Consider the following 281,140-nt stretch of genomic DNA (forward strand, 5'->3'; position numbering starts at 1 on the left):
CTAGATTAAGAGAGACCAAACAGACATAGCAACTGAAAGATACTTGACTGGACTGGTACAAATCAGCTTTAGAGATCCATTCGGGAAAATTTAAATATTGGTGCAGGGTAAGTATTTGGCTGCTATCCAAAAGGTCAGCAGTTCAAATCCACCAGCCACTCCTTGGAAACCATATAGGGGAGTTCTACTGGCACTAGTTTTTTTTGTTTTTTTTTTTACTCTGTCCCATAGGGTCACCATGAGTTGGAATCGACTCAGTGGCAATGGGTTTGATTTTGGTATTCAAAGAATACTGTGGAATTATGATAAATTTTATCAGGTCTGATCATGGTATTGTGGTAAGGCAGGACGTGGCTTCATTTTTCAAGACACATCCTGAACTAAAAGGACAAAAGTTTACTCTAAAGCAAAGATGAGACGATAAGGGGGCAGGGAAACTAGAGCACTGGAAACGGAACCACCAGAGCGCAATTAAAGAGACGGCTGACGCATGGTGAAAAACATAACTAACGTTGCCGAACAACCTGTTCAGAAATTTCAAAGGGGAACCTAATTCGCTGTGTAAACTTTCGCTGAAAACACAGTAAAATATTATTAAAAAAAAAAAAAACTGCACCCTGAAATATCGAGGAGTGAAATATCAAGATGTTTGTAATTTAATTCAAAACACGGCAGCAACGGATAGTTTGCTGTATTATCCTCTCTACCTTTGAGTGTTTGAAAATTTCTATGGTAATATTTCAAAAGGCACCAAAAAAAAAAAAAAGGCTTCAGTGAACAACAAACAACAAAAATAGAATAAAAAGGCAAGAACGTTAATACTGATTAAATCTGGGTAATATTAAAAAGAAAAATAACCCAAACCAGTTGCTGTGGAATTGATTCCAACTCTCAGCGACCCCTTGTATGTCAGAGTAGAACTGGGCTCCGTAGGATTTTTGGTGGCTGAGTTTTCAGAAGCAGATTGCCAGACCTTTCTTTCAAGGTGCCTCTGGGTGGATTTGAACCACCAGCCTTTTGGTTAGCAGCCAGCACTTAACTGTCTGTGCTACCCAAGGACTCCTGGGTAATATTAATGCTGGTTAAATGTGGGGAAGGAGGGGGAATCCGGGTGGCAAGTGTATGAATCTCCTATCTCCTTTTCTCTCCTGTACTCATCTGTATGCTTGAAAACTTTTACACTGAAAAGTAAAAAAACAAGAAAGCTTACAAGAAAAAGTATCCTGTGAATGAATACAGGAAGGAGGGAGGGTCAGAGGGTTCCTGCAGTTAGGGGTTGGCAGCAGGCAGGGAAGGAAAGCCTCCAGGGGAAGGAGGGGACTGTGGGATGGATGGGAACACAGGCGGGAGGGGCCTTCTCAGGTGGATCCCCAGGGGTGGGGCGATTCTAGCTGGGAGGAGAAACAAGGAAGAGGCCTGGGAGGGAATTTCGGGGTAAGAGGCTGAGCTTGCCTTGGAAGAGAAGGGGTGGCGGGGTCTCTCACCTCCACAAAGTTGGTGTGCTTAGCATCGCGGACGGTGACCACGGCGTGCACCTCCTCTATCAACTTCTGTTTCTCGTCGTCATCAAACTGCATGTACCACTTGGCCAGGCGGGTCTTGCCCGCCCGGTTTTGGATAAGAATGAAGCGGATCTGTGGGCAGCGGGAGGACGAGGAAGTGAAAGAGGCAGGCGGGTGCAGGGAGGCTGGGAGGGAGGGAAGGAGGGGGAGCCAGGGCTGGGAGGTGCCCACCGCTCCACCCACCCCGCTCCACCCACCGTGCCGGGGCCCTAGGGCCCAAGTCTCCCAGAGCTCTCAGCGCTCCCCAGAGCCCAACCAAGCCGCCCCGGCCTCACACTCCCATCCCAGGCACCCTCAACACCCCAGTGGAGTAAATTCCCTCCGGTGAGACTCGGGTTCCCGCAGGGCCCTGAGTCCCAGGTGCCAGCCCCCCTTCTTTGCAGTGTGACCTCGGACAAGAGATCTGTCTCTCTCAGCCTTAGTTTCCTCACCTGCAAAACAAGCTTGCTAAGAAGACCTATCTTGTCGGGTTGTTTTGAAGGCTAAATAAGCTCATAAACTTAGTTCAGCATCTGGTACACAGCAGGCACTCAACAAACGCTTGTGTTTCTGACTTCTTTGGTTTGAGCTCCGGCTCTGCCTTTTTTTTTTTTCTTTTACTAATTTGTTTTATTGAGGTATAATTCACATACCCTAAAGTGTATACGAGTCAACGGTTTTTATATATATATTTACGCAGTTGTGCAAACATCACTACTACCTAATACCAGGACATTAGGAGCAAGGTGCTCATTTGGGGTGAGTACTCATCACCCCAAAAAGAAACCCCAGACCCCTTTGCAGTCACTCCCCATTCTCTCTCTCCCTCGAGCTCTTGGCAATCACTAATCTGCTTTCTGTCTCTATGGATCTGCCTACTCTGGACATTTCCTATCAATGGAATCCCATGTGGCCTTTTGTGTCCGGCTTCTTTCACTTGACGTTTTCTAGGTTCATCAGTGTTGTAACACATATCATACTGCATTTCTCTTTATTGTAGAATAATAGTCCATGGTATGGATATACTACATTATCTACCCGTTCATCAGTTGACGGGCATTTGGGTTGTTTCCCCCTCTTGACTATTGTGAAAAGTGCTGCTGTGAACATTCGTGTACAAGTTTTCATTTCTCTTGGGTATATACAGAAACCCTGGTCGCATAGTGGTTAAGTACTACAGCTCCTAACCAAGAGGTCGGCAGTTCGAATCCACCAGGCGCTCCTTGGAAACTCAATGGGGCAGCTCTACTCTGTCCTATAGGGTAGTTACGAGTCGGAATTGACTCAACGGCAGTGGGTTTGGTTTGGTTTGGTTTTGGGTATATACCTAGGAGGGGAGAAAAGACCTGGTGATCTGCTGCAAACAGATTAGAACCTAGGAAACCCTATGGGGCAGTTCTACTCTGTAGTATAGGGTCACTTTAAGTTGGAATCAATGCGATGGCACGCAACAATAACAACATGGTGACTCTATATTTAACTTCTTCAGAAACTGACAAGCTGTTTTCCAAAGTGGCTGCTACTATTTAAGTAACTTAAGGAGCCCTGATGGTGCAATGGTTAAGCACTAGGCTGCTAACCGAAAGGTCAACAGTTCGAACCCACCAGCCTCTCCACAGGAGAAAGATGTGGCAGTCTGCTTCCATGAAGATTACAGCCTTGGAAACCCGAGGGGGCAGTTGTGTTCTGTGCTATAGGGTTGCTACGAGTCGCAATCGACTTGATGGCAATGGGTTTGGGCTTGGTTTTTAACTGCTCGGTGCCTCAGTTTATTCACCTGTAAATAGGAATAATAATAGTACTATCCATATAAGGGAGTAATGAGGAACAGACAATGTAGAAGTACTCTAACAAACGCCTGGCTGAATAAGCGTTCTGTGTCAGCTACGACAATCAGCATCAGATATGGCTAGGAAATTTATTATGGTTTTGAAAAGCCAGGTCAACCCTCATAGTGCTGCTGTGTAAATTTAATGAGTTAATGCCAGCTATGCTTAGCCTATGTCTAGTATATACTGCACACTCAATACAGTTAGCTATTATTATGACTCAGAGCAGTTTGACCAACTGGCTAAGAACCCAGACTTTGGAGCCAGAATAAATCCTGGCACTGCTCACTACTGGCTGTGTGTCCACAGGCAAGTCACTCAACCTCTCTGGGCCTCCGTGTCTTTCCCCTTGTGTATAATGGACAAAATGAGAGAATACCTCCCTCACAGGACTGCTGCTCAGGTTAATAAGCACAAGGGGTACAGTACAGTGACTAGCACAAACAGTGTGTTATACACTCATTGTATAATGTTTAAGTATTAGCTTTTTTTAGCATTGTAATTCTTCATTATTTGTCTTTGAGAAAACCATGCCCCAAGCTCACCCACTAGGAAGCCTGCCTTTGGGCCCAGCTCTGTCTGACACAGGCATACTTATACCCATTTTATAGATGAGGAAACTGAGGCTCAAGGAAAGGAAGTCTCACAGCCAAAAAACAGAGCTGGGAGTCAGACGGCTTTGCCCTAAACCCCCCTACCCTGACTTGTGGGAGCCTCCACCCTTTAACTGGAGTCCACTCTCTTTGCTAAGGCATATTTGCCACACTCTATCCCCCCCTCCCCCAACCAACCAAGCTGGACGGGAACAGGATATTACACTCTCCTTCCAAGAACCCCTTCTGCTGAGCCAGGGAAAACCACTTCCTGACAGGGCAGGGGTCCTGGGCAGGAAGGGAAGAGGCCTGGGGGGAGGGCACACAGGCAACCATAGCCTGGGGGGGCAGAGCTGGAGATATATAGGGCATATGGAAAGGGGAGCTAGAAAGAGGCCCACAGAGCTGAGGGGAAGGAGCTCAGCCACTTGCCCCCAAATTCCCTCATACACCTCTTCCGTGTCTTCTCTCCCACAATTAGAATCTTTCCACCTCTGGGGATTCACCCTGAGAAGTTTCCTCCCCCCTACTGCTCACCCCTCTGGATGCCCCATGTGGATACCTCCAACTTTCCCAATCTCCCAGACCTTCTCCTCTGGAGATACTCTCTTCGACCTCCACTCTCTCCATTTCAATCCCTTCCCTCAGGCCTCAATGGACCATTTTTTTAAGACATTCCCTCTCTGACTGAAACGCCTCGTCCGGTGTTCCAAAGACCACATCTTGCCTCCTAGAACACTGCTGTTCTGACATCTTCCTCCATTCATTGCCTTTCTAGACTCCCTGCTCAAAGAACACTTTCTTCTGTTCCAAAGCCCACCATTCTGGGGGGAGGGGTGCTGCCCTCTCCCCAAATCCAATTACTAGCCCCTCCCCCTCGAGCCCCCTCCCATCTCCTGCACCTCCTCTCACCTCCTAAGCCTCCTCCCTATCCCCAGAGACTACTCCTCTTGGGAAAACCAGCTCCAATGCTCGCCAGTTATTTCTGGTATCCACTCCCTACCTCCACCCCTCTCCCCCTTCGCAGCCCACATTCCTCGACTCGAAAGCCCCATTCATTCCCTACAGTTGCCTTATTCAGATCTCCAGCGCCCAGTCCCTTTCCCTTGAGATCATCTCCCTTTCCCCAGCAGTATCCCGTCCCTGTTTCAACACCTCCTCTCCGCCTGCGATGCCAGCTCCCTACCTCTGGAGACCCCTCCCATCAGGAAGGGCCCCCTCTCCCCAGTTCCAAAGTCTCTCATTCGCCTCCAACGCTCCCGCCTCACACTAAGAGAGTCCTCCTATTAGCATGCCCCCTCCACACCTCCAATCCCCTCGCCTTATCCCTGAGACCCTGCCCTGCCAGTCTTCTCCTCCCTTGTTTCAAGAACCCAACCACCTCCAATGTCTCCCACCCGCACAGCCCTCTCCCCGTGACACTCCCCTCGCGTCTCCAATGTCCCTACGCCTCGGGACCCCCAGCCACCCCCGAGCGCAAAGTCACTGCCGTGTTCCCCCCTCCCTTCCCGGTCCTTGATCTTCCCCAACTCTGCGAGCCCGCGCTCGGCCCAGACCATCGCACCGCGGCAGGGGGGTTGTCATTTGCACAACAGGGCCTAGGTGTCTGCACGCGGACCCCCCTCCGCCCGTCCCAGGCGAGGGCGCGCCCCCGTTACCATGGCGACCCCTGTCCGGACCCCAGCGGCCCCGATCCAGTGGTGACTGGAGGGCTCTGGCTCTGGCTGCAGTTGGGGGGCTCAGGGCTAGAGCGGACTTCCGACAAGGGGGCCCGCCTGCCTTCTCACGCACGGCCCGCTGGGAGTTGTAGTCCGGCGACTCGGTCAACACGTCCCAGCAGGAAGCCAGCGAAAAGGGCCAGGCCCTTTTCCCGGCATGCTGAGCGACAGTCCTCTTCGTACCACACGATTCAAACCCCAAGTGCATACTGGGAGTTGTGGATGAGCATCTCTCAGAGGACTACAATTCCCGAAGAGCTTGACAGCAAGATAAGTAAGGCTTGCATTCTGGGAAATGTAGTACGTGCCCCACCACAGCCTCCGAAGAGAGAAGGGCATGCTGGAAATAACAACTTTAAGTAAGAAACTACGTTAGGGAGCTAGAAATGTAACTTTTAGTGCTCACCCAGTGCTTTGGTTAAATTATGTTGACGGTTTCCCTGCGAGAGACGGACAGTGGTTTAAAAACAGGAATTTGGGAGTGGAACTGTGTGAAAATCCTGCCGTCGCAGTTCCTAGCTGACTTTCAGGCCAGGGAGTTCACCTCTTAAGTCTCAATTTCTTTATCTTTAAAAGAGGGCAGTCATTAAAAGAGGGCAGTCATCATAATAGTTACCCCTTGTAAATACTACCACCATCACTCATCCGTCAGTTTGCTGTATTGTGGTGGCTTGCTCGTTGCTATGATGCTGGAAGTTATGCCACTGATATTTCATATATCAGCAGGGTCACCCATGGTGGACAGGTTTCAACGGAGCTCCCAGGCTAAGAAAGACCAGGAAGAAAAGCCTGGCAATCTACTTCCAAAAATTAGCCAATGAAAACCCTACAGATCACAACAGAATGTTGTCCAATATAGTGCTGGAAAATGTACCCCCTAGGTTGGAAGGCACACAATAGCTACAATGATGGACTGAAAGATCATGAATACTGGTGCGGGGCCAGACAGCATTTTGTTCTGTTCTGCATGGGGTTGGCATAAGTCAGATTTGACTTGATGGCAACTAACAACAACTTCAACCAACCCCTTGGATGGGTGGTTTTAAAGCTGTTAAGCTTTAAAACTGTTAAGCACTGTGCCTGACACATACTAAACGCTCAAAAAATATTAGTTAACGTTATGAATATTCATTGTTAATGTATGTCATGTTATAACAGTCTTCTCATTCACTTCCTATCAAAGGGTACACTTGTCTTCTTTCAGTTACTCAAATACGCCAACTGCTTTCCCAGGGCCTTTCCACTTCCCTTCCCTGGAAGTCCTCCCCTCATCCTTTCTATGGCTGGCCTCTTCATTTAGCTTAAACTCCACCTCCACAGACCTACATACAGGTTCATGTTCCCAAAGGCCCCCCACCTCCTCCTTCTATAATTTTCTGTGTCAGCAGTTCGTTTGATTTCTTGATAGCCTTTATTACAACTCTTAATGATTTTATTTATCCATTGTGTGTGTGTGTGTTTTCTAGATCTACTAGGAGTTTGCTGGGGGCAGGGACCCTGTCTGTTAACTGTCTCTATCACCTAGAACACAGTGGTACATAGAAAGCACTCAATAAAGGGATTATAAGGGTTATTTTTGTTAGCTGTGGTTGTGTAGGTCCCCAAACCCATGGCGACCCTATGTGTTACGGAGTAAAATTGCACTCTGTAGGGTTTTCTTGGCTATAATCTTTACAGAAGTAGTTCACCAGGTGTCATGGATTGAATTGTGTCCCTCAAAAATATCTGTCAGCCAGGTGACACAACAGAGAACCCCTGAGGGAGCAGGAGAGCAGAGGGATGCAGACCCGAAATTCTCGTAAAAAGACCAGACTTAATGGTCTGACTGAGACTGGAAGGACCCTGGTGGTCATGGCCCCCAGACCTTCTGTTGGCCCAAGACAGGAACCATTCCCAAAGCCAACTCTTCAGACAGGGATTAGACCATACAATGGGTTGGAGAGGGATGCTGGTGAGGAGTGAGCTTCTTGGATTGGGAGGACACTTAAGACTATGTTGGCATCTCCTCCCTGGAGGGGAGATGAGAGGGTAGAGGGGGTTAATAGCTGGTGAAATGGATACGAAAAGAGAGAGTGGAGGGAAGGAGTGTGCTGTCTCATTAGGGGGAGAGCAATTAGGGGTGTACGCGTAGCAAGGTGTATATAAATTTTTATATGAGAGACTGACCTGATTTGTAAACTTCCACTTAAAGCACAACAGAAATTAATTAAAAAAAAAAAAATCTGTCAACTAGGCTAGGTCAGGGTTCCCAGTATTTTATGACTATCTACCATTTTGTTATCTGCTGTGATTTTCCTATGTGTTGTAAATCCTATCACTATGATGTTAATGAGATGGACTAGTGGCAGTTATATTGGCGAGATCTATAAGATTAGATAGTGTCTTAAGCCAATTTCTTTGAGATATAAAAGAGAGAAGCAGGCAGAAAGACAGGGGGACCTCATACCGTCAAGAAACCAGCACTGGGAGCAGAGTGCATCCTTTGAACCTGGGGTCCCTATACCTGAGAAGCTCCTCGACCAGGGGAGGATTGATGACAAGGACCTTCCTCTAGAGCCAACAGAAACAGAAAGCCGTTCCCTGGAGCTGTCGCCCTGAATTTGGACTCGTAGCCTACTAGGCTGTGAGAGAATAAATTTCTCTTTGTTCAAGCCCTCCACTTATAGTATTTCTGTTATAGCAGCACTAGATGACTAAGACACCAGGCCTTTCTTCTGCAGAGCTGCTGGGTGAGTTCGAACCCCCAACCTTTGGGCTAGTAACTGATTGCAAACTTCTTGGACCACCCAGGCTCCTTGATAATGAGAGTCTATCCAGCTGTTGTATGCTGTTGAGCTGATTCCAACTCATAGCAACCCTCTAGGACAGAGTAGAACTGCCCCATAGGGTTTCCTAGACTGTAATCTTTACAGGAACAGATTTCCAGGTCTTTTCTCCGACGGAGCGGCTGGTGAGTTCAGACCACCAACCTTCCCGTTAGCAACCGAGTGCTTAACCATTGTGCCACCAGGGCTTCTTGGTAATGACAGTAGACTTGCCCTAATAATAACAAAGCATATAGGAATTGAAAGTGTGGTATTGGCAGAAGAACCAACACGACCTATTGAATATTGCAAGGGCAAGAAGAGTTCAAAGATCATTTCTGTCTTGTGCACTGCTCTATCCCCAACAGGGTTGGAACTAAGATAAGGCAAGCAAGACAGCCAGGGTGCAAAATGTAAAAATGCACCCACTCTCAGTTGCCGACTCAGCCCTTGCACAGATCTGAGAGTGAGTGTCTCCTTAAATGGTGTGCCCTGGGCATCCTTGGGACCATCGTGGCTCAGTGGTTAAAGAGTGTAGCTGCTAACAAAAAAGTCGACAGTTTGAATCCACCAGTGGCTCGTTGGAAACCCTATGGGGCACTTCTACCCTGTCCTATAGGATCACGATAAGTAGGAATTGACTCGACAGCAACAGGTTGGGTACCTTGCTTACCTCACCGTAATCCCAGCCCTGATCTCCAGTGCCTGGCATAGATCTGGTGTTCAATAAACATTTGCTGAATGAATGAATGAAGAGTTGTCTTAGTCATCTAGTGCTGCTATAACAGAAATACCACAAGTGGATGGCTTTAACAAAGAGAAATTTATTCTCTCACACCCTAGTAGGCTACAAGTCCAAATTCAGGCCGATAGCTCCAGGGGAAGGCTTTCTCTCTCTGTGGGTTCTGGAGGAAGGTCCTTGCTATCAATGTTCCCCTAGACTAGGAGCTTCCCTGAGCAGGAACCCTGAGTCCAAAGGACATGCTCTGCTCCCGGTGCTCCTTTCTTGGTGGTATGAGGTCCCCAACTCTCTACTTGCTTCCATTTCCTTTTATCTCTTGTAAGATAAAAGGTGGTGCAGGCCACACCCCAGGGAAACTCCCTTTACGTTGGTTCAGGGATGTGATCTGAGCAACGGTGTTGCATCCCACCCTAATCCTCTTTAACCACAGGCAGAGATTATGATTTATAGCACATAAGAAAATCACAAAATGGAGGACGACCACACATGGCCTAACCAAGTTGACACATATTTTGGGGGAACACAATTTGATCCATTACAATAGGTCTCTAGAAATCAGACGCTGTCCTCACCCTGACAGCATTCACAGACTGTTGTTGTTGAGCACTGCCAAGTCAATTTTGACTCATAGCGACCCCATGTGACAAAGTGGAATTTCCCCGTAGGGTTCTCTTGGCTGTAATCTTTACAGAAGCAGATTGCCATGTCTTTCTTCTGCAGAGCCGCTGGGTGGGTTTGAACAGCCAACCTTTCGGTAAGTTAACCATTGAAGCACCAGGGATCCTACTCAGGATCTAGCATGGGAAATTGACTTAAATGACATTACACAAACAAAAAAATTAGTGTAATTCGTCTGTGATGAAAAAGTGAAGAGTGCTTTGAATGCTCTATTGTTTACCTATTGCATAACGAATTACCTCAAAACGTATCCGCTTAAAACAGCAGTAAACAATTATTATCTCACATAGTTTCTGTGGGTCAGGAATTTGGGAGCAGTTTAGCAGAGTGGTTCAGGCTTAGGTCTCTCATAATGTTGCATTCAAGATGTCAGCTAGAGGGAAACTGGGGCACTGGAAACCGAACCATCAGAACCCAATTAAAGAAGAATGGTGACACATTGTGAAAAATGTAACTAACGTTACTGAACAATTTCTGCAGAAATTGTCAAATAGGAACCTAATTTGCTGTGTAAATTTTCACCAAAAACAAAATAACATATTATTAAAAAACAAAAAACAAAGATGCTAGCCGGAGCTGTAGTCATCTGAAGGCTTGACTGGAGCTGGAGGGTCTAAGCACCAGGTGGCTCACTCCTATAGTTGGCAGGTTAGTGCCAGCTGTTGGTGGGAGGCCTCAGTTCCTTACCACATGGGCCTCTCATGTGACAGCTATTTTCCCCCAGAGTGACGGATCCATGGAAAGGCAAGGTGAAAACTGCAATCCCTTTTACGACCTTGCTCTAGGCATCACACTCTGCCCTTTCTGCAACATCTTATTGGTACACAGGCCAATCCTATCCAATGTGGGTTGTTGTTGTTAGTTGCTGTCCAGTCAATTCTGACTCGTGGCAACCCCATGTGTGCAGAATAGAACTGCTCCAGAGGGTTTTCAAGACTGTGACTTTATGGAAGCAGATCACCAGGCCTATCATCTGAGGTAACTCTCAGTGGGTTCCAACCCCCAACCTTTCAGCTAGTAGAAGAGCACTTAACCATTTGCACCACCCAGGGGGACATGAATACCAGGATTGAAAAATCACTGGGTGCCATCTTGGAGGTGGGCTATCACAATTGCTTATAGCAGGGGAGACTGGCCTACCTGAAGAGTTAAGGACAGCTTCCCAAAGGAGGTGACATTTCAGCTGAGATCAGAAGGATGAGTAGAAGTTAACCAGGCAAAGACCAGTGTTGGGGAGGAGGCAGAGAAACAAGCAGAGGGACAGACATGGGGAGAAGATCAACCCAATGTTGTCTCTGCTCTCAGGGTTCTCATGGTCTGGGTGTTTTGAAGTCTGAGGTTAGATGCCACAGACGTGGACAGAAAGGACCAGTTCCAGCACTTCAGTATGGCGCCTGAAAAAAATTCTCTCCTTTGTGATGCCCGGAAACCCTGGTGGTGTAGTGGTTAAGAGCCATGGCTGCTAACCAAAAGTTCGGCAGTTTGAATCCACCAGGCGCTCCTTGAAAACTCTATGGGGCAGTTCTACTCTGTTCTATAGGGTCGCTTTCAGTCAGAATTGACTCGATGGCAACAGGATTTTTTTTTTTTAATAATTTTTATTGTGCTTTAAGTGAAAGTTTACAAATCAAGTCAGTCTCTCACACAAAAACCTATATACACCTTGCTACACACACCCAGTTACTCTCCCCCTAATGAGACAGCCTGCTCTCTCCCTCCACTCTCTCTTTTTGTGTCCTTTTCGCCAGCTTCTAACCCCCTCTACCCTCTCATCTCCCCTCCAGGCAGGAGATGCCAACATAGTCTCAAGTGTCCACATGATCCAAGAAGCTCACTCCTCACCAGCATCCCTCTCCAACCCATTGTCCAGTCCAATCCACAGTCTGAAGAGTTGGCTTCGGGAATGGTTCCTGTCCTGGGGCAACAGAAGGTCTGGGAGCCGTGACCACCGGGGTCCTTCCAGTCTCAGTCAGACCATTAAGTCTGGTCTTATGAGAGTTTGGGGTCTGTATCTCACTGCTCTCCCGCTCCCTCAGGGGTTCTCTGTTGTGTTCCCTGTCAGGGAAGTCATTGGTTGTAGCCGGGCACCATCTAGTTCTTCTGGTCTCAGGATGATGTAGTCGCTGGTTTATGTGGCCCTTTCTGTCTCTTGGGCTCGTAATCACCTTGTGTCCTTGGTGGTCTTCATTCTCCTCTGATCCAGGTAGGTTGAGACCAATTGTGCATCTTAGATGGCTGCTTGCTAGCATTTAAGACCCCAGACGCCACTCTTCAAAGTGGGATGCAGAATATTTTCTTAATAGATCTTATTATGCCAATTGACTTAGATGTCCCCTGAAACCATGGTCCCCAGACCCCTGTCCCTGCTACGCTGGCCTTCAAAGCATTCAGTTTATTCAAGAAACTTCTTTGCTTTTGGTTTAGTCCAATTGTGCTGACCTCCCCTGTACTGTGTGCTGTCTTTCCCTTCACCTAAAGTAGTTCTTATCTACTATCTAATTAGTGAATACCCCTCTCCCACCTTCCCTCCCGCCCCCTCTTGTAACCACAAAAGAATGTTTTCTTCTCAGTTTAAACTATTTCTCAAGTTCTTATAATAGTGGTCTTATACAATATTTGTCCTTTTGCAACTGACTAATTTCACTCAGCATAATGCCTTCCAGATTCCTCCATGTTATGAAATGTTTCACAGATTCCTCACTGTTCTTTATTGATGCATAGTATTCTATTGTGTGAATATACCATCATTTATTTATCCATTCATCCGTTGATGGACACCTTGGTTGCTTCCATCTTTTTGCTATTGTAAACAGTGCTGCAATAAACATGGGTGTGCACATATCTGTTCGTGTAAAGGCTCTTATTTCTCTAGGATATATTCCAAGGAGTGGGATTGCTGGATCGTATGGTAGTTCTATTTCTAGCTTTTTAAGGAAGCGCCAAATCGATTTCCAAAGTGGTTGTACCATTTGACATTCCCACCAGCAGTGTAGAAGTGTTCCAATCTCTCCACAGCCTCTCCAACATTTATTATTTTGTGTTTTTTTGGATTAATGCCAGCCTTGTTGGAATGAGATGAAATCTCATTGTAGTTTTGATCTGCATTTCTCTAATGGCTAATGATCGTGAATATTCCTCATATATCTGTTACCTACCTGAATGTCTTCTTTACTGAAGTGTCTATTCATATCTTTTGCCCATTTTTTAATTGGGTTATTTGTGTTTTTGCAGTTGAGTTTTTGCAGTATCATGTAGATTTTAGAGATCAGGCGCTGATCAGAAATGTCATAGCTAAAAACTTTTTCCCAGTCTGTAGGTAGTCTTTTTACTCTTTTGGTGAAGTCTTTGGATGAGCGTAAGTGTTTGATTTTTAGGAGCTCCCAGTTATCTAGTTTTTCTTCTACATTCTTTATAAGGTTTTCTATACTGTTTATGCCATGTATTAGGGCTCCTAATGTTGTCCCTATTTTGTCTTCCATGATCTTTATCATTTTAGATTTTATATTCAGGTCTTTGATCCATTTTGTTAGTTTTTGTGCTGAGGTATGGGTCTTGTTTCATTTTTTTGCAGATGGCTATCCAGTTATGCCAGCACATTTGTTAAAAAGACTGTCTTTTCCCCATTTAACTGTTTTGGGGCCTTTGTCAAATATCAACTGCTCATATGTGGATGGATTTATGTCTGGATTCTCAATTCTGTTCCTTTGGGCCATGTATCTGTTGTTGTACCAGTACGAGGCTGTTTTGACTACTGTGGCAGTATAATAGGTTCTAAAATCAGGTAAAGTAAGGCCTCCTACTTTGGTCTTCTTTTTCAGTAATGTCTTATTTATCCGGGGCCTCTTTCCCTTCCATATGAAGTTAGTGATTTGTATCTCCATCTCATTAAAGAATGTCCTTGGGATTTGGATCGGAATTGCATTAAATGTATAGATCGCTTTTGGTAGAATAGACATTTTTGTAATGTTAAGTCTTCCTATCCATGAGCAAGGTATGTTCTTCCATTTATTTAAGTCTCTTTTGGTTTCTCGCAGATGTGTACTATAGTTTTCTTTGTATAAGACTTTTACATCTCTGGTAAAATTTATTCCTAAGTATTTTATCTTCTTGGGAGTTACTGTAAATGGCATTGATTTGGTGATTTCCTCTTCCATGTTCTTTTTGTTGGTGTAGAGGAATCCAACTGATTTGTGTATGTTTATCTTGTATCCCAATACTCTGCTGAACTCTTCTATTAGTTTCAGTAGTTTTCCTGAGGATTCCTTAGGGTTTTCTGTGTATAAGGTCATGTCATCTGCAAGTAGAGATGCTTTTACTTCTTCCTTGCCAATCTGGATGCCCTTTATTTCTTTATCTAGCCTAATTGCTGTGGGTAGGACTTCCAGCACAATGTCGAATGAGAGTGGTGATAAAGGGCATCCTAGTCTGGTTCCCGATCTCAATGGGAATGTTTTCAGGCTCTCTGCATTTAGGGTGATATTGGCTGTTGGATTTGTATAAGTGCCCTTGTTTTTGTGTGTGTGTGTAATGCCCATAACAGCATGCTTGTCATGGGGAAAAATTAGCCACAGGTGGAGTGTGCATCAATAGGGCAAAAGCCAATGAACCCATAACAAAATATTATGCAGCAGTTAACATGAGGCCCAGGGGCGGGGGCGGTAAATGGTTTGCTCTTGGGTAGTAACCTAAAGGTTTGCTGTTCAAACCCACCACCAGTACAATGGAAGAAAGGCCTCGTGATCTGCTTCCATAAAGATGACAACCAAGAAAACCTTATGGAGCAGTTCTACTCTGTAATACGTGGGGTTGCCACGAAGAGAAATGACTCAAAGGCAAAGGTTCGGGTTTTCTGGTTTATACCTGTGGTTATAATCCCACTTGAGAATGGGCTTTCTTTGTTATGTTTATGAGACACGAGATAACTAAGACACCCTCTAACTTTTTAGTTTTTAAAAAATTCATACCTACCAAAAAGTTGCAAGATTAGTGCAAACCCCATTGTCATCGAGTTGATTCCAGCTCATAGAGACCCTATAGGACAGGGTAGAACTTCCCTACGGGGTTTCCAAGGAGCAGCTGGTGGATTCGAACTGACATCCTTTTGGTTAGCAGCCATAGCACGTAACCACTGTGCCACCAGGGCTGCATATTAATACAATGAACTCCAGTATATGATTCATCTTGTGTCTTAGTCATCTAGTGCTGCTATAACAGAAATGCCACAAGTGGATTGTTTTAACAAACAGAAATGTATTTTCTCACAGCTTAGGAGGCTAGAAGTCCAAATTCAGGGCGCCAGCTGTAGGGGAAAGCTCTCTCTCTCTGTTGGCTCTGAGGAAAGGACCTTTTCTCTTTTCAGCTTCTGCTTCCTAGTTCCTTGAAGATGTCCATGTGTCTTGGCATCTGTCTTACTCCATCTCCGCTTCTTCGCTTGCTTGTTTAATCTCTTTTATATCTCAAAAGTGATTGACTCAAGACACATCCTACACTAATCCTACTTCATTAACATAACAAAGACAAACCATTCCCAAATGGGATTATAACCACTGGCATAGGGGTTCTGACTGACAACACATATTTTGGGGAAAGGGGAGAGACACAGTTCAATCCATAACACCTAGAGTCACCAACTGTTGACACTTTGACACATTCTCTTTCTCTCTCCTTGAACCGTTTTTCAGTTAGTTGCAAACATTGTGACAGTTCACCCCAAAAGGCTTCATGCTTCAACATGTACCTCTAAAGGACAAGATCATTCTCCTCCATAAACACAAAACAATTATCACACTCAGGAAACTCGGCATTGATACTGTACTGTTATCTAATGAAGGGTCTCTGTGAGTCGGAATCGACTCAATGGCAATGGGTTTGATTTTGGTTTTATTATCAAATAGGAGTTCCTGGGTGGTGCAAAGAGTGAACACGGTGGGCTGCTAACCAAAACGCTGGAGGCTGGAGTCCACCCAGAGGCACCATGGAAGAAAGACATGAAGATCTACTTCCAAAACATTGGCCATTCAAAACCCTGTGGAGCACAGTTCTACTGATACACATAGGGTCACCATGAGTTGGAATCCACTCAACAGCAACTAATTTTTTTTTAATTATCTGGTGTGCAGTCCATATTAAAATATCCCTGATTACCCCAGTAATATCCCTTCTAGATTTTTTTCCCTGCTCCAGAACCCAACCCAGGATCACAGGTAGCATTTAAATGCCACATCCCTTTAACCAGGAGGAATGCTGATGGCACAGTGGTTAAACGCTTGGCTGCTAATTGATAGGTCTGCGGTTTGAATCCATCAGCACTCCACAAGAGAAGGATGTAGCAGTCTGCTTCCGTAAAGATTTACAGCCTTGGAAACACTATGGGGCAGTTCTACTCTGTCCAAAGGTTGCTATGAGTCACAATTGACTAGACAGCAATGGGTTCTGGTCTCTTTAACTGTTGCTGGAGAGTCAATTCTGACTCATAGCAACCCTTTGGACAGAGTAGAGCTGCCCCATAGGGTTTCCAAGGCCGTAATCTTTACAGGAGCAGACTGCCACATGTTGGATTTGAACTGGTGACCTTTCAGTGAGCAGCTGAGCACTTAATCACTGTGTCACCAGGGCTCCTCCATACGACTTTAGTCTCCTTTAATCTGGAACACCCCTAACCTCCCCATTTTCAGTTTTGGCATTTTTGAAGAGTCTGGATCAGTAGTTTTGCAGAGTATCCCTCAATTTGGATTTGTCTCATGTTTCCTCATGACTAGCCGCAGGTTTAACATTTTTGGTGGGAATATCACAGGTGCTGTGTCCTTCTCAGAGTATCCCCTCAGGGGCATGTGGTGTTAGCTTGTCCCATCCTTGGTGATGTTAAGTTTGATCACTTCGTTAACATTAGATAATAAAAAAAAAGTATAGTATTAATGTTTGCCACATGTCTCCTCTTACAGGTTATGTGATTTATGTTTAAAACAACAACAATTGGAATACTTGAGCGGGGAGGGGGTTCTTGCCAATGGCCACAACAAAAATCTTTATCGAATAAATTCAATGTTTTTCAAAAAATAATATTTTATTGTGTTTTCAGTGAACGTTTACACAGGAAATTAGGTTCCCATTTGACAATTTGTACACAAATTGTTCAGTGACATTGGTTACATTTTTCACAGTGTGTTGCTATTCTCTTTAATTGCTTTCTGGTGGTTCCGTTTCAGGTAGTCTAGTTTCCCTGCCCCTTTCTCACCTTTGCTTTAGAGTGATTGTAGGCCTTTTGGTCTCATATAGATTTTTTTTTTTTATTGTACTTTAGATGAAAGTTTACAGAACAAACTGTTTCTCATTAAACAGTTAGTACACATATTGTTTTATGGCATTGGTTAACAACCCCATGACATGTCATCCCTCTCCCGTCTTGACCTTGGGCTCCCTCTTACCAGCTTCCCTGTTCCCTCCTGCCTTCTCGTCTTTGCCCCTGGACTGGTATTCCCCTTTAGTCTTGTTTTGTTTTATGGGCCTGTCTAATCTTTGGCTGAAGGGCGAACCTTGGGAGTGACTTCATTACTGAGCTAAAAGGGTGTTGGGGGCCATACTCTCGGGGTTTCTCCAGTAAGTCTGGTCTCTTTTTGTGAGTTAGAATTTTGTTCTACATTTTTCTCCAGCTCTGTCCAGGACCCTCTATCGTGATCCCTGTCAGAGCAGTCAGTGGTGGTAGCCAGGCACCATCTAGTTGTATTGGACTCAGTCTGGTGGAGGCTGTGGTAGATGTGGTCCATTAGTCTTTGGACTAATCTTTCCCTTGGATCTTTAGTTTTCTTCATTCTCCCTTGCTCCCAAAGGGGTGAGACAAGTGGATTATCTTAGATGGCCACTTACAGGCTTTTAAGACCCCAGATGATACTCACCAAAGTAGAATGTAGAACATTTTCTTTATAAACTATGTTATGCCAATTGAGCTAGATGTTCCCCGAGACCACAGTCCCTACAGCCCTCAGCCCAGCAATTCAGTCCCTCAGGGAGTTTGTATGTGTTAATGGAGCTTCCATGACCTTGCCTTGTATAAGTTGTGCTGGCTTCCCCAGTATTGTGTACTGTCTAACCCTTCACCAAAGTTAACCCTTATCTATTGTCTGTTTAGTGTCTTTCCCTCCCCACCCCTCCCCTTCCCTCATAACCATCAAGGATTGTTTCTTTTTGTGTGTAAACCTTTTCATAAGTTTTTGCAGTAGTGGTCTCATACAATATTCATCCTTTTGTGATTGACTTATTTCGCTCAGCATAATGCCCTCCAGATTCATCCATGTTGGAGATGCTTCGCGGATTCATCATTATTCTTTATCGTTGCATAGCGCTCCATCGTGTGTGTGTACCGTAGTTTGTTTATCCATTCATCTGTTGCCGGGCATCTAGATTGTTTCCATCCTTTTGCTATTGTGAACAATGCTGCAATGAACATAGGTGTGCATAAGTCTATTCATGTGACAACTCGTTTCTCCAGGATATATTCCTAGGAGTAGGATTGCTGGATCATATGGTATTTCTCTTTCCAGCTTTCTAAGGAAGTGCATATCATTTTCCAAGATGATTGTATCATTTTGTGTTCCCACTAGCAATGTATAAGAGTTCCAATCTCCCCGCAGCCTCTCCAACATCTGTTATTTCCCGTTTTTTTGATTCGTGTAGGTAATTCTGGTCATACAGATTTAAAAAAAAATTTTTATTGTGCTTTAAGTGAAAGTTTACAAATCAAGTCAGTGTCTCATACAAAAATTTATATACACCTTGCTATATACTCCTAGTTGCTCTCCTGCAATGAGATAGCACACTCCTCTCCATCCTCTATTTTCATGTCCATTCAGCTAGCCTATGTCCCCCCGCCTTCTCATCTACCCTCCAGACAGAAGCTGCCCACATAGTCTAATGTGTCTATTTGATCCAAGAAGCTCACTCTTCACCAGTATCATTTTCTATCTTACACTCCAGTCCAATTCCTGTCTGAAGAGTTAGCTTTGAGAATGGTTCCAGTCTTTGGCTAACAGAAGGTCTGGAGACCATGGCCTTCGGGGTCCTTCTAGTCTCAGTCAGACTATTAAGTCTGGTCTTTTTACGAGAATTTGAGGTCTGCATCCCACTGCTCTCCTGCTCCCTCAGGGGTTCTCTGCTGTGTTCCCTGTCAGGGCAGTCATCAGTTGTAGCCAGGCACCATCTAGTTCTTCTGGTCTCAGGCTGAAGGAGTCTCTGGTTTATGTGGCCCTTTCTGTCTCTTGGGCTCATAATTACCTTGTGTCTTTGGTGTTCTTCGTTCTCCTTTGGTCCAGGTGGGTTGAGACCAGTTGATGCATCTTAGATGGCCACTTGCAAGCATTTAAGACCCCAGACACCATTCTCCAAAGTGGGATCAGAATGTTTTCTTAATAGATTTTATTATGCCAATTGACCTAGATGTCCCCTGAAACCATGGTCCCCAAACCCCCACCCCTCCCTGCTACACTGGCCTTCAAAGCATTCAATTTATTCAGGAAACTTCTTTGCTTTTGGTTTAGTCCAGTTGTGCTGTCCTCTCCTGTATTGTATGCTGTCTTTCCCTTCACTCCCCCCCAACCCGCAACCATCAAAGAACATTTTCTTCTCTGTTTAAACTATTTCTCGACTTCTTTTAATAGTGGCCTCAAACAATATTTGTCCTTTTGCAACTGACTAATTTCACTCAGCATAATGCCTTCCAGGTTCCTCCATGTCATGAAATGTTTCACGGATTCCTCACTCTTTTTTATCGATGCGTAGTATTCCATTGTGTGAATATACCATAATTTACTTATCCAGTCATCCATTGATGGGTACCTTGGTTGCTCCCATCTTTTTGCTATTGTAAACAGTGCTGCGATAAACATGGGTGTGCATATATCTGTTCGTGTAAAGGCTCTTATTTCTCTAGGATATATTCCAAGGAGTGGGATTGCTGGGTCTCGTGGTACCTATGTAGTTTTTTAATGGAGCACTGTTATTTCGTTAAAAAGTGACCTCAGGGATAGTCTTTGTTCAAAGTTTATGGAGTATCTCAGGGTGAAAGTCTCAGGGAGCCCTCTAGTCTCAACTGGTTCAGTAAGTCTGAGCTTTTTAAAAACCTGAGTACTGTGCCACGTTTTTCTCCCATTGTATCAAGGTCTATCTATTGTGGCCCTGATCAGGATGGTTGGCAGTGATAGCCAGGCACTATCATGTTCTTCTGGTAACAACAATTTGAGTTTTCCAGGCAGCTCTCTTTCTCTCCCCCATCTGAATATCTCCATCTCTGAATGTTTACCTTGTTTGTTTATTAATTGACTTAATGTTCATAATTCAGTGCATATGTCCAATTTGGCTGTAACTGAGAGTTAGCCTGTCTGCTTTGGATTGGAAACTGTTAGAGCAAGTTTTAGCTAATTCTCTCTATGACTTTAGCCTGGCATAGCACCACACACACAATTAGAGAATTAATAAATGTATTGAGTATGGTCTTAAAAATAACAACTTCCAAACTTCGTAGTAGCTACCACCAATAGAGTACTTAGTATGGTCCAGTCCAGGACCACAGGCTGCATTTAGTTGCTTTGTCTCTTTAACCAGGAAGAACTCCGTTGTCACAGTGGTTAAATGCTTGGCTGCTAACCAAAATGTCAGAGGTTTGACCTCACCAGTCACTCCACCAGAGAAAGATATGGCAGTCTGCTTCTGTAAAGATTACAGCCTTGGAAACCCTATGGGGCGGCTTTACTCTGTCCTATAGGGTTGCCGTGAGTTGAAATTGACTCAACGGCACACAACAACAGCATGGTCCAGGCATTTTTCTAAACAACCCACTTATTGAAACCTCAAAACAAGCATGTAAAGTAGATACTGATATCATGAACAACATTTTACAGATAATGAATTTGAGGAACAAAGAAGTTGAGTAAGTTGCCCAAGGTCACACAGGTTGTAACTGATGGAGCTGGGATTTAAACTCAGACATTATGGCTCCAGGGTCCATGCTGCTAGCCACAATGCTATAGCAAGTGTGTGTAAATGTATAAAAAAGTTCTGGAAGAACACACACCTCTGGAGAGGCAAGTAGGATGGGAGCGGGCTTCCAAACAGACTGTTTCTTACCTAGAACACTTTAAACTTTTGCAAGGACAAGAAATTCATGTAGTACCATGTTATTCAAAATAAAAAGAAAAAATATACATAACATGATAGAAAAATGCATAAAAGGTTTTAACAAACACATCACAAAACATGCTATTCAAATGTTGTTTTTGTTAGGTGCCGTCTAGTCAGTTCCGACTCATAGTGACCTTATGTACAACAGAACGAAACACTGCCTGGTCCTGCACCATCCTCACAATAGTTATGCTTGAGCCCATTGTTGCAGTCACTGTGTCAATCCATCTTGTTGAGGGTCTTCCTCTTTTGCCCTGACTCTGTACTTTACCAAGCATGATGTCTTTCTCCAGGGACTGGTCCCTCCTGATAACATGTCCATAGTACTTGAGATGAAGTCTCACCATCCTGGTTTCTAAGGAGCATTCTGGCTGTACTCTTTCCAAGACAGATTTGTTTATTCTTTTGGCAGTCCATGGTATGTTCAATATTCTTCACCAACATCATAATTCAAAGGCTTTAATTCTTTGGTTTTCCTTATTCATTGTCCAACTTTCATTTGCATATGAGGTGATTGAAAATACAATAGCTTGGATCAGGTGCACCTTAGTTCTCAAAGTGACATATGTACCTACACGTGTATATATCTATAGCAAGAGAGAGATGTGGCAGCTTGCTTCATAAAGATTTACAGCCTTGGAAGCTCTATGAGGCAGTTCTACTCTGTCCTAGAGAGTCACTATGACTCGGAATCAGTTCAACGGCAGTGGGTTTGGTTTTTTTTTTTTTTTTTTGGTTTATATATATCTATACCTATACCTGTATATCCCCCACGTGTCAGTTTGTCGTACTGTGGGGGCTTGCGTGTTGCTGTGATGCTGGAAGCTATGCCACTGGTATTCAGATACCAGTGGGGTCACCCATGAAGGAAAGGTTTCAGCTGAGCTTCCAGAATAAGGCAGAGTAGGAAGAAGGACCTGGCAGTCTACTTCTGAAAAGCATTAGCCAGTGAAAACCTTATGAATACCAGTGGAACATTGTCTGATAGAGTGCTGGAAGATGAGCCCACAAGGTTGGAAGACACTCAAAAAATGACTGGGGAAGAGCTGCCTCCTCGAAATAGAGTCAACCTTAATGATGTGGATGGAGTAAAGCTTTCGGGACCTTCATTTGCTGATGTGGCATGACTCAAAATGAGAAGAAACAGCTGCAAACATCCATTAATAATCGGAATCTGGAATGTTTGAACTATGAATCTAGGAAAATTGGAAATCGCGAAAAATTAAATGGAACACATAAACATCAATATCCTAGGGATTAGTGAGCTGAAATGCACTGGTATTGGCTATTTTGAATCAGACAATCGTATAGTCTACTATGCTGGGAATGACAACTTGAATAGGAATGGTGTTGCGTTTATCATCAAAAAGGATATTTCAAGACCCATCCTGAAGTACAAAGCTGGCAGTGATAGGATAATATCGATACGCCTGCAAGGAAGAACAGTTAATACTATTATTCAAATTTATGCACCAACCACTAAGGCCAAAGATGAAGAAACAGAAGATTTTTATCAGCTTCTGCAGTCTGAAATTGATCAAACATGCAATCAAATGCATTGGTAATTACTAGTGATTCGAATGTGAAAGTTAGAAACGAAGAAGAAGGACCAGTAGTTGGAAAATATGGCCTTGGTGATAGAAACAATGCCGGAGATCAAATGACAGAATTTTGCAATACCAACAACTTCTTCATTGCAAATACCTTCTTTCACCAACATAAACGGCGACTGTACACATGGAGCTCGCCAGATGGAACACACAGAAATCAAATTGACTACATCTGTGGAAAGAGATGATGGAAAAACTCAATATCATCAGTCAGAACAAGGCCAGGGGCCAACTGTGGAACAGACCATCAATTGCTCATATGCAAGTTCAAGCTGAAACTGAAGAAAATCAGAGCAAGTTCACGAGAGCCAAAATATGACCTTGAATATATCCCACCTGAATTTAGAGACCATCTTTTTTTTTTTTCTCAAGAATAGGTTTGATGCACTGAATACTAGTGACTGAAAACCAGACGAGTTGTGGAATGACATCAAGGACGTCATCCATGAAGAAAGCAAGAGGTCATTGAAAAGACAGGAAAGAAAGAAAAGACCAAGATGGATGTCAGAGGAGACTCTGAAACTTGGTCTTGAACGTTAAGCAGCTAAAGCAAAAGGAAGGATTGATGAAGTAAAAGAACTGAAAAGAAGATTTCAAAGGGCCTCTCGAGAAGACAAAGTAAAGTATTATAATGACATGTGCAAAGAGCTGGAGATGGAAAACCAAAAGGAAAGAACACACTCAGCATTTCTCAAGGTGAAAGAACTAAAGAAAACATTCAAGCCTCGAGTTGCAATAGTGAAGGATTCCATGGGGAAAATATTAAACGATGCAGGAAGCCTCAAAAGAAGATGGAAGGAATACACAGAGTCATTATACCAAAAAGAATTAGTCGATGTTCAACCTTTTCAAGAGGTGGCATATGATCAGGAACCAATGGTACTGAAGGAAGAAGTCCAAGCTGCTCTGAAGGCATTGGCAACAAACGAGGCTCCAGGAATTGATGGAATATCAATTGAGGTGTTTCAACAAACAGATGCCGTGCTGGAGGTGCTCACCTGTCTATGCCAAGAAATATGGAAGACAGCTTCCCGGCCAACTGACTGGAAGAGATCCATATTTATGCCTATTCCCGAGAAAGGTGATCCAACTGAATGTGGAAATTATAGAACAATATCATTAATATCACATGGAAGCAAAATTTTGCTGAAGATCATTCAAAAACAGCTGCAGCAGTGTTTCGACAGGAACTGCCAGAAATTCAGGCTGGTTTCAGAAGAGGACGTGGAACCAGGGATATCATTGCTGATGTCAGATGGATCCTGGCTGAAAGCAAAGAACACCAGAAGGATGTCTACCTGTGTTTTATTGACTATGCAAAGGCATTTGACTGTGTGGACCATAACAAATTATGGATAACATTGGGAAGAATGGAAATTCCAGAACACTTAATTGTGCTCATGAGGAACCTTTACATAGATCAAGAGACAGTTGTTTGGACAGAACAAGGGGATACTGATTGGTTTAAAGTAAGGAAAAGTGTGCGTCAGGGTTGTATTCTTTCACCATGCCTATTTAATCTCTATGCTGAACAAATAATACGAGAAGCTGGACTATATGAAGAAGAACGGGGCATCAGGATTGGAGGAAGACTCATTGACAACCTGCATTATGCAGATGACACAACCTCACTTGCTGAAAGTGAGAAGGACTTGAAGCACTTACTAATGAAGATCAAAGACCACAGCCTTCAGTATGGACTGCACCTCAACATAAAGAAAACAAAAATCCTCACAACTGGACCAATGAGCAACATCATGATAAATGGAGAAAAGACTGAGGTTGTGAAGGATTTCATTTTACTTGGATCCACAATCAACAGCCATGGAAGCAGGAGTCAAGAAATCAAAAGATGCATTGCATTAGGTAAATCTGCTGGAAAGCACCCCTTCAAAGTGTTGAAGAGCAAAGATGTCACCACGAAGACTAAGGTATGGTATTTTCAATTGCATCATATGCATATGAAAGCTGGACGATGAATAAGGAAGACCGAAGAGTTGACGCCTTCGAATTGTGGTGTTGGCAAAGAATATTGAATATACCATGGACTGCCAAAAAAAAAAGAACAAATCTGTCTTGGAAGAGACTCGGCCAGAATGCTCCTTGGAGGCAAGGATGGTGAGACTGCATCTTACATAGTTTGGACATGTTGTCAGGAGAGATCAGTCCCTGGAGAAGGACATCATGCTTGGCAGAGTACAGGGTCAGCGGAAAAGAGGAAGATCCTCAATGAGGTGGATTGACACAGTGCCTGCAACAATGGGTTCAAGCATAACAACAATTGTAAGGTTGGCGTGGGACTGGGCAGTGTTTCGTTCTGTTGTGCATAGGGTCGCTATGAGTCGGAACCAACTCGATGGCACCTAACAACAACAACAACATATATAGAGAGATGCTCAACCTCATTAAACATTTGAGGAAGGCAAATTAAAACCACAACGAGGTGCCACTACACATCCATTAGAAGGGCCAAAATTAAAGACTGACAATACCAAATGTTTGGGAAAATGTGGAGCAACTGAAATTCTTATACATGACTAGTGGAACTGTGTAAATTGTTACATTCACTTTGGGAAACTACTTGAGAAAGGTGAGCACAGGTACACCCTGTGACCAGTCGTTTTATTCTTCAGTATATACCTAAAAGAAATGTATACACGAGTTTATCAAAAGACATGTCCTGTACTCTTCATAGCAGCACTATTCATTATAGTCCCAAAGTGGAAATTACCCAGATGTTCACTGGTATGGATTGAATTGTGTCCCCTCAAATTTATGTTGAAGTCCTAATGCCTGCTACCTATTGCGAAATGGCAGAAGCAATAATAGCTTCAACATCTGCCTGACTTCAAGGGGGATACTGGGAATCAAGGTCAGCCCAACAGTGATCCTTATGAGGTGGAGGACAGACATACCTCCACTCTCCAGCCTTTTTATCAATTCTGACACCTGCCACCCCTCCCAGGGCAGTCTTCTCTGCTGGGTTAGATAATTTGTTGCAGTGGCCACAAAGAACTCACAGACCATACTTACAGTTAAGTGGTTTATTAATGAAATAACCTCTCAGTCCCCTGAGGACAAGCCTTATCTCAGGCCCCTCAGGACAGGCTCTTGGTGGCCCTGCTGTTGTTGCCATCAGCTGTATCACTACCACTGAGCCCTTTCTGGACCTGTTGTCATCTTCAGCATTACAGTCCTTGACCAGTGTTACAGTTCTTTTAGTGGGTTCCTTGCCTCTCCTCTCTCTGCTTCTTTTTCTGCTTCTTTTTGTTTCTCAAAAACTTCTGTGGGGCTGGCTGCTTAAATACACAAGCTTCTTGTCAATTTCAAGGCATGGCACTCCCACCAGGGCCATGAACTGACCAATCCCCTCTTGATAGGCCACACACACTTCATTTGCATAGTATGCTTCAACTCACCTCATTTGCATAGTCTATTGACCAATCCCTTCAAGGTGGATACCAATCACAGAGCAGGCTGCAATTCAAGGCTAGACAAAAATTATCAAAACCAAGTTGTTTTCAGCTGACCCAGGAAATATTAGTCAACCTGGACAAAAGTAACACAATGAAGTGGTTGAATCTCACAGTGTTGGTCAAAAGAAGCCAAGGGCAAGAAAGTACTAAACGTACGATCCATTTATATAAAGTCGAAAACAGGCAAAACTAATCTTTGGTCACAGAAATCAGGAAAGAGGTTCCCCTTGTGTGAGGAGGGGAGTAACTGGAGGGGGTTACAGGAGGATTGGTCATGTTGTGTTTCTTGATCTGGGTGCTGGTTTCAAGGGTGTTTCTCTTTGTGAATATTCATCAAGGTGCACACTTGTGATCCGTGCACTTCTCGGTATGTATGCTAGATTTCAATTTTAAAAGCTTATGAAAAAATAGAGAGTTTCATCACCCAGCCATCCATTAGACATTTATTGCGTGCTTACTGTGTGCCAAGCGGGAGTTCTTTCAGGCGCTGGGATGAAGGCCTGAATCCGAGCATCCCGGCCTCTTGATTGGCTGTCCTTCCTGGTGGAAGAATTGGCCGCTCTCAGGCATCCCAGCTGTATCATCAGCTGAACTTCCTCAGCTCGGCTTGTAGGCGGCGCTGTGGGTTTACCGACTCCTGCAAGCGCAGACCTCGTTCCCATCCTCTGTTCTGATTCTCTCAGGAAAGGAGAGAGCAAATGCCCCAGCGCCCCCACCCTCTTTGCAAAATTCTTTTGTGGATTTTTCTGCCTGTGCGTCTCTTCCATGCGGGTCCAGGTCCCCAGGCCTTGCTGGTACCTATCCCGGCTCCCCCGTTGGCTTGACCTCCAGTTCCGGCCATTGGGGCCCCTAGGGCGATGCTTGGGAAATCTTGACGGCGGCCCAGGCTGGCAGTCGGCACTTCTATCGGTGTGCTAATTGTTTACTTGGTTGTTTATTTATCCTGGAGTGGAGGCTAGCCGGGTGTGCGGGGGCGGCTGCCCCCAGGGAAGCCGGCTTCCTGTGGTTGCCTTGCTCAGCTTACTCCCGCCCTCTTGTGCACTAGAAAGATATGCAGGGCTAGAAGGGCCTTTCTTGATGGTTCCATTTGTCCAACAAAATGCTGCCTGAGCGCCTGCCTTGTGCCTGGATCTGTGCTGGGCGCGACTGAGACAGCCCCAACCCTGCCTTTACGGGGCTCACAGTCCAGTGGAAGAGAAAGACCTGTCACTACACAAGGTCGACCCAGGGTGATCAGGGCTTGAATGGGGAGTCAAGGGGGCTGTGGGAGCTTACTAAGGGGACACCTGACACAGCCTAGTGGGTCAGGTAGGGCCTGGTGAAAGAGGGGACATCTAAGTTAGCATCTGAAAAAAGGGTAGGAGTTAGTCAGTGGACAAAGGCTGTATTTTTTTGGCTACCATGCACCCAGTGCCTACCGTCCCCTTTGTTTAGTATTGGATTAATTCATTTATTCATTAATTAACAAGTATTCATTATGAAAGGTCCCTAGATGGTGCAAAGGGTTTATACTGGACTGCTAACCTAAAGGTTGTAGGTTGGCGCACAACAAGCAGTACCAAGGAAGAAAGGCTATTAAGATCACAGCCAAGGAAATCCCATGGAACAGTCCTACTCTGTAACATTTATTATGGGCCATTTACAATAACATGGAACTAGCTAGACGGAGTTCCTGCCTTCAAAGGACTCACACATAAAATGGTTGTACCAAATCATTTTGTCCCCCCAAAATTTATGTTCAAGTGCTAATACCCTGGTACCTGTGAATGTAACCTTGTTTGGAAATTGGGTCTCTGAAGATGTTATCACTTAAGTTACCATGAGGTCATACTGGAGTAGGGTGGGTCCTGGTCCAATATGAGCAGTATCTTATAAAAGAGAAGAGACTGTTTTTGGGCTTTTAATGAATGCAATCATACAGTTAGCACTCTTTTGTGCCTGGCTTTTTTTGACCAACGTTGTTTGTGAGATCCAGCCACTTTATTGTGTGCAAGGGTAGGTTGTCTATTCTCACTGAATGTAGTATTTCCACTGTGTGAATGAACCACAATGCATTTGTTTGGTTGCATCAGCCCTGATGGAGTGCTATGAAGAAGTTGTTATTGTTGTTAGGTTCTGTTGAGACAGTTCCGACCCAGTCCTGCGCCATCTTCATGATTTTTGTTATACCTGAGCCCACTGTTGGAATGTGTCAATTCATATTGTTGAAGGTCTTCCACTTTTTTGCTGACCCTCTACTTTACCAAGCATGATGTCCTTCTCCAGGGTCTGATCCCTCCTGATAACATGTCCAAAGTATTGAGAAGTCGTCTCACCATTCTTGCTTCTAAGGAACATTCTGGCTATACTTCTTCCAAGACAGATTTGAAGTAATAGATATGCAGTTTCCTGACCCCAACCACCTAGGTTTCAATCCCAAATCTGCAACTTATTAGCTATGTAACCTCTGAGTGCCTTACTCTGAGTTATCTAGGAGCCCTGCTGGGTCAATGGTTAAATGCTGGGCTGTTAACCAAAAGGTTGTGGTTTGAACCTACCAGCCACTTCGCAGGAGAAAGATGTGACAGTCTGCTTCCATAAAGTTTTAGAGCACTGGAAACCCTATGGGGCAGTTCTAACTATGTGTAAGGCACGATTCGCAGCACTTTACAAGTATAACTCAATTCTCACCGGAACGCTATGGAGATACGATTATTATCCTATTGTATAGATTACGAGACTGAGGAAAGAAATGCAAAATGCAATAGGAACATAGCCCTTCCTTCATGCATTGCACATATATTGACTGGGCATTCAGATTGCTCACTTCCAAGATCAGTGCTTTCGGAGAGGTCCCAGAGGAAACCCCTCAGTTCAGAAGAACTCAAGGGTTGCAGAGTTGCCCTCTCCCATCATTTCTACTTCCTCTCTAGGCTCCCCAACTGATAGTCGCAGTCATTTGCGCAATGCTGATTGGCCGCGAGGGTTGCTCTGCAGGACCAGGCCCCGCCTCCTCACCGCCAGACCAGACGATCAAGGAATCAGGAGCTACTTCCATTAATGCGCCGATCGCGGGCAGATTTTCTTCACTGCAAGGGTAAAGAGCACGCGCTCGCCAGCCCCGCCCCTTCTTCCGGGAGAACGAATTGAGAGGCTCGGATTGGGCTGAGGCGAGCCACGCCTCCTCAGGTTCCCCAATCAACTCCTTCGTTGGACGCGCTCCCTCATTCCCTAGTCCCTCCCACCGCCTCAAGTTACTTCTCTCCCTCTCCCCTCCGTTATCTTGGGGGCTGCGGCTCGCGCGGCAAACCCACCTCCCCTTGCCTCGCATTGGCTGGTCAGGTCCCGCGCGAGCGGAATCACACCCCCCTCACTCCCGCCCCCAAAGCCCGGCCATGCCTCTCCCCTATTGCTTTCTCCAGAGCCAGCGCGAACCCGGGGATCGGCTGCTTCGGGCGCGCGCATGGGCGCGCCCGCCCCCTGAGGGCCACGCCCACCGCCGGGAGGCCCCCCCTCCCGCGCACGCGCACTTGCCCAACCCAGTCTGCCGGGTCGTGGGTCTCCTCGCGCTCACAGTCTCGCGCCGCAGCCACCGCAGTAGCGGCTTCTCGGGGCGCACGCGCACTGCATCCTCCACGCCCGTTTCCAGCCCCACGCCGCCGCGGTGTCTGTGAGCCCCTCGAGCGCGCACGCGCTTCTCGCTTCGGCTCGCTGTCCTGCGCCGGCAGTCCCCTCGCGGCGCGCACCCAGGGGCCGTTATCCCCCTGCAGCGGTCCCCGCGCCGCGCACGCGCAGTAGTGGGGGCGCGCGTGCGGGAGCGGCGGCCGCAGAAAGGAGGCGCCGCGGTCGCAGCCGTCGCCGCCATTGCGAGGGAGGGAGTGAGGGAGCGAGCGAGCGAGGCCGGTCCGCCCTCCCCCTGTTCCCGCCCCTCCCCCTTCCCCCCCGCCCCCCGCCCCGAGGGAGAGCCGCGGCGCGGCACGAGGAGGAGGAGGTGGTGGAGGCGGAGGAGGGAGCCCGCGAGGGAGGGTCCGCCCGGCCCCCCGCCGCCGGAGCCGCCGCCGCCTCACCCGCCGCTGGACGAAGAGCAGCAGAACATGGCGCCGGGGCCGCCGTCGCCGCGGCCGGGATCCCGGGGGCCGGGGCCGCACTGAGGGCACCCAGCTGGTGAGTGCGCGAGCTAGCGAGGCTGGGCGCCGCCCCGCTGCGGGGTCCAGGGGGAGGCGGGGACGGCGGGGCCCGCAGCCCGTGAACAATGGAGGAGCCGGAGGGGGAGGGGAGGGAGCGGCCCCCCAGCCCCCCGCGCCCGCACCTCGGCCCGGCCCGCAGGTCCCGGCTCTCTTCGGACGTGCCCGTCCCGGCCCTGCTGTCCCCTCGGTTTTCCCTTCTCCCCACCCTTTGGGATCTCGGGTTATCTGCCTCTGTACCCCCACTTCGGCCGCTCTGCTCTCTCCTGCGCCCCCCCCTTCCCTCTTCCGCCCTGAGTAATGCTCTTCGCTCCTTCTGGACTCTGCAGTGCTCATGAGACCCGCCTCCTCCTCTCTGACCCTCTGCATCCCTTAATTCTGGCTCTCCTCTTTTGAGATCCATGACCCTTTTGCTTCTTCTCCGAATCTGCTATCACCGCCCTTCGGATCTGTCCCTGGCTGCCTTCTCTCATCATCTCCTCCTCCTGCTGACTCCCCCTCGCTCTGAATCGGTTGCACCCCCAGGAGCTGTCCCTCTAGGACCTGCGATTCCACCTCCTTGGAGACCCATCGAGACCTGGTTCAGCGCCCTGCTCGTTTTGGCACTGCTGACCCCACTTCTTCCTCTTGGGCTTCATTCCATCTCCTTCTTGGCTTCTGCTGCCCCGCAGTTCTGTCCTTGCTCTCTCCCAGATCCTGCCGCACCTCCGGGGATGCCCCTCTGCTTTCTGACCCTTCCTGCTCCCCTTGGAACTTGGATGCACCACATTTGTTTCCTTTTTTTTCTCATGTGTTGTTTTCTTTTGCCTTTCAGACCCTTTTCTTTCTTCCAGACCTTTCTGCCATCCAGCATTGCCCTTTGCCCAGTTTCAGACCTTGTTGTGTGGCAAACCCGCTGGCTTTCCCCGCTGTGCCTTCCCATGAAGTAGCCTGCTCCTCTTCTCTGACCCTGTATTTGTCTCATTTGTGCGGTTAACTTCTTTTCTGATCTTTCTCCTCTTCCTCACAGCATCCACTTCGTCCTGAGGTCCTGACGCCTGTCCCCAATGTTGTATTTGAGGTTTCCTTGCTTCCCCACTTTCTTTCTGGCATTATTTTTGAGCTGTCCCATTCATTTGCCCCCCCTTTCTTTGGTCTGCCTCCCCTTCAGTTCTTTGCCTGGGATCTGCCACATGGCTCCCTCTTTGCTCCTGGTCCTTTCCTAATTTTGGCCCCCCTTGGATTTGCCGTTTACCTCGCTATACCTTTGATAACTTCTGTCTTACTCATCACCCCATTCCCTTCCCATTTTGCATCTCACAGACCTGCCCTCAAATCCTTTTTTGCCCCTGCTCTTTTTCCTCCTTTGCTTGATTCTGCCCCCCACCCTCTTTGGAGCTGTCCATTTGCCCACTTAGTTTTAGACCCATTTTAACTTTTTTGTTGCTGTCCCCTCTTGAAGTGGTCCTCTTTAATATGAATCTATTAACTGCCTCAGCTTCTTTTCCCTCTCAAGTCGAAGTTTTCTACCTGACATTTTCTCCCCCACCATTTTGATCCAGCTCTCACCCTCGCTGCTGTCCTTTTTTGTGGCTGTCCTTCCCTTTTTGCCCTGCCTCTTACCTCCTTTTTGAGTTCTCTTTCCCCAGTTCTGTCTAGTATTAGAGATGTCTTCTCACCCATTTCTGCTATCACACTTTCCCCCACCCCAGCAAGCTTCTTCTTAGAGCTGCTTCAGTTCTTTGATAGGTTCTTAATTCACACTTCTTTTGGATACCCCTTGCCCAATTCTGTTCTTCTTTGACTGGTTGCCTCCCCTACCTTTTCTTTCCCTTGTGGGTGTCTGGTGCCTTCTCTCCCCAAGTAGTTCCTATCAGACCTGCTTTTCCCAGTTCCCCACTGCTGACCCACCCATTCCCCCTTGAGTGAGTCCTTCTTTTAGGCAAGTCTTTCTCCCTCTCCGTTCCTTAGCTTTGGTGATGAAGTGGCTGGCCAGTCCTAGGTTCTCTAGGCTTTGATTTTAGTGCAGACCGTCTGTCCTGCATCCTGACCCTGAGAGCTTTATCCCAAGGGGAGATTGTGCCGTCTGGGCAAATAGGTGGGGTGGGGGGGTGGGGGTCGTGGTGGATTGGTTACTGCTACCTGGAGTCTGGGAGTATCTCCCCCATTTCTCCCACCTCCACCAAGTTTGGTGGTGGGCGCTGGCTCACTCTTGGCTCTCTCTGTGGTCCTGTCGTCTTTTCTGTGCTCCATTTGTTGCCCACCCCATTGGTGTAGCCCTCTGGGCTTTGCAGCTTTGTGTCCTCTCTCTGGAAAAGGGGCAAGTGCAGCTGCTGCCAAGTCTGCCTTCTCTGTCTCCCTTTCCTTCTCACCTTCTCTGAGCTAAAGAGACAGTGAGTGGTACCCTCTCCCCTTCCACCTCCAGGCCAGAACCCTTGGAGAGAACTTAGTAATGTGTTTTTTTTTTCCCCCAGCAGACAATTTATAATTTTGTTTTACGCGTGGTTGGGGAACTGCCATTTCTCGACTTCTCCCCACTCCTAGAGGGGGTGCAGCGCCACACTTGGTGTGTTGACTGCTCTGGGGCTACAGAAGCTGCCCCATCCAGTGGCCTCTGGTTTGCAGTGTGACCTTTGGGGAGGGGCAGAGGGAGTGTGGGCTTATTTCTTTTTCACCCTCTGCCCCAGGAAAGCTTCAGTTTCTTGGTCTTCAGAATGGTGAGGGCCTGGGTTTGGAAAGCACTTTGTGGTTTTTTGTTGAAAGAAAGTGCCAAGTGTCACTCAGATTTCTGCCCTCTGATATTGCAGGCACTCCCAGCCATGGGAGCTGAGGGCCTGGGGTAATCTAGGTGGGGCTTTGGGGGCTCAGTTGGTGTGGCAGGGGTGCATGGGTGGGGCCTGGCACTCCCCTAAGCGTTTTGAATGACCCCATTGGGTAGGTTTAGAAAGGGCTGCCAGAAACTGGCTGATATGATTGGATTTTCAGTTTTATTACCTGGGAAATGTGGCTCAATTCCCTTTCCTGTTCAATCATCTTATTTATGTTGGGAGGGGGGTTTAGAAGATTCATTCGGAGGCAGAAGTGGTTTTTACAGAAGAGCCGTCTGTTTTTCTTAACTTGGGAGCCGGGATCTTTTGCATGTTCTAGGCTTTTTTATTTTCTCTCTGAAATCTAAAGCCCCCCTCCCCCCCAGTGGCCAAGGGCGATTGCATATTAAAGCAGCCTCCAGCTGTGAGGCACATTCCTGGGGAGGACTTTATTTCTTAACTGAGCTGTGATCAAACTGGGTTTATTTCAGCACTTATTTAGAAATAGTTCTGTGTGAACGCATTTGAAATTAAAAATGTTCACTGTCAGCTACAGAATTGGATCATTGTTAGGGCATTTGTAGTTTAGATGAGACAGGGATGGCAGTTGTATAGTAGCTCCTTCAGCTCCAAAAAGGTCTCTGACAAGCAGAGTCTGGTCACTTTAATTATCCCTGGTATGTGTTTTCACCATTGTTGACTTAAAGAATTTTGGCTCCTTTCCGTTGGTGAATCTTTGGCCTGGTGAATCATGATTAATCCTCTGAATTTGAGAGTTTGTGTTCCCTGTATTGGTGTAGTTTTGCTTTTTATTCTTAATGTGGAAATGACAACTAATTAATAAAAACAACTGTGCAGTACCGCTTACATCTGCGTTCCAGAGTCTTAACATTACAGGCAGCATGAAGTTTCTGCCAGCCCAAAGCTTGGGTTGACATAATAGGAAGAGAAGAGAGAACAAAGAGCTGCTTTTTTTCTCTCAACTGTTAACTGGTGTTCCAAAGACTGTCACATTTCTCTGATGGGAGCAGAGGTTCCAGCCCCAGCACTGACATTTGCTCTCATGATGGAATTGGGTGCTACAGAAATCTAAGGTGGTAGCCTTAGCCTTCTGGAACAGTAATGTGGCAGTTGGGGGTGGGGTGTGGAGTGAAGGTGGAAGTAGACAACTGTTTCCAACCTGGTAATGTGTTTTCGAGGGCTCTTGCCCTCCCTAAAGACCCCTGGTAGCGCGGTGGTTAAGCACTCAGCTGCTAACCGAAAGGTCAGTGGTTCAAACCTCACAGAGGTTCTGTGGGAGAAAGATGTGGCTCTCCACCCACATAAAGACTACAGTGTTGGAAACCTGTGGGGGCAGTTCTACTCTGTCCAGTAGGGTCACTATGAGTCGAAATCGACTTGATGACAACAGTTTTTTTTTCTTTTGCCCTGCCTAGAAAAATCTCTGTAAAGACGATTAGAAATTGGACTGATCAAAGTGCCTCTCTTTCTTCTTTTTTTTTTTTTTAACTAATGTTTTGTTTTTTTGGGGCGGGGGGAGGGCTCTCTCTTTCTCCCTAACCTGTCCCCTCCCCCTTTTATCTTGGCATTTAGGACAGTAAAAAAATCAGAAAATAGCCATTCCTTTTGACACCGGAGGTAGTTGTCTGTGTACAGAGCCATGGACCTAATGGTGATTTTTTTGGCAAAGGGCAGCTTGGGAGTGTTGAGGGCTGTAGACTGGTTGCTGTCAAGTTGAGTCCAACTAACGGTGACCCCATGTGTGTCAGAGTAGAACTGTTGCATGGTTAAAGTGCTCGGCTACTCACTGAATGGCTGAAGTTCTGGTCCACTCAGAGGTGCCTTGGAAGAAAAGCCTGGTGATCTACTTCCTAAAAATGAGCCATTGAAAACCATTTGGAGTACAGTTCTACTCTGATACACACAGGGCCACCATAAAGTCAGTCTTTTTTAAAAATATTTTTGTTGTTGAGAACATACACAGCAGAACGTAAACCAGTTCAACGATTTTTGTGTATACAGTTCAGTGACATTGATCACATTTTTCATGTTGTGCAGCCATCCTTACCCTTCTTTTCCGAATTGCTCCTTCCCCTCTGAAGTAAACTCACTGCCCAGTAAGGTTCGTATCTGATCTCTGGAGCTGCTTTTGTCAATTTGATTCCATTTGCATAGTTCTTAGAAGAGCATAGTGGTCAAGGCAGACATTCTTCACTTGTTAGGCTAAACTATTGTTTGGTTTTAAGTAGACTTCACAGAATATTTTTGGTTTAAGGTTTAAGATTTAAAGATTATCTCAAGGCAATAGTTTTGGGGGTTCATGCAGCCTCTGTGGCTCCAGAAAGTCAGGATACCATGAGGATTTGAAATTCTGTTCTACGTATTCTCTGTTTTGATCAGGATTCTTCTACAGACTCTTCGGTGAAAATGCCCAGTAATGGTAGCTGGGCACCATCCAGTTCTTCTAGTCTCGTGGCAAAGGAGGTACTTAGTTGTTTATGGAGGCAATTAGCCACACATTCCATTTCTTCCTCCTCTTCCTGACTCTGTGAGTCAGTTTTAAGGATTGCACAAGACGACTGTGGCCTCGTGGATACTGGGTTGCAAAGTATATATGTGGTGGGGAAATGCATCCGGTCAGTGTAGTTTGAGATTGGAAAGTGTGGGAGTGGTCATCTACTCCATTAGAGTCTGCCTGCCTTTCCCATCTGTGGTCCACTGTGGTGCTCTGAAAGGTGTTAAACTTTCTGCAAGGCTTTCTCGTGACCTGCTGTGACTACTGTCATTCAGCAACTGGCCGTCTAAACATGTCTTCATGTACCCAGTCAGTGTGACATTTTATTGATCTATCTAGTCCAGTGTTTTAAATTTTCCCCCCACATTGTATGAAATAGATAAACTTGAAGATTCTTTGTTTGAAGAGGGACGGTGACTAAGAGAAATACCTTCTTAGTCCCCTTGGGTTCAGAGGAATGCAGTTTGAAAGCCAGTGCCTAGTCTAGGCTCATCATTTTGCAGATAGGGCTTGCAAGAGGCATTGTGAAGTCTCCATGTCGTAGTAGAAAGAGTACGCGATAAAAGGGCGGGAGATGTACGTTCTGGTCTAGGCCTTGTCCCAATTAGTTGGAACCTTGGACAATTCTTTCTCTTCTCCGAGCTTCATGTTCCTAGTCTAAGGGCTGGTGTGCTCCCCAGCTCTGATTGCAGATTTTGTTATTCTGGGTCATATACAAGGTTAGGTCTGGAAATAGCACTGGGTACCTGGTACCCCCCTCCCCCCAGCTTCTCATCAGGTCCTGTAAGGGTATACCCCAAATTGGAGCAAGGGCCCTTCTCCTGGAAATGCAGTAGAATGAGCTGGATCACCTCTGTTGTGTACTTTACAGGTATGAAATAAATACTGCCTCTGTTTCACCCACTCACCTAGAAGTTAGTTTATAATTTGGGGGAGGGGGGCCCCAGATCGTATTAGCTGCATTACCAAAACCGTGTACCTCTTTTAAAAGCAATATGGAATTTTTCAAGCTGAGTCATTGTTGACCTAGGCTCTCAATAGCAGTGATCTGAATAGCACTTGAATTGCTGGTATTAAGAAATGCAAACATATCATTCGTGTTCCTTTTCCCAAAAGTTTATTTCGATTTCACTTTGGATGCAGTGCTGTGTCAGGCTTCATTTATGAAGTGTTCTTGCAAATAACTTTTGGCAAATAACTTTTGGCACTTGTCCATTGAATTTTTGTTTTATTTGCTTTTCTGATATCAAGAAACACCATTAAGTTGCTATGGTAGCAGAGAACCAGGTACTTGGCGCGATGAAGCATCATCACAGGAAAGTAATCTTTATTTTAGTTGAGGATAGCCAGACTTCCCTATCTCCTTCATCTTCCTCTATTGAAACTAATATTTCCATTTTATGGACTTGGCAGGAAATGCAGCTGTTGTATTACATATCTGCAGGTATCTTCACACCCCTTTTGCTTTCTTAGTGTCCCTGCATTCTTACTTGGAAAATGTCCTTTTGCTGGTCACTGTGATAATATTTGCACTTGGTAATTGAATTTGAATGCTTGAGAGGCGGCTTACTATGGTGTAAAAAACATTGAATTGATGATGAAGAAACCTGGGCCCTGGCTCTGGCCCTCCCACTTGCTCACAGTGTGACTTCAGCCAAATCGTTCTTCACTTCCTGGGATCTCAGTTTCTTCATTTGAAAAGTGAAGGGATTATACTAGGTGATTGCCATTCCACCTTATTTTATAGCTGATTTTACTTGATTGTCTTTACTCTCTAGAATGTGAACTCCTTGAGGCTGGAAACCCTCTCATGTGTCTTTTATATCCCACCCCACCACATATTTTACTGATTGAGTCCAAACAGGTGACAGAGCTATTTTTCTAAGATGTGTGCAAGAACTATAATGGCCATTTTTCGGGTTTACACTCTGGGAGGGCATGCTCTCCTGGCTAGCATTTAATTCACATACTTTTCTGCATCGGAAGGGACTTAACTTGCCCAGAGTGACAAGCTAATACGTGGTAGGGCTCTGTTACGAAATCAGATTCAAAATTTGTGCTTATTTTATTAGGCTGCCCTGCTTCTCTGGGACATAAGAATAAGCTATAGTTTCTTCCCTTGAGGAATTTATAGTCAGTTGTAAACAATTCCAAAAAACCCATTGCCAGTTGAGTCAATATCGACTCATCGTGATCTATAGGACAGAGTAGAACTGCCCCATAGAGTTTCTAAGGCTGTAATCTTTATGGAAGCAGACTGACAGATCTGGTGGGTTTGCTAACCTCTTGGTTAGCACCTGAGCGCTTAAGCACTGTGCCACTAGGGCTCCTCACCTAATTGGAAGGCAGCCCCGTATTGATACTCTAAAAGGTTTTCATATTCAGAGACTGCACGTGGTAGGTTCCATATCACAGTGTTTGGAAAAAATTTTACAGCTGCAGTACCAACTTGTCTTTCTAGCCAGCATACTGAAAAAGTGAGTATTTCTGACCTGGATTCTAACCCGAGTATAACAGGTAAACTTGTCTGATAGAAAGAAGTTGGAAGTGTTTGGTCACGTAATGACTCCTTAAATCCGTATTTTCTTTAACAACTAGAAAAATATCTGGGAAGTTCTTAATAGATTTTCTTCATCTGAGAAACCTCTCTAGGCAAGTAGGTATGTTCAGATGGAAATATACATTGCCCTTCAGTTATTAGTGTTGTGCTCACTGTAATACTTTAATAACTTTTAGATACTTATTTTTTGTTATTGAGAATATACACAGCAAAACATATTTCAGCAATTTCTGCACGCACATTCAGTGACATTAATTACATTTTTCAAGTTGTGTAACCATTTTTTTTTATAATTTTTATTGTGCTTTAAGTGAAAGTTTACAAATCAAGTCAGACTCTCACATAAAAACTTAATATACACCTTGCTACATACTCCCAATTACTCTCCCCCTAATGAGACAGCCTGCTCTCCTCCACTCTTTCTTTTCGTGTCCATTTCGCCAGCTTCTAACCCCCTCTACCCTCTCATCTCCCCTCCAGGCAGGAGGTGCCAACATAGCCTCAAGTGTCCCCTGATCCAAGAAGCTCACTCCTCATCAGCATCCCTCTCCAACCCATTGTCCAGTCCAATCCACAGTCTGAAGAGTTGGCTTCGGGAATGGTTCCTGTCCTGGGGCAACAGAAGGTCTGGGGGCCGTGACCACCGGGGTCCTTCCAGTCTCAGTCAGACCATTAAGTCTGGTATTTTTTTGAGAATTTGGGGTCTGCATCCCACTGCTCTCCTGCTTCCTCAGGTGTTCAGTGTTGTGTTCCCTGTCAGGGCAGTCATTGGTTGTAGCTGGGCACCATCTAGTTCTTCTGGTCTCAGGATGATGTAGTCTCTGGTTCATGTGGCCCTTTCTGTCTCTTGGGCTCGTAATTACCTTGTGTCCTTGATGTTCTTCATTCTCCTTTCTTTTTTTGTTGTTTTATTATTATTTTTGGTTGGGAGTTTTTTTTTTTAATAATTTTTATTGTGCTTTAAGTGAAAGTTTACAAATCAAGTCAGTCTGTCACACAAAAACTCATATACACCTTACTGCATTCTCCCATTTACTCTCCCCCTAATGAGTCAGCCCGCTCCCTCCCTCCAGTCTCTCCTTTCATGACCGTTTTGCCAGTTTCTAACCCTTTCTACCCTTCCATCTCCCCTCCAGACAGGAGGTGCCAACACAGTCTCAAGTGTCCACCTGATACAAGTAGCTCACTCTTCATCAGCATCTCTCTCCAACCCATTGTCCAGTCTCTTCCATGTCTGATGAGTTGTCTTCGGGTATGGTTCCTGTCCTGGGCCAACAGAAGGTTTGGGGACGATGACCGCCGGGATTCTTCTAGTCTCAGTCAGACGATTAAGTCTGGTCTTTTTATGAGAATTTGGGGTCTGCATCCCACTGCTCTCCTGCTCCCTCAGGTGTTCTCTGTTGTGTTCCCTGTCAGGGCAGTCATCAGTTGTAGCCGGGCACCATCTAGTTCTTCTGGTCTCAGGATGATGTAAGTCTCTAGTTCATGCGGTCCTTTTTGTCTCTTGGGCTTATAGTTATCATGTGACCTTGGTGTTCTTCATTCTCCTTTGATCCAGGTGGGTTGAGACCAATTGATGGATCTTAGATGGCTGCTTGCTAGCGTTTAAGACCCCAGACGCCACTCTTCAAAGTGAGATTGTGTGACCATTCTTCCTTTTCTGAATTGTTCCTCTCTCAATAAAATAAACTCACCACCCCCTAAGTTTCCTGTCTAATCTTTCTAGTAGTTTTTGTCAGTTCACTTCTGTAGAGATCATTCTTAAAAGAGCATAGTGCTCAAGACAGACATTCTTTACTAGTTAAGCTAAAGTGTTATTTGATTTAAAGAAGACTTTAGGGCATGTTTTTAGTTTAAGGTATTTAATAACTTTAAAAAAATTGTGTCGTGGAAATATGTATAACAAAACATACGCTATCTCAACAGTTTCTACATGTACGATTCATTAGCAATGACTGCTTTCTTCAAGTTGTGCAGCCATTCTTGCTACCTTTTCCAAATCATTCCACCATTAAAGTAGCCCCAGTGCCCCCTGTTTAATAACTTTTTGAATTGCAGTCTTTTAAGAATGTTGAGGTGCAGGTGTGTTGGCAAGCTACAGCTAATACTTCCTGAAGTGTAAATATGTTTTTTGAAATATTGTTGAATTGTGCTTCTTTGAGGAGCCCTGGTGGTGCAGTGGTTAAAGCACTCGGCTGCTAACCGAAAGATCAGCAGTCTGAACTCGTCATCTGCTCCGTGGGAGAAAGATGTGGCAGCCTGCTCCTGTAAAGATTACAGGCTGGGAAACCCTATGGGGCAGTTCTTCCATGTCCCGTAGGGTTGCTTGCTATGAGTCAGAATTGACTTCATGGCAGTGGGTTTGGTTTGGTGCTTTTTTGCATCTTTATTTAAAAGAAAGGTCAAAACTGTGGCTTCATCTATTGCAGCCTGCACTGCTTAGGAATAAGACAAAGGAAAATGATTACTGTTAATTGCCGTGGGCAATTAAAAAGGGTTCTTTGTTCGGTAACAAATTGATTGTGTACAAATGAAAGTCAGCACTGCATTAATACGAGATTATGAGATTCTTGAAATCTGCCTCTTCAACTACAGTGGCTTTCCCATCAAAGGAGTTGTTTCACTGGGAATAGCGTACCTAAATGCTTGGCGATTAAAAAGTATCACTAGGTCTTCATTTTTCCAAAATGCCTGTTGAGTTTTTAGATAGCAGACTGGTGGATGCTGCCTTTGTGATACCATTTTTAATGACCTGAAATAACTGAATACTTTTTGAATGCCGACGACCTGTAGGAAATATCATCCTCTGGTCGATCGGTCAGTTAAAGAACACAGATCAAACCTCTGATGTATGAGGAAAGGAGGAGAGAAGGCCGCTGACTGCCATGGGAGTGAGTCTTGCTGCTGGCATATGCCCAGTATTCGTCAACAGCCACACAGGCTTAGAAGTGGTAGCTTTAGCCATAGTAGTTGGTGATTTGATGGGGTGTGTGTATACAAGGAAGGAGCCTTGGTGGCGAAGTGGCTAAAGTGCTCGGCTGCTAACCATTCAGCCACCCCGCAGGAGAAAGATGAGCCAGTCTGTGTCTGTAAAGATCACGGCCTTGGAAACCCTGTGGGGCAGTTCTGCTCTGTCCTACAGGGTCACTGTGAGTTGGAGGCACTGTGATATATCTTGAAGAATTAAGGATTTGATTTTGGGTTTTGGTGTATGCAAGGAATGCATGTTGTATACAGATTGTCTTCTTACAAGTTTTTATTTATTTTTTAAATTAAGATACAAGTTACATGTAGCAAAGTACATAAATCTTAAGTGTAGCTTTCTGAATTTCTGCATGTCATGCAGAGCCTTTTTCATATGATGGGGCCTAACTTCCTTTTGCACATCATTCTTCGTAATAAATTGGTAACTATTGGAGAGCCTGTGTATGTAAGGCACTGAAGTCATGACTTGACATTTAACACAAAAATGGGAATGTTTAGGGATATTTAAAACTTTTCCAAGTTTGTTTAAGGTCCTATACCTGATAAAGAATGGGATAAATTCATAAAGTACCACAAGTGTGAAAGCCTTTTTTATTAATAGGTCTTTCCTATTTGTGGTATAGTTCCAGTTTATTTTCTTCTCAGTTTGCAGGGCATTAAGATGAATGGATAAGGCTTGCTGCTGGTGTGATTGTAATGGGCCTGGTACTCAGACTGCCTTCCTGTGAACTTTCGGGAAAGAATTTGGCAATATTTCAAGAGACAGACAATCACTGATCTACTTATAGGAATCTAGGCAATAGACATAGAGATGTGAACCAAGATATGTATACAAGGATGTTAGCTGCCGTGATGTTTATAAATGGGAAAAACAGAAACAATCTAAGTGTCTTAATTTTAGGGGAATGGTTGCTTTATGGAAAAGTATGGAGTCATTAAAAAAGGATGTTTTGGGAATACTTGACATGGGAAAACGCACACAAAATAAAATTAAATATGAGAAAAAGCAGGATATCGAACTATAAACAGTGCGATTCCAGTTACTTTTGAAGATATATATGGGGGAAAAATGTGGAAGAAATATATCAAAGTGCTAACAGTAGTTATCTCTGTAGGATTTTGGGTGTTGAACTATTTTCTGAGTTTTTCTAAGTTTTCTACAATGAACTTTACTCATTTTGATTCTGCAAAAAAAAAAGTTAAAATTTTTGCAGTGTATTGGAATTATGTATGGTTTTTTTCTCACAAACATATGAAGGAGAAATTGAGCTGAAAAGTCAATAAATTAGTAATGGCAAGATCTACTCTAGTACCTTTGAAGGAAGGGCAGTGACCCTTTCTTAGATCGTTGTTGTGTGCCTTCAAGTCGATTCCAATTCATAGTGATCCCATCTGACAGAGTAGAACATTTTCCTAGGCTGTATCTTTTTTTTGGTAGATATATCTTTTCTTTATTTATATTATGCTTTAACACAAAGTTAAAGCTATGAAGCTGTGGTCATCAAATTAATCTTGTAAGATATGGCCAGGTCTTTTTTCCCCCGGAGCCATTGATGGGTTTGAACCACCGACCTTTCAATTAGCAGCTGAGGAGCACTTAACCATTGTGCTATGAAGGCTCCTTAGAGCCACAATACAAATTAACTAATAACAGTGTTACAAATCAATAGCAATACTATGCTTATCGAGGGCTGGAACACTGCTAAATGTTACCACCTCTTTCTCCTCACAATAGCCCTCTGAGGTAGGTTGGTCTGTAAAATCTGTGAAAGCCAAAACCTGTGTAAGGCGGAAACTTGTCAGAAAGAAAATGGAAATATTTAATATTTTCCACTAAAATGAGCAATAGAAAAGTGGTATGTACGACTGCGCCCTGTCAAAGGCGGAAAACTTGCGAGACCTGGAAAAACAAGCCGGTCCTGGCGAGTTCCAGCTCTCACAGGTTTCACTGTGTTGTTTTCATTTCCTAAATGGGAACTGAGGCTTCCAGAGGGGACTTGCTAGTAGTTAGTAAGGAGGCAGTCTGGCTCTGGAGCAAAGTCGCTCCTGTTTTCATTGAGATTTTTTCCCCTATCTGTGGTAGTTTTGAGAAAGGAGCCGTTGGTCTTTTACTTTTTCTTCTTTCGTCACAGTCAGGAATAGCCATGAAGTTAGTTATGTCTTCCCTTTTTGGGGCCAAAAATCTTTAAATAATTAAGGACTATTAGGCAGAAGAGGAAGGAGCCCTGGTGGCACAGTAGTTAAAGTGCTTGTCTGCTCACTGAATGGTCAGCAGTTGGAACCCACCAGCCACTCTGTGGGAGAAAGATACAACAGTCTGCTTCTGTAGATTACAGCCTTGGAAACCCTGTGGGACAGTTCTACTCTGTCCTGTAGTGTTGCTATGAGTTGGAATCAACTTGAGGGCAGTGGATTTTGGGGTAGGCAGAAGAGAGAACAAACTAGTTCTTTGTAGCTCCAGGGGATAGAGATATAGGGTGGCAAGTTTTAGTCCCCTCCCCACCTAATTCAACCCTTATTTGAAACGACTTGTAGAGTACCAGTTATACAAACCATGACACCTTCTCCCTCAGAGAATTTATACACCATTTATAAAACAAAAGCAATTCTTCCCTTACAGGTAACACAAGGAACAGCCTGTTTCTGTACCAGAAAGTAAAAAATTTAGAGGACCAGTGGCCTGATTTTTTTCCGATCGTATCTTAAAGAATTAAGTGTGACTAAACATTTCAATGCAAGAATGCGTTGACTAGGAAGACAGATTCCATCTTATTACGAGAAAGAACTTCTGAAGAAAGTGGTCCAAGTTCCCGCTTTAGCTTGAATAAGGACTAATGTGGAGATTTTCAAGTTTACCCGGTTTCTTTTTATTGTTGTTTAACAAGATATTTGCATACATATGTACTTACCAGTCGTTCTTTCCCTCCTGGGGAAGTGTATCAGGCCACCTGAAGTTCATTTGCAATGCCAGAGGCCTCAGGAAGAAATTGCAGAATTGAGTTTTGAGAGCTCCGGGGGGTTGGGGGGAGCCCGTGGTGGTGCAGTGATTAAGCGCTATGGCTGCTAAACAAAAAGGTCTGCTAAACAAAAAGGTCTGCTAAACAAAAAGGTTGCCAGTTCAAATCTACCAGCTGCTCCTTGGAAAACCTGTGGGGCAGTTCTGCTCTGTCCTCTAGGGTTACTATGGTTCAGAATGAACTGGATGGTCGTGGGTTTGTTTTTTTTTTTTGGTTTGGGGATGGAGGGCTGTGTTTTGTTTCTGCTGTATAACCATCACCATGAACAGGGCCTGACCCATCAACAGGAGCACGGTGTTTGTTGAATAAAGATATGAATTTTTAAGAGAGAAAAACCAGGATAAAGCTGTTGGAGCCTTTTACAGTTCTTTAGACTCGTGGGATTTCTCAGAGGATACAGCGGGAAGTACATTTTGCTTCTTACCAGCTTTGTTGCCTTGGAGAGGTCATTGATAAATTCCTTAAATTTGGGATCTCTTGCTTGTGAAATGGGCCTAAGTACCTACTCTGTCTGCCATAAAGGCTTTTTTTTTTTTTTGAGAATTAAATGCCAAGTGTGAACGTGAAAACTCTGGAAAATTAGGAAACCTCTCAGTTTGCTGGGAGAATGAAAGAGAACAATTTGGCTAATTTAAACATTCGGGGACTCCTGCCTGCACGTTAGTGTTACAAAGGCAGCATGATGAAATTTCTGGTCAGTGGAGCAGCACTTGCTATTGATTTGTTATCCCTTGGTCTTTGTACAGCTTGTGACTTGCCTGCAGGTACCAGTCAGTTTTAGGGTTTTATCAGTGAGCATCTCACACATCTAAAAGTTAACTGCAGGTCATAGGCCAAATAGCAGTTGAGGTTTGTTTGGTATTCCCAGTATTCAGATTGAGGCTTCTGTTACTCTCTCTCAGCGTGAAGTAGGGCCTGGCTCTGAGACCCAGTCACCCATCCGCTCTGCACCCATTGGACAAGGCATTTAAACTCTTGGTACCTCAGGTACTTCATCTATTAAAGAAAACCAAACCTGTGCCCTCCAGTTGATTCCTACTCATAGGGACCCCATAGGACAGAGGAAAACTGCCCTATAGGGATTCCAAGGATATAAATCTTTATGGAACATCTTCCTCCTGCAGAGCGGCTAGTGGGTTCAAACCACCAACCTTTTGGCTAGCAGCTGAGTGTTTAACCACTGCGCCACCATAAAAAGGGGAGTATAAATAGTGTCGGGGTCCCTGGGTGGTGCAAATGGTTTGCACTCATCTACTATTCTAAAGTTTGGTGGTTCAAATGTATCCAGTGGCACCGCAGAAGAAAGGCCTGGCAATCAGCTTCCATAAGGCATACAGCCAAGAAAACCTTATGGAGTTGTTCTACTCTGTAATACATGGGGGTTTAGTGAGTCAGAATCCACTTGACGAGTTTGGTTTTTTGGTTTTAGTGATGTCTACTCCTGTGATCACCATGCATATGAAAAGACATAGTGCATTTAAGAGGCCCAAAGTAATAGCTGGCTCATGTGTCGTTAGTCCCTAGGCTTGTCTTTTACAGAGCATTTGAAGAATATGGTGGTAGGAAAACTGATATAAGTTTGCCAGTTTTTACTTTTGCCAAGGAGAGCATTAAAGAAAGAAAAAGTATTCCGACAGGATTGCCTAAAAACTAGGATCCAATATCGGTGTAAAAGACAGCCTTTCCCAAGGCAGTTGGCTGTATATGAAGTATGTTTCTTATTCTCATTTTACATCGACTGGGGCAGACTTTGCCACAGGCCAGCGCCAATTATATGTGGACAGGTATTTAATCAGACAGGAGCCCTGGTGGTGCAATGGTTCAGCGCTGGGCTGCTAACTGGAAACTCTGGGGAGAAAAGACCTGGAGATCTGCTCTGGTAAAGATTACAGCCTAGGACACCCTGTGGGGCAGTTCTACTCTGTCCTACAGGGTCGCTATGAATCAGAATTGGCAGGATGGCAACTGGTTTGGTTTGGTGTTTGATCGAGCTGGTTCCTCCTGCTAGAGTGCTCTACCCGCCTCTCTGATTGGTGAATTCCCTGTTCATCCTTCTACATCCTCTCCAGTGTCGGGGATTTTCTGAGGCCTTCCTCACCAATATTTTGTTTCATTAGCATTTTGCTGGTGGTGTTACACTGATCACTTGTTTTTGCCTAGTGATATATGGTCACATGGTTCTGCATCAGTAGTCACAAAATACCAAGTACTGTTACCTTAGCTCTGTGTCTGTCACCCAGTTTTCCTTTTCAGAGGCAATGATGTTTTACCAGTTTCTTTTTTTCCTTTCAGGGATATTTTACGTACTTACAGCCAAGCAATTATAGGTATGTATAACTCCTTTTTAGGAGTTCCTGGGTGGCGAAATGATGAAGTGCTGAACTACTAACCAAAAGGTTGGCAGCTCAGATCTACCCAGAGGTACCTCAGAAGACAGGCCCAGCAATCTGCTTCTGAAAGGTCACAGCCTTGAAAACCCTATGGAGCAGTTCTACTCTGCACACCTGGGGTTGCCTTGACTCAGAATTGACTTGACAATAACAAAGCAATGACCCCTTTTTACACAAATGGTAGTTAAGTTGTTGTAATTACTGTTCTTTGTCTTCCTCTTTTCACCTAATATTTTGAGAGAGACTGCTTTATTAGTACAAAGGGAGCTTTCTCATTCTTTTTTACAGCCTCATGGTATTCCGTCGTACAGATACATCCTAATTTGTTTAGCCTGTCTTCAATGATGGACATTAATGATTTGTTTCCAGTTTTTTGCCTGTGCAGTCAGTGCAGTAGAGAAAACTTGGTGGACATACATTATTTTGCATATGTGAGAATGTACCTGCAGGAGAAATTCCTGAAGTGGAAAATAGTTGTCTCCTACTTCTCCAAGCTAGGCAGGCATATGTTCTTTTTTGTTTTCCACTTTGTGTAGTAAAGTGCCTGACCTGTCATGGTGCCTCGTTAATGCTTGAATGAAGTATAGCACGGTCTAGCTGGGGGACGACACAGATTTCTGGAAAAAATGAACATTCATATCCCGAGCCAATATATTAGGGGGTCACAGCTAAACCCTAAAGCTTGCAGACGTTCTGGCAGCTGTCCCTGTGGCTTTGGGCATTATGCATAGTCCATAGACCTGTTTGGGAGGTGTCCGTATAGCTCGCTTAGCTTGAGACTATGAGACTGGACTCTTTAAAATCCCCCTCCCAGTGCACAACATCCCTTTCCCCTGTGAGCTTACCCTCAGGGAAATCTTTTTACTTTCAGGCACGTTAAACTAAATCTTCAGAGAAGGTTGTTGACTCCTGTGATGATGATGATAATAGCGAATATTTACTTAATTCTTTTTCAGTGCCACTTTACATGTATTAACACAAGGAATCTTCATAACAACCCTGTGGAATAGGTGTTATCCTTATACCGGTTTTACCGATGAGGAAATGGAGGCAGTACATGCTAGGTGGCATAGACAAAGGATTCCAAGGAAAGAGTAAAACAATTCTTTTCTCCCCTTCCCCCACTCCTTTAGAAAGTACCAAGTTGTGATATAGATGTACCTGACTGGTTCTGTGTGTGTTCGTCCTCTCTCTCTCTCTCTGTAGTCCTACTTGTTTTTTTAATATGAGGTTATTCGCCTGTGATTTCACATATTGACCTTGATTATTGGGAAATGTTTCTCCTACTGAAAGGTATTTGGATGGGCATAGTGCATTCTTTGGTTTGTCCCCTTGATCCCTAGTTTGGCTTACCTGTTAAAGATTTCCAGAATGACCTAGCAGTTTCATGCTAGCTCCATTTTCCCTTCCTTCTGTTTAGTGAGATCCTAATTGGACTTTATAATATAGTTGCTGGTTTCTTTTTTTCACTTCAGGGTATTTTTATCTAAGCTTATCTTGGCAAAATGCAATCAAACCTATCTCCCATTCATTTCTATAATGCCTCCTTGAAGTATTTGCTTTTGGGTCTTGGGGGACAGCCGTGGAAGTTTGGTAGGCATGTTCCTGAAGGCCAGGGCCAATGGCACATTGCCATCAGCCCGCCCGGAATGCTCGCTTCAGTACCCATCTCAAGCCCATGTCTTCCCAGGAGCCTTTCCCAGATTCCCCACCAGTGTCCAAGGTCTGAGTTAGCATCAGGGCTTCTTCTAGGTCGGCCTGTCCGGTAAACTTGATGATTGTCCAGTACTATAGCTACTACTAACCATGTGCTGTAATGCAGCCAGTGGGACTGAGAAATGGAATCTTTAATTTTATTTAATTTTAATTACTTTAAATGGCCAGAGTGCTAATGCAAATCTAGACTGTATGCTTCACCGGAGTTTTATTTTTATTCTACCTCCTAACTCTGGCATAGGGCTGTGTGTATTTCATGAATGTTTGACGAATAGCCCTCAATAGCTGAAGTATTTGAGGAAAGTGAAAATACTCCTTAAGTTCTACCTCCCAGGGATAACCAGTGTTAACAGTGTGTTTCAGTTGTAAAAATAATTGCCAGTTCTCATTGGCGTTGCAGTGATTTCTGCACAGGATTCATCCTTGATTCTTGAAATCAGAACTTGGTCAAGGTTGTTGTACGTTTGGGAGTTTGAAGAGATGGAGGGTTAGGATGCAGGTTATAAATATGTCAGAAAAAAGTGTGACTAACATTTCTTGGTAAAGTAGCTTTCTAAATAAAAAAACCAAGCCAAACCCATCAATTCCGACTCATAGTGACCCTATAGTACAGGGTAGAACTGCCCCATAGAGTTTCCAAAGAGTGGCTGGTAGAATCGAAGTACTGACTTTTTGGTTAGCTGCAGAGCTCTTAGCCACTGTGTCATCAGGTTTCCATCTTTGTAAATATTGTTGTGATGAAATGGAATTCAGTCTTCATGATTAGAGTCCTTAATAAAAATCTAGGGAAGGGAGGATAGATCAGCCTTCTTTCCCGTCTCAACTCCTGAATGACTTTGCTAACGTTTTGTTTTGGGGGTAAATTGGGTATTTGGGTAGTTTTGGCTGACTCCTTCTTGGGTCGGTTGGAGTATTTGAAGAAAGCGATATTAAAGGGGATTTACTACTTGCCGGTAAGACTGAGGAGCCATGGTGGCATAGTGGTTAAGAGCTCAGGTGCTAGCCAGAAAGTTGGCAGTTTGAATCCACCAGCCACTCCTTGGAAACCCTATGGGGCAGGTCTCCTGTGTCCTATGGGGTTGCTATGAGTTGGAATTGACTCGACAGGAATGGGTTTGGTTTGGTTTGGTTTGGTAAGACTGACGAAGCAGAAACAGGCCCACTGGAATTTCTTTTTTCTTTCATAGAGTAGGCAGTAGGCAGCGCCCTGGGCCAAGTTCTTTTCCTAGGTAGAGGGTTGGGGAGGCCTGTGTGCGTGCACATATGCATCGTTCCCATGTAAAGAGTCTTTTGATTTCATTTGTTGGATTTTCTTGAATCCCTAATAGTTCTCCCCACTCCAAATCATGTTTTGGTAACTTCCATTCTGTACTAAAATAATGTGTTTACCTTCCGAGTGGGCTGGTGATCTTGGGTGTGGAAAACGCAGGTGGAGAGAGTGACAGTAAGTGATTAAACCAGGGTGCTCACAGTGAAGAAAGAGAATTAAAAGGTTTTTTTCTTTTTGGATTAAATGTAACATGGGATCTTGGGTTGGATCCTGGAACAGAAAAAGGACATTAGTGGAAAAACTGGTGAAATCCAAATAAAGTTTGTAGTTAATAGTTTTGTGCTAAAGTTAATAGTTTTGACACATGTCCCACGGTTATGTTAACATTAGGGAATGCTGAGTGAAGGGTCTTGGAAACTGTCTGGTATCTGCAGCTTTTCTGTAAATGTAAACTTATTCCAAAATAAGAAGGTGTTTTTATTTTATTTTATTTTTTAAAGCCGTAATAGCATGAGCATCCAAGGGCTGGAAAGTTACCAAGGGGGTATGCACAGAAATGTGAATTATTTACCGGACCTTACAGGGCTTGGCTGCTAACTGAAAGGTTTGTGGTTTGAACCCACCCAGTGCCTCTGCAGTAGAAAAGACCTGGCGATCTGCTCCTGTAAAGCTTATAGCCTAGGAAACTCCATGGGGCACTTCTGCTCCGTCATACAGGAACAGGTCATTATGAGTCAGGAAAAAGGAAACCTGGTGGTGCAGTGGTTAAGCACTGGGCTGCTAACTGAAAGGTTGCTCCACCAGCTGCTCTGGGGGAGAAAGATGTGGCAGTCTGCTTCCATAAAGATTACAGCCTAGGAAACCACATGGGGCAGTTCTACTCTGTTCTGCAGTATTGCTCTGAGGTAGAATTGACTCACTGGCAACAGGTTTGGTTTTGGTTTTTTGATCGTCATTATGAAGGAGCCCTAGTGGCACAGTAGTTGAAGCACTTGGCTGCTAACTGAAAGGTTGGTGTCTCTAATCCACCGGCTTTCGGGAGAAAGATGTGGCAGTCTGCTTCCGTAAAGATTTCCAACCTTGGAAACCCTGTGGGGCAGTTCTACTCTGTCCTTTTGGGTCTGTATGAGTCAGAATCCACTGGAAGGCAAAGGGTTTGGTTTTCCAGGAGCTCTGTCTGTCTCTGTCCCCTCCCTTCTTTCATCTCCACCACACCCTTGTTGAATGCCTGTGGCTCTACCAGAGATCCTTGTTTCTGGGGTCTTTTCTTAGGCTGTTTCCTTTTATCTGGGATAGTCTCCTGCCACCTAACAGTCCCCCCCCACTCCAAAAAAAAAACAAACAAATTAAGTCAAACACACCAACAAACAACACCTGGAAAAAATAGCTTGACTAATTCCTTTTAATTCTTGAAGTATGGCTTAAATTTCTTTCTCTCAGGAAGACTTCTCTGACCCTGGCCACTCTGGCCAGTTAGCCCCTTGCCAGAGTTTGCCTTCTGAGTCTATTCCTGTCCTCCTACTTATCATTACTCACTGTTTTCTTGTCTCCCCAACTTCATAAAGCCAGTGCTTTATTTATCATTGTATCTTCAAGCACATAACCCAAGAATGTAACACTGTAGATGTTCAGGACTTGTTCACTGAGTAACTAGCTTCCACAACAAGAAGCCAGCCTGTTGCTCATGCCCCCCAGGCTCCACTGACAGGTCCCTTCATGTCCGTAGGAACTGGGGCCTGTAGTTTGCTGTATACCAGCATATATGCCAGAGATGGCCAAATGCCTATCACAGAGAGAGAAACTCAGAAGTATAGAGGTGAGAAGGCACAATTTGTACAGCCTTATTTCAAGCTCCCATGGGTCTAGTTTAAGAACATACTTTGTTTTAAAATCTGCTTAGTTGTATAGCATTATCTTTTCCTATATGCTGGGAACTCATAGTTCATTTTCCTGGAAAAGATAACATGTAGGTTGTTTTAACCTTGTTCTTTTTGTAGACCAATCAGCAATCACTAATCATGTAAAATGTGTTCACCCCTAGGTGGAATTCATAATACTATCAGACACAGCTCCTGCTTTTGAATTTACATTCTAGGTGGGGGAGATAGGACACCTTCATCCCTGTTTGTAACTGCGGCTCAGTAACATGAGGCAGGTAGCAAGAGGAGTAGGGGTCCTTGTGGCCGATTGTGAGACGCTACAAGTACTAAAGTTATCACCTCTGCCTTCAATTCCCCTTAATGTGTGGCATCTGAAAAACTAAATGGATGGTAAATTTGAGTTGCCTCTAAATAGACATGTCTAGGCATGCAGATTCCAAGCAAAGAGTTTGAACTTGAGGGTCTCTGGACCCATAAGCGTTGAGCAGGGTGAAGTCCATGGTATGCTCAGAATAGATGCCAGATTTTGGTTCTGTTTATTTTCTGCCAGGAGAGCTTTCTGTAGCTTTTGTCAAGTTCTCAAGGGAATCCACGACCCAAAAAAAATTAGAAGCCCTGGGTTGGAGTAACACTGAGCTGCATGGCCTCATTTGCCTCTCTTTTATTTTGCCAGTTTGGGCTGGGCATTGCGTTTTGTTTTTCCCTGTTACTTATTTGGAGGAGTGCTTGGTGCAGGTGACTGCTGGCGAACATCTGAGGGAGGAATGTGTAAGTGTTCCTTTTAGAGGCTTGATTTGGCTCCCAATCCTCAGTGTATTCTCGTATTGTTTACTAAAAATGTCTTTATATTTGAAATAATGATTACTGCTTTCCTAGATCCAACTATTTAGTCCTTCATTCATTGTATGTTTATATGCCAGGGTCTATGCTGAGCTTGGCTGTGAACCAAAAGGTCGGCAGTTCGAATCCACCAACCACTCCTTGGAAACCCTATGGGGCCGTTCTATTATGTCTTATCAGGTCACTGTGAGTTGGAATCAACTCATGTCAATGGGTTTGGTTTTTTGGTTTTATGCTGAGCGGTAAGGAGCCCTGGCGGCACAGTTGTTAAGCTCTTGACTGCTAACCGAAAGGTCAGTGATTCAAACACGCCAGTTGCTCTGTGGGAGAAAGACGTGCTAGCGTTCTTCTGTAGAGATTACAGCCTTAGAAACCCTATGGGGCAGTTGATGACAGTGAGTTAGGTTTTTCAGGCTTATGCTGAGCAGTGGTCATTAAAAAGATGAAATGACTCGATCCTGGCCCTGTGGAGGCTTTCCTTGATACACAGTGCAAGTGCTCAATGATGGTAGCTATTCATCTCATGGGAACAAAGCTCATATAGTCTTGGAGGAGGTACAGGGTAGAATAGGAACATAGGAAAAAGATTATCTGGACTTACTCTGTGTGTTTTATTGAAATGTCACTGTTGAATTATCCCATTACCTCACTGATGTGTTGCAAACCTTTGCATGTGAGGGTGTAACAGATTAGGTACTTAGGGTTGTTGCCAAACTGGAGAGGTCTGGTTGGAAATGTGACAGTGAGTCCCAAACTGTGACACGTATATTCACAGGGAATGTTTTTAAAAACTGTTGAATCCACACACACCCCCCCCCCACCTTTGGTGGACAAGAATATAAGGGTCTCTTGGCCCTTAGTCACTCAACAAGTATTTATTGGACATCCAGAGGGCATGTAATACTGGACTGAACCCTTGGACTGGACAGTTTATTTACTAGGAGAGCAGATGAGATGATTGGTTTGTTGCTCTTTGGCAATATCTTTTGATCTCTCCCAGAAATCAATAGGGCAAGGGTCCTTCTGCTAGGAGGCAGGATATGGGGGTGGGGGGCTTTGGAAGTCAAATTGCCAGAGTTCCAAACCAAGTTCTGCCACTGTCTAGCTGGGTAGCCTTGACCAGGTCAGTTGACTGCTCTGAGCCTTGGTTTTCTCATGTGTAAAATGGGAATATAAATATTACCCACCTATTTTTATGAGGACTGAGGACTGCTGCATTAAATGAGATACTGCATGTCACCTGCTTTGCAAAGGGATTGTAATATGTTGTTAGATGCTGTCTAGTCAGTTCCGACCCATAGGAACCCTGTGTACAACAGAATGAGGCACAACCCAGTTCTGTGCCATCCTCGTGATTGTTGTCATGTTTGAGCCTATTGTTGCAGCCACTGTGTCAGTCCATCTCATTGAGGGTCTTCCTCTTTTTCAGTCATCCTCTATTTTACCAAGCATGGTATCCTTCTCCAGGGCCTGGCCCCTCCTGATAACATTTGCAAAGTATGTGAGACAGAGTAACATAGTAAATCCAAAAACCTGTTACATGACCCGTGACCGTGTAAACCCAAAAACCAAACCCATTGCCACTGAGTCGATTCTGACTCATAGCGACCCTATGGGACAGAGTAGAACTGCCCCATGGGTTTCCAAGGCTGGAAATCTTTACGGAAGCAGACTGCCACATCTTTCTCCCCTGGAGTGGCTGGTGGGCTCAAACTGCCAAACTTTCAGTTAGCAGCTGAGTGCTTTAACCACTGCACAACCAGAGCGCCTTCCTATCACATAGTAAAACCAAAAACCAAACCTATTGCCATCAAGTTGATTCTGAGTCATAACAACCCTGTAGGACAGTAGAACTGCCCCATAGGGTTTCCAAGGAGTAGCTGGGGAATTCGGACTGCTGACCTTCTGGTTAGCAGCCGAGCTGTTAATCACTGCGCCACCAGGGCTCCTTCCTGTCAGGCCGATAAATGGAAGCCGTATTGTTCTTAGTTGGTGAGGATTATAAGTCTTGGAGTAATTGCCTCATTTTACTTATTCATTAAGGATAATTACGCTGTCACTCAGACGAAGGAGTATTGTTCTATTACATGACTGGGGAGATTGGGTGCTCCTAGTTAGTATGAGTTGGAATCCACTTGATGGCAATTTAGTCTTAGGGAAGGAGCCTCGGTGGCACAGTGGTTAAGCTGCTAGTGGAAATGTAGGCAGTTCAAACCTAACAACTGCTCCATGGGAGGAAGGTGGCGCAGTCTGCTTCCACAAAGATTACAGCCCTGGAAACCCTGTGGGACAGCTCTGCTCTGTCCTGTAGAGTCACTATGAGTTGGAACTGACTCGATGGCAACGGGATGAAGGTTTTTTTTTTTTTTTTGACCTGTTTATTCCATAATTTTTATTAAAGCATGGGTTCTTAAACTGAGGTTCCTGAGTTTTTTGTGTAAGTGCATATTTCTGGGGGAGAAAGTACAGGTTTTCATCAGATTGTCAGAGGAGGCGTTAAGATTAAGAATTGGTTAACTGACTTTTTTGATTCGTGTGGAGCCACAGTTAGAACCTTTGATCCCAAAATTGTCAGTTAGACATTAGATATTACTGAGAGAACTTTCCAAGTTATAAAGAACATAATGAGGATAAAAAACCAAATCTGTTGCTGTTGAGTTGATAGGACAGGGTACAACTGCCCCATAGGGTTTCGAAGGCTATAATCTTTGTGGAAGCAGACTGCCACATCTTTCTCCCGTGGACTGGCTGGTGGGCTTGAACCATCGCTGACCTTTGAAACAGCTGTGGGCTTAACCATTGTCCTACCAGAGCTTCTTTATAATGAGGATAATAACAACGATGACAAAAAAAAAAAAAAACCTGTTGCCATCCAGTCAATTGCAACTCATAGCGACCTTTCCAGGACAGAGTAGAACTGCCCCATAGGGTTTCCAAGACTGTAATCCTTACGGAAGCAGACTGCCATGTCTTTCTCCTGTGCAGCAGCTGGTGAATTAGGACAGCTGACCTTTTAGTTAGCAGCCGAGAGCTGTAACCACTGCACCACAAGGGCTCCTTATAATGAGGATAAAAAAATAGAAAGTGAATATTCAGAAGTCTTTGTGTGCTTTTGCTGAAGGGGTGGGGTGTGGTGGGGTAGGGGGAGGTGAGATAAGTAGGAAAGAAAAGGGAGATTTCAGGAAGGAGTAAAGGAACTACCTAAAGATTACATACAGCTTCTCGCCCTCACACTCAGTTCTTCGCACAGATTGAGCCCAAGGGATCATTCCACCTCCTCTCCAAGTTGGGTCTTCCCTGCCCCGTACCTTTCAATCAGACTGCACCACTTTCTCCTGAACAGGTGTTGAGGTGTGTGTGCTCCTAGCAGTCCCTCCTCCTAGAACATCCCTTCTCCCGTGATTTGCACGTCCAGGTCTTTGTGCCCCTGAGCTCCTTTCAGATGCCATGTTCCTGGCTCTCATCAGTGGCGTGTGAGCTCCTTGAGAGCTGGCACTCTCACTCACCTGGGTGTCCTCCACAGGCACAGTCCTTTGCATGGAGTAGGCACTAAGTGAAGGATATGGAGGTGAAGTGAAGAATGGATGTGTGAGCAGAAGCTAACCGCATGCCTGAGGGAGGAGAGGATGTAGTTTAAAATGAATTGAAAATATAAAAAATGATCAGATACCAGTGTGAGTTCTGAGTTCTGGGAGGGAGCATGGGAAACCCTCCTAGCCTCAGTGACAGCCTGAGTGGAGGAAGAACCTGCCCCGAATTAGGAAGCAGGGGTCTGGGGAGTAGAGATAGCAGCAGTATGGTCTTGGCCAGGTCATATCCCCTCTGGACAGGGGTTATCTGAAAAATGTGTGGATTGGACTTTTTGAAATACATATGTTAAAGATGTTAGTAAGCATCTACCATGTGCCAGGTACTATTCTAGGCCCTGAGAATGCAGTAGTTTGACAACCAGACGGATAGAACCCTGCTTCTATTCTAGGATGCAGCACCGGGTGGGAAGTTCGTCCTTCCCAGCCTTCACAGCCTGTGCTTCTGTGATGTATAGAGTGGGCACCAGCTCTGCTTGGGATTGTCGCGAGAATCGAAGGAGAAAGCACTTGGAAGACCGTAAATGTTCCTCTCTTATTTTGACCTATAAATTAAACGGATTGAAAATGTTTAAAATGTGTATCAAGGTCACTGCCAGCATTTTTTCATCGCCTCCCTAGTGGATTTTTCATATCGCAAGCAAATTAACGTGGGAAGATTGATAGAAGCTTTTTGCACTGATAGACATATGAACTAATGATCCCAGGGTTTAGGTAGCTTCGGGTACTTCATTCTTTCAGTAGTAAGTGAACCCCTTAACGGGATTGGGATGTATATTTGCAATAACATCTTCGGCAACTGAAAATAGAGTTGAAGAAGGGACATTTACTTATGAGTAATTTTGAAGGGCTTCTGCATTAGGTTTATTTCTGCCTACCCATAAGTTCTTTCCATTTTCTTAAGATTCCTGACTGTCCGACTCTGCCGTTATTCCTAAGTGCAAGTTCAGGTTGGTGAAGGCTGTATGTTGGGGAAAATTAAACTTCTCTACTGATTTTGGGCACTTTTGACCATAACTTCAAATGAAGTTATTCTCTGAGTGCTTCCATTTTGTGATTGGGCTCAATATATTTAAGCACAACTTCCCTGTCCTTAGAGTTTGTCTCAAAACAAAGAGCAAATGATGCAATTAGGATGCAATCCATTGTCTGTGGATTTAAAGGAAAATTATTTTCCACACAACTTGGAAGCTCATGGATAAAGTCAGGTTTCCTTCAGATGCAGTGGGTTTATCAAAAGTGATCTGATAGAGGGAGAGTCTGACTTCGAGGTTAGAGTTTCTGAGTGTGGAACAATGGGGTGTGAAATATCTCAAGTAGCTTTAATTTATGACTAAAATGTCACTTGTGATTCACTCTTCAAATAGTGGTAGTGTTTTTTTCCTTTGAAACTTCAAATGAAGTTGATTTTGGTTAACACTGTATCCTGGTATCTTTGACTTTGAGTGAGAGGAAAGACATGAATGTTTGCCTGCCATCTCCTGTGTTTTTTCTTGTTTTGCTGTTTTGTGAGTTACTGGTCTTGAGAGTGAGATAACGGAAGACTGAAACTTAGTGTTTGTTGTCCCAGTTGTTATGTGCTGTCCAGTTGATTCCGACTCATAGTGGTACTATATGACAGAGTAGAACTGCCGCATAGGGTTTCCAAGGCTGTAATCTTTATGGGAGCAGACCGCCAGGCCTTTTCTCCAGAGGAACAGCTGGGTGGGTTTGAACTGCTAACCTTCCGGTAAGCAGCCGAGTGCTTAACCACGGTGCCACCAGGGTTCCTTGAATCTTAGTATAGGTGTTTTAATTTCTTTAAATTAGAGACTGGTTTTTTGTTTTCCATAGTATTTTATTTTGCCATTGTCCCTATGGGGCCTGACCCTCTCAGGGATCATGTGAACACTGCTGTCCAGTTGATAGAAAAGAGCTGCTTTTTCTAACTCCTTGGAAGAATATTCCCAGAGTGGTGAAGTTACATAATCACTTTGTGTGTGTGTGTGTGTGTGATTTTTCCAGTGAATTTTCTATGTGAGTAGAAATTTTTGCAATGGGATGAAAAAAATGAGATTACAGTTCAGGGCAACAATATAACGTCTTCCTCTTTCCATGATTTGGGAAATGAAGAAAGAAGGTACAAGTTAGTGTTTCCTTATGTTTGAGTGCTCAGACAACTGAAATTATGTTACTTTTTAAAGTGTAAGGACAAACTGTTTCTCATCATTTCCCACTTCGGAAGTGGTCTTTGTGCTTAACTGTGGCAAAAGTCCTGTTTCATCTTTGAGGCTTGGGTGACATTGGTGTTCTCATTTAGGAGATACATATTGAATCCTTCTGACTTTGGGCGAGTGATTTACTCTCCATGTCTCAGCGTTCTTATCTGTGAAGAGAATACCTACCCTTCACGGGTGCATGTTAAAATCATCAAGGCAAAGGAGCCCTGGTGAAACAACGGTTAAATGCTTGGTTGCTAACTGAAAGGTTGACGGTTTTAACCCACTTAGGTGCTCTGCAGGAGAAAGAGCTGGTAATCTGCTCCCATAAAGATTGCAGCCTAGAAAACCCTATAGGACAGTTCTGCTGTGTCACATGGGGTCTCTGTGAGTTGGAATAGCACCTAACAACAACCACAAGTAAGTGATTGAATTCATGTCAAGCCCATATCCCCAGCCTCCCGATCAAGAAAATTGAAGAGTAAGGATCAGCAAGGGAAGATAGGTAAAAAGTACTGCGGAAGGTATGAGGACATACACAAAATACTGTGGGGAGTAGATTTTTAAAGTTTTGCTCCAGGTTGGTAAGAGACTGTCCCTCTCACAGTGGACAGCGCTCCTGAAAGAGCAAGTGTGTTATAGCAGTAGTAAGGTCTGTTTTCTCTATAAAGCTCCAGCTGTGCAGCTGTCTCTGTCCGGTCTCTCTCTGCAGCAGTGCAGTGCTGGGGTTAAGCCACGTGCACGGGCATGCAAGGCAACAGTGGGCTGATCTTCAACAAGTCACTTGACCTCTCTGAGCCTGTTTTCTCATCCTCAGAATGGGGATTATAATAGTACCTGGCTCATGGGATTATTGTGGAGAGTGAAATGAAATCACATATACAAACTACTTATTTGGTACTGTGCCTAGCATATCACATAATGTTTGCTATTACTATTATTACTATTTGCTTTGAAAAAAAAGAGATGATTAAGTGGGAAAACAATAGTTGTTGAAGTGTGTGTGTGTGCACGCGCGCGCGTGCGTGTCTAAAGCCAGTTCTAGTGCATTTAACTCAGGACATTTAGTCCAATCTTCTTTCTTCATGTACCTCACTTGCTGTGCAGTACTGTGCAGTGGCATGGAACTCCTTCTCCACTTGTCCTTTTATTCCTCACCTGGTCCCAAGAAGGTCCTCAGAAAATGTTAAATAGCTGATGAACCTGAAGCCCCTCATTCTGAAGAGTTGGCGTAATTACCCGAGAACAATGTAATTGTTTATGGTAGAGGCTAGGTATACGTTCATATATTTCAGTGTGTCGAGAGTCAATTTTCAGTGAAGCTTTCAGTTAAAATCTCATTTTACGAGAACTTTACATTTGCCCTTCTCTAAAGGGAATGGGAAAGAGAATTTATTGTACCCAGTGCTTGGGAGGAGGGCAGTGGTAGAACTCTCACCTTCCATGTGGGAGACTGAGGTTCAGTTCCCGGGCAGTGTACCTCAAGTGCAGCTACCACTCATCTTTCATTGGACGCTTGTATGTTACTATGATGCTGAACAGGTTTCAGTGAAAATTCTAGACTAAGACAGACTAGGAAGAAAGGCCTGGTGATATACTTCTGAAAAATTAACCAGGAAAAACCCTGTGGTTCACAATGGCCCAGTCCTGTTGTGCTTGGGGTCACCATGAGTCAGCAGCCGACTCGATGGCAACAACGGCAGTACTTGGAAAATGCTCATATTGGGTTGTAGGTATGGTCTTATGTGATAAAGTTGTTAGAAGTAATAATGGACCAGCTAAAAAATGTTTAAGCATTTACCTATTAGGTGTGTTGTCAAATTGAGTATGAAAATGACAGTGGCTGATGGCCCAGTGTCATCAGTCATTTGGCCTAGAAATCAATGAGAGTCAAGCCTCTTTGTACTGTCTTTGGGGTTTATATTTTCTCTCAGGTTTCTATTTCGTGAGGCTTTTTTTGTAAATGGAAAACAGGAGTTAGCGGATGATGTGATGAAGGGCTGTAGGTGTGGTTAATAGTTGTTAACATCTGAAGTTAGTGGTTTTTATTTAGCCTTTTTTATACCCTCCAACACTTCTTACCTTTATCTTTTTTTTTATAAATTGTATGTTAGGTGAAGGTTTACAGAGCAAACTAACTTCTCATTAAACAAGACGCATACTGTTTTGTGACATTGGTTGCCAACCCTGCAACATGTCAGCACTCTCCTCTTCTTGATCTTGGGTTCCCCATTACCAGCTTTTTTGTCGCCTCCTGCCTTCTCGTCCTGGCCCCTGGACTGGTATGCCCATTTAGTCTCATTTCGTTTTATGGGCCTGTCTAATCTTTGGCTGAAGGGTGAACCTCAGGAGTGACTTCAGTACTGAGTTCAAAGGGCGTCTGGGAGCCATACTCTCGGTGTTACTCCAGTCTCTGTCAGACCAGTAAATCTGGTCTATTTTTGTGAGTTTGAATTTTGGTCAACATTTTTCTCCATCTCTGTCCAGGACCCTCTCTTGTGATTCCTGTCAGAACAGTCAGTGGTGGTTCCTGGATGCCATCTAGTTGTGCTGGACTCAGTCTGACGGAGGCTGTGGTAGTTGTGGTCCATTAGTCCTTTGGACTGATCTTTGATTTTGTTCATTCTCCCTTGCTCCAGATAGGTTAGGACCAGTGGAGTATCTTAGATGGCCACTCACAAGCTTTAAGACCACAGACACTACCTACCAAAGTAGGATGTAGAGCATTTTCTTTATAAACTGTTATGCCACTTGAGCTAAATTTCCCTGAGACCATGGTCCCCAGCCCTCAGCCCAGTAATTTGATCCCTCAGGGAGTTTGGATGTGTTTATGAAGCTTCCATGACCTTGTCTTGGTCAAGTGGTGCTGACTTCCCCGGTATTATATACTGTCTTACCCCTATCTTGGTTTAATACCTCAAAATTACGTTGAGACAAGATTTAGAGATCTCTAAATGACCTCTGAGCAGGTTGGAAACTCACAGACTTTGAGGAGCTGGGGGTTTGAAGCTGCTGCAGGTGAACCCAGGACTTTATCCTTCCAAGAAAAGTAAACTGTGTTTTGGGTAATTTTCTGTAATGGGGTCTTCAGGCTAGATCTTTAGCCAAAAAATGGAGGTCCTCACAAGAATTGTAGAGACAGCCTTGTAGGTTTAAGGAGTGGCTTCATCAAGGAAAAGGAGAAAAATTCTGCCCTTTGTGCCAGCCGAACTCCCCCTGGCTTCCCCCACTAGAGGCCACATCTCATGACTGAGGAGTTCTGCAATTCTTTGCTGAGTGCTGTGGATGAGATTTGTTTTCAGGTTGCTTTTTAGAACTACAGTGGTTCTGTGCTTGCCTTTCATCCCATTCTCTATGAATTCCAAAGCTTTAGAATAGCCATCAGTCAGACACCAGATACTTGGAAAGTACCTACTACTGATTTAGTCAGAAAGAGATACTATGTTGACTTAAAAAAAAAAAAAAAAGTACAGCTAAACTGGACTACAGGGAGCTCTGGTGCTAACGGAAAGGTTGGCAGTTTGAAACCACCCAGTGGTTCTGCAGGAAAAGCCCTGGCGATCTGCTCCTGTAAAAATTACAGCCAGAAGACCCTGTGGGCAGTTCTGCTCCCTCACATGGGGTTGCCATGAGTTGGAATCAACTTGACAGCACCCAACAACAGTGACAAAAATTGTATTACAGCACCTTAATTTTTAGAACTCAAAATTATGTTATCACACACTTAGGAAAAAACTTCCTGGGATTTAGTTTTCTGAGATCTTTTTATATTGCCCTTTTATATATCATTTTCCATCTTGCTGGCGGTTGCTCTTTTTATTTCCTCATTCTCTGCTGCTTTATCACTTATTGCCCAATCAAGAAAGTAGACGTCTCTCTAGATATTTCAAGCAGAGAGAGATTTAATACAAGGAATTTGTTATAGAGCTGTTGGAACGGCTGGAGGTGCAAAGGGAGGAGAAGGAGTTTGTGGAGGGTAAAAGGGAGGAGAGGGGTGTGTGGAAGTGCAAAGGGAAGAGAAGGGGTGTGTGGAGGGGAAAAGGGAGGAGAGGGGTGTGTGGAGGGGAAAAGGGAGGAGAGGGGTGTGTGGAGGTGCAAAGGGAGGAGAGGGGTGTGTGGAGGTGCAAAGGGAGGAGAGGGGTGTGTGGAGGCGCAAAGGCGGGGGGGGGGTGGAGGCGCAAAGGGAGTTGTTGCCCAGAGATGAGGAAGCTGCCTGTGGGCTGGAGCCCAGGGGTCCGCACTCACACACAAGCTGCCGCTGCTGCTTTTGAATCATATTGCTGCAGTCAAGCAGGAACCCAGAGGCTAGCCCTCTGCCTGGGCTGCTGGAGCCTGTAGTGTGAGCAGTTGGCGGAAGTCCTCCACAGTCACTCCCTGGTGCTGTTGGAGGTGTAGAACCAGAAAAAAATGGCAGATTCACCTTCCTGCCATCCTGACTCCAGCTGGAGACAGATGGGCACCTGGGAAATGTAGTTTTCAGGCTTTCAGCCCTGGTGATGCAGAAGGGAACGTGGTTGCTTCGGATGATGACTTTGTTGTAGGCAGTGGTGAGCAGAGAATGCACTGTGAAGGAGGTGAGGCTTATGCTGACGGAACTCAGATGGGTGGAGAAGAGGTCTGATGGCAGTCCAGGTGAGGGACGTGGAGTGTGTGATGGCATGGGGTGTGTGATGGTGTGGAAGCAGGGCCTACAAGGCCTGTTCTGGGAACAGCTTGGAGTATGGGTTCTTCTTGAATGGGACTTGTAAATAAGGTTGGAAAGATAGGTTGGGGTCAAATTTTGGGATGGGGGTTGTGATAAAAACTGTTTTAAGATTAACCCAGAGCACTGTACACAGCGATTTGGCCTGGGAAAGACTAGGGAGAAAGCTCTTATGATAGTTCAGGGGCAGAAGTAACAGTGTGGGAGTGGAATTAGAGAGGAGCAATCTGTCTAAGACAGGCTTTTTAACCAGTATAGCTGTCATGAGTGGGGGCAAGGAATTGATTGAATACAGGTGGTCCCTGACTTACGATGTATTTGAGTTACTGCGAACTGCACTTACGACCCTCTGGGGTTTTTTTGTACATCTTATTATTAGCAATGTGTACTGCATACAATGTGGCAGTGTGTGATTTGCTGATGTCATTGTATCTGTAAGTTTATATGTAATGTTTCCAATCCCCAAAGACAAAAAAAGGTTGACTTTATGAAGTTACTTGATAGTAAAAAAATAAAGTTACTGATAATAAAAGACAGTAACAATGAAAACTAAAAAAAAAAAAAAAAAAGGCATTTGCGTCAGAACTGATTTACAACAGAGTCGTCAGAATGGAGCCCCGTCGTAAGTTGGGGACTACTTGTAATACATTCTGATTTTGTGCCCGTTTTTCTGCATGAACTGAGTTTGTTGATTACTTTGTGATCTTGGAAAGGTCTTTGCCCTCTATTTCTCATTTCTTCACCTCTCTGTAGGATGATCAGTACCGCAGACATTTCATGCAGACCTAGAACTCAGTGATATTGGTAGGATCTCTCTTGAAGTGGTGCCAAAAATTCCCTTTGCTCATAAATTGTGCTGGTAAACCTGAACCATGTGTAACCTCTGCAGGGACCTTGATCACTTGAGGCAACACCTGTATTATTTGGACATACCTTTTGTTTTGTTCATTAGCCACTTAACCCATTTAGCAGGTATTTATTGAGCTGGGTACTATGTTTGTGCTGAGGTTGAGTAGGAAGCAGAATCGGTAAGACACTCGGGCCATCTTCTTGAGTTAACAGTTTAATGAGACAGGCATTAAAGCAAAAACAGTCACTAGGCCTTAGGCCTTTGTAGGTGCTGGTCCATATTCCGCATTATTAACTCCCCTGCCTCCCTCATGCCTTTGCTCTCATGCCCCCTGCTCAGTGGGCCCTTCTCTGACCACCCTTTTTAACATTGCACATACCTCCTCCCCACACTCTCAATCTCTTACCTCTTTTAAAAACATTATTATCCTTTTTAATATATTTTATTTTTTGTTCTTGAGAATATACACAGCAAAACATTCACCAACTCAACGATTTCTACATGCATACAATTCAGGGACATAGATGACATTCTCCAAGTTGTGCAGCCATCCTCACACTCCTTTTCCAAATTGTTCTTCCTCCCCCAGTAACATAAACTCTCTGTCCCCTGAGGTTAATAATTAGTTTTTGAATTATCTGTTTCCCCTTACTAGACTGTGAGTTCCATGAGGGTAAGGCTCCTTGTCTGTTTTGCTTATGGCTGTGTCTCTAGTGCATACAACAGTGGCTGGCACAATAGTAGGTGCTTGCTCAGGAGTTTTTTATTGAATGAATGAATGAAAGATGGGGCATCCAGGGAACTGAAAGGAGGCCACAGCTGCTAGAGCCAAATGAGGGAGAAGTAGGGTGGTGGAGATGAGCTCACATAGGGACCAGAGGCCATGTGAATTTGGGGCTTTAGCATTAGAGCGCGGGAAGCTCTGAAGGGCTATGAGCAGGGATTGGCAAGGTCAGATCTGTAGAGAGCAAGGGCTGCAGAGAGCAAGAGTGGACGTGGGAAGGGACACGTGAGGCTGTGGGGATCTGGGTGACTGAGCTGCCCTGGCAGCAGTTATGTTCTCTTCCTCAGTTGTATTTGAGTGTCCCTTCCAAGGGTTGGGATTGATTCTTATCAGCTGGATTATAATTGCATGCACTTAGGTTATCATTAGCCCCAGGAGAGCTACCTGTCTCCTTGAAGAACATCATTGTTCAACTCTGCTGCTGATGGATGAGAGCTGTCAAGATAGCTTGGCTGTGAGAGGCCATTTGACTGGTTTGTGTCTGTGTGTGCTGGTCCTCCCCGCTGCAGGATTGAATGACCTGGCTAAGGAGAGAGACCAGGCCTCTTGGCGACTCTCCAAATGTTCCTTTTTAAACTTTGATTTTGCCATTTTGGAGGCTGCTCGTGCTTTCTTGCTGTTGGAATTTGAGCTGCTTTGGCCACTTGAAGAAGACCCTTTCCCTTGCCTTTGCCTTTGAAATCTAACTTGACTAGCCTGGGAGAGGTAGGAATGTGTTGGCCTTCTGACATGTTCCTTGGCAGAGTAATTGAGGCAGCCCTTCATAAAGGTCACTTTGGAAGAATATTAGTTGGGTACTTAGCATTCTTGGCATTCTTGTGGAATGATACAGGTTTATGGCTTTTTTTTTTTTATTAAGTTCTTAAAATCAAATGGTCTGTAATTAGAAGCAAGCACATATAAAACTTTGTGACTCCAGACAACACTAGTCTCACTGTATTGGCTTACAGAGTGGAGTTTGCGCCTGCAGGTATTTAGCTCTTGTTGGGGGGAATGGGAAGGGTGTGAGAAGGCTCTATTGAGCACCTTCTACCCTGGCTTTTAGCTTCTGCTCACTGAGCCTGGGCCGGGCAGCATGTGGACGACAGCCTTAGACCTCAGTTGCCTTTTGAGTGCACCTGACCTGGTTTTTAGCTCTTGTGATTCAGCTGTTTGAGTTGAGCTCTCTGCTAAATAGTCAGTATGGGAAATGGAGTTGAGCAGACTTAAGTTTTTTAACTCATGCAATTATGAGACTAGATGAGCTTTGATACATATATTTCAATTGCTGTCTTTGAAATGGCCCGTTGTAGTGTTTTAAATAAGACAGTGGAGGAATATACAAATTCAAGGACTGACAAGTTGTTACAAAACAAGCTCCCGCCCCAAACCAAACTGAACCAAACCGGAAACAAGTGACAAAACCCCTACCTTTTTCTATTGTGTAGGATTCACAGGGCAAAGAAGGGCTTAGGAAGGTGTGTGCTTTCTCTTCATCAGAGTGTAACCTGTGATGGCCTGGTGAAGAAAACTGAGAGTCAGTATATTTGATTTGGCCTTTTGGTACATACAGGTTATGTAAGTTCACATGCCCACGCCTGTGCTCTTAAGGGGAGTTAATAGTCAGAAGGGGTTGTCATTTTCTGGCTGGCAAAATTAAGCCCCTGACAGGCTGTTTCACAGTAGCTTTTCTGAGCTGAAAGTAGAAATAACAGGTGGACGCTGGTGACTGATGTGAAGGAATTGGAAAGACAACATGCCCGAGCAAAGGCGCTGGGGTGAGTCAGTCCTGCTCGACTCCATATTCCCTCTTCATTCTGTATTAGTCATTTTAGCCATATTACACAAGTTTTCATTAAAAAAATTTTTTTTTTAATAATATTGTGTTTTTGGTGAAAGTTTACACAGCAAATTAGGTTCCCATTTGACAATTTCTGCACAGGTTGTTCAGTGGTATTAGTTACATTTTTCACAATGTGTCACATTCTTATTAATGGCTTTCTGGTTGTTCTGTTTCCACTGTTCTAGTTTCCCTGCCCCTCATTTAAGATTTTAACACAGTAGGTGTTATGGGTAGTCAAGTCAGGTCTGATGATAAGGTTTTTATAATGGTGGTATACTTGTCTATTCCATTCTTCCTGGTATGAGTTAGAAACCTGCAGTAGCTATTTGTCATAAATCAAGTTTTTAAAACGACTTTTCACAATAAAGTAGCTGCTTCATGCTCCTCCTGCAGGCTATGTGTAACCTGGGGAGTGGGAGGTGAGGTCACCTGGGGAGAAGACCAGTGGGTTTGTGTTAGGATGAAACAGTGGAGGCATTTTATGCATACAGAACGGAGAAGGGTACGTTGTTAATCTAATGGGGAGCTCCACAGGACAGTGAGACTGAGTATGTGTTCTAAAATTTGGACCAAGAGACAATGGTTTTCTGTATAGCAGCCAAATACATGAGGTCAGGGTGCTCCCTCTAGCAGGTTGGACAGCTGTTGTGGAAGAGTAGGCAGGGCCTGTTTTCCTGAAGTCTCAGGGCTGAAGCTGTGATAAGAGATGACTCATTGATGTCCATGAAAAAGTCACTGGCCAAGCACTTTCTAAGGAATGGTGGCTGATAAGGAGGAGCTAGTTACTATTCTGGTCTGTTATCTAAGGGAAAATCAGAGCTAGTATTTGATAGAAAATGCCATTTATTAAATTCCTTATATGACCACAAGTGGTTGCTTAGTTATTTTTGGGTTCCCTTGCAGAACATGTTACTTTTATAGCTTGAAATTTATCTTCCTGTGTTGGGTAGTAGGTAGATAGAACATGGTACAGAAAGTCATAAAGTCTCCATATGATGAGGGCGGAGATGGTTGCTGTAATAGATGGTCCTGGCTCAGTGTCCCTCCTGTTTGTCCCTTTCCCAGTTGTTTTGATTCTAGGATCTTGATTCATCTTTTCTCCGCTACTCACTCATTTCCAGAGCATGGTGTAGAAGTAGCTCAGGGGTGGGGTAAGAAGTGAGGAAGTGACCTTGATGGAGCTTGCTGAGGGTGTGGGGGACCCTGAGTTCTCCAGATGGCTGAGCTCCTTTTTCTCTGTCTCAGCTCTCTGTGTGTACTAAAACTGTCTGACTGACTGACCGAACACCCGACTTCCCTTCTCCTTGTTAGCTTCCTCATCTCTGACATTGGGCCCATCTCTTACGTACTTGGCTGCCTGCTCTAAGGAGCTCTGCCTTCAAGGGGCTTTTCATTTGGAGAGAAAACAGATGCACATCCCTCTAGAAATCCTTTTACTTGTTAATCCGAAGAAGAATCTTTGGAATTTTTCTCAAATCGCCAGTTTTCTTCAGATTTTACTTCTTAGTTATCTGTCCTTTCCCCTCCATCGACTCTCCTGACAGTGAGCCATAGGTCTAGCGGTTTCAGTATGGGAAGGAAATTATGGCCTTGAGCACAGTCTGAGGGAATCTGGCTCTCAGGCACTTCCTGTGAGCCACCGCGACATTCCAGAGCCTGGGCCCTGACAAGGCTTTTCAAAGGAGCTTCTTGGCCACCACTGTGTCAGTGTTTCCAGGCCTAGGCAGTTGTTTTTCATGGTGCTTATTATCCCCAGGTCTGACTTAGCCTTTACATGGGAACCAGTTACCCAGTGCGCTGAGGGGAAACTAGCAGGCCAGAGATCTGAGGGAGGAGGCTAAGAGTACCCACATGCTTCAAAATAATCTTTTTAGCCCAGACCTGGCCATGTCATTCTTGGTCAGAAACCTGTGGTTTCTCAGAGCCATACAGAATACTAAAGGCCATCCACAGGCTGGCCCCCGACCTCTGCATGCCACTGGCAACCCCTTGCCCCCAACCAGCCAGACACCCCGTCCCGTAATGCCTGTGCTCCCTGTTTTTGTCCTCTGGGCCAGGACAACAGGGAGAGTGGTGAGATGTGACCCCAGGGATGTGGGGGATCCTGGGTTCTCTAACTAGCTGAGTTCCTTTCTTTCTCTTTGTCTCAGTAGTTTTTAATCTGGATAGGTTTACTGAATGAGTAGAAAGGGTGTGGAAGACAGATTGGGAAGCTCTTTTGATGCTTATCTTTTGGGAATTAGACAGTCAAATGTCTGAGTATTAAAGGGTACATAGTTTGTTGGGATGGTATGGGCACTGTGGTGCTTAAAAAAAAAAAAAACCACACCAGTAAGAATACAGCCAGCTGCCATCCAGTAGAACTGTGTTGCATAGGGTTTTCAGTGGCTGATTTTTCAGAAGTAGATTACCAAGTCTTTCTTCTGAGGTGCCTCTGAGTGGATTTGAACCTCCAGCCCTTTGGTTAGCAGTCATGTTAACTGCACCACCCAGGAACGCCAGCGTGATGCTGTTGTTGTATGCCATTGAGTTGATCCTGACTCAGAGCGACTCTGTAGGGTGGAGTAGAATTGCTCTGTAGGGTTTCGAAGGCTGTAATCTTTATTGGAGCAGATCACCAGGTCTTTTCTCCCACAGAGATTCAAACCTCACTTAACCACCAGGGCTCCTTAATGTGATGCTAAACATATGTAAATCATAAAGTGTTTGGAGCTATTTTAAAAAACAGTTTTTAAAGACAGTTTATTAAAACAAAATCATTTTATGTAGGACTCTGGCATACAAAAGAGATCAAATTGGAATTGCTCTGGTTGAAGTGAGGCTAGAAGGGCTGATGTGCCACCTGTTCGGCCTTCTCTGGAGTAGTGAAGAATGGCTGGTACATCACGGCTTTCCAGAGCAAACGTGTCTCCTCACTTGCTGCACTGAGGATTAGTCACCTGTTTGACTGGACCCAGGCAGGTGGCTGGTGTGGAGCAGGGGGACAGTGTATTGTAGTACGTCAGAGAATGGGCTGTGTGAACTTGAGTTTCTTCATCTTTCTGAATTATGGCCTTTGTAAAAGCCATCTCGACTAGTGTAGAAAACAGGCACGGTATGAACAGTTAATGAAGTGGACATTCATGAAGCCACCACCCCAGTGAAGAAATAGAACCAAGGCTCCACTTGAGTCCTTTTTCTATCGTATCTCTCTTCCTCTCCTCAAAGCAGGGACCTGAGATCCACTTTTCACATATTGAGGTGGTAAATATTTGGATAAGAAGTAATAGTATTTTTCATAATAACTTTTTGTTAATGATACCGACATGTAACAGCTTTTCATTCAGAAAATCCAGTTTGTTTTAAAAATATTCAGTCATCTAGTCATCGCCTCTAAAAGAAAACGGAAAAACGCCCCAGTTTAGCAGATTCCCAAGTATGATAAATTGAGCCTAAGGCACAATTTTGTGCTGACTCCAGGCCTCTCCCCATATTCTGTCTTGTGGCTGTTCATTTTCCATCTCATACCTCTGCTTTTAACTTCATTTGAAACATGTAAGTAAATGCGAAGGCCAGAAAATGGAAGGGACGAACATGGGAACAGGTAGTCCCCATTAAGTCAGATACCTGGTTTTGTCTTTTTTTTTTTTTTTTAGTTTTCATTATTATTGCCTTTTATTATCAGAATCTTTATAAGTCCAACCTTTCTTTGTCTTTGGGGTTGGCCTGAGAGTGATAACATCAGCAAATTATGAGCTTTGACACTGTATGTAGTACATATTACTAACGATAAAATGTACCCCCCCCCCCAAAAAAAAAGACAGCTGTAAGTGCGGTTCAGTTGTAATATGAATATGACCTAAGTCAGGGACTGCTTGCATTGATTTTGTTTTGTGTGCATCCTAAATTAGTCCTTTAACCCATGGGTCGAAATTTGTTCCCTACTTAAATTTGCTGGATTTAGAAGTTGATTGTTCTAGTTCTGTGTAACCATTGTCATTAGCTTCATTAAGGTGCATTCGATAAAATTAAAAACTAACCATTCTTTTCATGAATGTTTATGCATGTACTATAACTTTTATTACTTGCAGTCGCCTATTTTAGGACTAGCAATTTATAAAAAAAAAAATTGCTAGTATAGAATGATGCAAATGAGCGGTGAGGAATAATTAGAGATAATGGGCAGAAGTTTTCATGTCACCTTGAAATGCTGTCAGGGGAATAGTAAGGCTTACTGTTGGACTTGTAAATCAGCTGACCTATTTTTCCCAGTTCGCAGAAATGCCTGTTTCTTCAGCATTGTCCTCTATTTGCAAGGCACATTTCTCTGAGATGGTGCTTCCACTTTTCTTACATTTTCAGAGACATTTTTATGGAGAACATTTTTTCAAAAAGAACCTTTTTCTGAGAAGTTTTTTTTTTAACTGAATCGATCACGTGTACTTAGAAACAGCTACTACTGAACTAAATGTATAGGTTTTATTGACCATTTAAAAAGTCAGCGTATCACTGGCCTTAACACCAGAAAATCCAAAGGTAAAACTAGCAGTTTTGGGGGGTGGGAGGGTTTTGGTTTGGTAAGAATCTCAGCTCACCGTGGTAATGGCAGATACACTGTGATACGTAGGCTTACTGGAGTGCTTTCAATTTTGAATTTGCCTTGGTTTTAAATTTCCTTTGGGATGGAATATTTTTACAGCTTATCAGAAATCCTACTTGTTTTTTGTTTTTCTTAATATAGGTAACCCAGTAGAAATTTTGCATCAGTAAGGCAGATTTCTTTGCTTTTGATTTTGTCTTTGTTTATAGTTCCTTGTGCTTTGATCAGATGGCTTGATTAGCGCACTCCATAGCTACCTGGTCGTGAGCTGCTGAGGATAAAGTTCAAGGAAGTGCTTTTGCTGAAGGCAGCCCCCTTTATTCACCAGAGGAATTTGATTTCACCCTGTGAACAACTTGGCTTAGAAATTTTGTTTTTCTGAGACTAGCTTGTCGAGTTCTGCACACCTCAAACCATGAGAACTGTGTCTGGGTGAAAAATGGGCTGCTGGCTTTTTGTAGGATGGGATGGCTGGAATGGTGAGATGGCAGCATGGTTCTGTTTTCTACCCTAGAATTCAAAGGTAACTTTACCAGGGGAGAAAAGAAACAGAGGCATTTGCCAGAATTACCAGTGGAGCGTTAGGGACTCTTTCATAGCTGCTCTTGAAAACATTAACATTGGGTCAGATTATTTTCAAAACAGACTTCTGTGTTATCAGTGCTTGCAAATCTTTTGACCCTTTGTATTTTCCATGTTGAACTCTCTGGAGAGTGCTTGCTGTACGTCAAGTTTGCAGAGGGTATAGTGAGAGTGGTTTTGATGGGAGGGAGGAAGGAAGGCAGTGGAGAAGTAGGAAAGATCCTGTTGATAAAATTTTGATTTTCAAACACCAGGACCAACTACCATTGACAGTAATCCCTATTGCAAGACAATAATCCCTATGTAAGACAATAAGAAGGAACCCTGGTAGTGCAGTGGTTAAAACGCTTGGCTGCTAATGGAAAGGTCATTGGTTGTAACCCACCAGTCGTTCCGTGGGAGAAAGATGTGACAGTCTGCTTTTATAAAGATTACAGCCTCGGAAACCCTATACGGCAGTTCTACTCTGTCCTGTAGGGTCGCCATGAGTCGGAATCGACTCGATGACGAGTTTGGAATTTTTGGCTTTATAGTGAGAGCCGAGTGTACATATCTAAGTGTCCAGGAAGAGCCCATCTGTCACATGAGATTACATGTCTCAAGACCAGATGGTTAAGCAGTTAAATCAGTCTTGCCAAAATCCAGGTGACCCATTTCAGAGATTTCCTGTACCCCGAGCACTAGGATATAGTGAGATGCTGTGGCTATGAGGAAATCCTCCCTCTTATACCAGATGGGAGTAGGTGTGTGTAGCCTAGAGTAGTGGGAGTAACCACTGGTGCTATTCCGGGCAAATATTATTTGCTCTTTGCTTCCTTTATAAATCCATGGTTGTGTTTAACTCCCCCCACCCCTTGTTATTTTTATTTGCATTGGACTGAAAGGTAAAAATATAATTGCCGTATTCAGATGGAGTTTGCTTTTTTATGTAAGATGTTCAACTTCTTAGACTCTGTTAATTGGTAGGGTAAGGAGTTCAGGTGACCATGTTTCCAACAGTAAATAACATCAGTGGGATAAAAGATTATTTTCATACTGGATTCTCACAGGTGAAAATACAGTCTGTTCTTAGTCTGACCCCTGGCTGGCCTTTCAGCTTTTTTACCTCCCACATATGAAAACTCAGTTCCAGTCAGTCTGTCCTAAAACGGGTCTTGTGCTCTTCCATTGTGGTCACCATTCGTGTCCTTTCGCGTCTTTAGAATGCCTAAACCACTTCTCCAAGCCCTGCCAGTCTTTTAAGTACAATTCAAGTTTTACTTCTGCTCTGACACCTTTCCCAGCCACCCCAGAGCCAAGCGATCTTCTCTTCCTTTCTCTGGATCGCAGGAAGTGGTCTATACCATTTATTATCTTGTGGCTCAGTTATTTTTTAAGTGTAAGCATTGTATCTCAAGGAAATTATAAGGTCTTCACCAGTGAGGCCAGTGCCCCGTTCTTCTTTGTTTCATCACATTGCTGTAGCTTTATAAATATTTAGTATTTGATTTGGTTGATGGACAGTGCAGTTCTTAATTCTGAAGATTAGCAACTAGAGTAATAAAAAGGCTAACCCCTCTGAAACATTACAAAGGAAGGAGGGAGTTTAATTTAGTGGCTCTATTACTGGCCGAGTAGTATGTCACTAAGGAGCCCTGGTGGCACAGTGGTTAAAGTGCTCGACTGCTAACCGAAACGTCGGATGTTTGAACCCACTAGTGGCTCTGTGGGAGAAAGATGTGGCAGTCTGCTTCCGCAAAGCTTACAGCCCCGGAAATCCCATGGGGTAAGTTATACTCTGTCCTGTAGGGTCGCTGTGAATTGAAGTTGACTTTGGTTTTGGTCAGATTCTGACAGAAATCACATACAGGAAATGAAGAGTCCCTCCCAGTATCTCAGTGAGCTTCCAAAAGATTATAGATTCCTGTTTGCAGGCATATGCCTGACACATTTTTGCATTTCACCAACTTTAAGCTTCTGTAGATTCATCTGAATTTCACAGATGAATGAATGAGATGAATAAGGACCTTGGACTCCACTTCAGCTTTTCTTCTCCAATTTACCTTTATTCAAAAACAAAAGCCTTAAGAACATTTAGTTTAGAGTTTGTTAATGAGAACGTGGAAGCACTGGGCTTTAAAGAAGCTGTTAGTCCAGTGGTTCAGTTGTCTGGAGAGCAGTGCTCTCTCCTTGCCGGAGCTCTTACAGCCCAGCCTTGCTGACCCTTTTCGCAAGAAAATTCCTCTGGAAAACTCAAGGGTCTGTCGGCAGGGAAAAGCCTTCCTACTTTGGTCCCCCTCCCCTTTCCCCAATACTTATTATTTATCTACTTAAACTTTTTTTCTGATATTTATTGAGTTTTTGTTGAAAGTTTACACAGCAAGTTAGGTTCCCATTTGACAATTTCTATACAAATTGTTCGGTGACATTAGTTACATTTTTCACAACGTGTCAGTGTTCTCTTTAATTGTGTTGTTTGTTCCCTTTCCAGTGCTCTAGTTTCCCTGCCCCCTTATCTTCTCATCTTTGCTGTTGAGTAATTGTTAACCTTTTGGTCTCACACTGATTGGTTTTTAAGTAGGATACGGATCTTAGGGTAATTTCCTTTATTTTGTATGCCACTCTGCTATTTTGTTAATAGGTGATCTCAGAGAATATGCTTTGTTCTAAGTTTAAAGAGTGTCTCAAGGCAATAGTCTCTAGGAGTCCTCTGTTCTCTGTTTGTCGTCTTCTTTTTTTAAATCAGAATTTGAGTTCTGCTCTATATTTTTCACCCGTTCTATCCAGGACTGATTATCGTGACCCGTCAGAAAGGTCAGTAGTGGTAGCCGGGTACCATCTGGTTCTTCTGGTCTCAGGGTAGTTGAGGTCTTGGCTCCTGAAGACTTAATAAAGGAAACATTTTAACCAGCTGCTGCTGATAATTCATAGCTTTAAAAATCCATTCAGAAATTTAAGGCGTTGAGAAATACGAGGTTTAAGAAAGGCTTTTGTTGTCTGTGAGTAACAACGTGTATTTCCCTTCGTTTCCTTGTCAGGGTTAAAAAAATTATGGTAACAAGTATTTTACTTTCTTTGCTAGCAGCTCTCTGAAGTTATTTCCTTATAGTATCGTTAGTTCTATATATGGTTACCTGAAACGAAAAGTATTTTCAGAAGTTGCTGAATATTCTCAGTGGTAGAGACGGTAATTTTGGTTATGGATAATGGTGGTAGGTCTGTGTCTTAGGGGGTCCTTCCAAATCATACAACCCCTGATGGGGGGAGGGGATGAGAGTGCTGGAAAGGGAGGGTGGTATACACCTTCGAGGCGTATCCTGATAGAGTTGTTGACAGTATGGACTTTAGCACTCATAGTAATACTGGGATCGCAGTGACATATGAAATGTGTGCTATCTTGGGAATGTTACCACTTCTTGCTCTGGGTGTTTTGTAGAGGTGTTAAAAAAGAAAACACCCTCCTCCCTTCCAGTTGAGGCACTCTGGTAGAGAGCTGGCATCTTGGTTAAACAAACCACATAAACAACTCTAGAAGCCTGGTGACAAGTTCTAAAAAAGCACTCAGATGTTTGCACTATGTTTTTTCACAGCATATATTTGTGACAAAGAATTGAAAATATTCCTGAAGCATTTTCCTCTCTGAAGTAGTTGAATTATGGTGTAAAATGAGAAACTAAATATTAGGTTGGTTGTTTTTCTTTTTCTAATACAAGCAGCTCTGTGAAACTCAGAAATAAAGGCAGCTACTGTTTTTAAAGGATACTTTTTCCCCACATCAGTTTGAAAAGGGTTAGTAGTGGTGAGTTATTAGAATGCACATTCAGACTTTGCCGTTTGGGTGGCGTAGTTGCCCACGAAGAACACGGATTCCCACGAGACTGAAACTCTGAAGACGTTGCGAAGCTTTGGTCATGCCCTGTCTCTTACTTGCTCTTGCCTTGTGGCCTTTAGATCATGAAATTTAGTGACTCAGCTAATTTTTTTTTTTTTTTTTTTACCCACCATTTAGAAAAGTTGAATATGTATTTGTGACCAAACACTTAAGGTTGTTTCCTTTAAACTAAGTGTTTGATACCGTTTTCAGATTTATAACAGTCTTTGTTTACTGTGTAATTCAGTCCAATTGAGGAACTAGTAAAACTGCATTATCCAGACATCAAAGCTAAGGATAGAATGCACTTATACCAGGGAACCTATTAGGTGTCTAACCAGTGGAAAGTTACCAAAATTAACCACTCCCATGCCGGCTAATTCGCATTTCCTGTCGCTTTTTTAGTTAAGAAGCAGCACTCTGGGTTTAAAATATCAGTTGCTCCCTTCTTGAGAGTTGGGAGTGTTCCTTTCCTCTCTTTAGAGGAGCTTCAAGTAACTGAACCTTTGAACTTGAATGGACTAAGTAGAATATGCCGTTAAAATTTTTATAACGAAACAAGGTGTTGAGTAGATAATGCATTTTAGTCTAGTTCAGAATGGAGCTGATATCTTTATTTCTTTAGGTTTGAAAGCAGGGTGATTTGCTTTTATTTCCCCCTGAGATTTCTGTGAAGGCGTGGGTTGTTGGATCCACTTTACAGAGAATAATCAAGTCAACAGACAATGGATGACTTATTTGCTAGCTGCCTACAACAATCACTTGTGGTAGAACCACTGTGCCAAGTTGTGTTTCCACACTGGTCACGTGGGTGGCCTTGAGACCAGCCGTACACTGGGATGAGGGATTGATAGACAAGGGCTCTGTTACTTGAGCACCCATGTAAAAAATGGTGTGGTGGCTGTGAGGCCTCCCTGTCTAACTTGACAAGGGGGAGAGAGAATAAAGATCATCAGCCCGAGGCTGATTCTTATGAGGCGGAGGTCACACATACCTCCACATGCAAACCTTTTTACCAATTCTGCCACCAGCCGTCCCTCCCACGGCACTTTCTACTTCTCTGCTGGGTTAGACAGTTCGTTACAGTGGCCACACGGAACTCTCAGACCATACTCACAATTATGGGATTTATTAGGGAAGTAACAGGGTACAATTCTGAATCAGGGATGACTCAGGATATAGTTCTTTGATCAAGACAGTCTCTTCTCAGCTATGCTCGCAGGGAGGCCTCTCTCTCAGCTCTGGGCCTCTCAGCCCAGCCTCTGCCCTGCCTGAGGGCAGAGTGTTACAAAGCTCTTTAGCTCTGTCAGTAAGTACCAGAGGCACCCCACTCTGCCAGTAAGCCTCCTACCCAAAGGTGCTCAACTGTCTCACTCTGTGGGTCAGCATACTGACTGCGGCCCCCTTGCTCTGTGGGCTTACCCCACCATGCCATCTCATGTCAGTCTCCTGGTTCTGTTGCTGCCATTTTTCTGCTGGGCTTGCCGACACTTCTCAAGGACTCTTTCTGTCTCCTGGGTCTAGGAGGTTCCTGGCCCAGGGACCCTGAGTCCAAAGGATGTACTCTGCTCCTGGCTCTTGATGGTAGCGAGGTCCCCCCTCCAGCCTCTGGAATTGGTTCATTTTAAGCCCAGAGGGATGGCAAAACTGACCAATCACCTTGTTAGGGTTTCTCACACCTTATTTGTATTATTAGCAGGTTGTCTAATCCCCTTGGTGGGCCAGAAGTACCTTATTTGCATAATCCCACCCAGTCATTGTGTGGAAGTCACAAAGACTGTGTCTAGAAGGGTGACATTGAGTAATTCACTGCACCATAACCCATGACTTTTCCTTCAAACTTTACTCAGTGTTCCTGTTTGAGGCTCTGGGAAACTTGAGTCTATTTGTGGGTTGAAACAAAATTCAATATGTATGCTACAGAGTAATGTGCAAAAGCACTTCGATTTTGTACAAATCTTTCTTGTTCAGGTATACCAGAGGATGGATGTGTGTTAATTGCTTTAGATCTTCATAGATAAATAAATCGAAAGCTGCCCTTGAGTTGACTCCTAACTCTGTGACGACTGTATACAGCAGAACGAAACATTGCTTGGTCCTGCGTTATTGTCATGATCGCTGGCACGCTTGAGTCCATCATTGCGACTGTTGTGCCAGTCCATCTCACTAAGGGTCTCCCTTGCCCTCGGTGGCCTCTACGTCAGCAAATACTATGGCCTCATCCAGCGACTGATCCCTCCTGATGATGGGACCAGTGCAGGCGAGCTGGATAGTATTCTGTTGTGATCCATAGGTTTTTACTGGCTGATTTTCAGAAGTAGATCTCCAGGCCTTTCTTCCTAGTCTGTCTCAGTCTGGAAGCTCTGCTGAAACCTGTCTACCACGGGTGACCCTGTAAGTATTTGAAATACTGGTGGCATAGCTTCCAACGTGCAAGCCACCACGGTCCGACAAACTGACAAATGGGCGGTGGTAGATCTTCATAAGAATCTGAAAATTTTGTTAACATAAACAGCCACCTAGGGAAGTAGATGATGGGGAAGGTTTATTTTTTTGTCTTTCCGTGGATTCTTCACTGGATCCTGCTGAAGTCTGGAACTTGGTTCTTTGGGACCTGCCGTTAGGTTACCTGGAGGGATTGCTTACAGTCACTGAAATTTCCCTTTTTAAAATGGTCCAACGATATGTACAGACCACAGCTCACCACATCTTATTTCCATAGGGAGTTTGGTTTTCTGGGTTATCAGAGGAAAATGTGGATGTTTGGAAAAAGTCTGTGACCTTTTGAGGTTATCCTCATAGGGCATAACCATGCTGTCCCTCCCGTTGTCCCCTTGTTCCCCCCTTGAGAATAATGGGTGGTGGCCAGACTTCCTGCAGCATTTTTTAGGAGATAGGCTTACAAAGCATCAAGGTGGTGGAAATGCTAGGTTCTTTCCAGGCATAAATGAGTTTCAGAATAAAATTGCTGTTTATTTTTAATTCTCTTGTTTGTGATTGTCTCAGGGGACTGTTCATTTGGCTTCAGGTTCAGCAATTGCACAGTCATATCTGAGCCTATGAGTAAAAGGCCGTACAGCATAAACTGTATAGCCGGAAGACACTTGTGTAGAGGCAGCTAAGGCTACATATTTTAGTTTCTCAGCCAGAAAGTTGCTAAAGACTTTTTGCAAGACAACTTAAGCATTTCGTTGTTTCAGCTGTTCAAACTGTAGCCCCTTTAAGGCGCTATTTAATAGCTGCATTCTGTGGTTCCCAGTAACCTTCAGAAAAGACTTCAAACTCTTAAAGTGGCTTAAATCTGGTTCCTGCTTATTTGCTAATCCATCTAACCCATCTGCTCCCAACACATACACTTTATTGCAGCTGCTTCCCCCATATAGATTGTACTTTTTTGTGGAGGAGGGAGGGAGGAGTCTTTGCACTTTTCAGTGCTTCTATCAAAAATGTGTTTTATACGTACTTCAGGTCTCACCTGAGATGAAACTTCCTTCAGAAAGATTCTCCTAAATCCAAAAGGCTGGCTCTGGGGACCCTTTAATATTTGCTCAAAGAGTTGCTTGTCTCTTCATTCATTCATTCACTAAATGTGTCAAGCACTGGGCCATAAGCAGGGGACACAGAAGTGAACAGGGCAGGCGTGGGCCTTATCCTCACAGAGCTTATATTCTTATCAGGGAGAGTATCCCACAGCCACATCCTTAAAACTTTTTATTTGGAAGTAATTGTGAACTTACAAAAAGTTTCAAAAATAAAAGTAGCATAAAAGACGACTGTAGCATAAAAACCTGTTGCCATCAAGTGATTTTCTGACTCATAGCGACCCTGTAGAACAGGGTAGAACTGCCCCATAGGGTTTCCGTGGGTGTAATCTTTTTTTTTTTTTTTTTTTTTACAGCCACCACATATCTGTCAGTTTGTCGTACCGTGGTGGCTTGCGTGTTGCTATGGTGGCTGGAAGGTAATGCTACTGGTATTTCAAATACCAGCAGGGTCCCATGGTGGACAGGCTTCAGTGGTGCTTCCAGACTAAGACTAGGAAGAAGGACCTGATGGTCTGCTTTTAAAAGAGCTGGCCAGTGCAAACCTTATGAATAGCAGCAGAACATTGTCTGGTATAGTGCTGGAAGATGAGCCCCTCAGGTTGGAAGGCACTCGAAATACGACCGGGGAAGAACTGCCTCCTCAAAGTAGAGTCAACCTTACTTACGTGGGTGGAGTAAAGATTTCAGGGCCTTTATTTGCTGATGTGACTCAAAAAGAGAAGAAACAGCTGCAAACATCCTTTAATAATCAGAATGTAGAATGTATAAAGTATGAATCAAGGGAAATTGGAAGTCTTCAAAAATGAAATGGAACACATAAAGATCAATATCCTAGGCATTAGTGAGCTGAAATGTACTGCCATTGGCCATTTTAAATTGGACAATCATATGGCCCACTATGCCAGGAACAACAAATTGAAGAGGAATGGCATCACATTCATCATCAAAAAGAAAGTTGTAAGAGCTATCCTAAAGTTCAATGCAGTCATTGATAGATTAATATCCATACACCTTGAAGGAAGACGAGTTAACGTGACTATTACTCAGATTTACGCACAAACCACTAATGCCAAAGATGAAGAAATTGAAGATTTTTACCAACTTCTGCAGTCTGAAATTGATCAAACATGCAATCAAGATGTATTGGTAATTGCTGGTGATTGAAATGTGAAAGTCGGAAGCAAAGAGGAAGGACCAGTAGTTGGAAAATAGGGACTTGGTGATAGAAATGACGGCGGAGATCGCCTAATAGAATTTTGCAAGGCAAACAACTTCTTAATTGCAAATACCCTTTTTCAACAATATAAACTGCAACTCTACATGTGGACCTCGCCAGTTGGAATACACAGGAATCAAGTCAACTACATCTGTGGAAAGAGATGATAAAAAAGCTCAATATCATCAGGTAGAACAAGGCCAGGGGCTAACTGAAGAACAGACCATCAATTGCTCATATGTGAGTTCAAGTTGAAGCTGAAGGAAATTAAAACAAGTCCATGAGCACCGAAGTATGACCTTAAGTATGTCCCATCTGAACTTAGAGACCATCTCAAGAATAAATTTGATGCATTGAGCACTAACAGGTCAAAGACTAGACGAATTGTGGGATGACATCGAGACACCATACGTGAAGAAAGCAAAAGGTCACTAAAAAGAGAGGAAAGAAAGAAAGGACCAAAATGAATGTCAGAAGAGACCCTGAAACTTGCTCTTGAACATCAAGTAGCTAAAGCGAAAGAAAGAGATGATCACATAAAAGAATTGAACAGAAGATTTCAAAGGGCAGCTTGAGAAGGCAAAGTAAAATATTATAATGAAATATGCAAAGACCTGAAGTTAACAAAAGGGAGGAACATGCCCAACATTTGTCAAACTGAAAGAACCAAAAAAATTCAAGCCTCAAGTTGTGATATTGAAGAATTCTACGGGCAACATAGTGAACAACGCAGGAAGCATCAAAAGAAAATGAAAGGAATACACAGAGTCACTGTTCCAAAAAGAATTGGTTGACATTCCATCATTTCAAGATCAAGAACCGATGGTACTGAAGGAAGAAGTCCCAGCTGCACTGAATGCAATTGTGCAAAAACAAGGCTGCAGGAATTGATGGAATACCAGGTGATTTGTTTCAACAAACCAATGCAGTGCTGGAAACATTCATTTATCTATGCCAAGAAATTTGAAAGACAGCTACCTGGTCAACTGACTGGAAGAGATCCACATTTATGCCCCTTCCAAAGAAAGGTGATCCAACCAAGTGTGAAAATATCGAACAGTATCATTAATATCACACGCAAGTAAGATTTACTGAAGGTAATTCAAAAGTGATTACAGCAGTACGCTAACAGGGAACTTCTAGAAATTCAAGCCTGATTCAGAAGAAGACATGGAACGAGGGTTATCGTAGCTGATGTCAGATGGATCTTGGCCAGAAAGAGAGCATACCAGAAAGATGTTTACCTGTGTTTTATTGGCTATGCAAAGACGGACCATATGAAGACTGGGAATCCTGTAGCAGTTAATTGTGCTCATGAGAAATCTGTATGTAGACAAGAGGCAGTTAGTTGTTCAAACAGAACAAGGGGATACTGAGTGGTTTCAGATGAGGAAAGGTGTGTGTCAGGGTTTTATTAACAACCTGCGATATGTAGATAACACAGCCTTGCCTGCTGAAAGTGCGGCACTTACTGATGAAGACCAAAGACTTCAGCCTTCAGTATGGGTTACGCCTCAACATAAAGAAAACAAAAATTCTCACAACTGGACCAATAAGCAATATCATGATAAACAGAAAAGATTGAAGTCATCAAGGATTTCATTTTACTTGGATACACAATCAACACCCATGGAAGCAGCAGTAGGGAAATCTCATGACATACTGGATTGGGCAAATCTGCTGCAAAAAAAAAAAACTCCTTAAAATGTTAAAAAGCAGAGATGTCGATTTGAGGACTAAGGTGCACCTGACCCGAGCCATGGTGTTTCCAGTCGCCTCATATGCATACAAAAGCTGGACAATGAATAGGGAAGATCAGAGAAGAATTGATACCTTTGAATTATGGTGTTGGAGTATTGAATATACTGTAGACTGCCAGAAGAACCAACAAATCTGTCTTGGAAGAAGTACAGCCAGAATGCTTCTTAGAAGTGAGGATGGCAAGACTTCGTCTGATGTACTTTAGACGTGTTAATCAGGAAGCACCAGCCCCTGAAGAAGGACATCATGCTTGGTAAAACAGAGTGTCAGCGAAGAGGAGGAAGACCTTCAACAAGATGGATTGACGCAGTGGGTGCAACAGTGGGCTCAAACGTAGCAATAATAGTGTCATGGATTGATTTGTGTCTCCCCAAAATATGTGTCAACTTGGCTAGGCCGTGATTCTTAGTATTGTGATTGTCCACCATTTTTGTCATGTGATGTGATTTTCGTATGTGTTGTAAATCTTACCTCTATGATGTTAGTGAGGCAGGATTAGAGGCAGTTACGTTAATGAGGCAGGATTCAATCTACAAGATTAGGTTGTGTCTTAACCCAATCTCTTTTGAGATATAAAAGAGAGAAGGGAGCAGAAAGACAAGGGGACCTCATACCACCAAAAAACAAGAGTCAGTAGAATAGCGTGTCCTTTGGACCTGGGATCCCTGTGCTGAGAAGCTCCTAGCCCAAGGGAAGGTTTATGACAAGGACCTTCCTCCAGAGCCAACAGAGAGAGAAGGTGTTCCCCTGGGGTTGGCACCCTACACTCAGACTTCCAGCCTACTAGACTGTGAGAGAATAAACTTCTGTTTGCTAAAGCTACCCACTTGTGGTGTTTCTGTTGTAGCAGCACTAGATGACTAAGACAGATAGTGAGGATGGTGCAGGACCGGGCAGCGTTTCATTCTGTGGTACATAGGGCCACTATGAGTTGGAACCAACTGGACAGCACCTAGCAACAGCAGGAATCTTTGTAGAAGCAAATTGCCACATCTTTCTCCCGAGGAGCAAGTGATGGGCTCAAACCGCCAACCTTTCATTAGCAGCTGAGAACTTAACCATTGCACCACCGGTATTCCTATACACTTTACCCAAGTTAACGTATTGCTGCCATTTCACCTCATTTGCTTGCTTTCTCTCTCTCAGTATATATACGTAATTTTTTCTTGCTGGACCAGTTCTAGACCAGTTACGTACATCACGACTCTTTTCCCCAAAATATTTCAATGTGTATTTCTCTCACATGGTAGCGATCAACGTCATAGATTTATATTGATAAAATTATTTTATCTAGTATCCCATTCATAGTCCCGTGTTGTTAACTGACCTATTCCTGAGGAAACACCCAAAGGCCTTTCCCCTCCAGTACTGAATCCAGTCTAGGGTCAGGTAATTGCACTTCGCTACCGTGTCTCTTGAGTCTCCTTTAATCTGGAACATTTAGTAGCCATTCTTTGTCTATTATGACGATATGTTTTTGAAAAAATACAGAGCCTCCCCCTCCTTTGTTAATATGTTCCTCATTTTGTGTGTCTCTCTGATGTTCCCTTGTGATCACATTGAGACTGTGCGTTCCAGGCTGTCATACTCCATAGCAGTGCCCCTTCCTCCTCAGTGTGTCACATCTGGAGACGCAGGATGTCCTTCTGCCTGCTACCGGTGATGCTGATTTTGAGCACCTGCCCCAAGTGTCACACGATTTCGTCTCTGTGTAATAAGTAGGTTGTATTTTGTTTCTCTCTTGTGCAACTAATAAGTAGTCTCTTAGGAGACACTTGAGTTCTGTGCAAATGTCCTGCTCCTCATCAAAATTTACCCCTCAGATTTAGCATCCTTTGATGATCCTTGCCCTATCCAGTGTGTGGACTTGTATTCCTATTTTTTCCGGTGGGTTATAATTCATCCCGTTTCCAAAAAAACCTGTTGTTGCTGATTTGATACTGACTGACAGCAACCCTGTAGTACAGAGTAGAAGCCTGTAATCTTTAAAGGAGTAGACCACATGTTTCTCCTTTGGAGCGGCTGGTGGGTTTGAACCTCTGACCTTTTGGTTAGCAGCCAAATGCTTAACCACTGCGCCGACAGGGCTCTTATAATTTGCTACTGTACTTCATTGTTTTGGTGTGCAAATGGTCCCAAATTTGGCCAGCGGGAGTCATCCCACCCTTATTTTAGCACTTATCATGCTGTTTACGTATGTCTTCCTCCACTAGATTGTAATTCTGTGGGGTACACGGATGACAGTCTCATTCACTATTATGTTTTCACCCAGCATACGGTCTGGCACATTAGATGTTTACTAAATATTCGTGGAATTAAAAAATTGGTTTTTGTCATAGTTCAATATTTATAATTGGGTTTTAAAGTTATGATGGTGATAGTTTTCCTTTTTTCCCTCCATGTAGGAAGAAATGTTGACTATTTGGCGATGAGAGACAGCGAAAACTGACCTTGTGCTGGTGTGCAAGCCCCATGGGACCTGACAGCTTCACTGCTCGAGCATTCGGCCCTCACTGATGATGTTGGGAAGCCTTCAGGTCCACTGGAAAACACTAATCTGATCTCGGAAGTGGTTGATTGTGGCAGGATGTGTCGACGATGATGATGGCAAGAAAGCAGGATGTCCGCATTCCCACCTACAACATCAGTGTGGTGGGATTGTCTGGGACCGAGAAGGAGAAGGGCCAGTGTGGCATCGGGAAGTCTTGTCTGTGCAATCGCTTCGTGCGCCCCAGTGCTGATGAGTTCCACTTGGACCATACCTCTGTCCTTAGCACCAGTGACTTTGGTGGGCGAGTGGTCAATAATGACCACTTTCTCTACTGGGGAGAGGTTAGCCGTTCTCTGGAGGATTGTGTGGAATGTAAAATGCACATTGTGGAACAGACTGAATTTATCGACGACCAGACTTTCCAACCTCATCGGAGCACGGCCCTGCAGCCCTATATCAAGAGAGCTGCTGCGACCAAGCTCGCATCCGCCGAAAAACTCATGTACTTTTGCACTGACCAGCTGGGGCTGGAGCAGGACTTTGAGCAGAAGCAAATGCCGGATGGGAAGCTACTGGTGGATGGTTTTCTTCTTGGTATTGATGTAAGCAGGGGCATGAATAGGAACTTTGATGACCAGCTCAAGTTTGTCTCCAATCTCTACAATCAGCTTGCAAAAACAAAAAAGCCCATAGTGGTGGTCCTGACCAAGTGTGATGAGGGCGTCGAGCGGTACATTCGAGATGCACATACTTTTGCCTTAAGCAAAAAGAACCTCCAGGTTGTGGAGACCTCGGCCAGATCTAATGTGAACGTGGACTTGGCTTTCAGCACCTTAGTGCAACTCATCGATAAAAGTCGGGGAAAGACGAAAATCATTCCCTATTTTGAAGCCCTCAAGCAGCAGAGTCAGCAGATCGCAACTGCAAAAGACAAATATGAGTGGCTGGTGAGCCGCATTGTGAAAAATCACAATGAGAATTGGTTGAGTGTCAGCCGAAAGATGCAGGCCTCGCCAGAGTACCAGGACTATGTCTACCTGGAAGGGACTCAGAAAGCCAAGAAGCTGTTTCTACAGCACATCCACCGCCTCAAGCATGAGCACATTGAGCGCCGGAGAAAGCTATACCTGGCTGCCCTGCCGCTAGCCTTTGAAGCTCTTACGCCCAACCTAGATGAAATAGACCACCTAAGCTGCATAAAAGCCAAAAAGCTCTTGGAAACCAAGCCAGAATTCTTAAAGTGGTTTGTCGTGCTTGAAGAGACGCCATGGGACACCACCAGCCACATTGACAACATGGAAAATGAGCGGATTCCCTTTGACATAATGGATACAGTTCCCGCGGAGCAGCTGTACGAGGCCCACTTAGAAAAACTGAGGAACGAGAGGAAAAGAGCCGAGATGAGAAGGGCATTTAAGGAAAACCTGGAGACCTCTCCCTTCATAACTCCTGGCAAGCCTTGGGAAGAGGCCCGCAGTTTTATTATGAACGAAGATTTCTACCAGTGGCTGGAAGAGTCCGTATATATGGATATTTATAGCAAACACCAAAAGCAGATTATAGACAGAGCCAAGGAGGGGTTTCAGGAGCTGCTCTTAGAATACTCTGAGTTGTTTTACGAGCTGGAGCTGGATGCAAAGCCCAGCAAAGAGAAGATGGGTGTCATTCAGGATGTCTTGGGGGAGGAACAGAGATTTAAAGCATTGCAGAAGCTCCAAGCAGAGCGTGATGCCCTGATTCTGAAGCACATTCACTTTGTGTACCACCCAACCAAGGAAACATGCCCCAGCTGTCCGGCCTGTGCGGATGCTAAGATCGAGCACTTGATTAGTTCTCGGTTCATCCGACCATCTGACCGGAATCAGAAAAATTCACTCTCTGATCCCAACATCGATAGGATCAACTTGGTCATCTTGGGCAAAGATGGCCTTGCCCGAGAGTTAGCCAACGAGATTCGAGCTCTTTGTACAAATGATGACAAGTATGTGATAGATGGTAAAATGTATGAGCTTTCCCTGAGGCCCATCGAGGGTAATGTCCGGCTTCCAGTCAACTCTTTCCAGACGCCAACATTTCAACCCCATGGCTGTCTCTGTCTCTATAATTCAAAGGAATCTCTATCCTACGTGGTGGAGAGTATAGAGAAGAGTAGAGAGTCCACGCTCGGCAGGCGAGATAACCATTTGGTCCACCTTCCCCTGACACTAATTTTGGTTAACAAGAGAGGAGACACCAGTGGAGAGTCCCTGCATAGCTTAATACAGCAAGGCCAGCAGATTGCGAGCAAACTCCAATGTGTCTTTCTCGACCCTGCGTCTGCTGGCATTGGCTATGGACGCAACATTAATGAAAAGCAAATTAGTCAAGTTTTGAAAGGACTTCTGGACTCTAAGCGTAACTTAAACCTGGTCAGTTCTACTGCTAGCATCAAAGATTTGGCTGACGTTGATCTGCGAATTGTTATGTGTCTGATGTGTGGGGATCCTTTTAGTGTAGATGACATACTCTTTCCTGTCCTTCAGTCCCAAACCTGTAAATCTTCCCATTGTGGGAGCAACAACTCTGTTTTACTTGAACTGCCAATCGGACTACATAAGAAACGCATCGAACTGTCTATCCTCTCATACCATTCCTCGTTTAGCATCAGAAAAAGCCGGTTGGTTCATGGGTACATTGTTTTTTATTCCGCCAAACGTAAGGCCTCCTTGGCCATGTTACGTGCCTTTCTTTGTGAAGTGCAGGATATTATCCCCGTTCAGCTCGTAGCACTCACTGATGGCGCTGTTGATGTCCTGGACAACGACTTAAGTCGGGAACAGCTGACTGAGGGCGAGGAGATTGCGCAAGAAATTGATGGAAGGTTCACAAGCATCCCCTGTAGCCAACCCCAGCATAAACTTGAGCTCTTTCACCCCTTCTTTAAAGATGTGGTGGAGAAAAAGAACATCATCGAGGCTACACACATGTACGATAATGCTGCTGAAGCCTGCAGCACCACAGAAGAGGTGTTCAACTCGCCCCGGGCAGGCTCACCTCTCTGCAACTCAAACCTGCAGGACTCTGAAGAAGACATTGAGCCCCCATCTTATAGCATGTTTCGAGAAGACACATCACTGCCCTCTCTGTCCAAAGACCATTCCAAGCTTTCTATGGAATTGGAGGGGAACGATGGGCTGTCTTTCTTCATGAGCAACTTCGAGAGTAAATTGAACAACAAAGTACCTCCACCAGTCAGACCAAAGCCTCCTGTCCATTTTGAAATCACAAAGGGGGATCTGTCCTATTTAGACCAAGGTCATAGAGATGGGCAGAGGAAGTCTGTGTCTTCTAGCACCTGGCTACCTCTGGATGGGTTTGATCCTTCTGATTATGCTGAACCCATGGATGCTGTTGTCAAGCCAAGGAATGAAGAAGAAAACATCTACTCAGTGCCGCACGACAGCACCCAGGGCAAAATCATCACCATTCGAAACATCAACAAAGCCCAGTCCAACGGCAGCGGGAATGGTTCTGACAGCGAAATGGACACCAGCTCCCTAGAGCGAGGCCGCAAGGTGTCCATTGTGAGCAAGCCTGTGCTGTACAGGACGAGATGCACCCGCCTGGGGAGGTTTGCTAGTTACCGAACCAGCTTCAGCGTGGGGAGTGATGATGAGCTGGGGCCCATCCGGAAGAAAGAGGAGGATCAGGCGTCCCAAGGTTATAAAGGGGACAACGCTGTCATTCCATATGAAACAGATGAAGACCCTAGGAGGAGGAACATTCTTCGCAGTCTAAGGAGGAACACTAAGGTAAGGCCAATTTGGGATTTAGGAATGAGTCATAATCATGCGAGTGACTTGCATGGTGTCTTCATGAGAGTTCGGTGATGGATGATGACGGTCAAGGACAACTTATTCTGGTAAAAAGGTGCTGTGTATGTGTGTGTGTTTACTCTTTGTTTGAGCATAAAAAAGTTAGCAGTATCTCAGTGATTACTGGCAGCTCTCAAGTAGTTAGGACCTTGGAGAGTCTGAGTTGCCTTCGTCCAGAACAATAGTTTATTAATTACCAAAATGAGATGGGGTAGGGCTCATCGGTGTGTTGACAAGTAGCCAAGCCCATGGTAATGCACTCCATCTTCCTTCCCTTAAACACCAGAATCCAGAATTCTGTGCCTCCGCCTCCTGCTATGACACATACATTCTGTTTATGAGAAAAGGTAGAAACAATAATGGCAAGACTTTGTCTGATGTACTTTGGACATGTTATCAGGAGGGACCAGTCCCTGGAGAAGGACATCATGTTTGATAAGGTAGAGGGTCAGCGAAAAAGAGGAAGACCCTCAATAAGATAGGTTGATGCAGTGGCTGCAACAGTGGGCTCAAACAGCAACGATTGTGAGGATGGCCCAGGACCAGGCAGTATTTCGTTCAGTTGTACATAGAGACACTATGAGCCAGAGCTGACTTGACAGCACCTAACAAAAACAAAAGTGACCTGTGAAGGTTGTAGCTTTTGAGATTACAGTATTTTTTGCAACTAACATTCCATGTATTTAACATTTCCATGTAAATCGTGCCCTATATGCATATAACGCACAGAAACGATGAGATTAAGTAAAAACAGTTCTAGCATAGTGCTTGCGTTATTTGCATGAAAATACAGAGTGGACTTATCAGTGAAGGGGGGCTTCCAGCCCATAAACGAAAAGTAAGAATCTTGCTACTGCGAGTTACAAACCTATCTGGTGTTTGTGAAATTGAAGTGCATGTATTTCCGTTATTTTAGCCTTAAGCGAGTCACTCTCACCGTCAGCAAGAGCCTCAGGTTTTATATAGGGACCACGAGTAGGGCAGGGAGGAGAAAGGGAAAGAAAGAATACAGTGTATGCATTATAACTGGCAGGCCCGCTCTGTTGGAAGAAGGAACGTTCCCCCATGCAGCACCAGCAGCTGAAGTCTCTTGCAGAGAATTGCACTTTACAAGGCACACCTCTGTCTGTAAGCAGCACTCTGTCCCCTGGGCCTAGACTTTGAGATAGAAACAGTATTTCCCAACTTATTCTGTGTTTTAGCCATTTAACAGGGGAAAGTCCTCTTTGTATTTGTTTCAGAGAAGGTCATCTCAATGAGATGCCACAACTGAACCATGTCGTGTAATACCCCTAAATCAGCACGGAGCCCTGGTGGCACAACAGTTAAGTGCTCAGCTGCATGCTTGGCTGCAAACCCAGCCAGCCACTCAGCAGGAGAAAGACCTGATGATCTGCCCCAGTAAGGATTACAACCTAGAAAACCCTACGGGGCAGTTCTACTCCCATCACATGGGGTCATTATGAGTCGAAATCATCTTGCCAGCACCCAGCAACAGTAAACCAGCATGGTGATACACAGAATGTTTTCTCAGCATTGAAAGCGTTTGCTCCTCTCCCTTCTATAAAGTAGCAGAGAATGCAAGGCTCCTGTCTAAAAGTATTCCAGGACCTCCGGAAAAAAAGGTTGCCAAAAACTTAGGTTGTCAGAAAAGCAAAAAAAACCAAACCCAATGCCATCAAGTCAATTCTGACTGATAGCGACCCTGTAGGACAGAGTAGAACTGCGTCTTAGTATTTCCAAGGTTGTAATCTTTACAGAAGCAGACTGTCACATCTTTCTCCCTCGGAGCAGCTGGTGGGTTCGCACCGCCGACCTTTCGGTTACCAGCCAAGTGCTTTAACCACTGTGCTGCCTCAGGTTACAAGACAGACCAAATCAGAAGGTCTGGCGTGCAGGCTGTCTTGAGAGCTGACAGTTCTGTTGTAAAGTAAAACATGGAGGTCACTTCCGTAGCTGTGTTGGTTAAGAAGGCCATCGGAGATTGAGGAACAGGGTGCCACGGCCCCTCAAGGAAGGTGTATCCACTCCATGTTCCTTGATTGCATACAGAGTACTCCCTAGCCATTGGCCGGGAGTAGCCAGAATTTTCTTACCTGTGCAGTGTCAAAAAGGGCAGGGCAGTGTCTGTGTCTGTTCTGTTCCCCTCCCCCTGACCCTCCCTGCTGAATATTAATAAATATCACAAGCATTCTTCTCTTTCTGCTTGAATTCCTGGCTTATTTTTCCACTTGGATTCCTTCATCTGCATTTTGTGTTTTGTTCTCCAAACTTTGGTTGAGGCAGACCCATTGCGAACAGTCCTTACTTAAAAAAAAAAGGGAAGCCAGAAAATGGGCCTGACCTGCTTCCCATTATTTTCCCAGAGCTCTCCTGTTTAACGATACTGGAATCCAAACATTTTGGAAAATCTGGCTTTCTTCTCTTCCTCCTCCACTCCAAGGAGGGCTGTTGCCAGAACAGCTGATCTGAATGCTGACAGTATTGTCATTTGTAGGGGTGTGTGCACACCTGAGAGTTAGGAAGGTGGCGTAATAGCACACTGTGAATTATAACTATTTGTCTGGCTTCTGGCTACATACTTAAGACTTGTTGAAAATAGTGTTTTTAAGACACTTTCCTGAACAAGCCATGCTTTAAACAACACACACTTAGGCTCAGTGGAAACCAGCTGGTTATTGTGAGCCTCTCAGATAGCTGCGCTTATGCTGGTAAAGAGCACTTTCTAACCTAGGACTTCCTTACCCCGGGTCGCTGGGTCAGCGTGCAAGAGTGATCACTCCCCGGCTATCTTTAGTTATGTGGGCCACACCTCTTCAAGTCAAATAAAAAAAGACACCTCTGGCCCAAGAGCAATTGCGTGCCAGAAGTCAGTTTAGGAGTATGCTTTGGAAAGAGCAGTAAAAGGTGAAATTGTCTTTTCCTGCCTTGGAAAATGCTGCTTTGAAAGGAGTATAGCTGCTTTATCATCCTGAAGCAGAGATAAACAAAGCCCTGATTCTCTTCCCTGCTGGAGCAAACCTCTTATTAAAATTGCCGCTGTTGAGAACACGGACTGACGCTCATTTTACTGAAAAAGCAAGATTACCATCAGGGCAGAGAATGCCAAGCCAGCCCCTACATGGGGGATTCAGCCTTTGATTTTTATTGGCATGACAAAGCAATACGGTATTTATTTGAAGTTGGGGCGGCGGAGGGGGAGCCAAGCAGTCCAATTTCAGTTGGTAATGGAAAACGTACTTAGTACTCCTGTATGCCAGACATCATTGGGAAATGGCACAGACTCTTCTTGCCCAGATGCTGGCACCCAGTTGGGGCAGCAAGACCTACAGAGCTACAGAAAATAGGTGGTCAACCTGGTGAGGGCTGTGTGTGGTCAGAGTGGAGAGTCCATGTTGGAGGCGGTTAAGGTAGTATGTTGTTAGCTGCTGTTGAGTCAGCCCCTGACTCACGGCAACCCCACGCACAACAGAATGAAACATTGCCTGGCCCTGCACCATTCCTGTGATCTGTTGTGATCCGCAGGGTTTTCATTGGCTGATTTTCCCAAGTAGGTTGCCAGGCCTTTCTTTCTAGTCTGTCTTAGTCTAGAAGCTCTGCCAAAACCTGTTCAGCATCGTAGCAACACGCAAGCTTCCACAGATAGACAGGTGGCAGCTGCACATGAAGCGCATTGGCCAGGAGTTGAACCCAGTTCTCCCACATGGAAGGTAAGAATTCTACCACTGAACCACCAGCATTTTCAAAGTAGTGTAGTATGCAGCGATTAGGAACTCAGTCTTTGGGAGTCACATCTCAATTTCTCTACTTCCTCATTGGGTCTTTGGGAAACATGATTCACATGTCTGCATCCCTTCTCCAAAAGGGGGAGGGCAGTAGTAGCACCTTCCCCATCTGATTGTGAGAAATGAATGAGATAACACCCAGAAACCACTGAGCATACTGCATGCTGGTGTTAACTACTAGTTAACTAGACCTTAAAGAATGAATAGAATTGAAGAAATAATATAAGGAAAGGCTTGAAGGTGAAATAGGCATGTTGTATTCAAGGAAAGGAGAAAACTGGTCGGGTCTAGCTGAGGATCTGAGGGATGCAAGTGTCCTCTTTTGTGTAGGTTTTAACCCTAGGTGCTACTTTGCTGCTTTCTCAGCTGTTACCCTAGCAACCGCCCTGACAAAAAAGGCCTGTGGTTGGGTACCAGCGCGACCTGGAAAAAGAGCAACTGCTCAGCGCCCTTGGCTCATTTGCTAGATTAGCTCTTTACTGTAAAACTGGAGTCAGGGTGAGGGGAATCACTTTCATTTCCACTGATGAAAGTGCAGACTGTGAAGCTGACTCTCATTCTGGGTCCTTTTCCCAGCTGAACCATTTAGCAACCCACCCTCACGGTGGGAGCCTTCTGCACTCAGCTGAATGAAATTCGAAATCTCCGCTTGCACTTCAGTGGGGTCCATGAATAGATGCTTTGTGCGAAGAGGAGCTTTTGCACATGGTCTCTGTCTCCCAGTGCCATGCGTTTGCAAAGATGAGATCACGACCGGCAGGGTCCTATTTTAAAGCCAAGAAACTGGCCGAGGGAGCCTAGCCCCACAAAATGCGCCTTTGGGGCCAGCTCCGATCGCTGAGTGTGGTGTATTTGACCACAGACTTAAAGGGAAGACGTTATTGGCTGTTTATCCTTCTATCTGGTGTATTCTAATTTTTGTGTTTAAAATAATAATAAAAAAAAGACAACATAGAATAATAAAATCTTTTACTCACAGTAGCAACCACGTGACAAGACAACCTATTGAAAAGCAAACCAATTCAATCATGCATTGTTTGGTCTATAAGGCACCAAGTAACCAGTTTGACAGTTTGTGTGTATGTATCCCCCGCCTCCCCCCCAAGTGAATTGGCTTATTTCATTGGCTTCAATGAATTGGCTGGTTGTTACAGCTTGTGTGGACACAGTTCTTATTTTGTGAGGCCTAGAACGGAGTTAAAGTTCCTAGTGTGAATAAAAACCAGCTGGGGAATTGGACTGCTTGCTCCCCTGGGAGAGACATTGCATTTCGACAGACAAGCTGAATGGTATGAAATATGAGCTCTTTGTAACCCGCTCAGGAAAGGCTCTGAATGTGTGCTTCAGAAAAGGCTAATTGCACGCAGTAAGCTTTAAGACCAAATAAATACCTTGGTCTTAAAAATAGGGTGGGGACACCGACTGGACCTGGGATTTTGTGATTCCTGAAAACATTTTATCTATAAAAAGATGTGTTTTTCTCTCCAAAGCACCTGCTCGTTCATTCTTTTAGGAGGGGAACATTCAATTCAATGCCTCAGTGTTTACTGAGCACTTGCTGTACGCCTGGTATTGTGCCAGGTCCATAGGATGCGGTAGTTATGTTCTTCAAGTTACCTCTCCGGGATGACAGATTTTAAACGTGTCTTTACATGTATTTCAGATGTTCTTAGAAGGGAGGCATAGGGTGCTAAGCACCTGTATGGTAAGGAGTTTTAACCTCACCTGGGAAATCCAGGAAATGATGTTGGAGGCTGAGAGCGAAGGGTGAGGCAGGCAGGTGGTGAAGAGGGAGGAGTTCACGAGGAGAGCTTTCCAGGCCCAGGAAACAGTATAGCACTTACAGCTGAAAAAACATGGCATGTTCCTAGAATTGGAAGATGCCTAGTATGGCTGCTGCAGAGGGGTGAGGGGGAACCGGGCCAGTAACCGAGGGCTGCACATACCAGGGATTTGGTGCTTTTGTATTATTTATTGAATACCTACTGGATGCTAGGGGTGGTGCTAGGCATTTTCACACCAATTTTTCATTCATTCCTTTTATCAGTCTTTTTTTTTTTGGTTGTACAAAGCAGCCTCAGTGGCTACTTTTTTTGTCATTGTTGTCATAAGTATATCTATCACATCAGCCTTTACCAGTTCAGCTTTCTACAGGTATACAATTTATTGACAGCAATTACAGTAATTGGCTGTGCAACCCTACCCTTAATGTGATTTTTCTATCACCGTAAACTGAAACTCGGGACTCCATAAGCAATAACTCCCCCTTTGCTCCTCCCTCCTGCTCCTGGTAACCACTATTAAACTTTGGTCTGTATACATTTGCCTTTTCTTATCTTTTTATATACCGCTTATCAGCCTTAAAGGAGCCCTGGTGGTGCAATGGTTAAGCATTTAGCTGCTAACCAAAAGGTTGGTTGTTCGAACCCACCAGCTATTCTGCAGGAGAATGATGTGGCAGTCTGCTTCTGTAAAGGAACCCCCATGGGGCAATTCTCCTCTGTCCTATAGGGTTGCTGTGAGTTGGAACTGACTCTAGGGCAACGGGGTTTTTGGTTTTTAATCAGTCTTAATGTGATTTTTTTATCCTTGTTTTAAAGATGGGGAAGCTGAGCCTTCAAAAGATTGAACATCTTGCCCAAGAGAGCGTAGCCACTAATCGAATGGGCTGAGATTTTTCAGCCCTGGTCTTCTGACTTCCACTTCTGGGGTGCTTTGAGAGTCCAATCTGCAAGAAAGATGGCGGTATTCAATATTCAGACATACTTTATTTGGAACACTCTATCAGTCCAGTCAGTTTGCTCATTGCAAACAAAGAACTTTGATTATTATCTTAAAAAGTCCACTCCCTCAACACCATCACCTCAGAACAGCCTGGTGCTGTTTGTGCCTAGCTGTAGAGATCTAGTTGAGTAGATGACAAAGAAGCACGGAGACACTGAAATAACAACTGGAACTTTGAGAAATTGTTTTGAGCTGGTGTCATTTGTGTCTTGGTTTATTTTAAGTCCAAGGAACTGCTGTAGTGTGTTCTTGGTGATAAAAATAAGCTGTCTTTAACTCTCTGCTTTAGCATACAGTGCACCTGTTCTTAAAAAAAAATTACAGTGGGCAACCCAAATCTATTTTTCAAAGACTAGAGAATTGCTCTGATGCTCCTCTGAGCCAGCCTGTTCTCCACCACCTTGCGATACTGAACTCTCATTGGAGGGACCTGAGTTGTGTCAGCTCCAGTCAGGAATCAATCCCCTGTGCTTCCAAAGGGAAAGGGCTTCTGAATGCATTTTCTCCAGTGTTTGAGGGCAGGCAAGCAGATGGAAATTGACCCATCGCTATGGGCTGTCTCAGTTCAGTGTGGTTGAATTGTGCAGGGTGGACCCTCCTCTCTACTGAACCCCCAACGCACCAGTCGTTGATTCTGAAAGCACAACAGGATTGACCCAGGCTGGCTCAGACCTCATGCCTCTATTGAGCAAAAACCCATGGTCTCAGTTTATTGGGGGTCTATGAGGGGATGACTTAAGGTCCCTGGGTGGTACAGACAGTTTCCACTCATCTCCTAACCTAAAGGTGTGTGATTCAAATCCAGTCAGCGGCACTGCCAAAGAAAGGCCTGGTGATCTGCTTCCGTAAAGATAACAGTCAAGAAAACCCTATGGAGCACGGTGCTATTTGGTAACATTAACATGGAGTCACCATAAGTCAGAATCAACTCAATGGTAACGACTTGGTTTTTGGTTTTTGGGGATGACACGCCTTTTTTTCCCCATCATGCAGGAGGATCTGGGATGGTAGGAAGGCCAAGACTCTGTGCTATGTCCTGTTCCATCCCTTAAATAAAGATGCTCCAAGATGGTGAAGAACTGGGTCATAATATTAATTGCCAACTGGAAGTAGACAGGATCTAAGTGTTGGCACTTTGATAGTAGACTTTGCCAGCAAGAGCAAATTGACCTTCAGGTTTTCTCTTAAACTTGGGCTTGGATTTTATTCCAGCCAGCAGGGGGAGCATCAGTTAACCAAGAACGCATTTGGGGCATGAATGATTGACTTCATTGAAAAGGTCCTTTTGAGGCCCTGGTGCAAATATGAGAGAAATAATTGCCAGTCAGAAAGGTGCAGCCATTGAACGTAGAACGTTAGCATGTGCATTAGGGGGAACTTATAGTAATGTACTTTCCGTTTTCCCAAGGCTCATACCAGTTTCAGCTAGTCACCACTTAGTGTTTGACCCTCTAGCGCTCTGCTTCTGTCAGTTGAACTAGCAAGCGGGAGAATTGTCCCCACGCAGATGACACTGTCCCAGAGCCAGACTACATTCTGCATATACTGTTCCCCTTTAGAATAACAAACAAACCAGATAGAGTCCAGCAGCCTGAGTTCTGCTTTTTATTTCCTTTATTAGACATGCTCTCAAGCATTTAAAAGGCTATGCTAGGTGATACAGTTTTCGTGACCATGTTTCTGACCCTAACATCTGGACAAGTAATTTGATATGCATGAGGGTGTTTATGGGGACCAGAGGAATTCCTGAGTGGCTCAAACAGTTAAGTGCTCAGCCATGAACCAAGAGGTTGGCGGTTAGAACACTCCCAGAGGCACCTTGGAAGAAAGACCTGGTGCTCTGCTTCCAAAAGGTCACAGCCTTGGAAACCCTATGGGGTGCAGTCCTGCTCTGCACACATGGCTTCGCCGTGAGTCAAAAGACTTGATGGCAACTGGTTATGGGGCCCAAAAGAGAATATTTGCAGTTGGCAACTTGGGGTCACTAAATATCTATACCTTCTGTTTCTACGGAAGGAAGAAAATTCTTTATCCTGGCAGGGTGGCTACCTCTCGACTGGGCCCATGGAGGACATTGCATGTGTGCTTATAATCCTGCTTACCTATTCTCTGTGGCTCAGTTGGTATTTACTGGTGTGAATAAGCTTTGCTGATTGTGGTTCTGTGTCTTCCCGTTTGGAGTCCCTGAGGGGTACAAATAGTTAACGAACTCACTGAGGTGCTAGCCAAAAGGTTGGCAGTTCGAGTCCACCCAGAGGCGCCTTTGGAAGAAAGGCCTGGTAATCTACATCTGAAAAAACAGTCATTGAAAACCCTATGGAGCACAGTTCTGCTCTGACATACGTGGGGTCATCATGAGTCACAGGCGACTCGATGGCAGTTGGTTTTTTTGTTTTGTTTTTGTGTCTTCTGTTACCAGTTAGATTGTATGTTCATCGAGGGTGAGAGATGACTTTGGTCCTAGTATTAGCTCTGCTGCTAGCTTGCTGTATGACCTTCGGTAATTTCTTTTAAAAAAATAAAAAAAGATGGTGAGGGGTGTCTGTGATCTGGTACTTTCAAAGTGCGGACAAAACCTTTTGGCCCTCACTTCCTCACCTAATAGGGAGAGCAGCACATTGTTAGAAAAGAAGAAACTCCCTCTACCCACAGAGACAGCCCTCCTCTCAGCTCAGCTGCCAAAAATATAAAGGAACATTGACCCCAGTGCATTAGTTGGAAGCTTTTTTGTTCAATAAGTGTGTTGAGTTGAGTGCCTACTGTGTGCCTGAGGCTCTGGAGCCCAAGCATTTCATAGGCTAATGGAAGAGCCTTTCTCTTGGCTATCTTATTCTTTGGCTGGCATGCCAGTCTTTTTCCTGCCACCGTGGACTTGCGGGGCTAAGGAGTGGGGTTACCATTCCAGAGGGGAGCAGCGGTAGGTGACAGATGTAGTTTCCTTCTCTGCCACAGCTGGAAGTTTCCCCTGAAGTACTTGTCTTGTTTTGAAAAGCCAAGAGGCCAGGCAGAGGCCAATTCCAGGCACTGCTTTTCCCCAGAGCAGTACTGGTATAAACTGTAGGTTCATCTACTTGGTTAGCTCAAGATCAAGAATCAAGCATGTTTTGAAGGAAACCATAAAGCATAGAGGTAAACATCTATCCATAAGGACCAGGTGATTCAAACTGGTCAGTCCTTAACCATAGTGGCTAAGAGCACAGGTTTTGTAGTCAGATAGGCCTGACTTGGGCAAGTTACTGAATTATTCTCCCAGTCAGTTTCTTCATGTATAAAATGGGGTTGGCGGTAGTGTATTTCAGATGGTGGTGGGTCATGTAGGAGACAGTGTGGGGCTTTGGCATTCATTGATTACAGGCCTTCGAATCCTGGCTCTCTCATTCTAGGTGTGAATCTCTCTCGGCCTGTGTTTTCTTATCTGTAAAATGGAGCTCCTAACCCTTACCTTGCAGAGTGGTTGTAAGGTTTCAGAACATTGTGCAGAGCACCTTGCACAGTGTGTAGCACATAGCCACTCTAGTGTAATCACTATTATTTTCATTTTTTGGACCCAGTCAGATTCTAAGCTTAGAGGCACAAATATGTGGATTGTTCTCAAAGGTTAGTTTCCTCTGACTAGATGTTTTTGTCAGTGCAGCCTGCTAAGTGAGTCCCCCAGATATGATGGATGTTGGGATGGTGTCACTTTCGCCTCTCCAAGGACCTCCTATTAAGAGTGCTCCCAGTGACTCCCTAATGAATGACACACGTCTGACCCGGGACATGGGACATCTGGCAGGCCACTCAGGAGAATGGCATTTCCATCTGAAACGTGCCCAGTAACCCTTCTGATGCCTGGTGTGTGTTTGTTACGTCAGCAGCCTGGCCCAACTCTGGGCATACAAACTCTGACTTCCTTACTAGGAAGATTTAGAATTAGTTGTGCAGAGTTCCCTGCCCGATTTTGTGACATCCAGGGGAGCCTTCAGTTATCTTAAGCAGGTATTTTGACATTCCGCAAAACAGAGCTTGTTTAAATCTGAGAGAGACTATCTGTTTCTTTCAGCAAAGGGGGGGCGGGGGGGGGTAATGCTGTTGCAGGAGCCTGCTCTTCATTTTCTCATTTGTAAATTGAAGGGTTGAGCTTGATACCGGAGTCTTTGAGACATTGCTGTTGTTGTCGTTAGTTGCCTTCGATTGTGACTCACAGCAACCCCAAGTGGCAAAAGCAAACTGCCCCCACGGGATTTCCTAGGTGATAATCTTCATGACAGCAGATCACCAGGCCTTTCTCCCGTGGACCTACCGGGTGAGTTCAAACCAACAACCTTTGGTTTGGCAGCAAGCACTCACCCCCTGTACCATGGGGGACTGGAGTCTTTTGAGGTGAAAGGAATAAAAGCAGTTGTCTCATGTAGCCTCCACCTAATGGCAGAATCCCTTTGACAACAGGTATGGCAGTTTGCAGTCTGCTTTGAATACTTAGCAAGCAGTCCCTTCCTTTTTTTTTGTTGTTGTTGTTTCTGAGAATGTACACAGCAGGACATATGCCAGTTCAACAATTCCTGCACGTACAAGTCAGTGACATTGGTTACATTCTTTGAGTTGTACAACCATTCTCATCCTCCATTTCTGAATTGTTCTCCCCCGTTAGTAAATTCACTGCCCCCTAAGCTTCCTGTCTAATCTTTTGAGTTGCTGTTATCAATTTGATCCCACATAGATAGCTTTTTAAAAAGAGCATGATACTCAAAGCAGACATTCTTTACTAGTTAAGCTAAATTATTGTTTGGTTTAAAAAAGACTTCAAGGAATATTTTTGGTTTAAGGTTTAAAGATTTTCTCAGGGCAGTAATTTCAGAGGTTCATCCAGCCCCCATGGCTCCAGAAAGTCTGGAGTCCATGAGAATTTGAAATTCCATTCTGCATTTTCCCTCTTTTGATCAGGATTCTTCTGTAGACTGATAAATTCATTCAGTAATGATAGCTGGGCACCATCCAGTTCTTCTGGTCTCATGGCAAAGGGAGTAGTTATTCATGGAGGCAGTTAGCCACACATTCCATTTCCTTTTCCTATTCCTGGCTCTCCTTCTTCCTCTGTTGCTCCAGGCAAATAGAGGCCAGTTGTGGTGCCTTGGATGGTTACTTGTAAGCTTTTAAGACCGCAGGCTGCAGGTACTATGCAACAAACTAGGAAGTAGAACGGAAGCACTGAACTCTGCTGTTTGTCTTTGCAAGTTTCTCCTTTATATTGGCCAAAATTGCCTCTCGGCATCTTCCTCTTATCTCTCCTTACATGGACGTGACTACACAAGATAAACCTACTCTCATTCCATGAGGAAACTCTACAGCTCTTTGAAAATAACTCTTGTGGTGGATGTTCTTCCCTTTTCCGCGTTAAAGATCCCTGGTTGTCATGGATTGAATTATGTCCCGCCTAAAATGTGTCTATCAATTAGGCTGGGCCATGATTCCCCATATTGTGTGATTCTCCTACATGTTGTAAATCCTGCCTCTATAATGTCAATGAGGGAGAATGGGTGGCAGTTGTGTTGGTGAGGCAGGGCTCAGTCTGCAAGATTGGTTTGTGACTTGAGGCAATCTTTTGAGATACAAAAGAAAGAAGCAGGGGGGGGTGGGGGGCATGGGTTCTGAGGTGACTTCATACCACCCAGAAAGTAGTACGGGGAGCAGAGCGAGTCCTTTGGACCTGAGGTCCTTGTGCAGAGAAGCTCCTGGTCCAAGGGATGATTGATGAGAAAGCTGACAGAAAGCCTTCCCCTGGAGCTGACATCCTGAATTTGAACTTTTTATGAGTTGGAATCGACTCAATGGCAGCGGGCTTTTGTTTTAGCCTGCTTTACCTTGAGAAAATAAACTTCTCTTTGTTAAAGCCATCTGCTTATGGTATTTCTGTTATAGCAGCACTAGGTAACTAAGACACTGGTACTTTATGGAAGTGAGTGTTACTTTTAGAAGCTCTCCAGCTTATCAGTGTCCCTTTATTCATTTTTTTCAGTCATGCATTCTGCCTATCCCAGGAGCTTTCAGGAGAAGACAATAAACTGTAGTGGCTAAGAGCGTAGGTTTTGTAGCCAATCAGACCCAACTTGGGCAAGTTAGTGAATTTTTCTCACACTTAGTTTCTTCATCGATAAAATGGGGTTCTTAACACCCATAGATCTGTTGTGAAACTTGAGCAAGATAGTGCATGTAAAGAACTTAGCAAGGTATCGTACATGGCAGCTGTTCAGTTGATGGAGGCTCAACTTTCTAGTTAACTTAGATTGTTAGAACACACTTAGATCATCTTGTTCTAGAATTGAGAGGGTGGAGGAAGGACAAGATTGAATTTGTTGTCTGTTTCATAGAGCTATGGTCAAAAGGCTTTCCGTTGTTGTTAGGTGCTATCGAGTCAGTTTCGACTCATAGCGACTCCATGATACAGTAGGACCGCCTCATGGGGTTTTCTAGGCTGGAATCTTTATGGGAGCAGATTGCCAGGTGTTTCTCCCGAAGACCTGCTTGCTGAGTTTGAACTGCCAGCCTTTCAGTTAGCAGGTGAACGCTTAATCGTTGAACTATAGAAGGCTTTCTGGTGAGTAGAAATAGCATCCTTGCAGCTTCCCTTTCAGTTCCATTTTTTTATTCCTTAACAACAGTGTATTTGGTTGCCTTGGTTTTATTGAAGAACAATGCTGTTGTTAATGCTAGTTTTGACAGGCGAACTCTGCTGGATTGGGATTGCCAAAAAAACTTGAATTCAAGAAGATGGAGGAATGTCGCCCAAACAGAGATGGTGTTCTTTTTTTCTTCAGTGTCTTTAGCTAAAACCACTTAAAACAGTATGGTGGTTTGAAGGAGCACATGGTCCGAATCACTGTTACTTGTTTGTAACAATGGTGCAACAGTGGAAACACTCAGCCCTTCTCTTTTCTGTAACACGAGCTCACATTTGTTGAACAACCACTGTATACCTGATTGAGCCACTTCCCATATGTCATATCATTGCATCCTCCCAAAGTCCTTGTGAGCAAAGCATTCTCCCTGTTTACAGAAGAGGAACCCAAGACTCAAGAGATGTTAAGTTACTGGAGGTCACAGAACTTGGCAGTCAGGATTCCAACCCTGGTCTGTCAGGTTTCAAAGCTTAAAGTCTTTATACTTTGTATAAGTAGAAGATGCTAGGGAGAGTCTTTTTTTTTTTTTTTCTTAACGTTTTGTGTATGTGGTTTTTATTGTAACAGGCACACAACACATACAGTATTTCATCAGTTTCTACATGTACGCTTCAGTGATATTGATTACATTCTTAAAGTTGTACAACCATTTTCACTCTCTTTTTCCAAATTATCCCACCTCCGATAACATATCTTCAATGCATTCTAAGCAAAAACCCCTCTTTCCCCTCCCTCCCAGCCCTAATAACCATTTTGGTTTCTATATATTTGCTTATTTCGTAAGCGAGATCATAGTTTTTGTCCTTTGTTGTCCGCCTTACTTCATGCAGCCTAATGTCCTCAAGGTTCATCCCTGGAGTGGTAAGGCATTAGAACTACGTTCCTCTTTATGGCCGAGTGATATTCTATCGTCTGTATATACTATGTTTTGCTTGTCCATTCATCAGCTGTTGGGAGACAGTCTTTTTATTGGCTCTGTCAGGTTGGCTCCAACTCAAGGGTAACCTTATGTATAACAGAACGAAATGGTGCCCAGTCTTGGGCCATCCTCATGATGATTGGTATGGCTGCGGTTGGTTAAATTATTTCGTGTAAAGGTACATCATATGCATCAAGGTGCTTTTCCTTACTGCTGTAGGGAGAAACCTGACATCAGAGCCTATTTGCCTCAGGCAGTCTGCAAGGGGAGCTAATAGCGACAGTTTCCCCCGTCACTGTTTTTAGGAGTGGGCATATCACAGTGGTCAGGGACAGGCCTTTTTGAGAGCAGGGCTCTTTTCTGGGGCCCCAAGATCTGTTTATGTTACAGAATTCTCTGTACTGAGTCAGTTAGCGGGCTTTGTGGAGATCGGGTTTGTCATTTGACTGCTGTGGATTAGGTTTGCCCTTCTTTGGTGTGCGTTTGATTCTCAGCTCCTCTTCTGTTGTCACTGTTTGTACAGGAAGTCCTCAAAGAATCTCAGACCAAACAGGAAGTGATCTGTTCCACTATAAACCCAAACCAAAGCCATTGCCTTCAAGTCGATTCCAACTCCTAATGACCCTATAGGACAGGATAAAACTGCCCCGTAGGGTTTCCAAGGAGCGGGTGGTAGATTCAAACTGCCGACCTTTTGGCTAGCAGCCAAGCTCTTAACCACTGTGCTGCTAGGGCTCCGTTCAAGTATAACGGGGTACCAAAAGTAATGAGGATGGGCAGGCTGAGAAACAGGAATGGTTAGTTAGTTGTCCTCTGTGGTGGATTTTGTGCAGAGATCCTCAGATACTTAAGTTTACAGGCTGTGCACATTTCTAAGTAAGTCTGCCTTTGTAAATTGGTCTCATCAACTTGGAACTGAGACCAACTTGCTGGAGATAGACCTATGTCCATTTCCCTTGATCCTTTTTGGTTGTCCTTCTCTTCAGTAGGTGTTTTAACAAAAGGCCCAAATTTCAGATGTATTTCTTGTGGCTTTAGGAAATTAACCATTTGTTGAGAGCGTTTTTCCCCCCTCATGTGAGCTTCGGAATGGATGGAGTAATTTTGAAGCAGAATATTTTAATACTGATGATGTTCAGGAGCGTGGGCTTTGGAGACAGGTCGGGCCTTCTGGGTTGAATCCCAGCACTGTTGCTTACTAATGTGTCGTTCAGGGATGTGAGACTCTTTTTTTTTTTTTTTTTTCTCTTGGTAAAATGCTTGCTTGGTATGTAAGGGCTCATGTAGCTGCTGCTGGTGCTGCTGCTAGTGCTGCTACACGAGGAAGGTGACTATGGGGAAAGAACAGACCAAGAATGATTGGTTTTGTCCTGTTTCATTAGTTGGCTTTGCCTTCTCGTAATATGGAAACTATTTGGGGTTTCCCCTCAAGGTAACATGTCAAAGGGGATTCGCATTTGAGGCTAGCAGCCCTAGCGGAATGCACACACACTTTTTTGGAAAGTGAAAATTCTGAGCTTTTTAAGATTTTATCCATCTCTGGGTGTATAACATCTATTATCCGTTCAGGATGTTTGGAACACTTCCTGTTTACCCCACTGCATCCCTGATAAAGGCTGTAGATAGTCATCTCATTATCACTAAGTAAATACGGCCTACTTCCTATAAACACCTTTGTTTGTTCTAAGAATGCAGTCTCACACTCAAGATGTAACTGGGTGGCAACTTGCCAGCATTCGTGTGCAGTACTTGGAGGCTAGAGAATACACAGTTAATGCAATGAGCTCGAAACCGTTCCAGCCATTCCCACACTACTGTAGGCTCCCTCTGAAAGCCTCCCTGATGTTCAGGTTACATGTTGGTAACTCACTGTATTTTTGTGCTTTCTCTCTTTCTTGGACAGAAACCAAAGCCCAAACCCCGGCCATCCATCACTAAGGCAACTTGGGAGAGCAACTATTTTGGGGTGCCACTAACAACAGTCGTGACTCCAGAGAAGCCAATCCCTGTTTTTATTGAAAGATGTATCGAGTACATTGAAGCCACAGGTAAGAGTGTTCCCTCACAGCAGATTGGAGCTCATCATGTCTTCAGGATGCTTTCTAGAGCGCCGAGCCGTCTGGAGGTGCTGGAATCCACTCCTCTTTAGCAGGAGATGCTTTCTGAGAAGGAGCTGAGCAGTCCCCACGGCTGGTAGGCATGGGGCTCCTCAGTTGGCATCTGGTCTTGAGGCTGCCATGCCAGACATATTAGACCTTTTAGTGTGCGGGAGCAGTTCCGGTCTCAGGTCTGTGGTTGTGGCTGGTTAGGTGCCTTCTCTGTGCTCCCCCCAAACCCCTGTCATAGCATACAGCCCTGTTTATCAGTCATCTGATGGTCTGTGACCCCTACCGATCGATGAGCTGCTTGAAAGCAAGGAAAGGGCTGTGTGACCTCAGTACTACACTGGGGACAAAATACATTTTGGTTTCATAAAATGAATGAGCAGTTGTGACTGTTAGTGCCCCTTGCTATTGATCAGGTGCCTGAGATTCATGCACTGCTGGGATTTTTTTGGGCGGGGAGGGGGGCGGTAAAAAACAACTGGACGGTTGGGTATCTTCTGGTCACACAGTTAAATTTCACCCCCACCGATAACTTGGTATTATCAGAAAGGCGGACTGAAACTTTCCACATCGCTCTCGAAATAACAACATTTGACTTGTGTTAAAACCACTTATTGCATTCGTTTAGAGTGCCCATAATGTTTCTCTTAGGCCTTCTCTTGAAACCCATAGAGCTCCCAGTTTCATGCCATTGTTGCCCTAATTTTTCTCTGGGATGCTTTGAAAGCTGATGAGCTTTGAGGAGTCGGTGGTGTATGGGAATGTGGGACATGTGGAAATGTGGATTCATCAACATTACTAGTTGGGCTCAAGAATATAGGCTTAAACTAATTTGAATGACACTAAGCATTTCGTGGTGTGGACAGACACTCCCAGCCTCTGCTGGCAATCGCAGCAGCAGCATATGAGGCTGAGTGACAGTGTTAATATTTACTTAGGATGTGCCGGTCAGGAATATAGGTTTCAAGGTAAAGCCCTCTAAAGACGTGGTAGTTATTTCCAGGATTTTCTCTGCAGCACCCCTGATTGAATCACAGTAAGCACTTGGCAAAAATCACAGCAGATCCGCAGCTTTGTTTCTTCCACTCTGTGCTGGAAGCCTTTTCTCAGTGTCCCACTGATTTTCTTCTGTCTGTTTGCTCCTGGCACCTCTCTCTTTGGCGAGGAGGGAATCTTCAGGGAGCAGAGACGAGTAGTTGAAGCCTCTCCTGCTTGTTGACCCAGCACTTCAGAGAGATAGTTTGTGTCCTTTCGCCTGGAGGAGCCCTTTGTTCCTTAACTTTGTAGTTCGAAATAATTTCAGATTTATGGGAAAATTATAAAAGTTGTAAGTTGTAACAAATCAAAAGTTACAAAAATTCCCAGATCCCTTAAGTGTTAACGTTTTACCACATTTGGTATATCATTCTATTTGTTTTTTCTTTTTTTCTTCTGAGATGCTTGAGAGTAAGTTGCACATACGATGGGCCTTTACTTCTAAATCGGTCCCTGGGTGGCACAAATGGTTTGGCTCGACTACCAAACTAAAGGTTGATAGTTCAAACCCACCTGGTGGTGATGTGGAAGGAACTCCTGGCGATCTGCTCCTGTAAGAATTGTGTTGTGTTGCTGTTAAGTTGATTCCAACTCATAGCGACCCTACAGGACAGAGTAGAACTGCCCCATAGAGATTCCAAGGCTGTGATCTTATTGGAGGCAGACTGCCACAACTTTCTCCTGTGGAGCGACTGGTGGGTTCGAACCCCAGACCTTTCAGTTAGCAGCCGAGTGCTTAACTGCTGTGCCACCAGGACTCCTTCCTGTAAAGAATACAGTCAAGAAAACCCTATGGAGCAGTTCTACTCTGTGACCTAGGAGGTCACCATGAGTCAGAATCAAAGGCACCAGGTACTTCTAGACAGATAACATATTTCCTTAACATATTTCCTAAACACAATGGCATTCTCTTACATAACCACAGTACAGTTATCAAGATTACGGAACTGGCATTGATCCGGTATTTGTAGACTAATTTATAATATAATGTACAGACACTTGCTTTTCATCGTTGTCCCACTAGAGTTGGTCGCTGACGCCGAATCACATGTTACGTTTAGTTGCCAAATCTCGCTAGTCTCCTTCACAGTTCCTCTGTCTGTCTTTCATGGCTTAGATATTTTTCAGTAGTACAGACCAGTTATTTTGTAGAATGTTCCTCAACTTGGGTTTGTGTAATGTTTCCTTGTGGTTAAATTCTGGTGACACACTTTTGGCAGAAACCACGTAAGTGGTGCTGTGTCCTCAGTGCAGTGCATCCTATCAGGAGGTATGTGATGTCCATTTGTCCCATCCCTGGAGGCGTTCCCTTTGATCTCTGATTAAGGTGGTATCTCTGGCTTTTCCACTGTAAAGTGACTCTTTTCGCCTTTGTAAGTAATAAGTTTTTTATAGGGGGATGCTTTGAGGCTATATAAGTGTCCCATTTAGCTTCCTCCTCATACTTACGTGCACTGGTCTTAGCATCCATTGATGACTCTTGCCTGTAACAGTGATAACCATTGTATTTCTGCCTCCCTAATTCCTTCTGCATGTATTAGCTGGTATTCTTCTGTCAGGAAGAGCTTTTTTCCATTCTCTGGGGAGCCTTTTGAATGACCTCCTTGAGTGGTTCCCTTGTGTGACATCAGGTGCTTGAATGTTACCCAAATGCCCTCTTAACTGAGCTCATCAATGGCCTTGACCTACCCTGCTCCCCTGGCTTCTCCAACTCTGGAACTTTCCAGTCCATGTGATTAGCTCTTTGACATCCAATATGGAAATGACGCCTCTCCTTGCAATTCTCTTGGTGAACACTTCCAGGTGTGAAGAGCTCTTCAACCCTGCCCTCAGCCTACCAGCAGCCAGCACCGAGCTGCTGCTTCTCATATATTCTAAAGCTCTGTTAAATAGCACCCTGTTGCCAAAAAGCTTGGAGCTTCAGAGTCACCACTGACTTACACAGTCAGGTCCCAAGCTGTGTCGGTTCTACTCCATCATTTCCTTGCTCTGTCCTCTCCACTTTCTTTCTGCCGCCCCACCACCCCCAGCTCTCAGTCTGTGCTGATTATGATGATTCCTCTGCTGAAAAACCTCTTATTGCTTCCTTATTGTGTCCCACATGCAGGCCACGCATGCTCTGCCGTCCCCGCCATTCATCCCCTGTGGCATCTGGCATCCGGCGAGAATATTGTGCCTGGTTACCTGCCCGTCTTCTCCTCTTTCTCCTTCTCTTTCCCTCCCTTCTGCTTTTCTTCCTTGACTTTTCTCTTTCTCAACCTTCCTTCTGTCCTTTCTATTTTACAGAACTTCAAGCATTAATTTTAAAACTGTTTTACAAGAATACAAACAATCTGTTAATTAGGACAGAGCCCTAGCAGAGCCTGTTTGTATCTCCCTGCCTTCATGTATGCCCCCGCCCCCGTGGTTTGTGTCCCACCACAATTCCCAGCCTCAGGAACTTCTTATCCTTCAAGACTCCCCTCGCCTCCCAACAGCACTTCGAATGTAATCTCCATCGAAGTCCTTCTCAAGCAAATTTCAACTTCCTGAGAATGGAATAAAGAACCTGGTGTTGCAGTGGTTAAAGCGCTCAGCTGCTAACCGAAAAATCAGGCAGTTTGAACCTGTTAGCCACTTCCGCAGGAGAAAGATGTGGCAGTCTGCTCCCGTAAAGGTTACAGCCTTGGAAACCCTCCGGGGCAGTTCTATCCTGTCCCGTAGGGCCTCTGTGAGTTGGAATTGACTTGATGGCAGTGGGTTTGTTCTGTTTTTTAATGTAAAGCAGGCAGGCTCCAAGTGGCTAAAAAGCTGCTTATTTGGGCTATCTCTAAGTCAATTTGATGTGTACAAATTTGAGTTTGGCACTACCAGGCGGCTTTTTTTTTTTTTTTAATGAAGAGACAAAACCTGGGCCCAATATATAGAGGCCATCTTTGACTCATTTTTATAACAGTACTTCTCTTTTAGGAGCCCTGGTGACACAGTGGTTAAGCACTTGGCTACTAACAGAAAGGTTGACGGTTTGAACCCACCAGTGGCTCTTGGGAGAAAAGACCTGGGCAGTCTGCTCCCATAAAGATTATAGCCTAGAAAAGCCTATGGGACAGTTCAACTCTGTCATAATAGGGTCCCTATGAGTCAGAATCGACTCGACAGCGATGGATTTAGTTTTTTAGTTTGGAGAACAGGATACTGTGTTCTCCTTGTCTCCCTAGAGCCTGGCAAACAATATATGTTAATTGTTGATTGAATGAGCAGTGTTCAACCTGGAATACCCTAATTCCATTGTTCAGCTTCTTTTTTTAAATTTGTTGCTTTATAGAATTTCAGAAAATATTTAAGCTGATATCTGTGAGCTTAGTGTGTATGTTGTGTACCTTTTTTTTTTTTTTTTTTGTGCTTTAGATGAAAGTGAAACCCTGGTGGCATAGTGGTTAAGAGTTACGTCTGCTAACCCATAGGTCAGCAGTTCAGATCCACCAGGGTCTACTTGGAAACTCCGTGGAGCAGCTCTGCTCTGTCCTATAGGGTTGCTGTGAGTCGGAATCGACTCGATGGCAGTGGGTTTGGGGTTAGGTGAAAGTTTACAGAGCAAATTAGTTTCTCATTAAACATTACACAAATTGTTTTGTGACATTGGTTGCCAACCCTGAAATAAGCCAACACTGTCCCCTTCTTGACCTCGGGTTCCCCATTTCATTCATCGTTTTCCTCTCCGTTCCTGCCTTTTCGTCTTTGCTTTGGGGCTGGTGTGCCCATTTGGTCTCTTACACATGGTTGAGTGTACTCTTCCTGTTTCCTAAAAGAACTTTTTTTTTCTTTTGTAAAATTAAAGCATGCTCATTGTAGATATTCAACAAAAAGCACAAACTATGACAAAGAAGTTAAAGATGCCTTGATTATTCTCTTAGTGAAAACCACTGTTAGTGATTTGTTTTCCTTATGGTCTTATTTCTCTGCATATCTTTGTATTTTTACATAATTCAGTTGGTGCTATGTGATGGTCTCAAAAAGTTTTGAGTGTAGCCCACTTACGGGAGGCAGAAGAGCCCAGAATTCACCAGCTTACCAGCACCCATTTCCAGGGGAAAAGAATTTTGTAACCAAGAGTCGATGGGTTTGTAGCCCATCAGGAGGACCAGTTTTTGAAAACCACTGCTTTTTAAACCACGCGTTGTCTTGTAAGCATGCTCCCCTGTTGTTAAATATCTGTGAAAACACTGACTTTTAATTGCTGCATAATGTTCCATTAAGTGGCTACATCACAGATGATCTAGCTGTTCTCTGCTCTCAGGCCCCCCTACCATTTTCTCCTGGTGTACCTAAAACAAAGAAGCAGAGCAGCTCAGAGAGGCATTTTGGAATAGTGATTATAGAGCTCCTGATCTGGACTGTTCTTTAAAATGGGGACAGTGGCAGGGCATGCCGCCTAGGCTGCTGCGAGGGTTCAGGGAGACGTGCGGGTACTTAGCGTGGGCTGGCACCCAAATTGCTCGGGGTATTAGCCACAGTGGCAGCTTTGCCAGTTGTACATTTGGTCTTCCTTCTTCTGAAAGTTCAGACTTTACTGATAAATGTAAATATCCATGACTGTTTTTTTTCCCCTAGTTTTTAATTTTGAAAATGGTAAAAACCTATTGAAAGGTACGATGATGACCTAGTATCCACCCACAATCCACATTTTGCCACATTCGTGCGCCCGCTCTCTTGCTCTCACTCTCCAGTTCTCCGAGAGCATTATCACTTTTAAGAATACTAACGTTAATTCGAAGACAGGCCTGGCAGTCTGCTTCTGAAAGTTCCCAGCCTTGACAACCCTATGGAACAGTTCTACTCAGTACACACGGGATCACCACAAGTCCAGATCACCTCCACAGCGGCTACGACCACCGTTAATTCAGTCATAGCATCTCATGTACAGTCCCTGTTTAAATTTACTCAGTTGACTCAAAATGGTCTTTTATAGCCGAGTTTTTTGTTCTAGGATCTGATCGATATTCACACTGCATTTTGTTATCGTCTCTTTAGTCTTTTTCAATCTAGAACAGTTCTCCCTGCCCTTTTTTTAACTTAATGACGACATTTTTTGCATCGTCTAGACATTGTCTTGTTGAATGTTCTCTTCGTGTAGCGTACTGTCTAGATCTCATCATCACACTCAGCACCCTTCCATCACAACCTGTCATCACCTCACAGTGTGGCACCTGTCCGAGCAGAGAGCTGAGCCCTGAAGAAGTGGGGGGTGCAGGACTGCTGCCCCCCTTCTGGGCAGGGCACGGCTATGGGTTGAGGGGCTCTGTGAAACTTGGTTGAACAAGTGAATGACTTATGGATTATTGCTCCCTCAGCTCTGACTGACTTGTGTTGAACTCACACTTTTCTCAGGGAACGCTTCTGCTGGCCCTGACCTCCCCACCCAGCTTCTCCCTCTCTTTCTCTCCCTCCCTCTTCCCTCTCCCAGTCCCTGTTCTCCTCTCTCACCTTCCTCCTTCCTTGTGGTAGAAATGGCCACACAACCTCCACATAGTGGTCTAGGCAGTCAGCCCCAGTTGATTGGAGATGATATTTCAAATGAAGCTTGTTTTCAAGGCCTGCTCCAAGCAGTTCACAAGTCAGAAGTCAGCGTGTCCATTTATTTGTGTCAGTCACTTTGAGGCTTGTCCTGGCAAACAAAATATTGCAAGTTAACACTGGTCTGGTAGGAGGGGGCAGGAGGGCCCAGCACCCCCTCTAATTCTCCATGCCTAAGGACTTCCTTTAGCACCTGCTGCCATCTCATCAGTGGTAGTGGAAAAAACACAAAAACAAGACTTGTCAACTTAACAGTGGGGTGGACAAGAGGAGGGAATAACCAATTATAAATTGGGATGACTGGAACCATCCCAAGTTTTCTAATTACTTGCTCACTGTGAAAAAAAAAAATCACTATAGATATGAATAACAAAAAGTGAAAGTCCTTTACAATCCCAGCCTCCAGAAGTAATCTCCATTAGTAGTTGGATTATGTTTTCTGCTAATAAATTTCGTTGCTGTTGAGTCAATTCCGACTCATAGCAACACCATAGGACAGAGTAGAACTGCCCCATAGGGTTTCCAAGGTTGTAATCTTTATGGAGGAGCTGTGGTGGCACAGTGGTTAAGAACTCGCTTGCTAACAAAGAGGTTGGTAGTTCAAATCCACCAGCTGGTCCTTAGCACCCTATGGGGCAGCTCTACCCTATCCCCTATAGGGTTGCTGTAAATGTCAGAATCAACTCACTGGCAACAAATTTGGTTTTTCAGGGTGATCTTTATGGAAGTAGACTGCCACAGCCTTCTCCTCTGGAGCAGCTAGTAGGCTTGAACCACCGAACTTATGGTTAGCAGCAGAATGCTTAACCACTGTGCCACCAGGGCTCCTTTTTTGGTTAATACTGGCCCCAAAATGTATAAAAACTTGGGATCGTATACATACTGCTCTGCAGCTTCCTTTTTTTCTTTTTTTAACTTAACACCATATACCTTGGGCATCATCTTTTTAATTCTGTCTTCAGGCCAGCTGCATTTTAATTTCTGACATGAGATGAGGGGTCAGGAGCTGGTGTGAGAGGGGGCCCCCAGCACTGTGGAGAGAGAAGCTTTGTCTGCAACCAGCTCCATGCGCAGGGGTGGCACACAGCAGGGCCCTGGGACTGCGATGTTCCCCTGCCCGTAGTTGGTGAGCAAATTGCCAACTTCCCCCAGACACGGATTCCCAGGCAAAGATCATGGCCTCCTTGCCTCACAGTTTGCTTCTTCTGAGGTCTGTCACCAGGGGTCTCGGGGGAAGCTCCTCCCCCGTAGTTTTCCTTCTTCAGTTAGCTCATAACATTGTGGGTGGAGATGGGTTCTGGTTCGCACCTGTCTTTTTTCCTGAGCTTTCGAACCAGTTCATTTACTCTCATGTCATGTTTCCTAAAACTAGAACATGTTTAAGAAATGGCCAGTCGGTGGAACAGCTTTCAGATTGATCTGCTGAGGCTTTTAGTGCAGCCCAGGCCTGGGGACAGTGTCTGAGCTCGCTGTGCTAATAGGATATTAGATTTTCCTTCTCTCGGCTCCAGTTACACGGAGGGCTCTAAGGGCATAGAGCCACCGCAGCTGCTCTGGAATCACCGCTGAGAGAGACAGGGTAGGGTGGGGCTGGGGTCAGGCCGCCTGCATAGTTCTGGCTAGAACCCTTTCCTCTCCAGTTTTCATCTACGTGAGAAATCAGTCAGAGCAGTGCAGTCAGTGCCCCCCTTCCCTAGCAGTGTGGCTTCTCAGGTGAAAGAGAACGGCGGCCAAACTCCTCTGAGCTCTCGGATGCGTGGCAGGAAGGAGGAATGGTGGGTCCTGTCCAGAGTGTATTTCTCCAGAGTGGGGGTGAGGGATTGCTTTTAGAGCCTGCTCACAGTCCTCGTGAGAATAATGTCTCAGGATCATGTTCGCCATCTTTATGCCTCACTGTGGGGACGAAAGGGAGCCCTGGTGGCACAGTGTTTAAATACTCAGATGCTAACTGAAAGGTTGGTGGTTCAAACCCACCATCTGCTCCACAGGAGAAAGATGTGGCAGTCTGATTCTGTACAAATCACAGCCTTGGAAACCCTGTGGAACAATTCTACTCTGTAGGGTCACTATGAGTCCAAACCAACTCGATAGCAACGAGTTTTTTACAGGTGGACACAAAACCAAAGTTTTAAATCCTGGGTTTCTGGGCCAAGTTTTAGTCAAGGCCTCCCACAGTTCAGGGAAATGTCTATGTCCCTCAAGCCTAGAAGCTCGAGGGAGCATCCATGTACTACTCCTCCCCACTGTGAAGGCCTCAGTGTCCTGGAGGCAGGTGGCCAGGCCTGCTCATCTCCTGTTCATCTCGGCTCTGCTGCTGTCAGTTTTACCCTGGCCCCAGCCTCTCCCTGGCCTCACCAGCCAGCCGTCTAACTGAAAATAGCATTTTCTAAGCATGGTTTCTCTGACTAATGTGTGAGACCCAACCTCCTTACTCCCTCGTTCTGTGATTTGTTACCTTTTTCTTTGGGGGGGGAGGGTGCGGGCGGAGAGAAGCAGGGTGACAGTGACAGAAATGATTTCCCATTCAGGGAGTCCTTTTCCAAATTGGCTTGCTTACTGTAGAGGTGACCAGCTCCCAGCGGCCCCACCAAATGAGAAGAGGAATTGTTCCCAGGAAAAGCAGTTTTCTTTGGGCAGAAGGCATTTTCTTAGATCTTGAATTCTGATGTCTTCAGTCCATAGTGTATAAATAACTGGTAGGCCTTGATTTTGTTAATGTATTTTAGTTTCAGTTAGTCTCTGTAGAGTGAAAAAACTCCCTGTAGTCAGTCAGCCTGGCAGCCGTTTAAAATTATAATGCTCTCTGCCACCAAGACCAGAAGGGCTGAATGGTGCCTGGCTATCAATACTGAACCAATCCCTGATCAAAAGGGAGAAAATGCAGAACAGAATTTCAGATTCTCATGGACTCCAGACTTTTGGAGCCAAGAGGGCAGTATGAACCCCTGAAACTACTGCCCTGAGATAATCTTTAAACCTTAAACCAAAAATATCCCCTGAAGCCTTCTTCAAACCGTAGTTTAGCTTAGCTAGCAAGAAAAAAGTCTGCCTTGAGCATTATGCTCTTTTAAGAACTGTCTGTGGGATCAAATTGACAACACTAACTCAAAAAGTTAGATAGGACTCTTAGAGGCAGGGAGTTTATGTGAATGGGGGAGGAACAGCTCAGAATAGGAGAGTGAGAAGGGTTGCACGACTCTAAGAATGTCGTCAGTGTCACTGAATTGTACGTGTAGAAACGGTTGAATTGGTATATGTGATGTGAATATTCTCAACAACAAAAGAAAATTAAAAAAAATAATAATGCCAAAGGTAGTTTGCCATCCTGTCAGCCCTCCTCCCCATTTCTTATCCCCTCTGCTTCAGAGCAGCTCAGCGACTGTAAAGACTCGGCTGCCTGGTGCATCATGTGTCACTCCTGACAACAGACGCGATGTTGCTGCTTCAGGAGCAAATGAGATTTCATGTTACTCAGTGCTTGCTGTGATTTAGGGATTGTGCTGTACACGTGGCATATGTGGTCAGATTTCATGAGAGATGGTTTTGTCGCTCTGAGATCCCAGGTTTGGTGGGAAACTGGCCCTTGGGAGGGGGTTGGGGTACAGCACACTGTTTTATTACTAGAGGGGAGGAGCCGTATCTTCCCTTCATACAGTACAATGTTAGGACAGCCTTGACGAAAAAAGGCCAGGGTTAGCCTGGCTGGGGAAGACGAGGCAGCATTTGGATTCCCTCCCCCTACTCTAGCAGCTCCATGGAAGAAAGACCTGGCAATCTGTTCCCATAAAGATTACAGCCTAGAAAACCTATGGGGTAGTTTTACTCTGTCACATGGGGTTGCTGTGAGTCCGAATCATCTCGACTGCAAACAACAACTCTTGTGGGAGGAATCCTGCACAAAACCTGGCAACAGTTGGGGCCTCTGCCTCTCAGGGCAGCGCCTGTCTGGGCACAATATTGAGGTGGAAGCCTAGGTTGATTTTCCAAAGCCCTTTGCCAGTGAGCCTAGAATTGAGGCCCACACACCTGCTTTGGGCCTCAGTGCCTGCACTGAGCAGGCTGTGTGGTCAAGAGGTGCCTCTTTCTGCACCTGAAGGAGCGCTGTTTCTTGATGGGCAGTATCACCAGGTCACGACTGCCCTTTCATCCCTGGGGGAGGGGGAAATCCATGAGAGCAGGACCCAGTGGTTGGAAGACAGAAACTTGCTGATCACTCATTAGTCGGTCTCAAAATATTCAGCTGGTCACCCTTTTTTTTTTTTTTTTTTCTTAATAAAGGTGCCAGATTTCATTCATTCAGCAGATATTTACTGACTATTCCTTTTTTTTTTTATGTGCAAGGCACTGTGTTGAACTGAAGTTGCCCTCATGATGTCCGAGGGTGGGAGAGGGAGACATACTCACACAGATGCAGAATTAATTCAGGCACTGAACGGTATTACGTTTTAAAGTCATTGGGGAGTAGAAAGACTAAGCGCAGCAGGCATCGGTGAGGATGCGGGGCAGTCAGAACTCTCCAACGCTGCTGGTGGGGATACAGAACGGTACAGTCACTGTAGGAAATGGTTTGGAGGTTTATTAAAGGGTTATACACTTACCATCCACTTCCCGGTATTGGCCCAAGAGAATTGAAAACATATACAGTATTCACACAAAGAATTGTACTCAACGAAACAGTTCAGGTGTCCATCGACAGGTGGATGAATAAACAAATTGGTATACCTACCTGTTAAGGATTGAATTACATCTTCAAAAGTATGTGTTGGAGTCCTAACTCCTGTATGTGCGGATCTAACCCCATTTGGAATACGGTTTTCTTTGTTATGTTAGCAAGGCCATATCAAACTTAGTGATTTTTTTTTTTTTAACTGTGTTTTCAGTGATGCTTTACACAGCAGTTTAGGTTCCCATTCAGCAATTTCTTCACAAGTTGTCCAGTGACATTGGTTAAATTCTTCACAATGTGTGAACATTCTCGTTGTTTCCCTTCTGGTTGTTCTGTTTCCATTAATCTTAGTTTCCCTTCCCCCCTTACATTCTCATCTTTGTTTTAAAGTATTGTTGGCCGTATGGAAACCTAATGCCTTTTAAGATATATAAAAAGAGCAGATTAGACAGAGAAGCAAGCAAGCATAAACAGGGGAAAGATGGATAGATGCCATGTGGCGATCACTGAGGAACCAAGGAACACCAGTACTGTAGAAGCTGAGACAAGTATCTTTCCCCAGAGCCGACAGAGAGAGCAAGCCTTCCCTAGAGCTAGTGCCTTGAATTTAGGCTTCTAGCCTCCTACACTACGAGAAGATTAATTTTTGTTCTTTAAGGCCACCCACTTGGGCTATTTCTGTTACTGCAGCACTGGGTAATTAAGACACCACCCAATGGAATACTACTTAGTGATAAAAAGAATGAATTACTGTGATATATGCAACACCATGATCAAATCTCAGAATCATTATGCTGAGTGGTAGAAGCCATACACAAAAGACTAAAACTATGATTCTGTTTATATAAAGGTCTGGAAAATGCAAGCTAATAAATACATAGTAACGGAAAGCAGATCAGTGGTTTCCCGGGAACTGGGTATGGAAACCCTGGTGGCATAGTGGTTAAGTGCTACAGCAGCTAACCAAAAGGTAGGCAGTTCAAATCCACCAGGCACTCCTACTCTGTCCCATGGGATGGCTATGATTTGGAATCAACCCCATGGCAATGAGTTTTTTTTGGTGGGGGGGTGCGGTGGCAAGAAGAATGAATTGCAGAGAGGCGCAATGGAAATATTTTGGGGGTGATAGAAATATTCTGTATCTCGATTGTGGTAATGATTCACTGGTAATGTATACATATTTCAAAATTTATCAAATTGTACATATTAAATGGATACAGTTTATGGTACATAAGTTATACCTCAATTAAGTTGATCTTTAAAAACTAAAAAAAAGGAAAGGATTTTGGGGGGTATGGTATTTACATTAAAAAAAATTTTTTTTAATGTATTTACATAGTCTCAAAGTATCCCCCAACACATTAATTACTAATTACAAAGGGGGGATCTACCTTTCTAATGGAGAGGTCTGGGTAATGGTTAGCACCTTCGCAGAGTGATCAGACTTAGCATCCCCACTAGCAGTTCAACCTAACATCGTGTGCCTCCTTGCCAAAAATATTTGTGCTGAATGTTATCATGAGGAAGCAATCCAACAAATCCATAATGGGGTCCATTTTACAAGACAACTGGCCTGGTCTCAACCAAAAAGTCAGTGTTGGGAAAAAGAAAAGAGTAAGGGGGCTTAATGTAACTTCTGTGTTTAGAGCACGAACCCCATCCCCATTAGAATAGGCGAGCGTTGAGTACCTGGGCCTTGGAGTCAACACCTGTTGCCTTGACTTTCCCGTGTAGTAGCTGGCATCTATAAGCCAGTAACTGAAACTTTCTAAGCCTCATTTTCCTTTTCCTTCAGGTTGGGAATAATAACGGTACTTCTTTCAAAGGGAGGTTTTGAGAATTGAATGGAATCCTGTTTGGTAATGTGCTTAGCATACTGGCCCCCACATACAGTTTAGTCAGTTCCATATTAGCCATTCTTTTGGCGGCCCCAGTCACTGGTGTGCTGTGGTTGTTTTGGTTTCCCCCAAAACAGCAACAGGTGAAACTGGGCAGTATCTATAGGCAGTTTTTAAAAAATTTTTATTGAAGTAGGACCAATACCCGTTGCCAGTTGTCTAATTCAACTCATAGCGACTCTGTAGGACAGAGTCGAACTGCCCCACAGAGTTTCCAAGGCTGTAATCTTTATGGAAGCAGAGTCCCAGATCTTTCTCTTGAGGAGCGGCTGGTGGGTTTGGACCACTGACCTTTCGATTAGCAGCTGAGTGCTTAACCTCTGCACCACCAGGGCTCCTTGTTGAAGTATGGCAGACATTCAGAAAAGTGTGCGTGTCATAAGTAGAGCTCCGTGAATAGTCCCAAAGTGAACACACCTTAGTAACCAGCACCCAGTTCAAGACCCAGGGATGACCAGCCCTCCAGGAGTCCCTCCCAGTTCTTCCCCTCATCCAGGGTAGCCACAATCCTGGCTTTAACAGTATAGCGCCATTTTGCCTGCCTTTGTACTTTAAAAATGGAGTCATACCAAATGCACATTTTTATGTTTGGCATCTTTCCCTCAACATTCTGCTTGTGAGATGCATCCTCGATGGAATCCGTGGATCAGCCTTGGTTGGGTGTGCTTGTAGATTGTTGATTCTTGCTATATATAATATACTCTTCTATCCAGTTCATTTACTCATTCTTGTCTTGATGGCTATTTGGCTACTTCTCAGTTTGGGGCTATTCGGAGTAGTGCTTCTGTGAACATTCTAGTACAGGTAGTCCTGGACTTAGGATGTATTCGAGTTACACAAATGGCAATTGTGGCCATATGTTTTTGTTGTTTTTTGGGGGGGAGTACATCTTATTGTTAGTAATATGTACTGTGTACAGTGTTGCAGTCCGTAATGTGCTGGTGTCGTCACATCTGTAAGTTTATATGTAACGTTCCCAACCCCAAAGACAAATGAAGATCAGATTTATAAAGATGCTGATAATAAAAGGCAAGAATAATGAAAATTAAAAAAAAAAAAAAAAAGACATTTGACTTAACATCAGAACCGACTTATGATGGAGCCATTGGAACAGAACCCTGTCATAAGTTGGGGATTACCATATGTAAATTTTAGTGCACACGTGTGCGCACTTACGTCGGGTATACACTGAGGAATGAAGCTGTTTTTAATCATTTGTTTTAGTATGTTGAACACAACGATTTCAAAGATGTCTTCAGCCGCGCGTGTCAGTCCCTGAAGGGGCAATAATCTGTGAAGGTGAAAGCTAAAGCGGTAAAGGGTCTCTGTGCTACCTGTCTATGGCTTTGGGGTTTTGCTTTTTAATTTGTTGGGGAAGGGGGGCTCTGGCAAGGGTGATGCTGGGTATACGAAACTGCCTCGCCCATTTTCTCAGCAGCCTGGTTGGTCCCATCTGCAGAGTGTACCAGGCTAAGTTTCCATCCCTCGTGGTGTAGCTCTTCTCTCCGTTGTGGCTAGAGTTGAAACTGTGGCTTCAAGTCGAGGCTGTGGCTAGCACAGATCTCGATAACTACATGGTTGGTACCTGCTGGGCTGGTTATAGCCCAGCAAAGTAGGCGGTCTTACTGACACCTGCCAGTGAGCTTCACTCAGACTCCAGAATGACAGGTCATCCCCTGTGAGGGGCAGAAGGGAGAGCTGAGTCAGGAAGGGAGGCTCCCCTTGTCCTGCAGCCTGAGCACTAAGCACCTCGGAGCACTGCTGTGGACATTTGTTTGCATCCTTCGCGTGTCAGAGGGGCCTTTGGCTCCCCTGCCGCAAATGGAGCCCTGTAGAAAAATGGCCTCTGACAGAACCCTCATAGCTGTGACCTTCCTCCTGATTTAGCTCCTGTCCCTGACTAAATGAGTCGAGTGCTTTCTGTGTGGCAGATTTAAATTTCACCACTAATTGATGGTAGCATCTTGAGGGAAAAACACTTGCCATTAGATCAGAGGCCTCTGGGAGACAACCTGGAAGCAAACATATTCATTCATGACAGAATAAGGCGGGGCAGGGATGGGGCCAGCCACGGAGGAGCCCGGTGAGGACCCCTGCCACATGCCCTTGGGGACCGCACACATGTGCACATACATGCTGTGGTGTTTTCATGGCCCTTTTTCTTTGTCTTGCTGTTGAGTAGTCTTTGTGCCAAGATGAGCTGGAGCCAAAGTACCTGAATTCAAGTTCCAGCTCTGCTGCTTGCAAACAAACTTTTACCCTTTTTGTGCCTCAGTTTCCTTGACTATAAAATGGGATAATGAGTGTTGTGATGATTCCTGACATAAAGACCTTACATCAGTACTTGGCAGGTTGTAAGGAATCAATTAGTGTCCGCTGCTGCTGCTATGTCATTATTCATAGTCTCTCAGATGCCTCTTCCACTCTAGTTGGGCCACTGTGCTTGCTGTGCCCTTGTTTGCCAGCCCCTCCCTGTCCCCTGGGCTTGCTCTCCTCCCCTGTGCAGAGGTACCTGTTCTTCAAGGTCCAGCCCAGGCTTCTCGGCCTCCAGGGAGAGAAGCCCACAGCCATCTGCTCCCCTGTCTGAGCTCCCAAGGGTGGGTCAGAGCATGGACTGCGGAGCCAGTCATACCTGGTTTAAAATCTCAGCTCTGCTAGTTTTCTTGACAAAACTGCTTCACTCCTCTGAGGTCTGTTCCGTGAAATACAGGAAATGACAATGCCCACCTCCTAGGACTGTGAGGACTGAACGAGATCACGCACACATGGTAAACACTCAGAAACGGGAGCCATTGTTACTTTGTTGTGAAATTTCTAGTTTTCCTTCTTGCCTAACCTCTGATTATTTCATAGGTTGGTTTTGAATCCTTATCTAGGTGGGCGCTATTTAAGGTCAGGGATCTTCACTTCAAGTTCTTTGAGATCTAAATGTTGGTGATGGTTGTCGTCAGGTCAGCCCTGACTCCTGGTGACCTTATGTGTATCTAACCCAAACCAAACCCAGTGCCGTCGAGTCAATCGATCATGACTCACAGGGACCCCATAGGATTTCTAGGCCTGTGATAAAGCCTTGGGAATCTTTTTTCCTACAGAGCTATCATCGTTTCAGCTCCATTTTACTTTCGTGTTTAAGTATGTAGAAGCTCTGGTGGCGCAGCAGTTAAATGTTCAGCTGCTAACTGAAAGGTCAGCGGTTCAAAACTACCAGTGGCTCCATAGGAGAAGGACCTGGCGATCTGTTTCCATAACGATTACAGTTTGGAACAGTTCTATGGGACAGTTCTACTCTGTCACATGGGGTCACTATGAGTAGAAATCGACTCAACGGAGCCTGACAACAATTTAAACACGTGGTCCTTTGTGCACTTGTTTCTCTGCTTGGTTTCCAAGTGCCAGAGGACTGGAGCACCTAGAACAGTGAAGATGGTGTTCTTTCTTCATTCATTCAGCAAGTATACCTTGAGCACCCACCTGTGCTGTGGGTCAGACACTGTTCAACATGCTGGGAGTACAATTCTGGACTAAAAAGACAAAAAGCCCTACCTACAGGCAGTGTCAGTTACAGCCTGGTGGGGGAAACAGAAAGCAGAAGTAAAACAAAGTATCTTAGTGCTCAGGAGGGGAAACAATCAAGAAAATAGGATGCAAAAGGGGGGGGGTTGTTAAAATTGTAGAAAGGAGGGCTGGGGAAGCTTGATGTGCCTGAAGGAAATGAGGGAGGGAGCCGTGTCCTTACCTGGGGGAAGAACCTTCTAGGCAGAGAGAACAGCAAACGCAGGAGCCTGCAGCTAGAGCCTTCCTGGAAGGGCCTTTCTTCTGAGCGAGGTGAGAAGCCACTGAAGGGGGTTTTGTTTTTCATCTTAAATAATTTCTTCTCATTCTTATTTCTTTGTTTTTTAATATGTTAAAATATAAACAGCAAAGCATACATCAAGTCAATAGTTTCTACAGGTACAATTCAGTGACATTGATTACATTGTTCAAGTTGTGCAAGCATTCTCACCCTCCTTTTCTGAGTTGTTCCTCCCCCATTAACATAAACTCACTGCCCGCTAAGCTTCTTATCTAATCTTTCAAGGTGCTCTTGTCACTTTGATTCTGTATAGATAGATCTTAAAAGAGCATAATGCTCAACACACACATTTTTTACTGGTTAAGCTAAACTATTGTTTGATTTTAGGAAGACTTCAGGGATATTTTTGGTTTAAGGCTTAAAGATTATCTCAGGGTAGTATTTCAGGGGTTTATCCAGTCTCCATGGCTCCAGAAAATTTGGAGTCTCTGAGAATTTGAGATTCCATTCTGCATTTTTCCCCTTTCCATCAGAATTCTCCTATGGAATCTTTGATCAAAATGTTCACTAATGGTAGCTGGGCACCATCCAGTTCTTTCGGACTCATAGCAAAGGAGGCTGTTGTTTAACCATACATTCCAGTTCCTCCTCCTGTTCCTGACTCCCCTTCTTCTTCTCTTGCTCCAGGCAAATACAGACCAATTGTTGTCTTGAATGGCCACTTGTAAGCTTTTAAGACCTATTCACAACAAAGTAGAAGGTAGAACAGAGGCACTAAACACATTATTAGGCCAGTTAACTGGGATGTCCCATGAAACCACGATGCTAAACCCATCGGAAGGTTTTGAATGGAGGGACAGGATTTGACTTTTTAACAGAATCTCTGACCACTGCGTGGAGAAGAGCCATGGCCCTTGAGAACTTGAGTGCCCTTGATCTAGCTACCTTTCCGCAAATCTTCCCACACTCTGCTTTATGAGGTGTACTCAGTGCTCTCCTCCAGGGTGCTGGCATGGCTCCACCCAGACCCTTGGCTTGGACCTGAAAGGATGGCATGATGTTACTCAGCATGGGAGGCAGCCTGGGTTTAAGGCCAAAGCTGGGAGAACCCAAAAAAATCTAAGCAGGTGGCTTGATCCCTGAGCACAGCGCTAGTCTTTCCAACCTCACCTTTCTGCACACTGGACTCCTCACCATTTGTCAGACCATTTTATGCTTCCAAGTCTTTGCTCATCACAGTTCTGGCTGCCTAAAATGTCATTTCCCCTCCACACTCCAGACATGCATGTTAGAGCCCATTTCCCCTTGTATTAGGACCATCTCTTTACCTGCCTGTCACCACTAGACTCAGACCCTTAAGGCACAGGCTGATCTGTTCTTTCTGCACCCCAGTGGGACCTGGCTCTCTCCAGAGACCTCGCTCAGGGGTTCTTTGTGCCCACGTGGCCAGGACAGAGCAATTGGGTCACAGGGATGGGAATTGAGGCCACAGAAAGTCAGAAGGCCTCAGACTCGGGGCAGAAGACATGAAGAATACCACTTGAGAATCCTGGTCTAAAAAGATAAGCACGCTTTTTTGTGCAGCACCTGGCTCCCGGGGGTTTATTTGTTTGAAATGTAAGATGACTTGGGCATCGGACAATCGAACCCCACTTTTTTCAAACAGAGATGGTGCAAGGCCTTGTTATCTCACCCCAATTTGCGTTCTTTCACTCTTGGCTATTTAAATTTGGTGGCCTCCCAGCAGCTTAAAAACAACAACTACTACTCACACAATTTCTCTTTTCACGTAAGCTGCAATTTGGTTGAAACAGGACCTCTCTTGTACGCAGTCCAAAGTTCCTGATAACTGCAACTACAATCATTGTTTCTGTTTTGTGATTTTTTTGTGTGTTTTCAAAAGCCACAACGGAAAATACTTTATTCTGTTGTGGTTGTCAGGAGCCAGCCTTTGGGCTGTGGCAGCAAGTATTTTTTGGTAGAAACTTAATCTAGAATGAGGTATTTCACTTCCTGGGCCAGGCTGTCTATGGAGAAAGCACACATTCCTCTACAACCCATAGAGTGAGCGAAGGACCCCTCATCTGGGCAAATTCAGCATTCTTCAGAGCCTTGGATAGTCTTGAGTATAGCCTTAAGTCGGGGTTCTGACTTGAGAAATGTAGGTTTTCTGTTGTTTTACTATTTTTTTGTTGTTGTTGTTATTGAGAATATACACAGTAAAACGTACACCAATTCAATAGTTTTTACATGTACGGTTCAATAACAATTATATTCTTCGAGTTGTGCAACCATTCTTACTCTCCTTTTCTGGGTTGTTCCTCCCCCATTTACATAAACTCACTGCCCCCTTAGTTTCTTATTTTTTGAATTGCTGTTGTCAGTTTGATCCCATGTAGATAGTTCTTAAAAGAACACAGCGCATAAGGCAGACATTCATTATTAGTTGAGGTAAAATGTTGTTTGGTTTTAGGAAGACTTCAGGGAGTATTTTTGGTTTAAGGTTTGAAGATTATCATATGGCAGTAGTTTCAGGGGTTCATCCTGTCCCCTTGGCTCCAGAAAGCCTAGAGTCCATAAGAATTTGAGATTCTGTTCTGCATTTTCTCCATTTTGATCAGGATTCTTCTGTTGAATCTGCCATCAAAATGTTCAGTATTGACAGCCGGGCACCATCCTGTTCTTCCCGTCTGCTGGCAAAGGAGGCAGGTGCCCCTGGAGGCAATGGCCCACACCTTCCATATCCTCCTCCTCTTCCTGACTCTCCTTCCTCTGTTGCTCCAGGCGAATAGAGACCAGTTGTCGAGTCTCGGTGGCCACTTACGAGCATTTAAGACCCAGGCACTAGCAGCCAACTAGGAGGCAGAACAGAACCACCAAACATGTTATTAACTGGGATGTCTCATGAAACCGTGACCCTAAATCTCCAAACCATGAAACCAAATCCCACGAGGTTTTTGGCTGTACCTAAGCAGCCTCAGCAGCTACTACTTTTTTTTTCTTCTGTCATTGTAAATACATCTATCACTGTTTCTGTTGTTTTCCTGTCACTAGGACTAGATAAAAGGAGCCATGGTGACAAAAATTAAACGCTTGGCTGCTAAACTGAAAAAGGCTGATTGTTCAAAGCCACCCAGCAGCTCCATGAGGGAAAGACCTGGCGATCTGCTCCCATAAAGATGACAGCCTAGGAAACCCTACATGGCAGTTCTGCTCTATGACATGGACTTGCCATGAGTTGAAATTGACTCGACAGCACCTACAACAGCAAGACTAAATAAAGAAAAATGAGGTGAAATTATCTAGTCTGAGCCGAACTAAATAGGGCTTTTTTTTTTTTTTTTTAATTGTTCTGTAAGTGAAAGTTTACAAATCAGGTCAGTCTCTCATACAAAAATTTACATACACCTTGCTATACACTCCTAATTGCCCTCCCTCTGATGAGATAGCACAGTACTTCCCTCCCTTCTCTCTCCTTGCGTACATTCGGGTAGCTTCTGGACACCTCTGCCCTCTCATCTCCCCGCCCGGCAGGAGATGCCAACATAGTCTCATGTGTCGACTTGCTCCGAGAAGCTTGTTCTTCACCAGTCTCATTTCCATCCCCTATTCCAGTCCAACCCCTGTCTGAGGAGTTGGCTTTGGGAATGCTTCCTGAATAGGACAATTTTTTATGTTAATCCCCGTAATAACAGGTGTGAGGGGTGGGGCAGTACAGTAAATCTATGGATTAATGATACGTTAGGTGAGTTTGGAGAACATTAAGGTAGGCAAAGATGTACATCATCGAATGGAGGGAATGTGGTAGTAGCTGCTCTATTAATAATGATGATGAAGATAATTAACATCTGGGAAGCACAGCCCTAAGCTCTTTGTAAGCATTGTTTTCTCCTCACTATAGAGCCTCAGAGGAGGTATCTCTTGCCCACAGACAGATAACCTTCCAACAGCCTGCTTGGCTGCAGTTACGTGAGGCTGACAGTATCTTCCTAATCTGAACATCACTATTTCATATTTCCTATATTTTGGATAAGGCAGTTTTATCTTCAGAGTGATCTTTGAAGGGATGGACTTAACTCAGCATTTAAATAATTTAAGCAAGATTAAACCATTTCGGGAAAAAAAAGTCATCCTTTTCCTCTTGAGAGGTATAAAGAAGAAATTAGAAATGGGTGTTAATGCCGGTACCCAGATTTGACTATTGTTGAATAAGGGAAGTGATACCGCACAAGGGCTTAGAGCAGCTGAGTGGAGCCAGGGTGCTGGGATTCTAGGTCTGGCTCTGCCACTCATGACCTCTGTGATTTGGGCAAGTTACTCCACCTATCTAAGCCTCAGTTTCCTCATCTGTTAAATGATGATGATGATAAAATATTTTGATATATACATGTAGCCTTCTAGATTGAACCATGTACTTCTAAGCATTTGAGAAACACTGTAGCTCTCAACATACTAAGTACAAATGGTTTTTAATTGTTCTTAAAGCAGACCTTCTTACACTGCTATTCAAATGGTACCATCCTTCATCATTAAAAAAAAAAAAATGAAGTGTGATTTAAGTTAAATGTGTGGCATAGAGGATTTATTCATCTAAAGTGACTTTCTCGGTTACTGCAGATTTGTGAATTTAGGCCAGGTAACCATTTTGGTGACTGTGATGCACCCTGAGGACCCTGGGCTTTTGGTTCTGGACCTGCCACTCCCTCATTCCCGTAATGAGCTTGTTTGATGAGCACCTCCAGGCGTTGTAAGACACTGAGTAGGGCATGGTCCTGCCTTAGGAGTGAGGAGATAGGAATGGGGGAACTAGGTAGAGGAGCAGGGTTGTCCTGGCATACTCATATGTTCAAAAGACCATGAGCACCCAGAGAAGGGAGCTGACATGATTTAATCTCTCACAGGTTTCATGACGGGTGATACTGAAGATCGAAAGAGAGACACCAGGAAATGTTCTATAAGCTGTAAAACTTTTCAACTATTCTTGTCTTGAGGTGTGTCATTCTCATGATTTGATAAGTAGAAATGGGGCCTTCAGCTAGTCTGGAATAGATACGTGCTAGGTACTGGGTCTCATCTAACCTTCCCAGGGTAAAGGTGGTTGGCAGCCATGCTGTCCCAGGCAGGGAGCTGGGCCAGCACAGCCGTCTTCTGATTTCTTGCGTATCTTGCCTATGCAGAGTTTGTTGGTTTAATCCTAACCTCTGCTGCAGCGGCTCCCAGGCTTTTGATTTAGTGGACCAGTACAGTTGCGTTTCCGGCTGGGGTGGGGGTGCAGGGCGGAGACAGAGGGTTGCCAGCTTCTTATTCTGCCTAATAAGGACGTTAATTTTTTTTTAAAAAAAACATATCTTTTCTGATTTTGTCATTTCATAAAAGAAAGGATACTTTGTCAACCCTGAAGGAGTAGAAATACATGATTGCAGACTACAGGCCAGCCCTTGATTATTTTAATCATGTGTTTGGTAAAAGAAGGAGCCCTGGTGGCGCAGTGGTTAAAACACTCAGCTGCTAACCAGAAGTTGGCGGTTCAAACCCACCACCTGCTCCGCAGGAGAAAAATGTGGCAGTCTGCTTCTGGGAAGATTACAGCCTGGGAAACCATGTGGGGCAGTTCTACTCTGTCCTGTAGGGCCTCCCTGAGTCAGAATCAACTCACCGGCACTGGGCTTGGGTTTTTTTTGGTATAAAATGCAGGACAATATACAATGAAGAAGGAAGCCTCCTTCTCATCTCTCTGCCACAGCCCCCTAACCAGCAAACTCCCATTATCTATAATATAGGTTGCAGGTATCATGGTTTGACATTCAACTTTATTTATAATCCTTCTTTTTAGGATTTATTTGTTTTTACAGTCCAATTTTCCATTGTTTCTTTTGGCTTCTGAGCTTTGGACATATTTAGAAAGGGTTATCCTGCTCTAAGATTACTTTTGAAAGTCTCCCATATTTCCTTCTAGTACTTTATGATCTTTTATTTAAAATTTGTTATGTGAAAGGTGAAAGATGATTTTTCAAGAAGGTTGTTCAATTATAACAATATTGTTTATTGCATGAAATGCCCCCCCACACTGATTTGAAAGCTACTTTTTTTTTGTTAACTTTTATTGAGCTTCAAGTGAACGTTTACAAATCAAGTCAGACTGTCACATATAAGTTTATATACACCGTACTCCGTTCTCCCACTTGCTCTCCCCCTAATGAGTCAGCCCTTCCAGTCTCTCCTTTCGTGACAATTTTGCCAGCTTCCAACTCTCTCTATCCTCCCATCCCCCCCGCCCCCAGACAGGAGATGCCAACACAGTCTCAAGTGACCACTTGATATAATTAGCTCACTCTTCATCAGCATCTCTCACCTACGCACTGTCCAGTCTCTTTCATGGCTGCTGAGTTGTCTTCGGGGATGGTTCCTGTCCTGGGCCAACAGAAGGTTTGGGGACCATGACCGCCGGGATTCCTCTAGTCTCAGGCAGACCATTAAGTATGGTCTTTTTGTGAGAATTTGGGGTCTGCATCCCACTGAAAGCTACTTTTAATATATGCTAAATTCCTGTATGTATTGCAGGATATTTCTGGACCGTCTTATCTTGTTGATGTTCCTAGCTAGCTAACCCTCCATCTCTCCACGTGCCAGAACTGTACCGTCTTCATTACTGTAGTTTTATAGGTGGCCATTTTGGAATTTTCATGGCTTTCCTTACTTTCAGAAGTAGATCGCTAGATCTTTCCACATGGACTTTAGAATCTACTTGTTTAGCTTTAAAAATAAATTTTTGGTAATACACGTGGCTCACTCATGTATACAAGACTGAATGGGCATACCAGCCCAGGGGCAAGGACAAGAAAGCAGGTAGGGACAGGAAAGCTGGGCGAATGGAAATGGGGAACCCAGGGTTGAAAAAGGGGAAAGTATAGACACGTTGAGGGTTGGCAAGCAAGGTCACAAAACAATGTGTGTATTAATTGTTTAATGAGAAACTAATTTGCTCTGTAAATCATCTAAAGCAGAATAGATAAATAAATAAATTTGGGGGAATCCTACTGGCATCATACTGAATGATACATTAACTGTCGATATCTTTATGATGTTACACCCTCTTCTGTGTCCCTCAGTGGCGTCTTAAAGCTTTCTTCGAATAGCTCTTGCTTTTTTGTTTTTGATGTACATGTAAAAGGGACTAATAGGTGGGCGTTTAGGTTGTTGTTGGCTGCTGCTGTGGAGTCAACCCTGACCATGTCGACCCCGTACACAGTGGAACAAACTCTGCCCAGTCCTTCGCCATCCCCATGATTGGTCTGGATCAGACCATTGGGATCCATAGGATTTTCTTTGATTTTCAGAAGTGGTTCGCTAGACCTTTCCTCCTAGTCCATCTTAGTCTGGAAGCTCTGCTGAAAGCTGGTCCGCGTCACAGCAACACGCAGAGCACCACTGACAGGTCACCGGTCAGAAGTCAGACCCTGGTCTTCTGCATGGAAGGCGAGAATTCTGCCGTTGAACCACCACTGCCCCCGTGGTGTTTAGATAGATGAAAGCTTTTGAATTCTACATAGTAATAAATTGTGTGTCCAGACAACTTACTGAATTTTCTTGTTTGTAGTAGTTTTTTCAAAGGATTCTCTTGGGTTTTTTCCAATTAGTTTATTGAGATATAATTTGCATGCAGTAAAATTCACCAGTTTTAAGTGTACATTCAGTGAGTTGGGTTTTTTTTTTTTTAATAATTTTGTTGTTGAGAATATACACAGCAGAGCATATACCAATTTAACAATTTCTATATTTTTAATTCAGCGACATTGATTATATTCTTCAAGTTGTGCCATTCAGTGAGTTTTGACTGATGTAATATGTAGTCATGTAACCATCACCCCATTCAAGATATAGAACCTCTAGGGTTTTTTAGGTAAATAATTAAAGCATCTGTAAGTAATGATGATTTTTACCTCCTTTTCCCCATATTTATTTCTCTTTATTTTTTTCCTCTAGACTAATTATATTGGCTAATACTACCTCCAGGACAATATTAAATAATGCTGATGGTAGTGGATATTCTTTTCTTGTTCATTGTTAGCTTGTGGGGTGAGATAAATACCTTTTTTCATCTTAAGGAGTCCTTTCTAACTAAGAGCTTTTTCGTTGGTTTGTTTTTACCAAGAATGGAGTTAAATTATATCAAATGTCCTCTGAGCTTTTTTGAAGATCCAGTCATTAGAATTTTTCTCTTCTGGTCTATTTAGGAGTATACTGAATTAATAATTTCCTATTACTGAATCACCCTGGCAGTTCTGGAATGAATCATACTTGGCCATAGAATATTATTTTTACATGCGCTGCTGAATACTATATACTAATTTTTTATATCAGTATTAATAAATGAAGTTGCTCTGTAAGAGAGCTTTTTTTTTTCTTTCTTTTCCCTAAATACTCAAAAATATTTAGTTATCTTTATTTTCAAATGGCAGTTTTTCTGGATATGCAGTTACCAGGTTAGCCTTTCTTTCCTTTATGACGTTCTAGGCAGTGCTCTGCTGTCTTCTATCATGAACTGTGCACTGGAAAAAGTTGAGGCTAGCCTGTGTTTTGCCTGAATGCCCCAAATATTCTTTTTTTTTTTTTTTAGCTCAGTAAGTTTATTAGAATATGTCTTGTTAACTGAGCTAACTGAGTTTTTTCGGAAGCATGTTGTTGGTAGTTGTCATCAAGTCCATTTCGACTCATGGCGACCCCACATGTGCAGAGTAGAGCTGCTTCATAGAGTTTTCAAGACTGCAGCCTCTCGGAAGCAGATTGCCAGGCCTGTCTTTCTAGGTGCCCCTGGGTGGGTTCAAACTGCCAGCTTTTCAGCTAATTGAGCACTTAAACTTCACCGCTCAGGGACTCTCTCTGAAACATAGTGAACGCTTTTAATCCGTAGATTTGAGTTATCTTTATTTCTGTAAAGTTTTCTTGCCTTTTTTTTTTTTTTTTCCTTTGGGGCACTAGTAATGTATATGGTACCTCTACCCATCGCTGTCAAGTCAGTTCCGACTCATAGCAACCCTATAGGACAGAGTGGAACTGCCCCCATAGGGTTTCCAAGGAGCAGCAGGTAGATTGGAACCCCTGATGTTTTGGTTGGCAGCCGTAGCTCGCCATAGCTCTTAACCACTGCACCTCCAGGGCTCCAAAATGCATATGGTGGTTCTTCCTTATCCTCTGAACTCTATATGTTGGCAGTGAGACCCCTTATTTTCCAAATCTATTTTTTTTTCTCTGTAATCCTTTTTAGCCATTTGGTTTTTTCCATTTCATTTTGCACAATATCCTAACTTCTGTTCTACATATCCTGTAAAAATGGCATGGTGTAGCGTGGCCAGACTTCCTCATCTTATTTCAGAGGGGGGACAAGAAAATCGAAATGAATATCAGCTCAAGGCTGGTCACTGAGAGGCAGAGGCCAGACATGCCTTCTTTCTCCAACCTTTTCACCAACTCTGACATGAGTCATTCCTCCCGTGGCACTGCCTTCTTCTCTGTTGGGTTCGATAATTCATTGCAGTGGCCACACAGAACTCACAGACAATACTCATGATTATGGGGTTTGTTAGGGATGTAACAGGATCAGAAGTGACTCAGGATACAGTTCTTCGGTTAGGATAGCTTTTTGGCCATGCCCTCAGGCAGACCTCTCCCGTGGTCCATGGGCCCCTCTGCCTGGCCTCTGCCCTGCTTGGGCAAGTGTTACAAAGCTCTTTAGCTCTACCAATAAGTGCCCGGGGCATCCTCCTCTTCCCAGGAAGCCTCCTGCCTGAAGGCACTCAACTCTCTTGCCTCATGGGTCAGCAAGCCTGGCTCTATTGACAAGTGCCCAGAGGCACCGCACTCTGCCAGGAAGCCTCCTGCCCAAAGGCACTCAGTCTTCTTGGGTTGGCACGCCCTCTGTAGCCACATTGTTCTGCGGGCCGGGAAGCCTGCCATGCCATCTCATGCAAGTCTTTTGGTTCTGCTGCTACCATTTCTCTGCCACTGCTTCCTGCCATCTCGCATCATCTCTGTTATTACAGCTCCCTCTGTCTCTTAGATCTAGGAGGTTCTCAGCCCAGGGACCCCAGGTCCAAAGGACGCACTCTGCTCCTGGCTGTTCTTTCTTGATGATAGTGAGCTCCCCGCTTTGCTCTGGGATTGGCTGTGTTTTAAGCCTAGCAGGTTGGCAAAACTGACCAATCCCCTCATTAAAAAAATTAGGGTTCCGTATACCTTATTTTCATGGTCCCACCCCCACAGGGTTCCATGCACCTTACTTCCATTATTAGCAAGCTGTCCGGTCCTCTCGGAGGGCCACAAGCACCTTATTTGCATAGCCCCACCCAGTCACAGTGTGAGAGTTAAAAGACCACGCACGCACAGCTAAAAGGGCCATATTAAGTAATTCACTGTACCACATATCCCTTACTGGGTTTTTGGCAATGTCTTTTCTAGGTAACTTTTATTTGTATGGTTGTTTTATTTTCCTCTTCCACTTTTCTGAGTACTGTCCCCGCCTCCAAAAAAAAATGTTTTATCTACTTTTATTGTCTCATATCTTTTCTAAGTGCTGTATCTCTGCTTTACACACTTTGTTTATAGACGTGATTGCATTGTTTGTTTTTCTTTTGTAGCTCAAGGAAATACATTGTTACGCACTGCACGGCAACATTTGTCCATGAATTTTCTTTGCCATTTGCTTTTCCTGTAACTACCTTTTTTGCTGGTTGTCTTCCTGGATCTCCTGTGTTGGTTCCTTTTTAAATTATTGTTCATCCTTGAATAAGACGATATCTCCCTAGTCTAGCAATTTGTAGAAAATTCTTGTGGGGTTAGAGCCTGGTTTAGCAGGAGTTTAGTCTCTGTATGAATGAGTGCTACTAGTCTACCTAGTCCTCAGCTACCAGGGATTGGCATTGTAGGGACACTCTAGGCAATCTTTCTCTGTCACTTGACCTCATTGATAGACTAAAAAAAGACAAACCCGATACCATCATGTTGATTCCGACTCATCATGACCCTATAGGACAGAGGAGAACTGCCCCATCAGGTTTCCAAGGCTATAATCTTTATAGAAGCAGACTGCCACATCTTTCTCCCATAGAGTGGCTGGTGGGTTTCAACCACCAACCCTTTGGTTAGCAGCCAAGTGCTTTAACCACTGCACCACCAGAGTTCCTTCATTGATTAGACTACAGCCTGCAAATTTGCTATGTGACTCTTTAGGCCACATAGGGCCTGAGGAAGCCTCAGGAAGCCTCATCACCAGTCCCTGGACCAGTTCCCACTGTTTGAAATAAAGCGTGCTGGTTTTGCCCCCTCGGGGGCGAAGAATTTCTGTGAAGAAGTGGAGCGGCCTGCTCTGTCTGACATCTGTGACAGGAGGCATTCTCTTTCATCACGTTCCCACACCCTCGTTTGACCTTTCCAGCCCTTGGCCGTTCTTACTCATATGTTGGGGTTTGGGGCCACAGATGTCCCCAGTTTTGTCAGAGACGTGATGTTTCTGTTGCTCATTCTCCTGGTTGCTCTTGTGTGAGTCTCTGGAGAAGAAGGGGGAATGGCTTCTCTGCGCTGCCGTTTGTAAACTCAGCACGGTCCTTTACGTGAAATAAATTCAGCATTCAGAAAAGCTCATTTGATGGTCTGTCTTTTCTGCCTACTGATGGCTGCCTTTGTGTCATTGAAAGGTAATCTGATCTTGCTGGGAGAGTGGCTTGAGAGTTAGTGAGAGGCATACGTTCTTAAGCCCTTTCTGCCTTCTCCCCATTAGCCCCAGCTATTTCTGATTTTTGTGATTTTATTAGCATTTCAGGAAGATCTTTGTCCTTGGTGCCCTTCTTCCTGTATGTCTATCACTCTGCTGAGAAACTGCAGGAAGAGTCTCCTCTGTGACCAGGCAGTGTGTACCGCAGAAGTCAATGTGGATACATCTGACCATGAAAATAGGAAGCTGTTTGTAAGCTTGTAGGTCCTAGACCCCAGGTTCCCATGACTTCCTTAGGTGATGTAGTATGGAGAGTGTCATAGGTTTTCATTCTTTAGTCTACACAAAGGGAAGAAAGGTCCTTTTTAGAGAATGGATTCTCTTTTTCTCTGCAGCCTTAATTATTACTATACTTTCCTTAGTTAAAGGAGCCCTGGTGGTGCAGTGGTTAAGGACTCAACTGCTAAGCAATAGGTCAGCATTTTGAACCTACCAGTGGCTCCATGGGAAAAAGATGTGGCAGTCTGCTTGTGTAAAGATTACAGCCTTGGAAACCCTATAGGGCAGTTCTACCGTCCTATAGCGTGGCTGTGAGTCGGAATCAACTCATTGGCGGTGGGTTTGATTTGGTTCCTTAGTTAAACTTCTCTTGTTGACCATGGTGTCAGTCAGGTTAGCCTTGGTTAAGATCTCAGTGGCTTAAAACAGCAAAGATTTCTTTCTCACCCTCAGTGTTTGTGCTGGGGACTCTGCTCCACGTTGTGCTCACTTAGGGATCCAGCTGATGGAGCTGCCACCCTGTTGACTGATGCTGGTACAGCAGGACAGAGACCTCTGGAGGAACTCATTCCACCAAAGACCTGCTTCAGCCTGACCTCGCCTCCTCTCACATCACTGGGCAGAACTAGTCACATGGCTTCATCCAACCCCAAGGGGGCCAGGTAGTTCATTCTCTTTTGTTCCCAGGAAAGGAGAGTGGGTGTTGGTGAGAAGCACTAATGATTACTGCAGCCACCTGTCAGTTGTTTCAGCCAGGCTAGCAAGTGTTCTATTTAGAATATCTAGTGTTTGGATTTGTACATTTTTCTTTCAGCATACCACTGGGCTGGAATGTCTGTGACAAGCTCTGCATATAGCTTACTGGGTGATATCACAGTGGGAAAATGTCCTTTTTTCTCTTCTCTTTTCTACGTGATCTTACTTAATCCCCCCAAACAGTCCTATTAAGTAGAGACTGCTGTTTTCGTATTTTAAAGACAAGGAGCTGGTATTGAGGAAAATTAAATCATTGCCTCTAAGGAGACTTAACTAATGAGTTGCAGATTCAGCTCCAGTGTTACCTGTCTAATACTAAAGCTCAGACCCTGGCCTTTATTCATTTATACCATAAAGCCAACTTTAAAATGGGAGGCTTAGACTAGCTCATCTACAAGCACCCTTCTGGCTTAAAAGCCTGCCCACCTTCCTGGAGCAAGCAGCCCTGGTTGTCTATGCTTAGAAATGCTGACTGTGAAAAGATTTGGCTTTTCCTTGGAGCTGGGGACCAGGCTATAATGGAGTAGTTAAAAATGGAAGGAAAGATGTGGCAGATGAGAGTGATTTGTGGCCACATGAGCTGTTCTCTTCTTACCCACGGTAGCGTGGACCATGGCAGCCCGCTGTCCTCTTGGCTTTATTGTGTCTGATCACATGTCCAGAGCCAGCATTCTTTGTGGGCAGGGAACAAACGCATGGCAATAAGTCACTTTTTTGGCCTTCTAGGTAAACTTGGCTGTGGGAGACCACCTTTTAAAATAGGTTCAACTCGAGACGAGAAACCTTTTTTTTTTTTTTTTAATTTTTATTGTGCTTTAAGTGAAAGTTTATAATCTGGCAAGTCAGTGTCTCATACAAAAATTTATATACACCTTGCTATGTACTCTTAATTGCTCTCCCCCTAATGAGACAGTCTGCTCCTTCCCTCTACTCTCTCTTTTCGTGTCCATTCTGCCAGCTTCTGACCCCCCTGCCCTCTCATCTGCCCTCCAGATAGGAGATGCCAACATAATCTCATGTGTCTACTTGATCCAAGAAGTTCATTCTTCACCAGCATCTTTTTCTGTCCCATTGTCCAGTCCAATCCCTGTCTGAAGAGTTGACTTTGGGCATGGTTCCCATCCTGGGCTAACAGAAGGTCTGGGGGCCATGACCACTGGGGTCCTTCTAGTCTCAAGACTGGAAACCTTTGCTAGGTCTTTAGATGTTAATCTCCTCTTTAAAGCTTTTTTGTTCTTGTTGTTAAAAATAGTCACAGACAAAGTGTTTGGAAATTGGGGTACTCATGTACTGTTGGTAGGAACATAAATAAACACAGTAGCCATTTAAAAAGAGAATTTGACAATATTTGGTAAAAATGTAAACCCCTTAGACACTTGGTCCTAGCCATTGGCCCTTCTGGGAATTTGTCCTGTGGAAATGGATATGCCCACAAAGGTCTGTACAGAAATGTCTGTTCATTAACAGAAGAGTACATCCCTACAGCAGAGTTATTTAAAAAAAAAAAAACCTTTGCAGTGGAGTCGATTATATTATAGGCTAGAACTGTGCTCCATAGGGTTTTCTTGACTGCTATAATCTTTACAGTAGCAGGTCACCAGGCTTTTCTTCCACGCTGCTGGATGGATTCCAACATGTATGTGGTATGGTCCCATTTATGTGGGTGGAGAAAACCTGTGTGTGTGTCTGTTTGTGACTTGATGGAAAACATCTGGAAGGACAGCAGGTGTTTCCAGAGTGTGTTCTCCTGGGCTCCTGAGAAGAGACAGAAATTTTTGATGGGGTGGTGGCAAAAAATAGGGCGTTTACTCTCTATATTGTATGAAAACAAAGTTAACAATAAGCATGTATTATATTACTTTAAAAAACTTAAACTGTGTAGGATTGTTAGAAGTGAAAAGTAAAGTGGCTTTCTCATTTCCCAGTTATCTGCCGTTAAGAGTTTGAATCGTACATGTCCAGAGATGTATTTTCTATGTGTATACATACACATAATACAAACTGTGTTTTTCCTTTTTTAACACAAATGGAACAACACTAAACATACTGTTCTATGTCTTGCTTTTTTCCCACCTAAAAATGCACTGTGGACACCCTCCCAGATTGGTAGATAAACCTCTAAGGAGCCCTAGTGGCACAGCACTTGACTGTTAACCAGACCCACCCAGCGGTTACATGGTAGAAACACCTGGCTGTCTGCTCCTTATGGGACAGTTCTACTCTGTCACATGGGATCGCTATGAGTTGAAAATCAACTTGACGGTGCCTCACAATAGTAGAGAAGCTGCAGCTGCTGCTTTTTTTTTCTTCATGGTTGCGTAGTGTTCTTTGGTCTGGATCTGTCATAATTTATTTTATCAGCGTCCTATTGAAGGACATTGTTTACAGTTCATTGTTATTACGGACAGTACTGCAGTCCTTGTCTAGCTATAGACATCTGTATGCACACATGCACACACATACATGTATGTTTCACATATGTGCAGATACATCTGTAGGGGAAACACCTCAGAATGGACTAGACAGATGAAGGGTTTGTGCATTTTATAATTTGATGGATATTGCCAAGACACTGTCCAGTATACCACTCTCATCAGCATTGTACAAGGTTAAAACCCATTGCCGTCAAGTCGATTTCAACTCATGGTGATTCTGTAGGACAGAGTAGAACTGCCAGTAGGGTTTCTAAGGCTGTAAGTGTTATAAAAGCAGGCTGCCATATCTTTCTCCCGCAGAGCTGCTGGTGCGTTTGAACTGCCGAACTTTCAGTTAGCAGCCGAGCACTTAACCACTGTGCCACCAGGGCTTCTCTGTACAGTGGTTTTTAAATGGAATCTGTTGGACTTGGAAGATGCCTTAAAAACCATCTAGTCTAACTCTTTAACAGTGTGGATGACTCTCACACATGCTGAGCAAGAGAAGCCTCAGACAAAACCATGTGTGCTGTATGATTCTCTTTATGTAAAGTAGGAACCAGGACAAGCTTACCTTTGTTGTTAGAGATCAAGATGGTGGTTATCTTGGGGAGGGGTGGAGACTGGGAGGGGGCATGAGCGGGCTTCTGGAAGGCTGGGAGTGTTCTGTATCTTGATCTGTGTCTTGTTCACATGGGTGTCTTCAGTGTGTGAAAACTTATCGTGGTTCACTTCTGTCAACTTTTCTGAATGTGTATGATACTGCGGTAAATAGTCTGACACTTTCCCTTACAGATAAGACCCTGCCACATGCAGCTGAGGTTTCCTGAGAGCCGAGTGCTGGGTGCCAGAGCCCTGGCCTGCCTTGCCAGGGTTGGCCTGGTGGTGCTGTTGGCACTTTGGAAGGCTGTGAATTTGTGACAGTGTCTCTCACCTTGAGGCCCTTGAAGAATAATGGTGTGTCTGAGACCCAGCTGATGTGTCAAATGTCAGTTTATGCTTTTACAGCTTATACCCTTATATTTGGAGGACTGAGAAAGAAATCCTAGTGTACGGCCTGACACCTCAGAGAGAGACAAGCTCGGGAAGGTTTATGGTGAGAAAAAAGTACAGCTCATTCGTCTTCCAGCTAGCCTCTCTTCATGATTTCTTTATGTGACCCTTCTCATTGCAACCTAATGTCTTCAGCCTTCCTAATTGTTTTCAGGCCAGTCCCTCTTTCCGATAATTGGATCTTAGTAAAATTATTTACTCCAAGTGGAGAGAAAAACAACTTTTTTTGTCTTTCCTGGGCCTGCTTTGAGGAGGGTGGTGGAGTGGTGAATTGCAGGGACTTATTTTCCTGGGGTGTGTCTCTGAGGTGGGAGTTTTCCCCCACCCTAGGTTCCTTTCCTTGGCTGTGGAGGCTCTATCTAGAAGTGTGTGCATGAAAGCCAAGTTTGACGTTTGAGCATTTCCTGTGCTTAGAAACTCTTGCCTTTGATTGGAGATGAAAATGTGTTCGGAGCGCTTGCTGGCAGCACATCAGGGCGTGCAGCTGTTGGACCAGGACCCAGTGGTAATGGGTGAGTTACAGAGCCAGCCTCTGCTACTAGACAGCCTCACTGGCATGGGCAGTTCCTTGTCCTCACAAGACCAGGAGACTTCGGTAAACTTCAGGTTTGCATGTGAAGTCCAGGCTGGCCTCCTCTGAAACATTGCTGACACACAGAGGAAGTTTTAAGAGAAACTTCAGATCAATTCTAAGGTGCCACTGGTCAGTGCAGTGCTGGGGGAAGACACTAGGCCTGGTTGGAGAGGCACTAAATTGGAAAGTCCTTCTTGTGAGCCAGAGAGGACCATCAGCAGAAAAGTCTCAGTTTGACCTCACACTCCAAGCCCCTTAGCCCCCTCATGACATTCACACTCTAAGCCATCCCTCCTCCACTCTGGCCTCAGCAAACCCACCTGTTTAAATCGTGCTTCTCCACTGATGGCCGATCCTTACTTGAGGTGACCTCGCCCTCCCTCCTGGACTTCTGTGCCAGTGACTGTCCATGTACTCCATTCAGCGATCAGCATGTCCTACCTTGTGGCCGATCTTTTAATATCTAACTGTGGTTTAATTTTTCACATCTTCAACTTTTCTCCCTCAATAAGGTCTTACCTCCTTAAAGGACGCGGCAGTGCTGTTAATTTTGTATTCCCCCGTGGGACATAGTATGCAGTCACCTCATGTAGTATGCTTTCAGTAATGATTTATTACTGTGATACTGTATTTCCCAAATGCCACCATATTTTATACCATATCATAGGTGATGAGATTGATAAAAATAGAAAATTCGGTTTTTAATTTATTTCGGGAGCCTTAGCAGGCAGCATCTTTCTTTAAGCCTTCCTTTCCACATAGGTCAACCCCTACTGAAAAGCTGTGACAAAACGATTTGGAAGTTCCACCTGACTTTCACTAACCCTCTGAATTTGGGATGGTGCACCTGAGGCTATAGGCATTAGGTGCCATAGAAGTCAGCAAAAAAGAAGACCCGTTGAGCTGGCTTGGTGCATGTCTGGGGCAGGGCTCAGCCTGAAAGATAAGTTGGATTCTGTAACACAGAGAGAATGGGAAAGAATCTTCTAGGTGGGATCGGAGACTGAATGTCAGGTGTTGCGATGAGGAGAGTTGTGTTGCACTAGAATTCTCCACATGTCAGGCTTTCAGGTATTTGGATTTGGCCAGTGGTTTTCTGATTCCTTTTCTTAGATCCCTAAGATCCTAAGGAAGTGCTTCTGGGTAAGGAGGGGGAGAGCAGCCAACAGGCCTCTGGGTCCTTCACTGTTAAGGTTCAACTTAAGATTTCACTTGGAAAAGGGATTTTGCTGCTTGTGAGAGAACTTGTCAACCCTTGCTGTATCCGTGGGAAAGTGGGTTTTTTGAAGGTTTTCACCTGAGGGATTTGCTGACTCTGCGAGCATGCAGCTCTCGTGTGTTTCTCCTGTGTTCCCTTCCTGTGCCGGTCAGCCTAGTCAGTCAGTCTCTTGTTTTCACACCTGAGTGTGTCTTGAACTTGTCCCCCACCCCAGCATTTAGGCTCTAATTAGCCTCTTCCTGGTTTACTGTCATAGCCTCTTAGTAATTGGTCTTTCTGCTTCTGGTCTCATGTCCTTTCACAACATTGTCCACACTGCTGCAAAAGTCTTTCTAAAATAAATGTGATCACACCACCTTCCCTTGTTTAAAATTCTTCCGTGACGCACCATCACTTCCAAGACAAGGTGTAGTGCTACTGCCAGAGACCTGGCCCCAGGCCACCTGTCCACCCTCACCACTGCCATTCCCTTCATCCACTCACAACTTCAGCCAGTTCCTTAAGCATTCCTGGTCTTTCTCACCCATTTCAGGGGTCTTCTCCAGGAGTCCCCCTCTGATGTGCCTTCTTCACCAGGGCCCCTACCCTGTGCTTGTTCCGTAGCGCCCTTTGCAGCCTCTGGGAGCGCTTCTCACGCTGGACTCCGATTGTCCTCCTTCCTCAATCAACCCTTAGTCCCTTGAGGGAAAGGACCGGGTCACCATCATTGTATGCTTCAAGCCTAGGGCTGTAATAAATGACCAGGAATGACTGGGTGGTGTAGAGACAGTCAAAAGACCTCCTCTTCCCTTAACAGCTTCATTCAGCAGAGGGCACGGGGAACTGTGTACACAGAAAAGGAGGCATAAGATGATGCCTGTCGTCATGAACAAGGTTGCAGCATCTGGGTAGGAACAAGTGTCCCTGTGCTTTGAGTGTGCGGAGTAGAGGTGCATTGCTAACAGTCTAGTGATTGAGCAAGAAACTTTTAATGTAGGCTGTTTAAATAGACAGTCTTGGAAGAAAGGAGCCATGAGTCCACAGAGTGGGTGCGCGAAGAGAGTGAATCAGGCCAGCGAGCTACTAGGAAATGCTGCATCACAAGAGTGGGGCTGACCGTGAGGATTCAAATGTCTTTATCGAGTTTAAAGAAATATACGTAAATCACTTTAGAATTTAGGGTTCAAAATAATATGGAGGCAGCATTATGCATAATAGCCAAAAAATGCAACAATCCAAATTTCTATCACCTGCTGAATGGATAAATAAATTGTGATCCAAAAACCAGATACCTGTTTCCGTCGAGTCAATCCAACTTATAGCGACCCTATAGAACAGAGTAGCACTGCCCCATAGGGTTTCCAAGCTATAAATCTTTACACAAGCAGACTACCACATCCTTCTCCCACTGAGCAACTGATGAGTTCAAGCTGCCAACCTTTTGGTTGGCAGCTGAGCACTTAACAGCTGTGCCACCAGGGCTCCTTAATGGCATATTATTCAGACATAAAAAGGAATGACATCTTGACCCATGCTGTGACATAGATGGACCTTGAAAACATGATGTTGGTGAGAGAAACCAGTCACAACCACATACTGTATGGTTCCATTTATATGAAATGTCTGGAACAGGCAGATCCATAGAGACAGAAAGTAGATTGCCAGGGGCTGGGCAGGAGGAATGAGGAGGAGGGGTTGCTAATGGGTGCGGAGTCCTTTTGGGGTGATGAAAATGTTCTGAAGTTGATTGTGGTGATGGTTATACAAATCTGTGAATATACTAGAAGCTATTGAATTGTCACTTTAAATAAATGAGTGAATTATCTGGTATGTGGATTAATAGTTTAACAAAGCTGAATAATAATAATAAATGAAGGGTTAATGGAGACATGTTTTACTGAGTCCCTAGAGGCCCGTATTTATTAGGAGGAGGCTCCTTAGAGAGGAGACCTGCCTTGGTGCCTCGTGATTTCTCTGGTCTCTCTCATGCCCCTGTGTAAGGCTGGCGTCAGCTGTGGGGACACAGGGCTGAGTGGGGACAGTGCTAGAGCCTCAGTGACTCTTGAGTGAACGCTTACATCGGGACTGGGTCTGAGCCACAGCAGACAGACAAGCAGAGGACACGCTCTTCCTTCCGGGGCCTGAGACCGAGAGCTTGACCACCCTGTGCTGAGTGACTGCGAGTGAATTGGTCTTGTCAGTGTTGTCATAAGCTGAGAGAAGCAGCCCTCGGAAGGACATCTGTGCATGCCATTGTTGAATCTGTCTACCACAAGTACTCCTGGTCTGGATTCTGCCTCTGAGTTTCTATCCATGGTGATTTTTCTGCCTGTCCTCTCCATTTTCAGGACTTCGCCGTAACACCGCCTCCGTACTCCCCCTGCCACGTGCCCAAGGCTAGCTAAGGTGTCGGTGCAGGGAGAGCCAGGAGAGGCTCCTCTGCCTAACTCTGAGGTCAACCCATCCCTCTGCCTGGTCTTTGCCAGTAGTTGGTTCTTTACCCCACTCACCTGTGAGGAACTTGAGGGCAGCGACTGTCTCTTCTTTGCCACCACCTGGCAGATAGAAATGAAGTCATGAGGTGCAGGATGAATTCTTGGGGACTGACCACTCAAGAGGTCTTTTTTTTTTTTTTTTTTTTTTGATGCTTTAAGTGAAAGTTTACAAATTAAGCCAGTCTCTCATACAAAAATTTATACACACCTTGCTATAGACTCCTAATTGTTCTCCCCTCTAATGAGATAGTACACTCCTTCCCTCCACTCTCAAGAGGTCTCTTATTGGCTAGAATCTGTCCAGTTTTCCCTGTCTAGGCCCAAGCTCTTTCCTTTGGCAATACATTTCATACAAATTACATTTCACCTTTGAGTGCTGTGGGGTGCTGCCACCACAAGGGCCATCTGTGGAATTGCTTAAATATTATGTGAGGGACCCATTGCCACATAGAGCAAGTGACATAGGGAAAACCAGGTTCTCAAACCCCTGCCGTCTATGACTTTGAAGGACTGTGCAAGCAGGTGTACCGTAGATGTTTTTTAGGAATGGTTAGTCAAGGACTATGAATGGTCTTCTGGAGGTCTGTGAACCTCTGAAAACCAGTGCAGATTGTGTATGCATGTACATTTGTGTGTGTGCACACATTGTATGGACAGGGCAGAATCTACAGCTTTCGTCAAGTTATCAAAGTGAGGGGAATCTCCTCCCCACAAACAGCTAAAGACCAGTGTGCATCCATGCATGTGTTGGCTACCTACCATATGCTACTGAGTGAGCAAGTACAATGACACTTCTTGTCCTTCACGAGTTTATGATCCAACAAAAGTAAAGAACAATTGAGTGTGAAACCACTTAGAGCTTGCAAGAGAGCAGCGAGGGCTGGGAAGCAGAGTTGTTAGGACTTAAAAGATGAATAGCATTGAGTCAGTTGTGCCTAGACCAACTAGTTTTCTCTTCAGAACACTCCAGGACACGAGACCTTACAGCTTCCCCATGATCTCAGAGACCCCAACGGTCCAGAATAGGTTATGATCAACCTCCCGCTTTACTATGTGCCCCCTCATCGGATCCTTTCCAAAATGGACAGTCCTAATCACTTATACACAGGCCACAAACAGCAGTGATGGCAATGAACAAAACTGTTTTAATGTGGAAACTTGTTGCCCTCTGACTTTATTTCCAAGATCTTACCTTGGGGTGCCTGAGTCTGATGTCTCCCTTGCTCAGTCTTGTCCTCCCTCACAGAGAGGTGACCTGACTCACATATCTGTCCCACTTGAGTTTTATACAGTGATCCTGAGAGATGGATACCTGGTGTTTAGAGAACACTTTAGATGGTTGGTGCACAATTCTGCAGAAAATACCAACCCAGTCTTTCCTGGAACTGCCCTCAGAAAACCTCATCAAACCAGTAAATGGAAAATGGCTGCCGAGTGTCTGGAATAATATGCAAATATTTTTGACTTGCTAACTGAGAGACAGCAGGACAAAAGGCCAACTCTTTCTTGAGCTGATTTCCTACAGCTATTGGTGAACTGTAGGGCTGCCTAATCCAGTTGGGAGATACCCTTTGTTTAGACCTTTCAGGCAGTCCAAACCTGTCATGGGAGAGATACCCAAGAAAGGTCTGTAGGCAGCATAGCAGGGGACCCTAGGCAAGTTCCTCAACTTCTCTTAGCCTCAGTTTCCTTGACTGTAAAATGAAGGTAAAACGTATCTCCCTTGCAGCACAGTCGTGCACGTTGAAAGAGAGAATGCCCGTTTGGAGCTGACGCTGCCGGGCCCTGTGCTGAGTGTTTCCACAAATTCCACTTAATCCTCATAGCAACCCTGCGAGGTAGGCGTAATCACCAACTTCCTGATTAGGAAAATGGAGTTCAGAAAGATGAAGGCAGGAGCTGGGATTCAAACCCAGGGCTTTGCCCCACTTGGCCATATTGCCCTCCTTCACAGGAGGCATTTGAAGACAGACCATGTGGGGCCCTGGCAACTCAGGGAGAAATGGTCAGGCCAAACAACAGCAGACTCTGCTCCCCCTTACCAAGTGCCCTTGTCATTTCTAGCTGCCCGGCCCTTGTGAGGGCCCAGCCTGAGCCTGGTGGCCAGGACCAAGTGCTCTCAAAGCACAGTGAGAGCCCTGTGTTCATGTGGGCTCGTTCTTTGTAGAGCACCGTATGCAGTTGATTAGCTAATAATCCCCCAGGAGCTGGAGGATGATACTAAACTCAAAGTAACACTAATCCCTTTTTACAAGAGAGGGAACAGAAGTCCCAGAGTCCTTTTGGGCAGGGGCCGCTCCCAGCCGGTCAGAATGGGAAGGGCCTCATTCCAGCCCTGTCTTCTGTGCTTCAGGGCTTCGGAGCTGTACACTTTATATAGCATTGGGCTAAACAGAGGCCAAATTTTACTACGCTCCTTCCCACTTGGGACACAGCTACCCAAAAGTAGCCGCCATGTTTCCGTCCACCTTCATCACCACCGCTGTCTAGAGCGATGGTTGAGAGCTTTGGCATGCTGGGAGCTGTAACATTCAGGCCGCTCTTTACCTGCAGTCAGAAAGCCTGGATTGCTATAACTCTGTCTTTCCGAGAAGGCAGCTAACTTCAGTATGGATATTCCCATCTATCACTATAACAGTTTAATAGGTGCAGTTACAGCTTGAATACACCAACAGGCTTTCTGTGAGTAATTGCCATGTTTGTACTGCTTTGAATTGAAAATAAAGTGCTCAAATATGAGGTATACAGTTTCATGTGCTGTGAGTTTTATGGGGGTTCTATGTTACTTAATCTCTCCCTACCCCTATAATTTTTTTACCCCTATAATTCTAGGTTTGTTAGTGAGTTGCTTTCCCATAATCCAAATAGTTTTAAAACCAAGCTCTCTCCCCTTCTTTTTGAGTACCCGCCATGTGCCCATTCCTCCCCACCCTCTAGTTTTTCAGCTGGCTTGTAAGCTAAGCATGAGTCGCTGGCATTCCAAAAATTGCACATTGCCGTAAAGGCAGGCGAGTTAGTTAGCCAGCACTGGCTTGTCCCAGATAAGCAGAGTTCACTTAGCTTGTGACTCGGCAGGACCCAGTGCCAGGTCAGAGCAGCGCCCTGGCAGGCTGCCTGGAGAGCCCGTAGCTAGAGAGGAGAAGAGTTTGTTTCACCAAAGCCCCATGCCCAGGACGGTTCTGACAGGCCTGCCTGGCCGGCTGTTCCAGCTGCTCTTGCCTGCTCCTTTCCTTGGAGATGAGTTCAGACAGGCAGCCCTGAGGGATGAGGGGACATGTTTGCCCGACAGGAAACACAGGAAGGGGCAGGAGCCACCTTTCGGCACACCGCCCTCTGGGCCCTTTGTAGAAGTAATTCCTCTCTGCCTGCCATTGAAGGAGAGCTGCTTTGCCCCTCGCTCCTGCTCATCCTCTCTCTGTCTGTCTGTCTTTCTCTTTCACACAGACAGACACATGCGCACGCACACACCCTGTATTGCCTTACTTATGGGGTGTCACACTCCAGTTTTACAGGTAGAAGGAGGTGGAAGCCCTGCAGGCCCTGACGATGCTATACTGATGACAGTGGGCCACCACCGCCGCCCCCGTAACATTTATCGAGTGCTTACTGTGGGCCACGCCTGGTGCCTGGTGCCTTGTAGACAGATCTGAGACATAGGGGCTATTCATGTCCCCATTTTTCAGATGTGGACACTGAGGTGAAGTTCCTTGCTCATGGGCAGGCAGCTAGTAAATGTTTAGCTGGGGAATCAGAGCCCCTACCCACAGCTTGAACTGGTCTGTTTTTCTGGCCTGCAGTTTTTTCCTGTTTGTTCCACCACAGGCAGTAAAGCTATTTGAAGTGACCTCTCTTCTTCATGTTAGACTTGCCATAAAAATGTCCAAGACCCACAGAGGCCAGTCTAGGAAGCTAGAAAGATTGAGCCCCAGCTAACTCGTTCCTTGAGTCCAGAACCTTGGGTAAAAAGGGCCTGTCAGCCACTAACAAGGATTGCCTTGTTTCTGTGAAGGGGCATAGCTCTCTGGTGGGGGACCCCAGCCAAAGCCAAACCATTGCCCTGCACTGCCGAAGTCACAACCCCAGCCTGGAGACCAGACAGATGTAGAGCAGCAGATGACTGACCTAGTGAGGCCGGGGAGTCAGGGAAGACTTTGTGGGGAAAGGGGAACCTCAGCAGGTCTGGAAGGGAAGGTAGGAACAGATATGACTGGTGCTAAAGCAGCTGCTCCTGAAGGGCTGTAGGAGCGCGGGGGGGCTTGAGGCTGTGGAGAGCTTGCTAACTCAGTCCACATTCTCCCTCTCTAAGGAATCCAGATGGTACAACCGTTAAGTATTCGGCTGCTAACCCAAGGTCAGCAGTTCAAACCCACCCAGGGGCTCCACAGGAAAAAGACTTGGTGATCTGCTCCCATAAAGATTAAAAAACCAAAACCCTTAAAACCTGTTGTTGTCAAGTCGATTCTGACTCAGAGCGAGCCTATAGGACAGAGTAGAGCTTCCCCATGGGGTTTCCAAGGGTGTAATCTTTACAGAAGCAGACTGGCACATCTTTCTCCCATGGAGAGCCTGATGAATTTGAACCACTGACCTTCCAGTTAGCAACCAAGCGCTTAACCGCTGCACCACCAGGGCTTCTCCCGATTAAAACCTAGAAAACCCAATGAGGCAGCTCTAGTCTGTCACATGGGGTGGTTATGAGTTGGACAGCACCTAACAACAATAACCTCCCTCTGCAGCCAGGGGCAAAGCCCACATTTTTATTCTCAGTCATATTCCTTCTGCCTGTTCTCCTAGGCCCCAGGTCTGCACAATTCCACGGTGACTTTCTAGTTTTGCTCAATGCATCCCAGGAAAAGTATGAAGGCAGTGGAGTGGAGTGTGGTGCTAAGCTAGGCTCTGGAGTCAGACTGCCTGGGTTCAAGTACCAGCCCTGCCATTTGTTTGCTGGGTGACTCAGTTTCCTCCTTTGTAAAACAGGAAGAATCACCGTCTACAGCTCACAGGGTGGCAGTGAGAGTTTAATGAGGTGGTGCTACACGTAAAATGTTCAGCACAGCACCTGACCCGTCGCGTGCATGCCATGTAGATGGAAGCACTTCTTATTGTAACAGGGACCACCTCTGGACAGGAGTGACGGCTAGCCAGCCAAAGAATAGAAGTAGAAGTAGGAAGAACAACTGCTAGAAAGGCCCAGAGCAGGAACAGGGAGGAAGCGGGTGCTGTAACCGGAAAGGCCAGCCTTATTGGAGGTGTCTTGTGGGGCGGGGAGGGTACAGGCTCAGAGAGCCTGGTAATGCCAGCGCACCAGGCCACGCTGAGAAAGTTTGCATTTTATCCTAGGTGCAGCACAAAAAAATTGTTGGCAGGCGAGGATCGCATTTTTCTGCCAATTATAGGCTTCTGACTTAGGAGAAGTGCTGTTTCTCAGTTAGGGAAGAGAGTCCTGGGAAGGAATGGCCCAGGGCTATGATTGGTGACATCTTTGCTTCCTTTTCATGGTTCATTGGGAATCAGGAACCTGAAGGAAGTTAACCTCTGCCCTCATTAATGCTTGGGAAGAACCTACCTACCACCTCAAAGGGCTTTTCCACTAGGGAGCCTGCTGTGGAAGGGGTGGTTGGCGTTGCATGCCTGTGGTTTGGGGTGGGGGGGGCGAGGGTGATAGGGATGATAGTGGGGGGGTGGTGGAGGAGGTGTGGTGACATTAGTCATGATTGTGGAGGCGGCGGTGGTGGTAGTGACCATTGCACCTAGGTGCTCACTGGCACTGTTTCTTTGTTGGTAGCTCTTTGTCTAGCCCAAGAGGTGCCTCCCTGTAGTGGCACTAGCTCTGCTCAAAGCCACACTGCCATCACCCGTGCCAGGGGTTTGCCTGGGTGTGCTGACAAAGTCGCACTTCAGCGCAACGGACAGCTCACATTCTTGGCAGGAGGGGTCTCCCAGCTGCTCCTGGTTCACTCCTGTTCTGCAGAACGGGCTGCTCACTTCGACTGTGGGTACACGCTCCTCTCCCCTCCACCCGGGGCTGCCCTGACAGCAGAGTATCAGCCTAGGCTGGCTGAGTTCCCTTTGCCAATGTGATTTCTTAAACACTCTAGTAGGGATGTGCATTTTCTCAAATGTCAAGGGAAAACCAGGCCCCTGGTTTAGCTCAGGGCAAGGTCCAGAAACCCTGCTTCACAGTGAATGACAGTAAATACATTGGCAGCTTTCAAGGCTTAGCCAGCTGCCAGAGCCATATGATGCCACAGACGTGGTGTGAGATTGGCATCTCCCTCCCCTCCCCCGAATCGCTTGTTCCTCCCTCCTCTGCCGGGGTTTGTGGCATGGCTGAGGCTCGCTGGGAATTCATAAAGCCTCATGGTGGGGCTCACAGCCGGCAAGACTGTCATCGTAGTGCCTTACAGTGGCCTTCTGTCCTGGGAGAAAGGAGGCCTGGCATTGCCAGGAGCAGATTCTGACTGACAGGGAAATACCCATGAAGACAGCTAACAAAGCGGGGCAGGGGGCCAAGGTGGCCCTAGTGTTCAAGGAATAGAAATGCCAGGAAGTCATTCCAGGCGCATCCAAAGCAGGAAGGCAGCAGAGGAATCTGGTGGGGACGCTTTAGTGTTATCAACAGTAGAACTTCCTTCTCAGAATAAAGCAAGGAAAGCAGCTTCCATTAGCTGCCTTCTGGGTGGAGAGGAGTCAAGTGTTTCTCTGGTTGGGCCTGCTTATCTTCCACTGCCAGAGGAGAAAACTGAGTGGCATGTGCGTGAAGCTGTGAGTGGGAATGACTAGTGAGGAGGGAAAACCCTCCTCAATCATGATGACCCTGGCGTTCACATATATCTGACATAAGATTTCAGGGAGGAGGTGGTGGAGCATAATGTCGAGGCACAACGATCGTCAGAGACTCAAGCGAACCCATGCAAACCCTGCCTCCACCACTTACCCTCTGCAGCCTTGGGCAAGTGGCATAGCCTCTTGGAGCCTCCATTTCCTTGTCTGTAAAATGAGAATAAAAATAATGTTTACCTCAAGAAATTATTGGAAAGATTCACTGTGACAATTCTTGAGAAGAGCTTAGAAGAGTGTCTGGCACATAGCAGGCCCTCTGCAAATGTTAACTGCGATTATTATTCTATCATTTTTTAATATTATCATTATTATTTCAGTGTGCTAGCCATTTGTGGCACTGTTTGCTTTTATGCATGTCATTTCACCTAATCCTCACAACGTCTCGACTGTGTCATTAGTGATATTGTCACCGCGTTTTTGATGCGGAGCGTAAGCCTCTGGGAAATGATGTGATGTGTCCTCTGTCCCCCAGTTAGCTGTGAGCTAGACTCAGGACTGGAACTGAGGTCACTCGGGTGCCCAAACCCATGCGTATTTTCTAAACATGCTTCTGCTGACCGGCTTGCCTTGGCCGAGTCAGAACAGGCCATGCCTACAGGCAGGTAAGCTGTGGAGGCTTGTGAAGAGCGTGGACAAAAGAAAGATCTAGTGTAAGGCATCATGGGACAGGCCTTGAATGGGTTATCTCATGTATTCCTCACAGCAGGATAAGAAGGTAGATGTTAATCCAGTGACCAGTTGGGAGATAACAGAGCAGGATTTGCACCCATGTCTCCCCAACAGCAAAAGCCAGGCTCCCATCCAGTTGCCAGCCTGCTCTCCACATAGATCTTTAGGCTAATAGCTACTGCGGAAGCTCTGTGGTACAGAGAAGAAAATGGGGAGGCATGGAGAGGTTGCCCAGGCCTCAGGGCTAGGAAGGTACTTGTGATGGTGACCTGAGCGCTGTCCTACCCCCAGCCCTGTCCTCTTCCATGGAGGGTGGAGATGCTGCGATATGGTCTTCAGACAGGAGAGAATCCCGTCTGGAGGTGCACTATGGGCATTATTCCAGGAGGAGGAGGGCTTCTGACTCTTCCAGAGAGGTCCCTCCTCTTCAAGACAATTTGAACTTTATGCTCAAAGGTATTTCCTTCAGGACTTCAAACCAGTTTGCACCAGTTCTGTCATGGCCAACAAGTGAAACCAGAAGAGACCTGAATTTTTACAATGTGGGTGATCCAGAATGATAAGTGTTGTTGTTAGGTGCCCTCGAGTCAGTTCCAAATCATAGCAACTCTGTGTACAGCAGATGGAAACACTGCCCAGTCCTGTGCCATTCTCATAGTCGTTATTATGCTTGAGCCCGTTGTTGCAGCCACTGTGTCAATCCATCTCATTGAGGGTCGTCTTCTTTTTCACTGACCCTCTACGAGAACAGGAAAAATTACGGGTCAAAGCCCTGGAATGGGAGACCCAAAAGAGGTGTAGTGAGCCCTTTCAGAAGCCTGATGCGTGAGATTGGATTATCTCCAGGGCTGAGGAGAGTGATAGTGGACCCATCAGCTACCATCTTTGAGCAGGGCACCACTGTTTCTGACTCTGCTCAAAACCTGACCAGAAAAGAAATTTGGTTGCTGTGCAACACATATGCTGTCCCTGTTTTCTAAGAGGGACGTTAATTTTCTAGCAGAGCTTTGACTTGAATTTTTCTCATTCCAGTTATCATTCCAGTTCACCAAGTTTTTAAAATTCAAGTCTGTTCTGGTGTCACTTCCTTGGGCATGACTGAAGTGGGAAGAACCAGTTCGCAGCCCTGGTTTCCTTCTCTCCCTGAGTTCACAGAACACCTCTGGCCTTGTGACTTAGCTGCCTTAGACTTACCTCTTGGTAATGAAAGAGGGAGGGCAGTGGTCTTTTAGAAGCATTTTCTGTCTCCCGAAAGGCAGTTGACAGAAATTGTCCCGTAGCTAAGCCCTGTCTGGTGCAGGGTGTGTGAGAGCACTAACAGCACCAGTTAAGATTTTTTTAAAGGACAAAAGTGCTGAGTTTTTATAACTAAATATAGAAAGTAAAAAATAAGCAAATCAGCGTTTGTCTTGGAGGAAGTCTTGATTTGCTGCTAGAAAGGAAACTCAGGAGGAACTGAGCCCTGAGCGAAAGCACAGGCAAAGCCTGACCCAGGGCAGCCACGGGGAGACAAAGGCTTCTGGGCAGGAACACTGGGTGGAGAGGTGGTTGCCTGGGATCTGGGAGTAAGAACCTCAGCCACATTTTCACATAGCAGGGCAGGAGATGATTTCCCCCTGGTTTCCAAGCTCCTGCAGGTCACCCTCCCAGCTTCCGAGGGACTGCCTGCCAAGGTCGAGGGCATCTCTCAGGAGCTTAGGTCAGCAGCGGCAGCACTGATGGAGAAGCCAAAGGGGCAGAATGTGCCAGTTCTCAGCCTTCAAGGAGTGCGGCACTGGCACACATCACTGGGCCATCCAGCCTTCTGATGTCAACTAGTAGTTTTTGGAGACCAAGACTGAAAGCTCTGTGAAGGCGCTTACCTGCCCTGTGGTGCTCAGAAAATAGTCACTGAGAGGAAGAATAAGGCATCTTTGATTTTTTTCCTTTACAATTTTTAAAAATCTATACGAAAGTCATACACGGCCATCACAAATTTTAAGTAATGCGCTGGGGCTTGCCTGTGAGAAGGAGCACTTTCTGGCCCGCTCCCACCCCAGCCCCACTCCTTACAGGCAGCTCCTTCTAATCCTGTTGGGAATGCCTTGTTCCTAAAGTAGCTGGTGTCCATTTTTCCTGCCGTATCCCTCGCAGATTTCATTGAATCATGGAATTTGGGAGTCAGAGAGCCCTTAGAAGCCTGGGCTGTCTCCTGAAATGGGGGTTCTTAAAGTGTGGGTCCCCGACTAGCATCACCTGGAAACATGCTTAAAATGCAGATTCTTGGGCCCCACTCCAGACAGACTGAATCCAGAACTCCGGGAGGGTAGAGCCCTGCCAGCTGAATTATACTAACAAGCCCTCCAGGTGATTCTGATGCAGGCTCAGTTTTGATTCGAGAGCTAGTGATTTAGAACATAGTAGTAAAAGAACCCTTTGCCGTCAAGTCAGTTCCAACTCATAGCCGTCCGTAGAAGCAAGGACGGCAAGACTTTGTCTCACTTACTTTGGCCATGTTGTCAAGAGGGACCAATCCCTGGAGGAGGACATCATGCTTGGTAAAGTAGAGGGTCAGCAAAAAAGAGGAAGACCCCTCAATGAGGTGGATTGACACAGTGACTGTGACAGTGATCTCAAACATTGTGAGGATGGCGCAGGACCCGGCAACTTTTCGTTCTGTTGTGCATAAGGTCACTTTCAGTTGGAATTGACTCAAAGGCACCTAACAACAACAGTGAAAGAACACAGGCTCTAGAATCAGATGGGGTCAAATCACGTCTGTGCAACTCCTGTCTGACCTTGTGTGTGTCACTTTTACCTGTCAGCCTCAGCATTAACATCTGTAAAATGGGGTTACTCATAGCCTGTCTTAAGGGGTTATCATGAGAACTAATGTAAAAATGGAGCCCTGGTTCCTCAGTGGTTAAGAACTCAGCTGCTAACTAAAAGGTTGGCAGTTTGAATCCGCTAGCCACTCCTTGGAATCCCCATGAGGCAGTTCTCCTCTGTCCTTTAGGGTCGCTATGAGTTGAAATCAACTCAACAGCAACAGGTTTGGTTTTTTAAAGTAAAATTACTTGGTAAGCATTTAGCATGGTGTGCCTCACATATTGTAAACATTCAGTAAGTGCTTTATCATCATCGTTGTTGTCAGCTATCTTGCTAGACCAAATACTAATCTTTTTAAACAGCATCCCAAACAGGTGGATATCTGGTGAGAAGAGAGTTCAAAACTCTAGCCCATTCCAATGAATGGCAGACGTAGCTAGTAACGGTCATTTTATATATTGAGAGACTATTTGCCATCCTGTAATTTTCATTCTTAGTCATAGTTCTGTTCCCTAGAGCCATTGAGAACAAAACTGTTCTACATGGCAGTTAGGCTATTTGAAGGTAGCATCCAGAACTTTTTTCTTGTTCTAGTTCCAAAAATTAATTTTAACAGAAGAGATCTGAAATCAGTAGGGCTTTTAAAAAAAAAAGATAAAAAGCAAGCAAGCCAGGCAGAAGGCGGGTAGCCGAGCCCTGCCATGGTGGTCAGCCTTGGAGGTTTCCGGTACTCAGGGGCACTCTCTGAGATGCAGTCGTGGCTGTCTCGGCTGGAGGCCTGGGGCATGGCAGGGATCGCTGTTGGTAAGGACGCTTGCTGCTTTCTGCTGGCAGGCTTGATCCCGAGTCCTCCGCAGAGTTTGAGCAGGCAGGCCCATGGGTGCCCCTGTGGTGGACCGCCCCAGGACCCCACCCTGCCTGCTCGGCCAGCTGCCCCTGCCGCCAGGTGTCCTGTTCTCACCTGGGAGGCCCGCCCTCTGCTCCCTGAGGATGCAGGCTGCTCTTGGGCTTTCGGTTTTGTTTTTGAGTTGGTGTGTAATTAGTGGCTGTGATGGATTGTGCTGGGCAAGCAAATGATACCTTTCCTAAACTATGCCGCCGTGTTGGGTAGGACAGCAACAGAATTGCCATTTAAAATGGGGTTCCGTAAAATAAACCCTGTGTCCAGATTACAGGAAATACTAGCTTGGCGATTAATTGGTGCTCAGGAGCTGGCCTCGTGCTCCCTTTCACACGCTTCCATTTTGTGGGCATCCATCTCATCAGGTTTCCGCAGGCCGCACCCCTGATTGCTTGCAGACAACTCGTTTTCAGCCCCCTGATGCTGGGCTAGGTGGCCTTCAGGAGACCCATTAGCCTGTTGCCGTGGAATCCACTCTGACTCATTGCCAGAGCAGAACTGCCCCATAGGGTTTCCAAGGCTGTCATCTTTATGGGAGCAGACTGCAGAGCGGCTGGTGGGTTCAAACCTCTGACCTTGCAGTTCGGAGCCGAGCACTTGACCACTGTGCCACCAGTGCTTCTTCACTGGGGGACAATGCAGAGGAATCCTGTCTGCACCTGGGTTAGGGTGTCAGATGATGGATGGCCTGAGGCTCCCAGATCCTTCACTGTTGATAAAGCCAGGCTGCTGAGCAGTTTTCAGCCCTGCCATTAGTGTCATCGGTTTCTCCGCATTAGAGAGGGCCGATACTCAGGGAAAGGGAAGAGTCCTTGGAAAAGAGTTGCTTTTTGCGTCAAGGGAGTAAAGATTTGAGTCTTCTGCTGCATACCCAGCACCTGCCAGAACATGGTGGTTTCTCGAAGCCGTTCTGTGCAGCATAAGCACGTGATCTATGTTACCTGAGAGACGAGCCAGGTTGAGCGTTCACATGTGTCTGGGAACAGTTCAGAAAAGGCACTGAGGAAAGAGGCTATTGCAAAATTGCTAACTAGGGGTGGTGAACAGGGCCTATCCCTCTGGAGTTAACAGAATAAGGGAGGTGCCATCTCAGACGCCACCCAGAATGCTGAGGGCCATCAGTTGCCTAATGTGTGGCGTTGCTTCATGGGGAAAGACTTCAGTCTGGACCCATCTTGGTGGGTTAATGTTGAGCCGCCTAAGCCTGGGCTGGGCATGTCTTCTGGAACAGCATGGAGACGGAAGAGGAAGCTCCGGAATCAGACAGGCCCACCTCCTTCTATCAGGTACTTGGGCTTCCTAAACCTTGCTTTGCTTATCAGTAGCTCCTGACCAGAGGTCTTGAAGAGTAAACAGCATCATCATTCATTTGCTAAATAATTGAGTGAATGTGTGGAAGTGTGGAAGGGCCTATCCAGTGTGTGATGCAATGATCCCTCAGGAAATGTTAGCTCCAAGGGTGGAGAAGTGGCCAGAGAGCTGGGGGCACCAGGAGCCTCAGGTTAGAAGAGTGTCAGCCTTCCCACTGCCGGAGTACAGCGATGGCTGCCTCTTTGTAGCTGGGCACCACATGGTAGCAAGCCCTCTGGGCTGGCCATTAACTCCATTTTCTCTGGGGTGAAAGTCCTATGTGCAATTAACAGCTTTTAAGACAAGGAATTGATGGTTTTTGCTTCAGTGTTCCTCAGGATTCACCTGCCACCAGTCTGAGGCCCCAGAACAGGCGGGCAGACTGCTCTTCTCTAGCCTGATGGGTGCCACTCCCCAGGCAGCACTGACAGCTGGATGCTAGCTCTCTGGAACCTCCCTCCTAATTGAGTTCAGGCCCAGGCCTCTCCCCGTCGTCCATGCCGCCTTCTTGTGTTCATTGGTGGCACCCAGGACGCCTCCCTGGTTCCCCTTCAACTGCCAAGAGTTGCTTGAAACCATAGGCATCAGAGGTGGCCCAGGGTTGGTTTGGCCATTAGACCCCATCCTGGTTTTCATCACGACTTCCCCTTCCTTTGTTGTTGTTAGATTTCAGCTCATAGTGGCCCTTTATGATAGAGTTTCCTAGGCTGCAGTCTTTATAGGAGTAGATCACCAGGTCTTTGCTCTCGCAGAGTGGAGCCACTGGTGGGTTCAAACCTCCCACCTGTCAGTTAGCGTCCAAGCACTTAACCATTGTGCCACCAGGGCTCTTTCCCTTCATTGCTGTTGAGTCGATTCTGACTCATAGAGACCCTATAGGACAGAGTAGAACTGCCCTGTAGGGTTTCCGAGGCTGTAATCTTTGCGGGAGCAGCCGGGCACATAACCACTGCACCACCAGGGCTCCTGCCTTTCCTTTGTTGTTGTTATGTACCATCGAGTCAATTCCAACTCATAGCAACCCTACAGAACAGAGTTAGAGCTGCCCCATAGGATTTCCACGGAGCAGCTGGTGGATTTGAACTGCCGACCTTGCGGTTAGCAGCCCAGCTCTTAACTACTGCGTCACCAGGGCTCCTCCCTTTCTTTAGACCCATGATATTGCTGATGCGGTAATGGACTTTCCTTCCTTGGGTGGGGGCGGGGGGGTGTGGTTTCCCGTGGGGAATTCCTGTCTTACTTATTTACTTTATTTTTACCTTTAGTTGTTTTCCTTATGTCCCACTGTACACCAGAATAAGTTCCAGAATGATCACAGAGTTAAATTTTTTAAAAATAAATACATAAAACAAGAAAGAAAATAAAAAACAAAAACTATCTTGTCTAGGATTAGAGAAAGCTGCCCTAAGCATAAAAACAAAGGAAGACATCATAAACAAAATGGTTGGTCTTGAAAACCTGAAATTTCTGAGTTATGAACTTCAAAAAATTCAGTACACAAATTAGAAGGCAGATAATAAAAATAGTTAAAATGGTCATTCCTTAATATTCAGAGACCTCTTTCAAGGACAAAATGAAAAGAACCACACCTATAGAAAAATGAATTTAAAAAGTGAATCAGGAAATTCACAAAGTTAGAAACACACGTTTTCAAGAATCTGTTAAACTAGTTACCTAAAATATGTAATAAATAAATTGAGGGTTGTTTCTAACGGTGAAGTGGAGCCCTGGTGGTGCAGTGATTAAGAGTTCAGCTTCTAACCAAAAGGTTGGCAGTTTGAATCCACCAGCTGTTCCGTGCAAGCCCCATGGGGCATTTCCGCCGTGTCCTATAGGGTCACTGTGAGTCAGCATCAACTTGACAGCAGCAGGTTTGGTTTTGCTGGTTTTTCTAACAGTGAAAACTTGAAACAACTTAGATGGTTAACAACAGAACTTTCTTTTTAAAGTTATTGTATATTTGGATGTCTCTAAAATCATGCTGTAAAAGAATAATGTTTAGATATAAGGTCACAACATACTTTAAGTGTAAAGGGCAGGTTTAAAACATAGTATTACCTCCATTTTGTTTAAAAAAAAAATGATAAAGAGTATACATCAAAATGTGAACAAAAGTTACCTTGAGCTGATTTATCTTTATATTATTATTTTAATTTTTACCAAAAAACAAGTATTTTAAATTTAAGTGAAAAAGAAAATTTGGGGAAGGTGGGTTGAAGCATCTAGAAAAATAAAGGTAAAAAGAGCCTACCCCTGTTCTGTCTCTTGGGAGGGGCCTGGCGGAATCTCCCGGGCTTTCCCTAGAATCCAGTCCTCTTTATTCTCCGCTCTCCAGTTCCTGCTACTAAGACAACTGCTTGTTTCTCCTCAGGACTGAGCACCGAAGGCATCTATCGTGTCAGCGGGAACAAGTCAGAGATGGAGAGTCTCCAGAGACAGTTTGATCAAGGTAAGTCCCTTGGACTTGGTGTCTGGAGCCAGAGCCAGAAGTCACAGCAGACACCACACAGAACAGACGGGGAAGCCCGGTGAGAGGGCTGCCACCCACAGACCCAAAGCCAAAGGTGCTGGCTCGGGGACTGCGTGAGTAATAGCCAACAGAAGGCTAATTTCCAAAATGTGAAGATAACTCATATGCCTACTTCCCATTTTATCGTTCTGATGCCAATCACCCACGTGGCACTTTCTCTGTGATCCACCCAGAGTTGAATTTCCACAAGTTAGGACTTCGTCCTTCCAGCCCCTGCCAAATAGGCAAACGCCAGCCTCTCTGCTGGCCCTCACAGCCCTGGTGGGTTCAGTAATTCCTAGAATGACACAAAGAAACACAGAGACTGTTGCCCATACTTACAGTTACTGTTTATTATAACCAGAAAGAGTACAAGCATAGAGACACATCAGGCAAGGTCTGGCAGGGGTCCCTCCCATTTTGCCCAGGATGGATGTTCTCATCAATCCCAGAAGCCCCCAAAAGAGCACTTCAAGGTCCAGAGTCCTCTAGTCATTGAGACTGCAACAAATATGCATGACTGCATCAGGCCGTCTTGAGGCCTGTCACGGGGTAGAGCCTGTGTAGCCCCATTTATTTACATTTGTCTAAAGTTTGGCATGACTGTTCTAGAAAGACAAAGAGCACCTTAATTTCTCAGACTATGCAAAAACCAATGACAAAAAGCCAAACTTAGTTCTTTGTCCCAGAGTGACTGAGAGAGAGCACAAGAGAGGGAGCAACAAGCACTAGTCAAAGCCAGTCAGGAGCCAGGCAGCACTTGAGGGCCTGCAGGACAATGCCGTTAACCAGTTACTAGTGCACATTCAGGGGCTTACACACACCCAGGCACCCACGGGGGCCAGAAACACTTGCCAGACTGAAGTCAGCCTCAGCTGGCCAGCAGCGTGGAGCCCCCCAGTGAGGGGAGGAGAACCACACGAGAGCAGCAGGAACCCCTGTTAACCTTGTGCTGTAGGACACGTGAGGTGGAATGAGGGGAGAGCCACACGCCTGGGTGCACAAGAATCTCTCAAGCCATTTATCCTCCAAAAATGGACATAGACTAATAATTTCTTAATAGCCAGGAGTACAATCAAGTATGTAAAGAAAAGTAAGAGACCGAGGTCAGGGGAGGCAGAGGGAGAAAAGAAGAACCTGTTACTCTGCCACCATGAAGGGACAGGGATGGAGGCCAAAGTCAAGATTGTGCATACCTTTTGTGTAATCCATCGTAAAAAGTGAGGTGGCCCTTTAGGAAAGCCTCCATTATTTTCCCCTGTTGGGGAAGGGAGTGAGGAAGAGGTAACCCCACATCAAAGCCAGACAACGGGGGCTAGGTGACACCAATGAACAGGGTGAGGGTGCTACACCTGCCCTCCCAAAGGGCAGTGGAGGCCTGGCCCCGTGGTCTTGGCAGGAGACACAGGTGTCAGGGTGTGTCTAGGATTCTCAGGACTGTCTGACAGCATCCAGGGCTGCAATCTGCTCTCAATTTGTGGTAATCCCAAGGCCCTGCCCAGGTGCCAGGCCTGCCTGGGCAGCATCCCAGGGCCCTCAAGGCTTCTCGACTGCCCCCAAGCCCTGAGTTCTCCTCTTGCCTCTGTCCAGCTTAGATTGGCCTGGCCTCACACTCCCACCTTCCTTTCAGACCACAACCTGGACTTGGCAGAGAAGGACTTCACCGTGAACACCGTGGCTGGTGCCATGAAGAGTTTTTTCTCAGAACTGCCAGACCCCCTGGTCCCATACAGCATGCAGATCGACTTGGTGGAGGCACACAGTGAGTACTGGCCGACCCCACGTATACCACATGCCCCCCACCCCATTCCACCCCCCAGCACTTAAGACCCACTCGGAGTTGGGCTAACAGGGAGAGGGACACAGCAGCAGGAGCACGTGTCCTACTGGCTTCCTGCCCTCAGGGAGCTGACACCAACTCCTGGAGCTGCAAGGTGAAGGACAAAGGCATGACGCCAAAGGGACTTGCAGATTGGGCCCTGCCTTAGTAGCCCAGAGGTGCTTACCTGAGGGTCACAGCAAGGAACTTTCAGTTTCCCCCAACAACTACGTTAGGTAAGAGCATGGTTTTGGTGCTTCAGACTTGGCTTCACATCCCTCCTCATCTCCTTGTTGACGGTGAACCTAACCGTGCCTGACAGAACATCTCCTGATCCTTGGCTTCCTGCTGTTGTTACTCTTCCTACTTGGATTTATATAGTAGGACTCAGTGTAGGAAAGTGGCAGAGACTGGACTGTAAGCCTGTCAAGTAGTAGGAGATGCTTTCCTTTCCCCACTTCTTACTCACCCCTCTTCTCCTTCTCCCATGTAAGGGGTCCAACAGCTTGGCCTGGGGCCTGAAAGCTCTTGTTGTTCTTAGGTGCTATGGAATCAGTTGCGACTCATAGCCACCCTGGGTACAACGGGACGAAACGCTGCTTAGTCTTACACCATCTTCATGATCGTTGTTAGGTTTGAGCCCATTGTTGCAGCCACCGTGTCAGTCCATCTTGTTGAGCATCTTCCTCTTCTTTGCTGACCCTCTACTCTACCAAGTGTGATATCCTTCTCCAGGGACTGATCCCTCCTGATAATGTGTCCGAAGAAGTATGTGAGACAAAGTCTCGCCATCCTCGCCTCTAAGGAGCATTCTGGGTGTACTTTTTCTAAGACAGATTTGCTCATTCTTTTGGTAGTCCATGGTATATTCAATATTCCTCACCAAAACCGTAATTAAAAGGTGTCAGTTCTTCTTAGGCCTTCCTTATTCATTGTCCAGCTTTTGAAAATACCATGGCTTAGGTCAGGCGCGTCTTAGTAGTGAAACCTTTGCTTTTTAACACTTGAAAGAGATCTTTTGCAGCGGGTTTGCCCAGTGCAATGCGTAGTTTGATTTCTTGACTGCTGCTTCCATGGATGTTGATTGTGGATCCAATTAAAATGAAATCCTTGACAACTTCAACCTTTTTTCCATTTATCATGATGTTGCTTATTGGTTCATTTGTGAAGATACTGTTTTCTTCATGTTGAGGTGTAATCCACACCAAAAGCTGTAGTCTTTAATCTTCATCCGTAAGTACTTCAAGCCCTCTTTACTTTCAGCAAGCAAGGTTGTATCATCTGCGTATCGTAGGTTGTTAATGAGTCTTCCTCCAATCTTGATGCCATGTTCTTCTTCATATAGTCCAGCTTCTTGGATTATTAGAAGGCAGCTTCTGGGGGTAGGGCAGCTCCAGTGGCACTGGCCCCGGGGCCCCCTGGGGGCTGCAGCACGTTTGCCACCTCTGGTGTTCACAGCTCCGTTTGTGTGCCATCCCAGCTATTTCCACCCCGCCTGCCTCTCTCATGAGCCCTTTGTCTGCCAGAATGAGGGGAGTGACCACTCTGAGCACTTACTACCTTTTTTAGCTGAAGACAGCCTTTCTACTTGGCACCCCTTGTGAACCAAGAACCCCAGAAGCAGCCGTTGCTGCACAGCTGCAGAAGGGAGTGCCCTTGCCAGTCACCCAGAGAGCACAGCTGTGCAGAGATCTGGGAAGGAAGGCAGGGGGCGTCCCTTAGACCACAGGGCCTAAGGCTCATCTTGTCACTGCCACATTCAAAGGAAGGAGCTTTCAGCAACATAGTTGACTCACAACAAGGCTGATAGCCTGAGTGAAAAACAGAGCAAAGTGACAGAGAAGCTCAGCTTTGGGTCCCAGGCCACAGATTCCTGGTGACCATGAAGGGCAGCAGAGGCCCAGATCTGTGCGGTGCTATCCGACTGAGCACCTTCCACCACCTGGGCACCACCTTTGCTTTGATCTGGCCACACGGCCTTCGCTGGTTGAAATTGTTCACAGCTCCTAATTTTCTCGCAGCCACCAGGGAAGGCCAGGAGCACGTGTTCCTGCTGAGATGGTCCTTGGTTGCCCGGCCTCCTTCCCTGGCTGCTTTCTGGAGATGGGAGTCGGGGTTTCTCCAGATGGGTTAGGTGTGGGGACAGTGCTGGCTTCTCCATTCGCCCTGTAACCGAGAGAGGTTCTCCCTGCAGTCCCGTCTTCAACAAGCTCCAGGCTGGCCCAGATGTGAAATGCAGAGGAAATCTCTATCTGGAGCCATTTCTGTCAACCAAGCCTGCCTCCGAGCAGGACTTAGGAAGAGAGGAAGGTGTGGACTGGTACCCAGCTTGCTGGCCGCCCAGGGATTCCTGTCAACATTTGTCTTGACTTGGTGCCATCTAGAGGCGTAGAGCATCCCTGCACCCAGCTGAATCCCATTGTTTCTAGGGGAGCAGCTGACAGAGCATATTTTTGTTTTTGGAATGCGGAGGGGGCAGGGGAGGGAGGTGTTATTGATAGGGAATCAGCTGCCCTTCCTATCGCAGCTTCCGCCCGCTTTCACAGCTGAGGAGGTAGCTTCTTGCTGCTACTGCAGCTGCTGCCTGGAAAAGGGTGGAAGTTTTCCGCTTCCTCTTCCCGTTGTGTCTTTCCTGTGCCCACGCCAGTCAGCGGGGCCGCATCGCCTTGAACCTGGAAGAAAGGGGAGAGGGGTGGATGTCGCTGACACAGCACCTCTCGCGGTGGCCAGAGCTGCTGAATGAAGTGGACTGTGGGTGTCGGGAGATGGCTTTAATCAAGCCACAGAAAAAAGTCAGGCAAAAGTTAGTGTTCAGGGACACAATGAAAGGAAGATCCCCAGCCTTGGTGGGTTTCCATGGCAGCGTCAACTTGTCCAGCACTTTTCACTTAATACCTAAGAGCTTTTGTGTCCGTGTGTGTTCAGCGCTTGGAACTAGTTTCAGATCCCATCACAACAAATACCAAGGTCATTATCGGATTGTTTTGGTAGCTCCAGAATTTATAATATTGAACATTGCTAAAATGTGCCCACAGAGTAAAGATTTGTGTGATTATTCACCAGTTGTGTTCTTGTTGGAGTCCCTGGGTAGTGCAGAGAGTTAACATGCTCAGCTGTTAACCAAAAGGTTGGGGTTTTGAGTCTGCCTGGAGGTGCCTCAGAAGAAAAGCCTGGCGATCTGCTTCTGAAAGATCAGCCATTGAGAACCCTGTGGAGGGAAGTTCTACTCTCACACACATGGGGGCGCCATGAGTCAGAGTTGACGCCACAGCAACTTTTTTTTTTCATGTTTCTTCGACTCATGGGATGATATGTAGGAGATTCCAGAGAGAATAACAATCACAGTAGCTCCCAGTTATGGTGTGCTCGTAACATGTCGGGCTGGGCTCTCTACTGGGCATTGATATACACAGCTGATCGCATTTCACTCCCACAGTCACCTTGAGGGAGGTGGTGTTAGGACCTGAGAGGGGGCACAGCTCACCCAGGTCACCCCACAAGGGAGCAGGATCTGTCCTCTGTGGTGCACATTTAAGTTGTCCTCCAGACAGAATGGAGCCCACTGGGCCAGAAAGGCAGAAAAGGCCAGGGAGGAAGGAGCAAGGTTGAGGGCTTCATGGGGTGGGGGCAACACCCAAGCTGTGGCTTCAGCTAGGGCCAGCATCTCAAAAGACCAAGAAAAGGCTCTGTTGGCCCCACATCATCTCACGCTCATACGTCAACCCAGCTTCCAAGAAGTCTTACCGCTTGTTCTTGCTCACATTTATGAGGATTTGGAGAGGCCTCTGCAGCCTGGTAGAGGAGGTGATGTGCGACAGGCAGCTAGGAGCCAGGCCTGGGGTCTGGTCCCCCCCTTACTCCTCTCCAGCTTGTGGCCCTGGCTTTGCCTCTCGAGTGGGTTTTCTCATCCGGCAAATGGGGTAGGCTTGTAGTGAGGGCTGCACAAAGGTCAACTGTGAAGTTGTTCTGCCAGCATTCTGGCACTGTCCAGGTGCAAGGAATCACAGATGTCGTTACTGTTGTAAAGAGGCTGCCAGCGTTAGCCTGGGCTCAGGTCTCTCAGCACAGAGCTGGGCTCAGCTTTGCTTGGAGGGAAGCCCTGAGTGAGCTCAGGTCAAAAGGACGTCGGCTGGACTGACTGAGGTTTTGGTTTTGAGTTTGGGGCCCAGCTCTGCCCTGGGACCACTCCGTTGCTCTCCTTGATGTCCTCCCTCCTCTCCTTCCTCCTAAGCCCTTGATGCTGCTCAGCATCACAGCTCCCAGCCAACCAGCCAGGCTGAGAAAGGGAGAGAAGTGCAAGGAGACTGACCGCAGAGACCCTTATTGGGCACCTTAGTGGAATGCCACGTGGGGGCAGTCCACGAGTTATTATCAGTGCAGGCTCTGAAACTCCCCTGCCCCCAAGGAAGGAAGGAAGGAACCCGTTGACCTTGCTGCTTAGGAGTTAGGACAGGGCTGTCCCCTGCTGCCACTGGCCCTGGCAGCCCCTCCCACTCCAGCCAGGAGGATGGGGTAAGGCACTCCCAGTGTGAAGGTGCTGTGCTGGAGGAGGGCCTGATTAAAACAAACACAGCTGTGTTTGTGTCGTGCAGGCACTCACGGAGACCTGTGATGAGCTTGCATCTGGAAGGGGCATGATTGTTTTATTAAGTGACACTTCGAGCCGTCCACGTGCTTTTCACTAGAACCTCGCATCCTCCCTGCAGCAAGAGTTTGTCCTTTTTTTTTTTTTTTTAAGTAAACTTGTAGTTGAAGTATAACAGCACAGGTCGTGCCTTTGAGGTTGTCGTTGCTGCTGCATCCAGTCGGTCCTGACTTATGGCGACCCTGTGCACCGTGGAACAAAACCTGCCTGGTCCTGCACCATCCACATGATCAGTTGCAGATAAAACCGTTGCCATCCCCATAGGGTTTTCAGAAATAGATGACAAGCCTTTCTTCCTAGCCTGTCTTAGTCTGGAAGCTCTGCTGAAACCTGTTCAGCACCGTAGTAACATGCAGGCCTCCACTGACAGACTGGTGGTGGCTGCGCATGAGGTCTGTTGACCTGGAATTGAACGTGAGCCACCCGCACGGAAGGTGAGGATTCTACCACTGAACCACCGCTGCCCCCACATGTCTGAGGGTGAACCTTGGAAACAAATCTTAGGCTCAAAACAAATGGAGCTCCTAAAGACCACACATAATTAGTTCCTATGGTTTTTTAGTTATTTTCTAACAGACAAATGTTCCCAAATGTTTACCAAGTCACACTCTGAAGTCCAAAAAAGCCCGCCTGCTTTCGTGCTCCTTAGCCTACAGGGTGGCTCTCTACCTCCCCCCTGGGCCCCTGGGTAGTGGGACTGACTTTGTGTCGGCCTGAGCTCTCTGCTTCACAGCATAATCTCACTGAGGGCACCACTGCTGCCAGCCCATCACAGGCAGGCAGACTGACACAGAGACGTGTCACTTGCCCACAGTCACACAGCTGGTTGGTGTCCAAGACAGGACTCTTACCTGGGTCCACTTGTGCTGGGGTTTGTGCTCAGAGCCACCACTCGCCCTCTACTCCCAGCCTCACCCTCCCCAGCCCAGGCCAGGTTCCGAGGGCAGCTCCCCAGACTGGGCCCTCCAGGCACTTCACCTTCTGCAGAGGCTCTGAACTCGGAGGCCAGGGTCTTGCTAAAACATACATGGGCTTGGGGAGTCCATGAACCTCCAGGCATGGTCTCAGAATTGTCCAGGTGCATGCCCGCCTCCAAAGTGGTCAGAGACCATTGTCTTTTTTAGCATGCCCCCTCCCCACGCACTCAGTGTGAGGCAAATGCTCTCCCTTCATCCTTCCCGTCTGGGGTCTACTTTGTTAATTTGTTGTTGAGAATCTACATAGCAGAACATACACAGGTTCACCTATTTCTGCACGCATAGTTGAGCGACGTATTACATTCTGTGAATTGTGTAACCGCTCTCACCCTCCATTTCCGAGTTGCTCCTCCCCTATTAACATAAACTCACTGGCCTCTAAGGTTCCTGTCTAACCTTTCGAGTTGCTGTGGTCAATTTGATCCCCCATAGGTAGTTCTTGAAAGAGCACAATGCTCAAGGCACACATTATTTACTAGTTAAGCTAAACTATTGTTTGGTTTGAAGAAGACTTTGGGGATATTTTTGGTTCCGCCTGTGGTCTTTTGAGCCCCGGAGTCCTGGAGATAGCCTTCAGTTCCAAGTTGTTGCTACAGGAATATCCTGCCATGCTCAGAGGAATCTCTTGTGGCCCACTGCTGACCCCCAGGTGGCTTTGCATGTCGTTTGCCTCAGCAGCCCAGGCTGGCTTTCCTGGCCAAGGCAGCCAGGCCCCTGAGGCACACAGTGGCCGAAGCTCAGGCTCTGCAGCCCAGCGGACAGGGCCTGGTTCCCAGCTCTGCAGCTTGTTAGCCCTGTGACTTCAGGCAATTAAGTTAGCCTCTGGGCTTTAGGTTCTTGTCCTTGAAATGGGGGTGATCACAGCCCCTGCCTCACAGGTCAGGGAGGCCTAGCTGGACCAGCCCTGGCGTGTCTCAGCTCTTGGTTGGCATTAGCTCACTTCCACTGCCACCAGCCCATTAGGATTCCACGATGGTCAGAGCGTGGGTGGCAGTGGGGGAGGCGGGTGCATAGGGCCTTTGATGAGCTACACAAAAATCTCCCCCGTTCCACCAGCCCCTCCATCGGGGAGACGTGTGCAGCGTCCCTGTGTCTCTAGGAAAAGGACAGAGCCCTGGTCTTGTGACAACTCCCTCCCTAGACAGTCTGCTGGGTGGGGGGGTGGGTGGCCACACTCACCCGTCTGGTCAGGAAGCAGGCCGGCTTTCTGCATTGGGATCCTGTCTCCAAGGGCAACCGGATGAGCGAAGAATGGTGTTCTTTATGGAGGAGTCGCTCTGGATCACTCATCTCGGTAGTGGGGGCCCGGAAGCGCCCAGCACACAGTGCTCCCCTTCAGCAGGGCCTGGGACCCAGAGGTGGGCCTGGATTGGGGCCCTCACCACCGCCAGATCTGTGGCCTGTGTACAGGCTTTTGGGGACAGAGTGGGATGACCTTGCCTGCGAGGCCTGGCTGGCCCTCAGAGAAGGCCCAGCACAGAGCACGTGTTCAGGCGGCCCCCAGTCCACTGGGCTCACCAGTGCACCTCGTCTGCTTTGAGCCACAAGGTGCCCGCCAGCCTTGGCCATGACAGTCTTTGGTTTTTTCTCTCCTCAGAAATTAATGACCGGGAGCAGAAGTTACATGCCCTAAAGGAGGTACTGAAGAAATTTCCAAAGGAAAACCACGAAGTCTTCAAATATGTCATCTCTCACCTCAACAAGTACGTGGCAGGATTTTCTCATTGGGCTTTCCTCCTCCGAGCATCAGCTCGACAGCCACGGTCATTGAAGAGCTGTGAGCTGGCTGAGTCAGGGCCTGTCGGGGAGGAATCAGGGGTCCCCCATGGGGAGCACCTCAGCTCTGGCCTCAGGGGAGTTGGGTCCTGCTGCTGAGCAGCCACGTGGCCCAGTGTGTGGAAGCCCTTTTGCAGCAGGCCATGCACTTGGCCTTGCTGGGTCCCCAGCACTCAGTGGGGGTAGGGGGACAGTCTCTAGAGTCCGTGACCCTCCTGTAATCCCCAAAGCTAACAGATGGGCTCAGATCCCCTGGTTGGCAGGGATGCTTCCAGAATCTGCCCCTGAACCAGAAAAGCCTAAGAGCCTGCCAGTGTCATCTGTCCGGTATTAGTGTGTCACATCGCCGTGTGACAGGGCGCTGTGCCGGGCAGGCGTGCTGGGCGGAAAGCCACCTCCGTGGAGTCTGTGGAGGTGCTGCAGGCAGAGCCTGTTGAGCTGAGCATTTCCCAGATGTACAGAGGCAAAGGCTAGGCTGGTTTGCAAGGCAGACTCTCTTACCATCCAGACAGGGACACGGCACAGAGTTCCGGCTGGGGGACAGCCTACACGGCCAGAGCATACCGTCCCCACGTGGGGTCTGGGCAGGCACAACTGAGCCCGTCGGCCCATCCCCAGTGTTTCTGGAGGCCTCCTAGGCCAGGTGCTGGTTAGGGCAGGATCCTTGGGGCAGAGGAAAACAGCCGGGGCAGTGGGGTGACAGTGAGCACACTTGGGTGGGGCCTGCCCTGGGGCGCACTGACCGGGCATTTGGTGTTCCTGCAGAGTCAGTCACAACAACAAGGTGAATCTCATGACGAGTGAGAACCTCTCCATCTGCTTCTGGCCCACCCTGATGCGCCCCGACTTCAGCACCATGGACGCCCTCACAGCCACGCGCACCTACCAGACAATCATTGAACTCTTTATCCAGCAGTGCCCCTTCTTCTTCTACAATCGGCCCATCAGCGAGCCCCCTGGCGCCACGCCCAGCTCCCCCTCTGCCGTGCCTGCCACCGTTCCTTTCCTCACCTCCACACCTGTCACCAGTCAGCCGTCCCCACCCCAGTCGCCTCCACCTACCCCCCAGTCCCCGATGCAGCCACTGCTGCCCTCCCAGCTTCAAGCCGAACACACACTGTGAGCCCTGGGGCTGGGGTACATGGAGCACCGCTCTTCTCTCTGACGGGGTGGCGTTTGGCCTTGAACACAGCCAGATTCCCCACATCACCTTCTGGAGACCTCAGTGGCAGCACCGCCAAGGATCTGAACAGGCGGGGCAGTCGGGCCCTGAGCTGTGTGCAGACCACCCTGGGGCTGGCTGGAAGCTGCTGCCACAGGGACCTGCCCTTTGACCTGGACCCCTTTGAGGACTGAACAAGTGAAGCAGCAGACCCAGGACCCCCACTGCTGCCCATCTGCACGCACCAGCCTCTGGCCCTGGCCAACTGCTTGTACAGAACCACAGTATGGACCAGGCCTGGCTTGGGCAGGTGGAGTCAGGGTGCCAGGATCCAGGCTGCCCCAGGCAGGGCCGTCAGTCCCAGAAGAGGACACATCCCTCCACTTTGTCTCCTCCCCTGCTCTTGTATCTGCATGCCCCAGCTGGGGGCTTGCCTGTCTAGCAGCCCCCTTGGAAACACATAGGCACGACTCGGCCTTTACTAGGTACAATGCTGAGGGCTTCTGCCCGCCTGGCAGATGGGAGCAGAGAGTACAACCCCCTCCCCTACAGGTCATGCTGGCTTTGGGATACAGCCCTGTACAGCAAAGGAGCACTGGAGGAAAGGTGGAAAACTCCTCTAAAATTTAAAAAAAGGAAGAACACTACAGACCACCTCAAGTTTAGCTCCCCCCTCCTCTGCTGGGAGGCAGACAGGTGGAAGGGACCCTCATCTTTGTGACAGCAAACCAGGGATGCCCCAAGGTTGCTGCCTGAGAGCCTTTTGGGGGCCCAGCTCTGTCCTGGTCCCCCCTCCCCAAGAAGATGGCATTGAACCTTCGGTGGGGAGAGCTGAGGAGACGGCCGGGATGCTGGGCTGCCCTGAGCACACTACATTGCTGTGCAAACACTACTCATGCGTGCGTGTGTGTGTGTGCACGTGTGCGTGTGCACGTGAGTATGGCTGTGGAGGTGTGAGAGTGGGTGAAGCGACAGCGGGAGGGGCCGGTGGGTGTACACTGGAGGCTCAGTGGGTTTGTTTTTGTGGGATCCTTTTCTTCCCAAGTGGCGGAACACCACTGGGTGGCAGGCAGGGGTGTCTGCGGGAAGTGGGTGGTATGTGAGGAGCCTCTCCCTGAATGGTGGTCCTTCCTGGTTCCAGGCCAGCAGGGAGTCAGGAGGAGGGCACTGTCTGCCTGTCAACGCTCACTGCCACCCCTTGTGACCTTACTTAGCCCTTCATGGGAGTTGAGGGTCCCCTCAGCTTCCCAGCCTTCTCACCCCCGACATGCAGCAGCCCTGCCGGGCGGCCGCACCATCAGCCAGCCTCCATCCTCAGGGCTGGGCTGTGGCCTCGGCCTCAGAGGAGCTGACACCCAGGTGCCCTGGGCATGAGGGAGGTGGGACACAAGCCCTGCACACACACTGTCCTCCTGGGTCTCTTTGCACTTTAAGAAGCAGGATCTGTGGTCGTGTTACCCTGTCACGATACCCTGTCACTACAGCCAGGTAGCCTGACCGAGTAAGAGATGCCTCCACACAGCTCGAGGCCACCACCACTGCCCCTAGAAACTTTCCTTGCTTGCCGGATTCTTCCCCTGGATAAGCCAGTGCTCTGACTGTCCCAATCAGCTATGTGTCTAGCTTGTGTGTGACAAGGTGCTGGGAAAAACGAAATTCCCCCTGCTGGTTTTATCACCTCTCTAAACACTAATTAAAAAACAAACCCAAGGTACATGAGTGTTTGAGGTACATGTGAATGATGGCTTTGTTCTTTCCTGGGTGTTCCATGCAGGAAGTGGGGGGTGAGTTCTGACTGAGGTTGGCAGGCACCTTTGCTCTGTGACCGTCAGGCTTCTTGAGTGCTGAGCCCCAGGCAGCAAGGAAATGACTCCCTTTAGTTCACCTCTACCTTTCTCTAGGTCATCCTCACCTACCGCTCATCAGCCCTTCAAGGAGCTGTCCGGTGTGTGAACAGAAGCAAGCGGCCAGTCCCCTCCCTAACCCTGCCACCTCTGTGCTGGCACACGGGGCCATGTCCCCCAAGCCGCCACCTGAGATCTCAGCTTTGCTCCAGGGCTTCACCAGCCCCCAGCTTTCCCCCACTCCCACACTTCACTTGTGCTTCCCAACTCTGTCCAGTGCGAGCAGGGAGCACCATATTCAGCGGAAATGAGCCCCCTTGATTGTAAACCCAAAACAGGCTCCTGATCTGTGACATCTGAGGGCTACAGCTGGGAGAGGGGGTCCACCCACCCCAGACTGCAGACATAAACTGTAGGTGGTTTTTCTAGCTGTGCTGGCCAGGCGGGGAGGAGGAACACCCATGCTCTTTGTACCCTTCCTCACCCCCACAAAACGCCGGAAATCAGGCTTGGGGGGTAGCCTCTAGCACCCCCAGTCAGGCAGCATGGGAGGCAACAGGAAGTACTTCCTGAGCCTTCTTACCAGCCCCATGTGTTCTGCAGCTTTGAGGGTGTGTTGGGGGGTGATTTGTGTCCCCGAAGAGCCACAGTAGACCGGAAGTGCCAGGACTCATGTTTCTGTCTCCTTTGCCAGCTCTTCAGCCTCTCTCTGGGCCGCTGCTTCTCCGGACTCACACCGGTAATGGCAGTCCTGGGCTTCAGCTTCCTGTCGGGTCAGCCTTGGACCAAACGGACACTTGTATGGGACAGAGAAAGGAGAGCCTGGGGGTGCATAGGGACAGCTGGCCGTACACAGAGTGCTACCCACTCATGTTCATTGAGGGCCACCAGCCCCCAAGGAGGGCATATCCCCCCACTTGATCTGTCTCTTCCCTACCCCCTCTGTCCTTTGCTAGAGGAGAGGCACCACATTTGGTGGGAATGAACTTCCTTGACTGTAAGCTCTATTGGCTCCCAGAGCTGTTCTCTCTGGGGGTTCCACCTAGGAGAGGGGTCCAGGTGAGGAGGTGAGACTTGAGCTCGCTCCGAGTTCCTGGCCTGTGTAGCATGTTGGGTCGCACATCACATTGGCTGGTGCGTTTTCACATGTTCTCCAGTCAGCCTAAGGGGGAATATCAGATAAATACACAGAATTCCTGTTTTCCATGCCCTCCACACCCTACTACCTTGTGTTGTCTTCCTGCCTCAGCCAGGAAACTGCTGCTGGGGGAGATTTTTCTAGCAGCCTGTGTTTCTCTTTGCCAGGGTAGACGGAGGGTGACACCATAGGAGCTGATGTCAGTGGGGACGCAAGAGAGCCTTCCCTCTGTTCTTGGGCCTCCTAGTCTCGGGAGGAAGGCCCCGTGTGTAGACATCCCCTAGACCAGAGCCAAGTGTTTAGTCAGGTCGGCCCATTTTTGCTCCCCTCCCCCCATTCCTCTCCAGGGCACAAGACCATTACTACTTTGGGGAGTTTGGTAAATAAAAAATGTGCAGTGGTTGAAAAAATGTCACCTCCCTGCTGCTAAGTCACTGGTTTCCCAAGAGGGAAGCTCCCAGCATGTGGGTAATTTGCTGGGGACCAGGTTCAGGCTCCACAGTTCTCCCTGCAATGGGGCTTGGCAGGCGGGGGACCCTCAGAAAGCAGCCACCCTGGACTTCCTGCACGGGCCTGGGCCGAGCACAGCGCCATCACTGGCTCCCAGCTCTGCTGGCTGCAGATGGTGGACCAGGGGATCGCCTTTACTCCTGTTGCCTGGCAGGTACAAGCCACTCATTTGCTCTTAAGTGAAAGGGGACAGACTAAGTCCTGTGTGCCAGAAACTTGATCACATCAGAGCGTGCTCATCACACTAGAGAAGGCCTGACCCAGAGCCCAGAAGATGTGAGGGGAAGCCTGGGCCTTCCTGCAGGGCCAGGTCTGCATGCAGTTCCAGGGGAACGGACTCTGCTGGCCTCCCCGCCCATGGGCCACCATCAGCTGGCCGCCAGCCCCCTCCCCAGCAGCCCTCCTCTGGCAAACACCGATGTTACACTTTTGACTAGTCAAGACAGGGCCTAAGTTATTGTTGCATAAAAAAGAATCATGTTCCCTGTGTACATTTAAAAGAAAAAAAACAATGTCTGAATCATATGAGAATAAAACGTTTGAAAATTTGGAATAGTGCTGCTGCTGGCTTATTTTTCTGGTACTTGTATTTTCACATGTTAAATGATCTTTATATATGTTGAATTAACAAATATTTTGAGTTTCCTGAGAAAAACAAAAGCATATTAATGGTATTAAAATGTGTTAGTAGTCTGGCCGTGGGCCCAAAGTTCTGTTTTGCAGCAAAAGTGGAGAACTGTATGTAAAGAAAGTATAACAGTTATTTCTTTGTACTTTAGGGCTTTAACCAGGACATCCTCTAGTTGGTGTTAGGAATGTTTGCTTACTTTCCAGACTTTTCTTTGGACACGTTGTGGGTTTGTTGAGGCTCCAAACTGATTTAGTGCATGGGCAGCCAGACCGAGGGGCTGCGGCATCTTGGGCTGAGGTGTTTGCGTTTGGTTTTGTTTTTTAAAATTATGTATTTGCTATAAAGTATTGTACTTGTCTCAATGGGAATGGTGTAAAAAACTGAAAAGGCCTTATGTGATATGTATCATAGTTAATAAATCAATCTTGTAAAAAACCAAACCTGAGGAGTGAAGGAGGCCCTACCTCCCCCTGGGGCCAGCAGGCTAGCCCCCACCCCCACCCAGGGGTGAAAGGGACCCACCCCAACCTGGAGGAGGTGTCCTCCAGTGGAGCCAAGATCCCACCTAGGGTGGTGCAGGGCCTTTCTCCGCCTCGCGCCAGCACTCCTTGCCTTTGCTTCCTTCTGTGCTCTGTTTCTGAGATGTAGTTTCACCCAGCATCTTTCAGGTTGTCACCCAAAGCACGGCCCACAGGCCCCTGGTGCCACCAAGATGCACGTGCAGGTCGCTCTCCACAGACTACACCAGTGGGTCCGGTGGCGGTGGCAGGATGGGGAGAGGGGGTAGACTTAGGAAGTCCCAGAGGCAGGGTCATAAGCAGGCCCTTCACTCCAAGGGTTTAGAGGAAAGATAAAAAGGCCGAACTTTCCCAGGGTTCAGGCACTGGGGTCAGGGACACTTGGACCCAGAGAATCCCTGTTGAAGCCTCCTGCCAGAGCTGGATGGCTGTTCTCATGGGCGTTTGCTGCTGTCACCACCACCATCCAGGACAGCCTCTGAGCATGGAGGTCAGCTGTGACCCACCAAAGACAACCTCTGACACTCGGCAGGCCCAGACCCAAACCACCTGTGTCCCCTGCTCCCTCTGGGCCCCTATTCCTCTAGACTTATAGGTCCCCCTCCAAAGTGCAATCCCGACCTGTCTCCTATTCTAGTACAGTCCTAACCTGGGCTCACCTAGACTGATAAGCTCCCCCATCCCCTAACTGGTCTCCCGCCCTCCATCTTATCCCTTCCAATCCATCTTTGAACCCCAAACTTACTCTGCAAGAAAAGGCTGGCTTTACATTACCTGTGGCAGGAACAGGAACTGTTGCAACACACAAGGCACTTCTTGCCCTGCCTGGGCCTGTAGCAGGCATGGTTAGTTGATCACAGCAGTGCCTCCCAAGAGCTCAGGATTACTGTACCTCCAGGCAGCCACGACCAATCAATCTGAACTGTTTTCACAGTCTTCTGTCTCAACTTGGCAGCCCTTCCCTCAAACACACAGGTGCCTCCGGTGAGCCAGGCTCTTGGGTATCCACTCAGGGACAACCCTCATCAGACTCTTCCAGCAACAAAAATACTCTCATTCTTTGAATACAGTTGTTTGCTTTCCGTTTCTGGATCTTTGCTTGTGTGGTTTCCTCTGCTTGGAATTAATTCTCCCCGCCCTCCCCCAAACCTCAGCTCAGCAGCCTACCAAATCCTAACCTAGCCTTGAAAGCCAGTCTTCCTTGAAATTCCTCACTGATGTTTCTTTGCACCCATTGATTCTCCCAACATCTGTTGCTTAGCTGCTGGGGGCCAGACCCTGTATGAACCCCATAAATGCTTCAGGCATTTTTTTTTTTTTCTGACTCTTGGCATTCCCGGGTACACAGTTGGCACTCAGTATGTGTGTTGACTTCACTTGGCCTTTTTCTGTAGCTCTGAACGTCCAAGTCTCATGTACTTGCACCTCTCAGCCACCATCCACCCAAGTTGGGAGCTCCCACATATGTTCCTCCCTTGTACGGGGTGGGCCACAGTCAGTTTGTAGAACATGGTCGTCGCATCCTTGCCCTTGACCTAAATTTCTGTGAGCCAGCCTCTCTCACATGACTACAGCCCAGCCCTCACTCCAAACACAACACTAATGTCCACCTTCCTGTGGAGCCCTGGTGACGTGGTGGTTAAGAGCTCGGCTGCTAACCAAAAGGTTGGCAGTTTGAATACACCAGGCGCTCCTTGCAAACCCTATAGGGCAGTTCTACTCTGTCCTATAGGGTTGCTATGAGTCAGAATCGACTAGACGGCAAAGGGTTTTTTGGTTTTCTGTGATGCCTCCTCTTGGTGCCTCCAATGCCACACACCCAAAGCCAAACTCCTGCCCATCTCCAAACCTGCCCATCTCCCAGCCCCCACCACACCTCTGGGGAGTGTCATGCCCCCCTCCCCATCACACCCAGTCCACCTGCAGGTTCTATTTGACCTTCCACCTGGCTCTCAAACTATGCCACTTTTCTTGGCCCCTGCCACCACCCTGGTCTCCTAGCCTGGACATCTGTCCCAGCCTCCTCCCTGGCCTCTCAGCCTTCCCTTCCCTCTCCACGTGGCAGCCAGAGGGAGCTTTCCGAGCGTAGATGTGCCATGCCACGCCCCCCCGAAGATCCTTCCAGGGCTCCCCAGTGCTCAAAGACTCCTTGGCAGGGGAGACCTCCCAGTCTTATTTTGGACCCTGCATACCAGCCACTCTTATTTTATTTATTTTTTTTTTGGTGAAAATATACATATCAGAACATGAAAAGCATGCTCCCATTTAACAATTTCTACACACATTAATCAGTAACATTATTTACATTCTTCACAATGTGTCAACATTCTCCTTATTTCTGCTCTAGCAGTTTTGCCCGCATGAATTTAGACTCACTGCCCCCCAGATATCTCATCACTCTGCAATTCTTCATCTTGACCCACACAGCTCAGTCAGATGCTCCGACTCCCCAAGGGCCCATCCACCTCAGGCCTTTTGCACCTCCTGTCCCCCCACCTGGAACACTGCAGTGCTTCCCTCCACCATCCCACCTTGCTAACTCCCTCCCTGTCCAGCTCAAGGGGCTCAGCTTCCTCAGGAAAGGCCTCCCTGAGCCCCAAACCAAATGGCGTCATTCCTTTATGACATACTTCCAAAGAAAAAAATAATGTTCTCTTCTTCGGGACCAAGGAGCTCTGGTGCTAGGCTGCTAACCGAAAGATTGTTGGTTTGAACCCACCTAGAGGCTCCATGGGAGAAAGAACCGGCAATCTACTTCCGTGAAGATTACAGCCTTTGAAACCCTATGGGGTGGTTCTGCTCTGTCCTAATGGGTCCCTGTGAGTCAGAGTCAACTGAACAGCAATGGGTAACAGGAGTCCCCACAGGCAAGGTCAGGGAAACATCCTTGCATTTCACTCAAAGCTCTTCGATCCCTTCCTACCTCCCCTCCATGGGGATGTTTGCTTACTCAGAGACTTTCTCCTCTGCCAGGCAGTTTTGAAGTCATGTCAACCGCTGCAAATATTGGGTAGGGCAGTGTCCCTTCTTCCTCGAGGGGCAGATTATCTAATAGGCAGGCAAGGTAAGCATGGTGCTTACCTTGCTTACCAGGTCATCTGTAGTGAATAATTTCACATCTTTTCACCACATCGGAGATTCTACTTCTAGGTATGGCTGTCATCTGTCTCTCTCTCAACCCCACAGCACCTAAAATCAAAGCCTTTTTTCAAATTACAATCCCTGACAGGGCAAATGACCCAGTAAGCAAAATACGTCCGTAAACCCTGCATACCTTGCTTAGTGGTAATGCACCCCCACTGGTCATGCTGGACAAACAGGAGTCCTGCAGTGTTGAGGAGAAGGTATGAAAATTAAGTGCGGTGGAGACACGTGGCACCATTAGGCCCATCACCACTGGGTGGGAAAGGAGCTCTGGTGGTGCAGTGGTTAAGTGCTTAGCTGCTAACCAAAAAGGTCAGCAGTTTGAGCCCACCAGCCAATCTGCAGGAGAAGGACGTGGCAGTCTGCTTCTGTAAAGATCACTCCCTTGGAAGCCCTATGGAGCAATTCTACTGTGTCCTACAGGGTGGCTATGAGTTGGAATCGACTGGACAGCCCCCAACAACTTCTTTAGGCGCCCTCCTCTCAGTGTAGTACTCATTTAGATCTTTTTCATCCACCCAATACAGAGTTCCTGAGCATCTACCATGTGCCAGGCCCCGGGGGCACAGTGTGAACAAAACAAAGACCCTATCCTCATGGAACTGACATCCTAGTCAACAAGCAAACAAATAAATATACACCACAGTGGTAGTGGTGGTTCGGTGGTAGAACCTTGCCTTCCGCACCGGAGACACAGATTCCATTCCCAGCCGAAGTACCTCATGCGCAGCCACCACCCAGCTGTTAGTGCTGCTAGGATGCTGAACAGGTTTCAGGGGAGCTTCCAGACTGAGATGGACTAGGAAGAAAGGCCTCGTGATCTACTTCCAAAAATCAGCCAATGAAAACCCTCTGGATCACAACCAATCACGGGACGGCACAGGACTGGGCAGCGTTTCATTCCGTGTGCACAGGGTCACCATGAGTCAGGGGCCAACTCAATGGCAGGTAAGAACAACAATAGCGGCAGGTGGGGATAAGGAGTTAATAAGAGTTATTAGGAGCAGGAGTGCTATTTAGAGTGTTTAGGGTGCTTAAAGAAGGCTTCCCTGAGAAGGTGACATTGGAGCACAGCACTACAATGAGCCAAGTGAGGCACTCGCCTCGGTTGCAAAACTTAAAGGTACACCCAAAAGCTCAGGAATCAGGAAAAAAGGTTTTTGAAACTCAAAATCAATGCAAAAAAAATTTTTTTAACCCACAATGAATAAAATATCAAAAAAAAAAAGTGTAAGTAACAGTGCAGGAGGGGGGCGGGGCATGGGAGCCTGAGGCAAAAGAAACAATATTTTGGAAGCCGGAAGCCCAGTGAGGAGGGAGGTAATGGTGGATTAGACCAGAGTCGGGGCGGCGGGAGTGCAGAGAAGGTTCTGCGTATCTGGTTGTGACTGTGAGAGAAGGTGGGGATGACTCCAGGTTTGCCACACGCCATAATGTACCTGATTAACATCTGTCTCCCCCACTACCCTGTGGAGCCCACAAGGGCAGAAGCTGTGTCATCCGACGCCCCAGCAGCTACCCCAGCGCCTGGCGCATAGTATGTGCTCAGGGGCGCCAGGCCGACTTCCCGAAGGTGGTGAATGAGGTGTGTTGCTCCCCGTGGCCACTAGAGGTCAGCAGAGCGCCGCCCTGCCGTGCCCCGCCGTGGCCGGGGCTGGGAAGCGCTGGAAGGCCTTCCTTGGTGGCGTTTAGGGGGAGAGGGTCAGGAAATCCAGATTAGAAGGATCAGCGTGGACTGGGGAGGAGGCAGGGTCTGAGAAATGGAGCTGGATCTAAGTGTCCCAGGAGCGGGCCAAGAAGCAGGAGAAATGAGCTTCTTTATTCCTGTCAATTCACCCATCCGTCGGCTTGTTCATCCCTCCATACATCCATACGTACATAGCAAAAAAACAAACCCATTGCCACCAAGTGGATTTTGACTCATAGCGACCTTATAGGACACAGTAGAACTGCCCCATATGGTTTCCAAGGAGCGGCTGGTGAATTCGAATGGCTGACCTTTTGATTAGCAGCCAAACTCTGTTAAGAACTGTACCACCAGGGCTCCCCATTTATATATACAATTATTCAGTCACTCAGCCACCAGAGGTCAGAAGCCAGGCCACACAAGTCTTCCTGCGGCAGTAGAATCCCCAACTTTATCCTGAAGGCAGTGGGGAGCCATGGAAGTAGTTTGAGCAGGAGAGAAACTGGGTCAAATTTGCAGGAGCTGAGAGGAGAAAGTAGGCATTCAAGAAGTACAGATTCAGAAAGAAGCTGCCTCCCAGGTAAGGGTCAAAGAGAGTGCAGCTGACATAAATGTTAGCAATAAATATAATAAACCAAAACCAAACCTGTTATCCCTGGGTCATTCTGACTTATGGCAACCCCATAGTGTTGCAAAGCAAAACTGTACTCCATAGGGTTTTCAAGGCTGTGACTTTTCAAAAGCAGATGGCTAGGCCTTCCTTCCGAGGTACCTCTGGGTGAGTTCTAGCCAGTTCATAGTCAAGTGCCTAGCCGTTTGCACCACCCAGTAGCTAATAATAATAATAGTAGTTAACAAATATTGGACACTTAAAAGATGTCGGAACAAGAGCCTTCACACAAACAGATATATGCACACCCATGTTTATTGCAGCTCTGTTTACAATAGCAAAAAGCTGGAAGCAACCAAGGTGCCCATCAACGGATGAATGGGTAAATAAATTGTGGTATATTCACACAATGGAATACTACGCATCGATAAAGAATAGTGACGAATCTGTGAAACATTTCATAACATGGAGGAACCTGGAAGGCATTATGCTGAGCGAAATCAGTCAGAGGCAAAAGGACAAATATTGTATAAGACCACTATTATAAGATCTTGAGAAATAGTATAAACTGAGAAGAACACATACTTTTGTGGTTATGAGGGGGGGAGGGAGGGAGAGGGTTTTTTACTGATTAATTAGTAGATAAGAACTGCTTTAGGTGAAGGGAAGGACAACACTGAATACATGGAAGGTCAGCTCAATTGGACCGGACCAAAAGCAAAGAAGTTTCCGGGATAAAATGAATGCTTCAAAGGTCAGTGGAGCAAGGGCGGGGGTTTGGGAACCATGGTTTAAGGGGACTTCTAAGTCAATTGGCAAAATAATTCTATTAGGAAAACATTCTGCATCCCACTTTGAAATGTGGCGTATGGGGTCTTAAATGCTAACAAGCGGCCATCTAAGATGCATCAATTGGCCTCAACCCACCTGGAGCAAAGGAGAATGAAGAATACCAAGGTCACACGACAGCTAAGAGCCCAAGAGACAGAAAGGGCCACATGAACCAGAGACCTACGTCATCCTGAGACCAGAAGAACTAGTTGGTGCCCGGCCACAATCGATGACTGCCCTGACAGGGAGCGCAACAGAGAACCCCTGAGGGAGCAGGAGATCAGTGGGATGCAGACCCCAAATTCTCATAAAAAGACCATACTTAATGGTCTGACTGAGACTAGAGGAATCCCGGCCAAACCTTCTGTTGGCACAGGACAGGAACCATCCCCGAAGAGAACTCATCAGACATGAAAGGGACTGGACAGTGGGTAGGAGAGAGATGCTGATGAAGAGTGAGCTAATTATATCAGGTGGACACTTGAGATTGTGCTGGCATCTCCTGTCTGGAGGGGGGATGGGAGGTTAGAGAGAGTGGGAAGCTGGCAAAATTGTCACGAAAGGAGAGACTGAAAGGGCTGACTCATTAGGGGGAGAGCAAGTGGGAGTAAGGAGTAAGATGTATATAAACTTATATGTGACAGACTGACTTGATTTGTAAACGTTCACTTGAAGCTCAATAAAAGTTAATAAAAAAAAAAAAAAGATGTCGGACCCTGTTTTAATCACTTTCCATGTGTCAGCTTGATTTTCACACAAGCCCTATAAGGTAGGTATTATCCTTACCCACATTTTCCAGATGAGAAACACCATTCACCCGTTGCCATCTAGTCGATTCCCACTCCTAAGCATCCTATCGAACAGAGTAGAACTGCCCCATAGGGCAGCAGTTCTACTTCATGGGAGCAGACCGCCACATCTTTCTCCCACAGAGCGGCTGGTGGGTTCGAACCACCAACCCTTCGATTAGCAGCTGAGTGCTTAACTACTGCACCACCAGGGCTCCTTCCAGATGAGGAAACTGAGGTACAAAGGTGCTAATTAGTGTGTAAAACATCACAAGCTACTAAGTGGGGACCAGGATTTGAACCCCAGGTGTTAACTCCAAAACCCATGGCTCTTTTTTGTTTGTTTAGTTTCTTGTAATGATGACTGCAACAAATTACCACAAGCTGATGTGGTGTAAAGCAACAGAAATTTAATGCCTCAGAGTTCTGGAAACCAGAAGTCTGAAATCAAAGTGGTGGTCCTTCAAGGTACAGTACTGGGATGAAGGCGGCGGGGAGGGGGGGATGCGCATGTGGGAGCGTTTGACGACAGCAGAGGGCGCGAGTGAGGCCGACAGCGATGCGCGCTCCCAATACCGCCTAAGGCCGCTTGTCACTGTCCAACCCCCACCCTACTGCGTCCACAGTGGTGCTGGCCTCTTGTCCCTTCTCCAGGGAAACTCTGTGGGGTCGTCAAAGTGAGACGTGGGCCCTAAACCTTGGCTCCGTCCCTTTCTCTAGGGGAAGCAGCTCTTGGGTTGGAAGAGACAGTCCTGAGCCCTGAGGGTCCCTGTGCAGCCCTGCTCAATGCGCCAAAGGTCAAGGCGAGCCATCCCCTGACCCTGAGGCCTTTCTGGAGTTGGCCCCGCGGATGGCTACGTGGGTGACGACGACAAGGGTGTAAGCCCCCTGTGCTGCTCACTCCCCTGGCGGGGGCGGGGGCAGGGGCGCTGGCCGGGGCGCGCGCGGAGGGCTGGCCTGTTGGCTGCCAGCTACCCGAAGTGCCCTAGCGTCCATCTGGGCCCATGGCCTGGCCCCTGTCACCTGGGGGGCAGGAGGGCCGACAGAACCATGCCGATACTCCCAGCCAAGAATAACAAACTTTCTCACTGGGTTCCCTTGTCTTCTTCCAACGTTATGGAGAAGTTGGCTGGGTTAGCCCTTGCTGTCTTCAGTGAGGTTGGGGTTCCTCCCTGACACCTTGGGTGGCCCAGAAGAGAGGCAAGACTGGGACCAGGAGAGCAGCAAGGAAGGAGGACTGGGGTGGAGCAGGAATGGGAGGAGGGGGTGGGGGCCAAGGAGGCAGCAATTGGGCATGTGGAGGGATGAGGCACCCAGAGAGACACCCAGGTGTCCAGCTGTATGACTCTTAGATGTGGGACCATTTCTCGAGTGGGTGGGTGGTGTTCTCTCTTATTTCCCCAGTTGCTTTATTCTTCCTGTTTCTAGTAATTCTTAACCTCTGACCACCTATGATGGTTAATTTTGTGTGCCATCTTGGCTAGGCTGTAGTTCCAGTAGTTCTGCCAAACACTAGACTAGTTGCTATTCCGTAATGTGATTGAATGCAGTGTAACTTATTCAGTTGAAATAGGAGTTTCCTTCTCCGTGGGCTCTGCACTCTTCCTGTCGCCAGATCTACGGATCTTGAGACAGACGGGTTGCGGCCTGCAAGCCTACAGAAGTCTCCAGCCTATGGATTTTGGACTTGCCAGCCCCACCAACTGCACGAGCCAAGCCCCTTTGAAGTAAAAATCTCTCTTTCTCTCTATACATACATGCACATATATGTACAACAAAAACCCAAACCCGTTGTCGTCGAGTCGACTGTGACTCATAGAGACCCTATATGACTGGGTAGAACTACCCCACAGGGTTTCCAAGGAGAAGCTGGTAGATTCGAACTGCTGACCTTTTCGTTAGCAGCCGAGTTCTTAACCACTACTCCACCAGGGCTCCATACATGTACATACATACATGCTGGTGGGAATATAAAATGGTGCAGCCTGGGTAGCAAACAGTTTGGCAGTTCCTCAAAAAGTTAAACATAGACTTACCATATGACCCAGCAATTCCACTCCTAAGTATATACCCCAAAGAGTTGAAAGTAGGGACTCCAAGAGATAACTTGTATACCATTGTTCATGGCAGCACTATTCCCAATAGTCAAAAGGTGGCAACGACCCAAGTGTCCATCGACAGATGAACGGACAAACACAATGTGGTCTGTGTGTACAATGGAATATTACTCACTCATAAAGAGAAGTGAAGTCCTGATACGTGCTTCAGCATGGATGAACCTTGAAAACATCATGCCGAGTGGAATAAGTTGGGCACAAAAGGACAGATGGTGTACGACTCAATGTATGTGAAATATCGAGAATCAGCAAATGTACAGAGACAGGAAGTGGACTGGTGGTTACCAGGGGCTGGGAGGAGGGAGGTTTGGGGAGGTATTGCTTTAATGGGCACCAAGTTTCTGTTTGGGAAGATGAAAAGATTTTGGAAATAGTAGTGATGGTTGCACAACCTTGTGAATATGATTAAGGCTACTGAATGATATACTTAAAAAGGATTAAAATGGCCAATTTTATGTTACATATATTTTATCAGAATAATTTTTTAAAAATAAAAAAAATATGAAGGCAGGGATTTCTACATGTTTATTTCCTGCTGGGAGTCCCTGGGTGGTTCAAACGGTTAACACACTCAGGTGCTAATGGAAAGACTGGAGGGTCGAGTCCACCCAGAAGCACCTCGGAAGAAAGTCCTGGCAATCTACATTTTAAAAAAATCAGCAATTAAAACCTCCACGGAGCGCAGATCAACTCTAACACACATGAGGTCGCCATGAGTTGGAATGGACTCCACTGGTTTTTGGTTTCTCCCCTGCTGGGTCCCTAGAGGTTAGAACAGCTTCTGGCATATAGTAGGCGCTGGGTGGATGGATTAAAAAAAAAAAAAAAACCCAAAACAGGACAATTCTGTGGCCAAATTGGGCTGCCCAGGTCCCAAATGACCCCTTATCACCCACTGTATGCTTTAAAAGAAAATATTTTCACTCTCAGAACTGAACATTCTGGGGTGACCCACCCCCGCACCATGTTAGCACCTCTAGACCAGGGAAGACATCGCCTTGACAACCTGACTCTCCCAGACCCTGGCCTTGAACAGGACCTGGCTCTGGAGGAGCCTCAGTACATGTCTGTGAGATGAACACATCTGCAGAGTCATGGAGCAATTTTGGTCAGACCAGATTCTGCCTCAAAGCCGCAGAAGGAATCCATACAGCAGATACCCTGATCTCGGACTCCCAGCATCCAGAGCTTCGAGACAGTACATTTCTGTTCCTTAAAGCCACCCACTTCCTGATATTTTGTTACAGCAGCCCTCAGAATCTAATACACCAGATAAAATCTCAGTGTTAATGTGAAAATAGGGCTGACCTGGCAGAGCTCCTGAAAGGGTCTCAGGGACCAGTTCTGGGCCACTCTTAAGAGAACTGCTGTATGAATGCATGTATTCACACAAGGATACATGGGTACTGCCATTATCTTCACTTTACAGAAGAGAAAGCTGAGGCCCAGAAAGGTGAAGTTATTGGTCCAGAGTCACATAGATGGTAAGTTATGTCAGGAGACAGAAGCCAGTGACCTGAGCTTCAATCTCTCCCCCTGAGGCGCTAGCAAGTCTTTCTGGGGATAAAATGGGGAAATATTACTGGCTAAGCGACCATCACAAGGATATATAACTGCTTGGTGCCTCAGCTTCCCTAGCTGTAAAATGGGTCTAGTAATAATGCCTAGCTCAGAGCCTTGTTATGGAGTAAATGTTGTTGTTAGCCGCTGTCCAGTCGATTCTGACTTATAGAGAGATGTATAACAGAACGAAATGCTGCCCGGAATAAATTAATGCTCCCTAAATGTGAGCTGTGATCATCATAAACCCACTGCAGTTGAGTGGATTCTGACTCATAGCAACACTATAGGACAGAGTAGATCTGCCCCAAGAGGGTTTCCGAGGAGCAGCTGTTGGTTTTGAATGGCCGGCCTTTTGGTTAGCAGCAACCAGGGTTTCCTAAACGAGTTTAAAAACATTTGTATGAGAGAGTGCACACAGGTGTTCGAGAGGTGTGTGTCTCAGTTCCCCCATTTGTCCAACCAGAGGCAGGGCCATGCCCTCTATGAGCCCCTCCCTTCCTGCTTCTTCTGAGACCTGATCTCCATTTTCAATACTTGCATTAGGGTCTCTTGGGGGCATGTGAGCACCTGAAGACCCCCCATCATCCACGCCAGACCTGGGGGCGTCTGGGGAGGAGCTTGGGGTGAGGGATGTAGGATCCCACAGGGAAGGGCTGGCGCACACGCCTGGGTCCCATCCTCTGTGCACAAACCCTGGGTTCCAATTTAAGCTCTAACAGGGAGCTCGGTTGTTGGGGTTTCCGTTCCTGAAGGGGGAGTGAATGGGAATACAACCCCAGGATCCTTATTTCTGGAGATACTCAGATACTCGGGTGTCGGTCCCGGGGCGGGGCGTTCCTTTGCCAAATCCTGGTCCTATGGGGGACGGGGCATTGACGTCTAGGTCCCCACCCCTGCCGGGGTCTGTGGTGTGGGGTGCGTGCCTTGTCCCTAGGGGCTGCTAGGGCCCGGGGTGGCTCGAGGTGGGGAACCTCTGACTCCCAGTTTCCTGTCCTGGGGGCGGGGCTCTGCAACCTGCCGTTTCCGTGGAACGGGGGGTCTCGGACGCCCAGGCTGGCCCCCACCACCACAGACCCGCCAGAGGGGCCCAAGTGGGGCGGGATGGAGGGGGCGGGGCCTTAGTGGGCGGGACTCCGCCAGACCTCGCCCCTCGCCGCCAGCGCTGTCCTCGCGTCTCCAAGTCGCCGAGGCCGCGGTGGGCGCCTAGCGCCGCGCGCTGCAGCCCGCGCGCCCCCCGCCCGGCCCGGCCGGGTCTATGGAGCTGTCCCTCCGCGCCGCCCGGCCGGCCCCACGCCGCGCCCTGAGCCTGCCCCGCGGCCGGGTAACGGGGCTCGGGGACCTGCAGGGCGGGGATGCCTGGAGGCTGGCCAGAGAGGACTGGGGACTCCTGGGTCCTGGGGCTGGAGGGGGCAGGACAGGGATGCTTGGTTACTGAAGAAATGGGGGTTGGGGACGTGGACGGCTGGGTTCTGGGCTGAGGAATCTGGACACCTGGTGGGAGAGGTCTGGGGGCGGCCTGGGTGTTAGAGTGAAGGGTGTCCTGCAAGTCTGGTCCTGGGAAAATGAAGACCTAAATGAACACGTTCCCGGTTCTGGGGAGAGATGGAGACCAGGACACCTGGGCCCCGAGGGTCGGGCCCATCCTGACGGCGTCCTGGGAGCTTTAGTTCGGCCCCTGCTCGCACGCCCCAGGGAAGAAGTTGCGGTTAGGGAGATTTACCGGCCCGGGCTTGTGGCACTACCCAGAGGAGCACGGAGCGGGGGGTCCCTGGGCAGGACACGAGGTGGAGTCCCTGCCCTCGTCCCCTCCCCCTCTCCTGAGTCCAGCCTGGGGACTAGGCGCACACAAACCTGGGGAGCTCGGCGCCTAGAGTGGGCTTGGGGGCGGGTCCCCGGGGCAGGGGGGTCCCCGGGCTGGGGCCGAGCGCGCTTGGGCCCGGCGAGCGCCCGCCCCCGCCAGCCTTGGGCATGCTCTGCACGCAGCGCGCGGGCCGGTCCGATCCGTATGCGCGCCGCGTGCGCCCATTGGTATGCGGGAGCCGGCCCGGCGCGGGCGTGAGGCGGGCGCGCTGGCGGGCGGTGCGGGGGAGGCGGCGGCGGGGCACGTCCTCGCCCCGGGGCCGGTCTGGGCCGGGCAGAGCTGCATCTGCGGGCTCCGTCCCCGCGCCTGCAGAGAGGGGAAACTGAGGTATCATCCAGCCCTAGCACCTTGCTAGGCCCCTAAGCCCTAAGCGGACCTCAGTTTGCCTAGAAGGTTAAGGTCTCCCGGGGTCCCCACTGGCAGTGAGCGCTGCTCTGGCTCCTTCCCACTGCAGGAAAAGCGGATCTCGAGCCCCCCAGGCTGCTCTGAGCCCTCCTGAGCAAGCCCGCTCGGAGATGGCGGCGCCCTATCCCAGCAGTGCCGGCGGCGGCGAGGTCAAACGCCGGGCAGGAGATGGGGGCAGCGTCCCGTGGGACTTTCTGCCGGGGCTCACGGTCAAGGCTCCACCCGGACCCTGGTAAGCGAAGGCCCGCCCATCGGGCCGCGGCCCCGCCCCCAGAGAAAGAGGAGTCTTACCTCCCCGGGAGAGTTCACACCCGAGCTTTCTGCCCTGTATCCAGGGGGAGTTCAGGCTCAGATTCCTGCCCCGCCCGTGGGCGAGTTCACACTCAGATTTCTGTCCCTATTTTGCCCCCCGAGAGAATTGATACATAGCCTTCTGCTCCGCCCCCCAATTCACACTCAGCTTTCTGTCCCGGCCTCCTGGGGCTAGAATTTCTAACCCAGGCTTACCAAGCGTTGTCGGATATCCCTCCAGGATCTGATCCCGGTCCCCTACCAAAGAATTTACACTCGGCATTCTTAATCTCTCCCACCTAACCTTCCCCACTCTATACCCAAGGTTCTGCCCCCACCTCTATGTTGAATTCACTCCCGGCCTCCCGTCCCCTCCCCAAGACCCCAGGAGTCTGGTTCGTCCCCTGGCCCCGCTCGCTCCCCTGCTCTTCCGGGCCCCGCTGACGCCCTCTCCGGGCCTCCCGCCCAGCCTACAGGCACAGCGCAAAGAGAAGTCCCGCAACGCGGCGCGCTCACGGCGAGGGAAGGAAAACCTGGAGTTCTTCGAGCTGGCCAAGCTGCTCCCGCTGCCTGGTGCCATCTCAAGCCAGCTGGACAAGGCGTCCATCGTGCGCCTCAGCGTCACCTATCTCCGCCTGCGCCGCTTCGCAGCACTCGGGGCGCCCCCCTGGGGGCTGCGGGCTTCTGGGCCGCCTGCCGGCCTGGGTGAGTGGGCATGCGCGGGAGCTGGGGCCCGGGAGCCCACCCGGGCAGAGCAAAGGATCTGAGCTGGTCAGGCCTCCCCCAGTTAGGCGACCGAGAGGGCGCACGGGTTTTGGAGTCAGCCAGACCTTTTGTGGGCCTATCAGGTGACTTCTGCTCTCCAAGCCTCAGTTTTCCAGTCTCTAAAATGGACACAAAAAAGTTGGGAAGATGTCCTGATTCTGGCCTAAGCAAGGGCCTGGCAACAGCAGGGATAGGACGACTTGTAAACGCAATTATTTTTATTAGAAGATACGAATCATTATGCAAAGGAACCCCTCAGCAACATGGGCAGGACAGGGGAGACCCAGTCTGGGTCTGCCCCCCATTAATGGGCTAGAGACCCCGCACCTGTACCTGAAGGGCCCTAAAGGGGACACAAGGACTCTGGAGTCTGCATTACCGGTTTAGGGGGAGGGAGACAGTATAATATGGCAGGTAAGATGGGGAGCTTCAGGAAAACACACCTGGGTGTCTCATCCCAACTCTACACTTCCCGATATTGTGGCCCTGCGCAGCTCGCAGGTTGAGAATTACCTCCCTGTGCCTCCTTTGTAAAATGGGAATAATGATCAAACCTCCCCAGAAGGCTGAGGAGAGAATTAACCAGGTAATATGTGTAAGCCAGGAGCCCTGGTGGCGCAGGGCTTAAGCACTAGGCTGCTAACCAAAAGGTCAGCGGTTTGAACCCATCTGCACTCTGCCTCGGGGAAGATTTACAGCTTTGGAAACCCTATGGGGGCAGTTCTGCTTTGTCCGGTAGGGTCGCTATGAGTCGGAATGGACTCCACGGCAATAGGTCAGGGTTATGTAGTGAGTAGGACATGCGCGCTCTCTGCCCTTCAGAGTGTGGGAGGCACCAAGCTTTGCTCCCTGACTTCAGCTAAACCGATGTACCCTTTGTGCTTCAGTTTCCTCATCTAAATTATGGAAGCAGGCACTTGGCTTCTTGTTGGGGACCCTTGTAGGACTGGAGATGCCCCCAATGTCTCAACTGGGGCAGGCATGGGAATCCACACAGCACCCTCCACTGTTGTGCCTCCACTTGGTATCAGCCTACAGGCAGGGAGGTCACTGAAATCTGTGGTCTGCCACCCCAGTGCTGGGATCTCTCCAAGCCCCTGCTGGTTTCTGAGCCTCGGATTGCCCATCCAGGCAATGGGGGTGGTGGGTGCCAGCAGGGCCCTTTCAGCCCCCTTTGGTGCCCCCCTTCCCTCCCCAGAGCTTGGGGACAATAGACAAGATGTTTATCCCCCGCCAGCGCACATGTTGTTCGAGGTAATGACAGTAATCAGCGGCACTAATGCGGCATTCTCCCGGTGCCAGTCAATTCGCCTAATTACCGCCTGGGAAGCCGGATTATTTAAATTTAAATGGTGATTTATTGCGAGTTTAATCAATGCTATTTTCTCTCCCCCCTCCTCCCCTGGGGCTGGGGCAGGAGGGGAATTGGAGCCCTTCCAACCCCACCTTGAGGACACCCTCTTCTCTTGGGGGGGGATGTCAGGGGTAGCATGGGGTCTCCTGTCCCTTTTACCTGTGTCCTCAGGTTAACACGATCACTGCCCCTGAGTAATAACAGTAAAGCAGTAAAACATAAAATAGAAGTAATAATAACAGTAACATAACACTCCTTATGTATTTTTTATAATAAATTCTGAATAATTAGAATAAAATTAGAGATCTATATTATACATATTTTCCATATTCTGTGGAGTCACTCGATAATGGAAATGGTTAATCAACATGCTTTCCTCCTAACTGAAGGGTTGGAGGTTCAAGTCCACCCAGAGCCACCTTGGGAGAAAGGCCTGGCTATCTACTGACACACATGGGGTCGCCATGAGTTGGACTTAACTACAACATGTGATATATATTTTCCATATTCTATATTATTATTTCTTTATTGTGCCTTGGCCAGAGCACTCGGAACCCTGTGGGTACAACAGTAGATGCTCAATAAATGCTTCCAACAGCCCTACAAGGTCACCATGGATAACAATACCAGTAAGCCAGTTACCTTTGAATCAACTCCAACTCATGGTGACTCCGTGTGTATCAGAGTAGAACTGTGCTCCATGGGGTTTTCAATAGGTGATTTTTCAGAAGTAGATCACCAGGCCTTTCTTCCGAGGTGCCTCTGGGTGGACTCCAACCGCCAGCCTTTTAGTTAGCAGCCCATTGATTTGCACTAGCCAGGGACTCCATGGATAACAGCAGTCTCCCTATGTTGATTGCTTCACATGTAAACCAAACAAAACCCATTTCTAACTCACAGGAACACTGTAGGACAGAGTAGAACTACCCCATAGGGTTTCCAAAGCTGTAAATCTTTAGGAAGCAGACTGCTGCACCTTTCTTCCACAGGGGGGCTGGTGAATTCCAACTTCCAATCTTTTGGTTAGCAGCTGAGCACTTAACCCCTTCACCACCAGGGCTCCTTACTATATACTATACACAAATTAACTTACTTAGCCCTTTCAAAAATCTTAGGAAGGAGGCACTGTTATAATTCCCATTTTATAGAAGAGGAAAACTGAGGCCCAGAGAGGTGAAGCTGTTTGCCCAAAGTCACACAGCCCAGAGGGGCCCAGCTGAGATTCTAACCCAGGCGGCTGGCTCCAGCATCCACCTTCTCAACCTCCATGCCTGGCATGTTTGTAGGGCTGCAGAGCTGAGTCCTATCTCGCAGGTCTCAGCCTCTGTCTAGGCCTCAGTCTATCACCTGTAAAACAGGGCCACAGGTACAAAGACCAGCCCCAAGCCTCTGAGTCTGGGGAGGACACAGCCTTGACCTCATATTGGCATTCACCATTCATTTGACAAGCACCCATTGAACTCCTTCTTTGGGCCAGGTGCGCTTTGGGGTAGCTGGTACACCACAGAGAAAGGACAAAATCTCTGCCCTCAAGGGTGGGGCAAACAACCCCTGCATACCAGGTTCTTCACCTCCCACCTCCTCTCCCTTCCCTCACCCACACACACTGTTCTTGCTGTTCTTCAGAGAAGCAGGTTCACACCTCAGAGTCTTTGCTGGTGCTGTACCCTCTGCCAGGAACTTCTGTGCCTCAAGCTTTGCAGGCAGGCCTTTCCAGAGCACCAGATTTAAAATGGCAGCCTCCTTCTCTCCCTAGCACCCCCTGCTGTCCTTTCCTGCCTTATTTTCTTCATAGCTCTTCTCATCACCTGACGCTCTATGTTGTTTGGTGCCTTCGAGTCAGTTCAGACTCATGTTGTTGTTGTTGTTAGGTGCTGTCGACTCGGTTCCAACTCATAGCGACCCTATGCACAACAGAAGCAAACACTGCCCGGTCCTGCGCCATCCTTACAATCATTGTTATGCTTGAGCTCATTGGTGCAGCTACTGTGTCAATCCACCTCGTTGAGGGTCTTCCTCTTTTCTACTGACCCTGTACTCTGCCAAGCATGATGTCCTTCTCCAGGGACTGATCGCTCCTGACAACATGTCCAAAGTATGTGAGATGCAGTCTCGCCATCCTTGCCTCTAAGGAGCATTCTGGCCGCACTTCTTCCAAGACAGATTTGTTCGTTCTTTTGGCAGTCCATTCAATATTCTTCCCCAACACCACAATTCAAAGGCGTCAATTCTTCTTCAGTCTTCCTTATTCACTGTCCAGCTTTCACATGCATATTGATGCAATTGAAAATACCATGGCTTGGGTCAGGCTCACCTTAGTCCTCATGGTGACGTCTTTGCTCTTCAACACTTTGAAGAGGTCCTTTGCAGCAGATTTGCCCAATGCAATGCGTCTTTTGATTTCTTGACTGCTGTTTCCATGGCTGTTGATTGTGGATCCAAGTAAAATGAAATCCTTGACAACCTCAATCTTTTCTCGGTTTATCACGATGTTGCTCATTGGTCCAGTTGTGAGGCTTTTTGTTTTCTTTATGTTAGGTGCAATCCATACTGAAGGCTGCGGTCTTTGATCTTCATTAGTAAGTGCTTCAAGTCCTCTTCACTTTCAGCAAGCAAGGTTGTGTCATCTGCATAACACAGGTTGTTAGTGAGTCTTCCTCCAATACTGATGCCCATTCTTCTTCACATAGTCCAGCTTCTCAGATTATTTGCTCAGCATACAGATTGAATAGGTATGGTGAAAGGATACAACCTTGACGCACACCTTTCCTGGCTTTAAACCACTCAGTATCCCCTTGTTCTATCCGAACAACTGCATCTGGATGTAGGTACAGGTTCCTCATGAGCACAGTTAAGTGTTCTGGAATTCCCATTCTTAGCAATGTTATCCATAGTTTGTTATGATCCACACAGTCAAATGCCTTTGCATAGTCAATAAAACACAGGTAAACATCCTTCTGGTATTCTCTCCTTTCAGCCAGGATCCATCTCACTCAGCAATGATATCCCTGGTTCCACATCCTCTTCCGAAACCGGCCTGAATTTCTGGCAGTTCCCTGTCGATATACTGCTGCAGCTGGTTTTGAATGATCTTCAGCAAAATTTTGCTTGAGTGTGATATTAATGATATTGTTTTATGATTTCCACATTCGGTTGGATCACCTTTCTTGGGAATAGGCAGACTCATAGCGACCTCATATGACGGAGTAGAACTGCCCCATAGGGTTTTCTAGGCTGTAATCTTTGTGGGAGCAGACTGCCAGGTCTTTCACCTGCAGTGCTACTGAATTTGAATCGACGACCTTTTGGTTAGCAGCCAAGCACTTGAACATTACGCCACTAGAGCTCCTTTGACACTCTGTATGTTTCATTTATTTATCTTGTTCATTGCATGTCCCTCCCCCACAGCAGGTTGGGTACTGAGCTTAGCATGGTGCCTGAGGCAGAGGGAGGACTCAGTAAAGGATTTGTTGGTGTTACTGGGTGGATAACCCAAGTTCTTCCTAGGCATGACTCGTATTGGCCAATAAATAAGACAGAGATGAGAGAACAAAAAAGGCACCTTTATTTTGTTGTATAAGGAAATGGAATCAGTCAGTGCTTATTGATGCCAAGACTGCTCTCAAGGGCGGGCAGGCGGATTACTTACAAAGGGGTTTAGAAGTAGAGAGTTCATAGAAGTTACGTCAGCAACGTTCTTAATCACACTACGCAGGCTCAATGGGGTTTACGTATGACCTCCAAGCAATACAGCACCGTTGGGGTTCTGTCTCATTGGGTGACTGTGGAATGTGGAACTGGGTGAGGGGAGGAAGGCCAACATCCTGGATCGCAGGTCAGGCATGTCTTCTCTCAGGAGGTGACATTTGAGCTGAGGTCTGAAGGAGGTGAAGGAACCAGCTGTGAGAAGGGCTGGAAGAAGAGCTGTCCAGACAGAGGCAGAAGAAAGTGCGAAGGCCCTGGGGCCAGCAGGAATTAGCTTGAGTGTCTGGAAGGGAATAAGGGGGGCAGGAGATAAGTTGTGCAGGGCCTCGGGGCCCAGGTGAGGCAGGAGCCACGGAGGGCTCTGAGCAGAGAGGGGAAGGATGAAACTCAGGTTCTAACAGGCACCCTCTGCCACATAGGAAACGGCCTGGGTGGGGAGGGGGCATGAGGGTGGGTGCAGGGAGCCTGTGAAGAGATGACTACAATGGTCAAGGTAGGCTATGGGGCAGCTGGACTGGCTGGGGACCCTGAGGTGAGAGGTAGCCGAATTCAGGTGACTCAGTGTAGAAGCCCATGGGACCTGCTCAGGATGGGAGTATGTATGAGAGAAAGATGGCATCGAGGAGGCAGACTCCAATTAGCTATATGGAAGGGTAGGGACGCACAGCATTGCTTATGTAAGACTGCTGCTGACAGTAGCAGGACTTGGGAATCAGGCACCTACGGTATGCTCAGCTGTGCTCAGGAAGCAGACACAAATCCATTGTGCTCTGTCATTAGACCCATTTTACAGATTTTGAGGTGAGGAAAGTACAGGCAGAACTGCCCCTGAGCCTTTCCCATGAAAGCTCAGAATTCCAGGCCTGTTCACAGGGAGCAGCTAGGCACTTTGATGATGGAGAGTTCCCTCTCCCCCAGACAAGCCACGACCTGGTTCAGCAAGTCCCTTCAGGACAATTGACACCTGGAGAATCTCCCCTTTCTCCCCTAGGTCCCCCTTCTCTCTGCCCCATTCTCCCCCTCCCTGCCCCTTAGTCCCCCCCCGCCCCTTAGTCCCCCTCTCTCTGCCCCTTTGTCCCCCTCTCTCTGCCCTTTTGTCCCCCCACTCTCTGCCCCTCAGTCCCCCTTCTCTGCCCCTCAGTCACCCTTCTCTCAGTCTCCCCTCTCTCTGCCCCTCAGTTCTCCCCTCTCTGCCCTTCAGTCCCCCCTCTCTGCCCCTCAGTCCCCCTTCACTCTGCCCCTCAGGCCCCTGTCTCTCAGGCCCTCATTCTTGCCACCATTCCGGGCTCTGCCTTTCAGCCTCCCCTCTGTTTCAAGCTGACTGGGACAGAATGTCCCCAGCGTGGCTCAGCAGACTCAGACTCAGATGAAAAATTCAGCAAATGTTTGTCGAGTGAGGAGAGACGTCTGGGATTTGGACATGGGGAGGGGACAGGGCTGATGGGCCAGGAGAGGGTAGATCTGGGAAGAGTGAAGAGCCACCGGCTGAATTTGGGGACTAGGAGTTGGGATACTGGTGGGGGGAGGGGGAAAGTCTAGGAGTTGGCAGGTTTGGGGAGTAGGTGAGGCTGGGGTGGTAAGACAGTCAGTGATGTTGGCATACTTCAGGGGGTCCCCAGCCCGGGGCCAGGGCTGGCGTTTGGGGAACCGTAGGTCCCTGAGCCCTCCCTCCACGCACCCCCATCCCGTCGCGCCCATTAACGCTGTTAATTGCAGCGGCTCCGTCTGACCCAGGCTGATCCCGTGAGAGGGAAAATGAAGGAATTAGCAAAAATGACAGGGGAAAATTGCGACAATTAGCAAGCGGCATTGTTCCCGCCTGTCACCCGGCTGGTTCACGACGCATCTTGGGGGAGGGGTCCCCACCACTCTCTCCCCCGTTATTTTTCCAGGCGCTCCCGGAGGGGTTGGAGAAAGGGTGCGAACAGCGGAAGATGCTGGGGGCTCTCCTGGGAGAGGGAGGCGTGGCTTCACATTAGGGGGGCCCAGGAGGCGGAGTTCTGATTCTAGTGGGGGTGGGGCAAGGGCGGGGTTTCTCCGCCCGGTTTGGTGAAAAATAGCCATCACAATATTAGTCGAGCCCCGGCTCTTTTCTTGGGAACCCCCGCGTTGTGCCAGGCCTGTCTGCCGGTGAAGTTCACTGAGGGCTCCCAGCAACCCTGCGAGGTTGGCATTCTTTGCAAACCCACTTGACAGATGAGGAAATTGAGGCACAGAGAGGTGAAGGGACTGGTCCCAGGGCACACAGTCAGGGAGAGGCAGCGCCCGGGCTTGACACCACACCTGGGCCCTTAGCTTTGCAGGAACCAGGCTCTTGGGGACCCTCGAGGCCACCCTGTCCCCCCCCCACGGCCACCTCAGTAGAGTGCCTGGATCTCCAGAGGGGTGGTCATTCTCTGCAGAGTCAGGAGGGCATCCAGGACCGAGGGGTCTCTATTGAGGCTTAGCAGGGTGGTGACCCCAGCATGAGGTCTGGGGTCCACTGTGGTGGGGTGGGTCAAGGGGTGTGTCTCTCTTTGTCTCTGTCTCATTCTCCATCCCAGCCTCTCCATCATTTGTATATCTGTCTCTTAGTATATGTATCTTTTCCTGTCTCTCCATCTCTTTGTCTCTTCCCCCCCCCCCCATCTCTGTCTCGATTTCTCTGTGTCTTTATCTTTCTCCAAAGTCCCTGGGTGGCACAAATGGTTTGCACTGGACTACTAAAAAAAAAAAAAGTTGATACTTCAAACCCACCCAACAGTACCATGGAAGAAAGGCCTGGCAGTTTGCCTCCATGAAAATCACCACCAAGAAAACCCTATGGAGCAGTTCTGCCCTGTAACATGAGGTCACCATGAGTTGGAGTCAACTCGACAGCAATGGGTTTATATCTGTCCCCGTCCCTATTTCTTATCTCTGTGGGTGTCCCTCTTTTCATTTATTTGTCTCTCTGTGTCTTTGTCTCTCACACTGTCAGTCTCTTGTCTGCCTCCTTCTCACCGTTCAGGTCTGAGCTCAAATGCCCCCTCCTTCAGGTCTCACCCTATTATTCTATATGTCACATCAACATCACCCCTTTGTTTCTTCATAGTGCCAGCCACAAATGATAATTCCATATTTGTTGGTTTCTTGCTTGTTGTTCATCTCCTCCTGGCCTGGGAGCACCATGAGGGCAGGGCCAGGGCTCCGCTGGTCACCTCTGTGTCCCTAGTACAGGGCCCGACACCGAGAAGGTGCTCATGGAGTATTTGCTGGATGGATGGATGAAAAATGAACGCATGACTGAGTCTCTGCATCGCCTGGACGTCTCTCTGTCCCTGTGTGCCTTAGTTTCTCTGTTTGTCTCCCTATCCCACTCACCTCTGCTCCTCCCACCCCTTCCCACACCCAGGTCACCCCCTCCACAGGACCCAGGGAACTCGGACCCCCAATATGCGAAGGTGGCTACACAACCCGAGGGGGGAAGGGGAGGTTTGTAAGGTGGCACCCTGTGGGCTTGCTCAGACCAGCAGGCCCCGGTCTCACGCCCTCCCCTCCGCCCCAGCCCCAGCCCCCAGGGCCTCCACTGCGCTCGTCTCCGACGTCTTCGAGCAGCACCTGGGAGGACACATCTTGCAGGTGAGGCTCCTTCCCGGCCTGCTGCTCCTTGCTGCCATCTGTTGGCCTCCTCGGAACTGCAGCCATTTCTTCAGCATCCATCCTGCCCTCGCCCCGGAAGCCCCCTCCCCACCAGGATAATCCATCCTAGTCGGAGCCTCAGGTTTCAGAACCTCTCTTACCACATGTCAGCCAGACAGATGGACGCCAGGTTCTTCCCTGTCCCCTCCCTGTCTCTCATCTCTCTAGTCCCTGGACGGCTTCGTCTTTGCCTTGAACCAGGAGGGAAAGTTCCTCTACATCTCAGAGACTGTCTCCATCTATCTGGGTCTCTCACAGGTAAGGGGCCCCAGAGGCCATTTCGCTCGCTGGGCCGACGCATGCCCTCTCTCTCTCTTGGCCTCACCATCCCAGCTTGAAAAAATACTTTGATAGTTTTTACAAAGATGTTGGCAAATGGTAAATTTGGGAAACTCAGTGAAGTGGTCATTCGTCCTTTGTGAACAGCTTTTCAGTGAGTTATCAGGGTCCTGGGAGGAAGACCTGAAGGAAGGGGAATTTGGACAAGAGGAAAGGAGGGAGGGCTAAAAGAAAATGTTTGAAGGCTAGACCAAGGCTGGCGTGGGGGAGGGCTTCATGGAAGGAGGAGTTCAGAGGGATGAGGTGAGAAAGGCATGTGACCCTAAGCTGAGGGGAAGTGGGAGCCATGGGAGGTGTCTGAGAGGAGGAGGAGCAAGGTCGGATGAGTAACTTGTAGAGGGGTATTTGAGTGGACAGGAGAGACTGAAGGTCAGAAGGCCAGCAAGGAACCTGGGGCAGGACAAAGTGGGGAGAGATGGAAGCCTGGACTGGGGGGCAGAGTGGAGAGAAAGGGGCTGCTGCAAGGAGGCTTTGGAGGTAGAACTAAATATATAATGTTTTGAAGTTTGGAAACCGTTCTTCTGCTTATATCCTGAGTTCCACTCCAACTAGGATACCCAGTGGTTCGTGTCAGGAAACAGTTTTCGCTGTGTGGGTGGTCAGAGTTGGGAAAATGGAGGCTAATGACAACCTCTCAACACACACACACCCTCTAACAGATTAGGCATAGGAAGAAAAATTCTTAATATTCCCTGGATATGAAGTAGAGAAGGCACGGAAAGTTTTTATCTTGCCTAAAAAAAAAGTAAAAACTTTCTAATTAAAAACACAAGACAGGCACGAAGCGCACCTGCGTGTAGGAGAGTGAGCCTGAGGCTAGCGGGCGGGCGAGTGACCCGTGCGGGTGCATCTCACACTTGCATTTTACTCCACCACCGGCAGGTGGAGCTGACGGGCAGCAGCGTCTTCGACTACATCCATCCTGGAGACCACTCCGAGGTGCTGGAGCAGCTGGGGCTGCAGGCGCCCACACCCGGGCCCCCCACCCCGCCCTCCATCTCTTCCTCTTCTTCCTCCTCCTCCTCTTCCTCGTCGCTGGTGGAGACCCCTGAAATTGGTAATTCAAAGGGCCGCCAGAGAATGAGGCCTGAGGCACATCAGGGGGTATTGTGTATGCTGTATCGAGCTATGCTTTGCTTATACAAAAACTTGTGCAAAGCATTTTTGTAATATGAATTAGAGCTGAAAAGGAGGTGGTGAGACTTGGCTCCCTAAAATTGTCTGAGCTTCCTAAGATTGCTGGCTCCCCAAGCTTTGAGCTTTAGAAAGACCCCTTTGGCTGCCGAATAGAGGTGGCACTGGCTTTGGGAATAACAACAGAGACTTGTTGGCATTTCCATTGTGCTGTTGCTCTAAGTACATAATTGCACCAAATCTCACCACAACCCTACAAAGTAAAAGCTATAATTATCCCCCTGTTTACAGAGGAGGAAACTGAGGTACAGCACAGAGAGGTTGAGTGCCCAAGGTCACACAGCTGTAAGTGGTTGAGTTGGACTTGGACCCAAGCTTTTTTGGTTCCAGGATCTGGGCTCTTAGCCCCTCTCTCCAGCGGGAAATTCCACCTGCATGTTGGAGAGGGAGGGCGTTGGGGATGACTTAATGTTCCTTTAGCTCTGAGACACTGGGAGAATCTGTGGTTAACTTTGCTATAAATAGGATTTTCTTATATTGGGTTTGCTTAACACCGAAAATACCTGGAATATTAGCAGTGCTTGCAAGCCTGGGGAGTTGTTTGTGGCAACTGTTTAAGACTGTTTGAGAGTGTGACTGTGTTTGTACCTAAGTGTGGGGTATAAGGTCATCTGTGTGTGAGTGTATTTATTAGACTGTGAGCCCTGGAAGGAGTCCTGGTGGAACAATGGTTAAAGCATTCAGCCGCTAACTGAAAGGATGGCAGTTTGAACCCATCTGTGGCTCTGCAGGAGAAAGGTGTGGCAGTCGGCTTCCATAAAGGTCACAGACTTAGAAACCTTAGGGGCCAATTCTACTCTGTCACAGGGGCTCACTATGAGTCAGAATGGACTTGATGGCACCCCCAACAACATAATGGGGTTTACAGAACAATCTGGATTTCTGAATCTTACTTGTCACTATTCCCTGAGGCCCTGCTCTGGGGGTGGCCCCAGGTAGGGTGGCGCCGTGGATAATGTGGTGACCAAGCCAGTTCTTGGCCTGCCTTCTTGGAGCTCCCAGTCAAGTGGGGGACACAGACCTGTTCCCAGAGAATGAGGACTCAGAGTAGGTGGGGCTCGGATGAGAGAGCCCAGAGGGGGCACCTGACCCAGCCTGGTGGTCAGGGAGAGCTTCCTGGAGGAGGAGACAGCTTAGCTGAGACCTGGAGGATGTAGCTAGAGATGGTGTCACCAGGAGGTAGATCTTGCCAAATTTTTAGGCCATAGTGAAGAGCTGAAAAGGACAAAACAGATAAGCGCTCGGTTGCTAATTGAAAAGTTGGTGGTTTGAACCCACTCAGCGGCTCCATGCGAGAAACACCTGGCAATCTGCTCTGATAAAGATTACAGCCTAGAAAACTCTATGGGGAAGATCTAGTCTGCCTCATGGGGTGGCCATGCCCCACGACGAGAGTGACCAGTGGAACCTAGGGAATCAGGTGTGGGAACCAGACCACACAGGAAATCGACTTGACAGCACCTAACAACAGTGAAGAGCTGGGCTTTCTCCCATGGGCCCTGGGGAGCCAGAGCAGGTACTGAGGAGAGAAGGGACGGGGTCAGATTTGAGCTTTAGAGAGACCCCTTCCCTCTGACTGCTCAGTGGAGGGAAGGTTATTGTGTGACATCAGTGAGCTTGCGTCTCTATGGGGGAGTGGGTGGCCTGGGGTGTCTCCCACATCCTGGCTGGCTCTGCAAGGGCAAAGGTGGCCCATATGTTTCTCCTCTTCAGGACCCCATAACCTTCCTTCCCTCTCCACCCCAGAGGCCAGCCTCGCCCAGGTGCCCCCATCCGCCTGGGTCCAGGAGCGCTCCTTCTTCATCCGCATGAAATCCACTCTCACCAAGCGGGGGCTGCACGTCAAGGCCTCAGGGTATAAGGTAGGTGTGCCTTTTCTGGTCCTAGCCTGGGACTCCCACTTCCCCTGGTGGTCCAATGAAACCAGGCCGGTGGCTGTGGCTTCTAGGAGCCTCCAGTCCTGAAGAAGTCCCCCAGCTATGCCCCATACCCAAAGGTTACCAGTGGAACTTTGGGAACCAGGTCTGGGAACTGCCTGGTGGCCTGGGTATGGTCTCCACCCCCCACCCCCGTCCCCTCCAACCATGCCCACTGCCGGCAGGTCATCCATGTGACCGGACGCCTTCGGGCCCGCGCCCTGGGCCTCGTGGCCCTTGGCCACACGCTGCCCCCAGCCCCACTGGCAGAGCTGCCGCTGCATGGCCACATGATCGTCTTCCGCCTCAGCCTGGGTCTCACCATCCTTGCTTGTGAGAGCAGGTACCTGGGTCGGGGCAGATGGGGGTACAGGAGAGTGGGGTACGTGGGGAAGTGAGGGAGCCCGGCTCTATGGGCACTGGGGAGCCATGGGCAGCAGAAGAGCAGGAGGGACAGGGTGCGTGAAGAAGGCAGTAAAGGAGGGGAATCCAGACAGGGGCTGGGGGCAGAGCCTTTGAGGTAGAGGGCGGGTCCAAGCCCTCCTTTGAGGGTTGACTCTGTGAAGCCCTGCTGCTCCCTGACCCTATTTCTTTTTGGCCTCTCATTTCTCGTCCATTTTCTCTCCTGTGCTGCGCGGTGGGGAAACATTATATAGTAAAATATTCCCCACGCTGAGCACCTCCAGAGTGCTTGGATGCTCATAGCCACCTGAGGAAGGGGCACTATTATTATACCCACTTTTCAGAGGGGGAAACTGAGGCCCAGAGCACCCAAGAGCTGGGTTGGAGCCCAGGGTGACTCGAGCCGAAACTGCCTCTTCTCTCCCACCCCATGGACTTGGACCTCGTCTCTTCTCCTCGTCACCCCCTTCCCTCAGAGTCAGCGACCACATGGACCTGGGGCCCTCGGAGCTGGTGGGTCGCAGCTGCTACCAGTTTGTCCATGGCCAGGATGCGGCGAGAATCCGCCAAAGCCACCTGGACCGTGAGAACACCCCTCTCCCCTGTCTACCCCACTCCAGACCTGAGCACCCCCAATGCCCTGGTCTCTGGAAGTCCTTCTTCAGGACTGACTACATTCCCTCCTGCTGCATCTCCAGCCCCAGGGGGTCAGCTGGGCACAGGCAGAGCAGCAAGGAGACTGAACAATGGCTGAGGACATGGGTGGGAGTAAGGGAGGCTGTGGGATCTCTGAGCTACCCTTAAAGATCCAGGAGGCCTTGATGCCTCTTGGTCTGACTGTACTTCTGCCTCTCTCTCCTCCTCACTATCCCACCCATTCTGTTTCCCGGTCTCCTGTCCATCTGTCTCTCTCTGCACCTGTCTCCCTGTCTCTCTCTGCACCTGTCTCCCCATCTCTCTCTGTACCTGTCTCCCTGTCTCTCTCTGCACCTGTCTGCCTCTCTCTGCACCTGTCCCCCCGTCTCTCTCTGCACCTGTCTCCCTGCCTCTCTCTGCACCTGTCCCCCCGTCTCTCTCTGCACCTGTCTCCCTGCCTCTCTCTGCACCTGTCCCCCCGTCTCTCTCTGCACCTGTCTCCCTGCCTCTCTCTGCACCTGTCCCCCCGTCTCTCTCTGCACCTGTCTCCCTGCCTCTCTCTGCACCTGTCCCCCCGTCTCTCTCTGCACCTGTCTGCCTGACTTTCTCTGCACCTGTCTGCCTGTCTCTTTCTGCACTTGTCCTCCCGTCTCTCTCTGCACCTGTCTCCCTGTCTCTCTCCCTGTCAACCTCTCTCTGCTGCTCTTTCTCTCCTCTCTGTCCACCTCTTTGTCTACCTGTTTCTGTCTCCTACCTGTCTACCTGTCTCCTTCTCTGACCGTCTCACCCCCACCCCCACCCCATTCCTCCCGGTTTCTCCCCATCCCTGGGCCGGACCCAGTGCTGGACAAGGGTCAGGTGATGACCGGTTACTACCGTTGGCTGCAGCGTGCTGGGGGCTTCGTGTGGCTGCAGTCTGTGGCCACCGTGGCTGTGAGTGGCAAGAGCCCTGGGGAACGCCATGTGCTCTGGGTCAGCTACGTGCTTAGGTGAGGGCTGCGCCCATGCCTCCCACAGGGCTCCAAGCCCAGATGTCTGGAATCTGCTTGGGGTGGGGGTTCCTTAGTAAGGGCATCTAGAAGAGGACACAGCTGAGGGAGGAGTGTGAACACATGAAGGGGGAGTGGTAGAGTGGAAACAAAGGCCTAGAGGCTGGAATGAGGCAGAGAGGAGTTCCCAGAGGATAGTATTTGTGCGGGAAGCAGGAGCAAGTTCACAGTGGTCCCAGTGGAGAGCTGAACTTGATTCTGGGGGCACCAGGGAGCCATGGTAGGCTCCAGCCAGAGGAGGGCCACAGAACAGAGCAATTCATGAAAAGAAGATGGGGTGGGGAAAGGCATTCCAGGCAGAGGGCACAGCATAGGCAAAGGCTCAGAGCGAGAGCCTGACCCATCTGAGAAACGGAAGGCCATGAATGGGGCTGGAATATGAAGTAGTGAGCAATGACGCTGAGGAGACGGCAGGGCCAGCTCATGCAGAGCCTTTTATCCCAAGGGCACTGGGAGCCATGGAAGGCCTTAGAGCTAGAGAGAGGGATGCAGTGGCTGCTGTGTACAGGGCGGACTGAAAGGACAAGATGGGGCTAGGAGACCAAGGAGGAGGCTGAGGCAGGTACCTGAGTAGGTGTGGACATCTCTGAACCAGGGCAGGGCTGACAGGACATTTAAGAGGAACAGACAGGTTCTGGGCCATGGCTGGCTCTGAGGGTGGAGGAGGGGAGGAGGCCACCTGCTGCCCAGGTCTGTCTTTGTTGGGCCTAGCTTTGGGCCCCTGGACGAGAAGCAGGTTTGGGAGGGCGAGAAGTCAGGTGAGCGGGATGTACCTGGGGAATGCCCAGGAGGCCACTGGGTGCTCACTGGAGAGGGCAAGCTGGGCTGGATGCCCAGGTCATGCAAGGCCTTCTATCCCAGGGTCACTAGGGAGCCATAGAGGGCTTTAGAGCTGGAGAGGGGCACAGTCAAATTGGCTTTTTGAGAAGACCCCTCTGGTTGCTGTGTAGAAGGGGGACTGAGGGGACAAGACGGGCCTTCAGTGCCTCAAGGAAAGGGCACCCCCTCATGAAGTGTGTCTACACTTACCGATGAGGGAGGGACTCTACAGTCCCCACAGGTGGTCTACACTCACCAGTGGGGGCAAGAGTGAAGGGCTCTACACTTACTGCTGGGGGAGAGATGGGCAGGATGGGAGTTTACTCTCCGCAGAGGCCGGGCAGCTTGAGGACCCTGTGCTTCCAACCCTGACTGTGTCTTGTCCCCAGCCAAACCGAGGGGGACCAAACGCCTCTGGACACCTTTCAGCTTCCGGCCAGGGTGGCCCGTGAGGACCCATCCAGCCCTGAGCCAGAGCCCATAGGTAAGCCCCACCTCCCACCTTGGCCCTGGGGAAGCTCCGAGGGAACTTTCAGGGCTGAGTCACCCACCCTGGTAGCCACCAGCCACACGTGGGTATTTACATTTAAGTGAAATTGAACTAAAATGAAAAATGCAGTTCATCAGTTATACTTGCCACAATTCAAGGGCTCAGCAGCCCCGAGTGGCCGGCGGCTCCCACGCTGGACAGTGCAGGTCTAGATCACAGAAAGTCCTCCTGAACAGCACACGTCTAGGCTTTTCAATCCCAGCTCTACTGGCATCTAGGGCCAGAAGATTCTTTCTTGTTGAGGCTGTTCACCCACCTGAGGCCACCCCCAACCCAGATGTGGAAACTAAAAATGTCTCCAAACCACGCCAGTTGCTGTCGAGGCGATTCTGACTCATAGCAACCCTGTAGGACAGGGTGGAACTGCCCCATGGGGTTTCCAAGGCTGTAATCTTTCAGAAGGAGACTGCCACATCTTTCTCCTGTGGACCGCTCGTGGGTTTGAACCACCGGCCTTTCAGTTACCAGTCGAGTGTGCTTAACCCCTGTGTAAAACAGCACTCGAGTCCTGGCCCCATTCCACAGATGGGAAGACTGAGGGCTAGGAACATACACACACACCCAATGCTCTCCAGAATCTTCCTCTTCCAGAACCAGACTCTCCAGTGGATAGGAAGCAGACTGTGCCCCAGGACAAGGACGAGCCCCCCCAGACCCGGGGCAAATGCATAAAGGTGGAGCCTGGCCAAGGGGAGACTAAAGACCCTGAGGACAGTGGGGATGAGGCACCATCCGGCCACCCAGCCCCGCCAGGCCACCCAGCCCCGCCACAGTCCGAGTTTACTTCTGTCATCCGGGCAGGGGCACTGAAGCCAGATGTGGTGCGGCCGTGGGGCCTGGCACCTCCTGGGGAGCCCCCGCCGTCTGTGTTCCATGTGGGCTTCCTGCCCCCCGCCATGCGAAGTCTGTGCACGCCAGGCACCATCCGCTATGGCCCCACGGAGCTGGGCCTCATGTACCCGCACCTGCAGAGGCTGGGCCCGGGCCCTGCTCGCCCAGAGGCCTTCTACCCGGCTCTGGGCCTGCCCTACCCTGGGCCCACAGGCACCAGGGGGCAGAAGGGGGACTGAGAGTGGCCAACAGAGCTGGACCTTGGGGGACAGGGCAGGAGCCAAGGGGACAGGGGACCAGGCTCTCATGGTCCTGGAGAATTAAATGCCCGCTCTTCCTTATGTGACGCAGTCCCTGGGGGCTGTGGGTGCCTCTCTCCTTTTCTTTCTCCTGTTATCTCTGCCCCTTATCTCCCACACTGGCCATCTCCTCCCCCTGTGTGTCACCCTCCCCGACAGAGCACGCACCACCACTCAGAATTTGGAGGAGGGAAGGGTTGGTTTTTAATGTCCCAGTCTGCAGGCCCTGGGCCGTCCAGCACCCAGGGACAGCAGCCGCAATCACTCAGACGGTGGCCGTCCCGCCTCGTCGGGGCCTTCAGTGGTGGCCGTCCCGTCGTCCTCGGGCACCAGCTCCACGTCCAGCTCGAGCTGGCCCATGTAGAGGCCAACTGCACAGGCCCAGAGCAGGCCGGCTGCCAGCACAGCTGCGACCCCTGCGGCTGCACCCCCCAGTGAGAGCTGCATGGGTCCCCGCAGTGCAGCCAGGCCCACGGCATAGGAGGCGCCGCCCCACACCACACACAGGCCGCCTAACAGGAAGAAGCCTGTGGGGAGAGGACAGAGGCCTGGTCAGCGGAGGGGAGGGTCTGCTCTCAGGCTGGGGCTGCAGTGGTCAAGGAGGGGATGGGACGGGGAAGTAGGGGACAGAGGAAGGACTGAGGGTGCTGCACACAAAGTATGTTCAAGAGGTCACAGGTGGCGTCACAGGCTCAGTTGGGGCTAGAAAGGGGATGAGGCAAACTCAAGGTCAAGGTGGGGGTTTGGGACTAATACAGACAGAGCCAGGGTCAGGGGCATGAGAGGCTATCAGAGGGGGTATCTAGGACTTGCCAAAACTGCCCTGGCTAAGAACCACAGGTCTAGACTACTGAGCCTGGCCCCATTCCACAGATGGTGAGACTGAGGGCTGGGAACACACACACTCACAGTCCCTCCAGAGTCTCCCTGGAGCCCAGGAACAAAGGAGGGGCTGGGGGGTTGTTGTGACAGCAAAGATGGGTATGCAAGTGCAGGGGCAGGCCAGGGATTTGGCCAGTACAGGTGCCTGGACTTGGACCCTCATCTTGCCCTGGGCCATCACTAGGATCTCAGATGTGCCCACGAGGTAGGGGTGGGGTGGGTGAGTGGTCTACATTCACCACTGAGGGTGGGGGGAGTATGGAGGTGGGAAGGTGCAGGAGAGTCTACACTAGCCCATGAGTTGGAGCGGAGTTCTACATGCCCCAGGGAGAGAGGGAGCATCCACACTCCCTGGGGTGGGGGGGTGAGAGTGGGGGTCTGCACTCACCATATGCTGCTTCCCGACCCATGTCACTCTGCATGAAGGAGATGACCCCAATGCCTGAGGCCAGGAGGCCATTGCGGAACCAGGAGAGGAAAGCTGGAGGGAGGGAGGGATGGGGTAGGGGCTTCAGCATTGGCCCAAACCTTGCCTCCAAGACCCCTCTCCACCCAGCATCTCAAAGCCAAACCAAGGGGCCTCCCCCTCATCCAACCCATTCCTAATCCTCACCCGTGCCAGAACACCCCCACTCAACCCATCCCCCAAGTCCTCTTCCCCCCCCCACCCCGCCCCTCCTCGGAGCCCCTCCCGAGCCCTTCAAAGCCAACTGGACGGGATCTGGGGGACGGTCTTAACCAAAATTGCAGAATCTAAGTCCGAGGACAGGAAGACCCCAAGGGATCATCTTGATCAGCCCCCTCGCCACGTGTGTACCCCCATGACTGTCTCCCACTTTTTTCTCAGGCCTCTGGGACAAACTGTCCGCCTACCTCTTGGCCTCTCTCCAGTCTCCCCCTTCACCTTTCCTCAAATGCCACCGTCTCCTACCAGTACTGCCTTCCTCAACCCCATCTACGAGTCCCTGGTATGGCGCTAACAGCGCAGACCAGTTACAATCCCCCTGCCCCAATGCCACCCTGTAGTAGATGCCAGGTACTCCCCAACCTCGACTCTCTCACGTGAAGCCCCGCCCCCTGCAGCCCGGATCGCCCCTCCGTCCAATTAGCGGAGAGTTTCTCTCCTATTGGTTGTTCCCCCCTCCAATCAGAAACTTCCCTCTTCTTCGGTGGGATCAACATTCGCGCCTATGCAGAGTGGTCGCCCCATGTATCCGAATTGGCCTCTGCAACGCAGTCGTCCCCCACCTTGTAGATAGCTCCCCAGACCTTAGCTCCCCGGAAGACTCTCTCATTCAGACGAGCCCTGTTCTGTCAGGATGCCTTCCCTCACCGGACCCACCTCTGCAATCCCTGGTGCACCCAGCAAACCCGGACCCACCGTCCAATCCGCAAGCTTTTCCATCCGGACAGGCTGCAGTGTGGCTGCCAGCGCGTCCCTGCGCTTACACGGAAGCCCTTCTCACTCCTGATCCCTGGCCTGGTTTCCACCAGACGCCCACCCCACCCCCCACTCACATGCTCAGACCCCCCTGCCATCCGGACCGACCCCAGCCCCTGCCCAACCTGTCTCATGCGCCTTCCGGAGGAGCCAGGCATCCGCGCGATCCAGCTCGGACACGGGGGGTGGGGAAGCCCCCGCGCGGGGGCCGTGGCCGGGGGCGAAGGATCCCCGGGAGCCCCCGCTCCGAGGCCGCGGTGGCGGCAGCAGCGCCCCCCGGAAGCGGAGTCGGGCCAGGCGGACAGCCCGAGCCCACCACCAGCCGCCTCCCATGTTTCGCACTACGGCCGCCGCTCGTCGCCCCGCCCCACGAGCCTCTTGTAGGCTGCAGCGCGCATCACTCAGGTTTAGTGGCTCGCCTATTGCTTATGCGCTTGCCCGTCAGACTCTGTGCCCACTGTCCATTGGTCGGAATGGCGGTGGTTCCCTCCTCTGTCATTTTGCCGGCAGTGCGAGTCCCAGCTTGCCTTTGCTGCTGGACTACGAATCCCAGAGTTCATTGCGGCTGAGGAAGTTCAGTCTTCGGGAGCTTGCGGCGCGATGTCTGCTAGGACTTGTAGTTTTGGTTGATAGCTTTTATCCCAAGGGCCAAAACAAAACAGGGCGCTCAACTTTAAGCCTGTGCAAAATCTTGGAGACTTCAGAGGGGAAAGTAAAACTCACCATTAATTCCACCAATGAGCGGCTACTGCTAATATTTTTGTTGTATTCCTGTCTAGTCTTTTATCTATACAGATATAAAATGATACTGCCTTTGATAAAAAAAATTTTTTTTTTTTTTTCACATAACAATATATCGTGAACATTACCCTGTGGCACTGAATGCTTTTCCACAGCATTATATTTTAAATTTTATTTAGTTTTCTAAATACTGATTTTGAACATGGTACAAAACGCAAACGGTACAAAAGGGTCTAATGAAAAGTATTTCTCCCATCCCTTCCACAGCCAGCCAGTTTCGGCAGCCCTTCCACAGAACCATGTTTAATGGTTATTGATACATTGTAAGAACTTTGTTGGACACCTACGTTGTTGCTAATTTTCCCCACTATCCGCTATAAACGACTGTAGTTTGCCTTAAAGTCTAAGCTTCTAGTCTTAGTCAGCAGGGACATGATCACTGTGTCATAACAAGCGATATACTTCCTTGTTTCTGGCCTCGGGCTGTGAGCTTCCAGTGGGCTGGGTCCTTAACTGACTCAGCGTCCCCTAATCCAATACAGGTAGGAGCTCGGTAAGAAAAATAATAGCAAACGTGTACTGATGGCTTTCCCTTTGCCAAAAATAGCGGTAGGAACATTATGTGAATTATGTCATCAAATCCTCGTTGTAACCATAGGAGTTAAGGTTTAGAATGTTTCCTATTTTATGGAGGAAAAAAACTGAGGCAATAAGAGCTAACATAGAGCATTAATCATATGTCAGGCAACAGGGATTTAGCTCATTAAATCCTCAAAATAACACTGTGCCATGAGTATCACTATTATTCCCATTTTACAGATGATGCAAAGAGAGGTTAAATCACTTGTCCTAAATCACACGGCTAGTAAATGTCAAGTCCAATGCAAAATTACTAGACATTGTACCGTGCAGCTTATACTCATTCATTTATTCCATATATATTTACTGAGATCTTACTCTCCGCCAGCACTGTGCTCTACATTTGATATAAATCTGAATAAAACAGACAAAATGCTCTACCCTACAGTTCCTCAATCTGATAAAGGGCATCTACAAAAACCTTCAGCTAGCATCTTTCTTAATGGTGAAATATTGACTACTTTCCCCCTAAGACTGGAAACAAAGCAAGGATTTTCACCCTCAGCGCTACTAATCAACATTGTATCTGAGGTCCGAGCCAGTGTAGTAAGATAAGAAAAAGAAATAAAAGGCATCACAATCATAAAAAGTAAAAATATCTCTATCTGCAGATGATGTGATTGTTTACATAGTGAATCCTAAAGTATCAACAACCACTAGAATTAATAGATAAATTTAGTAAGGTTGATAGATTCAAGATTAGTATACGAAAGTCAATTTTATGTTTATATACCAGCAGCAAGAAATGTAAAATGAGATAAAAAATAATACTTTCCTTTACAATATAAGTGAATAATTTCTTTTGTAAGGATCAGAACAAAGCTGGTTCCTATGAGACAGGGGTTAAAGATGTCCCAAATGTCCAACTTTTCCAAGCTGCTGCACCACTCCATCATCTTTAACATCAACTATTCCCTCTCCCCTCAGTACTCTCCCTCCCATCTTTGGGTTCCCTAATTTGCTGCAACATCTCACAGAACTCATGAACACTATAAAGGAAATAGCTCAGATGGCTGTGGAGGCTGGCAAGCCTTGAATTCGTGAGTCAGGCACAGGCTTCTTTCAACCCACGTGGCTGCAGGAGCTGAAGAACACAAACCAGTAGTTCAGACCACAGGCTACTGGCTCACAAGGCTGTGGAAACTGGTGAATCAGGTCACACAATAGGCCGCTGGCCCAAAGAGCTGAGGATCTTGGAAAATCCCAGAACTGGCAGGTGAAGACACCAAGCCACTGGGAAGATCAACTGATCACAAACTGGATGCGTGATCCAGATGCACAGAAAGACAGCCTTGCCAGGACACACACGTATATCATAGATTCAGACCACACCCCAGGGAACTTTAATAAGGGTGGGGTTTGAGTCACATTCTCCTGCAAGCCTGTGACCCAAAACACACCTTACACCAATCCTGTCCCATCAACATGTACAGTTCAGGATCCACAACACATAAAATAGAGGACAACTACACAATGTGGGAATCACAGCCTAGCCAAGTTGACACACAACCCCAACCATCACAGGTTCCATATACCATATTTGCATAGTTTCACTCAATCATTGTTTGTGAGTCACAAAGACCATGGGTAGAAGGGCCATATTAAGTAATTCATTGCACTGCAAATAACATTAAAAAAAAACTTAGAAATAAATTTAACAAAATATGTGCAAGACTTCTACAGTTAAAACTTTAAAATACTGCTGCTACATATTTTAAAAAAGACCTAAATAAATGGAGAGGTATACCATGTTCATGGATTGGAAAAGTCTCTGCCTGAACCTCATGAGAGACCTTGAGCCAGAACCACACAGCTAAGCCACTCTGGGATTCCTGGCCCACAGAAACTGTGTGAGACAATAAATGTTTATCAGTGTTTTCAGCTGCTGTTTTGAGGATGTGACATGTCAGTAACAATCTGAGTGATAAGGAGTCAGCCATGAGGTGATGAGGAGGAGTTTTCCATGCAGAAGAGACAGCAAGTGCAAAGGTCCTGAGGCTGGACACTCCAGCATACCGCTTGACATGCTCAAGGAACTGCCAGGAGCCCAGTGTGGAAGGAATAGAGTGACTGAAGGAGAGAGTGGAAGTTGATGAGTTCAGAGATTGGATGAGGGGAGAGGTCAGATTGTTGGGGTCTTGTGGTCCACCAGAAGAGCTTTGTATTTTAAGTGTAATGGGAGACAGTGGCAAATATTGAGCTGCAGAGTAGCATAATCTGGTTTAAGTTTTTAGAAGATCTTGCTGACTTCTGAGTAGAAAATGGACTTAGCAGCCAGATGATGTTTTATTGTTTGCTGTTGTTGAAAATACACACAGCAACACATACCAATTCAACAATTTCTACATGTACAATTCAGTGACATAGATTACATTCAAGTTGTGCAACAACTCTCATCCTCCTTTTCCTAGTTATTCCTCTACCATTAACATGAACTCGCTGCCCCCTAAATTTCTTCTCTAACCTTTCGAGTTGCTATTGTCAGTTTGATCCCATATAGATAGTTCTTTATAACAGCACAAAGCTGAAGGCAGACATTCTTTAAAAATTAAGCCAAACTAGCATTTGTTTGGAGCCTTGGTGATGCAGTGGTTAAGTGTTCGGACACTAACCAAAAGGCTGGCAGCTCAAATCCACTAGCTGCTTCTTGGAAATCCCATGGGACAGTTCTATTCTGTCCTATAAGGTTACTATGAATCGGAATCAACTCAATGGTAACCAGTATTTTTGGTTTTTGTGTGCTTAGTAGCCCTGGTGGTGCAGTGGTTAGGCATTTGGCTGCTAACTGAAAGGTTGGTGTTTCAAACCCACCAGCTACTCCAAGTGAGAAAGATGCAGCAGTCTGCTTCCATAAAGATTACAGCCTTGGAAATCCCATGGGGCTGTTCTACTCTGTCCTATAGGATTCCCACGAGTCAGAATTGAGTCAATGGCAACAAGCTTGGGTTTTACTGTGTTTATTGTTTGGTTTAAAGAAGACTTCAGAGGATATTCTTGGTTTAAGATTTAAGGCTTAAAGATTATCTCAGGGCAATAGTTTCAGAGGTTCATCCAGTCTCAATGGCTCCACCAGTCTGGGTTCCACACAAGTTTGTTCTGTATTTCTCCCCCTTTTGACCAGGATTCTTCTATAGAATCTTTGGTCAAAACATTCAGTCGTGGCAGCTGGGCACATCAGAGGATGTTTTAAATGAGCATCTGATAATGTCTCTCCCTAGCTTAAGCCCTCCAATGAGGGGAAGAACCTTCCATAGCACCCCATCACCTTCCATAGTACCCCATCACCCTCTGGAACCTTGGCCTGCAAGGCCTGTCTGGTCAGGTCTCTCTTGACATCATCTCCTTCATCTTCTACTGGGAAGAGCTGGAATTTTATGGTGGGAGGGACTGGTAATCCGTGGAGGGGTATACACTTGAGAGGGTTCAGGTGGACCGAAACAGCCTGCCTGCTGGCCATGAACATTAAGCATTTAACTGGGATTAAGTGGGGACTGAAAATATTTGAGATACAGTCTTCACATTCTTGGCTGGTGAAATCATTCATACTGATTAGGAAAGAAAAAAAAAAAAAAAAAGATTTGAATGCCAGAAAGGGTCAGGGCAGAGAAAAATAAATTTTCCTTAAAGAGACAGATTTTAACACTGAGGGTTGTCTTCACACTTGTGATTATATTAGTGCATCTAATACGAATCATTTGGGGAGCCTTTAAAAAGAAAAATTAACGGTCCTGAGTTTCTGTTCAAGGTAGTGGAATGATTTGGAAAAGGATGCCGAAAATGGCTGCACGATTCGATGTTCCTGAATTGTACGTGTAGAAATCGTTGAGATGGCATGTTTGGTTATGTATATTTTCACCCCCCCCAAAAATGATGCCCCAGCCCCATCCCACACCAACACAGTCAGCGTCTACACTGGGGGGCCAGGCACTGGTATTCCTTTTCAAAGCATACATTTTTACCAAGAGCTTACTAGGAGGCAGGCATTGTTCCAGGCACTGTGAATACAGCCAAGAAAGAAGAAAGAAATTATCAGAGTGGGATGGGGAATGATGTCAAGTTGTATCACCTGCTCCTTGGATTCCCCACCTAACCCTGTTCACCCCTGTCTGTGCTGAGGGTGACTCAGCACGAATCTCCTTTCTGAGGGCTCACGGCTACCCCTATGGTCACAAGACTCTCCCCCCCTCAACTTTTAGGTCTCCCTCGGTGATTATTGGGGGTCTTCTTCCACAACCACACACTGCTCTGTTGATTCCCCTCCCTTCCCTCCATCTCCCCAGCCCCCAGCCCACCCAACAACCCTTCAGTGTCTCCACCTGCCCCGAAACTATCCTACTATACTGATTTGATTATAACAAAGGGCTTTTCTGCCACCTGCCAGAAAATTGTCATGATGAGTCTACAAACCTACACTGATTATGATGTGAATGGTGCCACCCTTTTAGGTGTGGTGTTCTTGCCCAGTGTGAAACCTGCACGACCATATAGGGTGTTATGGACTGAGTTGTGTCCCCCCAAAATAACACGTGTCAACTTGGCTAGTCCATGATTTCCAGCATTGTGTTATTGTCCACCATTTTGTCATCTGATGTGATTTTCCTGTGTGTTGTGAATCTGAACTCTATGGTGTTAATGAGGCAGCATTAGAGGCAGTTATGTTAATGAGGCAGGACTCAATCTCCTTTGAGATGTAAAAGAGAGGAGTGAGCAGAGAGACCTGGGTACCTCATACCACCAAGAAAGGAGCACTGGGACCATAATGTGTCCTTTTGGACCTGCGGTTCCTGCACTGAGAAGCTCCTTGACCAGGGGAAGATTGTTGACAAGGACCTCCCAGAGCCAACAGAGACAGAAAGCCTTCCCCTAGAGCTGAATTTGGACTTGTAGCCTCCTAAATCACAAGAGAATAAATTTCTGTTTGTTAATGCCATCCTTTTGTGGTATTTCTGTTACAGCAGCACTAGATAACTAAGACAAACTCCTAACCCCTGGACATGTAAATATGATCCCGTTTAGAAGTAGGTTTTTAGTTATGTTAATGAAGTCACACTACATTAGGGTGGGTCCTAGACCTAAGCATTTCTTGCTTATAAAAAGAGCAGAATAGATATAGACAGACAGAAGGGAAAACAGATGACACATGAGGATTGTGTACAAGCAAAGGGACACAAGGATAACTGGCAGACACCAGAAACTAGAAGAGACATCTACAGAAGGAATGAAAATGGCTGAGACCCTGATTTGGACTTCTAGCCTTCAGAACTGTGAGAATATAAATTCTTGTTCCTTAAAGTCACCCACTCGTGGTACTTCTGTTAAGGCAACACTAGGAGACTAAGACAGATCCACCAGAGAGAAGGAGGAAAGTGCAGAATGTGGCAGGGCTTGGTGGGAATGGGTCATCTCCTCCTCTTTCCCTCCTTGTGTTCCTCCACCTCCACCAACTTGTCCCATGTCATCCTCGCTGTAGACTCCCCTAGGGTTAGGCTGTGACTTTGAGGACCACAAAGGATGAGGCCTGGGTCCCCTTCCAGAGTGAAGGCACATCCAACAAAAGGCCTCATAGAAGCCCATGATGAGGGGACATGAGAGTAGACAGTCAGATCCACACTTTCTAACTGACAGGCTAGCAGCTCAAATTCATCTAGTGCCTCTTCAGAAGACAGACCTAGTGATCTACTTCCATAAAGATTACACCCCCAAAAAACCCTATGGGGCAGTTCTACTCTGTCACATGGGGTTGCTATGAGTTGGAATCAACTTGATGGCACCCAACAACAACAACTATATATATATACATATAAATATTATACACAAAAAACTGCACCACAATCCATTTCAGTCATTTGAATGTCCAATGCTCACACAAAAACCACGTAAATCTAAAACAGAAAATAATAAATGTTGGAGAGGCTGGAGGGAGATTGAAACTCTCATGTGCTGCTGGTAGGAATGCAAAATGGTACAACCGTTTTGGAAAATGATACAGTGCTTCCTTAAAAAACTAGAAATATCATACAACCGAGCAATGCCACTCCTAGGAATATATCTTAGAGAAAGAAGAGCCGTCACACAAATAGACATGTGCACACCCATGTTAACTGCAGCATTATTCGCAATAGCAAAAAGATGGAAACAGCCTAAGTGCCCATCAACAGATAAATGAATAAACGAACTATGGTACATACACACAAAGGAATACTATGAAACGATAAAGAACAATGATGAATCTGTGAAACATCTCACAGCATGGATGAATCTGGAGGGCATTATGCTGAGTGAAATAAGTCAATCACAAAAGGACAAATACTGTATGAGACCTACTACTACAAAAACTCACTTAAAGGTTTATACACAGAAAAAAACAATCTTTGATGGTTATGAGGGAGGAGGGGGTGTGGAGGGAAAAACACTAACTAGACAACAGATAAGTGATAACTTCAATGAAGGGTAAGACAGTACACAATACTGGGGAAGTCAGTACAACTTGACCAAGGCAAAGTCATAGAAACTTCATAGACACATCCAAACTCCCTGAGGGACCACATTACTGGGCTGAAGCTGGGGACCATGGTCTCAGGGGACATCTAGTTCAACTGGCATAACATAGTTTATAAAGAAAACGTTCTACATCCTACTTTGCTGAGTAGCACCTGGGGTCTTAAAAGCTTGTGAGGGACCATCTAAGATACATTTACTGGCTCCACCCCATCTGGAGGAAGGGAGAATGAAGAAAACTATAGACACAGAGAAAGACTAGTCCAAAGGACTAGTGGACCACAACTACCACAGCCTTCACCAGACTGAGGCCAGGACAACTAGATGGTGCCCAGCTACCACCACTGACTGCTCTGACAGGGATCCCAATAGAGGGTCCCAGACAGAGATGGAGAAGAATGTAGAACAAAATTCTCCCACAAAAAGACCAGGCTTACTGGTCGGACAGAAACTGGAGAAACCCTGAGAGTATGGCCCCGGATACCCTTTTAACTCTGTAGTGAAGTCACTCCTGAGGTTCACCCTTCAGCCAAAGATTAGATAGGCCTATAAAATAAATAATAACACATGTAGTTCAACCAAATATATAAGACTAAATGGGTGCACCAGCCCAGGGGCAAGGAGGAGAAGGCAGGAGGGGACAGGAAAGCTGGATAAACAGAAATGGGGAACCCAAGGTCTAGAAGGGGAGAGTGTTGACACGTCTCGGGGTTGGCAACCAACATCACAAAACAATATGTGTATTACTTGTTTAATGAGAAACTAATTTCCTCTGTAAACTTTCACTTAAAGCACAATTAAAAAAAAAAAAAAAGCCAATCTTTCACTGTACTCCATTCAGTGACAAATCTCATAAACAGCTGCAATTCATTGATAGCCTCACCTACCAGTCTACTCGTTAGCTGTTACCAAGTCAGCCCTTGACGCACGGCAAACCCATGCACAAGGGAACAAAACACCCAGATGTGCACCATCCGCACGATCGGTTCCAGGTCGGACTGTTGTGATCCACATGGTTTTCACTGGGTGCTTTTTTGCAAGTAGATCTCCAGGACTTCCTTCCTAGTCTGTCTGAGTCTGGAAGCTCTGCTGAAACCTGCTCAGCATCACAGCAATATACAAGCTTTTAGTCACTAAGTTTGTGGTCATTTGTTACAGTAGCAACAAGAAAACAAATACAGTTACCAAGCTCCACAATGGGGAAAGTTGCTGGGAGGGAGGTGGGAAGTCTTGAGTGAAAAGTAAAGATGGTTGGTTTCATTGTAATTATTTTAACAAGTGGGAAGTCAAGAGCTGTATCTATGGTTTGGAGCTTTGCTGTCCAATGTGGTAGCCACTAGGCACATGTGCCTACTTACATTTCAACTAAAAATGAAATAAAAATTTAGTGCCTTAGTTGCACTAGCCACACTCCAAGTGCTCAGGGGCCACGTGTGGACAGCATAGATCTAGACCATCTCCATCATTCCAGAATATTCTAATGGACAGCGCTAACTGAGAGAATAAGACACAGAGGAGGGGTGTCATAATGTTTAAAGTTACAAGGGCAGTCTAAAAGTAGCGGGGAGGGAGGCAAGCCAGAAATTGACAGGAAACAGCTAAAGCTGACGTATTTTGAGAGAACTGGAGTAACCACCAGAAGGAATACAAAAGAATAAGTAAAACTCTTGCCTTTCAAATGGGCAGCTGGGGATAGGACAGGATGGGGGCAGGGTAGGGCAGGGATTACTGCTTTTCATCATAAGTTCTTCTGCACCATTTGATGCTTTTAAACTGTGCACGTGTATTGCTCTGAAATTGAAAATTAAACAAAGTTTGCAGTCTGTTTTCCATCTACCTGAGACAAGTCCTCCTCTGTCTCCTGTGAATTCTGCTGAGGTGACAGGGTTCCCTCATCTGAGGTTGAGTTGTCACTTGCCTTCCAGTTTATTAATAACATGTTGTAGATAGCTGCTGTAGAGTTGGTTCCCGGCTCATGGCGGCCCCATGGATAATGGAGCGAAATGCTTCTGGGTCCTGTACCATCTCCATGATCAGTTGGGGATCAGGCTGTTGTGCTCCACAGGATTTTCATTGGCTGATTTTTGGAAGTCAATTGCCAGGTCTTTCTTCCTAGTCTGTCTTGGTCTGGAAGCTTCCCTGAAATCTGTTCAGCATTGTAGCAACACAAGCCTCCACTGATGGAGGGGTGGAGGGGTGGTGGCTGTAATGAGGTGCATTGGTGGGGCATTGAACGTGGGACTCCCACATGGAACCTCCAGTGTCTCCACGGTTAACATCATACTGAGTCTCATTCGGCTTTAGGATGTTTCTGAACGGGGCTAAGGGCTAGGGTGAGGCAAGTGAGGCATTCATTCTCAGTGTGGTGAAGTGCAGGGCTGTTGCTTGAGTGTGAGCGCTTCCTTCGATGCTGCACCCTGGATGCCTCACTTGCCCCACCTTAGCCCTCCCTGGCGTTGTTCATGAATGAATGAGGAAGGAAGCCTCATTTCTGCTGCAGTTGTTATAAATGTGTTTCTCCAATTACCAACACAGCCAAGGCTGTGGCTATTTCTTGTTCTCAGTCATCTTTGCTCTTATTTTGATAAAGTTGATCCTTTTGTACCCAAGCTATCTCGGGCACCACCACCACCTCCCCCCCCCCACACACACAACAGCCACTTGTTAACACCAAAGGTTGCTGCCTGTGTTAGCCTGGGTCCTCTGAAAAGTAGACGTCAACACAAAATAGACGTCCAAGAAATTTATTGGAGACAATGCTTGTGGGGACCGGAGAAGGCAGGGAGAGCCTTTAGACCGACTCAGGTCTAAGCCATGTGGAGAAGAGAAGGCAGGCAGGAATGCTGGGCAGGAAAAGTCTCAGACCGCAGCACAGTCCTAAAGGAAGTTGAGCAAAGTCAGTGGGGAGTCGTGGGACCAAAGCCAGCCAGCCATCCTAGGAGCCCCATGTCTCTTAGCAACCGGTCTGCCTGGGCACTCCTGCCACATAGCCAGCGGCTGGAGCAGCTCGAGGTTAAGCGTGGCCTCCGCAAAAACCTCCTCGTGAATTTTAATGTGCAGCAGGCAAGGATTTGGGTCAAGGTCCATCCCTGCAGTTGAGATGTGAGAGACACATTCTCAAGGCCACCAACCCTTCCACACTTGCTCATGTAGCCCATAGCATGGCACCCACAAACAACGAGAGATGCTCGGGATAATTGGGGAAGGCTGACATGATAGAAAAAGCCCTGGCGGCCCAGTGGTTAAGTGCTCGGCTACTAACCCAAACGGTTGACGGTTTGAACCCACCAGCTGCTCCACGGGAGAAAGATGTGGCAAGTTGCATCCGTATGTATTGTTGTTGTTGTTAGGTGCTGTCGGGTTGGTTGCAACTCATAGCAACCCTACGTACAACAGAACAAAACACTGCCTGGTCTTGTGCCATCCTCACAATCCTTGCTATGCTTGAGCCCACTGTTGTAGCCACTGTGTCAATCCGCCTTCTCAAGGGTCTTCCTCTTTATTGCTGGCCCTCCATGTTATCAAGCATGATGTCGCTCTCCAGGGACCGGTCCTGTTGTTAACATGTCCAAAGTACATGAGATGACATCTCGCCATCCTTACTTCCAAGGAGCACTCTGGCTGTACTTCTTCCAAGACACACTTGTTTGTTCTTCTGGCACTCCATGGTATATTCAATATCCTTTCTCAAAACCATAATTAAAAGGCATCAATTCTTATTCATTGTCCAGCTTTCGCATGCATATGAGGTGACTGAAAATATCATGGCTTGGGTCAGGTTCATGTTAGTCCTCAAAGTGATATCATCGCTTTTTAACACTTCAGAGAGGTCTTTTGCAGCAGATTTGCCCAATGCAAATATGCGGAAGTTCTACTCTGCCCTATAGGGTCATTGTAAGTTGGAATCAACTCTACGGCAATGGGTTTGGATGTGGTAGACATTAGTGCTGTTCTCCAGATATTTTCAGCTCTCCCACTTCTGAGCATCTGGTAGGATTGCACTTCCTCGTCCCCTTGGAGTTACACTGATCATGTGACTTGCTTTAGCCAATGAAACCTAAGCAGGAGCAATGCTTTATGGAAGAATCATTTAAGAGCTGGTGCCTTATTCTCCATCTTTCCTTTCCTTTGTCAAGGTACCTGATGATGTTCCAAGGGTGGGGCCTACATCAGCCCAGGTCTGTCATGGATGTGATGAGCAGAATCACCTGCTGACCCTTGAATGAGAAATAAACTTTGGTAACTTTACTCCGCCGAGATTTGGAGGTTTGTGTTTGTGCAGCATGATCAAGCCCATTCTTACTGTTACAATTGATGTTGTTGTTGATGTTGTTCATTGCTATGGAGTCAATTCTGGCAACCCCATGCGTGCATTGTAGAACTGTTCCATAGGGTTTCCAAGGCTGTGGCCTTTCGAAGCAGATTGCCAGGCCTGTCTTCCGAGGGACCTCTGGGTGGGTTCAAACCACTAACCTTTCAGCTAGTAGTCAAGCACTTAACCAGTTGACTCAGGTAAACTCCAAATTTTTTTTTTTGTTGTTGTTGAAGTGGAAGTTTACAAATCCAGTCAGTCTGTCATAGAAAACCATATATACTCCTAGTTGCTCTCCCCGGAGACAGCACAGTCCTTCTCTCCACCCTGTATTTCTGTGTCCATTTGGCCAGCATCTGTCCCCCTCAGCCTTCACATCTTCCCTCCAGACAGGAGCTGCCCAGATAGTCTCACGTGTCTACTTGATCCAAGAAGTCCACTCCTCACCAGTATCATTTTCTGTCTTGTAGTCCAGTCCAGCCCCTGTCTGAAGAGTTGCCTTTGAGAATGTAAACTCCAAACTTTTAAAAATTTGTTCCATAGCATTAAGAGCTCCTTACCAGGCTCACAGCATGGGAAAGGCTGTCAAGACAAAAAGCAGCTCATCTTCTTCTGGGTGGGTGTCTTGTAAACATCCAGAATGACTTACACCAGTAAACTGTTGTTCATGTAAGATATGGTTTAAAGGTTCTGTCTTAATCTGTGGATAGGTAGAAGCTTTCCCATGGGCAAGAGGTGTACAGTCATTGTCAGCAAAGTAACTTTTAAGGGACTTCCAAAAAATTGTATTTCTGTTACTAATACCCTTATTAGTAACAGTCATGGCACACTTCCCAGGATAGATTACAAAGGAAGTTTGTAAACTCCTACAGAGTCATCAGAGCATTCACTGTCCACATCCGCTCAAAGAATCAAATGCCTCCGTGGAATTCAGAGAATAAAATTAGCCACACAGAACCCATGGGATGCGTGAACAGGAAATCTACAGCAGACTTTTCCGCAAATCTAGAATCAGCCTAAAATAAAGCTAAACACACAAAACAAATTAAAAACAGAACCTGGCACCAGTGAGTGCATATTCCTGAGGTGAAACAAACAAAAAACAAAAGCCATCACAAACTCCAGGAAAACATAAATTAACAATTGAAACTATACAAAAAGACCTGCTGCTCTTCCCACCTGAGTGAGCAGACCTGCAAGAGGTCTGGTTAGATTCGCCCAGGATGGGTCGTTCATGTGGGCTAGATAATGTACCATTAAATAATGACAAAGCATTTAGGAACAGGCTGTCAAAGTATGCCTTTTCCAAGGAAAGGATATGACCAACCCATCTCCTAAACCTGCTCCAGATGATATTCTGATCGCCACCCTACTAATACTTCCAGTTCTTCTCCATTGCCCTTAGTACAAATCCTCAGATCTTTAACACGGCCTATGAGGCTCTCCTTGAAACCCTGGTGGCACAGCGGTTAGGAGTTCAGGTGCTTACCAAAAGGTCGGCCGTTCAAACCCACCAGGTGCTCCTTGGAAACCCTATGGGGCAGTTCTACTCCATCCTATAGGGTCACTAAGAGTCTGAATTGAGTTGATGGCAATGGGTTTGGTTTTTTGGTTATGAAGCTCTCCAAGGTCATTGGTAGTTCAGTGGTAGAATTCTGACTTTCCATGTGGGAGACCAGGATTGAATTCCTGGCCAGTGGACTTCATACACAGCCATCACCCATCAGTGGAGGTCTGTGTACTGACTGCTATGATGCTAAACAGGTTGCAGTGGAGCTTCCAGACGAAGATGGACTAGGAAGAAAGGGTGGTGATTTATTTCCGAAAAATTAGCCAGTGATCCACAGCCCACCATGGGAATGGTGCAGGACCGGGCAGCACTTTGCTCCATTGTACCTGGGGTTGCCATGAATTGGGGCCAACTTAGTGGGAGTGAACAGCAACAACGTGAGGCTCTCCAGAACCTGCCCATCTCCCAAACTTCCTTCTCCATGGAGGTCTGGCCCGAGCCAGCAGGTCATTTTTGCAGGGTCTCCAAGGCTGACCACAGGACCTGGTGGAGAGTAGATGCACACCTCCCTAAACATGTCAATGGATGGCCATGCCATTACTGTTACCACCACCGCCTGCCCCTCCTTTGCGGCCAGCTGAGCTCCACGTGTCAGGATGTGCACCTGCAGGTGGCTGCATGTCCGGATCTTTGCTCAGTCTATGGTTTAGTCTTACTCCCCTCTTGTCAGAGATTGACGTAAAAAGGGCCACATGATCTAATCCTGGCCAACGAGATAGGAAAGGAAGTCAGCTGAGGGAATTCTGGGAATTGTTTCCTGGCTCATGAAAAGATACGGTTCTTTTTCTGCACTTGGCTGTGTGAAGTGGTGGAGCCTGGAGCTCTCCTGGTTTCATTGCCACAAGGGGAGCTTGTGACATGTCAAGAATGGCCAAATGGAAAGGTGGCGTGAGCCTGGGAAATTCTGGAGCTCATTCCCAAGTTTACCATCTCTGGTGGCAGGGTGGTTTAGCACTTAGCTGCTAACCAAAAGGCTGGCAGTTTGAACCCACGAGTTATTCCACAGGACAAAGATTGGGCAGTCTGCTCCCGTAAAGATTACAGCCTTGGAAAACCTGCGTGGCAGCTCTACTCTCTCCCGTAGGGTTGTTCTGAGTCGGAACCGGCTTGATGGCAGCAGGTTTGTAGTGGGTTGGGCCTACCCTACCAACGTTCTTACACGAGCCGATGCGCTCCCGGCTGGGTCTGAGCTTTCTGTTACAGATGGAATCATCGTTGTTCAGTATGGATGAGTCAGAGAAAATTCAAAGCTCAAATTCTGAATTTTTGGCATAAACCTAAAATTTACTTGTTCAGATCATCAACCAGCGTATGGGCAATAAGACCATCTTCCCTATGGAATGTTCAGAGACCCCAATTAAAAGACATCAAAAATGTCCACATCCTAACCCCTGGAACCTTACATAGCAAAAGAGGCTTTGCAGGTGTGATTAAAGAACCTTAGGTGGCGAGATTATCTGTGTGAGCCCAATTGCATCAACTAAAACCAAACCAGTTGTCGAGTTGATTCTGACTCACGATGACCCCGTGTGTGTCAGAGTAGAACTGTGCTCCATAGGGTTCTCAGTGGGTGATTTTTTGGAAGTAAATTGCCACCGCTCTTTTCCGAGGTTCCTCTGGATGGTCTCAAACCTACAACCTTTCAGTTAGCAGCCAAGTGCTGTAACTGTTTCCACCACCCAGGGGCTCCTCGTCTTGTTGTAAGCCCCTAAATCTGTGACAATTTGTTGCAGCAGCCACAGAAAACTAACACAGGCCCGTAGAAACACGGAGGCCAGAAAAGGCCTAAGGAGGCTACCTACTGCCTTGCCAGTTCTCTTGACCTTTACGCTTCTTTTGAGTATTGCTTCTTCACAGAAGTTGTTGGTGCTATCGAGACAATTCCAACTCATAGTGATCCACGTGACAGAGCAGAGCTGCCACACAGGGTTTTCTAGGCTGTAACCTTTACAGGAGCAGATTGCCAGGCCTTTCTCCGGCAGAGCTCCTGGGTGGGTTACAACAGCCAATCTCTCAGCAGCCAAGTGCTTAATTAACCATTGTGCCACCAGGGTTCCTCTTGTTTCTCCTCCAACCTACGTGCGAAGCCAGTTGTCCCAAGTCTGTGTTCACCATTGGCCTCTTCGTGAGCTCAGGGATTCCCCCCGCCCCAGGATCCTGGATGTTCAGAGACTGGCCCCAGTGGGAACCCAGCAATCAGCGGCTGCAGTTGTGGGCGGCAGTTCTGCAGTCCACTGTGGAGGAAAGCTCAGGCATATGAGGCACAAGTTCCCACAGTGTCATCAGAACTGCTATCCTGGGGCTGAGGATTGGGAGAACCAATCCAAGCTTCACCCCTCCACCCCCTGGGGCCACCTCCCACCCTCCTCCTCGTTCACTCTCAGGTCAGGGACGGTCAACTGGCTGACTGCGGTGCAGAGAGACCAGGCCGGCAGGCTTTTTAAAATAACTGCATCCTTTAATGGCAGTAATACAATTACCGGATTAAGAGACCACAGGAGAAAGGGCGGGTGACGCGCTGGAAGACAGATATGGAGTACAAAAAAGGGTAGAATAGAGTCATGCGGCGATCATTGTAAAAATACAGTACGTTATATACATATTTGCACCATCAACTCTCAACTCTGAAATTGTATTTACACTTTTGTTACAATCCTGGTTAGAGAACAATTTTTCTTTAAAAGCTCCGGCTTGATGGCAAATGGGGATTATGGGTGAATTCATAGTCCCATGAGGTTCTCAGGCTAAATATGCTGGGAGAGGATTCCAGCTTCTAATTCATCCACAGATTTCGGTTTTTAAAAAAGTATTTTTCTTTTACAAAAGAAAAACCTCAAAGATGAGAAGGGGGTGGGGGGAAAAAAAATCCAACGGAACACCACCACACTTGGTTCTTACTTGTCTTACGAACACCAAGGGCGGCAGCCTTCTCTTTCAAGGCCAACACTGGTGGCTGAAGGAAAAATTTCACTAATGATTGCTTAAAAAAACAAAAACAATAACAAAAAAAAGACAAAAAGACAAACCAAACCAACCTGATCATGGCGTGGTGACCTGGGCCCTCTCTGCCCACAGGCACCGCCTCCCACCGTTGCTTCTGGGCCCAAACCCCAAGAGTATTTGGGGGGCTGCTACAGGCACCTTGCTCGAGTCCACCGAGGGGGAGGGAGGGGATTCTCTGGCTGGGGGACCAGGCTTCCCCCGTCAGCAAGGAGCAGAGATGGGGCCTTGGGTGGGGCAGCAGATGAGGAGAGAAAGGCAGGAGGCAGATGAGCAAACACCTCACCACCTTGGGGCAGGGGGTGCAGGCCTTCTACCAGCCCCACCAAAGGCCAGGCCTGCCCTCAGCGGGGACCTGGGAGAGGCGCCCGGGCAGCCATCTCCACTCCAGTCCCAGCCGCAACTGGTGCAACCCCACTAGGGGGTAGAGGCCGGGCTCTGGTCTTCTCCTGGAGAGAGCCCAGCAGAGCCCCTGCCACCCTGGCTGCAGCCTGAAGTCTTCTTCTCAGGCCCCGTCCATGGAAGCAGCCACACATCCAACACGGTTTCAAGTCTCTGAACATGGCTTAGGACAAGAGAGCCACACACACCAACGCCACGTGCCCTACCAACAAGGTGCAAAAAGGGGGGCGGGGCAGAAATACTTGAAGACTCACCAGGCCTCCCCGGGTCAAGGGGGGTAGCGGCCACGACACGGATCCGTGAGCTGTCTCCAGAGGGTGGGGAGGGGTCTGGGGCAGACAGTGCAGACACACTTGGTGCTAAGAGGGGCGTGGCCGCAACGGGACAGGTAATACTGACACACAGGGCAGGGATCCCCTAGGCTGCCCCACAAGGCAGCTCTTCTGGGGAGGCTCCCTGACACTGGCCCCTGCGTCTCCGTGTCCACCGCTCACCCTGGGGCCTCCGGACCCAAGGTGGGGTGTCAGCTTTTAAAGATGAACCCTGGACGGAGGTGGCTGGGAGGGCCCCGCAGACGAATCCAGGTGAGAGACACCAGAGGCAGAGGACTTCGGCCTCCCAGCCACAGGGAACTGTCGAGGGCTTTTCTTTCTCTTTTGGATGGTTTTTGACTTTCGCCATCTCCTGGGGTGGTTCACCACCACCCACACGTTATGGGGGGGCAGTGTACGCTTGCATTCTAGAAAGGCCTGGGTCCTGCTCCACTGTCTCAGTTCCAGCTCTCTTCACTGGTATCACACAGGACGAATGGCCTTCCGGTGCCTTCTTGATTGCCCACTGCTCCCTCTGTCCTGAGAGTTAGGGTAGGCAGGAATTTTCGGCAAGCAGAACAGGGAGGAGGGACCAAGCTTTGCCGAGAAACCCCAGTGGACCCCCAGCAACAGGAGCGGGGCCGGGGACCAGAGGACCCGAGGCCACAGTTCACGTGTGCAGGGACGTGTTCTCGGCAGGAGCCCAGAAGCCCGCAGCACTGACCAGAACTAAAGGTGGTTATATACAATTCATGTTTCAAAGAAAGTACTACTTAAAAAAGAAGGTAAAGGAAAAAAAAAGAAATGACACCCAGGCCCCCTGGCTCCTCACCAAGTCCTCGACTCTGCCTGCTGCACTGCATTATGACCTGGAGGGAGCGTGCACTTGGGCTAACACTACTGGCAGAAAGGAGAGGCGGTGGGGTCAAAACCTTTAAAAACATCCTTGAGGGACCCTGTGTCCTGATCGCCCTCACGGGCCGGGCTATTGCCGGCAAACGGGCTTCCAGAGCCTGGCTTGGGTGCCTGCTTCACGGTCCCGAAGAGGGTTGGCACGGGCAGGTTGTGAACCCCAGGCTGGGGCGGGGCGCCCTCCGGCGGCGGGGTCGGTGCTATGGTGGTGGTGGGGGTCGCAGCAGCCTTGGGCCGGGGCCGGTTGTAGCTGTTGTATCTGTCTGTGGCTGTGCCCCCGTCCGTGCTGGCCTTCGCCACTTCGGGCTGTTCCAGGGCAGACTTGCGGACAAAGGGAGGCTCCTTGGCCTTAGCAGTGGAGGTACCCTTGCCATTGCCCTCGGGGCCCTTGGGCTGGGCACCCCCATCAGCTGCTGGGTCTGCAACAGCCTTGCCCCCTGCGTGTGGAGTCCTTGGATCATAGAGACTGATACCGCTCAGCACACTGCTCTGCCCACTGCCACTGCCCTGGCCCAGCCCGCCAGCTGCCAGCACGCGTGGGTCATACGGAGCAATGGCTGGGGGTGAAGACTCGCCAGTGGGGCTGCCAGCCGGTGCAGGCACCTCAGCAGGGCCAGGCTTGGCTGCCCGGGAGGCGGCTGCAGGGTCAGACGGCTTCTGGAGCCGGGGGTCAGTGGGGGCCTTGCGCACCCGGGGGTCACTGGGCTTGTCGCTTGGGCTGGGGGCCGTGGTGGGGCCAGTGGCACTGACAGTCTTGAGGATGCGAGAGAGCAGCTCAAAGTCGGGCAGGCTGGAGCCTGACGTGCCAGGCTCCGTAGGGGCACCTGGGCGCTGCCGGGGGTTGGGGGGTGCCGCGGCGGAGGGGCGGTGCAGCCGGGGGTCCAGGGCAGGCATGGACTGCAAGGCTGCAGGCACGGGCGGCACCGCGTCCTGCTTGGGGACGGGCAGGGGGATCAGGTCCTCAGGGTTCCAGAGCACAGTGCGGGCAAAGCTCGGCCGGCTCAGGGTGACGTCCTTCTTGATGTGGCTGAACTGCTGTAGTTGCGAGCGCGGGTCCCGCAGCGGGTGTCCAGGCAGCGGGTCCAGGGGTATGTTCACTGCCTTTTCCCGCAGGGCCCGCTCTCCTTCTTCCTCCTCAGCGGGGGGCAGCCCGGTCCCCTTGGCGCTGCCAGGGCCTGAGGGGCTGGTGTGGAGGCCGCTGTCAGGCTTGGGGGCAGGCAGTGAGCGGGCTAGCCGGGGGTCGGAGGGCCCTGCATCCCCGGGCCCTGGACCACTGGAGGTCTCGGCGTGGCGGATGAGTCTGGGGTCTCGGCTGAGGCGGGGGTCTGCCAGCCGGCCACCTGTGGCATGTCCCTTCTGGAGGCGGGGGTCCCCTAGCCCACTGCCGCTCAGCTCCCCGACTGAGACCTGGGGTCGGTTGGATGTTTGCTGCCGCAGGCTCTTGAGAATGGACTTCACGCTGCTCCCGCCCTCGTCCTCATCACTCGAGTACCAGTTTCCAGTGTCGCCTGAGAAAAATCAGAAATGAGCGGTCAAGGGTGGGTGGCCACTCCTCCATACCAGCGCTCTGGGACCCACAGGCCACGCACAGGCAAGTGGCTCCTCCACCTCTTCCCTCACAGCCTCAGTTTCTCCTGAGAACCGCCGCCCCTTGCAGGCTGCCCTGAAAGATCCAGGGAGGGCGGAGCACAGATCGCTGGCTAACGTTTACGGATTATCGGCACTGTTCTCTGTTCCTCATGACACCCCAGGAGACAGCACTACGATCACACCCATTAGACAGAAGAGAAAACAGAGGCATAGTACAGCCGCGTCGGGGTACTCCCAGCCCAGGGCTCTGCTGCCTGCTGCTCAAACCCTGGCGGGTGCTCCCACCACCACCACCACCACCAGTTCTGGGTGTCTGGCCCACTAAGTGAGCAGGTTGGGAGCTCACACACTGGGCCCAAGCCCCTCACCATCTCCATGTCCCAGGGAAGGGCAGGTAGGTCTGTGACCCATCACAGCTAATAAGAGTGGGCAGTCTGCTGACTAGGGGGAGACCAGCCCAAGTCCCACCTTCAAGGCAGGTGAGACCTGGGCCACCAGGAAGAGGACTGCCTGCTCCTGCTGTCCCACTCCGGTCAGGAGGGCCCCAACATATGTCCCGCCCCACCTGGGGAGGAGGCCCCAGGTTGAGTGAGTGGGCAGCTGGTGTGACTGTGATCACCTCTGGCTCACGTAAGCGAGCACCTCTGTCTGCTTCCTGAGACCTGGTTTGGGAGAGGGGACCGTGAGGGACTCCCTAAAGCCTGCTCTGCAAGGACGCGGGTAGTGAGTCCTGGCGGCTGCTGTCTCTGCTGTCTCAGGGAAACCAGCCCACCCCCCTCCTCAATGAGATCAGAACTCCCCAGCCCAAACACTGACTTCCCAGTTCCCCCCATCTGATTTCCTCAGCACATGCTGTACTCCAGCTGTGTGCTCTGGGAAGGGGTCCTCCCTGGCCACAGGTTCCTTTCCGACATGACACCCCCCAACCCAGGTGTTATCTGGGAGGCCTGCCCTGGGGAGGAAACATGCCTTCCTCATTCTCCCGGTCCTGCTTGCTGCTCTCGGCCAGCCTCCTCGCTCTCTCCTCCTCCTCCTGCTGCTTCTGCTGGATCCGCAGGTACAGGGCCCGCTGGGCCGAGGGCAGGAAGTCGGGGACACCGGCGCCCGGCTTCGGCCGGCCTGGAGGCCCGCCCTCAGAGAAGCTGTCAGGCTCCAGAGGGAGCTCGGGGAAGAGGTGCTCCCCAGGTCCCCCCGCCAGCTCTTCGCAGGGCCCGTAGTCCTCTGTGGCGGGAAGAACCGGGGATTCACGTCGGGCAGGGTCCAGAGCGCTGCCTCCAACCCACCCTCGCCCTTAGCTCAAACACTCAACCGCTGATGCAGTAGGGCAAGAAGGCACAGCCGGTCCTGCCTGCCACTCCCGAGGGCCGCCAGACCAGGGCCCCACGTGGGCAATGGAGCAGCCAGCTGAGGTGTCCCTGCCCCCACGGTACAGCCATTAACAATGAGGTTCACAGAAAGATTTTGGGGACGTGGGCAGATGTAGATGAAGTGGAAAAAGGACGGAACGTTGTATGTATGTTTGTAAGAGGCACAGAAGAGACTTCCAAAAGACAAACGTAAAACAGGCCCCCTGGGAATGGGAGAGAGGAGTGGATAGATGGTCCCCTTTTTACACTACGAGCTGCTGGTTTGTTTTAATCATTTGTGGTGAGCATTGATTTCATGCTGTCTTTTCATAACCAATCAAGAAAAAACACATTACCTCACAAATGAGCTCTTACCATGAGCTTAGCCACGCTCACAGCCAAAAGCCAGCAAGACTAAAATGAAACACACCAAAACGTTGTTGTGGCCACATGTCAACCCAGAGGCTCGTGGAAAACGCCTCCTTCTCCTTTCTCATGCGTTTCTCAACTCCACGTACTGTTTGCTTCCCCTACGGAGTATCTGAAGGAGCCCTGGTGGTGCGAATGGTTAAATACTCGGCTGCTAACCGCAAGGTTGGCAGTTCAAACCCACCAGCCACTCTGCAGGAGAAGGATGTCGCAATCTGCTTCCAGCCTTGGAAACCCTACAGGGCAGTTCTACTCTGTTCTACGTGGTTGCTGAGTTAAAAAGGACTGGACAGCACCTAACAGCAGCAAAGGCAACACAGTATCTAAAAAAGCACAGGCTGAAAGGTGCTTTTACCCTTGAAAGGTGGAGCCCAACATCAGCCACCTCCCTCCACTAACGCCACCAACGCTGCGCCAACAGGAACTCACCCACTTGGGGTGAGCAAACTTGGGAAAAAAGCAGGCTTAGGGCCACTCCAAGGAGCCATGGTATGGCAATGGTTAAGCACTTGGCTGCTAACCAAAAAGTGGGTGGTTCAAACCCACCCAGAGGCTCTGTGGGAGAATGACCTGTTGATCTGCTCCTGTAAAGATTACAGCCTAGAAAACCCTATGGGGCAGTTCTATTCTGTCACATGGCGTCGCTATGAGACAGAGCCAACTCCACAGCACACAAAAGACCACTCCCCTGATACTGTGTGTGCACATGTGCAGGCACTCGAGAGAGAATGACAAAGAGAAAGTCAAAGAAACCAAGAGTGTCTACAGCCACCAGTGGCCCGCAGAACACTGGCGTGTGGAAGGAAACGTTCTCTGTCTGCAGTATGCACTCTGGCCGCCACCAGCCACACCTGCCTGCTGTGCATTTGAAATTTACCAAGTGCTAGTGAGCAGCTACATTTGTCATTTCATGTTGTTTAAATTCATTTAAATGTACACAGCTGCGTGTGGCTAGGGGCTACCCTGGTGGACAGAAGAGGGTGGACGCACACAAGTCTATTCAACATGGAGCTGAGATTATGGAAGAAGGGACACTTCTGACCTTTTAGTCTCTACATTCTGCATTATTGAAACTGTACGACAAAGAGAACTGATCCTCATTAATCATGGATTCCGTATTCAAGAGCCCCCGTTTGCAGCATTTTTTTTTTTTTTTTGGGCGGTCATTTGCAGACAGGAGCAGAACGAGCACCCTCAGCAAACGTTTCCAGTGAGAGTGAACAAGGCTGTTTCCACAGTGCCTGCTAGTTCAGTGCTGGCGGGAACTTTACAGACCACAATTACTGTGAATAATGAGAATCGACTGTGCTCTTTCTACATCATAGACAAACAATTAAATCTATACGTGTTTCCCATGTGAAAGTTTATCAGGCAAAGAGTGAAAGGTCCCCTTCTTCTAGCCTCTGAACTTGGTGATATAACTCCATGGGACACCAGCTCCAGGCCACACTGTGGGCTGAGAGTTGGGGACACATCAGGAAAGGGGACAGGCATGGTCACGCCATCATGGGACTTACAGTCAAGAGAAGCTCACACACCTGGGAAACTACGGTGAAACCTGTGAGAGCCAGAACTTGACGGTACTGCCTCATTTTTTGGGTCTCGCAAGTTTTTTGTTACCACTTTTCTAACCTCTCTATTGGTGAAAAATATTTTGAGTTTTCCTTCTCTGCCAGGTTTCTGACTTACACACGTCAGGCTTTCGCAGGTTTTACTTACTAAAACCCACTGGACTACACACTTTAGACCTCGTGTATGCGAATTCTATTGTGGTTTTTTTTTCTTTTTAAAAAAAGGGAATTACTCTAGAGACCTGTTAACAGGTTTCAGGTGGCCTTCTCCTCCCCCCCCCCACCTTTTCCATGCACGTCTAATACACGCTTTTTAAAAGGGGCTGGGGGAGCCAGCCTGCTGTTTTCACCTGGGAACATGTCCTCCTTCCTAAAACCCTGGCTCCTCTCCCCAGCCTCTGACGGCGCCTGCACAGTGGTTCTCAGTTCATACGCCCCCACGGCTGCAAATACCACTGACAGGCAAGAACGTTCACATTCAGATCTGCGGCCTAGCCTTCTTCCCAGCTCCCCTCCAACCATCTCCTCCAAATTTCCACTTGGCCAACAAACAGGCATCGCACACGCCATGTGGCCAAAGCAGAAGTACTGACACCCACCCCCAAGCCTGTTCTGCCCCTCAGCCCTCCGTGTGTCCGAACCTAGCACCAATCACTCCACCCTGAGTCTAGGTACCGCCCCACATGCCTCTCCTGCCCGCCTGAGAACCACACACACACACACAAGCACACGCACTCACCCTGGCACTACGGTGCCAGCTCCAAACCAAAACGCCCAAACCTGCTACTGCCTACCACCTCCAGTTCCACTCTGACCCCTACAATCCACCGCCTAACTCCACTGGCCAACGTGGCTCCCTCCACTTCTGACCCCACAGCTCTCCCAGTAAGGCCCACACCTCCCTGTCCTTGTGTTTGGACTTCTCTCCCTCCGCCCTCCTTTCCTGAGCCACATGGCAGCCTTTACTCTTCTCAAATCCTTTGCTCTTTTCAAATGAGCTGGGCTGAGCTGGGGCCTCAGTGCCTGCTGTGCTTTCTTCTCAGACTGCTTGCCCGTGGCGGCCTCCTCCTAGCACACAATCCCCTGCACAGAGAGGTGGCGGCCTCTCTCAGCCCACCTCTCCTCACTCTCCCTCATCACTCCATTCTGTTTTTTCCTCACTGAAAGCAGCTTACTTGTTTAGTGACAGTTGGCTATGTCCCTCCACTTGGATGTTGCTAAGGCAGGGACTCGGGCTGTCTTGCTTGCTGTGTGATCCCTGGGGCCTAGAGCCATGCCTGGCACCTGGGGCCTTCAGGTATGCCCTGATTCCTTCTAAAGGCTGCCCGCTGGGGCTCAATGGGTGGCGTTGGCCCAGCTCATGTAACCACCTCCCGAGAGCCAGACGTTTAGGCTGTGGCCAATAAGCCGTGTTATTTCAGTGAAAAAGGAAAGAAAGAAGGAAAACTGTCGGTAATGGGAACACAAAAAGCAGTCACGAAGGTGGACACGGGCAGCTCCCAGCCATGAATGGTACAGCAGGAGGCCACTCTAGCCAGGACATGCTACTTATTAACACAGAACCATGGGTTTCTTAGCCCGACACAGCTTCCCACTCCGCCCCCTAACTTCCCACACTCTGATTCCAGGCACACCAAGTAAAGCATTCAAGAAGTTAAATCAATCAGTTACTATCACCACAAAACTCTCTGACCCGAAAAGGTAGTGAAAACAAGGCACTAAAGACACCAAGCAACTGGACGGACAAGAATGGAGGTGGATGTATGCTTTGAGAGGCTCGGACTAAGGACGAAAAACCCCACCTTCTCGCCTAGACTTCCCTGTTTGAGAACCGGTAACCCTGGCCATGCCAGAGCCCTGCATACCTGCATCTCCAATGAGCCCCGGCTCCATCTCCATGCCTTCCTGCTGCTGGTAGAAGTTTTCATAGAAGTTCTGGGCTGGCGGGATGGGGGGCATCATTCCAGAATGCGGGGAGTCTCCAGGGCCGTAGGGCATCATGGGGGGGCCGCCGGGCCCCATGGGTGGGCCAGGGTTCATGCCAGGGCCCATCGGCATGTCGGGGTGCATGTCTGGGTGCATGTCTGGGTGCATGTCCGGATGCATGTCGGGGTGCATGTCTGGGTGCATTGGTCCCCCCATTGGCCCTGGGGGTCCCATGTTGGGCCCAGGGCCCATGGGCCCTGGGGGTCCGCCGGGTCCAGGGAACCTAGGTGGAGGAGGAATGGGTGACTGTGAGGAGGGTAGGGAGGAAAGGTGGAGGCCACCTGCCCAGGAGGCACAGAACACTCCAAACCTAAGTTGAAGGCTCAGCAGCCCAATGCTCCAGCCCAAGGCTTGAACGGCTTTGGAGGGAGCGGGGACCGCGCCCTAGCCAGGCCCTCCCCCGACAGCCCCAAGCACAGGGAGGAGTTTGATGGAGCCCCCAAACAGCCCCATGGGCCTGGCTTTGGGCCAGGGCACTCACCTCACACCCAACTTCTCGGCCAGCTGCCCTGTGGGCCGGACCACAATCTCAAACAAGGAGGGAATCTTTTTGTTGTACATGTCTTGCTGCTGCTGCAGCTGCTGAGGGGACAGAGGCTCATGCACAGACATGGGCATCTGCGGGGGCCCGGGCGGCGGGGGTGGAGGTGGGGGAGGGGGTGGGGGGCCACCCTGCATGGGCCTGCCATTGGGAGAGGTCGGGGCTGGGGGGCCAGGCGGGCGAGGGGGGGTAGGTAGGAGGCCCACACCGGGCGGTGGTTTGGGCAGGGGGTTGATGCCCTGCTTCTTCAGTTCCTCAACTTCCTTCTCGTCCTCGGCACCTGCTTCCGCGTCGTCAGCCAGCATCTGCGGGGACAGAGGGCACAAGGGGAGTAAGTCTCTCAAAAGCTGACGGCACCACTGCCCTCCTTAGAAAAAAAAAGGCCCCTTGCTAGCACATCGCTGAACCTAAGGGTGGTCTTGGGGACCCTGACACAGATCCCTTAGTGGACCCTAATTTGGGAGCTCTGAGGTGTCACACTGTAGCCTTGGCACTGCTCACAGGAGATAAAACTTTTCTGGCTCCTCTGCCCCAGGGTGGCGGTGGCAGGAGGAGGACCCCTCTAGGAGGAGCCCGAATGGGGGATGGGGCTCCCCCTAGAACCAAATGGCCAGGCTTAGAGCAGGAAGGTGTCAGGCCACTCACAGCTTCTCTCCCCACCCCTACAGCATGAGCAGTATCACTTGAGGGTCAGAGAAGATGGGGGGTTCTGGAGGGGTGGAAAAAGGACAAGCAGAAAACCATGTGTGGTCTTCGGCACAGGGAGACCTGCTGACTGGAAGCCACGTCTTAATATGAGTCTGTGACGGGCTGAGAAGCAGCACTGAGAGCAGTCGGCCGGGGCCAGCCCAGCATCTCCCGACGGCACATAGCTGTCCTCAGGGTGAAGACACCATTCGTGGGACCTGCTGGTCTGCTGCCCTCACCACAGTCTGCTCACTTCCCTAGGGCAAGTTAGCCCTGTAGACGGCTCCTCTCCAAGTGTCAGCCTCCAGGGCAGGGCCTCAGATGAACTCCTTCACTGCCCTGGCCCAGGTGTCACCAGCACCTGCCCTAGGGGCCCGACTGCCCGTGCTCCTCACTGCTGCACCTCTTGCCAAAGGCAGCACCTGGCACACACTGAGAGCACACGTGTTGGGTGGATGAGCGAGAGAAGCAGTTGCCTGCTTCTCCCTTTGCATTCCGGTCCCCAGAGGGCATCTCGTCGATACCCAGAGAGCAGCGGCGGCGCTGGAGGTGAAGGAGCTGGCCGCTCCCCAGTCACTTTCCCTAGAGGGCCTCCTGTGCTCTGCCAGCTCCCCAAGGTCCTCCTCCCCCAACACCTTTAGTTACCCCAGCGTGGTACTGGGGCACCCACCCCACCTCCCTGGCAGGGTCTGAGGAACCACCATCCCTTGCTGCACCCCAGTCATGAGTCTGGAACCACAGCTGTCATGGTGTTCCCCACACCGCCTCCTGCGCTACCCACGGACCCTCCATTCACCTGTCGGGCTCCAGCCCCTCCCTCCTCTCATCCCCACGCCCAACACTGGCCTGGGGTTGTTGCCCGGCCCCCTCAACAGCTCATTGCCCACTTCTGTCCCATCTCTCTTTGCACTCCAGCAGGGTAGGCAGTCCTCCTGTCACAAAGATGACCATGCCCCCATGGCTAAATCCTTTCGATGGCGCCTCACTGCCCGCAGGGGAAAGGCAAAGGTAACAGGGTCATACCTCATTATACACGAACAAGCTTGACCACAATCTTCTTCTCTCCACCCTCACCTCCATGGCGCCCTCCTTGGTCCAGCCTCTGCCCCCTCACACCCCCAGCTGTCACCCAACACACCCCGTTCCTCTCCCCCACATCCTGGTGCCCCTTCTTGTCTGCATGCAGGGGGTCCTGCCCTCTTGTGCCCATTTGGGGCTGCAGAACATGCCGTACTTGTCCCAAAACTCAGCACAGCGCACTGACAATCCGGCCAGCGCCCCTCTTCTCCAGTGACCAAGACTGTACTAATCTTTTCACAGGCGTTTGTGTAATACTCAACACACAGAACAAAAAAAACACCCACTGCCATCAAGTCGATTTCAACTCACAGCGACCCTGCAGCACAGAGTAGAACTCCCTGAGTCTGCACGTGGCGCCTAAGCTTCCCAGCCTCACCTTGGTCGGGGCTCCCGTCTCCCCTCCCAGGCTTGGCACCTCATGCTCCGCTCCCCCATCCCATGCGGACCCCACACGTCCTGAAGAAGATTCCGTCTCTGGATGTACACTGCCTCCCTGTTCTCATCTCTTCATTCATCTGCAGTCTCCCTGGGCCACAAACGCCACCTTGAAGGCAGGGGTGGAATCTCACTTGTCTTTGTTGCTCCAAAGCCCAGAACGTTTTCATTTAAAATACATAAAAGGAGCCAATATTCCTTTCAGAAGAAAGGGTGTGCTGTCCCCGCAGCTCTGACCCCTGGTCCAGACACCTCACACTGTCCCCAGTCTTTCAGCCAGCAAGGACAGCAGCCCAATTTCCAGGCCCTTCCCGTCAGACGAGAGCAGTCAGCAATCCTGCCTCATTCACAGGACTGGTCCTGACGTGCTGAGGGGGTTCCAGAAATCAGAGTCACCCTCTCAGAATCTCAAGGGACAGGACTGTCACACTGGCAGAAATGCAAAGGTCTGTGGCCAAGCCTGGAGGAGCGAAGTACCAACAGGCCAGCACTCACTGCACAAATAAACAAACCCAAGTCAACTGGTTAAAAATTCTACATTTTTCCCAAAACTGGGAACAACCCATATGTCCTTCAACTGATGACTGGACAAACAAAGATACATTGATGTGTCTACAGTAATGGAAAAGTATGGGTCTATGTTTGTTCATCTACAGTAATAGAAGAGTGCCCAGCAACAAATACCAATGAACCACTAATGCTTGCCACGAGAGTGCATCTCAAATACACCAAGGCGGGTAAAAAAAGCCAGGCTCAAAGGCACCCCCCCTACACACACACCCCGCCATATGCATATGTATTTTTAAAGGCTTTCCACACTGTAGAAGCCCACTGATAGAATACTCTTCAGAAAGCAAAACTAAAGGGACAGAAAACAGGTCAGTGGTTGCCAGAGGTTGAGGGGGAGGAAAGCGCAGAAGAGTTTTTGAGGTGATAGGATGGATTTTCTTTATCTGATGGTGAGGTGATTATACGACTCTGCATTTGTCAAAACTCATAGAACAATAGAGGCAAGACTTCACTAGATACATATTATACCTCCATAACCCTGACTAGGAGTCTCTGGGTGGTATAAATGATTAACTCACTTAGCTGTGGTGCCATGGATCCCTTCTACATAGCCTCTCTCACCTACAAAATGACTGGGTGGGATTATGCAAATAAGGTACTTGTGGCCCACGCAGGGGACTGGATAGCTTGCTAACAATGCAAATAAGGTGGCATGAAACTCCTGCTGGGGTGGAACCATGCAAATACAGTGTATGGAACCCTAACGAGGGGATTAGTATTGCCATCCTGCTAGGCTTAAAGCAGAGACGATCCCAAAGCAGAGAGGGGACCTTACTACCAGCAACAAAGAAAAGCAGGGAGTGGGGTACGTCCGTTGGACCCGGGGTCCCTGTGCTGAGAACCTCCTATACCCAGACAGAGAAAACAGAAATGCCAGAGATGGTGCAAGACAATGAGAAGCTGTGGCAGACGGATGGTGGCAGCAGACCCAGAACATTAACATGAGATGGCATGGCGGAGTGGGGTGCCTCTAGGCAATTACTGGTAGAGCTGAAGAGCTTTGTAACCCTTGCCCTATGAGCAGGGCAGAGGCAAGGCCAAGAGGCCTGCCCGCAGGCACAGCTGAGATGATGATGTCCTGATTGAATAACTGTATCCTGAGTCATTCCTGACCCTGAATTATAGCCCATTACTTCCCTAATAAAAACCCCCTAATTGTGAGTATGGTCTGTGAGTTCTGTGTGGCCACTGCAATGAATTACTGAACCCAGCAGAGAAGTAGAGAGTGCTGTAGGAGGGACGGCTGGGGTCAGAATTGGTAAAAAAAGCTTAGAGGGTGGAGGTATGTTTGACCACCACTTCACAGGAATCAGCCTTGGGCTGATGTCAATCTTGACTCTCCTCTCCCCTGAAGTTAAAAGACCTCTAACTCCACTTCACCATTTTGCACTAACCAAAAGGCTGGCGGTTTGAATCCACCCAGAAGCACTTCAGAAGGCACGCCTGGGGTCTAATTCCAAAAATTCAACCACTGAAAACGCTATGGGGCACCCACCTACTCTGAAACACATGGAGTTGCCATGAGTTGGAATCAACTCAATGGCAATTGGAAAAAACCTGGAAATCTGACTCCAAAAAACGAGGTGTCGCTGAAGTGTTTGAGTAAAGGGCCATAACGCATACAACTTACTACTCTTGAATGGTTCAAGAAAAGATCCACATATGCGTATATATATAAACAGAGACCAAATGCTAAAGCAAATAGAGTTAAACACAAGTAACAGATGAATCTGGGTGAAGGGAAGTCTGTATTGCTCTTGCTGCTCACTCCAGGTAAGGTCAATACTCATCCCAAAGGCAGGCACATTTTCACATCTGGACTGAATGGCTAGAAATAGAGGTTTCTGGACAGACAGAAGTGTTACCGACAAGTGGGAAAGTCAAGTCGAATAAAACAGCACAGACATTTCGGGAGAGAATGGCTTAAAGGCCTAACCCTAAGTGGCACCACAGCCAGGACCCAAAGCTGCCTGGGAGACCCAGGTCTCTAGCTCTGGTCAACCACACCAAACACTTTCTGGGCCATGACTTCATCTAGGTCCTTCCCTTTCTGTGGCAATTAAAAGAACAACCTCCTAGAGGGTCATGTGAGGAACTCTGACAGCAGTGGGTAAGGACTCAGCTGCTAACCAAAAGGTTGACGGTTTGAACCCACCAGCCACTCCGCAGGAGAGAGATGTGGCAGTCTGCTTCCATAAAGATGTACAGCCTTGGAAACCCTACAGGGCAGATGACTCTGTCCTACATGGTCACTATGAGTTGGAATCAACTCAACAGCAATAGCGCTAGAGGGTCATTTAAGTTTTACTTTTTGACCACCCAGAGTTGATTCTGCTGTAGCTATTCCAGGTTCAGGACTAACTTCTAATCTATTGGAGCTTGACTTTAGGTAGGGAATGGTACGGATGCCTTTAAAACGTCTGTGGCCAGAAGCTGAAATGTGCTGCCCTCTTTGCTTTGGGTTTTCCTCACAGCCTAGAGCTGTGTCGTAAGTACGAGGGCCGCTGGCCACCTGGCTACTGAGCACCTGAAATGTGTCTAGTTCGAATGGAGATGGGCTGCAGGTATAAAACAAGCACCGGATTTCAAAAACTTAGTGCAAAAAAAGAATATATCTTAATAATGTTTTCACATTTATTGCTTGTCGAGATAATATTTGGACATACCGGGAGAAATGACATACGTTGCTAAAACTTATTCCACCTGTTTCTTTTTACTCTTCATTGTTTAATGCAGCTACTAGAAAATTTTACACGGACTCTATGGCTTGCGTTGTGTACCTATCGGACTGTGTCTTGAGCACAAATGCTGAGCCACCAGCAGGGGGCAGGCCTCAGTCAGCTATCGTGTTCTTCAAATGAGAAACGAGGCGAGTCATTAGTCTTCCCACTGGTTACACTGCAAAATGACCCACAGACTCTAGGTAATTTTTTATTATAAAACCCTAAACCTAGGGAAGCAGGCTCCCCAAAGGGGCTGGCAAAGATGAGAACTTTGCCAGTGATGAGTGGATGCCGTCTCACTTTTGCTTGTACAGGACTTCCCCTGGGCCGCTTCACACAGCACCTACCACCATTTAAACACGCCAATCAATGAGGAATGGATTCTGGAAGCTGGCTGATGTCCTGAGGGACTTGACCTTTGCCATCCAGAAAAACAGCCCATCTCCTAAAATGTTTTCAGAACTAGAAATTCTAAACAAGTAAGCCTTCATTTAAAAGAAGACCTGTTCTCTCACCCCATTTGCACCTCAGGAAGCACGCACAGGAACTGGGGACCCCCAAAGTCCTAAGCCTGACTCCTAGGGGAGAACAGACAACAGGATGAGTTTCAAGTGCTACCTGGTGAGCAAGAGGGTGCTGACGTCTCATCCCTGGAAGTCCCCCTTCCTACAACTCTCTACTTCCCTGTACTTCCTCAACTGCCTAAGAGAGTCTGTCAGTCTATCGTACTGTGCTGCGCTGCTGGAAGCTATGCGCCAGCATTTCAAATACCAGCAGGGTCACCCAGAATAAAACAGACCAGGAAGAAGGACCTGGTGATCTGGAAAAATCAGCCAAGAAAGAGCCTTTGATTCACTTCAGAATACTGTCTAATACAGTGCTGGAAGATGAGCCCCCAATGTTAGAAGACATTTAAAATACACGGCAGCCGCATCAAGCATATCTACGATCATGAAGATGGTGCAGGACCAGGCTATGCTTCGTTCTGTTGTACATGGGGTCACCGTGACTCGGAGCCGACTCGACGGCAGCTAACAACTCTCAAGTTTTGTGAAGAAACACTTGATGTTTCCATCAAAATAGAATCATCCCAAGTCTCCCTTCTTTTTTTGCGTATCACAGGGCTCTCTAATCGATGAATGAGAAGTCACAGATGTGTTCGAAGACACACCAAGTAACATTCCTTTTATACAGCTGCCCCTTTACCCCCAAGAGGAGCCCTGGTGGCACAGTGGTTAAATGCTCGGCTGTTGGCCAAAAGGTCAGCAGTTCAAACCCATCAGTGGCTCCGTGGGAGAAAGATGTGGCAGTCTGCTTCTATTAAGATTACAGCCTTGGATGCCCTATGGGGCAGTTCTACTTTGTCCTATAGGGTCACCGAGAGTCAGAATTGACTTAACAACTAAAAACAGCTGTAGCTTGCCCTGGCTGGAGGTTAAGACACATGCGGGACCACCTCATTCATGTCCCCCTGAAGAAAACAATGTGGTTCCCATTTCCTCCTTAAAATGGCCCAGCTTGGGACTGATGCAGCTGGGAATTCTGACCCCGGCCCCAAGAGTGCCCAGTCGGTGAGAGGCGACTCCCCCGGCTCCCACTGGCTGGCTCCCACTGGCCGGGGACCCGCCGCCTGACTCCAAAGCGGGCGCTCACCTTATCCAAGAGCTCCCTGGTCTCCTCAGTCAGCGGGTCGTGGGAGAACATGCAGTCGTCGCCGTTGATGCAGTTCCCAGTCGTGTGGTACAACTTACATGGGAAATCACGTTCACGGCAAGTCAAGGTAAACGCTTCACCTTGTGGAACCCACCCGAGGGCAGAAGGCAATCCCTTTTTTTCTGGAAGCAAAGAAATGGGAACTTAGCGAGGTGAGGTGCCTTGCTCAAAGTGGCACAGCAGGCAGGTGGCACATCCAAGGTCAGCCCCGGATCTCAACACATGCGCTCCCGAGCTGCTCCTGCCCTGCCATGGTGGCCCTGGGGCCGGGTCCCTGGATCCTCAGGGGGAAAGGGGAAGTTAGGCAACTCGTCCCAGCCTACACAGCCAGTTGGAAAAAGCTCAGAAAGCCAACAGGCGAGTCTCAAGAGCGTATGTAAGAGAGACTACATAGCGTGTGTGTGCCTCAACGTTCTCAACTGCAAAATGGGAATAGCAGCCCCACTTACACGGCAGGTGTGAGGGGTAAGTGAGGTGGAGACTTACAGGGCCTGGGACAGAAAGGCCAGTGAGGTCAGCTGTCATCCACTAACGAGAAGCCCTACCCCTCGACCAGGCCTGAAGCGGGCTACAACAAAGGATATCATGCATGTAGGGGCAGTTTTCAGCTCGGGCGCAGAACCCAGTGATGTAAAACTTGCACAGTTCTCGCTTCTTTGGTAGTTCAATATCGTGGCTAAAATTGCAGTGGTCGCCCTGGAAAAGAAGGGATGAGAAGGTAACGCGGCAGCACGGTGAGCCCTAACAACGCTGTCACCACAGAAAAACATTCCCTCAGGAAAGGGGAGGGACAAGCAGGGCTGCCTGGGGAAGGGGCCCAGGTTGGGTAGGCTCACAGGCTTTCAACCTCATTCCCCTCCAGCCTTGAAGCTTCTGACTCCCGACTTCCAGAACAGCTGTGCTTTCTCTCAGGCCTCGGCCTTCCTCGCCATTCCCAAACCTCTCAGCTCTATCCCACTGCCTTCAACTCCTTTCTCCCTCTGCTCCTTTTTTATCTTTCACTTTCTTGCTCTCTCCCCTTTTACTACTCTCCATAGTGCTTTGCGCTGTTAACTACGTGGCAGCCAGTGCTGGTCCCCTACCCAGTATTCAATCCTATGCTTTTTAAAAGAATTCCAATTTTATTTGGGGGAAAATGTATCCAGCTAAAAATACTCCATTTCCCAGCCTCTCTCACAGTTCTATCAGTGAGATGTTAGCAAAAGTCCCTGGGGAGAATAATATTTTCCAAATAAAAAGACCCCTTCACCTGTATTTGTTCCTCCTAGCCCATGGTTGTGATGCCTAGAGGCACAGCAGTCATCATGCAACCATGAGGACAAAAACTGCATGTTTAAAGACGGCAGAACAGAAGGCAGGAAGCAGCCCGGGTTCCCAGGTGCCCTATGAGTGAAGCCGCCCTTACCCATGTGCACCGCCCTTCCACGAAGTACTTGCAGATGACTTTGCCTTTCTTGTCTGACTGCTGGTGGGGCTTGTCATGGTCGCTCCTTCTGTAGCTCCCACCGCCATCCTGTTGGGGACACAGAGCCTGGGTGAAAGGGGAACTCAAGAGAAGGTAGGGGGAGACAGAGTAGAGAAGGGGTGAATGGACAGACTGATAGGAGAACTTGGTGGATGGGGGTGGGTGTTCACTTGACAGGAGTGTCTCCATGTGATGTGGGTGTTTACAAACAGGATGTCGCCAATGCCAAGGCTCGCGTAAGGCTAGAGCCCGGCGTTATGGTGTCGGCGCTCTGATGGGAAAAGCTCTGGCGCTGGGAGGTGCTGGCAACTGAAGGTTTGCGTTCAGCATCAATACCCAGGAGGGTGTATGCGATTTCCTCTAAACGCTCCAGGCCCTACTGGGTGAGCCGCCCAGAGCCTTTCTAAACACGGAGACTCATTTTCAGGAACTGCCAAAGCTGCCAGAGATGTGTTTAAAAACAGAGGGTCTCACCAGCAGCGGCTCCCCTGTGGAAGATGATTAATGCTGATCATTTCTACGGGGAATGGCTGACAGGAGCCAGGAGACAGGATCTGACTCACAGGACCACTCATTAAAAAAAAACACCAGAGGCTGAGAATGGTTGCACAACTCAAAGAATGTAATCAATGCCGCTGAACTGCCACTTTCAGAAGCTGGAAATGGTGTATGGCCTGCTGTGTGTACATTCTCAGCAACAAATATATTATTTAAAAAAAAAAAGTATTGAGAAAATTCTGTCAGAATAATCAAACTTTTATAGTACTTTTAATTCATATTAATAAAGAAAAATTTTCAACTATTAAAATAAATTAAAAAACACCCAAGACGGGGCCTTGGCCAAGAATGTCACATCAGGGGGAGACCGGACTCACGCCCATGTCATCATCGTAGAAGTCCTCATCATCGTTCATTCCGCCCTTGTTCATTCCTCCGCGGCTCCCTCCACGACCACGGCCCCGACCCATTCCTTTCCCTCGGCATCGGGAACCCCGGCCTCGGCCTCGACTTAAACCTGCGGAGGGGAGAGGCAGCGTTAGCCCACAGGCCCTCGCCTGGACCCAAGACCCACAGCTGCTGAAAGCAGCACCCGCCAAGTGGGTTGCCTCCCGGACCCCTGCCCACCTCGTCCTCGGCCATCCTTGGACCGACGGTACTGGTTCAGCTCCTTGGAATAGTCATCGTAATCATCGTCACCCATCGGCTCCTCACTTTCTCCATACTGGAATTCCAGAGGGAAGGACAAACACAGCAGAGAAGTGTCATTAGGCAACACAAACACTGTCCCTAACCAGATCCAATACACACTCTGCCCCTTCCTCTGTTTCTATACTCAGGATGCCCTAACTAGAGAGGAGAGGGCAGGTGACCAACCACAGGGACTCCTGCCTGTGACCCCACTTCACCCACCATCATACCCGAGTGTGGGAGTCCTCATCCCCCCTGCGGTCTTCACTCCTAACACCCCCACCCCACTGGGCAGACCACCTGCAGCACCTCATCCCTCCTGGACAACTGTGCACCTGCAGAAAGAAGGTAGGCTCGTCCAGTATTGACAGGCAGGGACAAAACGGTGACGATGGTATGCATGTGCGTGTGCACGTGTGTGGGGGGAGTAAGCGAACATGCACAGACCGTAGGGACATAAAATGTTTCTAGAGGACATTTAGCAAACTCCAGGGACAGGAACTGAATTGCCAGGGGGAAAAGCGGTGGAAGGAAGACTATTTTCTCTGTCCACCCTAATGCACCTTTTCAGTTTTTCTATCCCTAGATAATAAACGATCCTTTTAAAAACAAGGAGCACACGCCACTCAATGCGTTCTTTCCATCAAAATGCTCACAGTCCTACCACCTCTGTCTTACAGGTGCCCCTATGGTGCGTACAGCCCAGCAAGCCCACCAATTGCCCCGCCAGGGCTAGAGAAACCTTACTTCCATCTCCTCCTCATAGAAGTCCTCCTCATCTTCTGGGTGGTCTCCTCCCAAGGAGCCTCGGCCCCTGCCTCGGCCACCCCGGCCCATGCCTCGGCCTCGAGACCCTCCACGGCTTCCTCGGCCCCTGTAGCCCCTGCCACGGCCTCGGCTGCCTGCAGGGAGATTCAGACAGGTGAGCAGAAACGGAAGTGGACCCACCATCAAGACATAAGTTAACTAAGGCTTGTCCCTACAGTCAATCACTGTTCTCCTCCTCCAGGGAGTCTTCCCAGCCCCCTGGCAGACTGATGGCACCCTGGATGCACGCCTCCCAGGGTCAGCCTACTCAGCCCTGAGCCACCAGAGCTGTAGCCCCCAGCCATATGTGGCTCCTGATCACAGGACATGTGGCTGGTTCAAACTGAGAGACGCTCCAAGTGGACAACACACACCGGATTTCAAAGACTTAGTACAAAAGAGAAAGAATACAGCTCATTAATATAACAAGTTTATATGAATTTTTTTTCCAGCTGCCGTCAAGTAGAAGCCTATTCATGACAACTGTCTTAGTTATTATAATCACTTGCATACAGGTTAGGATTTACGACATTTATTTTTGAGGAACACAATTCAATCCATAATGTTCTACCCTTTGGCCCCCAAAAATTCATGTCCTTTTTGCCATATGCAAAACACATTAACCCCATCACATCATCCCAAAAGTCTTCAATCAACTCTAAGTCCAAAACCTCTTCTTCTGAAGGATCTAAATCAAATACGGGTAAGACATTACGTGTATTCCGTCTTGGGGCTGTGAACTTGTGAAATCTAGATTACGAGTTATCTGTTTCCAAAGTACTACGGTGGAATAGGTACAAGGTAGACATCTCCATTACGAATGGGAGAAATGAGAGGGAAAGAAGGGGTAAAAGACACCAAGCAAGTCCCAAACCCAGCAGAACAGTTTATACTAGCTCTCAAACCTTGAAAATAATCCCCTGCTCTTTGGGACCATGTAGGCAATGGCCCTACCTTGAGACTCTGGGTGGAGACCCCTTGGCTTCACTATTGCCTTCCAGGCCCACTGGGATGGCAACTCTGCTCCCTCGGCTTTGGGCAGCACCATTCTCCTAATCCATCTGGGTGACAACCCCACCAGGCCCCTTTCTTCTGCCCCTTGGGCATGGCAGCCTCACCCCCTCAGCTTTGGGCGGAGGTCTCACTCCCCAGGCACACCTTAACAGCAGTCCCACACTACGGAATCAAGTTGGTGAAGATTCCACTCTTTGAAACCTAGGAGATCCAGGAGACTGTGGCCCTACCCTTTGAAACCCCAGAAGCCATGACCCCACCATTTGAGAATGAGAACATCCTGCTTCCTGTGATCCTTCCAACCTCTGAGCTGATCCAGGGATCATTCTTTCAGTGGCGTTCTTTCAGAGGCTAGCGCCACCAGGGGAAGGGCCACCAAGGCAGTGGCGTCACTAGGGTTGGTGTCACCCACCACCCAGTGCAGTAACTTGTCACAGCCCCTGCCACTGTCAGTTACTAGGATTAGTGTCACTTAGTGTGGTAACTTGCCACCACCACAACCACCCCACTTCCAGTCAGGATGTGGGCAGCCAGGCAAGGCGTTTGCCATTGGGCAAAGAAGAGGGTCTCTGGCTCGGCCAATGAGAGAGAGGTGGGGCCATGATGAGCTGTGAGGGCAGGGCTGCACAAGCGCTTTGGGTGGGGTGCTTCCAGCTGGCCCTAACACCCCTGAGTGGGAAGGGTGATACCATGAGTTACCACACTGTGTTGCACCAACCCTAGTGATGTCACTGGGTTCTCTTCTTTTCTGGGAGAACTAAAGATGTAGCTCCTTTGCCCTGTTTCCTGTCTGTAGAATTTCAAGATGCAGACAGAGAGCATTCTCCTTTCATTTTCATTCTTTCTCTGTCCCCTTCAGTCTAAACTGATAGCTTTCCTCCTGTGGTAGCTGGTTAGATCCATCAGTCACAGGCCTAACTCATCCCTTTAACAAAAGTTTGTGTAGCCACGTCCTTGGTGAAAATTCTAGGACATGTATCCTTAGTTTAACAGAATTTTCCCAATCTTTGTAAGTTTTGTTTTCATTTTACACAGTTCATTTTTAAATCTATTTATTTTCTCTCATATTTTACTATTAAGTGGCAAGGAGAAACCATGCGGCCCTTTCAAGATCTTGCTTAGAAGTCTCCTCAGCTAAATATCCAAGTTTATCACTTGCAAGTTCTACCTTCCAGCAAACATCTGAACATAGTTCAGATGAGTTCTTTGCCACTGCATAAAAAGTACTGACCTTCCTCCATTGCCCAATCACATGTTCATCATTCTCTTTTAAAGCCTCACCGGAAGCACACTTCACATCCGCATTTCTAGAACATTCTGTTGCTGGCACCACGTGTATCCTCTAATACTTCCTTCTGAGCCCTCACCAGAATTGTCTTTGATGTTCCTAATTCTACCAACAGTCTTTTCAAGGAAATCTAGCCTTTTACTATTCTAAAACCAAACCCAGTGCCATCGAGTCGATTCCGACTCGTAGCGACCCTATAGAACACGGCAGACTGCCCCATAGTGTCCAAGTAGCACCTGGTGGATTCAAAATGCCAACCCTTTGGTTAGCAGCCGTAGCACTTAACCACTACACCACCAGGGTCAGGCACCTTAAAACTCTTCCAGCCTCCACCAATCATTACCCATTCCAAAACTGCTTCCACATTCTAGGTGTCTGTCAGAGCAGCAGCCCACTCTCAGTACCAAGTTCCAGCTTAGTTATCTAGTGCTGCTTTAAGGGAAATACCACAAGTGGGTGGAATTAACAGGTATTTATTTTCTCACAGTTTAGGAAACCAGAAGTCTGAATTCAGGATGCCAGCTCTAGGGGAAGGCTTTCTCTGTCGGCTCTGGAAGAACGTCCTTGTTTCTTTGAGCTTCTGCTACTGAGAGAACTTCATGTGGCTTGGCATCTCTAGTCCTCCATTTCCACTTCTTTTGCATGCTTGTTTAATCTCTCAAAAGAGACTGACTTAAATTACACCCTACACTAACCCTGTGTTGTTAACATAACAAAGATAACCCATTTCCAAATGGGATCATAACCACAGGCATAGAGATCAGGATTTATAGCACGTGTTTTTGGGGGACACAATTCAATCCGTAACAGTGTCCCCATGTGTGTCAGAGTAGAACTGAGCTCCACAGGGATTCATGGCTGATTTTTCAAAAGCAAATCACCAGGCCTCTCTTCTGAGGTGCCTCTGTGTGGACTTGACCCTTCAGTCTTTCAGTGAGTAGCCTAGTACTTAACCATTTCCACCACCCACGTATGTTAGTATAAACACATTTACACTTACTACATATTGACATAACAAGATTCTGATTAGGTTAAATAAAATGTTGTTACAGTTAATTTCACCTGTTTCCTTTTACTTTTTTTTAATGTGCTTACTAGAAAATTTAAAATCGCGTGGTAGTGTGTGCTGTGTTTTCACTGGACAGCGCTAGTCTTAGAAGCTCCCCAAGAGTGAATACTGTCCAATAAAGGCTGCTGAAAGAAAGACTGAATGCCCACCAAAACAAGCTGGGCCTTGGGCAGGAAATCACAAGTTGCCACAGTAGAACTACTGAGCTGGAAGGTTCCAGAAGCCCCCTGGGGCCAGGACATCTTTCTGGCTGGAGATGGTTCTAAGAAGTCAGGCTGGGTTGCCCTCTGTCACCCCCCTCCCCCACTGTCCTCCTAACTGCCACAGGTCAAGGTTCAGAAGCGTGGCAGTCACACCTTGTCAGGTGATGGGAGCTGGGCAGATGGGGGTAGGGGCTGAGGGTCAGGCAGCCAGTTGTGTCACCCTGGCCCATCCCTTCTCTCTCCTCATAGCTAAACAGTAACAACCTATTGGGTAACAACCCCATTGTTGTTGGGTGATGTCAGTCAATTCTGACTCATAGGGGTCCCATGTGACAGAGTAGATTTGGCCCATGGGGTTTTCTAGGCTGTAATCTTTAAGGATTACCAGATCCTTCTCCCACGGAGCTGCTGGGTAGGCTCAAATCACTGATCTTTTGGGTAGCAGCCAAGTGCTTAACAATTTCGCCACCAAGGCTCCTTGAACCAGGGTTAACCAAAAAACCAAACCCACTGCCATCAAGTCGATTCCGACCCATAGTGACCCTACAGGACAGAGAAGAACTGCACCATAGAGTTTCCAAGGAGCGTCTGCCAACTTCTTGGTTAGCAGCCATGGCACTTAACCACCACACCACCAGGGTTTCCGAACCAGGGTTAGAGGGGTATTAAAGATCAGACCAAAATGAGGCTTTCTCCTAGACTTAATGAGAAGGCTCAAAAGAGGTCAAAAGAAAATGTGCATCTTGTACGATATAAGGTGATGAATAAACCAAAAACCAAACCAAACCCACTGCTGTTGCATCGATTTCAACTCATATATGTAGGTGCAATTCTTATACCCATGACCAGGAAGTAAATTAAAAAAAAACCAAAAAACCCTTCGGCAGCCACACTAGCTTCTCTCTGACCCTCACACTGGCCTGGTTCTGCCTCAGCCTCAGCACAGGACCCTCTTCCCACGGTCCACAGGTCCCCCCGTGCCATGTGTGTGCAGCTCCCCGCCCTCCTTCACAGCCCTCCTCTCAATCCTGCATGATGCCATGTCTCTCCCACTGGGCTTAAGGCTGCTGCTACACCCCAGCCCGCACACAGGGCCTGGCGAAGGCCCTTCTTGTCTAAAGAGGCCCCTTGGGCCTGGCTCAATGCTCCGGCACGCCACCACAGGGGCTCACCTCGGCCCCGGCCGCTGCCCTCCTTGGCGCGCCGGTACTGGTTCAGCTCTTTGGTGAAGTCGTCATAGTCCTCCTTGCCCAGGTCCTCCTCCTCGTCCCCTTCGTACTCCCCATACTGCTCGTTCTCATAGTCCTCGTACATGCCGTAGCCCTTGCTGTCCATCTTGGAGTAGGATTTCTTGGGCAGCGATGTGGGGTGCGATGAGGGATACTGCTGGTGGGACTGCCAAGCCCAGAGAGAAATACAGGAGAAGGGCTGAGTCAACCGCCCTCCCAGTCTGGACCACCAAGGCCCCTACCACTCCCTGATAGGACATCTTTCTGTGCCAGTCTGCTGTCCTCTGGGTCACAACACCAGTCCCCTGTCCCTCTGGGCACCACATCTCCCCTGAGGGGCTGGGGGCAGTAGGAGGTGCTCAGATGGTTCTGTTATTCGGAAAGAGCCACAGTTTGAAAGAAAACTGAAAATACAGGCCCCACAATCCCTGAAGAACTATGGGGAAAGGAAGGGGCCATTTCTCAGAGATCTACAACAAGCAGAATTGGAGAGAGGGCCCAGCAGGCTCTAGGGAGGCTCCTTAGTCAAAATTTTCCTGGGTCCTTGAAATTCAACTGATGGCCTACTAGGTAACCAAACTAGAAAGCTATTTCAAATGATGCCTTCCAAAGTATGCTGGTGCCAAGTGGTGCTGGGTGAAGATAGGCAGATAGATGATAGAAAGGTTGGTCAGATAGATAGAAAAACAGACAAAAAATCACTTGCCAGCGAGTCGACCTCAATTCATGGCGACCCCATGTGTGTCAGTGTAGAACTGTGCTCCATGGGGTTTTCAATGGCTGATTTTTGGGAAGTAGATTGCCAGGCCTTTCTTCCAAGGCACCTCCGGGTGGACTTGAACTACCAACCATTAGGTTAGTGGCCAAGGGCATTAACAATCTGCACTACCCAGGGCTCCCAGACAGACGGACACACACACACATACACAAGTACTTCTCCAGATCTCAAATCCCTCAATCCCTAGTTCATAATCTAAATGTGCTGTGTTCCCCCCACTTCCTGTGGTGTACCAAGGCCCCGGCAGATTTGAGGCCTGAAGCTACATCAGTAAAACAATCTCAACTAGTATATCTCATAACAAGTAATCCACTATGATGAATGAGGCCGAGTCACGGGATACCTGGGACAGCTTTGAAGAATTGCTAACTTGAAAACATCTCTTACTGAAACTTGGAAATACAAGCTGATTTTTTTTTTCTTTCGGCTTTTGCTGGGGCAAGGAAAAAATGGTATACAAACTGAACAAAGCACTGAAATTTAGGCTCTAGCTTGGAGATCAACTGGGAGAAATATTTAACTTCTCACTACATGACACTTGAAATAACTTACTCCCATAATCATTTCATGGTTTTGCCAAGTTTCCACAAAAGGCCATTTCTGAACAGTGGAAAAAGGGTCAGCTCTGACATGGGCAAGTCAGCATCTTTCTCCAGGACATACTGAGTCTTGCCACAGCCACGGGGAAGAGGCAGCAGAGACAGGGATTAAGAGCATAGTTTATGGAGACTAGGTTTCTGCCTGGGTTTGAATCCCAGCTCCTCCGCTTGAGAGCTGTGCAACCTGGCTGACATTTCCTAAGCCTCAGTTTCCTGACCTGTAAAATGGGGATAAGAACAATACCTAACCTCACCAGATTATGTGAGAAACTCCACGTCAAGTACCATGCAAGAATACCCAACATGAGTGACGTAAGGGAGACACAAAAGGACGGTGTATGCATGATCCCACTTACATCTACAAGTATGGAGAACAGGTAGATACATACGTAGAGACCGAAGTTCATTAGTGGTTACCAGGGGTGAGTGGAAGAGGGAGAGGGATTTACTGCTTAGAGAGTACTGAATTCCTGTTAAAGATGACAGAAAAATCTAGAAAGGACTGTCACTGTGGTTGCACAACATGGGGAATTAATGGCACTGAACTGTACATATAAAAATGGTTGAAATGGCACGTCTGGTCATAAATCCATTTCACCACAGTGGGGCGGGGGGAAGCCTAGCCTGTAATAAGTGCTCAATAAACTCACCGGTGCGTATGGGGGGCTGTACTCCCTGTATTTCCGGTGCCCCTTTTCACTGGGGCTGAAGTCCGAGTCATCTGAGAAGTCAGAGAAGTCATCGCTGGAGGAGGCGTGGCGCTGGAACGAGAGGGCAAGTGGACTTGGTGATTCCGCTGCAGGCCAGCAAGGCCTCAGCCCTGGGACAAACAATGCTGGAACGTGCCAGAAGAGCCCTGGGCTCTACCTAAGACACCTCACCTAGGGGCATCTGGTGGCAACAAGGCATGAGCTGTCATTTCCTTTTTTTTTTTTTAAAAAAAAAAAAAAAAAACGGTCTTTACTCAACTTGGGGAAGGAAAATACATTACTGAGTGCCTACTGGGGCTGAAAAGACAGCTCAGTGCCTGCGGCTCTCTGCAGTCAGGCACCAACCCTCCACACCTACTTTGTGCTTGGATTTCCTCCTCTTCTTTGACCGCCTCTTCTCCTTCTCCCGCTCTTTCTTCCGCTTCCGCTTCAGCCGCCGGTGGGCCTTTTCCTCGTCTGAATCGCTGTGGTGCTTCTCCCCTTTCTCTTTCCGGCTCCTCTCTGGCCCTCCAGAGGTGTCCTGGGTCTCCTCGGCCCCATCATCCTCAAGTTCGCCTTCTTCCAACTCACCATCTTCCCTACAAACCAACCCCAGAGCCAATGTAAACATGGGGTCTGAGAGGAACAGCTAATGGCTTTAGTGTGGCCCATGCTGGTAGGAGTGGAGGCTGAGAGCGGTCACACCCCTAGAGGCCATGCGTCCCGTCCCTTGTCCTCCCCCCAAGGGACTGTGTTCAACTGGGCTGGGGGAGGGCGGAGGGACTGAACTGCTAACACCAGGACAAATCTAGCCTGTACTTCCCACAGGGTCCACAGGACTAGTGTTCTTAGGAGAGAAAAGCAGAGGTTCTGTGGTCAAATGAGTTTAGGAAATCCCTGTCTTTGGAACTTGTCATGCTTAACACTACCACGAAGTCCCAAGAAATCTTGCAGCCAAGAAGCCCGCCGAGCTCCACTTCGGAGTGCTGTTAAAACTCACTGGCCCACAGAGGTGTCTTCTCCCAAGGAACCCCAAGGAGAATCCCTCACAGGGAGGGCACAGGGGAGCACGGGGCTTGGGGTCACCTGCTCAGCCCCAGTTGCTGGAAACACCTGCGAACTAGGTGTCATTCTACCTGGGGGCTTGGGTGGGGGAGCTGTAGACAGTGAGTGGAGTGAGCTTTGGTTCAGATCTAGGGGTGTCCCTCAGATTCCTGACCAGCCCCCACCACCAGAGACTCTAACTGGTCGGCCTCAACGGTGGCTGCAAAGGCAGAAAATACTTTACAAAACCCCACTGGTGAACAGGACCCCACCTAGGGGCATCTGGTAGCAACAAGGCATGAGCTGTCATCTCTTTTTTTTTTTTTTAAAAAAAAAAAAGGTCTTTACTCAACTTGGGGAAGGAAAATACATTACTGAGTGCCTACTGGGGCTGAAAAGACAGCTCAGTGCCTGCGGCTCTCTGCAGTCAGGCACCAACCCTCCACACCTACTTTGTGCTTGGGGTGTGGGCGGGGTGTGGGCGGGGTGGGGACAGGGCCCGCCTCGTCCCCTCTTGGTCCTCACGTGACTTCACCACCGAAGTATCACCCACGCCTCAGCTGCTACCACACCTCACCTGCTGCCGACCCTCCTCTCTCTCCTGCTCCCCCCGGCTGGCCTCACCTCCCATCTCCCCATCCTATGGCTTTCCCGACTTTGTCCGCTCCCCTCCGTCATTCCAACCCCAGTACTTCAAAAAATTAAAGTGCTCTCTGAACGTGATCAGCTCTGCAAACAGAAGATTCTACACATCTAGCTGGTGGGGTGGGGTGGGGTGGGGCGGGATGGGGGTGATGAAGGTTCATAAGGGAGCCACTGGATAAAGAACCAAGCTACTGAGCCAAACCCACAGACACAGTTGTCACAAGTACAGGAGCTGGTTAAAAAACAAAATTTCCAAAGTCTTTCATGAATGACCATGGAAAGGTTTTTGGGCAAGAGTATAAAAATTCCTCCTGTTACAATTAATCAGGACACAGAAAGAGGGAGAGAAAGTAAAGAGTGACGCAGTGAACTTGGGGTCCAAAAGGCTAACCAGAGAGAGAACTGGCCAAAGCAGAAGCGCCGTCACTGCTCAGGTGGGGCTGAGGTCAGCCCGGGATAACAAGCTAATTAGGCAAGCCTGTCCCCACAGCCCCCAAAGGTTCTAAGGGGCTCTCTGGAAAAACAAGCCCCAACAACCCCTCCAGAACCCTCCACACTCCTTCCCTCTGCCTCCACGCCGCTCCCCCAATGTCAACGAGCCCTTGGAGGAGGGCTTTTCTATTAGCGCTCACTCCCAATTCAAAGGGAATGATCCCAGCTTAAACCCAAGGAGCTTGGCCCCCCGGACACCCCAGGCAGAGGTCAAAGGCAGCTTTCAAGACACAAAATGCTGGACACGAAACTCTTTTCTGATGTTTAACAGGAAACAAGGAGAGGACACTGAGTTGTGCCTGATGTAGCTTCCTGGGCAGAAGGGCTGGGAGCGGGGGAGAAGCTAGCTAGCATTCTAGACAAGTTAGGCACCTCCCAGCATGGGTGTGGCCCCCCAAACAAGCGGGGAGCACGACTCCCACCAGAGGGAGGCACCACTGCCAGAGTTGCCTCGCCCCAATTCAAAGCGCCTCAGACTGGGGAAACCGGTTTCCTCCAGCTTGCCAACCCCAGCTCCAAGCTGTTATTCAGGGACGTGGAAGACTTTCCACTGCCACGTCCAACACTGGGAGAATGGTTACTGGGGCAAACCCAGTGGCAGTGCACCCCAATGGGAACACCACGGCAGCTGACTCACCACACCTCACAGGAATGCTGGGAGGGAGAGCCAGACAGACAGACAGACATCATGGTACTGGGAAGGCTCAGAAAAGGCCCCATGAAGACAAGCTGAGCAGCAACACACTCAACCATTCAGTGTGAAGGAAAAAGCTGAAAGGGGATCCAGAGCAGGGATGGAGGCAACACTGGGAAGAAAGTACACAAAACCCCAGAGCACAGCAGCTCCTCAAAAGGCAGGAATGCCCTGGCTCCCCAGAAAACGAGATTAAATAAAATAAAGCCCAGAGTGGCAATGGGCAGAAGGCCCAGCTGGAATCTGGAAAAGCCTGTCAGAGTTGGAAGGAGTACCGGAAAGGATCAGCCCGTGTGTTTCAGACATGAGGAACTTAAACGGGAGGGGTCAAGGGACTTGGAGAGAGACAGCCAGGGGGTGACAGCAGCAAAAACCAGGAACTGCCTCATTCCCTGAATCCAAGACAGGAGATGTCTACAACTGTGGGAAACAGAAAGGGAACGGGGGACCACTCATCGTCTGCCTACTCAATGTCCCCGACTCTTCACTCTGCCACCCCATCAAGCTAGAAGCCACTGTCAGCTCCAGTACGCAGACAGGGACACTGAAGTTGCAAAAGGTCTGGGGAACCTCAGCATCAGTGCCCAAGCCCACAGGCTTCCTTCAGGCCACAAAGGTTTCTGTAGCACCTACTGGGTCCTGGTGCTTTGCCTCCACTCAAAGATGCAAATGACAGCAGCCACAGCCCACAAAGCCCTCTCCCTGATAAACACAGGTCAGGGCAGGTCGAAGGGACCAGAGCTGGGCGGGACCTTAAAACACCCCCTCAGCTACGCCTTCTCACTGGAAGCAACAGCAGGTGAATGTTTTACCCAAGGTCCACTGAGGCCTCCACCCTGACTGGATGCCCCACACTGGCCTAGGCCAAGGCACAGGCTGCTCCACATCTAATGTCTGGGAGCAGAGGGACAAGAGACTATCCGAAACCCCAAAAGCCTTAATCGTCAAGAATGATTCCAGAAGACCACCTTTCCATGCCAAAGGCCTCACCAAGGCAGGGAAGTCCAGCACACCACTCTGCCCCACAGACTGCTGGCCACAGAGGGACTCTCACCGTCAACGACATTAGCCGCCCCGAGTGTTTCAGGGCTCAGTGAGACTCAACTGCAGGACTCTTTACAAAACGGGTAATAAATGCTTGGAACTCTGTCTCCGTAGAGTTGGGGGAGACTGGGAAAGAAACAGGATTTCTTTTTTTTAATTGCTGGTGGTTTATGGAGGAGGAGAGATGGGACACTGGAAGGGATGGTGACACCTAACTTATCGCTGTGTGCCTTGAGGCCACTGGCCTCCCCAGGCTCCCAACTGCCTCAGAGCAGGAGCTGGGTCTGGGGTGCGCTCTGATGGCAATGGAGATGCCCTCCCAGCTGTATATCCTGCCTGGTTAAACCAGCTGCCATTGAGTCAATTCTGGCTCATGGCAACCCCATGGGTGTCAGAGCAGAACTGCACTCCACAGGGTTTTCAACAGCTGTGGTCTCTTGAAAAATTGCCAGGCCTTTCTTCTGAGGTGCCTCTAGGTGGACTGGAACCTCCAACCTTTGTTAGCAGCTAAGTGCCATTTGCACCATCCAGGGACTCTGGTATAACCAAAAATAAACTGCTGCCATTGAGTCGATTCTGACTCACAGCGATCCCATGGGACAAAGTAAAACTCCCCCATAGTTTCCAAGACTGTAATCTTTATGATAGCAGGCTGCCACATCTTTTTCCCGTGGAGCTGCTAGTGGGTTCAAACCTCTAACCTTTCAGTTAGCAACCGAGTGCTTAGCCACTGTGCAACCAGGGCTCCTTCCTGCATGTCTACTGGGGTCTTATTATTGCCGACAGACTCTGTTCAACAGAAAAAAAAAATAATCAAACCATCTGGGACGGAGGGTAGAAACCCTGCGGGCCACCGGTACCACTGCACAACGGCAGTCTCTGCAAAACAGCAACAAGGTCTACGCGGAGCCACTTAACAGACTGCCAGCACAATCCGTGTCAGAGTGGGATTAAATACCGAGGGAGCACGCTTAATAGACTGTGACATAATCCCCCAAGAAAAGTGGGGGAAGCCCCATTGCGCTAATCTTTTAAATCTAGGCCTGCCAAGCCCTCTTGAGACAAGCAGGCAGAGAAAACCCTGCTGGGGTAGACTGCACAGAGACTGCTTGATTTCAGGGCCTGCACCACCAAGGCCCTGGTACCTGCCTGAGCCATCAGGGCCAGGAAACCACCTCTTCTGGATCAGACTTGGAACTGGCCCCCAGGAGGAAATGGGCAGAGGCCAACGCCTTGCCTAGAGGCAGTTCTGCCTTGTGCCTTCTGAACTAAGCTTCCAGGACATTTTCCAGTTGCATTTTCAGAGCCAGTACTAGCCCTGAGGTTCTCCCTCTCTAGGGTCAAGGAATAAATCTGGATGCCCACTCATTATAAAGAAATGGCTACTGGGTCAACTCCACAAGGCACAGAAGGGCACGGTGTTCATCATGTACTATGCGCTTGGCAAATCAGTACTTGGTAAAGAAATTCTGTGTCCCCAGAGAAAGCTAGCACCTTTCACTGTTCTCCGGATTTGGGCACCTGGCTTCTTGCTCCCTCTTTTTGCATACCAACATAACCCAAGTGGCTCTGCCTCTTCCCTGTAGCAAGAGCAGGGCATGCTCTTGGTACTGAACCTGAGTCTTGTTTTTCTCAGCTGCAGGATAAGAGAACAGTAGTACCTACCTCAACGGGTTGTGAGGATTAAGAGGCAATACAGATAAAGCCCTTGACATGGGGGCCAGGCACAAAGTTGTTGTTGTTGTTGGGTACCACCAAGTCAATTCTGACTCACAGTGACCCCGCCTGACAGAGAATTGCCCCATAGGGTTTTCTAGGCTATAATCTTTATGGGAGCAGATCACCAGGCCTTTTCTCCTATGGAGCTGCTGGGTGGGTTCAAACTGCCAACTTTTCAGGCAGCAGCCAAGTGCATAACCGTTGTACCACCGGGGCACAAAGTAAGGGCCCAATAAATAGCAGCTATTAGTTTTAAGAACCACCCAGCTCCAGCATGCCTCTTACATGGAGAACCCTAACCAGGCTGGGGTGCTCAATGGAAAGAAAGCATCTTCTCTATGGGGAAGGTACAGTCAACCCCTCTAAGGTGGCACTGTTGACTGTTGGCCAAGACCTTTCTACCTCACTCAGCCCTACCGTGCCTGCACAGTCCTCTCCCAACAAATCCTGCTAACAAAACTGACAAATCGATACTTCCCCTTCTTCAGTTCTCATGGGGTGGTGCCAGAAGGCACAGGGAAAGCTGGCCTGCGGGAAGATGGGACAAAGGCCCCTTAGAAAAATGAAGTTTGGCCACGTGGAAACTAGAAAGTTAAGAGACTGGGATGGGTGTTGAAAGGGGCCCAGGTTTATGGATCTACCTCATTTAAAAAAAAAAAAAAACGTAAAACACAACAAAAAGATTGAAACTCATGGGAGCAGTGGTTGTTACCTGAAGATCATGAGAGCCCTTGACAAGAGGCGGCTAAGGTTAATGTGAAGGTCAAGGTTATGATCATTAACTGCCCAAACTCTCAACGAATTGCCTTTGGGTAGGCTTAGAATGACCCATTAAGTAGGGACAAAATTACAAAAATTACGAGACTCCGCCTCTTCAAATGTTTAACAACCGGCCTAGATGCAGAAGTCCAGAATCCCCAAATGCGACCCTGTGGGACGGTCGTTTACTAGGAGCAAAGCACGGAGCCTTTCCTTTAGAAAATCAGCTCAGGGCTCATGCCTGAAGAAGGCCCCATGACCTTCTCTCGGTTTATGGTGAAGCAGCCTCAGGATGGGGGGAAACCTCACTGAGGGATTTTCAGAGCCAGGAAATTCTTGAAATAAACCTCTGGGTCTTGCATATGTTTTTCAGTGTCCTTACAACCTAGGTTCATCGACCAGAAATCAAGAGCAAATGGCTCTGTGTATCCCTTCCCCTCAGCATTCTCAGGGGTGGTCATAACCCCCCCTGTGACTGCACCATCTCCATGGCAACAAAAGCAAACAAAAGCCAACCACAGAGAGAAGAGGAATCCAACCGCCAGCATCCTGAAGGAACCCCTCACTTCCACGGGATCAAGATGGCCTGCAGGGTGCTGGGATATGGATTCAAACAAACCTGTCTACTGTTAACAGTCAACGTGGGGAAGATGGGAGAAACCTGAACCCCGACCGGGTATCTGAGATGTTAAGTAGTTAACTGTTCATTTTGGTGGGAGTGATGATGGTTTTGCGGCTATGTTAAAAAAACATCCTTAAGAGATCCAGACTGAAGTATTTATGGGTAAAATGAAATGAGATCTGGGAGCAGCTTTCAAATACACAGTGGAGATGGAGGGAGTGAGATGAACCAAAACCTGGCAGAACGTACATTAACTGCTGCAACTGGATGATGGCTATACGCAGTTCATGATACTATTTTCTCCTCTCCTGTGTATGTCAGAAACTTTCCATGATAAAGTTAAAAAAGAAAAAGATGCCCCATGTGCTTGGGACAACCTCAGCAACACGGGGAAAGGCTGTTGAGGTCCTTGAGACCATCATTTCCCAGAAATTTCAAATACCGGCAGGGTCACCCATAGTGGAGAGGATTCAGTGGCACTTCCAGACTAAGACTATGGAGAAAGGCTTGGCAATCTATTTCCATTAATTAGCCAAAAAACCCTATGGATCACAACAGAATACTGTCCTACTGCACTGGAAGATGAGCTGCCTAGGTTGAAAGGCACTCAAAATACACAACAGCTACAACAACAGACTCAAGCATACCAATCATCGGGAAACTGGCACAGGGCTGGGCGACATTTTAATCTGTTGTACACAGGGTCGCCATGAGTTGGAACCAACTCAAAGGCAGCAGTAACAACAACAAACCTATGCGGAAGTAATTCATTAGCCTTCCCATTTTATAGACAAGCAAAATGAGGCTCAGAGATGGGAACAAATTTCTCCATTGAATAACAGGAAGAAGCAGAACTGGAACCTGAGTCCAGGACTTTCTGACCCCAAGACCCAGATCTCAGCCTCTACGCTTAAGTAGAAATTATCTGGAGAAGAATATTTTACTCAACATATCAACTGACAAAACGACTCCCACCCTGAAATTTTAACTGAGTTAGAAAAATAAGACATACGTACATAAAACATTACATGAAACAGTATTCCAAGAAAAGTCTAATGAGGTAAGGAACACTTGGCAAGTCCCTTATGTGCTTTGTGCCATTTCCTCAACTGCAAAGCAAAAGCAATGGTGGCATCTCCCCAACAGGCTATGGGGAGAATTCCATAAGACCACACAAATCAAGTGCTTAGCAACGACCTGGCACAGAAGAAATGCTTAAGAAGTACAATCATCTCAATGCAAAGACACAAGGCCAAAACTATTCTCCCAATATCTGAACGAAAGGAATTGTGGCATTAATAAAATTGACAGAAGACATTTGGATAGTTAGGGAATAAGAGGCATGCAGACAGGAATCCTAGTGAAAAATACAAAATAGAACGTCTCCCAAGATGGAATGCAAACCCATGAGGTGAAAAGCCCAAAGTCCCCCAAGAAAAGAAGGAATGCTTCATCTCCAAATGCGCAGCATCCATAATGGCATTAGTCCGAGGACACAAACCTCTTAGGTAAAACATTCTCATTTCTTCAGAATCTGGAATTTAGGGTCACCAAGAAAAGCCAGTCTGCCAAGGAACCGCACTGCTGCATCCACCCTGTCACTTGCTTTGCCTAAGCGGCACTCTTCCACTCCCACTAGTTCAGGAAAACAGCTCATATGCTTAACTAAAGGTATCTCTTGCGTACACCTGATGAATCTTTCGCTGCCATTTTAGACCTCCCGACGCACTCTGATCCAAGTTCCTCCTGGCAGATGAACCTCAGAAATTCGCTTCTCAGCAACAAGTTTGTTAACCCCTTTGTCTCATGCCAACCATGCTTTGGATGGCTTACAGCTAGGAAACCACTGGTTTTCATCCAAGTAGAGTTGATTTCTATTAGCCCAGAACAGAAAGGTCTAATCATTTAACTGGCAACCTAAGATGTTTCCTTGTTGGTAATTATAATTTTCCAGAGGAATCAATTAGGTTCCAGTCAACTTACATTCGCCAAAAACAAGGTATTAATATTTTCCTCTAATAAAAGAGGCCTGGATCTAGGGATACTGAGACTATTTGTTCGTTCACCACAAGACAATTTCTTACAAAGAACTGCAATTATCTGCATATAACTACAAGGAGCCCTGATGGCACAATGGTTAAGTGTTCAGCTGCTAACCAAAAGGTTGGCAGTTCAGACCTACCCAGCCGCTCTTCAGGAGAAATGATGTGGCAATCTGGTCCCACAAAGATTACAGCCTAGAAAACCCTATGGGGCAGTTCTACCCTGTCACATGTGGTCATTGTGAATTGGAACCGACTCAACGGCACCTAACAACGACATATACAACTATAGGCCCATGGGTGGTACAAACTATTTGCACTCAACTACTAACCTAACGGTTGGTGGTTCCAACGCACTCAGTGGCTCTACAAAAAAAAGGCCTGGTGATCTGCTTCTATAAAGATTCCAGCCAAGAAAGCCCTACGGAGCAGTTCTACTCTGTAACAAACGGGGTTGCCAGAGTCAGATTCAACTTGATGGCAATGACTCTAGATTGTTTTTTGGATATACAACTATCTGCCAACTTCGGGTCCACTGTGGCCTCCTTGAGAGCAGGTCAGAAAGAGGTTCTCAGTTACCCTGGATGTCCAAGAACCCAGCACAGCCCCAGGGACAGACAGGTGGGTGCTCAGGACACATTCTGAATGAACAAGGCATCAAGCTCCACTACCCACAACCTTTTTTCAATTTCATCATCATAGACGATAGAAAACTAGCCAGGAGCCCCCTTCAACCACCTGGATCACTTAAATATCTGATGAGGTGTTGTCTTTAGTCAGCCAGTGTTTTTCAAAGGCTTCCTGATAGACCAGAAAAGGGCTGATAGGAGCCCCTAGGTGCATGGCGCACCTACGGAGCACAGGAAAGCGGCGCTGGTTGGGCCCCCCCAGAGAGGCAGCCTATCACCCTCTACATTACTGAGAGGCTGCAGGTAACACCACTGCTATGGTTCCCAGTGTGGTGGCAGGGCCTGGGGCCCTAAGGAAACTTAAGCCCTGGTGTCTGCTAGGAAAATGAGAAGGGCAATAATCCAAGCCACCTGCAAAAGACATCCAGCCAAGTGACACTCGTGCTGGGCCCAGCTCCCTTGGGTCAGCCATGGCAGGGATGTGCCAGCTGCGAGCCACTTCCGCACTGGGCCTCCAGAAGTCTCCAGTTACTTCTAATGAATGAAAATCCCTTTGATTTAGGGGTTCAAAAGCCCGACCCTATGAAAAGCTGAGAAGTAGTTGCCATGGTGGGGACAGGAAAGAATGGTAGGGCTTGAGGGCCTTCTGCTCAGCTCACCTGCTTGTGGTATTGACTCCAAATTCTGCATATATAACTTAGACTCCACTCAAAATTAACGTTTAAAAGGTTAACTCAAAATGCAGAGTGTTAAGGGGCACTGAATTTCTGTTAAGAGTGGTAAAGAATTTTGGAACAGATAGGTGATCGCACAACATGATAAACCTAATTAATGTCACAGAATGGTACCCATAAAAATAGTCAAAATGGGCAATTTCGTTATACATTTCACCACAATAAAAATTTTAAAAATGCAGAGTAAATCCTATCACTGATTTTACTCTACGTACATAAAACATTTAGAATGCGCGTGAAGAATAGATGATGTTAGAATATGAAAAACCAGTGGACTACAATTACAGGTAACCTTTCACTTCAGGATATTTAAGTTGCTTTTTTGTTTTCAATACTACTGAAACCAATGCCGTAACTGAGTGGCAATGAATCCAATTGTGCTACAAAAGAATTCATGAAAGTCTTCTTCATTCAGGTTTAAAGGAATCCTAAAAAACATAAAACGCTAGCTTTCCTTTAGGAACTAGATTCATTCACTAAGAATACACTGCAGCCACACTATAGCCTTATCTGTGGAGTCAAACATATGGACCTGCCTTTGGGTTGTGGTGAAATAATCTTAAGACGTGAGTCCTTTTAAAACTTGAGCAATTAACTATCCTTGGGCGCTTGCCAGAAAGATTGTCCTTCTACAGAGTTGTATTCTATCAGGAGCCGTGCTACAGCTTGGCGTTCCAAGGTATGGTACAGTATTCCCATACTAGAAACTGGCTCAGAATTAAACACACCCATGAAAACGTAAGCTCATTTATTAGTGGCAATACAAGGAATACCGTATGACCTAATTAAGTAAAATGACTCCACAAAACAAACCCATTTTATTTGGAAAAATAAATGTTAAAAAAATTTTTTTTTTTAATTAAAAAGCCAGGTCTGGGCTTCTACATTCACTAGAAGGAACTGAACTGCAGGGATGACGGAGCCACTCGGGGTACTGACCGGGGTGGCACACCCCCTCTGGGGCCAACTTTAAAGCTAACGCCTGCATTCTCACTCACTCCCCTCCACCACCGCCACCAGCCGCTGCACACACCACACTAGCACAGGGGCCAGCAATTGTTTCCATGAACAGCCAATAAATAAATAGCATAGGCTTTGCAGGCCTATGGTCTTTGTCCTACCTGCTCAATTCTACTCTTGTACTGCAAATTTTTTTTTTTGTTTTTTACTGCAAAAGCAGCCACAGGCAATAGATAACAATGAGCAGTGGCCAGGTTCCAATAAAACTTTGTTAACAAAAGCAGACAGGGTGAGCTGGATTTGGCCCAAGGGCGACAGTATGCTGACCCCTGTACTAGATGTGGTGTCTCTGGGTGGTGCAAATGGTTAACAGGCTCAGCTATAAACAAAAGGGTTGCGGTTCAAGTCTACCCAGAGGCACCTGGAAGAAAGGCCTGGTGATCTACCTCTAAAAAATCAGCCACTGAAAGCCCTACCGAGCACGCTTCTACTCTGACACACACATGGGGTCACCAAGTCCACTGGTTATTACGGTACTAGATGCAGTGGCTTTCAAACTTTTTTGACTTTGACCCACATCGCCTCCTTTACATTTCTACCACACAAAAGTTGTGCAAAGCCACATTCAACCTTTACCTCACTCTGCTTTCTCCAGCCTCTTCCATTTCTGATTTTAAACGAGGGAGGGGACTCAATAAATGAACTTCATATCCTGCGAATGGCTGCAACCTGTAGTTTGAACACTGTCTTACCAGACCAGGGACAGCGTTAATGGGTCTGGGTACAGATAGCCAGGTTCCGACTCTGATTCCACCACCCACTGGCGCTGCGACCTTGGACCAGTGCCTTCACCTGCCTGCTTCAGTTTCTCAGTGTAGGCCTGGGGTGAGGGTTAAAGGAGATTATGCACGTGAAGCATTCAGAGCAGCCCCTGGCAAGTAATCTTTGAACCTCACGCCAACATTACACAAGAGCCACAGTCACACCTTCGGGAAAACAAGGAAACTGACTCAGGATTAGAAGAATTTAGGAGTCACGTCCAGTCTGCCTGAATCCCATGTCTACACCCCATCTACCACTCCCCACCCTCTCTCAATCACAAGAAGGCAAAGGCTGGTGTGGAGGAGGGAACAGGGCCACATCTATGCTGTATTAAGCTTTATGGCTCTGGTGTTTGTTTCTAGGACCACCGGAGACAGACAACTGGGGGCAAGGGAACCAAGTGCTCACTCTCCCAATGGGTCTGCCTGTCATCTAGCCACTCAGCCTAACCTTACAATTAATTTTAAGGCATCTACTTTACAACTGGGTATCAGTTAGCTGAGGAGCCCTGGTGGCACAGTAGTTAAGCACTCAGCTGCCGACCAAAAGGCCAGCGGTTCAAACCTACCAGCCGCTCCACGGGAGAAAGATGTGGCAGTCTGCTGCCGTAAAGATTACACCCTTAGAAACCCTGCGGGGCAGTTCCACTCTCCTATAGGGTTGTTGTGAGTTGGAATCGCCTTGAGGGCAGTGGGTTTAATTTTGGGGTATCAGTAAGCTGCAGCAGCAGCAGCAACCTCTTATCATGGCCAGGAGCTCCAGAAGGTAGGTCAGACACAGGGAAGGAAACATGAGGCCTGGTTAAGGCAGTACCAACCTTTGCCAACTCTCAATAAAGTGCTCAAAGGAGAAGGGTTCCTTGAACATTCTGAATTTTTCTGCTCCCAGCAAAGCATGAGACAAGCCTGCCTGCTGAATAAATAACACCTTAACTGACTCAGCCAAATTACAAAAGTGGGTAGAATCTCGGAGCTGGGGCAGATCTTGCTCATTTCTCTGAGACTTTGGAGAGCACAAAAAAAAAACCCCACCAAACCCACTGCCAGCTAGTCAATTCTGACTCCCAGCGACCCTATAGGACAGAGTGAAACTGCCCCATACAGTTTCCTAGGCTGTAATCATTACGGAAGCAGACTGCCATGTTTTTCTCCTACCTAGCAGCTGGTAGGTTCAAACTTCCAGCCTTTCAGTTAGCAGCCGAACGTTTAACCACTGCACCACCAGGAAGAGAGCAAAGGACTCCCCTAAGGTGCCATGACTGCTTGGCAGGGGCACGAGGTCCTAGAACCCTCGTCTCCCAGTTCTCAGGAAGCCTAAGAAGGGTGTAACACCGACTCAGATTCTAACTGCAAAGGGTGAGCGCAGGCAGGTACAGCCAGCATGAACTCAAGACAGTATGACTGTTTTGACACCTATAACAGGGACACTGAACAAACAAAGACATGGGGCAAGATGGTATCCACTCAGTTTCAACCCCAATCAGCTCCTGGCAATTAACTCACCAGAACCCTAAAAGCTGACTTCCTTCAAAAACCATACATGTTTTTCTTACTTTTTGTTTATACACCAGGCTGTTAAAAAAGTTCTATTTAGAATTTTTCTGATAGGGAAACGAGGAAGATACAAAAAACAAGATCCACTGAATGCCAGGCATTGTGTGGGTGTTCGGCACGTACCCGTCTGACCGTAGTGACCCTGACAAGTGGGCCTTATCCGCAGTGCCCACTGCACACTGCCGGGGAGGGGCCGAGTCTGAACACAGTCTTATCTGACTCCACAGCCCACGCACCGTCCTTCATATCCTGTTACCACCTCCGATGTCCAAATAGGAGATGTCGCCACTTGCCTTACAAATAGGGAGCTGAGTCACTAATTCGCATGGATGCAAAATAACAAAAAATAGGCACAAGAACAAGCCTCTATGCAGAACAATTTTAGCCAGGAGGAGCAAACTGCTCTGGGCAAATATCCTGTGTTCTGCTAAAAAATTATTCCCATAACAAGATACAACTAAGTCCACACCAACCAAGACGCCGCATGACTTCATTTCTGTCATCAACTGAATTAAGTCACCCCACGGGTGATGTGCCAGAGATCTATTTAAAAACTGCCCTCCTAACCTCATGTCATTTCTATATCAATTCAGAAAACCTCAGCCAACTATCAATATCTTCAAGACCACATCTATGCTAACTACCACAAACGAGAGATCTGCAGCAGAGACTAGGCCAATAAATTTGGAAAGCCAAATCCATCCCCTAGAAATCTTATTTTAATTTAACATCCAAATTGACTTTATATGCCACCCAGATCAACTTAACAGACTGCCTCACCTCATTCTTACTAGATGTTAACTATGAAACTGGTCTCAAGCCATTTCGTCTGACAGGAGACCACTCCTATAGGTCCTCAAACCAGATAATTAAATAACTGCCAGAAACCTCCAGAACCATCCTTTCTCTTACATTATACCAGTAGTTGTGTTGCCAAGGTACAGGTGAGCACCTTGAAACTCAGCTTTTTCACTTACTACTTACTCTGAACTATTTTGCTCTGTCATTCAGCCTCCTAACGTGGGTCACACGCAGTTGCTACAGCATTAACCAAAACCTAGATCCAAAATTCGGTTCTCCGGAAAATGGTTTGACCTAGAACTACCCATTCACAATGCCTTGGGAACTGTTTCATTAGCAATTTTAGCCATAGAGGTATTTACTGTAATTGGATCCGGTCTATACGGCAAAGTGTTCCTAAGGACTTGACAACCGAAAGAACATAACGTAAGTGAACGCGTTAAGGTACGATTAGAGACCTATCTTAAGAGCAAGGAGCAGAGATGGAGGCGTTATTAACTAATAAATTACTAACCCGGACCCATATGGGACTGTCTACATCGACATATGGAAACATACAAGTTCAGAATCAATTGTTCATCTTTAACGAAGTAAACAGCTGGGAAAGCCTCCATTTCTACAGGTGCAAAACAGTTTCCCCTTGGGATCAGGCTTTCTGGCTGAGGAAAAGCCACAGTAATGGCTTTCTTAGCTAAGAGGTTTTTTTTTTTATAAATTAAAAAAAAATCTCAACTTCTACTAAAGAGTCAAATTTTAAGCCTTCAGTGCAATGGAAGCCCTATCTGAGAGACAGGACAGACTGAATTAGAAAGCCTTTTTCGGGAATCATTTTCCCTGTTCTGAAGAGCAAATTAGGGGTGGGGGGAATTAAAAATAAAAGGTTGTGATGACCAGAATAGTCACAACTGATGTGGTTGCTACTGTGAGATTTTTTGGATTTGATTTCAGACCAAACCTTTCACCCAGAGAAAATACAAATTTAAAAGTTTACAAGTGTATTAGGATTTGCTGTTAAACCAGGGATTCTGAATGACACCCTTTTCCTTTTTTGCAACATCCATTAATTTCAATTTTAACTAATACTGGTACATCAGTTTGGGGAAAAAAAAAAAGCAGTACTGTGACATATCAAAAACAAAGATGACTAAAATACAGTTTGGCATTAATTACTGGGGCTTCTTAGACTCAAAGGATGAGATTCCTTTGAGAACAGAAAACAATAAACCCTTGTGTTGCTAAGCCTGAGAGTTTTAAAATGTTGGGGAAAATATTTTTAAATTCTACAACTTAACGCTAGAAGTGGCACTTACGAAAGAAATCTCATTTCCTTCACATTTCACTGGAAAAGTAAATTTTAAGCATCCTTCTATAACTTCGTAGCTTTTGACACTTGGAAGGTTGACCTGTTAGCATCCAGTTTCAGCTCTTGGCTCCTGGAGAGGGAATTTCACAAAGGAAGGGAAACTTCAAATAAATGCTTTCCGCTGCCCCTGCACACTGGTTCATGTGTTGTTTGTGCTTCAGACACTTTTTGCAGAATACTGTGCTGGGTGGACACGTCTTGCCCCCATCACTGATGTTCCAAACTTAAGACCACTGTTGCCTGGCAGTTAAGTTGTGAACATATTAAAAGGAAGAACAAAACAAGGGCGTCAACTGCAGTTTAGATGTTTCCTGATCTATGTGAGAATGAACTTTGTTTCTTTTAAGAATGGAAAGGAAACAGAATCTTACTTTTGGATGGGGAACAGGGCTGTGTGGTAAAAAGTTCAACAAGTATGCTGGTAACCAAAAGTGGGCAAGAGGGAAAATGGAACTTCAACATGTTTTCGCTTTGAATGGAGAAACTTATGCTTGTAAAACACATCACAAGTACAGTGTTTGGTTCTGCAAGTCATTTCTGTTGCTGTTTTTTCCTTGTTACGTGTAGGGGTGGACTGGGGGCTGGAGGAAGTGTCCTCTCCACCATTGACTGGGCGTGTAACACATTCACATCAACTTTTCACGGTCAGGCATGTGCTTTCGAACAAAGGAGCAGTGGAGACAGGCAGGGAAAGATACTGAGACTTGACACAGTTTACAGATTTTGTGCTTAAACAGTACTTTACAAATGACTTGCTCAATTTAAACGTCCATCACCGTAAGAGACAGTGGAGAAAAATGAGGAAATTGGATCTACTTGAACCAATCTTTTCTTGGGGGGAGGGGTGGTGCAAGGGGGAGAACATTAACTCGGATGCAAGTTTATCATAAACCAAAATTGGTAACCTTGTCTCCTGCAAATGGACTTTTCTTCAAAGATGAAGGCTGGAGACAAAGCAATGGATCAAAACGGAGAGATGCCAACGGTCTGAAAGCATAAGGGGGCTTTTTTCATAGGTTTTTGTCATGTTACAGTATTGCACTTTTTGGGGGGGGAGAAAACTGTGTACATCAAATTAAAAACTAAACATTGAAAGGATGTGCAAGTCTAAAAGGGCTCAACAGGGTTAGAATCCTGATTTCAACATATAAATTCACTTTCTCAAGCATCACTCTGGTCTAAAGGCTAAGACGAAGGCAGGCAGGAAAGGGACAAAAAGAGGGAGATAATTGAATTACTCAATAAAAGAGACTACTTACCATCCCAACCCATTGTAAGACATACACTTCTGACATAAGAGAACTCCTTAGAGGTCGAATAAATCATGTAAGCACCTTTGGGTAATGCACCTGCCCCTGGAGAGGGGGCCAGGAAGCCAACATGGGCTTAGCGTACAGACCTTTGCTAATCTGTTTATTTCCTTGAACTGGAGTCAGGCTGCGATGGGCTGCGATTCCCAAGACGATACATTTAATTAGAACAAAACAGAACAAAACAAAAAAAAAAAAATTTTTTTTTTGTAAAAGCTCACCAAACTGCTGCACTTGTGTCTCTGAATGTGGGTGGCATTTCTTTTAAAAGGCAAAATATGGTCTGTGAAGGAGAAAGGGAGAAAGGGAGGTGGGAGTGGGGAGAAGGTGCCCTGGAGCCTGGCTGGGAGGCCTTGGTTGGGACCCCTGTCTAGGGGAGGGTTTTCAGCTACTGCCCGGCCCAGGCTGCGACGGGGCAGCCATCTGTCCAGAGTATTCTCTCCCCCGCCCCCCCAAGACTCGCCTTCCTGCCGGTTGAAACCCTCCTTCCATCACCAAACCTGCTCCAGACTCCTTTCCTTCCTGCCTCGCAAGGAAAAGCCGAACAAACCCTGCACCCCGAGACTCCTTTGCTGGAGCAGGGGAAACGGGGCCCCAAACTCGCTCTAAAACGCGCCGGGCTGGCCCCATTATCGCCTGCCAGGGAAAGGCATGTAGGGAGCCCATTTCGCACATTAATAAAAGGGGAAGAGGCACTCTCTTTCACCCCCGCTAGTGCACAAGAAAACCTAATTTTCTTCCCCGGAAAGAATGGCACCCCATTTTACCCCGAAAGGGGGGACACCAAGAGGAAGGTAGAGACCAACTTTCCTTCCCTTCGAAGGCTGGAAAACCAAACCTCGCCCTCCCAAAAGAGGCTGGGAACCCTCCCCGATGTCACCTACCTACGAAAAGCAAAGGGACCTCTTCCCATAAAGAAAAACATGGGGCAGGATCTCCCCCTCCCAAAAAAAAGGAGGCTGGGACTTCCATTAAAAGGACTGGGCAATTCCACCCCAATTTTGCCCCTTAGGGAATAGTTAGGAAACACCTCCCGCCAAAAAAAAAAAAAAAAAAACCAGAAGGGCAAAAAAGAACCCCCCCAACCCAAAGGGTCCCCCATTAGGGTGAAAAAGACTGAGCGAACCCCCACTTTCTGCCTAAGAAAGCTTAGATACATCTCCAAGTAGGGCAGGGCACACCTCCCCCAAGAGAAAGGATACTGCCGGGGACTGGGAGACCCCCAACTCCAAACCCCTAAGGGGCTGCTGCTCGACATCCCCCCAAAAAGGGTCCGGGAGCCCCTCCCCCATCCCCTTCCCCGAAGCCAGAAGACGGACGGGCGGGCCCGTGGCTGCCAGCTCGGGGCTAGGGGTAGCCAGGACCCCCATGGGCCTCCGCAGGCCCCCCCGGGCGCCCCCTCCCCAGGGCGGGCGCGGGGGGTCCGGGGGGCGCCTCCTCACCTTCCCCTCAGCATGGCGCCCAAAAAAGACAGAGCGAGAGCGAGGGAGAGCGGGCGAGCGCCGCGAGGGGGGGGAAACGCATGAGGCCGGGAGAGAAAGCAAGCGAGAAAGAGCGAGCGAGCAAGCTAGCGAGAGACACCCACCGACCCCGCCCTTCCTCCTCCTCCTCCTCCTCCTCCTTCTCCGCGGCCCGGCCCAACATGGCGGCTGCCCCCCTTCCTCCTCCTCCTCCTCTTCCTCCCCCCGGGGACGCTGCCCCGGCCCGGCCGGGGGCCTGACCTGTCGTCAGGGAGCGGGAGGCGGTGGTGGAGGAGGTGCGGGGTGGCCGGGCGGGCGTCGGGGGAACACGGAGGAGGCGAAGGCGTTGATGGCGGCGGCGGCGATGGCGGCGACGGCGACTCTGATGGCGGCGGCGGGGGGGTCCCGGGCGCGGCCTCCATAGTTCCTTTTGGGGGGGGTTAATGCACGAAAAAGGACTGCTTGGGCGTGGCGGGAGGGGTACACTTCAGCTCTGAGGGCTCCTGATGGGAATGGATATATATTTTTTAGCTTTCGGAATCACCTCTGAGCCGACCTCTGCGTAGGCCGCGCGGCCTATGCCTCGGCGGGCAGCTCGCCGCCTGGTTTCTCCGCAGCCCTCCCCTGCGGTCACTCGCTCACGGGCATGGGGCCCTCATCGGGGCGAGAGCCCCACACACACCCCTACGGGCCCGGGAGTGGGAGACCCGGGGGACTCGGACACTGGTGGGTGGTTGGGTGTAATTAGCGCGAGCCGCGCGCGATGGAGCAAGCGAGGGGAAAGGGAGGGTGAGAAAAGCGAGCGAGGGGGGAAAAAAAGGATTATGGAGAGAGAAGGAATGGGCCGCGGAGACGGGCCGACTGTCAGTCTGTCTGTCTGCCCGCCCCAGGTGCCCCGGCTGCCCGGCCCCCGCCGCAGTCAGGAATTCACACAAAATGGCGGTTCGGCCCAGAAGAGCCGAGAGGCTGAGGCGGGAGGAAGGGCGAGGTGGGAGGGGGAACTGGGCGGTGGAGGCGGAGGCCTCGTCACGTGGAGGAGACGGGCAGAGGCGTAAAGAGTAACCGGGAGGGAGAGACGGAAAAAGCCGAAGGGAGCTGAGCGGGAGATAAGGGAGGAGGGAGATGGAAACCGGAAAGAGCCGAAGACGGTAAAGCCGAAAGGAGACGGAAAGAGCCGAAGTTGATGGGGGGCGATGGGTGGAGGAACGCGAAGTCCACGATAGCCAGAAATAGCCGAAGTGAATCTGGAATAAGGAGCAAGGCGAACCTGCGGAGGTCCGGAAATAGCCGAAGGGGGAGTTTGGGAAGGCGAGTGGTAGGAGCTGGAAATAGCCAAAAGATCCCGAGTGAGAATAACAGGCATAAATCCAAATGAGCCGAACGTGGCGCAACTGATGAGGCGATTACCTAAGAAAGTAGACGACTTTAAGGAATTCGCCCGAGGGCAAATGGGAAAAACCGAAAAGTGCCAGCTTCAGGGCAGGCAGGAGAGCTGAACGCTTTAGGTGGAAAAACGGAAAGGTGATCGGCCTATGAACACAAAAAATAACCAAAAGCTGGAGCTAGAAGCCTGCCATCAGGAAGCGGAGGTTTCGGAGAAAGGGGTGGAATCCAACCCGCCCGGAGCTGACGTCATCGTGGGGGCAGCACCAAAGGGGCGGGGATTGATCCTGATTTGGGCGAGTTTGAGAACATGGGGCGTGCCTCGTGGAAAGCTTTCAATAAATAGCCAACGGCGAAGCACTGGACTGTATAGTTAAAGAGTGTACAATCATAAAGTCGTTTGATCCTCACAATGATCCTAAGAGTTGCTGCTGTTCCCATTTTATAGATGCAGAGGCTGAAGCTCATGTTTAAATAATTGGCTCAAGACTTGCTGTATGTACGCAGTTGTTTCTCCCTAATGAGACAGCACACTCCTTCTGTCCACCCTGTATTTCCCTTTCTATTCAGCCAGCTTCTATCACCCTCTGCCTTCTCATCTCCCCTCCAGACAGGAGCTGCCCACTATTATACTCTTACGTGTCTACCTGAGCTAAGAAGCTCACTCCTCACCAGTATCATTTCTTATAGTCCAGCCCAGTCCCTGTCTGAAGTGTTGGCTTTGGGAAAGGTTCCCGTCTTGGGCTAACAGAAGGTCCGAGGGACCATGACCTCAGGGGTCCTCCTAGTCTCAGATCATCAAGTCTGGTCTTTTTATGAGAATTTGAGGTCTGCATCCCACTGCTCCCTGGAGCAAGGTTTTTTTTTTTTTTTTTTTTTTAGTCAATGCTGGCCTTCCACTGCCCCCATCAAAAATTTTTTCAGTTCCTTTGATTTGCATCCTGGGCTCTTTGGTTCAATACTTCTAAGAACTCATTCTGTAGTGCCAGTCCCTGTGATGGGCCTTGGGGGCACGATTACTTATCTTCATGAAGTTTAAAAATCGATAACGCCCCTAAGGAGAGAAACCAGGAGTTAAGGAATAAAGTAGGAGGGCCCTGTATTTGAGAGGTCAGGAAAGACTCCGAGGAGTTGTTTAAACTGCGATGAGGAGGAGAGGTTCCAGGAAAGGAAATAACTATTTCCTTTGACAAGGAAAATTCCAGTAACTGAGAGAAAAACCTATGTTAGCAAGAGTAACAAGAGCCTGGGGACAGAGGGGCCAGGTGACCTGCTAGCATTTTGATCCTTCTATGAAAGAAGAAACCCTGGTGGCTTAGTGGTTAAGTGCTACAGCTGCTAACCAAAAGGTCGGCAGTTCAAATCCTCCAGGTGCTCCTTGGAAACACTATGGGGCAGTTCTACTCTGTCCTAAAGGGCAACTATGAGTCAGAATCGACCCAGCAGCAGTGGGTTTGGGTCTTTTGGATATGAAAGAGAAAGGAGCCCTGGTGGCTCATCAAGAGCTCGGCTGTTAACCAAAAGGTCAGCAGTTGAAATCCACCAGCGGCTCCTTGGAAACCCTATGGGGGAGTCCTACTCTGCCTCTAGGGTCACTACGAGTCAGAATCGACTCAAGGACAACTTTTTTTTTTTTATATATATATGACAGAGAAAAGAGCCCTGGTGGAGCAGTGGTTAAGAGCTCAGGCTGCTAACCAAAAATCTGCCATTCGAATTGACCACCTTGGAAACCCTGTGAGGCAGTTCTGCTGTGTCCTATAGGGTCACTGTGAGTTGGAATAGACTCAAAGGCAATGAGGTTTTTTTTTTTTTTTTTTGGTGGGGGGGGTTTACACATATTAGTTTCTTATATCCTTCTTTGGAAAACAAAACAAAACCAGTTGTTTTCCAGTTGATTCCAACTCATGGTAATCCCATGTGTTACAGAGTAGAACTACATTCTATACATCAGGCCTTTCTTTCAAGGCACCTCTGAGTAGGCAGCTCTTCCCCGTCATCTTTCAAGTGCCTGCCAACCAACCTGAGGGGCTCATTTTCTATTTATAAGGTTTTCACTGGCTAAATTTTTTCAGAAGTAGACTGCTGGGTCCTTCTTCCTAAAAGCATCTAAAGAAGATGGAAGGAATACACAGAGTCACTATACCAAAAAAGAAGTGGTCGATGTTCAACCATCTCAGGAGGTACCATATGAGGAGGAACCAATGGTACTGGAGGAAGAAGTGCAAGCTGCCCTGAAGACATTGGTGAAAAACAAGGCTCCAGGAATTGATGGAATACCAATTGAGATGTTTCAACAAACGGATGCAGTGCTGGAAGTGCTCACTCGTCTATGCCAAGAAATTTGGAAGACAGCTACCTGGCCAACCAACTGGAAGAGATCTATATTTATGCCTATTTCCAAGAAAGGTGATTCCACCGAATCTGGAAGTTATCAAACAATGTCATTAATATCACATGCAAATGAAATTTTGCTGAAGATCTTTCAAAAGCTGCTGTAGCAGTGTATCAACAGCAAACTGCCAGAAATTCAAGCCAGATTCAGAAGAGGTCTCAAAACCAGGGATATCATTGCTGATATCAGACGGATCCTGGCTGAAAGCAAAGAATACCAGAAAGATGTCTGTCTGTGTTTTATTGACTATCCAAAGCATTCAACTGTGTGGATCATAACAAATTATGGATACCGTTGCAAAGAATGGGGATTCCAGAACACTAAATTGTAACTTAATTGTGCTTGTGAGGAACCTGTACATAGATCAAGAGGCAGTCCTCAAAGAGAACAAGGGGATACTGCATGGTTTAATGTCAAGAAAGGTGTGCATCAGGGTCGTATCCTTTCCCCATACCTATTCAGTCTGTACACTGAGCAAATAATCTGAGAAGCTGGACTACATGAAGAAGAATGGGGCATCAGGATTGGAGGGAGACTCATTAACAACCTGCGTTATGCAGATGACACAACCTTGCTTGACGAAAGCGAAGAGGACTTGAAGCACTTACCGATGAAGGTTAAAGACTACAGCCTTCAGTTTGGATTACACCTCAATATAAAGAAAACAAAAACTCACAACTGGACTGATAAGCAACATCATGATAAACGGGGAAAAGATTGAAGTTGGCAAGGACTTCATTTTACTTGGATCCACAATCAACAGCCATGGAAGCAGCAGTCAAGAAATCAAAAGACGCATTGCATTGGGCAAATCTACTGCTAAAGACCTCTTTAAAGGGTTGAAAAGCAAAGATGTCACCTTGAAGACTAAAACGCACCTGACCCTAGCCATGGTGTTTTCAATGACCTCCTCTGCATGTGAAAGCTGGACAATTAATAAGGAAGATGGAAGAAGAATTAATGCCTTTTAATTGAGGCTTTGGAGAAGAAATATTGAATGTACCATGGGCTGCCAAAAGAACGAACAAATCTGTCTTGGAGGAAGTACAGTCAGAATGCTCCTTAGAAGCAAGGATGGCAAGACTACATCTCACAGACTTTGGACATCTTGGCTTAAGCATAATGATTATGAGGATGGCACAGGACCAGACAGTGTTTCATTCTGTTGTACATACAGTCGCTATGAGTCAGAACTGACTCAATGGCACCTAACAACAACAACATTTGCTACACACACTTTGAGAACCTTTGAATCTGTGGGTCATAAGACCCAAATGGCAGAGCTATTTGCAGTACATCTTGGGCCAGGTAGAGAACCTACCCTTGTACTAGGCCTCAGCTGCCTTGATGAGGAAAAGCAGCTCTCTCAACCATGATACAAATCACCTCCAAAATCCCAAAAAGTCCACCAAATATTGTGACTTCTTCTTAGTGGGAAAGAGTGCAAGTTTCAGCCACTTGCTCTTTGTTTTGGAAAAAAATTTCAACATTCCTCTCTCACTGGGTCAATAAACTGGAAAGCTACTGTATTCTTCTGAGATTGAACATTCTCTGGTGCCCACAAATCTGACCAGTATTTCCATGGTATCTGTTTCTTCCTGCTTTTATTATTATCCTGGTGACAGACTTTTTTTTCTAGTTCCTGGGATAGCTTTAGGATGGGTGCTTTATAGTATGGATGAGGTAAATTTCACAGAGAAGACACTCCACAGAAAGTGGAAGAAACATCAGCAAGTTTCAGTGGTGGCTCCAATCTTTCAGACACCCTGGGGATGAAAGGAGAAGAACACTGGCCAAAAAGATGTGTTATGGTGTGCTGGAGCCCACTAATTGCGAGCCCAATAGCTATTTCCTGATAGGAGATGAATTATTGGTCTACCACTTGTTCTCAAGTGGGAGATATCGCCCCCTAGGGGACATTTTGGAAATTATTAAGGGAATTTAATGAATGTCTTTTTTTTGTTGTCAACTGGTTCTCTGGGGTGTTAACAGTATTGCTCCCCTGCATTTTGGAAATTTGCAGAGGCTTTTTTTGGTCAGCACAATGATGAGTGGGTTGTTACCAGCACCTCGAGGACAGGGCCCAGGGCTACTAATACATACTACAATATGACGTTGACAATGAACCATCATTTAATAAACAAAGTTAATGATAGGTTTTTTTTTTCTTTTTGAGGAGAGGGTGTATTTTGACTATTAGATTCTTTTTTTTTTTTTTTTACTGTGCTTTAGATGAAGGTTTACAGAAAATTAGTTTCTCACTAAACAATACACATATTGTTTTGCGACATTTGTTGCCAACCCCACAACATGTCAGCACTCTCCCCTTCTTGACCTTGGGTTCTCTGTTACCAGCTTGCCTAATAATAGTTTTAAATAATGGAAGGGACGATTGATACTAAGTTATATTAAGCCGTAACACTGAATTTTCCAGTTCTTTCTAAAATTGTGTATATTCTTGGCCTTTTTAAGACCTATATCCCCAAATTTGAAAACATGCCATTACATTTATTTTTCCCTCATAAAATTTAGAAAAGTATAAGAGAGGTGGGGAGAGAGATGATTTTAGACCTTCAACAAGTCTAGAAGTACAGGGAAAAATCATTTATAGAGCAATTAGCTTGATTTTTACAGGACTTTCACAAAGAAATAAAGTGATAATTTTACAAGAGTTACTTCACACACACAGATAAGGGATAGGGTCACTCCCTAACCAATTACAAATTACTACATGCCATAGGTTTTCTTCAGGGTTACTTTCAAAGTTGATGTATTAACTAATTAATAATTTATTGCTAAGAGTCTGTTTTAGCTCTTCAAAACCACTTGACTCCTTTATTTATCCATATATACTCCACAGAATGTCTCAATTTAATATGTCTCAATTTAATAGTATGAGACATCAAGATAGAAGTGTTTATTTGCAGAACCTTATCCAAAAGACACCTGATACAGAGAGGTCATTTACTGAATTCTAAATTTCTTTCCTGCACGAAAAGGTTATTTGGTCCTATTTGATCCTGCCACCTAATCCTCAGACCCTATTCAATTTTTACCAATTGTTCCAATAATGTCCCTTAGAGCAAAAGGATCCAGTCCAGGATCACACATTGGGTTTAGTTATCAAGTTTCTTTACCGGTTTCCATCCAGTCGATTCCAATTCATTGTGACCCTGTAGGACAAACTGTAACGGCCCCATAGGGTTTCCTAGGCTATAACTTTAAGGGAGCAGACTGCCATGTCTTTCTCCTGCAGAGTGACTGCTAGGTTTGAATTGCGAACATTTTGGTTAGCAGCCGAGTGCTAACCACCAGGACTCCTTTTTTTGAAGATTGAAACTTGTCGCCATCGAGTTGATTTCAACTGATAGTGACCCTATAGGACAAAGTAGAACTGCGCCATAGGGTTTCCAAGGAGCAGCTCGTGGATTCAAACTGCTGACTTTTTAGTTAGCAGCTGAGCTCTTAACCATTCAGCCACCAGGGCTCCATTATTTTGTAGAATGTCTTTGAGGGTTGCACCAGAATTTGAACAGGCAATCAGATTCCAGAGTTGATGCTTATTAATAACTCTATTATACTGCTTTTTAGTGTTATTAGCAATCCCTGGGTGGTGCAAGCGATTAACGTGTTTGACCGCTACTTGAAAGGTTGGAGGTTTGAGTCCATCCAGAGGGGCCTCAGAAGAAAGGCCTACTACTTTCTTCAGAAAAAGCAGCCATTGAAAATGCTGTGGAGCACAGCTCTACTCTGACACCCATGGGGTTACCCTGAGTTGGCACAGACTCTACAGTAGCTGGTTTAAGAGTTGTGTGGTTTTTATGAGTGGTGTCTGGGGCTTAAAAGCTAACAACTAGCCATCTAAGATGCATCAGTTGGTCCCAACCCACCTGGAGGAAAGGAGAATGGAGAACATGAAAGACATAAGGAAAATATAAGCCCAAGAGACAGAAATGGCAACATAAACCAGAGACCACATCAGCTTGAGACCAGAAGAACTAGATGGTGCCCAGTTACCAATGACCACCCTGACAGGGAACACAACAGAGAGTCCCTGATGGAGCAGGAGAAAAGTGGAGTACAAAACTCAAATTCTAGTGAAAAAAAAAAAAAAAAAACAGACTTGATAGTTTGACCGAGACTGGGGAGACCCCAGAAGACATGGCCCCCAGACTGTTAGCCCAGAGCTAAAACCATCCCTGAAGCTAACTCTTCAGACAAAGGTTAGACTGGACTACAAGACATAAAATGATACTGGTGAAGAGTGTGCTTCTTGGCTCAAGTAGATGCATGAGACTAAGTGGGCAGCTCCTGTCCAGAGTTGAGATCAGAAGGCAGAAGGGAACAGGAGCTAGTTGAACGGACACAGGAAATACAGGCTGGAGAGGAGGAATGTGCTGTCACATTATAGAGAGAGCAATTAGGGTCACATAACAATGTGTGTATAAGTTTTTGTATGAGAAACTGACTTGGATTGTAAACTTTCACTTAAAGCACAATTTTAAAAAAAAAGTATATGGTCCTCACGGTCTCGGGGAAAATCTAGCTCAATCGGCATAACACAGTTTATAAAAAAATGTTCTACATTGTACTTTGCTAAGTAGCATCTGGGGTCTTAAAAGCTTGTGAGCTGCCATCTAAGATGCTCTGCTGGTCTCACCCCCTCTGGAGCAAGGGAGAAGGAAGAAAACCAAAGACACAAGGGAAAGATTAGTCCAAAGGGCTGACAGACCACGACTACCACAACCTCCACCAGACTGAGCCCAGCACAACTAGATAGTGCCTGGCTACCACCACCAACTGTTCTGACAGGGATCACAATAAAGGGTCCCGGACAGAGCTGGAAAAAAATATAGAACAAAATTCTAACTCACACACACACAAAGACCAGACTTACTGGTCTGACAGAGACTGGAGAAACCCTGAGTGTATGGTCCCTGTGTAAACTTATAGCTTAGTAATGAAGTCACTCCTGAGGTTCACACTTCAGCCAAAGTTTAGGCAGACCTATGAAACAAAATGAGACTAAATGGGCTATACCAGCCTGGGTCAAGGACAGAAAGCAGGAGGGAACAGGAAAGCTGGTAATGGGGAACCCAAGGGTGAGGAGGGAAGAGTGTTGACATGTTGTGGGGTTGGCACCAATGTCACAAAACGAGTGTATTAATTGTTTAATGATAAACTAATCTGCTCCATAAAGCTTCATCTAAAGCACACTTAAAAAAATAAATAAATAAAAACAAGGCATAGGAAGAAGAGGAAAATAATTTAGATTAGAGTGAAGCAGTAAATAGATCTTTGTTCCATGGTTCTCCACCCTGACTGCATTCTAGAATCATCTGGGGAGTAATTTTGTAAAAATCCCAATGTCTCAGTGCCACCTCAGCCCAATTAATCAGAGTCTCTGAGGGTGGGGCACTCTATTTGCAGGAAATCTCCCTGGATGATTCTAATGTACAGGTGGGATTGAGAACCACTGCTTTGGTTAATGGTGAGTTGTCACCTGGGTGGAGGTAATTATGTAATCCCTAAACCCAGGAGCCTGAATTACTGAATAACTGCTCTCCATCCTTTTTAAGTTAGAGTCTCAGTTTTGCCAACTATTCTGACTAGTTATTGCTGAAAAAACAAACTGCCCCCAAAACTTAGTGTTTTGAACCAATAACAATCATTTTATTGTTTCTCACAGTGTCTGTGCGTCAGGAATTCAGGAAGGGCTCAGCTGGCTGGTTCTAGTCTGGGATTTCCCACGTGGTTACAGGCTTTTTTTTTTTTTTTACAGGCCATATGGCTGGAACTGGGAGAGTAGATGGCTGGAGAGTTAGGGGCTTGACAGGAATCTCTGACTTCATGCTGTCTCAAGAGTTCTCCATGTTGTCTCTCCCCCTGGGCTAGTGACATTGCAGGACTTTTGTATTAGTTTTCTAAGGCTGGTGTAACAAACCTTCAGATGATTATAGCCCCTAGCTTTCCAGCTGCCCCAGCTGACACCAAAGGGAATACAGATGAATCATTCCTGCTGAGCCCTGTCCGGATTGCTTTAAACAACAGAAATTTATTGCCTCACAGTTTTGGAGGCTTGAGGTCTAAATTCGAGTGTGTACAGGACCAAGTTCTCTCTAAAGGCTCTGAGAGGAAATCTTTTCTTGCCTCTCTCAGCTTCTGGTAGCCCCAGGCATTCCATGGCTTGTAGCTGCAGCCTAACTCACCTTTGCATAGACATCTTCCCTCTGTCTGTTCTTCTGTGGTGCTTCTCTTTTATATACAACCATTCAGATTGGACTAGGACTCACCCTACTCTGGTGTAACTGCATGTTAACTGACGTTGTTGTTCTTAGTTCCCCTTGAGTCATTTCTGACTCTTGGCAACCCCATGTGTGCAGAGTAGAACTGCTCCATAGGGTTTTCACAGTTGCAACTTTCTGGAAGCAGATTGCCAGGACTGTTTCCCAAGTTGCCTCTGGGTGAGTCTGAATTGCCAATCTTTCAGCTAGTAGTCAAGCACTTAACCATTTGCGCTACCCAGGGACTGCTTCTATGTATTAGTTATCTATTGCTGGCTAACAGATAACCACAAATGTAAATACTTAAAATAACACACATTTATTCTCTCACAGTTTCTGTGGGTCAGGAGCCTGGGCATGGGGTAGCTAAGTCCTCTGCTCAGGGTCTCACAGGCTGAAAGCAAGGTGTTGGCTCATGTGATGGTTAATTTTATGTGTCAACTTGACTAGACTATGGCACCAAGCTGTCTGGTCAAACACTAGTGTAGATGCTGTTATGAAGTAGTTAAAACATGATTAAATCAATTAATCTTAAGTAAAGCAGATGACACAGGAGAAAAATGCAGCAGTCTACTTCCATAAAGATTGCAGCCTTGGAAATCCCATGAGGCAGTTCTGCTCTGTCCTATAGGGTCACTATGAGCTGGAATCGATTTGACAGTAGTGGGCTTTTGAGTTTAAAGCAGATGACCATTGTAGGGTTTTATCTTAAAAAATTAATAGAGAGATATTCAGGTTTGTCGTACATAAGCCCATTTAGTATATAGCAAGGTAGTCATGCCAAGGCACCCAAGTAAGACCTCACAACATTCACTTAAAAAAAAACAAACAAACAAACCTGTTGCCGTTGAGTGGATTCTGACTCATAGTGATCATCTAACATTATAATTCAACAGAATCTTGTAAAATCATGAGAAAGCTGTTTAGAAAATTTCTGAACTTAGACGTGGAAGCATGTGATGTATGTAAAGAACGTAAACAACTTTTAAGTTCACTTTGACCCAGCATGCGGTGACACAGGAAAACATCTTCCAAATCTAAGCAACCTCCCTAAGGCATCATTTGGCTAACTCTCTAACCCTGGAAAAAAGACATAATGTACTAGTCTTTGACTTCATGCTGGCCATTGTTCTGTGGAGCCAAGGTGACAAACTCACATATAAACCTTGAATTTCTGCTCACTCACTGAGAGAAGGCAGAGATGGAACTGAGATTCTGTCCACCGACCTCCGCCAAGTTTAAGCCTTGGTCAACCCTTCCTCCTAAGACCTCTTGTTAAAGATAAAAGCCTGAACTCTAAAGATTTGCGTTCTAACCATTGACCTAATATTGTAATTGTTAATTCTAATTCTTTGGTTCTAAATGAATGTTTAAGGGCCAGTGTGAAGTCAAAGACGAATTCATTATGTTTTTTTAGTGCTTACCTCCTCCTGTCTCAGTATTGGCTTTGCTGCAGCAGCTCGAACCTGCGATTTGTGGTAACAAAATCCACCAGGCACTTCTTGGAAACTCTATGGGGCAGTTTTACTCTGTCCTATAGGGTTGCTGTGAGTCCGAATTGACTTGACGGCAACCAGTTTCTGGTTATGTATGTATGTATGTATATATACATATACATAAGGAGCCCTGGTGACAGAAAGGGTTAAGTGCTTGGCTGCTAACCAAAGATTGGCAGTTGAAACCCACCCAGTGGCTCTGCAGGAGACAGAGCTGGTGATCTGCTTCTGTAAAGATTACAGATTCTGTCACATGGGGTTGCTAGGAGTTGAAATGTTCCTCTCCTGGGATTTGTCTGATGTTTTTCTCATAATTAGATTGGGATATGGGTTTTGGGGAGGAAGCCTACAGCGGTAAAGTGCCGTTCTCATCACATCTTAACAAGGGTACGTGTTATCATCCATCATGTGTTGATGTTGACCTTGATCACCTGGCTGAGAAAGTGTCTGCCACTGTAAAGTTACTTTATTTTCCCTTTTTGTACTTTGTGGAGGCAAGTTACTAGAGGTCAGTGCACACTTAAGGGGTAGGGAGTTAAGCTCCACCTCCTTGAGGGGGGAATATCTACATAATTTATTTGGAATTCTTTTTTATGAGAGATTTGTTTCTTCTCCCCCATTATTTTTTCAATTATTTATTTAAATCAGTAAAGACTTATGGATGTTTATATTTTGGGTTGTAATTCAATACTGTTGTTGTTAGTTGCCACTGAGTCGATTCCGACTCAATGGCAACCGCATGTGTGCAGAGTAGAACTGCTCCGTAAGATTTTCGGAAGCAGATCACTAGCTTCGGAGGTGCCTCTGGTTGGGTTTGAACTGCCAACCTTTTGGCTAGTAGTTGAGCACCTAACCTTTTGGAGCAAGCAGGGACTCTTAATCCAATAATACTCTATTTTTTTATTCAAATTGTTCCAGCTTTGGCCACTTTGAGCCTTTCCATGTAGTTCCTGTGTCCCCTCTGACATACCACCATCACTGGATTTTTTGAGCACTTTCTTCCTTTTTGGCACTCCAAAATGCTCCAGGCTCATCTTATATATTCCCTGCTTCAGTGCCTAGAATCAGTCAAGGAGAAATTACTAAGTTACGGACCCTCAGTTGTTAGCTGCATAGCCCCAGCAGGCTCTCAAAACTTTACACTCATTAAAAAATCTGGCATGACTCTAAAATTGTTTAGTGTGTATGTGTGTGTGTGTGTTTGTGTGTGTATGAAAGACCGCTAGACAAAGAAAGAAAAAAGTAAGTGTGCCCAAATGCTAACAACTGGTGAATCCAGGCAAAGGAAAAATGAGTACTCATTGGACTATTTCTTTCTGTAAAAGGACCCCTGCTGGCGCAATGTTTAAGCATACAGCTGCCAACAGAAACGTTGACGGTTTGAATCTACCCAGTGGCTCCACAGGACAAAGACCTGGTGTTCTGTTCCTGAAAAGATCACAGCCAAGAAAACCCTAGAGGACTGTTCTACTCTGTAACACACAGGGTCGCTACGAGTCTAAATCGACTCTACCGCACCTAACAACGACAGCGACATTCCTTTCTGTAAGGTTGAAATTCTTCGAAATAAAAACTTGTGAAAAAATAAAATAAAAATGACCAGACAATGTCAACTATTCCCATTCTACCCCTGAACTTCTCACCCATCTCGTCTGCTGGGGTAGGATAAGGTCATGGCTGAGGGATGGATTGGGGAGTCAGGAAAGGACTTAGAAAAAGGAAGGGTAAAACAACATTTCTGGAGCCCAGGTGGTGCAATGGGTAAGCACTCCACTGCCAACTGAAGATAGGCTGTTCAGAGTCACCAGCTGCTCCTCAGGAGAAAAGACCTGGCGATCTGCTCCCATAAAGATTACGGCCTAGGTCTGTCCTATAGGGCAGCTATGACTTGGAGTCGACTCAACAGCAACAGGTTTCAAAGGAAAGAGAGTAGCTATGGTGGTGCAGTGGTTAAGCACTTGGCCACTAACTGAAAGATTGGTGTTCAAACCCAGCCAGTGGCTCCACAAAGACCTGGTGATTTGGGGCTTCCATAAAGATTTACAGCCTTTGAAACCCTATGGGGCAGTTCTACTCTGTCCTATAGATTCGATATGGGTCAGTGCGGACCTGTCTTTGGGTTTGGTTTTTGGTTTGCGTGGTACAAACCCACCAGCTGCCCCGCTGGAGAAACATGTGGCTGTCTACTTCCATAAAGATTACAGCCTTGGAAACTCTATGGGGCAATTCTACTCTGTCCTGTACGGTTCCTATGAGTCAGACTCAACTCCACGGCAAGGGGTTTGTTTTTAGTTCGTGGGTGATACAAAAGGTTTATGCTGTGTCTATGGAAGTAGATTGCCAGGCCTTTCTTCTGTGGAGCCATTGGATGTGGTTGAGTTGTCAACCTTTAGGTTACCAGCTGGTTGCACACGGCTTGTGCCACTCAGGCTCCTTCTCTGTAAAGGCTGAAGCCATGAAAACCCTATGGAAATGTTCTGCTCTGTAATACA

General features: G+C 47.4%; 5 protein-coding genes and 1 long non-coding RNA gene across 13 annotated transcripts in view; 2 read left to right on the forward strand and 4 right to left on the reverse strand.

The window, feature by feature from the left end:
- AP2S1 (adaptor related protein complex 2 subunit sigma 1) overlaps positions 1–5,780 on the reverse strand; it is a 14,268-nt gene extending 8,488 nt beyond the window's left edge. The window contains exons 1-2 of the mRNA XM_064293876.1: positions 5,622–5,780; positions 1,485–1,634 (exon numbers count right to left, since the gene is read on the reverse strand). Coding sequence (XP_064149946.1) covers positions 1,485–1,634; positions 5,622–5,624 — 153 coding nt within the window. The 5' untranslated portion in view covers positions 5,625–5,780. The remainder of the gene's footprint in view (positions 1–1,484; positions 1,635–5,621) is intronic.
- Positions 5,781–30,188: 24,408 nt separating this feature from the next.
- On the forward strand, positions 30,189–167,306 carry ARHGAP35 (Rho GTPase activating protein 35). Its single transcript, XM_064293877.1, has 7 exons — positions 30,189–30,303; positions 84,164–88,040; positions 104,151–104,295; positions 156,716–156,793; positions 158,484–158,615; positions 165,892–165,997; positions 166,836–167,306. Exons 2-7 carry the CDS (start codon positions 84,357–84,359, stop codon positions 167,191–167,193), a joined length of 4,503 nt encoding a protein of 1,500 aa, XP_064149947.1. The 5' UTR covers positions 30,189–30,303; positions 84,164–84,356; the 3' UTR covers positions 167,194–167,306.
- On the reverse strand, positions 128,991–156,725 carry LOC135232790 (uncharacterized). 3 transcript variants are annotated; one of them, XR_010323346.1, is made up of 4 exons: positions 150,480–156,725; positions 148,711–148,763; positions 141,789–141,833; positions 128,991–135,794 (listed from the first exon to the last, which is right to left on the reverse strand). It is a non-coding gene; the product is annotated as an uncharacterized LOC135232790 (long non-coding RNA). The 3 variants fall into 3 exon arrangements; XR_010323348.1 differs by having other exon boundaries at positions 139,823–141,833; XR_010323347.1 differs by having other exon boundaries at positions 137,028–141,833.
- Positions 167,307–184,989: 17,683 nt separating the features above from the next.
- NPAS1 (neuronal PAS domain protein 1) lies at positions 184,990–202,631 on the forward strand. The gene is made up of 11 exons (XM_064293878.1): positions 184,990–185,111; positions 185,640–185,875; positions 194,521–194,594; positions 194,823–194,912; positions 195,876–196,050; positions 197,934–198,049; positions 198,289–198,446; positions 198,982–199,088; positions 199,983–200,130; positions 201,399–201,493; positions 202,151–202,631. The coding sequence occupies exons 1-11, from the start codon at positions 184,990–184,992 to the stop codon at positions 202,627–202,629; spliced, it is 1,800 nt and encodes a 599-aa protein (XP_064149948.1). The 3' UTR covers positions 202,630–202,631.
- Positions 202,632–202,869: 238 nt separating this feature from the next.
- On the reverse strand, positions 202,870–205,494 carry TMEM160 (transmembrane protein 160). The gene is made up of 3 exons (XM_064293879.1): positions 205,138–205,494; positions 203,960–204,052; positions 202,870–203,216 (listed from the first exon to the last, which is right to left on the reverse strand). Exons 1-3 carry the CDS (start codon positions 205,343–205,345, stop codon positions 202,951–202,953), a joined length of 567 nt encoding a protein of 188 aa, XP_064149949.1. The 5' UTR covers positions 205,346–205,494; the 3' UTR covers positions 202,870–202,950.
- Positions 205,495–221,182: 15,688 nt separating this feature from the next.
- Positions 221,183–269,283, reverse strand: ZC3H4 (zinc finger CCCH-type containing 4). 6 transcript variants are annotated; one of them, XM_023543189.2, is made up of 15 exons: positions 268,498–269,283; positions 267,352–267,593; positions 248,777–248,996; positions 248,359–248,469; positions 246,275–246,497; positions 241,469–241,623; positions 240,659–240,755; positions 240,409–240,548; positions 239,474–239,581; positions 238,653–238,764; positions 238,009–238,118; positions 230,801–231,165; positions 230,199–230,542; positions 225,957–226,208; positions 221,183–224,905 (listed from the first exon to the last, which is right to left on the reverse strand). In XM_023543189.2, the coding sequence occupies exons 2-15, from the start codon at positions 267,510–267,512 to the stop codon at positions 223,383–223,385; spliced, it is 3,921 nt and encodes a 1,306-aa protein (XP_023398957.1). In that variant the 5' UTR covers positions 267,513–267,593; positions 268,498–269,283; the 3' UTR covers positions 221,183–223,382. The 6 variants fall into 6 exon arrangements, with proteins under 6 accessions (XP_023398957.1, XP_064149951.1, XP_064149952.1 ...); XM_064293881.1 differs by lacking the exons at positions 267,352–267,593; positions 268,498–269,283 and adding exons at positions 265,852–265,913; positions 267,073–267,279; XM_064293882.1 differs by lacking the exon at positions 268,498–269,283 and adding an exon at positions 265,852–265,913 and having other exon boundaries at positions 221,184–224,905; positions 267,352–267,392.
- Positions 269,284–281,140: the final 11,857 nt, after the last annotated feature.

Source organism: Loxodonta africana, chromosome 11, assembly GCF_030014295.1.
Source record: "Loxodonta africana isolate mLoxAfr1 chromosome 11, mLoxAfr1.hap2, whole genome shotgun sequence".
Lineage (NCBI taxonomy): Eukaryota > Metazoa > Chordata > Mammalia > Proboscidea > Elephantidae > Loxodonta > Loxodonta africana.

Excerpts from the sequence above, each read along its gene's own strand:
- ZC3H4 (XM_023543189.2), bottom strand. The coding sequence starts at position 267,512 with ATGGAGGCCGCGCCCGGGACCCCCCCGCCGCCGCCATCAGAGTCGCCG. Across the intron at positions 231,166-238,008 it reads CCAGGGAGCTCTTGGATAAG|ATGCTGGCTGACGACGCGGA; the intron begins GTGAGCGCCCGC and ends CTGTCCCCGCAG. Across the intron at positions 224,906-225,956 it reads GGACCGGGAGAATGAGGAAG|GCGACACTGGAAACTGGTAC; the intron begins GCATGTTTCCTC and ends GATTTTTCTCAG.
- TMEM160 (XM_064293879.1), bottom strand. The coding sequence starts at position 205,345 with ATGGGAGGCGGCTGGTGGTGGGCTCGGGCTGTCCGCCTGGCCCGACTC. Across the intron at positions 204,053-205,137 it reads CCGGAAGGCGCATGAGACAG|CTTTCCTCTCCTGGTTCCGC; the intron begins GTTGGGCAGGGG and ends CCCTCCCTCCAG. Across the intron at positions 203,217-203,959 it reads GGGTCGGGAAGCAGCATATG|GCTTCTTCCTGTTAGGCGGC; the intron begins GTGAGTGCAGAC and ends CTCTCCCCACAG.
- ARHGAP35 (XM_064293877.1), top strand. The coding sequence starts at position 84,357 with ATGATGATGGCAAGAAAGCAGGATGTCCGCATTCCCACCTACAACATC. Across the intron at positions 88,041-104,150 it reads GTCTAAGGAGGAACACTAAG|AAACCAAAGCCCAAACCCCG; the intron begins GTAAGGCCAATT and ends TTTCTTGGACAG. Across the intron at positions 156,794-158,483 it reads CCAGAGACAGTTTGATCAAG|ACCACAACCTGGACTTGGCA; the intron begins GTAAGTCCCTTG and ends CCTTCCTTTCAG.
- NPAS1 (XM_064293878.1), top strand. The coding sequence starts at position 184,990 with ATGGCGGCGCCCTATCCCAGCAGTGCCGGCGGCGGCGAGGTCAAACGC. Across the intron at positions 194,913-195,875 it reads TCTATCTGGGTCTCTCACAG|GTGGAGCTGACGGGCAGCAG; the intron begins GTAAGGGGCCCC and ends CACCACCGGCAG. Across the intron at positions 198,447-198,981 it reads ATCCTTGCTTGTGAGAGCAG|AGTCAGCGACCACATGGACC; the intron begins GTACCTGGGTCG and ends CCCTTCCCTCAG.